The sequence below is a fragment of the Phodopus roborovskii genome, unplaced genomic scaffold (assembly GCF_943737965.1).
Source record: "Phodopus roborovskii unplaced genomic scaffold, PHOROB, whole genome shotgun sequence".
Classification (NCBI taxonomy): domain Eukaryota; kingdom Metazoa; phylum Chordata; class Mammalia; order Rodentia; family Cricetidae; genus Phodopus; species Phodopus roborovskii.
Window position 1 is genome coordinate 5,023,950 of NW_026126576.1, and position 288,358 is coordinate 5,312,307.

General features: G+C 42.2%; 1 protein-coding gene and 1 long non-coding RNA gene across 3 annotated transcripts; one reads left to right on the forward strand and one right to left on the reverse strand.

Annotated features, from left to right (window-relative positions):
• Positions 1-4,037: 4,037 nt before the first annotated feature.
• On the reverse strand, positions 4,038-228,326 carry Pdzrn3 (PDZ domain containing ring finger 3). Its single transcript, XM_051203467.1, is given in 11 exon segments — positions 4,038-5,099; positions 5,101-6,465; positions 7,162-7,278; positions 8,318-8,419; positions 9,993-10,055; positions 11,547-11,645; positions 22,092-22,179; positions 25,390-25,637; positions 208,287-208,394; positions 213,900-213,986; positions 227,563-228,326. Coding segments are annotated over 11 exon segments (3,192 nt in total). The 5' UTR covers positions 228,286-228,326; the 3' UTR covers positions 4,038-4,907.
• Positions 50,550-53,607, forward strand: LOC127236056 (uncharacterized). Of its 2 annotated transcripts, none has more exons than XR_007835752.1 (3): positions 50,550-50,825; positions 52,040-52,175; positions 53,478-53,607. It is a non-coding gene; the product is annotated as an uncharacterized LOC127236056 (long non-coding RNA). The 2 variants fall into 2 exon arrangements; XR_007835753.1 differs by having other exon boundaries at positions 52,068-52,175.
• Positions 228,327-288,358: the final 60,032 nt, after the last annotated feature.

The window sequence follows — 288,358 nt, forward strand, 5'->3', positions numbered from 1 at the left end:
AGTGAAGTGCCTGTTACTTTGAAAGCAATTTCTTTTATTAGTACCATGAACGTGTTACAAATATAATGAACATAATCAGGGTAATGCTGGGTTGCTTCCTGAGTAGATGGCATAAGAGTGATGAGGCATGAAGGGACAGACACTGGGAAAACCAACTCCAGTCACACTTACTGAGAAAAATTCTTTTTAAAAAATTTCCCCATTATTTTATGTGTATGAGTATTTATTTTGCTTTCATGTATGTCTGTGTATTGTGTATATGCCCAGTGCTCACAGAGGCCGGAGGAGGGCATAAGATATTCTAGAACTGGAGTACAGATAGATGATAGTTCTGAGCTGCCATGTGGGTTCTGGGAATCAAATCTGGGTCCTCTAGAAAAGCACCCAGTGTGCTCAACTGGTGAGCCAATTCTCAAGCCCTAAATTTTTGATTACATATATGTGTGTGTGTACTGGGGGCTGTGGGCCATGAATGTATGTGCCTGCCAAGACCAAAAGAGCTAGTGACAGGTAGGAGTGAGCCATCCAATGTGCATGGATGTTGGAATTAAACTCCAGTCCCCTGCAAGAGCAACAAATTCTCTTAATGGCTGACTCATCTCTCCAGCCATGGACAGAATTCATATCATGCATTTACACTGTTGATAAAAATGGCTAACCTTGAATAACTGATCTAAGAGCTTTGCAATGCAAGCATTCTGCATATAAACACCTAATACCGTCTATATTAGTGGTGCTCAGTAGAGACATAATGTGGTCCACATATGGAAATTTGGTTGTGCTTGTAGTGCATGTATGCGCTAGCATGTATGTGCATATGAAGGTCACTGGTTGATGTTAGTCCTCTATTGCTTCTAAGTTAATTTTTGAGGCAAGGTCTCTCATTGATCCTAGAGCTCAATGATTGGCTAGACAGGCTGTCCAGTGAACACTGGAGCTCCACCTCTCTGCTATTCCTCCTACTCCTCCCACTGCCCCCAACTAACTTCTACAGTTATAGATGTGAGCCAATATGCCCAGCTTCTATGTGGGTACTGGGGATCTAAACACGAGTCCTGATGCTTCCTCATAAGGGGACTTTACAGGCGGAACCATCTCCCCAGTCCCTACATATGAAATTTAAAAGTGTTGTTGTATTCTCAGTTACAAAATAAAGTTAATTAAAATTATGTACTTTACTTAACCCAACATGTGTGAAGCTACTGTAATTGCAACAGAGATTACTGCAATTTCCATAGGAATTATTATAAAACTTTATATGATAAATTTTAAATTCTATTTTCCCAGAACATTTCCATTTGGACTAACCATATTTTATTCACTGATTTTTTTTTGTACTGCTAGATATACTACCCATGGTCTCATGCTTTGGCCTTACCATATTTGAACTGTTTAGTAGCTGGATGTGACTAGTGACTACTAGATTGAACAATATAGCCCAGGATGTTCAGTAAAGATTTGTTCTAGAAAGAGTTGAAACCAGAGCTATCGAGGTAGTGGAGTGGTTGTAATGGAGAATGAGGAACCTGCACTCATACTTCCTAAAGTTAAGTAGCTATGAGCAAAGCCATTAGCATAATGTCCCTAAAATTGCAGGTATCAGTGGTTAGCTGAATTTTAATGGTCTCAGAGGCTATGGCTCTCATAGGAAGAATGACGTCCTTGCTATTCAAAATAGGGATTCAGCTCAAACAGTGCTGCTGGATTCAACCACAAGGACCAAATGAAGAGAAAGCAGATGCACAGAGCTCACATTTTTATCCATACCTGGGCTTCTTATGTAAGAGCTCATGAATGCCATGAGGGCTATGTAACACCTCCAAAACTGTATGCTGTTCATTTCCATGTTATGTAAGTACTCCCCACCCCAAGAGAGAACCCACAGCTTCCATCAAATTTCCCAAATGGGCCCTAGAAGCAGGGCAGGAGGGCTGGTAGAAAGATGTGTTGGCAATAGCACATGCTGTTTACATGGACTCTAGGGTTTATCAATAGAGGTTGTAAAGTGTTTGCACTCTTACCCTGGGTATCCCTGGATTTTCACACTAGCTCACAAAGGCTTGTACCAAGAGGCCCTTGGGAGCACAAGCTCACATAAGAAATGGTGGATTCATGTTTCCTGGCGTAGACTCACTCTGGGGCATCAATTAGTGCAATGCTTGCAGTTTTGGTTGAGAGAGCAGGATGGATGTGTGGAAGTTGACTGTTTACATGCTTTACTGCCTGTCCCCCGTGTATTATCTACTCAGAGATGTAGGGCCAGGTGCTAAGTTCTGATTTTGTGCTTGGTTATTAATGAGCTACCTTGTACTACTCAACTTCCTACTTCCCTTCTGACTGACATTATCATGTTTTTTATATTTTAGCAATTATTACCTTATGTTAGAGAAACTTCGGACTGCATTGCAGGTTAGGTCCAAGCACAATGTGCAGTTGGAAATCTAGAATGGCAGTTTTAAGGGGCTTTTCCAAAGTGTGCAGGCTGACCCCTACATGTGGAGCATGAACCCAGACAAGAAGTACTCTTATTTGTCTTTGACACATTGTGATTACTTAGGTTCCATCGGAAGTAGTCTCAGTTCATGTGCCACGAATGCAGCCCTTGCCTTTAATGAAAGAAAGTCTATTTCCTAAATAACCGGCACTTGTATGCTGCTCTATACTTTATAGTTACTTTCAATTTATCAGACAGGTGTTTGTGTTCTGTGAAATATTTACTAGAAGATGGGAGATCAGAGTGTTGGGGCTGCAAAGCAGCTTGGGAGCCGTGGAGGGCACTTCATTGGAAACTGAACTTGTTGGGCCTTTGTGTCCTCATGATGCACTTCGTAAAACTTGATTCACCTTCCACAGCTGATTAGAATTATGTGGCAGATGCAATTATTTTAGCACTAGTGAGGAACCATTATCTCAGTGTTTATTATTTCATTAAATTATTTCATTACAAATGTGTTGAGGGACATTAGTACACTGTGTGAGGATGTATTGCTGTGACTGGTACAATAAAAAGCTGAAAGGCCAACAGCTAGGCAGGAGGGATAGGAGGGAGTTCCAGGGACAGAAAGGGAGAGGAGGGGGACTCCAGGTGTAGAGGAGATGCCAGTGAGATGAACAAGTCCGAGGTACAGAATGAAAGAAAGGTAAAAAGCCACACGGTAGAACACAGATTAAAAAATATGGATTAATTTAAGCTATAAGAGCTAGTTAGGATTCATAATTAATACACATTCTCTGTTTCATTATTTGGGAGCTGGGTGGTAGGACAGAAAAAGACTGGCTACACAAGTGTAACTAGTAATTAGTCCTTAAGAGTCCAGGCCCAAAGGAGGGACTTGGGCTCAAATGGGATATGTGCGAGGAAATGGTCATCTGAGATGCCCCAAACACCTTGCCATTTCAATCAACATTTCAATTAAATCAGTGAACAAACCAGATGGCTGGTGTGATGGCAAATAAAATGATCCCCTTCCTAATCTCATCTTTATTTCCATTTTTCAGTAGGCATTATAGCTGAAATTGATATAAACACTGTAATTAGGGAACACTGGTAGCAGGTCCTTTACTCAGTACCTTGACAGTCACAGAAGCCTAAAAGAAACCAGTTTCCGAGACCAGCTACTTTAGTGACCTGTGTTGTGCTATGAAACTTTTGCCCGGTGGACAGGCACATTTCAAGAGGTGGAAAGCTGGATAAGATGTTCCCTAGAATGGGCAGAGAGTAGTGTGTGAGGAAACACAAAGCAGTTCGCTCACGAATAGCACCCTGCCCTGGCTGAGATGCTTGCCCACAGGCTTTCCTATCCCAGGATACTGGGCTAGGGGGAAGTGTCCTGAGAGGCAAGCTGTCAAAGCCCAGGAGCATATGGTAGATTTCATTCCATATTCTTTGCCACGAGACCTTGCTTTTTCATCTGTCACTGGGCTCCAGGGTGAGCCAAGGAATCAGACTGTTTGAAAGACTTAAGAAGCAGCAGGTGAGGCAACCAAGAATGGGTCAGGCATCAACACTGTAAAACAAGCACTCATGTCAAAACATATCAAATAGAAAATAATAATTTATTTTAACTTCATTTTACTTGATGTTTGTAACTAATCGTGACTCTGTGAACTTGCTTGGTTAAGTCTGTCCCTTCCAATCTACAAAGCAAAGGTCTACAACAATGAGCACTTAAAACTCCACAAACTGTCTCCATCCACAACTTCCCTGTACATGCAAATTCTTCCGACAGGCGGCAATATTCGCAAACATGCTTCAAGCGTCCATAAAGCTGCAGGAAATTTTGCTTTCTGTTAAAACCTCGACACGCTCCTTGGGAACCTTAACCAGAAACATGTTAAAAATGGATATCCTGACTGGAAACATTGTGTGCTGTGTGTGTGTGAGATCACCAGACTTTGGTGGGTTTGTGTTGCAACCACAACTGATATAAGATGTATGAATGAATGAATGAATGTTGACTTGTATGAAACACATTTCAGTGAAGTGACATTACAAAATAGGGTCCCATTAAAAATACATACTGGCAGTTGCATTTTGTGTTTTAGGCAGAAAAAAAGCGTGTTTCACCTTCTTTTATATGAATATAGTTTAAACAAATTATTCTGTGAAAGTATGCTTAATAAAAGATCTTTTGGAAATTTAAACACTTTATGAAAAAAGGTTAACAAGTAAAAAATTACCATTGCTATTTGAAAAAAAGCTGCTTGTTAATATTGCCTTCTAAGAGAGTAAGGGTGTATTTTCCCTCCACTGAAAACAGAGCCAGGACACCCAAAGTTGTAGGAGTGGCAAATTTAGACTATCAACATGATGGCCGGGCTTATATATACAAAAAAACTTGCCGCATTGAACGAGGCAGGGATGTCTACCCCAACGGTAGTGGTCTCTCGTCTATACACAGTGAGAGTTAAACAGTAGTCACCGACAGGAAGGAATTGTATACCCTAGTGCCGTCTGGCGATTTCGTGCCGTGGGTTAAGAGTTCTTGGATGGTCATCCAATTGTCAAAGATCTTTTTGTTCCTCTTCTTCATCATCTTTTTGTGGCTCAGTTCCAGGATGTTCATCTCCTTCCTGTCGTCAGCCGCCTGCTGCTCCTTCCAGACAATCCAGCCTGCTCTGCATCATAAACTCGCGCCTCCTTCTCTGCTCCTTGGCCTTCACCAGATGTTGTTTGCGCTCCTCCTTGCTCCAGTAGCGCCCCATCTTCATCTCACTCATAGCATCGTCATCCGTGGTCAGGCCACTGCGTTCCTCGCGGATCTTCAGCGCACGCTCCCGCAGCAGCCGGTCACGCACTGGCCTTTTGGTAATGTAGCGTGTTCCATCACTGCGGATCTTGACTTTCCATTCCATCCTCGGTTCCGCTGAGTTAGAGGAGTTCAAGTCCTTGCACATGCTCACCAGGCTCATCTGGCTTTGCGCATACTCCACGGCCGACTTCTGCTGGATCAGATGCATGTAGCTCTGGTAGTGCTGTGCATGCGCTGGGATGTGCGCGTGCTTGTACGGGGAGTGGTGGTATGAGGGCAGGTAGGCACTGCCCAGCTTTGGGCTGGCGGTGGGGCTTCTGCTGCCATCACTAACTCGGCGTTCTTTGCTCTCCAAGGCCTGGCTGGGGTCCAGCTCTTTGGCACTAGAGCTGTAGTTTGGGGAGCTTACTTCAGGATCCTCAGTGATGGCAAGTAGATTCTTGGGGGATGGTCTGTAAGCTTCAATGTTGGCCGTGGCCCCTTCGCTACTTCCCTCAGCCATCCTCCGTAGGGAGTTGTCCGGGGAGATCTCCAGGGTGAGTGGGGTACTCCGGCAGCTCTCCCCAGTGTTGTAGGCGCTCGAGCTATCCTTGTCTGACTTCTCGGGAAGCTCAGTGATGTCCGAGAGCTCATGGCGGCGCACATCCACGCTGGTGTTGTAGTTGCGGAAGCCACTGTGGTGCAGCATCCAGGACTCACGGTACTGCTCCTTAAGCTGCTGCATCTTGTGTGCACGCACGATGCTCAGGCACTCCAGCTCGATGCTGCGCAGCTCCTCGTTGAGTAGCTCCAGCTCCTTGTCCACACTCTCAGGGTCACTCTTGCCAGCGGCGTCCAGTGGACTGCTGGGGTAATACAGGCTGTAGGGGCTGCTGCTCTGCACCTGGCACTTGAGCTCCAGCAGCTCGCGAAAACGCTCACACTCGTCCACTGGGATGCCCAGGTAGTCCCCATCGGTACAGTCTGCGGAAATGAATGATTCATTGCTGAAAGGCAGGTCACCACTGCCTAGGGTGTCCTGGCTGCAGGTCAGCTTCCTCTGGCCCGCCAGCGGGTTGGAGGACACCGCACCATCTTCGCCATTGTTCTCCTGTTCAGAGCTCTCATCGTTACGCGTGCTCTCATCTGTCCGCCCCACACCGCTGTCTTTCTCGTGCTGGTTGGATAAGATGGTGGCTGTGTCGGTGGTGCCACCATCTTCCTCATGCTTCTTCTATATCAGAGAAAAATGACAAAAACAACTGGATCATGGTGACAGAAATCTCGAGGGGCGTGGGGGGGAGGTCGGTCCCAGTGTGACCTTTATGTGTAGGACAGGAGTTGAATTGAATTCTAATATTCTAAGGCTGACCTGCAGCATTTGAGTGGCCTAGAACCCAGGAAGTGGCCAGCTCTAATTCTGTGCATTCTCGCTTTTCCAATCTATAAAATGGGGAGATGATATTGGACACACACGCACTTCTGAGAGACTCAAGTAGGTGATTAGGACTCTGACAGTGGCGCAGGTAGGAGCTGCAGGGCTCTGAGCAGCTCAGGCTAAACACAGAATTGCTTTACTTTCAAGGGCAAGACTTAATTTCCTCTGATCTCAGTAAACACTGATGCATACATTTTCTTAGTGAACACCAAATCGGTGGTACCAATGTCTCTGCTTTGGTTTCTCAACCACAAGTGCTTCATAATCTAGGTGAGGCGGTATGTGCCTGTAATCCCAGCACCTGGGAGCTTGACTGCTGTGAGTTTGGAATTCACTATGTAACTATGTGGTGATTTCCAGGGAAGAGGTTGGTGAGGGAACCTCTCTGCTTGCATCCCCCTCATGCTCAGGTAGCAAAGCTCTTAGGCAGAGGTTTTTCTGAGGTGGGCGTGCTCCTCAGTTGTGGTGGTGTGGGGCTGGCCCAGGCTTTACCTGTTGGAGCACACTGGCTGTGAACTGCATGGCCTGATGATGTTGTTCCTCAAGCATGTCCATGTGTAAATCGTCCAGAAAGTCGTTCCTGTCATCATCCATCCAGCCCTCGTCCAGCTAGGAGAAGAATGGCCAACACACATGTGAAAGGCTTTATTATTAGCTTGAACTTAGAAATCACCACAGAGACACATCTATGCCATAGAGTATTTCCAGAAGGGTTAGCTGGAGATGGAGGAGCTCCTCTGAATTTGGGCAGTAGTCATAGAACAGAAGAAATCAAGCTGCCTTCCAGACTCCTCTCTCTGCTTCATGACTGAGCACAAGGCAGATGGCCACCTCACACCCTGCTTGGCCTTCCCTGTCATGCTGGACTGTATCTTCAAACTGAATTAAAATAGGCCCTTCTTTCCTGAAGTTGCTTTGGACAGGTATTTTGTCACAGCAAGGAGAAAAGTAATTGACTTAATATACCACAGAAGAGCTTTCTTTCAAGGAAGCTGACATTATATCTGGAAAGAATTGTAGGCCTCTCTCCAGGAATCACGAAAATGCAGGGACTCTATAGCAGTGGCTTTCAACCTTTTTAATGCTGCAACCTTTTCCATAAAATTATCTAATTGCTATTTCATAACTGTAATCTTGCTACTGTCATGAATCATGACATGCAACTCCCAAAGGTGCTGTGATTCACAAGTTGAGAACCCCTGCTCTATAGGCTGGAAAACTACCCCCTCCTCAGACTGGAGACTCCCTCCATAACCCTCCACCACACTGGGGAAGCCTCATATACCCCCTCCCCTGCTCTGCTATTTTATATTCAGACTCACTGGTTAATGCCATTAGTTGCTATTTGAAAGACTCAATTCCTTTCTTTTTCATTTCTCTGCAATGTGCTAATCAGTGGGACTTAGCTCCAGGCTTCAAGGGACATCTGTAAATCCTGCTATGATTCCTTCATTAGTCAAACTGTGATGGGGCCCAGTAAGGTGGTTAAACCTTTGAATGGATCCCAAATCACAGCAAGTTCAACTACCTTCCAGGTGGCAAGCACCTGTACGCTCAGATGTGATACTCTGGCATTGTTCTGCAAGGTTTGGGAGTTCAGTTTTGACTACAGAAATCCACCTATTTAATTCATAGGACATTGGTTTACCTGGAGTTCAGGCCTTGCAATCAGCAATGAAAAGTTCTTATTTTCTTCACTGGTTAGAAGAGCCACAGCCTCTTCACGGTTCTGTACTTCTATCCCATTAATCTAAAAGCACAAGGACAGGTGGGGACAGATAGAAAGGGACATGATTGGATGGAACAGAACTGCCATCACCACCTCTTACAGTCATAACATGCAAATTCCATTTAGCTTTTAAACAATGCTGATTTAGGAAAGAAAGGCCTTGCTTAGCTGGAGATAGCCTTGATGTGAAGGACCAGGATAGTCCAGAAAACCCCTGCTGCTCCGGACACATCTGAGCCCTGGAATCTGACATTGTATTTGGGCAGGAGGATAAAGAAGAACTTACATAACAGGCATGTCCTATTTAGCACAGGGGAGAAAAGCAACAGGATGGATGCTGGGATCATGAGGAGCAGAGAAGAGGGAACGGGTGTATATACACAGACTGCATGCGCCTAGTTTATCAGGCAGGATGGAGAGTCAAGTGGGAGGGACTCTTTTACCTTCCCATTGACAACCCACTGGCAGTGTCTACTTGCATGTCTCAGCAAATTTTAGTTCCTGGGCTGATATCCCTCCAGGGATACCACAGCAGGTCTCAGTGACCTGGAATTCGAGCCCGTCATCTGACTTTGCCGCTTTATGTCAAAGCACCAAGAGGTGGCAAAGCAGAGGCACTACTGGTTGTCACTATCCAGTTTGCTTACACAGTGATTACAGGGAATGGTACATCTGCAGCCCAGGCAGGTCTTTCTCTGGCGCACCCCTTACTACTTCCATTTCCTGTTTTCAATTGTAATGGTTCAGAGAAAACTGTAGCAACAAAAGATTGTATGTTGAGGATGATGGCCCTCAGGTGTGAAGGTCTTGGGTCTCTTTCGTAGGGAAACTCAACTGCCAAGACTTTGGCTAAAGGCTGAATAAATAGAATACGGAGTGGGGTAGGAAACCAAAATCGTACATAGTGGCACATGAAATGAGACAAATAAGCTAGTAGACTAGAGACATGAAAGTAAAAATGAGAAGACGTAGAAAGCAAAGCCTGTTGGACACAATACAGCCAAGGCTCTGCGACCCTACAAATAACTATGGGGCCAGCTATGTTTTGCAGAGGATAGAATGCTTGTTCAGCATGAATGAAGCCCTGCATTCCATTCTCAGCACCACACTAAAACCACCTGTGCAAGAGGTGGAGGCAGGAAGATCAGAAGTTCGGGATCATCTTTATGTAGTGAGTTTGATACCGTCCTGGTACATGAACACTCCCTACTCCCTAGTTTCCACCCTCCACCAATAAAAAAGATTCTAGCTGGAAGAAGTAAGCAGTCTTATTTTGACTTCTTGGAACAATAGGATTCAAGGTAGATGTCACCCTTAGAACTGAGTTAACAGGACAGGTAAACATTGAATTCCAAAATTTTACACTTCTCAGAGGTATTTGGTCCAAAAAATGGGACATTTGGGTCTGGTTTCACTTCACCCTTTGCATGTGATTGGCTAATTAGTCTCATTCACAAAGCACACAGGGTTGGTCTCACAGCACAGCTGAATTCCTGATTCCTGTCCTTAACTTCTCCTGCATTTCCAACCTCAACTTACTCCTAGAACTCACTTGTTTGCTGAATATATATGCATCAGCAGAAAGGAAACCAACCTGGATGATGCGGTCTCCTTCACGGATGCGTCCATCCTTAGCTGCGATGCTGTTAGGGTCAATCTGAAACACACAGTGGACACCTCAGCATGAACACAGGCACAGGCATTTTTCTTTTTTTTTTTTTTATTAAAATATATTAATATATATTTATTACAATGCAATATATATGAAAAAATATACCCTTTCAGATCAATGCTGGTTTATACATAGTTAGCAGAATGGCTAATTTTCTAGTCAGGTACATTTTAAAGTCATTTTGTGAATAGATGGTAATATTTCCTCTAAGAGATTACAAACAGACAATCTCTCTACTCTTGTGTGACCATAATTTTTCATATTTACTTAAAGACAGAGTTGACAGGACAAGTCCAAGTGCCATTTTAACAATGCAACCTCAAGTATATATGGTATGTTCAGAACATGAAACATAAGGATGCCTCTCTCCTACCCCTTGAGTCCTCCCTGTTACTTAACTGAACACAGGCATTTTTCAAAGGTCATCTCTAATATACTGTCATACCCATCCCTGCCTTTCTGTGTTGCACAGATTTTCACACAGGACTTAGCACTGTGCACAGGGAGAAATGGACGAATCTGTTCCATGGGCTTCCCAGAGCCTCTCAGAACGCTGCCTGGCAGTGTTGCGACAGAGGACTGGGCTCAGAGCTGCAGACCTGAGCTGGTGAAGTGGCAAAGGTGCTTCCTGTTGCACAGAGTAATTAGAAACAAGTCAGCGACACGGAGTAGGTGAAAGTGCACCCTCAGGTATGCTGTCTGGCAGTCGTTCTTTGATGGTTTTACACCAAATCTTTATTATTAAATTTTGGAAGATAGCTTTAGAAGTGAAATGTATAATTGGGGCAAGCAGGGCTGAGGATGGCAGGGGTGCCCTAAAACACGCTGATGTGACATGCAGAGCTTGGTAGATGGTGCTTATCGAATGAGTTGACTGTGAAGTCTATAGCAGATACGGCTCTTGGCTCAGCCCATAGAGACAGATTTGATTTCTTTAGGAAATTGGGTTTCTGCAACTACAAGAAAGGAAGCATGCATAGGAAAAGTATTCATATCAAAATCAATTTCTCTATTCTGTGTCTTCTAGAAAGATCACTGCATCTTTCATCTTCATACTTTGATAAGTCCACATTAAGTTATGTTTGATGTATATGAACTCAACTGTGTACACTATGAAAGTTGGGAAGGGGCTTTAAAATATACAAGCCATTCTGTCTACCATTACACTGGAGTTGGGAGATGTGAGGCTGCTTTGCTCTTCCCTCGGGGGTGAGCACACAAACCATGTAAACGACTCCATTTTATGGTTGGTTTGCGGCTTCTCAGGGGTAATTTTGCCTTATGTGCCAACATTAGAACTTAACCTCTGCGTAAAGATGTGACTCCATGGAGTGTGATGAAGGGGGCATGTATTCTTTATCTTTCCAAAGATACTCTTGAGGAACTAGGTCTAGGGTGTGTGAACAAATATGAGGAAAAGCAAAACCTGACTCTTTTGGCTTTGAGAGGCTAATTTTCAAAACTTAGCCTTCGTACCTCACTTATATAGATCCCAATATCATCTTCATCATCCGTCCGGTAGCACACGGTGAGGCCCAGCTTGTCCTGGCTGTTCATCCTGTAGAGGCCCACTTCCTAGACAAAGAAAACCTTTTCTGTGAGACTCCAGCAGGCAAGGAGAGCTGGAAGCATGTCAAAGCCTTTGAAAATATTTGGTTTAAATGATGAACTGGATTTCTTTGCATTCAACTGTGTAGAGCCAGTTAACTTAGTGAACAAAAAGTGATTATGGACATGGGATCAATGCCCTGGGCATTTCTGACCTCTCAGTCAATATAAAGTCATTTTGAAAATAGTTATTTTATTGATCTTCCCCAAGAAAAATTACCCATATTTCAGTCAGCGTCAAGACCTCAGGGGTAGGGCTTTTAAAAAGCATTCTTTCAATGTCTGCCACAAACAATAATATTTCCACACCCTGAATGCTCCAGCCACTTTGGTACAAATGTTTCCAGCATGTTCAGTTAGATTATCTCATGCTGTGCCCCTTAATATGCACAGGCGTAGAACTTGCAAACAGATTACGCATAAATTGATCCAAGTAACGTGATAGTGTGCAATTAATGCCTTCTACAACAGCTGTGATATTTACAGTCGAAAATTAGCTTCAGCCGCTGTTACTGCAAATTAAATAAGATAAAAAGCAAACTGAACCCAACACCGGGACACTCGATGACAGGCGATGTTATTGTTTGTGCCAATTAGTCTGCACTTTGGAATGAAGTCAGAACTCTGAAAAACTTGGGGGTTCTGGGAGGGTACTTCAGGTTGCCTGCCAGGGTTTACAAGCCTGCTCACCTTGCCACTTAGTCTGCCAGTGACTCATGTAGGGTTTATGCAGCTGCAAGCTGTGGGTCAGTTTGAGGGACCACCTGCTAATAAGTTATTCAGCCAAATCTCTGGTCTGATTTTCTTATAGTTTTTGCTGGGTAAGCAGAGGTGTGGGAAGGGCTCTGAGATGAGGTGTACAGGCCACTCTGTCAGAGCCATTTACAAGTGGCATCTCTAGAGGCCCTTCCTGGGATGTGAGAAGGGCATAGCAGTCTTTCTCTCATGAAAGACAAAGTGCCCAACACCGCTGATACCTTCAAAGCAGAACAGGGGGCAAAAAAGACCACTGTGGTCAAAGCCTTGGCAAATAAAGAAGAAAGCTGTGGGTCAGTTTGGTGACTGTGGATGTGGGGCTGGGCCAGGAGAGGTGGTACTCCATAGGCCAGTATGAGGACTTTTCACTGGCTCATCTGTCTCGTGTAAAGTGGTTATGAAGGCAGGCATATATGCAAGCCCCTGGTCTATCTTCATCTAGAAGCTTTATCACAGGCTTGTTGATTTGCCTAAGCCTTTATGTGCTCACTAGCACATGTGGGGCATGGAGATGAGGCACACACAGTGCTCCCAGCACTGGGCCTGACCCACAGTGAATGGCAGTTTAATAATTGTGTTTGGGTCACAACAAGTAACCAGTGGTTACAACAAGCTGTTTGTGCAGAGCAGCCCTCCTTAATAAGATGCTGTTAGTTTATTTTCTGATTGCTGATAAGTTAATTAATTCAATGACTTCCTAATGATAGCTCTAACAGTATGGTAAATTCTCACTAAATGAAACTCTTAATTTCTGATACTTTAGTTGCATTAGATAGGAATTTTCTTCCTCATCTGTGAGTATGCCAGTCAGGCTGGTTTTAAGGGGTGTATTTAATCATGAAGGCAATATCCAGATCCTTTGGAATTATTAGTTTTCACCCCACAAATACAAGTGGCACATCACACTTGTAGGTTTCAAAACACCTCTCAGGCATCCTCATTGGGTTGTAGCCTGACTGGGACTGTCTTTCTGGACATTCCAGAGCGGACACCCTGAATCAGTGAAATTTCATGATTAGCAGCTCAGATCTCCCTGGACAGGAGCAGATTAAATGCTGCCACTGAGCTTTGGGCTTCTACTGGCAGGATCCATGATCCTGGAACAGGCTGGAGAGAAAAGCAAGACCACAGGGAAGGTTGGAGGGAGACAAAGGAGAGAGAGAGAACCAGTGTTGAAATTCTACTTCCAGTAGGGTTCAATGTGAGGGAGGCTAATCTGCATGACTTCCGAGATGGTAAAGATGCTGCAGCCCTGGTGTGCTTTAGATTCCAGTACTCCTTGAACTGTGATTCATGATCAAAATGAAGAATTCACAGAAACTGAGGAAAGTATGTAGAAAATTCTATGGCATTTCCTGATAACCAAAGGTATGGCTGTTTAAGTGAAGGTAGTATAGGCCAGCTGTCCATAGGGTGACATAAATACTCCTGCATTGGTCAGTCACAGATCAACAACATGGCAGCCAAGCTTGCTCTTGGGATCTTTTCTCACAGTCAGGCATGGCTTTGTGACCTACACTGAGTGGCATATGAGACCAGGAAGATGTTTGGAAATCATATCATAGAAATGAGCTGTGTAGTGGATTAGGGGTTTCTGGGTAGAAAAAATGACTTATAAGAAAGGGATAGAAGGGATTCACTTCATCTATCCCAGCACCAAATACGTCAATATCAATATCAAGTCTTTGACATATAATTTTGGTAATACCTATCCAGAAAAGCACTAAACAAGAGCATCTGGGATTTAAGAATATACATGGTGGACTTCCCATCTGACCTTACAAGTTTGCTAATAATTAAAACACAAGTGGGTTAAAAATATTGCCCTAAAATTTCCTTTGGACTTTATGTATATGGTATACATGAAACATAAATAGACCTGGCCCCTAGCATCTTTACCTCATTGTTTATGTGCAAATATTTCAAAATCTGAAACACTCTTTGTCCCAAGCATCTGGGATGCAGGTGCTCAACCTGAAATAGATGCTACAGTAGCTGTTTAATTGTAATTTGCATGGTAGAGAATAAGGTTCTTTTACTATAGTTGATCCTAGTTAGGGGTAATTTTGGAACACATAACACATGGTCCCTCACAACAGCAGACTGAGGTAGAGATTCCTGTACTCAGTCTTTGAGCCTTGCTACCAATCCTCCCAAGACAGACTTTCATGGAGGCAGTCCCATTCTCAGTTTGGCTGGATCTCCCTGACAGGCTGTAAGGCCAGACTCCATTCTTTCACATACTGGTCTCCCTAGTCCTCCTGGCTCCAGTATGAGACACAGATCATCAGCAAGGGGACAGCAGAGAAGGTATCTGCTCTAAATACTTGCCTTGATGTCAAAGTTCTCTTTTCCACACCCACTTCAGTTGCCTATAAAAGAAAACTTTACAACTTGGTCTTTAAATTACAAGGATGGCAGCATCATTCTTGTTAAAGGATGGTATTGTGGGAGCAATTTCACATCTTGTTCTATAAGAATTGTGGTAGTGGATGAGCCAGTGCCAGCAACATATATGGCAAGCAGTAAACAAGAGCATCTGGGATTTAGGCTATCTATAATAGTTCCTTGCTTTATCTGGACATTCTTAGAAACTCTAGACAAAAGCAGTTTAACCTCATTCACTATTTCTCCAGGATGGATGCCCATCCTAGAGAAGTGGCTGTGGCTTACCTAGAAAGACCTTAGGTTTTTGATGATCTCGAGAGAAGGAAGCATAAGATTCCCACTGTCTTTGGATCCACATAGATTCATGTTTTACCTTGACTTGATGATGACAGAAAGACATTCATAGCTAAATAATGGATTATACAATGTCAGGAGCATCAAGCCTGGCCATGGAGGTATGGTATGTTCTTAATAAAATTGAATGAGCTTGAGATTTTAAGGCAAAAGAAAGATCTAACAAAACCATAAGTTTGGATTGGCTATAAACATGCTGAATTCTCTTGGACAAGCTTTTCAGCTACTTTACTCTTTTTAAATGAGACCTTTTGAGGAATTTTTGCTTTCACTGTTACTGGGAAATTGGTTAATTTTCAACGTTTATTTCTTAGGCAGCCTAGCCTCATTGGGCTCATAGCTGAAGGCACAGAGAGTATCAATACGTAGCTGTTGTGATGATGGAGATAGGATTTCAAAGAAGACCATTAATCAAACAGGTATGAATAATGCATCAGCATTAGCTGGATTACCCCAGCCCCATCCCTGGTATCCTGTTGCATACTGGTCTAGATGGACTGTTTGATAAAAATGAGTGGCTGGGTCTGACATTTCAGATGAAACTTACATGGTATTCCAATTAACAGTATTAAGAGGGCTGTACCATCCTCATGATTCAAGGCTTATGTTTCAGCCTCAGTGAATTCAATTGGAAGACACCCCCCCACCCCCGAACCCAACTCAAATGGTTTATTCCCCTCTGAGAAGTCCAGTCGCTTCTTCAAAATTCCTCACTCTACTGGAGTAGGATGGCAGCCAGTTTTCCAAAATGTTTCTATATGTACTCATGGGATGCTGTGATGTCTCTAACAAGATCACAGTTTTACTTAAGACCTTCCTCACATGAAAATATTTACTTTTCCCTTCAATGAATATTCAAGTGCCAAAATATTGGACATAGACTATTTCAGACACCATCTGGGAGTGTGCAACAAAAGAGTCCACTCTTACATGGAGCTTGTGCTCTGGTGGGGTTATCAGAAAAGAGGTAGATGATGGTGCTGTTGGACTGTAGTATAATCCAGAAAACTTCTCTCAAGGGTTTGATGCTAGGCAGGACTGAACTCTAATACATAAGGTCCTGGTTTGGTCATACATACAAAGTATCTTGAAGATCTCTGTGACACTTAGAAAGTCAAGAGGAGACCAACTCGGCCAGAATAGGACATGCCATGTTCACCTTTTTCTTTACAGCTTTAATCGGAAATTTCTAGATTGGTTACAGTTTCCCATGGTACCCCCAGGACCATCCCAATTCCATCTGGTCTACTTCCGTTGTTCTGAGAAATCAAAATCATTTGGAACCCCTCCCTGCCCCCCAGGTATACACATCAAAACTGTAGCTGGCCTTTCCTTCCTGGTCTCATAAGGACATCATAAAAACAATACAGGTGACAGCTTCCCAGGCTGGGTAGGACGCCACTGCAGAATCACAGGGGAAATTAAAACAATAGAGTATGGAAAACAGGCTTCATCAGACATCTATTTTCTTTTTTAATTGCCTGCAGGAAGACCTGGAGCAGGTGTTCGGTACCTGAAAATTCAGGGGTAATTATTCGGCTGCTCAGCTCTGGGGTATACTTGGGAATAAGCCCTTTAACGCGAGGCAATTTCACAATAACAGGGATTTGACACTTAGCTAAATATGATCATTTTGTGTACTTTAAAAGAAAGAACATCTGTTTTCCCCTCTGCATTGGCTTTGATAACATCCCAACACACTCATATATATTTTTCTCACATATAACAGGCATGGATCGGTTGTTCTTTTATCTCATTCAGCTTTGGTGATGAGCATTACATTGAGAATGTGCTTTCTACTTGAAGACAAACCTGATCTCCCTGAAATCAGATCCAGTATCTGGAACAAGACAGGTGGGGCCCTAGCAGAGACACTGACAGCTGGTCTAAGAAATCTAGAGGAGCAGAGATGGTATTTGTGTATCTTTCTGAAAACTAGGTCTGCTGTAGTCAATTCAGATCTTAGCAGGGGGTTGTTCACTGGTCTTATTAAACTGACAAGTAAACTTGTCTTGGTGTCCTTCTACAGATGCATCCGGCCACAGACTAGAGGTCCAGCCATTGTTCTCTAATGGAGATTCCCTACAGCGAACCTCAGTTAGACCCTGAATGTTTCTCTTATACTGCTGTAAGAGAATGACTGGGGCTAGGAACTTTATTCAGAACAGGTCTTTTTCTTGTACCTTATGGTTTAGGAGGCACAAAAGTATGCTGCTGGCATCTCCTTGGCTCTACCACAGCATAGCAGAGGGCACCATGGCAGAATCATGTTTGAGATGGAGAGAACACACGATAGAGTATGAAGCAAGAGTACAAGCCTATTGGGTGGCTCTACTTTGTAATAATGCAACCCTCGAGGCTGCCTTTAATCTCTTTAAAGGCAAAGCCCCCCATGACCTCATTACCACCCACCAGGCCCAACTGCTTAAAAGTTTGCTGGTTCTTCACAAGACCAATCTGGAGACCAAGCCTCCAGCACACAGAATCCCTATCCAAACCTGGCCCTGTGACTTTCCCTTCACTGATGCTCACTCTTTCATGAATTAGGTCAGCTGTTTTCCTAAAAGTGAAAGGTACACTATATGAGACAGTGCTTAAGTGATGAAATGTACTATGAGCAAAAGACCACAGGTGGGACAGCCTTCTCACCTGCTATGGACCTGCATGCAGGACATAGTGGACTACGGATGGGCATGTTCATTTGCTGGCTTTGGAAATTCTAAGCTAATGTTCAAGGGTCCTTATGTTCTATAGGCTCCTTTGTCTAAGCAGAACGATGACTTCCTGACAGTGTATTTCTAAGTGGCAAATGGTAGACTAAATATAACAAGATGCTCAAAAAAACCCAAGAACAGACTTCAAAATGAGCACAGTGGAAAACTCTCCTAGCACGAAAATACCAAGCTTGCTAGACTCTGAAAGCTAGCCACATTGCTTAGCTAGTAAAGGTGCTTGCTCTGCAAGCCTGTAGACCTAAATTCGGTCCTCCAACCACATCAACGTGAAGGAGAGAAGTGATTCCATGGAGTTGTCCTCTGGCTTCTACACGTATGGTGTGGTACATGTGAAGCCACATATATTTTATACATGTACACACTAATAATAGATAAGAATTAAAGAAAGCAAAGACTGATAAATACATGCACGCTAATTTAACTGAATATTCCAATGATGTGGACTCTTTGTCTCTGCCCCTTTTTCCCTGGGAAAGGGTCTCTTTGCCTTGTCACATGTCTTGGGGGTGGGCTCATCCATTTCTGTCCTGTGATAACTTTACTGTGTAGGACAATGTGGAAGACATTAGTGACTTGGCAGCACATGTGGGTGCTACAGTGAATGGCATGTCAGGACCCAGATCTTGTTGGTGTGACTTGTGAGAAAAAGGAGCCGTGAAAGCTTGGGCTTAGTTACCTGAACCCATGGCTTCTAAATCGCAACCTTTCTGACTGGACTGTGGACTGAGACACATGGGGATTTTATGCAATTTTGGACTTTCTTGTAGTTTTGGGTCCCAGACTCTGTAAAACCAAGAGGAAGCAGGGCTGCTAGTCCTTGGATCACACTCTGAATAATGAGTTTCTAGGGTACTCAAGAGGCTCTCAGGTTGGTGATGTTGAGAAAGTTGCACATTTTAGGTAGAAAAAGTCAGCCTGGGGCAGGTTTACACTGTTGATATTTACCCAGTTGATGGGAGATGTCATTCTGTATATGTTTCTCATACTGGTTAATGAATAAAGCACTGTTGGCCAATAGGAAAGGAAGATAGGAGGGACCAGGAGACAAGAAGGAAAGAGGAAGTAGTAAGGAGAAGTCAAGATGGAGAGTCTGGAGAAGGCAGAACCGCTAGCTGCCTCTCCCTGGTAAGACCACGTGGAAATACATAGAAATGGGTTAATAATTAAGACAGAGCTAGCCTATAAGAAACTAGTACCTGGCCAACAGAATTATATCAAATACAGAGTCTCTGTGGGCTGGTGCAGCAGCGGGACAAGACCAGCGGCAGGTGGAAAAAACCTTACTCCTTACACCCAGTCTTCTGAGAAAAGACAGAGAGCCACAGTGAGTGTTGGCTCCCAGTCCTTGGAAGGCACCCATGGTAAACACAAGGGTTTAATAACACCATCTTTCTTATATTTATTTGGTGCATTGAATTATATCAACTTTTTTTTTTTTCCTGTGACAGTTGATATGACTTTCTGCTTGACGCAGTGGTATAGGAACTACCATAGTTTAACTGAATTGAAGAGAAATTACAAGTAAATTACGGTTCTGGTGATAACTAGCAATGGGCAAATGTCAAAAGGGAGGGTGGTTCAAATTGAATAGATACTGGTATCTCAGTGAACTGTGAATATGAAATGAAACCATGTGCAAGATCTTATAGGCAAGACTGTGTTTCTGGGGAGAGCCTATTGCTTCTATCTGCTTCTCAAAAGGACAAAAGAACCCATTGGCATGAAGCCAACTGTAACTAAATACCCCAAGCCACAGTGTTTATGTTACTTCATAAATCTAGCTTCTTAATTACTTGGCAGCCTGAAGAAAACATCTCCTTCTTCCTCTTGTAATGACCATCACACAGTAGTGTCATTCCATGGATAATGGTCTCTTCTGGGAGGCCACTGCTCTTTCTATGGTATCTAGAGAACTCTAGACTGAAGAGTAAATGTTAACAGATCCACTGTTCTATGAAATCTGCTCAGTTTTGTCCAGCTTGGTATTCCCTTGAAACATTTGATCAGAGCCCATATTCAAGTATCCTGAAAGAGCCCTTAGTTGCTTTAAGTTATAAAATGCCAACTTGTGTGTTTAGTGGCAAATACTAAGATGTGTCCATATCTAGCTGTCAGTGAGCAGTTTTTTTGTTTTGGCTGATTCTACACTTTCATTGACCTTCACCCTTTTCTGCAATGAGAATCAGGTAGCTCTCAAGGATGTAAGAAGGATACAGCTGTTCTAGGTTATCAAGCTGTTTTTGTGAAACAAGCTACTGCTGCTAAACAGTATGTGTTCTTCAGCAGGGCAGTCTGGATTACACAGCAGTTGGCCAGGAGAGTAGATCAAATGTAAATGGATGGGTTTCCTCTGGCTGACTTTCACATGAGGCCAAAGGGCTTACCTCATAGTATCATCTGCTATTGTGACCCTGCTCTCTAAAATTAATTTCCATGTAAACTCTGAATTAAAAAAAAAAAACACACACACACACATAATGAAATTTGACACATTGCTTTTCCCAAAGTGTAAAGAACCACATGACAGAATTTAAAGTGAGATGTGGAACTCTAAGTATTTTAAAACTCAACATAGGACAATGGGAATGACATCTAGACTCTTTGGCTACTATAATACCTGGGGAAAGCTGTGGATTTTTGTGACGTCAATGTCAAGAGGACTTTAGGAAAATGTAAAGTAATGGCATCTGGGAGCAGATCATTTTCGTTGGGAGCTGGCTACATTCAGTCATTCTATTTATCACCTTGTTTTTGAGTAAAAAGTGGCACACCCTAAGGGTGCAGTAATGGCAGGGACACCTTGGCTATAACCAATATCTCTTTAATTGAACTTAATGCTCATTCAACAATGGGGAAATTATTCCCAGCACTGGAAGCCTAGCTAACTACTCAGCGCTAGTGGAGTTGCAGATCTTTGAGGAGAACCTATAACTGTCATGTTATTCAACCAGCACAATACCCAAAACTCTACTCTAATTATTTATAGGGAACTCCTCTTTGCAACAGATAGGGCCCGTTACAGAAAACCATAGCTAATGAAAATGCAGCCTTGTGTAGCCTCAGCCCAGTGGATGCATTTACAAAACAATTCCTGCACCCAACACTAAATGATTATTGTGGAAGGTGGGATGGAAAAATTGTAAAAGCCAGAGGAACAGGGTGTTTGCTGTGAGACTGAGATTCCTAGCAGTTTTAGAGGCTTAACCCAAACCCAAAAAGTCTCACCAACATGACTGATGGAAAATGAACTTAACAAATGACAAAAGACCTGATAAGGTGGATGAAGGAAAGAACATGGGGCTGCAACCATGCATGAGAACACAGGCAAGTAAGGAATGTAGAGAGTTGGAGAAACATCCTTCCCCAGTAAAGAGCACACTGGTTGGTTATCCAATAGCAAGGGTCAGCTTCAACAACACAACTACAAGTAATGGTATAAAAATCAAGCAGGTTGTATTTATGTATTTAGGAGTAAACACACACACACACACACACACACATACACTCCATGTAACAACAGTTAATGAAAAAAAGAGCCATTTGAAAGAGAGAAGTAGGAAAGGGAAGATGATGTGATTATATTATAATCTCCAAAAATAAATTTAAAAAGTAGTGATCATGTGAATAATAGCAAGGCAAGGAGGCTGACAATACTTCCTTTCATGTATGTTTATGTGTGTACTTGTGGGGCATGTACATGTGGGGTTATGTACATCACATGTCTTCTGTTGTTTTCCACTTTATATTTTGAAAATGTTTCTTTGCTGAATTCTGAACTCACTGATTCAGCTAAGCTTCCTGACCAGTGAGCTTCCAGGATCTATGTCCCTGCTCCTTGTGGTTTTGGGGCTTATAGACACATGCCACCATACCTGGCTTTTATGTAGGTGCTAGGATCCAAACCTCAAGTACCCATACTTATTATACAGCAAGCACTTTCCCACTGAGCCATTTTCCCAGTCCCTAGGACCTCCTTTTGACAGCCTGCATTGGGCTCTGTCTTGAGTTAATGGAAGGAGGAAAAGAAGCTGAACTGTGCCTTTTGAAGAGGAGGGGGGGGATTACTAAGAGGTTCAAGATTTTGATAATTTCATTATCATCCATTTACGCTTGTACAGAACTCTAGCATTTTATGAGGCCAATGGAGGCTCCCTAAGAACAAGCAGCATGTGGTTCCTACCTCTAGCTCCAGCTCTTCTCTGTCCATGTCCTGATGGATGTCCCCCATGTAGTCATTCGGATCATAGTATTCATGGGATGAGGGATGCCTGCAGAGGGACACAAGGCTGTCAAGATCCCGATTCTTGGATAATTTCTCTTTTCTTGTCCCCATCTGTTGTCACTACAGGATCCCTTCCAGATCCCTTTCCCTTTGGATGTAGCTCTTAACGCCTCCATCCCAGTGTTATTACCCTCAAACATACTAGACACTCAAAACAAAAGAAATAAGGAACCCATTACTTTGGTGAAGTTTAACTTCCTCTGGAAAGAGTGACAGAGCAGGACAAGGATGGTATAGACCTTGTTGTTTCCAGAGTCCCTCCCCTAGCCCACCTTCATGGATTCATCCTGAGTACATGCAATTAGTCTGTGTTCATTGCCACTGTGTCTCACTGTTTACTTTTAATCTCAATGGTAAAAGCTCAAATGTGAGCAACTCTCATTGTGTGCTGGTTTCTGTGACTAATTTCAAATGCCATGATGGAAACTGCTAAGCTATTTGCTGGATTTTTTTTTTTTTGCATTGGTCCCCTAGTGAGAAATATATTTGCCATGCATATGTGTGTGATGTATACCTGCTTATAGATGTCAGTACTCATGGGCACTTGTGCGTGTGTGTACACAACCCTTATCCTATTTGAAAGTTTTTTTTTTTTTTTGTTTTTGTTTTTTTGAACAACCCAAGTAAAACAATTTGAGCCAAGTATTACCTAGAAATGGAGGAGATGGAACCTCTAGGAACAACAGAAATGGGAATTAAAACACATTTGGCCAGTGGCTCTGGAGGAGCTTTGAGTTGCACACCAGATGCAGATAAAAAGCTCCTGCCTCCAATTGCCTTTGGGCTGGGGACCCAAAGCCCCACATTTTTACAGGTCAGGTAGCAATTAAGGGCCTCGAGCAGTCCCTCCCAGCCACTTAGTTTTGAAACAATAGATCAGACATGGGTGGAAGGGCAGGCCTTCTGTTTCCAGACCAATCAGGCAAATATATACTGCCTGCACTTAAGGGGCTTTTAGACCTGAGGATCCTGTTGGAAGTTCTGGCCTTTCAGTCATCAACCTAATACCCCCTGCTCAACCCCAACATTCAGTCTTGCTGTGGCCTGACCTCTGGACTTTGTGACATTTCTCAAGTTCCCTCAAGGGGATAAGTCATGTCATGTTAGTTAGACATAAGAGGAAATTAGGGGTTTGGCTTCTAAAAAGCCTGTCGCTTGACAGTTCACCATCTGAGAGTTACACATGGCCTTAAGGGCTCATCAATAACACAAGCAGGTCTGGTCTATAGTGTCGAGTAACTGGTTTTAAGGCCATGCTCAGGGAAAGGGCCAGATGCTTCCCAGGCTCAGCTGGGACACATCAGTGTCATGGCTGAGAGGTGAGATTAGGTAGCCCTGACTTCCCACCAGTGCCACTGCCTTATGCTGAGCAGGTCCTCAGCCTACAGCCCCAGTCTCTGTAGGTGAACGAGGGAGTGTGAGCAGGTCCTCAGCCTACAGCCCCAGTCTCTGTAGGTGAACGAGGGAGTGTGAGCAGGTCCTCAGCCTACAGCCCCAGTCTCTGTAGGTGAACGAGGGAGTGTGAGCATCCTCAGCCTACAGCCCCAGTCTCTGTAGGTGAACGAGGGGGTGTGAGCAGGTCCTCAGCCTACAGCCCCAGTCTCTGTAGGTGAACGAGGGGGTGTGAGCAGGTCCTCAGCCTACAGCCCCAGTCTCTGTAGCACCAATCTGTGCAGCAGTGCTTCTCAACCTGTGGGTTGTGACCCCAAAGAGGTCACATATCAGATATCCTGCAATCAGATATTTACATTATGAATCATAACAGTAGAAATAATTTTATAGTTGGGGGTCACCATAACGAGGAACTGTTTTAAAGGGTCACAGCATTAGGAAGGTTGAGAACCACTGCTCTGTAGGTAAATAAGGGAGCACTGAACATGTCCTCAGTCTATGGTACCCTGTCTCTATGGGCAAATAAGGGAGGTGACAGTTCTTTGCAAGCTTGCACACTGTGTGAATGGTGAGTATTACATGAAGCCCCTGTCTTCTCCCTTTTCATGCTGTCAGCTGCACTAGAATTCACTCTTGTCAACGGGGGAATTAGCCCTGGTTGTAGATGACAGCTAACCACTAAACCCACGAGATGAAAGGCAAGCCTTTGTCTGGGATTTGACAGAACCACAGGAGATGTGTGGGTACTCCAGCTACTGGATGACTAATAGAAATCCAACAGGTATGGCTCAGAGGCTTCTCTGCAAGAGCAGAAAATGCCTTTGAAATAATGCATCCAGGTAATTACCTGAACCCAGATGGAGCTGAGATGGGAAAAGACAGGGGTACCTTGTGTCAGCTATAGAACCTGTGCCTGCAGATTACATGGTTACATGGGGAAAAGGCTAAATTTAGTTGGGCATATTTAAACTAGTGACGTTGGTAGCTTTCTCACTATTGACTTGTTCCTGAATTAGCAGTCACTGCCACCACTTAATCGAAGGCTTATCAGATGACCGGGCACACATTGTTTTCATTTACTCCTTCAAACAATCCTATGAAACAGGTATGACTTGCATCTATATTTTAATGCAGCATTGAAAAAAATTAGGCTGAGGGCAATAAAGCAAAATGACTCCACTCCACAGCAGAAATTAGTTTGGGCACCATGTCTATGTGACTTGAAGTCTCTGAACTGCTTCATGCCTTCTATAGGAGGTAGAGCTATGAAGAAAGACACTATTGAGGTCTATTTGACCACAGCTACTGTAAAATTGGTACATGGCAGTAATTATTAATATGGGGTCTGGGTTTAGTGCATGGGTGCAGGTTTGAAATAAGACCCAAGGAAGCAGAGTGCACAACCTCCAGGGCACTTTCTGTACTCAACAGCTTACTTTGTTGCCTATGTAAAACAAATATCAGCATTCCCTCCAGTGGTAATGAGAAAATCTTCAAATTACCCTTTGCAGTGATTAAATTTTATTCTGACACAACTTTTACAACAGTTGTAACTAATTTTGTTCTTAGAATATAATTTGAATAACTCTGCTCCAGGGTTATAATAAAGTCATTAATATGTCAGAGCAGTTTTGAGCAGGACTCGATTTATTGCCTCTATAAACAGTAAAGTTAAACACAGGCAACTTGGAGGAAAATTATAAAATGCATTCATTTCTTTCTCCCCATGGAAAGGAAAAAGCCAATTTTCCCAGAGTCCTTTGTCGTATGTAGCAAGTTAACAAGTGATGGTCAGGATACTTACTCTTCAGGCAGCAGGTAGGGATCTAACACAGGTGGGCTGGGAGAAGACATCTTTGTCAGGGCCATGATGTGCTCGAAGGTGATGTCGGTTTGGGTGCCTGTGTCTACCAGTTGTGACTCTGAGGCAGGCGTGAACATTTTGGTTCGAGGTGACCTCCTCAACACCTGTACCACGATGGGCTCCTTGGCTGTCTTGAAAGCTTCCACAGCCTGGTCATGAGTTGCTCGGGATAAGTCTTTGCCGTTGACCTATTGAGACATAATTAGAATGGGAAGATTATCATAAAGCAGAAACTGGAGAGATCTGATAAGTGTTTTGAGGGCTTCGAGGTGTAAAGAACTTAGATTCTCTCCAAAGAGCAGCCAGTGGGGAAAGAGGCTAGAGTGGAGGTATATAGATCGGGCATTAAATAATAAAGCACACAGCAAGGATGCCTTGGCCTCCAACCAGAATGTCTTTAATGCATTTTCATCATTTACAAATCTTCACCATGGAAGAAAAGAGCAGCCTTGGGCTCCAAGTCTTCATCAGGGAATGGTAACTAACTAGAAATTAATTACGTTATTTTGTTTTCATGGTGTGTAGTCTTTCCAGTTTGTGTCAAGTCTTCATTTTCCTTAAAAAGTCCACAGCAAATATCAAGCAAATAGCAGATTGAAGGCTAGCTAAAGGTAGATACACTACAAATGAAGAGAGCGTTCCAATGACCAAATAATAGCTAGCTGAAATTTCAGTTGTTCCATTTTTCAATTTGCATGGCATGTTGCTACTTCCATAGTCCTGATGTTTCTCTTTATTGAATGCCTAATATCAATTCATTGTTCTAGGGGGCTGAAAGGGTAAAGCTATGTTTATCTCTCTTTTCTCTCTGTGATAGCCCCCACCCCAGGATGCCACATGTGAAACCATGGGAAATTGCTGGCTGAGTTAAGACACAGGGTCAAAGGCTTTCCCTTTGACCACTAATTCCACACAGCTAACACAAGATGAAACTGTGAGAGACTCTGTCTCAAGGGAATAAGTGACAGGACAATACAGCTGATGTCCTCCTCTGGCTGCAGCACACTCCTTCTAAGATACATCCTGACATACACTAATTTTGAATGGAGTCTGTATAATATTTGGTGTCTGTAAACTATATAGTTACATATGATTACCAGACCATTTACCAGAGGAAGTGAACACAAAGATGCTATAGTTTATAAAAGAAGAAAGAGAGGAAAAAGAAATATACAACTAAGTGGAATAAGAAGAGGGGGGAACTTAGAATGTAGGAGTCTTCCAGTTGTATTTAGAAGGAATTCTTAATCTGTCTCTCTCTCTCTCTCTCTCTCTCTCTCTCTCTCTCTCTCTCTCTCTCTCTCTCTCTCTCTCTCTCTCTAGATCTTAGGACTAGTGCAGCAGTCCTTCTTGGATTTTAGGCAAGCCACTCTGCATGTGGTGGCCTCCTAGGACCATGTGGAGAACTAACTGATGAAGCCAAATTAATATATGAACCATGGTGGACAATTATCCTTTCTGGTAATATATTTCCTAGATTTTAAGCTATTTGATTTGGACTTTAAATTTCCATAGCCCAAAACAACATAATAGGTCTAATATGCAGGGACATACTGTAAAAGTAGGTCTAATATTCAGGGACATACTGTAAAAGTAGACATATGTATTTTTCCAATACTTCCTTAAAATGGTCTTCTATGTAGAAAGCATTTGTGGACATGCTTCCTTGAGGGCTGTATCTTCATCAGCTTATTTCTATACAACAATGGTTAGAAGGCTTTACTTATATAAAAATTCCACAAACCTGTGCTAAAACCACCACATGAACTTTATATGACATCTAAAGAGGGATACATGAAGGACCTGTGCAGATCAGTCTAAACTAAGAGCTTTCCCATGTTTTGATAGACTCAGTGATTAAAAGCCCATTGGGTGGAGGGTGGGGTCTTCTGAATTTAACTGTGAGGTACCAGCCACATGTCTTCTACTTAGCTACAGAGACAGATTGGTCTAGCACTGTGTCTGAGAAATGCATGCCCTTCCATGAAACATGAGAAAGTCACCACTGTTTAAGGCTGGCTTTCACTGTAAAGGACTTCTGACACCTGTGCCTAAGGGTGCAGTAGTCTAGTGCCATGTGGTTTCCCACCCAGCCGTTCAAGTTCATGCCTGCAAAAGAGAAGTCACTGGACTTCTCTTACATGTAGGGGTTGGGTGACCAGAGATATAACTGTAGGGTCAGGACAGAGGTGGGATCCTGGCTGAGAATTTGGGGTCTATATCCTTCTTGGAGGAAGATTTAATTACAATGTGATGCTTCTTTGGATTATTATGAAGTTTAAGATAATATACATAATAGTGTAACATACCAGCGCCGAAGGTCAGCCTATACCACAATAGTCGCTTTCCCAGGAGAAAATGATCCACAAACCACATTCATCAGGCTCCATCCTGGTGAGGTTGCTTCAAGAGGGATTTTGTTTACTGAAAGGCTTCCAGCTTCCTGCCCATCTTGTGTTCCTAAACTAACAATATATGCATAAACCTTTTCAAGCTTCAGCTTGGGATTCTCACGGGTAAGGAGTGGGGGCTGCAACAGATAAATTTCAGAGGACTTGACCCCTGCCACACAAGTTTCTTGACAAGGTATTTTCAGGATCATTACATTCCTTTAACAGACAATGAGACAAGGCGGGAGTTTACTATCCTAGACGATCCATTTTTGCAGCCGAATTTGTTTTGAATTACCTCGTGCACATAACACTTATTACACTGCCATCCTGCAATCACATCACTGAGAGACTTAGTGAGGTGATGGCTCTGGAGCATGCTGGCAGCCAACCGAGAATGACAACCTTTATTCTCAGGATTAGCATGGCATCTACATTACACACGACGGTGCTGATGATGGCTGCGATTAGGGATGGAATGCACACCCAGTGACGTTTGGCCCAGTCAAATTAAATATCATTAACTCGCCCAATTGAGCAGATTGCCTTTAAAACACTTTATGCAGCTCTAAAACCAAGTAAATGGAATGTTTTGGAACAAGAAATGCTGATTGCAAAGTTTATCTTTATTATAAATTAAACGCCTAAGTTATTCACCTAAACTCTCCCACCTTCCCACCCCCAGGGGATGAGGTGCAATTATGGAAAAATCCAATCACTGTATCTCAGGGCAAACAGCACCACTGAAAATATGACATGACACCAAGGAACCTTAAAGAGGTCCTTTAGCGCAAGGTCTTTTGTGACAAGAGCGAGTCATGCTGAGAGCAGAGCATAGAAGGGTCCCTTTCTGGCTCCAATGAAGCCTTTAGAAAGCTACTGCTCTTAGAAAGAGGTACTTGTGGCTGTCATTTCTATAGTTGGTCATGGCAAAAATACAGAATTGGTGGATAATCCATTTGGGGCTGAAGTCCACTGACAACTCATCTATCTTTAGTCATCCGCTCAATCAGCTAGTATTAGCTGGGGTTATTTGTCTCTTGGCTGTGTGACTGTCTTTGGAAGTGTTTCTTAGGGAGCATAAAACAACAGTACATGGGAGCTACTTCAGAAATGGCCAGAAGAGTGCTTGGCAGATGGCATCTTACTCAGACAATTCAGGGGCAGTCTGATTTGGCTCTGGAGACCATATATCCCAGAGACTTAGGATTATTGCCTCCCCAATACACAAATTGTCACAAGAAATATCACTGCCTACTACTGTCATATAGTGTCACCTCCAAACCCAGGGGTGGGCCAGAGAGTAAAAGTGCTAGGTGTACAAGTCTCATGACCCAAATTTGATCCCCAGTACCCATTTTTTTTTTTTTTTAAAGCACATATGGTGTTGTGCATCTGTAATCCAAGAACTCCCATGGTCAAATGGGAGGCAGAGACAAGAGAATTGCTTGCCTGGAGTATACTGCATAGCAGCAGGAGCAAGGAGACCCTGCTTCAACAAGGTGGAAGGTGACAACCAACCCTGAACATTATCCTCTCGTCTCCACACTCATGCCATGACAAGCATGTACCTGCATTACCACACAGACAAAGTGAATAAATAAAGCTAAAAACAAAACCATGGAACCAATGCAGCTTTCAACATTTTCTGCAACTGAAATATTACACAAACAAAAGACCAAAAGACATGTCTTACCCTCTTGAACTTAGAAAGTATCTCTTTATGGGGAGCCATTGGGTTTCTTCAGATAAGCCTATCACAATCACCTCTATTTCTATGACACATGGAAATAACCCCAGTGTAAAATGCTAATGTAGTTTTAAAGCTGAACTGCTATAAATTGTGCCCCTGGCTAAACTCCAACTTTTATAGGGATCACTTAATTAAATACAGGGGCACCGAATCCATTTTATAAAATATCATACCTCTGTTTTCAAACTAATTAAATCTTTGATTCCACTGAATCAAGAGTTGATGATAAGCTACATGGTGAGAGGAAAAAAATCTTTTTTTCTTTTTTAATTCAGAAAACTTCTGTGTGTCTTAATTTATTTCAAATTTATGATCTGCTTCAGGGCTCAAGGAGGGGAAGAAGGCGACTTCTCTAAAATGTAGGCATTATGGCAGTTAAGAAAAAATATGAGCCTTGAAAAACAAATGGTGTTTAAAGATCTTGCTGCTGTGAATAGCACTACCCTTGAAAGACACACACACACACACACACACACACACACACACACACACACACACACACACACACACACACCCCTAGATTACACTTAAATAGATCTGGGTTCCTATGTTGTAACACTGGAACATGGATAGTTTGGACTCTTAATAGGCACTTCAGAGAGTATCCTTGGGAATTTCTAAACTCTGCTTAAAAATTTCTTCACCTACAACCTCCACCCCACACCCCTTATTTCTTTCCAGTGTCCTCCACCAATGAGTTTGTGGCCTAGGTAACCTTTTTCTTATGTAGTACTGGGGATCAGCACAGTCAGTGCTCTGCCATTGAGCTCCTTCCCTAGTGGATACTTCCTTTTTGTGCCTAACTTAGCTACTGGGCCTTTTAATCATTTACGTTTTTCCTAAACAAGAATATATCTGTCTAGTCACTGAATAATTAGTTGATGTATTTTGAAATGATAGGTACTAAAAATCGTACAGATACATTCTTGAAAATATGCCTTAAATATTTAAAATGCTTCCTTCTCTAGTAACAATCCTGTTTCGATCAGCATATCATTCCTCTCTTTAGCATCTAGCCTTGATACCATTACCACAGAATCTCATTTTAAATATGTCCATTAAATTCAGCATGTTTGATGAGTGCTCCAAATGCACATGGTTTCACACTACTGAAGGGCACTGGGAACAAGGTGTGCCCATGGCCCCATCTCCCATCAGTCTGGTCGTTACTTGAGTGATGCTCTACCGTAAAGCACATGGATACTCAGTGGAAAGTGTCCGTGAACAAGTTATATAGGATCATTGCTTCCTATGATCAACATGGTGTCACAATACTCTCTGCTTTGGGCTAAGAATGTGCTGTAGAAAGGAACTGGTGTACCAAAAAAGAAAAAGGACTGCCTGGACAAACTTGCCTCCTGTCCCTGAGTTCTGAACTGCCAGTGACAAGGCAAGGACATTCAGGTGAAGAAAGCCAGCTCTCCACACATTCCCAATGGAAATAAAAACACCAGACACTCTGCTCTATAGGACTACTGCTTCAAGGTGGAGGCTGAGCAGTCAGCAGCGAGCTTGGCAGGGGGGTGAATCAGACAGTGGCCGGAGACTGATCTTCAGCAGGACAGGACAGAAGGGCTGGCAAGGGTCTTCAAGAAGACAGACACTGATGAACTTCAAAAGCATTTCTGAGATGCAAACAAACAAGCAAATAAACAATCCAAGGCCCTACACATGCTACCACGCAAGGGCCCTGCCACCTCTCTAGTCTTCACGTTTTGAGGCCGTCTTGCTACATTGCCCCAGATGGCCTGGCATTCTTGATCATACAGCCACAGTCTTCCAAGTGCTGAGATTAGCTGAGCTTTGCTGTTTTAAAAGTTAACATTATTGGCTTTGCATCTAGCTGTGAAAGGACATGTGGGCACACTAAAGGAGGAGATGTACAGCCATGCAAGCATCACATGTGATGCCTATAGCAACTATTCCATTCTGTCATTTTTCATCTTCCTGGTGCAAACTTCTGCTGTTTTCAGAAACAGCTTACATAAACTTTTAGCTCATTAGGTGTTTTCCTCAGGAGCTGCCTAAAAGAAAAAGTCTACCCTCAAGACACACACACACACACACACACACACACACACACAAATATTTCTCCATCCACAAAACTGTTGATGTGAGGAATTTTAGACAATGTTAAAAAGAGCATTGAGTAGTGTTTCACATTTATGTCACTACAATGATTTAAGTGTCAGGGAGGGTCCTCATGGATCCTCAGGAAGATGCATAAGAGCCAGAGTATCACTGGACTAAAGTCAATGTCAAGTTCACACTTTGCATTGTGGCCTGAGTGCTTGGTTAGAAGGCTGTGCTACTTAGGTACTTATCTGTGAAGTGGGTTAATGGCAGGGCCCAACTAACCGGGGTGTTGATAGAACTAACTAGACTCTGCAGAGAAATTACTAAAGGATCATAGCAACTGCTCCATGAGTATTTATTATTGTCTTCAATGATTGGCAGAAGGAAACCTCCATGTGCTGATAAAGTAGTGACCAAGGCTCAGCACCCAGGAGTTATTAGTTGACAAGGCTAAACGTTCCACTTGGCAAAAGTATGGAAAAGCTAAATTCCAAACAAATCACCCAAGAAATCCCAGGAAATCCATGTTTTGAGTCCTGGGATCCACCTGAGGGTCTGACATTCTGAACCCCACATCCCCAGTGCCTGCTCTGTGCCACACGCAGAACTAACTGCTTGACATATGTGATTTGATCCTTGGATCAGCTTCTTCACTTATTGCTATCTTCAAAATGGACAAAAAGCAACTGATGATAAAAGGGCTTATTGTGACAGTCTGAGGTAGAGTCCCGGGGCAGGGACCTTAGATCAGGAGCTATGGTGGCAGGAGGCTACTTGTTCACATCTGGGAGGGTCAGGAAGCACTGACAGGGTAAGACCATTGCTCAGACAGCTTTCCCCCTTTCCCCTCTTCATTTAGTCCAATGCTCAGGGATAGTGCTACCCACATTCGGGGTGGACTTTTCTCTATCACTTAATTTCCTCTGGGCAAACTCTTATTCACATACCTAAACGTGTGCTTCCCTAACACTCTAGGTGTTTCTTAAAGTGAGTAAGTTGACAGCCAAGATGATGGTCACAATCATGTCTTCATAGTAAGGCCCACTAAAAAGTAGGTAATATTAACAACCCATGCATCTTGGATGAGGAAATAAAGGTTAGCTAAGCAATTCCTAAATGTTAAGGTGCTTGTGAATGTTGATATTTGATTTGCACCAGACATATTGTAACCACTGAGCCACATGGCTGGTAGGTTATCATCTGACCTGAGCCATTCAGGTGTTGAGCCAAAGGTACAAAGTATAGGAAAAGGCACCCTTGTCAGCAATGTGGAGAGGAGAAGCTGGCTTTGGATGAAAAACCACGCCGCCATCACCACCACCACCACCACCAACAACAACAACAACATCAAAAGATGCTTGGGTAAAGAGAAAAGAGCCTTGCAAAGGACACTGTTTGTTATGTATGTGTCTTGGTGCAGATGCCTGGGCTTGGCAATGGGATCCAGTGGACTCAGTTTAATGACTTTTCCCAGAAATCATTTTCATAATGGCACCATGGTTAATAAGCAGTAGTTTTGGATATCCACTCCTACCCCAGCCCCTGCCTGCTCAATGGCAGAGAGGCTGAAAGCAAAGGGACTCTGACACTGCCTGTCAGTGCATTTCTCACTGAGCTGTCACATCAAATCTCGATGTGCATGTGCCCTACAAACACCCTCCAGGTGTTTTATGAGCTCTTCTGACGGAACACCAATTAAAATGGTGCAGTTAGGACAAAAGTGATGTCAGTCATCTGTTAAAACAGGGGGAAAGTAAGAGCAACATCACACATTTAGAAGTCCTTCAATCCTGAAGAGAGGCAGAACCATAGAGAAAAGTGTTAAAAAATGTTTAACAGGATAATGAGATTTCCTAACTCTCTTTACTTCAGTGATAAACCAGTGGATATCAGGAAAAGTCAAAGCTTACGAAGAGCTACTGCAAACCGATTTCCTAGCCCTTGTGGATTTGTTTCTCAAAAGTCTAGGGTAACCCAAACAACCAGTGTTTTTGGGTTTTTTTTTTTTTTTTTTTGGTCTTTCTTTGTTTTCCATCCAAAGAAAGGAAATAATGACACTCATTTTGACTTTGCATAGCCAAGTGGTTCATCTCACGAGGCAAAACATCTATTGGAAGGACTGTGGTAAGATACTCCAAGAAAATGTTGTTGTATTATACCACACTTTTGTAGTTCACACCCTGCACTGTGCCCTGGAGCTGCTGACAGCCTGGTGCCCGTCTAGAGGTGGACTGCTGGAAATGGAGGGGATAGGTGTGTTCCTGTCTCTTTTCTAAGAGTCGTCATCTTGTCTCTCCAACATTTTAAGTAAACTATAGTAATTATGAATTATGGTAAGAATTTTAAAGGTTCTTTGGACTAAACAAAGATGCCTATTGGCAGCTATCCCACATTTTGTTTCCCTGAGTTAGCAATGATATTTAGCACTTCTGAGCATCTTCTATGCACCACTCACCACGCATACTATTATACACCCAGCGGCTCATTCATTTAGTTAATAACCCATGATGCTGTGACCCTAAAGGCAAGTAAAACCAGAAGTGGGAGCTTCCCCTGGAGACTTCATAGCCTGGTAAAGAAGACAGACTCTAAGGATGCCACTAGTGAATGAAGGAGTGAGAATGTGGAGGGGGTAGAGGAGAAAGTGCTAGGCAGTAGGGGCTTCCATGAGCAAGAGATGTGAGCACAAACAGGACAAGTAAGAGAACACTTCAGATGGAGTAGAGCCCCTTTCAAAGGTTCTGTGATACAACATGCTTATGAGGGGACCTTTGTGCACAGAAGGATTGGGAGGGTGAAGTGAGGACAGTTACATACTGAGACTGAAAGCACATTGAGGACCCTTAAAAGTTACACTGGAAATGGCTTTTTAAAATAGAGATTTTTTTTACAGTGTATATTGAAAGTATATAGTGTTTATATAAGTATCTATAAAAAATGAAGCAATTATTATAGTCATAGCAACATGTATACCACTTCATCTATTTATTACTCCTTCCTATCTTTTAATTAAGTATATTTAATATCATACTATATATGATATTACATTTTATATACTATGCATATAATATATGTAAAATTTCCAAGAAAATAGAGTTTAGGAACTTTGATTACAACTTTAATTGCAGCACATTTTTTTTTCTTTTTAAAGACAGGGTTTCTCTGTGTAATCTGGCTGTCCTGGCACTTGCTCTATAGACCAGGCTGGCCTTGAACTCATAGAAATTACTGTGGCACTCTTAATGGTCACTATGCTCAAAACAATGTCACACTTGGTGATTCTGTGCATTTTAAATACGATTTCCACAGAGAAGGTTACACTTTTTCCCCCCTCTTCCTTTTCCAGGCAGGAAATGGAAGGTCTTGCGTCTGCAGGTAGGAGGTCACCCCTGTTGCACAGGCTCCCTTAGAAGAGTGGATCTGTAGTCACAGCAGTGTGTGCTGGGGGAAAGGGTCACCAAGTTAAAGCACAAAACTTTGCCTTCTCTCGGACCCTGCCCAAATTCTGTTGGTGTTAACTGCACTTTCCGCACACCTTGGTAGGGAAATTTAGGCTGGAGAGGGAACTGTTTCCTTCCTTTCCCTTGTGTGAAAATCATTTCTAAATTTTCGATCTGTTCTTGGAGAATTTCATACAGTGTGTTTTGATCATATACACTCCCTTCTCCCAACACCTCTAAGATCTTCCCATACTTCCTTACCAACTTTGTGTCCTGTTTTGATTTTGTTTTTAAATCTATCCAAACATGATAGCACATGCCTGTAATCCCAAAACACAAGAGGTACGGCAGGAAACTGAGGAGTTGAAGGCTAGTCTCAACTATCTAGTGAGTCTGAGGCCAGCACCGGCTATGTGGATCTCTGTCTCAAAAACCAAACAACAGTTTACCCTGATTCCAACAAACCAAAACCACAACCTTCAATCTCATAGCTCCAATATCATTTATAATACATATGATTACTCCATTACAGGGCTTGCATGAACACTAACATGATGTATGTTTACTGAACCTCCAAAACAGTCATAGTTTGTTGAAGCCCTTCCCTTTAAATAGAGACAACTTTTATTACTAGAACTTATACATCCTAAGTTGTCTCCACTGAAATATGCTGGTACTGAATGGCTACCATGAGAAATTAATGCAGAATTCTGGGAAATATTGGCTGTGCACGGAGAACCAATTAGAAGTGAGTCGGGATGACTGACTTCAGAGATGGCTATGGGGGAAGATTTAGAACCACCATGAATCAAAAATAAAGTTAAGTTTATATTTCTTTCTCAGAGATTTATAAATGTGGCTGACAAATGGAACAAGAAGAATGATGGTGGCATTCTTGGGTATTTATCACCTGTAAAGTAGGAAATAAAATGACTCGCCTTCTCAACTTTGTAGTTGCTGAAGGCTTTAAAGAATGGTCACATTATAATAATTGATTCTTGTTTTTTGTGATTAGATCCTGAAAATGAGAATGGCAAAGTAATTCCATATTTTAACAGCAGAGAGCATCATGGATACAGATGTTTGTTGAATGAGACAGAAAAAAAAAAAAAAATAAAGTCTTCAGTGGAGAGTGCAAACTGCCTCAAAAGCACCAGAAGGCCCATGAGGTGTGTGCTGGGTAGTTAAATGCTAGGAACTATCCTTACAGTTCACAACATAGTACTACAAGGCCATAGAAAGAAACCTGGGCCCAAATGAAAGTTGAAGAGTTGCTTTGAATAGTGATTCTGTGTGTGTGTGTGTGTGTGTGTGTGTGTGTGTGTGTGTGTGTGAAAGAGAGAGAAAGAGCTGGGAGTGGCATGGAGAGTGTCAATGGTTGACCTCAATCATTTTCCAACTTTTTCTGAGATAGGGTTTCTAATTGAATTCAGCTAGGCTGGCTGGCCAGTGAGAACACTAAGGATCAAAGCACCTTGGCAAACCCAGGGCTTGGATTACAGACACATGACCCTCTGACCTACTTTTTAGGTAGGATCTGAACTCTGGTCCTGGTACTTGCGTAGAAAGCACTTTAACCACTGAGCCACACCCCCCCCCCCAGCCATGATGTAATGTCAGGAGCCTTGTTAGCCAGGCACCCAAGGCCTCATACACTGTTTCCAGTTAACCTCACACAGGCTGCCTCAGCATTAGCCATCTTCTTAGGCACAATTCCCCACCTCTTTCCCTAACCACCCTGCTACATCCTGGAAGCAGGATATGGACCCGTCCTTTCCCATCCAATGGATACTCAGTCCAATCCTCTTGATTTCATTTTCTTGTCTCTATTTTGGTTATGTGGTGACACTGTATCTGGTTTGGGTCCTCTGGGATAACCCCTGACTATCAGGTTCAGGAACAATCATAGAGAAAAGTGTCTTAACTGAGGTCATTGGAAGAGGGTCTCATTTAGCTCAGGGTGGCCTCCAATTGATTATGTAGCTAAGGCTGGCCTTGAACACTGATCCTCCTGACTCCAGGTCCTAAGGGCTGGGATTACAGGCATGTGCCACCACACCTGATTTATTTAGCACAGAGGATGAAACCCAGGGTTTTGTGCATGCTAGGTAAGTATTATACCAGCTGAGCTGTGTCTCTGCCTGATGGTCTGCTGAGATGATAAAATAACCTTGGGAATGCTCCAGTGGAGTTCTCACTGGGATAACCTCAGGGGTTAGCCTGGCTCTATCCAGCAACCTAGAATTTTCTGTTGAATTGTTTTAATCCTGAACCCCAAAGGACTGCTACTTTGAAAGGAGGCAGAATACTAGTGTTTATGGGGATGTAGGAATTAGCCTTGTGGATACAGTCTCTCCAAGAGAGAAAAATCTGCAGCATTTTCTAAGATGATTTATTAGACAATGGTAGAATTTGCTAGAAATCTACCAGGAGGAAATCATCTGGGAAGAAGTTAATGAACCAAACAAAACACTTGATAATGCAATTAGAATGCTAGGAAATGGAGGGGTTTTCCAGAGAGAGAGAGAGAGGAGATGGGGGAGTGGGTATAGAACTTGGAGGCTGAGGTTGGAAAAAGAAATGTAACTAACTGTTTACAGAGTATAGCTATCTGAGGGTAGAAGGGAGGATGGGCTAATGATTCAGTATAGAGGGCCAGGGTAGCCAGCTGGGTGGAGGCAGACTCTTAGCTCCATTTCAGCTGAGTGCTGTGTGGCTTTGAGCAAAGCAATGAGATTGCTAGCGGCAAAAACCTGGATTCCCATCTCAGGGAACTGCGGAGATAGCCATGGGAGGATGCACATATTGCTCTAGTTGCTTTAGGCAACAGTAAATTTCCCCCTGCTTTTGTTTGGGTCTGGTATTTTTTTTCCCTCTAAATCTCTTCTTAGCAGACTTTGAAATCAACAGTATAAAGCTCTCTAAGCTTGACTCTGACCTCTTATCATCCAGCCTCACAGATGGCCAAGCATGGTATCATGGCTTAAATTCACAGGAAGGAAATTTCTGGCCATGTCCTTGTCTTGGGCATTGCAATAGACTGTATGACTCAGGGCATCTTTGATTTATGTGGATGTGCAGCTCTAAGTAAATATGCATGTTAGGTTTGTGACTGCAAGGCCCATTTCCCCTATATTAGTTCTTTAGCATGATGGGGATGTGTTTAATATTTTTATTGCTTTCCCCAAACATTCTTTCATTTAAATATACACTGTGGTCATACAGTGCTGTCTACTTTCCTAAATTTTTGCAGATGTGCTAACTGGAGTGGTACAAGTTTAATGTGAGATTGTCCTAGGAAACAAAGCCTTTTCTGAATTGTAGCCAGCCTGTGAAATGTATATATGAGAAAACCCTTGAACCCTATAAGCTTCTCCTGTCCTGGAGCCTTGGCCAGGCTGGCAGCCCCATGTTTCCAGCCACAATGCCTCGGTCTCAGGCTCTTTTGTTTTTCTAGCTATTGTTGTTCACTACTCTGGGAGAACTTGATGAATGCCTCTACCCCTCTGGGTGGAAATCACTGTGAAGATGATGACTTGCAAGTTTGACATTATGCTCAGTGACTGTCTCTACCTAGTAACTTGAAATGCTGAAATCAGAAAATTTTCTCCTAGTAAAATGTGCATTTCAAAGAAATCTTGCCCTTATGGATTTCCCTTAAAGCACATTCTCCATTGTTTCTTCCAAAGAAATGATTTAGCACCAGTGGTATCCAATGATGTCCAAGAAAGTTGGCCTTTCTAGATGCACATCCATCGTTCTACATGTTTCTGTGGATACCTGTAACCCCCAGTTTTGGAAGCCTGGCTGCCCTCGCTCTCGTAATCCTGCTTTCTCTTTTGGTTCCCAGAGCCTTGACTACTTATCTGACATGTTGCCCATTCAGAGCTACCCCATGTCTTCAAGTCCCCCAGAGAGCACAGACTTGGACACTCCCAATACCAAAGTACAGGAGCTTTCCCTTAGGCTTTGAAGGGAGACTGTAAGGTGCATCCAGGCACCTTTCCACAACTACTAAAAGACAGAGCCACAAGATGACCCTGAATCTCCTAGCAAAGAAGAGACAGAGTGAAAGGGTACCTCCATATGGAGCTCACAACACCAGGGCTCCCAGCATCTCCCTCAGCTGTGGTTTGGAGAATGCTGTAGGCCTTCAGCAGAGTTCTTTGAGACAACCTGGTGATTCTAGAGTTGGACAATATGCAGTAGAATACCGTTCCTTCTTCAACAACATCCAGACTTCACATGGGAGTACAGCATCACCCCAACACCCTACTTCACCTGCAAAACTGCCAAAAGCCCTGTTTCCTGTGCTCATGCCTTGAGGCAGCTGTAGAAGAACCACACAAAGCCAAGGCATTTATACCAGCATACCATCTTCCCTCCGACCTCATCCCTCTCTAGAATGCAAGCCACCCAGTGATAGGACTGTCCTCTCCATCATATGGTATGATGCCAGGTAGGAGAGATCTATTTATGTGTACTGGAGGAACCCATGTCCCACCTGTCACTGACTCAGACAGTCCTGTGTCATGATCCTGTCTCTGTTACCCCTTTGTTGGGTGACCCCCAGCAAATGAACCATTCTGTGGCCCCAGCTGTCTCATCTTTAAAATGGGGATAACAGGAGTGTCTGAACTTGGAGGGTACTGTGAGAATGACATGAGAGTCCTGTCATAAAGTACGTATACAACTGTCATTCTTCACGGTAGTGTGTCATGAAGATGACAATTGTGGTGGGTCCCCAAGGATAGAAATTACAGCACTGAACCTTCTTCAGGTTTCCTTAACTATGGTTAGACAGGAAGTCAGGTTGGTTCTGAAGCCCTCAGCTGGTTGGGAAGAGGCTCAACTTCTTGTGCTCATCTCTCATTGGTGATTTCCTCCCACCTTTCATCCTGGGGAATAGATACTTCCCCTTGGGTCCCAGACCCTTCAGTGAGATATTTTAGTTTACATAGCTGGGAAGAAGTGAGACAGACACCATGCACAACACAGACTTTAAATACTGGGCCCCACATTACAAATGTTAAATGTACAAACTTCCCCGGGAGAGAAAGAAAAAAAATGGGTTCAGGGAAACCAGAAGACATCCTTTGTTAAAAGGCTACTCCAAGCAACACATGGCTATGGCCTATATATGGAGAACATGGTAGCTAGTATCTAAGATATGGCCGACAATCATTTCATAACTAGGTAAGAAGGAATGCAATGCAGACTTGCGATAGTACGGTGATGATGGCTGAGGAATGTTGACATACCTTTTTACCTCCTGTTGGTGAAAATATTGCTACAAAGGTGAGTAACTTCCCTCTACTTTTCTGTGACGCCCCAAATAGAAAACAGCTGCTTGATAAAGCAAAATTGGCTTGTAATCTTCAGAGTTTCCTTTTATTAAGATGCATGCCACTTCTAATGTAATATGCCTTGGCACTGTGGGTGGGTGGGGGGAATAAATGATTGCCACGTATGGCAAAACAGGAGCGTGTCTGTCAGGGTAAACTGCTTAACACGCTAGGAGAAAAACTGTGATTCCCCCAGATGTCTCTCAAATTAACTCTGCTCCCATTGGTAGGAGGCTGTGCATAGGAAATCTTGCTGTGCTATTCAGGTCATGTGTTTCTTTTCACAAAAGAGACATGTTTGGTCCTTCTTATTTCTTTAGCTAGAAGCGTGCAAAGTTCAGGGGAAGTGTGTATAAAAAGATGAGTTCTAACTGGAGTCTGACAGATGCCTTCTTTCTTTTGCAACAAATGCTACAGCATGGAAGAGAAATCTGACTGCTGATCACTTCATATTAAGAAAAATTAAAGTAGCATTTTATACCTCTCTCTCCCTCCCCCTTTCTCTTTCTTTTATAACACTGGGGATATGAACTTAGGGTCTCATGCATGCCCTTTACCATTGAGCTATATCATCAGATTAAACATTTATATACATGCATGTGTGCTTGCATGAGTGTGGAGACTAGAGGATAACAAACACCTTGATCACACTCTACTCTGCAGGGGCAGAGTCTTTCTCTAAACCAGAGCTCAGCAATTCGGATATCTAGCTAGCCAGAGTGCTGTAGGGAGCCTTTGTTTCTAAACTCCATTGCTCCAGTCCCTGAGCACCGGGATTACAGGTGGTCTGTATTCAACATTTTATAACTTTTCAAAAACAGCTTTTACACTTTTTTTTTATTGTGTGTGTGAATCCTGTGTGTGGCAGTGGAGGGAGGGGTTCACATATAGGACACGTCGAAGGGCAGCCAACAAGTTGTGTAGTTAGTTCTTTTACTCCACCATTATGTGGTTTCTGGACCTTGATGAACTCAGATCATCAAGGCAAGTGCTTTACCTTTTGAGCCACCTTGGAAGCACATTTTATTATTTTTAAACGATCTTTATAGCCAGCTGATATCATCTCTATTTCTATTTATGATTTAGATCTCTTCAGAATTTGGGGTAGGAAGACATTTAAATATGTTCTTGGATCATTACTTATATTAAATATTGAGTAAATGCAAAGACATCCAAGGTAATAGGTATACAAAGAATGATACTAGGATACCTATTTGAACTCACTACACCTTGAGAAAAACACTAGCAACACACTGCCAGCTTGATTGACAAGTTGAGCATCACATGTTCAGATAAGCAAATAAAGTGGCCTTGAGGAAGGACTTGTCCCAGCTATCAAGAATTACTGCATAACTACAGTGCCATGTAATAGCCACTGAATTGCATTGATCAACAGGACAGAATGGAAAAGCCAGGAACAGGTTCAAATACATGGAGAAACTGACATTTCCTCTTCATTGGTAAAGAGTCAGATTTTTATTGAAGGGCTACTAGAAAATTCATGTATGAAGACAATGAAGTTGGACCCCAACACTATCTCTCTCTCTCTCTCTGTCTCTCTCTGTCTCTCTCTGTCTCTCTCTCTCTCTCTCTCTCTCTCTCTCACACACACACACACAAAACCAGAGAAAGACAAGACTGATGTAAATCTGTACATAAACTTATAAAATATGCATGGAAGAGAATAAAGGATGCTATCTTTATGGCTTTGAGGTAGAAAACACACACGTCTTAACAGACAAAAAATGCAAACCACAATAAAAAAGATGTATTTGGTTCCCTGAAATATGTCAGAAAGACGCACAGACCTCTGCAAGTATGGAAGAGACTTCCCAAGACTTTGATTTAATGAGTTGGTACACAGGCTGTACTTCTAAAAATCCTGAAAGCCAAGAGAAAAAAATGGGAAACTCAAAATTAGAGAATACACATAAGACATAAAATCTGGAACCTCATTAAAAATCATGCTGAAGTGACATAGTAATTATGAGATCTATCTCTCTGTAGTCACTTGAAAAACTAAGTCCAACGACACCAAGTGTTGGCAGGAATGAAGTTAAGCATAAGCAACAATGTCTCCCATGATAATAGAAAACAACAAAGCATTAGTGAAACTCAAGAGACTGGCAGTTGTAGACTGCCCCCTGCTTCCCAATCCACAGGAGATTTATTTTGAGACCCCCTACCAGATACTTGAAACCACTGAATGGCACCAAATTAGACACACTGTATATTTTTCCACATATGACCATATCTATGGCAAAGTAGAATTTATAAGTCAGACCCAATAAAGAATTAAAAAACTAATAAAATAACATTTACTGTACTGAACTCATGTGTGGCCTGCTGGAATCTCTTGCTTGACTATATACACTTTTCTTTTGGTGATGATGTGAATGACTTTGGCAGAGGGGGACAAGGTTGGTTGTAGATGACAATATAGTCATCATAGAACTCAATCTAGTTTCACTGAGCTATATGACAAGGCCATTTGTAGGTGTATCTTCCCAGTATGGATAAAGGAGGCCTGGTGTAGGTAATAAATATTCTATCTTCAATGCTTTCCATCCTATATGTATATTGTTAACTTGACGACAGATTTTGGATCACCATGGAAACACACCTCTGAGAGTGTGTATGAGGGTGTTCCCAGGAGGCCTAACTAAGCAGCAAAGCCCCTTCCTGGATATGCAGGTGGCACCACCCCACAGGCTTGGGTCCTAGACTACATGAGAAGAACAAAGAAAGCTGGATGCCAACATTCACATCGTTTTGATTCTTGGCTGTAGATGTTCTTGGCTGTAGACGTGTGCCAGCTGCTCTAGCTGCCATGTTTTCCTACCATGATGGACTGTACCCCAAAAACTGTGAGCCCAAACAAGCTCTTCTTCCTTAGATGGTTTTGATGAGATATTGGATCACAGGAAGGGGAAAGGTAACTAATAAAAATTTGTCAGTGGTTTTGTTTTTCTTTTTGTGGTACTGGGAATGGAACCTTGGGCTGCACACATGCTAGGGAAGTTCTCTGCCCTAAGCTACTCCCCAGCCCAGTCAATGATGCTTAATTGGAAGACCTAGTGAGAATGTATCCTGAACTTTCTCCCCTGGAAGTGGGGTCAGCTATTTTGTCTCTTCATTATGGTCATAGCTGTATAGCTCATCCCTGGAAGGATGCCCCTACCCAAACATCACTCCTTCCCAGATTTCTGAAAATGAAGGTTCACAGGAGTAGCAGCATCTCTCTTAAAAATACTCCGTTCTTGCAGAAGTCTCCCCATCACCATTCACATCGATGGAAACTAATTGCGCTACTGTCCTAATTATTGTTGGGAGGGGAGTCTCTGTACAAGCATGAGAAGTGTGGACTTAGTAAGAGTGAGGACGCTGCTGCAGAATGGGTGCTGTGAAGAAAGCAAATGGTGGCTCTGAGGGGCAACAGATTAAGTAAATTAACTTTTACAAACAAGAGTATAGTATCCTATTTTACATGTGTGAATGGGACATTATTAGGCAGTTTACTTAAGAAATGTTATTGTTGCATGGACTTGGGGATATGATGCCTTATGGATAAGTTAGTTAAGTGTGAGTGAAATGCTGAAAAACAACAGGTTCCCAAGCAAAATAACTTTTTAAAGTCAACAGATGGTTATGCTTTTCGTCTGCAGCTAAGTGTCTGCAATGTGACTTCTGTGCTGCCTACGCATCTGACAAGGACTTCCACAAACCAGCCACAAAGCATTAGTCCAGTTTCTTCTAGGATTTTCAGCTTAACTGAGAACTGAGATAATTAGTGACAAAAGAAGACACATAGAGTCTCCCATGGTCAGATAAACTGTCTTTCATTTTTACTCTTAAATCAAGGGTAGTGTGCAAAACAGCTGCACATTTCTGCACTACTTCAGCTTATTCTTTTATCACAAACTGATGTGTATAATCATATGCATTTGAAAAATATTTCTGTGCTAGGCAGGTGACCAGAGAGGGCAAAGAGACTTTCTCTGAGTTTACCAATGGACTCATAACTCAGTGTGCCCTTGGTGGCTTGAGGAAAAGTGGGTCATTCTGAGTAGGACAAATTCACTCCTGACATTTGTCAGGGCAGCACTTGACGGTCAACAGCTCAGCCTGACTACATTTCACCAACATTGTGACACCTGTCACATAAATGAAGGTTCTTCTGTTAGAAGTCAGTTCTCTAGGCTTAGAGACCCAAGCTGTTTTCCTACTTGACCCCACAGTGGCCAAAGAACACAGGCATTCCATTATTAGAACAGCTGAGGGCATTCTTTTCTGTATCCCCCCCCCCATCCCTGCCATTTAACCATGACCCTTCCTGCCTTATTAATGAGTGCAATCGAACTCATTTATTAAGCATGCATTTTCACTTTTATATGTTTCTTCTTCTTACCTGCCATGGCAAGTGGGTGGGTGACCGGGACCCCAACAAAGGACTGTTTCCCCTGTAGCCCTATAACACCTGCCTCATGGGAATATGTAGCTTTGTATAGGGACATGGGCTCATTTGTCATCGCTAAAACCCATCTCAGAGAATAATGCAAAAACACCTCAGGGGGTTAACATTTTTCTTAGGTGGGGCAGGTGATAAGAAATTTATAGGAAGTGCTAGAAGGAAACTGTATAGAGATGAATGAGATAGGGAGAAGACTTTCTTGGTCAGAGAAGGTCTTTGAAGGGAAAGGCCACTGTAGTCTTAAGAGGAGGGAAGAAGGTAGATATAGGTACTGAAGGGGAAGACCAGGGCAGGTGAATATGGCAGGAAGCTTATGGAGATATTATAAGGAACCCAGGGACATGCAGTTCTGAAGGGCACCATTAATCAGTTCCCATTATAATGGCTTCAGGGAGTCACTGGGCATAGAGTGGGAAGACCCTTGGCACATGGTTGCTTGGTTGGTTGGTTGAGCCCTAAGGCTGAGTGAACAAAATAACATATGCTATACAGCCCCCTCCATATTCCATTCTCATTGCCTGGGTCCATTCACAGCCATTGTGTTCAGTTCCTCATTCCCTTTCTAGATGCCTATCTACTATACCTATTTCTTTTCTTCTTATTCCCAAGTGAAATTATCTGGAGAATAACGAGACTTCCTGAATTCCCAGTGTAATGGGAAAAGCAGCATTAATATGATAACATAGGAATGAAGCAGTGAGAAATGGGGGAGATGGCAGTGGGCAGGCCACAGCGGGCACACTCTGTGAGAATACATCAATGTTGTAGGAATGTTCAATATCAGGACACCAACGGGCTTGGAAGCACAGTGGTGTGTTTTATAGGGTCATAGCGGTATTGTATGGCATGGTGGGAATTCTCAGAGTAGGGATACACTAACACTACAGAGTAGAAACCCGCTATACAGAGATATAGTAATAGACAGGACATATTGGGGGGGGGGGATTCAGCAGTGGGCAGGGCATGGGGCAAAGGTTTCATGTGGAGATAGAGTAATAGGCAAGGCATGGTAGGAAGGCTATATATAGGGATACGGCAGTGGGTAGAGCATGGTGGGAAGGCTCCATGCAGGGATGCAGGTCCTAGTTCGACCACAGTCCCTTCTGTTTTCATTTCTTAACATTAAAGCAATTTATGACTCATGTTTACCAATGAGAAAATAACATAGTGACTCTTGTGGCCATAAACAGTTCCATGCTTACAGGGGTCTCAATTTACTTAGGTAGAAGGATAAGCTAATTAAAAAAAAAAAAAAAAAAACCCTTTGCTTTTCCAAAAGGGGTCTCACTAAGTTATGCAGGCTAGACTTGAACTCAAGCTGTAGCCCAAGTAGTCCCAAACGCGTCATCCTCTTACCTCTGTCTTCCCCAGTGGCTAGAGTGACAGGCCTGCTGCTAAGCCTGGGTAAGCTTTCTGTTTTCAAACCTGTTTCACCCAAAATGAATTCAGAAGGGAAAACAGCATCAAAAACAGTGCTTTTTAGCATTGACAGGCTGCTTAAGCAAACACACTCATTTGCAGGAGATATTGGCCTGGTTCAGCACTGCTGTGTGGAGGTCAAGTTTATGTTCATCCAATTAACTGCCACTGACTCTGTCCATACTTAATCATCCCACGGCCCGGCTGATTCACAGCAGACTCACAGTGGCTCTACAGCAGTAAACTCATCTAATTGAGTATTGCACGCAGCTAATTAAATATGAAAACAGGATTGTGTGCAGTCAAGTTTCCAGCCTGCCTCATAAACTTGCTGATTCTAATTTGTATTTACCAGAGAAATCTGGGCTCTCCTAGCCTACTAGGTAATGGGTTGGTAGGGAAAGGGTCACAAACAAGGATGGCTGTTGTGTTCTGGGCAAAGCATATGATTTTTAAAACCTAGCAACTCTACAGCAGAAGGCACAACTGTAACTTCGGGATCATTCATTCTGGGAAATTTCTGGAAAGTTGGGGGGGGGACTTCCTGCTACTTTTGAGATTATTTCTCTTTGTCTACTTTACAGCTTCCTCATGGCTTCACAGAGTGTCTTTCCATGAAATGGCAAGCTGCAAGGGGATCTGTTTGATAATACCACCTCTTCAGCCACACAAAGGCAAAAGCAATCTCAACTCTCTCCTTCTCCCTCTCCTTTGTATGTGCATGAGTGTCTGTGTGAATGTGTGTCCCTGTGTATATGTAGATCAGAAGTCAACCTGTAGCATCATTTCTTCGGAGCCATCAACTTTGTTTTCTGAGCCAGTATTTATCACTGGAATCTGGGCTTGTGGGCTCTTCCTGTCTCTGCAATTCTCAGCTCTGAGATTACGAGCAAGCACAGCCCTGCCTGTGTGGGGGATGGAACTCATATCCTCCTGCTTGCCCAGCAGAAACCGTACTAACCAGACTCTTTAGCCCAGGCGGGAATACTTCATCCCAGTTGAGTCTCTCTATAATATTGCTCAAAATGATTTGTACAAAGAAAGTTCTCAGACCTGGAAATTGTGGTGTGGATGTGGCACCCAACCCCACTTATAATTCATTTTCATGTCAATTGCTTCATCTTTGATTGGGGATAATAATATCACCTCTCTTTTAGCTGCTGTGTGGATATGATGGGAAAACAGATGATTGGCATTTAGCATATTACCAATACCTGCTATGCATGCTCTAGGTAATGGAGATGCTTGCAAATGTGTTTTCCTTGTCATTTTAAAAACTGGCATGCATGCAGATATTAGTGAAGTGGGGTAGTTACAATCTAGTTGGAATCAAAATTCCCTATCAGAATTAATTCCTTGTCTCATCCAAATATCAAAGACTGCTACCACTGCACAAAATTCCCAAGGGCCTTGAGGAGAAACACTGCCTCTGAGCTGTTGTATTCCTTCCCCAAATCTCCAAGAGAAGCCCTTCAAAATAAATACCCAGACTGCCATACTACTTCTGCTAGCACAGCTGGTGCCTACCCTGCCCTGGAATCACAGGTGTCCAGCTAACAGTCATAGACCTTGCCGTGCCTAATTTCCTTTCTTCCCATCCATAACTTAGCACTCATCCTCATCTGGCTTCCACCTCCAGCCTCAGGACCAATAGGCTGAATATAAGACTCTCTGTGTTATCCAGTTTCCCTGAGAAGATTGTATCCCTGACTGCCTTCAAATATCTTCCTTTTCTGTTCTTTTTCTTTCACTTCACTTAGGGGTCAAAGTTATCAGATAGGCTAATGTTTTCAGCTGCTAACTTAAATGTCACATTTCCAGAAGACACAGATTCTATGCTGAAGTCCCTTCTAGAATATTGCAGTGATAAAAGCCCAAGGAACTGCCACACTCAACCTATTTGACAAGCCCCAGGGCAGGAGGAGGCTTGCCTTGTCTCCTTAGAAGTATTCAAGTGTTCCCCAAGATCTCAGCATATCCTCAAATATACTGTGCCAACTACTGACATGTCTGGATTCTTTGTGTTACCCTTTAACAAGCAGGCAAGTTGGTGAGTTGTTGTTTTTATAATGTGATTAAAGGTACAACAAGGTATGTGTGCAACTAGAGGCAAAGCCATTGTTCTACACCATTAAGCTCACAGCAGCCCCCCAAAGAAATTGTAGGCAGCCTGCCAATGGCCCTAATGAAGAGCATCTCTTTGAATTATCTCTGGATGAGGAAAGGATCAAGCCAGAGCCCTAGAATATTTGATCCTCTTTGTGCTGCTGTTATGAAGGCTTATTGAAGCCAGACACACTGGACTTTCTGGAACTGTAATTTATGGAAACCTTAATTTCACTGTTCTAATAAGGTTTTGCATAATAAGGGTGAGGATGCAATTATTAATTCCTGCAAGTGTTTTGTGAATTCCTCTATTCGATGGTTCAGGATTCCCATAGAATAGGAGGAAGGAGGGATTTTACTTAGCCGACACAGGGTAGTTGGTCTGAGAAGTAGTTTAGGCTCCCTAAAAATAAATCTGCATGGCTCCCTAAACTGCTGACAACATGTATTTCAGATGGAAGTCATTTATCAGCAACTCACTGAATGATGTTTCAGACCGAAATAGCCCCACAAAAATTCACCCAGTAAAAACCAAACTGAGTCCAGATTCCTTCTTTTGAGGCTGTAGTTGGGGCTTAAGAGCACACATAATATAGTTGAATGAAACAATAAGTTGGCATGATAAGATTTGCTATAGATATCATAGAGTTGAATTTTGGAAGGTGCCACTATTACAAATGTATATGAAACTCACCTGAATGGAAGCTAAATGATAATTTTGGTGCTGATCATAAAAAGCAAACCAAGCACGGAGTTTTTTGCAAGCTACTATTTTGCTTACTCCTTTTGCAGTTGTCAAGTCTAACAGCGCCCCTTGCTTAGCTGATGGTATCCCACACTCTTCTCAGCTCACTTCTAAAGAGAGCCCCCACACCGTCAGGCAAACCGAGGGTGAGGTCATACCACATGATGATATGAGGGATGGAGCCAGATCATCAGCAATGACAGCATTGTTGCCCAAGACCTCCCACACATCCCTAGACTGCTGGGAACAGGATGTGTGTCCCATAAGTCCTGAGCATGGAGTTGGAAGCCAGGTTTATTTCTAAGACTTAAGTAACCTCTTTAGCAGGTGGGACAGTTCCAGACCCTAGAATGTTTACATTGACTTTATATGTCTCACTTCAGGAAGCTGACAGACAGACACACCTTTTATTGGCCCAGGGTCATCATGCTATCATTAGGTTTTGTTCACACAGGCAGCCAGCACACTCAGCTGTCTTGCTAGGAGCACCCGCCCTCTGGTGGTTCATGCAAAAATGACACACAACTAACAAATCCCCTTTAAAATCAATTCTGGCTCTTAAAAAAAATGTTATTAATTTGCCATTTATTTTATAAACCAAGAAACACACACCCACTCTTCTTGCTGTAATGTTATTTTACCATGCTGATTAAAAAATTACAGAACTGCGATTTTCTGTTTACTGAAATTACTATTTTTTTTAAAGGAGTCAGAATGATTAAGGAGGAAAATCTTTGAACTGCCAAGTTAGGTTACCAAGAACCGTGTCAAACCTCATTCAAGACGGGGCTGAATACTTAAAAGGAAAGCACTTAACACAGATGAAGATAAGCTAGCTGGGTTGTACTGAAAATATCCCCTTCCATCTCAACTGAAATTTCATGTTCTGATGTAGAAGCCACAACAAGTCACCTGCTGTGGGTGACAGTCTGTAACACCAAGTCACTTGCTTCAGAAGTTGCTAACGTTTGTACAGAGAGACACATGGACGGGGCAAGTGTGGGGCATAAACGTGAACCACATGTCCCGTTACAAGAAGCTGCTGAAAGGAGGACTCAACAGAGGACTTTGCTCTGCTGCAAGCAGTACCTTAACACTGTTTGTAAACACACAGAAACTGCAGAGCATCCATCATTGCCCCCATCTTCCCCAACTTGTTCAAAGGATGCGTGACCACTCTTTGACCCTTCCTGTCGGTGCTCTGTAGAGCACTTAGTTGTCATGGAGCTTTGTGACACGACGCTTCAAACGCACTGCAAGACTATCAACAGCTATTTAGACTCACAAAACCAAGCACCGGAAAGCTGCTAGGAAGCACATTTCTTAAGGGAGTTAAGAGAACAGCTCCAGAGAAGTGGATAAGGCTGTCTTAGGCAGGACACAGAACACACACAGAAATTCCTGATCCTGTCCTGGGAGGGATGCTGCCAGGTGGAGTATTGCAGAGTAACCTGCCATGCGTTACCTGGCAAACTTCATAGAGTAATTTGTACTGCTCCTCTTGCTTCTGCGCGCTGCACAAGCTGCATCCCATGTTTGGAGGAATGTCAAAGAAAGCCTTCAGGACCGCCAGCGCCTGGGAAGCCGCTCCCTCAGCATGCAGGCATTGAAGGGCTCTCTGAGAGCCTCAGGTGAGTCAGGCAGCTGCAAAGCCCCACACAGGCATGGCTCTCTGAGGCTGCAAAACAACTCTCTGCTTCCTCCACGCTTTCTTCCCTTCCCTAGCAGCATGCACGCACGCGCGCACACACAGAGAAGCAGACACACACATACATACGCACACACCCTGCTCCCTCCTCCGAGTGACTCTGGCAGCTGGATTGTGGTCCAATGCACACGCTATATATACTGCTGCTCATGCATATTAATCAGCTCTCATTGACTATTCATAACAGACAATGATACAGAAGCTATAATTGCCAACTATGACAGTTGAAATTTCTCTAATTAACAAGCAAGTGCTCCAGTGGTATGGAATAATAAAAAGACACTAACAATTTTGCAAGCCATTTTCTGGCAGTTACAAATAAACATGACTACATTTTTTTTTTCCAGCAGGGTCGCTTAGGATAATCCCTAATGCATTTCAGCTAAGTAGAAATTCATTTTTAAATATATCATAAAATTTCTGATGATATAAAATGTACTTACTGCTGCAGATAATGATGGCACATAAACAGATTTTATGGAAAGGACATGTTTTGAATAATATTCCAATAATGTTTAGCAGTGTACAAAGTTGTAGGGGAAAAATGTTCCACCTATGAATAAAATATACAAATTTAAATTGCAATCTAGATCTGTGAGTATGCAAAGTAGCTAGGAGGAGTAAGGAGAGAGGCTGCCCTACAGGCGAGCAAGCAGATATTATTACCAACATACCCTGCCAGTCCCGAAGGCAGAAACTTATTTGTCAAAGTGACCTGGAAGCAACATAAGCAGCAGCCTTGTGCCATCTCCTCAGTGATGCAGATGTCACAGATAATGCAGAGATGGCACTTCAGAGACAATTGTCACCGGCTGCTACCACCTATGCTCTGGTATCCCACAGCTGCCAGGCTTCTGTAGCTGTGCCTCATGCTGAGTGTCAAGGAAGCAGGAGGAGGCAATAGTAAAAAATAGAGGGTGAGCATGGACAGCAGGGGAGGTTCTGGCTTAAGACAATGTTTCTTCTTCATTCAGTCCCTGTCCCACTGGACAAGTTTCATAGCTTTTAAAAGTACTTAAAAAAAAAAAATAAACTAAAACCAAAACACCCTGCTTGCCCTACTGTCTGAATGCAACACATTGGTGTTTCTTCCTCACCCAAAATGGCAATGCTGAGAATTCCCGTAACTGTTTCCAGAGCCATCACCACCTACCTCCTTCTTTAGATAAAAGGTGAACTGTCTGAGAAAGACTCCCACATCCCCTGTCAAGAGGTGTCATGGGAGTGCAAGAATAATGCGTCCTTTTTCTGGGAGCTGAGACACACCTGAAAAGTGAATAAACTTGTGCCAGTTAACTCCTACTTAGGTTGGTGGCCAGCAGGTAGATAGGGTCTCATTTCTCAGACACAAAAAAAGGTGCTGCCCCATGTCTGGGCCAGCACACAGCTCTGATGGTTGGAGGGGAAGATGGCCACTTCTATTTTGGGTCCTTATCTGTTGTTTCTGCCTCAGCTGAAACAGGCAGATTGAATTGGGGAAGGTGGGTTTGGGCAAGAGCCTTGATTGTAGACTGTTAAGGATTTTGGGAAGGGTCTCATCAGTTTGTAGAGCCTCAGTCTCCTCCTTTCTATTTGTGGCCATGCTAACTAGATGTCTTACATAAGCTCCTCAAGACACAGAGCAGAGGTCGTACTTATCTGTACTCTTATCCTGTCCCTCCAGACCATCATTGAGTCTGCTAACCACACTTGCGTAAAAACCCTCCAGTGACTTCTAATTGTATTTGGATGAAAGCACAGCATTTCCTCCAGGGACCCAGAAGGTCCTGGCAAAATTTCGTCCTTACCTATTGATTAGTTAGTACTCTCCTCTTTCCCTGGCTCTGCTTCTCAGCACACTCCAGACCAACTACAATCTTCCTCATGGACAATGGCCCTCATTCAAAACTGCTCTACCCTCCCATTTCTTATCAATCTTTTTATCCCATCTCAGTCCACAGGAATCTTTTGAGGACAGCCTGTGCTAGGTCACCTGCAGGCATCTCCTACAGGCATCTGCTTCCCAGTGTGCTCATCACTGTGTGACCTTTCCATACTCCTTTCCTCAGGATGATAACCACCATTGCTCCGTGTGTGTGTGTGTGTGTGTGTGTGTGTGTGTGTGTGTGTGTGTGTGTGTGTGTACATGCATGCAAACCAGACAGAAGACAGCCTCTGCTCGCTCTCTCTCTCTCTCTCTCTCTCTCTCTCTCTCTCTCTCTCTCTGTGTATGCATGCCCGAACGTGCACATGTAGATGTCAGAGGTGGATATCCAGTACCCTCCTCTATCACTTCATATCTTAATTGTTAAGATAGGGCCTCTTGCACTGAACCTGGAGTTTGCTGTTTTGACTGTGTTGGCTGCCTAGCAAGCTCTAGTGATCCTCCTGTCTTTGTGTACCTGCTCCTACTCCAAGCACCGGGGGTTACAGTAATTAATACACAACCACATCTAGCTTTTGCATGGATGCTCAATCTAAATTCCGGTCCTCATACTTGTGTGGCAAGTACTTTACCCACAAGCCATTTCCCAGCACATGGGAATCAGTGATGATCCTGTTTACAGATGGCCACTTGTTCATTGTCTCTTTACAGGAGGCTTTAAGCTCCCTGAGGCAGGCTTACCATCTCCAACCCTGGGAGCCAAGGAAACCCAGGCCAGCTAGCTGGATGAATTAGATAGAAGATCACCTGGTGGCTCCACAAAGCCATGAATGCCAGTGCAAGCGGGCGGCGAGCACGATCACAAACTGAGAGCCCACTGCCAGGTGTCCATGGGAAGGGAAGGTTTGCAGTCATGGCTGACTCTTCGAAAGTTACACGGCCCTTGGCTTCACAGTTGTTCTGTTATTTACTTTCAAAACAACCACAAATAAACATTGACATGAACCCAAGTGGATTGTTAGAGAACATCTATGTCTTGTTATGAATTTTTCAAGTTATAATCCCAAGCTGAAAGAGTTGGTCTTAGGAGCCTTTCCTAAGCTTTAAAATGTTGAAGCAAGTTGTAGGTGTTCACTTGTAAACCTAGCGCCAAGGCAGGAGGACTGCCACAAGTGTCAGATCAGCCTGGGGTATACAACAAGACACACTGTCTCAAAAAATGTGAGAAATTATGAAGATATTATTGAGGTAACTATCAATATTTATCAGAATGCAAGCAACCAAAAACTTCAAACTTATATGTTCATTAATTCGTTTAAAACCAGCAGTTACTGGGTGAGGAGAAAGCCCAGTGAGTTGCTCTGAAAGCATGAGGACCCAAGGCAGAGACCCAGAATTTATGTCGAGGGTGTGGAAGCACACAACTGGACTCCCAGAGCTCTTCTGGTGAGACAGGAGGTTCTCTAGAAGCTCATAGTCAGCTAGCCTGGTGTATACAGTGGCAAACAACAGTTTCCAACAGGGTAGAAGGTGAGAGGACCATGTCCCTCCCCTCTCTGTCTTTACATACTAAAATAGTAACAAACCCATAGTGTATTAATCTAAAAAGCATAATAGAAAGAATTGACTTACATTCTATGACATAAATTTTAAAGTGGAAGGGCACCATTTTACCAAAGTTCTCTGATGATTGTCACAGTTACTGCTGTACCCAATACCTCTGACAAGCATCATATGGATGCTATGAAATGCCACTGGGTGGTGTACTACTAACAGAATGCCAGTCGGAGAGGGAAAACATACTTTTCAGGCACATGTTTTTGACCTTGTAGCTACTAAGAAACAAGCAACCAGAGCCTGAGTGGGTGCCCTGGCCACAATTTGAAAACCCTTCTCAGCAGAATACCTCAATAAGCTGGATGTCACACACCTCCTTGACTGACAGTGGGACAGTGAAGACACCAGGCCAAAACTCAGTTGGGTTTCCATTCTCGACATTAAAATATCTCATAGAATTAACAGTGTAAAACTTTCCTGTACCCATAGTCTCAAACAAGACCAACAAAGTGAACACTTGTCCTTTATTCTGAACAGTTGTCCAGCATGCATAATAATGCAAATCTCATTTTCAAAATCTTGTTCTATCTGTGCCTGTAAGAATCATAGCCTTTGAGAAAGGTTCACCTATGTGATGGTGATGAAACACACTAAAGTGCTGAGCCACACGGATCTCAGTGGCAGTTTGAGGATACACACTGTTAGAGAGTGGAAGGTAAAAATGAAAAACGGCATGTTGCACAATGACACGCATTGTCTGGAGAAGCTGTCCATTGTGTTTTCCCAAGTCAGTAACTGTGTTGTCTGAAAACCCAAACAAGCTACCAGAGCACAAGGCACTTTGCTCAACCTGTACCATCCCACACGCATCTCTTTCTGCCTTTGTGGAAACTGAAAAAAAAAGGGCAAAGAAGGGGCCCGGGGAGTATCAGCGGTAAGTAATTGGTCTCTGAACATCCAGTTCATTGAGGATTGTGCTGGCTAGTTCTTATGTCAGCCTGACACAAGCCAGACTTACTTGGGAAGACTTCAACTGAGAAAATGTCCTCACCCCACCCCCACCTGGCCTGTAGGCAAGCCTGTGGTGGATTTCCTTGATTGATGATTGATGTGAGAGGACCTAGCCTACTGTGGGCAGTGCCACCCCTAGGCTGATGGTCCTGAGAGCTAGAAGAAAGGAAGAGAAAGCCAATAGTAGCTTTCCTCAAAAATCCTACCTTGATTTCCCTGGATGATGGACTCCAAGCTAGAAGATGAGCTATACCCTTTCCTCCTCAGGTTGCTTTTGGTCATTGTGTTTTATCACAGCAATAAAAACCCTAAGATAGCAGGTATGGATGTGAAATTACGTGCATGTCCCTGAGTAAGCTCTCTAAAGTGAACACATTGTTTGCCACACACAAACTGTGTTATCTTGTCTGATACCTGAAATGGGACCTTCTTATATTCTTTGGTGTATAAGCAATGCAGGTCTCATCACACTCTTGACACAGGCTTCCCTATGGACTTTCTGGAAGACAGTAAAAATGGATGTGGGATGACAGGGGCAATGAGGCAGAAAAATGCCATGCAGAACAGTTGTATCAGTGAGTGATAGGACAGAACTGTCCTCCCCCAAAGCTCCCAGCTACTTGGGTTGATCTTACTGCCTTGGCCCTTCCTCAGATTACTTTCAACTTCCTTTCAGATCACACTTGCTAACTCATCTTCTTCATGGCTCCAATCTCCTTCATCTTTCAGTTCTTACTACACACCACGGTTAGAGTATTTGTTATACATGCAAATGTGCACACGACATCCACCTGACAAGTTCATCATAGCATCAACTGCACACTCTCCAACAAAGGGCCACACCCTTCTATTTGTCCTCCTTTCCTTCATCTGCTGGGGACAAGCACACTGGTGTCTGGTAGCATTTAACTGGGTTAGGAACTGCACTCCCTGCTTGGAGCACCCAACTTCACATCCATTTGTATGCCCCTCCCTTGTCACAGCACCATCTTACAGGCACCTCTAGTGCAATGCCCAGGAGGACCTGCGTGCCATGCCTGCATCATTCTCCTCTTCCTCTAGCCTATGTCTGCATCACTTGCCTCTTCCTAGCTTGGAACTGTTCTAGGACCACATCCCATGCCTCGCTCAGCTCTATCTACCCAACTGTTTCCTGAGGGTACTCAGTAAATACACAACAAACAAATTCAGTATCAAATACAGAACAAGATCTGAACTCTGCAGGGTAGCTTTTCTGGGTTGGTTGACAATTGAATCAATAAACAATATTCAACATGGACAATGGAGTTTGCTTCCATAAGAAAGTTAAGGCCTAAAGCTTGGAAAACACACCTTATTTGCCTTGAGTAGAAGGATTATTCCTATAAATCCTGTACTCTAGTCTTGGCCAGGGATTTAGAGTCATGCTGCTCTGAGGAAACAGTTTAGAGACTTCTAGTTACCCTCAACCAGGCAAAACAGCTTGCCTAAACCACACTTAGCAGTTGCCTCTGGGCTTGATGAGAGGCAGACATTGTTTGAAAAGCAAGAATGGAAAGACAGCATGCCATTTTAGCTGAGGAGAATACATCCTCAAAGTTATCAGCAAACACAAGGGAGATGACTTGAAGGCATGCAAGAGCAACTGTGAGTGTGGTTTTATTTCTGACAAGTTCTGTCTATTTAGAATATCAGCTCAGGCTCTCACATCTCATTCTCAACAATGAAAAGGTGTTTTCCCCTCCCCATGTTGATTGAGGGGCTGCTGTCTCCAGGACATTTGCCTGGACATCTAGGAATCTCTTGGAATACTCTGGTTGCTGGAGACTATGCTTGAAGCTCTTGAAAATGCCTACAAGGTGGTTGGGCAATATGAGAGGCAACCAGACTGATGAGTATATACTGTAGCTGCCTTCATAAGTCATGCAGGCAGATGAGCATTTGTCTCTTAGTGAACCACGAAGAGACTGCTGGACAAGGATGCAATAAAGGCTAGCAATGGGGAGAATATACCTGTTATGCCCCTGAAAAACGACAGAAAAGATCTCTGAATGCCCCCAGCTTCAACAGAAGGAACACATTTCCTGATGTACTTGAGCTATGAGGTCACCCTTGTGAGATGTGTGGTCTTTGGATGGCCATAAAACATTGTGATGGTGCCTGGACCTCTTTCCTGCCATGGGTGTCTCTATTTTCCCCAGCTGAACTGTAAATTCCTGGGAATGAATTCCCCTAAATGCCTGGAGAGATCCTCAGCCCCAAGAGACCCCACAAAGCATGTGGGAAGAACAAGTCTGAGTTCCTACAAGGGCATCATGTGGGCTGTGGTGTGGGCATTTGGGTAGGGCAGGGAAGTATTCTGAGATGACTCAGCCCAATCTATGGAACAATTTGCAGAAGGGTAGGATGACCTCATAGCATTATGGGAATCGGGTTTCTCTACCTTAATGCAGGGTGACCACCTGTTCTGGAGTTGTAGTGGAGGACTCATCAAAGAACAAAAGCCTGCCAGAGAGTTCTTGGAACATATTCTGCTTGTGGCCAATGAAACAAACAAACAAACAAACAAAAATAATGACAATCTTGAAGGATAGAAAACCATTCTAGCACCCTCTAGTTAGGGGTCAATAACCTTCTCCCACAAGGGCAGGCCAAAGAGAAAATATCTCTAGTGGGACAAGAAGCAAAATCAAGACTATTACACTGTCTTGTATATTCATAACAAAACCATTAAACATAGAATACATGCACTTTTTGCAGACCCTACCAAGATGGGCTATATGCTAGATTTGGTTTGTGGACCATAACTGCCCAAGAAGGATATCTAAGTTTGAGCACACTTTCTTTGTTATTAATGAGAGAATGAACCAGTAACCCTCAGCACTTCACCCAGCCATTCCTGTTCAACTCCAGTGGGAACCGTGGTAGAAGGAGTCAAAGCAAAGTGCCCAATAATACTCAGCATGCACCTGGCAGCAATGAGATCAGAATTTGGACTGCTTACCCTTAAGGCAGGTAAGACCTTGCCTGTCCATTAGGAATGCTGATGTATGCAACAGGCCTTACAGTCTACCTTCTTGTTGGGAAAGGGTTGGGTCTGGTAAGGAAAACAGCCCAAGAAACACAATGTCCTCACAAAATGATCCCAATCAACAAGTGTTCTGTGAAGAGCTAGCCAGCCAGCAGGACCAGGCATGAATGGCCAGTACCATGAGATGTTTAGTCTCATTTTAGACAATTCTCCTTCTTCACATGTTTAGCAACCAAACAACTGGGCCCATGGGAGTATCTGACAAGTATGGGGGAGAGGAGCATGGGCTTAGGGAGCATGATGGATGTGTAACAGGATTCATTCTGCATGATGTGTGGAAGTGACCCTGCGTGGGCTCCTAGCCCACCCCACATTGTCAATGATCACAGACCTGAGAGAAACTTTGTGTGAGTGTGTGTGTGTGTGTGTGTGTGTGTGTGTGTGTGTGTGTGTGTGTGTGTGCTCTAGTCCCTGAATATGATGTTCTGCTGGGCAGCAATAGAATCAGGTTGGGAGGAAAGAAGAGATGTGAATCATAGGGACAAAGAAGAGATGGAGAGTAGAGGTCTGAAAGAGAGGCAGGAACTCAGACAAGGACATGGTTAACACCTTAGGATCTGGAGGACCTAAGGTTGCTCTGAGAAGGGAGGAAGGCAAGCGACAGGGTGGTCAGAGCACAAGAGAGGGAGAAGGGAGACACTCTGGGGACACATGAAAACATCACTGGTGTGTTGTGGAGATTCACAGAGTAACGTGCTTTTAAAGAATGCCCAGCGGACAACCAACAGCTATAAAACCATGGGAGGGAGGAGAGCAGATGTGAGCTCATCCCATCATTTGAAAATTAAGTTAGGGTTTTTATACTGGAGCTGATTTCAAACAGTGGCAGCATCTTCAATATTTTTTTAATTAAATGGTAATTCAGAAAATCAGAAACATTTAAATACCAACAGCTGCAATCTAAAATATGGGTTTAGAAAAATCTTTTGTTAAGTTCCTGTGCTCTGGGACGCAGGCCTTGTATTTCCATGTGACAAAACTGAGCAAGAGCTGGGCAAAGCTGTCCCGTAGGATCAAGGTGTGTGGTTTTGACCGCTTGGCTGCACCTAGGTCCTGTCATTGGCCCATTGAAGCTACAGAGTGCCAAGGTACCAGGTTTATGCAAGATTGGTTATATATTATGATATAAATAGAAGGCCTCTGTCTGAGGCCACAGGTGGCAGGTAGAGATCACTAAAGGGAGACTGTGTCTCCTGGGAGCGCCTTCTGAGAGAATGTGAGAACCTCACTGTTCCCAGCCTCCTCACTCTGCAGCCTAGGGCTGCAGAGAGTACCAATGTTGTCTGTTCATGGACAGAAGTCAGAGCCTTGTCTCATCCTTCCATCCCTTCACTCACCATCGTTACTACTCGTCACCCGCTGTGAACCAGACACCATTGTTTAATGATTAACATGGCACGCACAAACTCTGTCCTCTTGCAACCACCATCTGTATTTCATTTTTGGCTTCCATGGGGGCACCAGGTGCTTTGGCTAAGATTGATGGTGCTTCCCCAGTTGTCATACTCCATCCATTGGTCCTCAGCTTAGGTGACATGTCTACGGCGGCATCTTGCTCTGTGAGGTCTTCCCATTTTTCATTCTGTGACTTCCAGCGATAGGGAACTGATGTTCATCAAAAGCCTCTGCTACTATTTATGTAATCGTTCTCTTTAAATTTGCTCACTTGGTTTTACTTATGTGTGGTTTTTGGAATAAAATATAATCCCCACAATGTATAAAAATAATCCCTAGCAATGTGTGAAAAATGCTATAAAGCAACTGTATAGATTTAAGAATCAGAAGACTCATCCCACCACATAATACTGACAGCCTGCTGAGTTTCCGGGATAGGAGGAGTTTCCACTTTGTATTCAGCTCCAGCTTCACTATGACTTTCCCCACACTCTCTCACCAGCTCTGCTTGTTTGGCTTCCAGAACTTCCTGTGCTCTGGTCTGTTTTCTGAAGGACGTCTGGAATCTTTCACTTGCCACCCATTTGTGGACTGGCTATCTTCCCTTGCATTTGCATGCTGCAGCCCAAACTCCATCTTTTAGCTCGCACATGCATATTAAAGCCAATATCAACCTCACCATTAAAATTGGTCTGAAGCTCCACAGCATCTGCCGCCATCTGCGGTCTGCCACCTTCTTGAGGCATGGCCTCTGTATTCCCAACCATTTAAACCATTTAATTCTAACAGACACAGGTTATGCCAGGGCTTTGGGATAGAATGGCATCCAGGACCAGTGAGGGACCAACAAGAGGGAGAACTTGCTGAATGGAGATGGTGCTGAAGCCTCCAGGCATGAGGCATAGGCAAGTAAGTCACCAAAAACTGTGCACTTAAAGGTGGGTGAGACAGAAGTGATGCTTGGGGAAAAGCCTGTTGTTTATGCTAGAGTAAACAGGAAAAGGTTGAAGAAACTGAAAGGATAGGGCCTTGGAGATGGCTCAAACAACAAAAGCTCAGCTATATGAGAACCCGACTTTGATCCCTAGAACCTGTGTAGAAAGCTGGGCATGGTGGCAAGTTATTGGGATCGCAGTGCCAGTGAGGCAGAGCCAGGTAGGTTCCTAAGGCTCATAAGACAGACAGACTACTCAAACAGGCAAGATCCAAGCCAGCAAGAGGCTCAGTCTCAAAATACTATCACCACCAGTACAACATAGGGCTAGTGTCTACAGAAATGATACCCAAGGTTGCTGTCTGGTATCACATCGATATGTACACACAGGCAAACATATGAGCACACATACACAGACACATAGTGAAAACATGGCATGAAGCTAGAGGCAGAGAGCTTAAATCTTCATTTCTGACTGGGCATCCGACTGGCAGACAGCTTTGTATTTTCTTCCGAGGCTCTCAGACGGGACTCAACTCCAGTGGATATTTTGTGGCTTTTCTTTTTTTACCTTTTGGCCAGTCCTGGAATTCAGGACATGTCCCCATAGTGTTGTTCTTTGGAAGAGCTTGGAATTATGCCGCGGCTGCTTGGCAGTGAGGTATGAAAAAGCTGGATAATGGGGGAAGTGTGCGTTGGCTGGGTGACTTGGGCATTAGACAGAAGCTGGCTCAGTAGTTTAAGACAGCTCTACTACAGAGATAAACAAGGAACACTGAAGATACTTACTTGGAGGAAAAAAAACATTGACTACTGAGGCTTCATAATTCACTTGTACCTATGAGGTTCAAGTGCCATTGAGTCTGAAATTACTTACGTCTGAAATTACTTACGGAGCATCTACCCTGGATTTACTTTCTATATAAAACAGCACTTCCCAGAGGAAGTTAGTAAATGCCATCATGACCAATGGTTTGTTTTGAGAGGGAGATGCTGCCAACAAATGGCAATCCTAATTTTTAAACCTTCTCTGAGAAAATATAACAATTTGGTATATCTGTAAGCTGGATAAGAACCCATGACACTGTACTTAATCTTAAAAACTGATATATGTGTGTCCAAACACTAATAAAAGTTTTCTACACTATAAATGGGAAGAAGCCAAACACTAGATCACAGGCAACACACTCACTTAGGACTCTGGTCTTATGGCCAGAGCCTAGAGGCAGGGAAAATGGAAGTGATTCAGAACAGTCTCTGTTAAGATACATTTGATATTAGTGGGCTTGCTGAAGCAAAACAGTAATAACCAGCGAGATACAAAGGTGTGAAAGCCATTACAGTGCGTTCAAATGTTGGGAGGCCATGGCGCTGACATCATTCAGGTAAGCTGCCTGTGCCTCCAGGCAGCAGTGTGCTGGGCAATATCAACTGGAAAGCTGATGAGTGGGGTCTATGAAACCACAATTTAGTGTTTGGAAGGAAGGCAAGGACATTAAGACCCCGGTTTTGCCATCTTCCTTTCATGGTCGGGAAGACCTGCGAGGACAATGAATTCTGCCTGACTTTTTTCTATGTCCTGCTCTGACCTACCTTGGGGAAATGGAACAAATTCACAGGCAAGTGGATACTGAGTGCTTCTTGGGCAAGCCATACCATGGCTCTACTCAACCACCTCATCTAGTAATTATTACTGATGCCTTACAAGCTCTCGAACAGTAAGACACTATCATTTGGATACCACAGACTGGCATGACTAAGAGAAAATGTGCTGAGGATGAAGAATGCAGCTATGAGCACCAGAAAGGGCTCCATTTGTTAGTGCCTTTCTTGGGAGAAAAACAAAAAATCAAAACAAAACCAACTCCAAAAACATTCCACCTGAGCTAAGGGTTTTTAAAAGAGTATAAATAACCACACATTAAATTCTCAGTGCCCTCTTCCTCTTCCTAGCCTGACCCGTTGACCATGCATCTGGCCATAGCAGGTGTAGAAAGTGACACCACCCAGCAGTGTTGAGCAGGGGGAGGAGTAGAGTGCTTTAGACATGAGAGATTCTCTGCCTGATGAAGGAGAGTTTGCAGAAACTCAAGAATGGAGGCTCCAGTGCGTCTTCTGTCACACGCTGAGCCACACTCTAGCGAGTGCATGGTCTCTTAATATCCCCCATCTTGTAGTGCCCTGGACCCATTCTCTCCCACATTTCTTCTCTACTTGTGCTAGCCTTTGCAGTGACAGCAGTGTGACAGGATTCTGAGTGGCACGGGCTCCATCTTCCTACTTCACGCCAACCTCCTGAAAGGCAGCAGGCTTTCTGCAGTCCATGAATGAATTTCTGTCCCTCAGCTACTCCCCTCCCTGTGTTGCTATTCTAGGCAGAGAAACAACTTCTGTTGCTCTTCTTAATCTCACATTCTTGCACTGAGCTTCCCCATGCTGCTCACCCAGGATATTAGTTCTGTTTTTCATTGCTGTGGCAAAATGCCTGGTACAACCTAAGGAAGGGAGGGGGCCTTTGTAGTTCACAGTGTGAGGGTACAGTCCCTCATGGCTGCAAGGTGCGAGACAGCTAGTCAGGAAGCAGAAAGCTGCTCACCTTGCTTACCCCTTTTCATTCACTTCAGAATCCCAATCCATAGAAGGAGCTGCCTGAGCTTAGGGAGGGTCTCCGAACCCCAATGGACATAATCTAGAACGTCCCTCAAGACATGCTCAGGGGGTTCTTCTCCTGCATGATTCTAGATGCCTTCAAGTTGTCAGTATTTGCCATCATATTCACCCACACAGGAAGGCAGTCTCCCTTTTATGCCTGTGACCTTAGACTTTCCATACTAATAGACATGTACTCCTGGGCCACCACCCATCCTGAGGGGACTGTTGTTATCTTCCAGATTCACATCTTCCCCCAGCCTTCCCCTCACACTTGTCCACAGCCTGTGCATAACCAATTGTACTTTTACCCACTTACACAATTACTAAGTTGCTGTCCAAGATGTTTAGGGCCCAATAGGATGAGGTCACCTCGCTACTTTGTGGCAGCACTGAGATGTGCCCTTAGCCTCCTTCAAAACACCACTACCAGCTCTAGTTCCCTTCTAACTGCAGACCTTCACCCTGGCCCCTCTAACAATATATATTCCTATTAGATCTCAGTAGATCACCCTGTGCCCTCCTGGCCACATGTGCTGGCTCCCCTCTTTCTTCTAAATAATGGGGTACCTCTCTAAAATCACCACCTCTCCTCCCCACAACATAATACATAGCACACGTGTCATCATCTCCCCTCCTCCCTCATCTCTGTGCTCTGTCACGGACAATCTAGCAATTGGAACTGTCTGGTGCCATCTAAAGATACCTCTCATCACCCGACAAGCAAGGTCTAGCAAGCCTGGACACCTGGGATCTGGAACCCGGACGTTTCATCGTACACCCTATCTCCGGCTCAGGTTGTCTCTCCAGCACAGGTTGTCTCTGCCTCAGTTAACATTTCTATCCACACCGAGCTATGAATAATTGCTTGCTTATATTCAGTTACTCAGCAGAGTGCCCGGCTCCTAGCACCAGTGGCAAATTTCAAATCTCCTTTCTTTTCACACTTTTCCATTTTTTCATGTCCACCGAGGGTGGCACATGTAATATTTAGTTCTTTCTCTTGAGAATTTCAGGGTCTTAGCAAGCTCATAAATACACAACCTGTCTGATCAAGCTTTCATTATGCCATGGCAGATGCTTGGAGAACAGAATGGACAGACAAAACCAAAGAGTTAATTACCCTTGGTTTATCAGAGAATGTATCATTTGAAATAATAACTGCCAATCTACATCTTGTCTTCCCTTGGGCAAGCTTAGCTTCCATAGGTATACTTGATGTAAAGATTCCCAATCATGGCCAGAAATAATTAGAACAGAATTATTTGGACTTTGGAGTGAGTTTTGTGGGTATAGTGATGGTCAAGAAACTTGGGACAATATAATTGGTGGCACCCTGTGAAGGCATTCACAAGATTTGTCACCTCAAGCCAGAGAAGCCATGGGGACACCTGACATGATACGTCTACACTGTGGTACCTTTACAGTGAACAGCCATCACCATGGCTACCACAACCCAGTTTCCAATGTTAGAAGAGACCTTCGCATTCATCTTTCGAAGCAGTGCAGCTGGATAAGTAGCGCTACTCTCCATGGACCTTTGAACTTCTGATTCTCCTATGCTTCTTTGAGTTTCATTTTCAGCCTGGTCTTTGCAGAGGTAGGGGAGGAGATCACAGATAATTAAAGCTGAAAATATTCTCATTTGGTGGTGGGGCTAACAAGTGAAACTGCAAGTAATGATGTAATCCAACTTGTCAAAAAGGAAAATGAAAAGAGGAGACAGAATGCAGGACAGAGCCTGGGGACCTGGTGTGCCATGTCATCTTCTAATTAACTAACTGATCCTTTAAACTGTCAAACTCGGCGAGACACTCTATGGCCTGGCATCTGATTAATATTCATACTTAGGCACAGGATGCTCTGATTTAGGTCCCAGTGGTTGTGGTTAAACATCAGTCTTTAAAAAAAGAGAGAGAGAGAAAGGAAAAAACTGCCTGGCAAGCTTAAGTGTCCAGGTTTTATACTCATAGGAAAACGAGGAGAGGCCACCCTGAAGTCCCAATCCACAGTGAGAACAAATCCCCACAGATGCATATTGATTTGTGAGTAATGATGAGGACTTGTACATTGAAAATATAATTATTTTGCTTTTTTCTTCTGGCAGCCACCTTATTTAACAATAAGGCACCAACCAAGTGTGAATAACAAGTGAACAGCACCTGTAAAATTACACAGCATGTGGTAATATAATCAAGTTTTTAATTTCAAACAAAAGAATTGAATATATAATTTAATCCAAGCAGGCTAAAATTGATCATTTAGTTAAATGTCACCTGTGGTAACCTCTACTTTTTGTTCATGTACATGAGCCACAAAGGGATACTAACACAGACTTTTACTGATATGCAAATGATGTTTGCATCCAGGACATAAGGAGTACCTATATCTGCTTAGGACACTTGGTGGACAGCTTCTAAGACAGTGCCCAAACTAGGAACTTCAGGAGGGACTTTCCTTTACCGATTTGACTCTTTATTTATTAAAGACTTTACAAAGGAAAAAAAAAAAAAAAAAAAAAACAAGTCAACTGAGTGCTACTGCATTCACTTTTAGCAAATATTTCCAAAAATGATTTTGGATTAAACAGATATAAGGTTTATGGTATAACTCATCCCACAGTATTCCACGACAACCCTGGCCATCAGCTCTTCTATCCTGTTCCTTATAAAGCTTATCCAACAATCTTAGCCTATTGTTACTGTCAAGTATACAGTAAAAAAAATTGGGTAACATTGCTAGTGAACACACACTGGGATTTTAAATCATAGACACACCAAATATAAATGGTACTGACCTGCCAGATTCAGGGTGTTCACTGTAACCCACAGACACTGGACCCTAGTATGTACTAAAAATATTAATAAGTCCCAGTTAATTTTCCCCAGTGGACAGTGGCACATACACATAGGCAAAATTTGTGTGTGAAAGAGCTAGCCAGTTCTAACACATACACGTCTATTCAAAGTGGAGAGAAGGGGTTTCCAGATTGAGCAGACACGCATGATCAGGCTGGTTTTACTCCAAGTGCAAATTCCTCCAGGCTTTTCTGTATTTCTACTAACTAGTACAGGATGAGGAGGAAAACCATCCAACAACACCATGATGGCTGCTCTGGGTCACGCCCACCTGCAAAAGCCTAGCTATGACAGGCTGTTCAGGAAAGACTGACAAGTGTCTGAATTCATTCTACTTTCTTGGAAGAGACCATCAGTATCAAGGATCAGAAAACTCCCTGGCAGTCAGTTAACTCTGGGACTTCAAGGATTTCTTGCACCTTTATAAATAAAATAAAATAAAATAAAATTTCACACATGCCCACCTCCACTCAGAGTGGAGCCCTCAGGGGACCTACCGTCGTCACTGCTGGTCCAGACTTGTGAACTCCCTATCATGAGGGTTCTACCGCCAAAGCAGGGACATCTTACTTCAGAAGGCAGTGTAAGCACCCTGCCTGCCAGATGACACCCTGTGCTGTGTTCCTTGGAGCTGTGAATACCTCTTGAGGTGGGGGGCAGGCTCCTGGGACACCGAAACTGGCTCAGCTCCACTGGCAATAAAGTAATTAATGGTGTCTTTCAGGGCAAGCGCAGTAAAAATATAATTGGTCTCCAACTTTTTACTGCTAATGAATGATTGGTACAGTCAATATTTGTGTTGTTGGGAGTGGATGTGTGGATAGATGTGTGTGTGTGGGATGGAGAGGGAAGTCTTAGGGATGTAAATGCTCAAACCAGTCTATCAGTCTCGTGAACGACTCTGCACTGCAGACCATAAACACCAGAGAATGCATGGCATGGATGAGAGCACACTGATTAATCCAACTGAGGCCAAAGCCTGCCACTTGGGACTCAGTGCAAGACCATGCCAAAGAGAATAAATAAGTGGGACTACAACAACACAACACAACAATACAACAAAACAAACCTACCAAAGCTAAATTGGTTTCAGAGAGTGGTTGAGTTACCAACTACCTGTTCAGCACCGCTGCCTACTTGTGTCAAAACACAGCTTTGTCCCATTTGTTAAAAGGACAAGTGGCTTGCAGATGCCAGGTGACTCCACCCATTGGAATCACTGCAGGTTCTACATGAAGTCATCAGCTTTCTCTCCACTGAATCTCACAGACACTGAAACTTCTCACCACACACAGCTCCACAAACAACAGACTGTAAGATAAACATGCTCAAGCTGCTTGTTGGGAAGTGGCTTTTTTAAGAAGAGGGGATCCTGCACTGATGCTCAACGCAGAAAGCACACTGTGAGAACCAAACCGAATCAGACACATAGGACACATAGGAAGTGATCTTTTGGCTGGATTTGGGGCTGCCCTCTAGTGGATCTGGTGCAGGCCACAGTGGTGTTCTTGACCCCCTATGGAAGAGGAAATATGGCTTGCTGGCCACAGAATAAAACAAAGTCCTTGATCTTCAACTATCATCCCAAAATTTGGTTGAATCTTGGTTAGAGGTGGGGAAGTGAGTCCAAGACTCTCTGTGTATACCAATCTGTGGGTGCTCAAGTTCTTTAAACAAGATATTTATCAATTGCATATTCTGCATATCCCCTAAATTGATTACTTACACACCAAATTTAAATGCAATACAAAGTTGCTACAAAGTGCTGTCCATGGAATAACAAGCAAGAAAAAGTCTGTACATGTTTTGCACAGATGTGTGTGTGTGTATGTGTGTGTGTGTGAGAGAGAGAGAGAGAGAGACAGACAGACAGACAGACTGACTACAAGTCAAATATAAGGCTTTGCACACTCTAAGCAAGCATTCTACCATTGAGCTAGACCTCTACCCAGGGATGCATCTCTCTCTCTCTGTGTGTGTGTCTGTGTGTATGTGAGCGCGCACGCGCGCAAATTCATGTTTGTGAGTGTGGAGTGTGGATATGTGTTTATAGGTTAGAGGACAATCTTGGGTGCCAATGCTTACATTCTACCTTGTTTGAAGCTGGATCTCCTTGGTTTGCTGCTGTTTATTCCCTGCTATCTGTCTGATAAACTTCTGGGGATTTTCTTGTTTTTACTTCCCCTCTCCATAGCAGAACATTGGAATTATAGATGTATAATTCCAATTATACATCCAGTTCAAGGACTGGAACTTAGGTTCTTATGCTTATGTGGTAAATACTTTCTCCACTGAGATGTTCCCTCAGCCCTGAATTTAGTTGTTTTTTCTTTTGTTGCTATTTTTTTTTTTGTCTTTAGTACTGTCTATGGTTGGCTAACTGCATGGACAGCTACAGAGTCCATACACTAAGGCATAATAATAAACTATTCAACTGAAAACAAAGACACCATCAATACACTAGGATAGTAATGCTATATCTACAGCCAAGGCAGGTGAGGACGGGGTTTTAAACTTGAGCAAAATTCACTACTACCAGCATGATGGATGATCTCAATGTTTCCTCCTGGGAACTTCATGTTAGCTGTCATCCAGAGTCTCCAAATATATTCTATTTAAATTTGAATTTTCCATAACTCCACTAAAGGTAAGATATTAAGATGGGAACTCCATGCTCACTGAATAACAGTACATATGGCCAAGTTGTATCTGTGGGAACAGGCTTCTAGAATCATTCAACTGGTGCTCTTATTCATAAACTGACTTAATACTGAACTTTCCAACAGATATATTTCCCTTCTCTCTCTACAGGGTACTCCATTTTACTTGGTTCCAAATTTTAAGCAACCCTGGTGTGATCCTCAACCAACACTCATCCATCACTAAGTGGATATGGATGAGTAATTTGTAGTTTATAAGATATTCACGAGGGAAGGGCTTGTGCCAAGCTTTCAAAGAAGATTCTTTAACTGGCCACAGCTCTGTTGTTTTAAAAGTCATCTGCAGTTGTCTTTAAGTTGTTCTTCTGCATAATTTATTGGGCAGCTGTCAAATGTGTGTGTCCCCCTGTCTCATAACTGACATTTGTACGGTGATAAATGACATAGGAAATGGTCTATGAACAAACTGACACTCAGCCACTGAATAAGCGAAAGAAAAGGGGGACAAGGATGAGAGACAATGGCAGGGTGAAAACAAGAGCTTGCTTTCTCTCTTTCTTTCTCTCTTTCTTCCCTCCCTTCCTCCCCCCCCCCACTTCTTTCCCAGCCGGCATGCTCAACCAGCAAAGCCACCATGGACTCACTTCACAGAATGGCTTACTTTGCACCATGGCTTCTATGGTCTTTTTTTTTTTCCTAAACAATAATGATTGCATCCTGCTTTAAAGATGTATGACATTTACATATGATTTTATACAACACAAAGATTTTTATAATGCCAAGAGTACTGATACTGTAATACAAAACAAAGCTTGAAAACCTCTCAGATTTCCCTGAAGAGAATGCCTCATTCCTGGAAGGTGGGGGGGGGGCAAATAATGCAATCCTGAGGATCCCCTATGCTGACAATTGATCTCCATGTAATGCTGTGCAGCATCATTTCTAAACTAACACACTCATTCTGTTTGATCTCTTTCCATTTCCTGCATTGTACTCAGTGCCTCTCATCCTTGTCCAACATCAACAGGTCATTCAGAGAGGGGTCAGTGTCAGCCAATATAAATAACCATTATAAAACCTCTAGCATGCTTTAAATCAACAAGCAAAGTGGCCTTTGCTTTTTAAAGTATGAATTCCAAATATTTTGATGGCAGAGGATAGGCAAGACCTATGAAAAGAACAGTTAAAAAAAATTAAAAATCAGAGTTAAATAACCCAGTCATGGTGAGCCATTCCAGCACATGGTTCCCTATTTTCAAACCAGCTTGCAAACAAATGTTCATGTAGCCCTTCCTTCCCCTCTTGGAGAAGATAGCCAGCATGGATCTGAGGACCACAGGCACCCATGTTTCACACACATGGCTGACATTACCACCATGTTTATAAATCCAGGGCGGCTCAATCCAGACTAAAACAGTTGAGAACTGGAAGAAACTCAGAATATGAGGAGGAAGTGACAGGTCCCCTCCTGCCTCTTTATTTCCCTGTCCAAAGCCAGTAGAGAGAGGGAGATACTGAACAATTTTACGTTATGATGTTGAAGGGTTAGATATGCTTAAAAGAGGATGTTTATTCACATTTCATCTCTGGACATTGGGATACTAGCCAAGTCTAAGCCTCTTTAAATGTTCTTACCTGTTACTATTTTGGTCTGATTGACTTATTCTTAGGAAATGTCTTGATTTTCTATCCTCTTCCTTAGCTGCTTGCTCCTGGCATCTCCTGCTCTGCACACCTTCCTTTGAATTATTTGCTAAGAATTGCACAAATATTTTCTGGGGAACTGAATATGTATATTTGGGAGCCCTCTCCCAGCTTGTATGGTAAGTTTAATTTATATTATTATGAAAGAGTTGCATTTCATGATGCATTAAAAAAAAATAAAAAAAAAATCACAACTACTGGCCCTACTGGCCATTGCAAGCTTTTCCCATCATGGTGATCTATGATGATTTTCTTCAAAAGCAGTCCTCTGGATAACTTCTGGTATTCTTTATAATGACTCCACAGGGTAAGAACACTCTGGTCTGTACTATTATTCCCAGATGTAGACAGAAAGGTGAGGAAATGACTCGCAATCATGCAGGGCTAGATGCAGAAGTAACTTCAGCAAACCGACAGTAGAGCTGGGGCTCTCAATGCTGGCCTTTAAGAAATGGCCACTCTATGATGCCCAGGATTGTGGAGAGCTATATCAAATGTAGGAAGTCACAGAGATAATCCTACCTGCCACCTACAGAAATCTACTTTTGCTTATTGAAGTTCTCAGGATTCAGGTATATATATATATATATATATATATATATATATATATATTTCTCACTTATATAACATATATTTTGCTTTAAATATGAGCATCCCCCAAGTGTTATGCCAAAGTAGATTTATTAGTCTAAACAATGATAGATTGCCTTTCTCTAGCATCAAGCAAATAAAACATAAAACAAACAGGGGGTTTTCTTTGTTCTATTGCCTGTTTGTTTTGTCTCATGCAACCTAGGAGGTTTTGAACTCACTGTGTAGCTGAGGCTAGCCTGTAACTCCTGATTCTCCTGCCTCCATCTCCCAAGTGTTAGTGTGTGCTGTCCCATCGTATTAAGTTTCTTGAACTTAGATTCAGATTAGGCAAAGTGTACATTGTTCCCCACTAGTCCAACTGTCCTCATGTGACCCCCATGCTAATTTTCCTGATGATGTTTGACCAGAACTAACTGATTTAGATAATTCCATGTCCACGAACAAAAAATAATCAATGACATCAGCATAGTTATGGGAATTAGACTTATTAGTTAATTACAAAACCAGTAGAGGGAGCACAAACCCTGCATAAATAATAACCACTTCTGTGTCTTACAGAACAGCAGTTATGGAGATGAGAGAAATATACTTGAAGCTTAAATGAGAAGTTTCAGAAGATGGTTCAAGTTTTCTGGAGACAAGGTGGAGCAGAAATCACACACTGTCCATATAGTCTCAATTAGAAATATTGGCTTCTTGTGTATCTATGATGATGGAAGGTAGTGTGTGCATATATGTGGCATGTATGTTCTGGTGCAGTTATTACAGTCACATGGTAAGACCTGCAACGTTGACAAGTACTTTCTTATTGCCCACATCAGCATGGTTTTCAATGTACTTGTTTTAGGCAAAAACTCAAGTATAAGTGAGTCAGAAATCTTTTAAGGGAAAAATTAAGATTTATGTTTGTGGTTGGAAAGACTGGACAGAAGTAAGGCTAACTAGCAGCTATTAGCACAATGAATGAAAAATAAAATCATTCTTTAAATGCAAAACAAAACAAAATCCTGTATCTAGTAGGAGGGACTAGAAAGGCTAAGTAGATGAAGATGATTGAAGTATATGATGTACATGTATGGAAATGTCAGAATGAAACCCCTTATTATATACAATTAAGAAAAATAATCTGCTCCAAATACTGTTAATGTTTGAAATAAATGGTCACTATTTTCTAATATAAACCAGATGCTATTCATAATTTTTATGATTGGTAAGATTTATGTATCCCACAAAAATAACACTGTACAGACAGAAGTCAAGATGAGGGACATTTGTGTATAGGTTGGGTAGGCAATTTAGGGTCTAAACACTTAAGTAGGCCAATTGCTTATAACACAGCTATAGTCAGATTAAATACACTAGTATTGCCCCATAAGAAATAAATATTGTAAATAACTTGATTTCTATGTTACATATTGTTTTCTTGTCTTTCTATACCTTATTTGGGTGAAGCAGAATATACACCAAATTACATAAATGCATGTCTTCATTTAAAGCATACACATTCTGATACTATTTTTCTATTAAATATTAATGGTGGCTGGAGATAGCTTAGTTGGGAAAGTTCTTGCAAGAACAAGGACTTGAGTTCAGGCCCCAGAATCCACTTAACAAAAGCCAGGTGTGGTGTTGTATGCTTACAATCCCAGTGTTGGGGAGGTAGATACAAGAGGATCATTGGAGCTTAGGAGCCAGACAGTCTAGTCTAGTTAATGAGCTCTAGGCCAATGAGAGACTGTTTCAAAACAGAATGCAAATAGGTCCTGAGAAATATATTGGAAATTGCTCTCTGGCATTAACATGTATGAATACCAGAGTACACACGCACGCACGCATGCAGGCACCCCTGCAAGACACACACATGAAAATTAATGGGAATGGTTTTCCACCTTGGCTCACATTTAAGGAATTATCAGGGACTTAGAACAGAAAACTGGCACCGGTGAAGAAAAGCCTTGGGCGAGGATGGTTCGACCAGACATCTGTCTGATGTTAGAGTAAACTAGTTTAGGAATGCAGAGAATGTTGGGGTCAGTCACATGGTTACAGAGCCTGCTGCATGGGTGTACCTGTGGACTCACTCTAATGTCATTGTATAGACTGAGTCTTTGGCTTGTGCACATCCTTGCTAATCCATTGTTTGACATTCTGGGCAGATCACTATGGTCTAAATATTTGTGTTTTTCACAAACATGCATATTTAAATATAATCAGCAATGTGATGGGGTTAGGAGGTAATGCCTTTGGGATGGGATCAGTCCCTTTAGGAAAACAGAGAGCTCTCTTATCACTTCCTCTAGGCTAGGAGGCATTGAAAAGGCATCAACTATGAATCATGAGGCAGCAGACCACTTATCAGCCTGAACCTCTAGCCTGAGAGGTTAACTCCTGTCTTTGACAAGCTAGCAGGCTATCATATGACTGAATGCTGAGAAGATGGGAGGGTAAGCTCAGCCTAGAAGCCAGAGGGGTATACTGGGTTCTGGACTTAGGGTCTGGTTACCAGTAGTGGGGCAGGGGGAAGTGAGGTGATCTGCTCTTAATTTTTACTCTTTATTCCCTTGAAAGACTCTGAATATAGTGGGCTCTCTAAATGCCGCTCTCATTAGTGGCCTTCAGTTCACATTGGCTTTGCTTTCTTCCTCTGTATGTTCAGCAAACTGGAGGTACCACAGACATCCTCATGCCTGGAATCTGCTCTGATAACTGTACTTCAGCAACTAACCACCCCCAAAGCCAATGCCAGCAGTGGTCTCTCAGAATGGTTTCATCCTCTGTGTTAAACAACAACAACAACAAAAACAAAATAACACAGTTTATTAGCTTTCTGGGAATGGGTGCTATTATAACCAAGGTCTGATGCTTTTAAGTAATTTAATCTGTACTTGAAGAAAAATGTCCCCAAATTTTTATGGTGAACTAGTATTTCTTGCACACCCACTATACACCAGGAATGATCACAGAAGCAACTACATGATCATAGCTTCCAAACCACATTATGAGTTTAGCAGCCTTTAAAATTCTTACTTGACAGAATGCAAATCTGGGACTCAAAGCAGCTAGGTAACTTGCCAAGGTTATTCAGCTGTCACATGTCTGTCCATGGAAGCCCACACATGCCTTTTTGCTAAAACTCTTTGCATATCCATTTTCAAATGACAAAAACATGGCAAATTTTTGGAAGAGGGTAGAATCCATTATCGTTAGAGATCTCACATATACCCATTGTGTGCTTTTTTGCTCTTATTTAAGTAAAAGCTTGTTGATGGTAAGAATTAACAACAAAAAAAGAAGTATTAGCAAAAGAGTCCTGATGTTATCAAAGTTATCAGTAGGGGTGAGAGGATGATGGCTGGCCAAATGGTCCTGAGTGCCTATATTGAGAACGCTGTACTCACAGGTTATTGCCAGGCTGGTCTGTGCCCCTCATCCATCAGAGCTTAAGGCCAGGATCAACTGTACAGTACACTGCAGCTCTGCATCCTGATTGATCTTGACCATTGGTTGGAAACTACAGGCATCTCAAGATTTAAGAAAAATTTACATTGTTCCCAGGAAGCACAGCAGGTTTCCAGCAAGGATAGCCCACCCATTTTATTTAATAAGAAATTGATCAACAAATGAATAGTGCCTGTTTCCATCTGGCAAAGAACTTAGCAGAGGCTCTTTGTGGATTAGGTAGAAATACAAGCATTCATTTCCTTTCAACTATCACTCATTGTAATGAGTGACAGTTGGTTTCAGAATCAACAGACCAGTTAGTGGGCTTCATCTAACTGTGTCAGGAAATGGCTGAAAATCTAAATCCTGTCATTTACTTCAGTGAAAACAGCCATGCTTGAAAGAGCTAACCATTAGTCAGGCCTATGTTCCATATATATGCTTTTATTTTTAGCATATCACAGCCATGCATTATCAATTTTGTAGATAATTCAGGAAGCTACTTAAACTTAGGACAGGTAACATGAGCTTAGAAACCGCTGAAATCCTAAAAGGAATCATTTGGACACTTCTCTCATTTAATTAAATAGACACCAGGGAGATCTGTGCCAGTAGAGTCATCTCATGAATATATTAGGTGCTGATCAGCACAAATGTGTTTATATTAAAAATGGCTCGTTGGCTCCAATAGTCTGTTTAGAGATACCAGTTCCCTACCCGGATCTGCTGATCATAAAATTCTCATGATAATCTGGACATAAACACACATAACTTTCCATGTAGGTTATTCTCTCTCTCTCTCTCTCTCTGGTTATTTTCTCTCTTAAAGCAAGACCTAGAGAGACTATTAAAGCATTTGGATAGTTCTAGGGACAGCAGACATCATACCACAAATGTGATACACACCCAAAAAGATGTACATATCATAGCCATTGCCAAGCCATTCACAGCTTGAAGAGCCCAAAGGACAGGGGTTCAGCTATGCGGCAGCCAGAGAAAGGGTCATCATTCAACATGGCAGGGCCAGTGCTCGGACATGGTCTTTAATTGCCTGGTTGTCATCTCCCAGATACTCCAGGGTGACATTGGGCCTAGAGTAATGAAGAAAATAAATACACAGAGTCTCATGTGTTCTGCCATCTCGAAATGCTCTACTTGTTTGCTCAATATTCATTAAGGAGAGGGAAAAAATTAGAGTTCATCATTCATTTTTTGCATCAATACCATACAACATTTTTGCCTGAGCATAAATTGGCATATTATGCTCTTTCAGTTACACAATCAGCAAGATGTTGCATGATTCAGGTTGCAAGGAAACTGGTCTTTATGCTTACATTAATAATTGTTAAGGCTTGCAGTTGAAAGGCATGGGTAATCAGATCACAGTCATCTGAATGGAATGGCATGCTAGAGGTGTAGAATTGTATTGTTACTAAAGAATTATGGAGTTTGTGAGTCTGTAAATGAGCTCTTGATGTTACCCAAGGTCAAAATGTTTTCTTCATTTTTGTATTAGGTAGCGCGAAGTCTGCACACTTCCATTTGGGCATAATGGAAGTTCAAAGGAAAGCAAAGCCCTTGGTTGGGTTTTTCATTCCTCTCTGTGTGCTGTATGGAGGTGTTTTTGGTCCTGTCTCTCCACAGTCCACAGCAGTCAATGCTTCAGTCACTGATATGATCACCAGCAAGCATCAGATATGCATGATGCTAGCCCACTGCATATGGTATCTCATTTGCTGTTTCCAGCAATCTTCAGCTATAGTGATATTGTCTAGACTTTTGCAAATGGAAACAAGGGTGCTTAGTGGGACCCTGTAAGTTCAGTCAGGATTCACTGTGGGTCAGCTTTGGTTCCAAGCTTCTGCTTGGTACAAAATAATAGGCATTATTTACAACATAGGTTCTCTATTCCTTTTATGAGTAATTACCATGGGGACCATGACTACTAGAGAGGAAGACAAGGGAGGTTGGTGTCTATGGTGCAAAAAAAAAAAAAAAAAAAAAAAAAAAAAAGGTGGCTACGTTATTGGTGATGGAATGGCAGAATTCCTACTGTTAGGGACCTTACTATCCACTGTCTCCTACAGGGTCAACCTTATCCCGTGAGACCTGGAAAGGAAAGGACTGTGGAAGCCCTTCAGATGGCAAAGTGGAAGAGACAGATTATCCAGACACAGAATGTGGGAGCTGTTCACTTATTCATTCTCTAAAGTCTGTGACTTCCAAGCTGACACAAGACATCACCAGAGGCCACCTGAGGATGTGCCATGCACAAATGTAGAGTTCTGCCTTATCACCCATAGTCCTCATTATTTGTGAATTTCATGTACACACATCTACCATCTACTACATGGCAACTTCATACCTTAGCACAGCCTTTTTAGGCTTCATCTTTTAAATCTAGGCTTCTGATTCTATTCTGTCAAGTTCTGAATATGGTTAATCATACTTATTTGAGTGTTGGCTGTTCAACTGAGCCATTAGTTCACCAGAATAAGCAGGTATGATCTGACCCCTAAAAGGTGGAATAGGCTAAATATTCACTTGATTTCAAGAGACCAGCCTGATATGGTATGGTCATGGAGAATAGAATGGATCAGCTTAGTTCCCTTTGGAGATGTCTGCATTTTGAACCTCACCCTTCTTTTTCTGTGCTTCCCTTGGCTTAAACATCTTTCTTAACTAAACTGCCTTCCCATGGCACAATGGGAGAGGGCATAGTGTGAGAGCCAAGACTCCATTGTCTCTGTGTTGCAGAATTTGCTGAGGGCTTTTGGAAAATAAAACCCAAAATGAAAAAGCAAAGTAAGCTGCACCTTCTATATTTCATAAAAAAAAACCTCAGATGGGCCAGGAATCAAAGAACAAGACCGTTAGGTTTGTGCAATCACAAAGCTAACCTGGTCTGAGCAGGAAAATCTTCCGGGAGTCACAATTATTGTTGTACATTATTTGTGTTTAGTGCCAGAGAAACGATTTTCTTTTTGCAATATCTCTGCCCCAATAAAATTAAGAACTTAGTGGAAGCTCCAAATATCTCCCAAAGGACCTAGCTTACAAAAATTTATTGGTTCTACTGCCGGAGGGACTTACGGTTGCTTTCTTAATAGGTATGCTTGGATATACCATAAGTTTCTTTGGTCACTAGGTAGATTCATTTATCTTTCTTTTGAAACACGCACTGAAGGTTTTAAGCAAAATAAGGCCCTGCAATTGATTAAATCTTTCACAGAGGGACAAATCACCGAGTGGCTTCAGAATATATCTCCCAAACAAGAAGGCCTTGAAACAAAAACAGACACTGAAGACTGTATTTTCCTGATTGTCAGTCAAGCTAATTATGCTTTACTCGAAAGCTTTGTCTATCAGCAAGGAAGGAAAAGGCAATTGAGGGCTGTGTCCTCGAACAGCCTGGTGCTTGGGAATATAGCACAGTTTATTCACAGCGGGAGACTGCGGTAATTGGCAATCCCACTTTCCCTGCTACAGGGTTAATTCTCTAGTGGAGGAAACACAATGTTAACAGGATTTTGCAAATTTGACACATGGCATCATATGTGAAATGACCGACAAAAGTTCCTCCTCCCCCCCCCCCCCCAAGCAAACAGTTAGCCCTGGATAGGGCCAAAGAGATCTGCAGAAAGAGACAGAGGTCTTTGGAATTCTCCGGAGACCTTCAATCTGGGATCATAACAAGCAGGCTTTTAATAAGAAAGGAGGTATAATACCCCAGGTGGATGTGTCTCTGAGAGCTAGTGATGATGTGACAGCCCGGACCTCACCTAGATGACCAAGCTCCATTAGCATTGGCTGATCATGCCAATGACATCCTACTGAGGACTGAGGCACAGGACAGAAGTCTGAGTAGGCCCATGGCATCTGGGTTGGGGTCAGGTGAATCCCTGAAGTGGTTATGACTTAGAGTTACAGAAACACATGTGCCCCAACAAAAAGTCCTGAGCTTATCTCTTTCTCCTTCCTAAGCATACAGAAACTCAAGAATGCATCTTGAGGAAGACTCAAATTGCTTTGGTATGAATCCCAAAGAGGCTACTTCATCACACAATTCATTCAAAACCACAAATCCCAGTGGAGTCTCTGGATTCTGTTTTAAGTTACAAAAGGGCACCAGGAGTGCAAGGTATAGAAGATGCTAGGCAGGAATGCATGCACATTTTCCAGGAAAAGAACACTGACTCGTGTCCCTCCTCTTGAGCATATTAACTGATGCATCATTTCATTCTTCCTTGGAAGGCCACCTGGATAGCTTCTAAAAGGGGGCAAAAATGGGTCCCCAGGAATGCATCCTGGATTCGCTGCTAAGATACCCACAGTTTATTGCCTCAGTCACCGTCCAGGGGCTGTTAGCAGACTTGGCTGATGTTCCATCTGACCCTAGCAGTAGAGATGAGGCAGGAAGCAGATTCACATTAGAGCTTCAGCTCTCAAGAGCATCACACAGAGGGATTAATGAGGAGCTTCCAAGCACCAGGTACTGGCAATAAGGGCACGGAATCAGGTGAAGTCCTGATTTTCATGGGGAATTAAACTGCCCCTTGATGCCACGTGGTGACACTTAATTGACAGTGCTCTGGACTCTACCTGAGTGAAGACAGGAGTATGAGTAGAACTGCACTTTGGTCTTTCTGTCTTTCTCCCCACAACTCACAGGCGCGCGCGCACACACACACACACACACACACACACACACACACACACACACACACAATTCCAAGAACAATTTGTTTCTTCACTTAACATTTGTTTGTTGGTTTGCCGTTCCCAGAAGTGTTTTCTCTCCTGCCCAACATTCTTTCCTCAGGAAATTTCCCCAAACCAGGCTATTTTTAAGAAGGGAAGGGAGAAGTCTTTGCTTTCTCCAAAGCCTTGCCAACTTCACATTAGCAAAGAGGCAGATGGGAGATTCAATAGCTCTTGCATATTGCTTATGTCCATTACTCAAAGGGGGAGACAAACAACAGCCCGTGCCACACAGAATCCAGCTAGTATTTACTGATTAGCTGTCTCCATTGTGTTCACCTCCAGGGTTCTTCCCTCTCTTATCTGCTTTTCTACGTCATTGAAAATACACATGCTTAGTGAAATACACCACTCACAAAGCATACACTGGATAACTCTTCCACTTCCATGAGATATCGTCAGTCAAGTTCATGGACACAGAAAGTAGAACACAGGTCACCAGAGCTGGATGAGGGGGTTCTTGAGAACTGTTATTTATTGGGTATGAAGTAAGCTCTATTTTCTTCATGACGAAAACATCCCAGAATACCACCATGTAAAGGTATGTAAGATGGATACTTTTATGTGTGTCTTACTGAAATGAAGAAATGGGGTTGGGAGAAGCAGGGGGAAAACCAAAATGAAGCCACAGCTATGGAAACTGGGAAGAGGCATGCAAGCTACCAGCCCTGAGGATCTAGGAGGATGAGGCAGGATGTTTCCTTTGAGAAAAAAAAAAAAAAAAAGAAAAAAAAGCAGGTGTTTCCTTTGAGAAAGAATGCAGCCCTGCTATCACACATTTTGGCTAACACAGTACACCTTGACCTCAGGTTTCCAGGATTATCATGTTAAGGATTTATGTTGTTTAAAGCATCTTCCACACTCTCCCTGTTGTAGATTAATACAGTCACTCCATAGTTCCCCCATTAATTTGGGAACCATCTATGAAGATACTATGGGGACAGCAAGAAGATAACCAGTATTTGACAAATTCCCCACATTGGATTAACATCAAAACCTTGGGTAGAGATTGCAAAAAACCACTTACTCTGCTTTCCACCAACTCAACTGTAGGTGATATTCCTCAAGTAACTTCCAAATCTCCCATTGTGTTGACTGAGGCAGATGTATAGTCCATTTTAAGAATTTGGAATCAGTAATGTTACCAGCTAAATAATTTAACTTACCAGCTAAATAATGGCTGCCACCTAATCTCATAGCCTTGGTTGCTGCATTTTTAAAATGGGATAGTTAGTATTTGCATCAAATGAGCTGGAAGGTGGCTCAGTTGAAAAAGTGCTTGCTGAGCAAGGATGAGAGCCTGAGTTTGATGCCCAGCATGTAAGAAAAAAAGCCAGGTGTTGGGATATGTGCTTGTAATGCCAGTGCTGGGGAGGTGGGGACAGGTGGATCTCTGGAGTTGGCTGGCCAGCCAACCTAGTCCAATCAGAGAACCCCAGGTCCCAGTGAATGACCACATCTCAAAAAACAAAGTGGTCAACCAGATGTGACTTACTATTGTCACCTAGCATGTATTCAGATAATACTGGCTTTTAGTATGATTACAGTTATTTTTATTGCCATTCTATCAAATGTAAGTTTTCTTTAAGAATGGATTCAGAAATTGGAGATGGTGGTACTTGCCTACAGTCACAGCACTGGAGAGATGGGAGACAGAGGATCAGAAGTTCAAGGGTATCCTTTGACTTGAGTCAAAGTCATCCTGGACTACTAGAGATCTTATCTCAAAAACTGATTCAGCATATACTATGAATGAGTTCTGAGCAACCTCAACCATCAGCCTTCTGATACCCTGAAGCATCATGGAAGTCATACTTGATGATCTTCCATCAAGCCAGGTAGACACACTCTAGAACATGACTGCATGCAGCTAAGTGAAACTCCCCAGCTCTCTGTAGAGTGCATGCAGGGCCAATCTAAAGAACCTCAGCCACTTAATGCTGAGAGGAGGGACAGAGTGTTAGGTCTCTTTACGCTGTCACTGCTCAGCAACACAATTCCCTGGAGTCATGTATTCATCAAGTCCTTATTGACTTACGTAGCTGGGCTTTCTTTTCTTTCATAACAAAAAATATCACTTCTGTTTTAAATAATTTTCTTGACAGGATGGAAATAAATTATCCAATTATTTTTTACATGGGGATCATTTATGATTGGACGCAAAGACAGAAGGTGGGTGCTTATGCAAATACCTTGCTACCATGATGCAGGGAGCCTCACCTTCTGGACTGCTAACATGCTGGGTCAGATGTGCCTGTGTTGCTGTACTGTGTGTGGCAGCACATTTAGAAGTACCTGGGGGCTCTGTGCAGATGTCACTAGCATCCCACTCCCACATTGTGATAACCAAGCACATCTTCAGATATTGTAACTCATCCCTGGAGGCAAAATTCTCTCCAGATGATTACTACTATATAGGGCATGATATCAGCTCTGAGGCCACTAAATATGGCTGTTGGCTAAAAAAATAATTAAAATATTGAACACAGGAAGATTCCCAGTCATGACCAACAGTTGTAAATAATTTAAAAGAAGCATTATTTAAACAATGTCCTCCAATCAATAAATATAAATTAAATGTAATAATAAGTGAAATTGCCTTATAAGTGGTATAGTGTTAATGAATGTTGCAAATTATACCAGTGTACTCAGGGATTGTATGAAGGACAGGCTGCTTGAAGAACTGTTTCTTAAGTGTGTGTTAGGTGCTAAATGCTTTCTTCCTGAAGGCTCATATGAGCTAAAGACTCTGTTTTGATGGAGGAGCAGTGGAAGTTCAGGAAAACCAAGTAGTATGATCAAGGTCACTTTACTAAGAGGTGGTGGCAGGATCTGAATCCAGGACTATAACTTACCAAGCCTATGGTCTCCCATCCACTTGCAGCCACATGCTACAGCTGTCATTAGTGGACCTGCAGGCGACACACATTAGAACTTTGACAAGGCCCATCTCACATGTGTCTAAACAAGCCAGACAGAGCCAGTGTGAAAATCACAGCATGGAGGTGATATTATTTGAAAATGGCTAACTCGCCTAAATTCAGGAAGCAAAGACCTGAAGCAGGTGTGCAAAGCAAGCAGCTGCAAGCTAAGGTCTTTGGATCTGGTGTCCGTATCTGCTCTCCTTTCTCTTCACTTTCAACATCAATGACGAGTTTTAGAAAAACATACTGACCCACATTAAAGAAAAAAGAAAAAAGAACTCAGATTCTATTTAAACTTAGTCTATCACATGTTGAAATGCGTTTCTCTTACTCCAAAGAAGTGTATGAGTCCAAACTACTACTATGTGACCTTATTTGGAAGTCAGGTCTTTTTTACAGAAAATCAAGTAAAGATGAGGCTATCAGTGTGTGTCCTAATCCAGTAGGATTGGTGTCCTTATTCTAAAAGGTGAGGTGAAAACTCAAATCACGACAAGAAACAAAAGGATGCTGAGGTGTCTAAGATCCAAGGTCAGAGTGACTCTGTTTCCCGGGTGGTCAAGGTTCATACACATTTGAAATTTCTTTATGTGAAGGAAAAAAACGAAATTCATGTTTTTATTCCCCCTATCATACCTAAAAGACGAGTTATGCCACAATGAATGACAAGTGTTTGTTTGGGATTGAAGAGGCAGGGCTGGAGCTGCAGCTCAGTGCAGCCTAGCATGTGTGAGCCCTGGGTTCAATAGCCAGTGTTGTGAAATAATAAAAGATGGAAAGACATTACATTTGCATAGGCATGATAATATAAGAAAATAATATGCATACATACATACATACATATATATGCACATAAGTTTGCTTATCCAGGGAGGGTTTGATAACAGCTGTAATTTCAGGCACGCATCAACATCCTCAGAAGCAGTTCCTGAGGATAAGGAGTGACAATTGCACTTGTAGTATTATGAGCATGAAGCACACTGAGTATTCTGAGGGGGCTTCTCAATGAGCTGTGCCTGCCATATGCAAGACTTGGCAAAGTGCCATGGCATCAGGGGCCCTCGACCATGCCAACTGGCAGCTGGGCCCCACTCAGTCTTCCCCACAGTTTGCCCCCCTGAAGAGCTTCTGTCTACCCCTCCCCAGTTTCTCCTGTCTCCATGACCCCTTCTGTCTACATCCCTCCTATCTTTACTAGCTGCCAGGCAAAAGAACCTGTGTGCGGCCATTCCTAGGGGTAGAGCATTTGCTGATTAGTCTAAGGGATGTGCAACACTACTACACCACTTTAATAATTCAGACATGCGATAGCCACATAGAGCCAGAAAAAATAGGGTCTCTACTATAAATGCATGTGCAGTTAACATTCCTGTTTACATTTGGTTGCAAAGTGGGTCAAGACAGGGAAGGATGAGTTAGTGCTATTGGGGGAGGGTTGAAAAAGTTGTGCTTTCTTTTTTCCAAAAACTTTCCAACTGTATAATGGAATACTGATTTGCTAGTTCTTAAAATATTACCCTGAAGAGAAATTTCTGTGAGAAGTTAAAAAGTTTCCATCTGGAATAACTGGGGCAGTGTAGAACACCACATAGGGCTGCTCTGCTGATCGAGGTGGCTACTGCTACTTAATTATTTCAATCCTGGCTTTGTTAGAGCTGCCAGCCTGGGATTTGTTTATAGGTGTCCTTTCCTTCCAATCTGCCCGCAGGGGCTCACCCATGTCATTTGTCAGGGGCTAAGTAGCCCGAGGCCACGAGTCGACATTTACTTACAGAATCTTCAGACTACTTTAAATAGGCCTTTGGGGTTTCGACACTGACCATTGTGCAGTGATCACCTCCGGGACACCTTGCTGGGTGTTGCTTTTAATTGACTAACCTCCATGTCGCTATTCCAAACCCCCTGTAACCCACATGTGCCCTCAGTCTAAAGCTTCTAATGACCTTTCCCTGGCCCTCAACACATATGGCTGAGACAATGCAAACATCATTTGCAAGATGAGTCAATTCAATAACCCAATTACAGCTGTACCAAAGCACCATTGATCAAACTCAGGCCACAGCACTTTGTCTCTCTTAGCGCTCTGTTTTTCCATGGCCGGGCATTTGGGGGAAAGTTGCTAATCAATTTAGGAATGATTAAATTGAAATTTGTAACACTTTCCATTATTAAACCTTCAATCTTCATTACTGCAACTTAATGATTACATCATGGCCAAGAAAAACAAATTATGGGTAGCTGGTATCATTCAAAATGCTGGAGTATCGAGTATGTTGTCATAAATACCAGAACTTTATGTGCGCGAGCATATAAATGATTATTTGACATATACAGAGGAACACCAAATTGCCATTTTCCTGCCCAATAAAAATGTGCATTAAAATTTGACATATGTTGCCCTTGCCTTCATTCTTGCCCTGTTTATACAGACAGTGTTGGGTAACTGAGAGGGGACAGAGGGGACCTGGGGAACTCTAGGAATTGAGAGGTGTGGATATGTGCATAGGGATCTTATTTCTAAAAGATGTTTGGTCCAGAGATCCCCCAAGACCCTGAACAAAGGCCGGGTGTTATGGACAACAGAGTTAACATCTTCCCTGTTAACTATTTCCAGCTGTAATTAGTTTCTTTTTCTCAAATTCCAATATTAATCCTCTACTGAAAACTAATAGGCAGCTTATTTTTTTTTTTTTTTTTTTTTTTTTTTTTTGCTTTACTGACAGGTCTCCTACTTTATGCAAGATCCCTATGCATCTTGTAGTTAACTGTGCCCTCAAGTCCTCAATATTCTGTGGTTCTGTGGTCCTGGCAGTGACGGGCACTGCTCCCTACCTGTCTTCTAGCAACCAATATTCTGGTAGGTCTACGTATGGCAGCTACAGGAGACAGTGCCATCCAAGGCAATGGGCAAACACCTGGTAGCAAGCAGGGGGGGGGGAGAAGAGACATTAAATTTGTATGTGCATTTGAATGCTTTGGGATTTATGGGGTAGATGATGATAAAGGTGATAAAATATAACAGTTGACTATAATTACTTTCATTACATTTAGTCATTTAGTCAGAGCCTTGGAAGATTTTCTGTTTCTCTTGCTTTACAGGTAAAAAGACTGCTAGTTTGGGTGGCTAAAGTCTTGTGATGAGCAGATACAAATAACTAAGTGACAGCCTCTTGTCAGCAGCCCTGGGATTGAACCTAATGGCAGATAGATCCCTCTGTTCTGACCAAACCATAGGTGAAGGCTGCCCAAGCCAGTGTCCTCAACACAGTCTCAATGGGGACCATTCATCCGAATTACTCAGAGCTATGCCATTCCTGATTCCTGACATTTAGCAACTGTACAACGTAATAAACACTAGTTGTTTGAAGCCACTGCAACAGCTTATTAAGCAGCAATAGAAAAGTTATACAATGGTCACACATCTCCCAAAGGCTATACCTGGAGCTTAGCCCTAAATGTAGCTGACTATTGGGCCCACATTTATGTTCACAATGTTACCCAGCTTGCTTAGTGCTTTTAAGCCATTTCTTTCTCCACCTTTGTAAGGGCAAGCACACTTTAATCCTGCTCCAATTACTACCTTGCTAGGGACTTTAAGAAGTCTATGTTCTCTACCAGCTTGTCAGTCACCAAAGCAAAGGTCAGGGGTAACACAGCTTATCATTCACACAGATGGGAGAAATCCCAGCATGTAGCAGGTGTGCCTTCTTTTTGCCTTGATCACTTTAGGAGGGCTATATTACACAGGCTGCCTCTCTAAAGCAAACAGCTCCAATAAGCAAATATAATCACATCTCCTCATTAACTTATTTATTAAAAAATGTGGAGCAGGTTCAGTTCACCAAATACCATCTTCTACCCAGAGGTTCACACATTAGAGAAAACCCACTGAATAATAAGATCACCTCAAGTATTCTGTCTTCATTTAAAAATGGACTCGTTAAGGAGGAAGAGGTTGTTAAAACGCTGCAGGTTCCCGATGTCCTCGCCATCCTAACTTCAGTTAGAGGACAAGCCCAGAGCAAAGGCTGCTGTTGTGGCTAAGGCGTAAATTCATAAATTCTTAAGCCCAGAGAATAGTGAGGCACTAAACAAAAGAGGAGCAGCAGGAGCCCCCATCCATTTCAGGCCTAAGAAAGGTCCCTCTGGCCAAGTGAAGGGGGGAAAATGAGCCATGAGGTATTAAAGAAGAAGCAAGCTGTGAAATGAAGCAGGGAGGGGATGGTGTGGTTCATGACCCCGCAGCCTCATCATGCAGCCCTTCAGCCACAGGGTTGCTAATGAAGGGTGATGCCTGGAAATTAATGGAGTGATGTGGGCTGTGAGGGCAAGGGTAGGAGCAAGATGTTTCCCTTACGTCCTCTGGGATCACATTCAGGCAGATTAGATACCCAAACTTGGGTGAGGTGATATTTTATCGCAAGCCATCAAGTACCCAAGCATCTTCCGTTTGAAAAATAAAGCAAGCAAAGCCCAGAAGAACACAGATTCCCAAAGGAGAAAGAGAACAGATAAGACTATCTGTGTCTTCCCTGAGCTTCCTCCATGAGAAAAAAAAGGAAGTGCCAGACACCCATGCTGTCCCAGTCTCTGAGGCACTGATGAGGTCTCAAAGTGCCTCTTTTCCAAAGGGATGCAGAGCAAATGCCCCAGCAAGGGCACTCGCCCCCCACACGTTCTTCCCAAAGCCTCAGAAATAGATATTCACAGCAAATGCAAAACACCGAGCATGCTTACTGATGGAAGGGGATTTGCTCTGTCTGTGAAGTGAGACCTGAAACCTTTCTCCTTTCATGTTCTCTGTCATTTTTCTCCTACAAATGAAATGAGTAATTCCCCCTCATGGCAGTCCATTTCAGATTCACAGGGTCCCCCTCCACCTCTGAACCTATTATATTTTGTTGCATAAAACCCAACTCAAAATAAACCTCTCAAAGTTGTAAATTAAAAAATAAACATTCTTGAGAAAATGTCAAAGGCAGGCCTGAGAGAAAGGCCAAAAAATCCATTTAGGAGAATATTGCAGTGAATCCATCCCCAGAAAATTGGGGGAAAATGCTCAGTCTGATGATTGAATATAAATCCACTGCCTTCAGCCAGTCTGTAATGAAATGAACCGTTAGCTAGGGGTTACTATACTTTTAAAACTGACTATAAGATGAGCAGGACCCACAGTGGAAGGAGATCAAACAATATGTACCAGAATATTAAAATACAAGTCAGGGTGAGCAATGCAGCACAGGGGCAAATACATCTGGGTAGCACATCTCTGGTGTAAACAGGCCACAGAGAACGTCCATCAAAACAGCATGGTGGTTCTGCTCCAACTACAAGATGTCACTCACAATTAGTGCTGAAGTGGACAGGCTTTCTGAAGTTACTGAATCCAGGGAAGATTTTCCCAAGGTCTCATCAGTTCCCAACCCTCATGGTTTGGTATGTGACTCTTAGGAGTGTAGTGCACAAATACAACTTCAGTGGTCAGCCTTCACACTGGTCTTGAGTGACTCCTCATTCTTTGTCACATCTGGGTGCATTTAGTTGTCTCCCCTACTGTATCTCAAAGCTGCTCTGTGTGACTAGCACAGGGTGGCAGGTTAGGTTAGGAAAGACATGGTGGCTCTATCTTTTGCTTGATCCTATGTTCTGTCTCCCTTCTTCCACCCCTCTTCTTTAATTCTTATATGATACAGAGGAGACCAGATAGACGGCATCTCAAGCAGTCCCTGGGAGACATCTGTGTGAGGAAGAACTGAAGTCCTCTAGAGAAGAATCAAGGCAATGACAACAACCCTGGGAGGAAAACTTCATTATGGATACAGACCCTTTAGATGACTCAAGTCTACAGCAAGCTACCTTGAACTTAACACGCCTGAACACCTTCCACGTTTCTAACCCCAGGAATTGTGGGGGATAGACAACATTTGTTTCTTAAAGCATTACATTTGGGGGTAATTTTGTTACACAGCAATAGATGACTATCAGAATGACTGTTGACAGCACATATTGAGTTCAGAGAATGTAATAGCCTGTGAAATGCTGGTCATGAAGTTACTTAATAATGCATCAAAGTCGATCATGCAGAAGCCATTATTAGTTGTAGACACACCTCATGAGGTTGTAATGAGAACTGAGTGGCATGATTGACATTCAGAACACTGTCTGCACACAGTAAGAAACACTTATGGATACTGGCTATAGAGACTCTTATGCCCATTGGACAGAGGAGGAAACCAACCTTCAGGAAAATTCACTGGCTCTGCCTACACAGTTAGGAAGTAACTAATCCAGATGCCTCTTTTCCCTTAGGCTTATAAACTTAAATGAGAACAGCATATTTGATTATGGTACCGTAAGAAAGCAACCATCCACCCAAAAAGCAAAGGCAAACAACCAGATTGACCACACCCTCCATTATTCACATTGAAGTCTTCAGCCAACAGTATTCCTAATTTCTAGAAATAGTCTCCCACATTCAGAAACACTGAAAGTAAAGCAAAACAAGCCCATAACCATAAAGGTTTTTATTTGTTAGAAAAATTCATTAAATGTTTGGAGCAAGGAACCAGCTAAACATTGCCATGTGTTTCCAACTCACAGCTGAATCGTACATCAGTAGAATGAAAGATTACTGCTCTGGCCGAATCCCAAACCTTCAGAGAAACTATGATTGACAGTCTGGGATCCTGGGGTCAGGGAGAGTGGTGGAATTTGCAGCAGTCAAAAGAAAGGTCCAGCTCTCTAACCCACATTCTAGTTTTTCTCAGAAACCCTACAAAACCAACAGAACTAAGGTATGTTACACAGATGCAAATTCAGTTCAGCAATTTGCATACTTTGAGCAAGTCTCTGAGAGTTGACCAATCAACACAGCTTTGATCCTCAGAGCAGAAGTTTAGGATTTATGGAAACTGCTGCTGAAAGAACATCTATTCCTCATGGGGCTCACTGACAATGAGTGTTTGTGGGGAAATTTAGGAGGTGGGACCAGTTGGTAGAAGGAGGTCACACTGGCAGGTCCTTGAGGACATCTTGTCCAGTCCTTTTCTTCTACCTTCTAGATGTCTGTGGTGATATCTTGTTTGTACATATAAAGCCTGTCTGAAGGTCAGGGAATGCAGCTTGCCACTAGCTAACCATAGAGGTCTAGCGGTTTGTACAGACAGATAGGAAATGAAGTAGCTGAATAGAAACAGGATATAAGCAGGGAGAAACAGGAACTGGCTCTCTGGTCTACTGAGGTGCAAAGGAGACCAATTAAAAACTCCATTTACAGATGTCTCTATTCATTTCATGGACACATCTTAGAGAAGGTTCTGACTTTTTCTGATCTCACCTCATTGAGATGCTATCTTTTTTTTTATCAGAATAACTCAACCACTTTAAGTCAAACAGTTAAATCTCTTCTGTTTATAAGCATTTTCCAGTTGTAAAGGACCAGTTGGAAGGGTCTCTCCCTTTGCCAGCATAAACTTTCCTAAGTCTTCCCTTTTACTGTCTCACAAACAATATAAGAAATCATGGAGAAGGAGTATCCACCCCCTTCCTTCTGTGGGTAGGCACCTGCTGGAAAATCAAGCCCATGATTGACAGGTGCACTCTACCTGAAAACAAGTACAACTTGTGAAGCCACCAGTGAGTACCCGGTGATTGTCACTATGATGAGAACTGGAACTAGTGGGGTCAAACCTCTCACTACTCTAGCTTCCTCGTCCACCCACATCATAGCTAGATAATGGGCACTTCACTTATATGTTTGATTGAGAGCCTAGCCTTTAATGGCTGAGCCATCTCTCCAGCCTGATAATCAGCATTTCTAAGAAACCCTGTATCCCCTGTCCTGTGTTGCTTTGAGCCAAGCTCCTAGCAGGAATATACAGGCAAGACAGATCTCTCTTCACAAACATGGGGATCCCTGCAGCGTATGCAGTTTAATAAAGAGCAACAGTGGCTGTCATCCACATGTGGCTAGAGGTAGTAGGGGAAGAGGAAGGCCAAGACAGTAGGTGGGGTTAGGAAAGGAAAGTAGGTTGGGTACAAGAAAAGTGTAGTACTTTGGAATATAATTTTAATATAGACACAGGCACCAGGTGTTCCAATAAACCCATTTGTTTGTAATGCAGTTTTATGGAGGCAATCCAATTATGGAGAAGTTCTAGCCACCATACTTAGGGTAAGACCCGAGGCTAGGGGCTAACTATTAATAACTGTATTAATACTCCTCCTCACCAGGTGACTGTCTGTTAAGCAAAGCCATGATCCCCAAACAACTGGGGCTTGAAGCAATCTGGGCTGAAGCCCTTACTATCAAAATTGTGGCCCATGGGCTATCGTGTCTGTAATGGGGGTGAGCCCCTTGTGATTTGGTGTACTATTTCTACTCAGTTGAAATGGAGCTAGCTCACTATCTAGGCAAGTTGGCTCACATCTTTAGTGTTCTGAACATAAGCATTTCTATGCTGTGGAGAGCTCCCAAGGTGCAGTCTAGTTGTCTTCTAGCTCATGCTGTCCATAAATAGCCCATCCTTCCTAGACATGTTGTCTAGTCAATACTTGTTATAGCCTGATTATGATCTGTCCCTCATAGGCTCATGTGTTTGAACCTTTGATGAAGGATTGTGAAACTTCAGGAGGTGGGATCAGGATGGTGGTAGGAGGTCCTTGTGGGCCATCCCTTGAGGGTATCTTTTCCCTGGCCACTTTCTGTCATGTTCTATGCTTGCCACTCATCATGGAGAACCTTCTCTGGCATGTTGTTTCACTTTCATGATGCCTGCTGCCAAGAAAACATGGACAGAATCCTTTAAAACTTAGCACAAACAAAAGAAACCCTTTTTCCTTAGGCTGTTTGTGAATTTTAAAACAGCATTGAGAAAAGTAACTGTTACAGTGCTGTGTTATCCTCCATACCCTGTTGTCCAGTTCATGCATCTTCTGTAACAGCCAAAGACTCACTGAGAAGGAAGGCTGAGAGTTTTACCATTCTTTCAAAATGTGTGGCAGCACAAGTCTGGCAACCCAGTTTGTCCCCTGGAACCGAGGTAAAAGTGGGAGATAATCAAATTCATAAACTGTCTGCCCCCGCCCCCCCCCCACACACAGAGGGACTGAGGATTTCTCTCTAATTATAGTCATATTCCAAGGTACAACATCAATTAACAGAAGTCTTTTCCTCTTACTGTAAAATAACAAGGGATGGAGAAAACACAATTGATTAAGCCTAGCAAGGCAAGACAACAGGATTCTATTTTATCCAGGACAAATTCCTGGGTACACAAATGCACCTTCTGTTCATCAACCTTCCACTTTTATTCCTTATCTTTGGAAAAAATGGGAGAAGTATTCAAATTTATGGACAAATTGCTTACAGACATTAGAGGGTGCTTTCAAAAACGATCTCAGTAAGGTTAGAGAGATGCTTAATAATAGGCAGAGGCTTGCTGCTAAGCCTGATGAACCAAGCTTAGTCCCTAGGACCCATATGGTAGAAGGAGAGGACTGACTCCCTTAGGTTGTTCTCTGACTTCTACATACATGCCATGGCATGTAAGCACCTACACATACATGTACATAAACACCTACGAAACAAATACATTTCAGTTTTTAAGTCTCAGATGAGTGTTCTTCCCATTATGTAAAACTGGTAAGTAGTCTTCAACACCAAAGGCTGTTCTCACTGACTGCACTTGGTGCTTGGACTGACACATTGAGAGGACTTGGCATGCATGGGTTAGTTGTGTCTGATGAGGAGAACGTGCAAGCACCAGCTGCTCCTATCAAGCTCATATTTTATATTAATGGGTCCTACCTATTTGGCTGTATTAAATTTATAATTTATCTGAAGAGCACTTTTATTAATATTGTTACTAGTCTAGTTGATTAGGTTGTTACAGTTCGTAAGGGAAAACAGATTTGATGTGTTCCACAGGACTCCAGAACTCTACACTCATTCACTGGGAACTCTGGGAAGAGAAGCAATCTCAAACCCACTGAAGAGTCTAAACTCTCCATTCTGTTGAAAAAGTGAGGCAGTTTCCTTTTTCCACACTTAACATCACTCACTTAGGCTATTTCAGAATAGACCAAACACTTTCAAGCCTAGTTTCTTAAAATACAAAATTTAAATTTTTAAAAAATATCTGATAGCTATAATTTCATGAAAAAAAAAAACATATAAAACATTATTTGCACCAAGGATAATTCAATACCCATGAGAGGTACTGAGAGGACACTCTCTTCAATTTTTACATTTTGCTGTGTTAGTGAAATTAAGTTTCTAAATACATACACACAGAGTAGGAGTGGGTTGGGCCATGCATCAACAATAGGAGTGAAGGACTCAGTTTGCTGCAGAAAGCATACACAGCATACACACTGGACAGCTCAGAGCCATGAACTCTTAAGTTTTTGAGGTCACCTAATACCACATCTTTCAGCAGGATAGATTCAGGAGCTACTGTACCTGTCCTGGCTCAATCCGGAATGAGCATGACTTCCCAGTTTTCATCATCATCATCACACACGCGCGCGCGCGCGCGCACACACACACACACACACACAGCCTTCTCTTGGATACTTTAGGGCTTAGGGAACTGCTCTTGCTGACACTTATTCTACAGTAAATTAAACTCTAGTGCATCAGAGAGCAGACGAGCACAAACATACATGCTTCACCATGCTTCTGCTTCATATTCTAGAGTAGTAGACAATGATAATTCTCTCTAAAAGAAGGAAACATGACTGTGTTTCTCACAGAAATAGCATGAACCTAAACTCCAGTGACTCCGTGGGGCACTCAGAGGGGAGTAAACCACTAGGAAAACAAACAAACAAACAAACAAAAAAACAAAACACAAGGATGAAGGCAAGAGCTTTATTTTGAAGCCATCTGTGAGAAGTCACAGACATGGGCTTTCATGAACTGATTTGTCCCTGTGCTGGCTGGTTTATGTGAACTTGATGCAAGCTAGAATTACCTGAAAGGATGTAACCTCAATTGAGAAAATCCTGCCATAATTTCTGACTATAGGGCATCTTCTTAATTAGTGATTGATTGGGGAGCACCCAGCCTACGGTGACTTGTGGCATCCTTGGGCTGGTGGTTCTGGGTTCATAAGAAAGAAGGCTGAACAAATCATGAGGAACAAGCCAGTAAGCACCTCCCCTCCATGTCCTCAGCATCAGCTCCTGTCTCCAGGTTTCTCCTCTGTTTGAGTTCCTGTCCTGGCTTTCTTTAGTCAAGGACTATGATGTGGAAGTGTAAGCCAAATAAACCCTTTCCTCCCCAACTTGCTTTTGCTCATGGTGTTTCATCACCATGACCAAATAGTAACCCTAACTAAGGTTACTATGACCATGATCAATAGTAACCCTAACTAGGACAGTCTCCATCTGTTGTAGTCAACATAATGAAGAGATGTTTTCAACTTAATAACAGATTTCAGTAAGACACAATTCAAGCAGAGGACTCTTTCTGTTTAGTACTGTTGACCATCCCAGGAAAGAAGGGTGCCCCAAGCTCCCAGATTGTACAGTGTTTACAGAGGGAAAATTCATTTTGTGTCCCTCAGAGGCTACTGTGAAAGCTCTTTTAAGCTTCCCACCCCTCTCTTGTCTGGGGAAAGTGGATGCCATGCAATCAAGCACATACCTACTCATTAAAAGGCAGGGAGTGGCGACATCAAATAGGCATATGTGCCACAAAGTAAAGCAAGTCATCTGGTTGGTCACATGACTCACAGCACAGACCTCACAGAGGAAGAGTCTGGAAGGATTTAGGAGACACCACAGGCATTAATTCTGCCTATAGTCCCTCTGGGGACTGTACACACTTGAAAAGAGGGTTGGTTGATGTGACAGTGGTTAAGCTCATTGTCAACTTGACCCAGAAAAACACCTCTGGGTGTGTCAGTAAGGTTTAATTGACCAAGAAAGACAAGACCCACCTTGAATGTTGAGTGGCACTGTTCCAGTCTGGATGCCAGACGGAAGGAAAGGGAGAAAGAGCAGGACACTAGCATCCATCTCTCTTTACTTCCTGACCCAATGAGATATGACCAGCCACCTCACACCCCGCTTCCTTCAAACTGTGAGCAAAATCCAACCCTTCCTTCTGGAAGTTGCTTTTGTCATATATTTTATCACAGCAATTAGAGTAGCTACTGTAGTGGGAAAGTGACCACTAACCGTATCAATGACCTAGTCATGACCCACATAAGCCTCAAAGCTAGCAGCAAACTCTCTCTGCTTTTCTCTGATTTGTTTTCTGGGGAAAGACAGAAAGTCAATGAGCCCAGTCCCTTTTCTAGAAATGAAAAGTATCACCTGATTGGTGTATGGAGAGGTCAGGAAGGGTGTCTTGGGTGGAAGAAACCATGACTCTAGACATACTCTGCTACATTTGGGAGTCAGCATGGATGCCTCATAAATTTTGGGTTATGCACAGTAGGCAAGGGTGCAAAATAGAGATGGGAGAGGCTGTGTGGGGACTTGGAGGTCATTCCAAGTAACCAACTGTATTCTCCAAAGGGACTTAAGAACTTCTCATAAGGAAGAGACATAAAATTGGAGATCTAGGGAAATCATATTGCTTGACACTATTACAAAGGTAGGAGAAAATGGAAGAAGGACTGGAATCCGGAGGGAGGGAAGGAGGGAGGGAAGGAGGGAAGCAGGAAGGAGGTATAATAGTTCCAGCAAAAGCCATGACAGTCAAAGGCCACACAGAGAAGGGGCTATAGGAAGCAGGGGTAAGAAACTGAATGTAGACCATCTTTAAGATGTACCACGTTAAGAGCAGGGAGGTAGAGGAACTGGAGAAAGGCATCAGAGTCTATATTTTCCTTGCTTGGTTTAGAAGTATGATGAAATTACAGCAGAGCTATGTCACACACAGGCAGAACTTAGGATTTGGGCTTTGGAGCAGGTGATGGTGACCTGGTAGCTACTAATACCATGAGATAACATGAACATGTAGTGGAGTAATGAGGTCAGAGGCTTGCTGTTGAGGGAAGTGAGCAACTGCTCAGATCCCCTAGCGGACACAGGGAGCTTGCTGGACTTGACAGTAGAAAGTGCTACATTCATACAGCTTCCAAGATGCTGGGGGAGGAAGCTGGACTCAAATATAGAAAGAAACTCAAGCAGAAGTCAGTAGCTTTATTCAGCTTTGCCACTACTGAAGGGCAGGAGATAGGAGTAGTGCTACCTGGAAGGGAATACACGGTCTTGGGAAGCTGCAAAGTACACAGCCTTGCTGCTCAGAGTAGGGTTCAGTTTTGCATTTGCAGCACACTTGAGCTTGTCACAAATTCAGAACCTCCAAGTCCTCTACAGAAATGAACTCAACATCTCTTCACAGTGAGTCTGTCTCACATGTTCGGATCCAAGATCTGGGTGGAGCAGATTTCTCTGTGAGTACAAAGGAAGGTCCTGGCAATAGGGAGAGCCAACAATCTCCTGGAGGCAGGGAGATGAGACTGGAGTGAACTAAACTTGAGAATGAAGTCAGAAGAAGCAGATTCCAACCTTTCTCCCTCTCCCTCAAGGGAGCCATGAAAACAGCTTGCCTGCTGGACTTAACCCTCTCAGCTTTGTAAAACAGAGGGAATGAGAACACCTGCATCAAGACTGCCATAAGCAGGAAATGAGACTCGATAGGCTTTTGGAGCCTGAGAAAAGACATCCACACGTACACACATACCCACTTGATAAAACTATTATTTAACACATGTATTTCAGTAGCACTGTTTTCACAATTGGGCTGTTTACTCTAACTCCCAGGCTGCTTTGTGGAACGGCATCCTTACAGGATTCAAGCCAAAGAGCAAAGACTATTTCAGGAGTTCACACACCACTTCTAAACCCAGAGTTGTCCTACATTATTTGGCTATGGAAATATTTGGCAGCACAGCTTATGGTGACACATTCTGGAAAAGTATGCTAAGAGTCAGAGAGGCAGGGGGAATTGGGCTGGAACTGACCCCTGTAGACTAGCCCTCATACTATCAGAAGGTGCTCTGTAAGTTGCCAAGGAAGAAAACAACTATTCTTACCCACCTGTGCAGCTGAAGAACCACAACAAAGTTCAGCCTGGCAAGATATACCCAACAGTGCAATAATGCAACAGTGGCACTTGTAACTTGGGTGTAACCAACAGCTGTCTAATTGAACTTAAGGCCTGATCAATAGGAAGGGATTCATGCCTGGTACTATAAACTTACCTTTGTCCTAGAGGAGAACCTACTGATGCCACTTTCCTAAACCAGTATACTTTCTAGCTGTACTCAAAGTACTTACTCTTGTACCCACAGATAACTGCAGCTCCCAAGTCTCACCCAAGAAGCTTCTTTGCAGAAGATGCATACTATCATGGAAATCCACACTAGTCAAAATGCAGAGAACAACAGATGATGGGGTGCCCACCCCAGCTGATACATCTATAGCACAACCTCTACACCTAAGGCTCAGAGAACACCTAGGAAGAAGGGGAAGGAAGATGATAAGAGCTAGAGGACCAGGGCATCTCCTTCCACACAGTGTCTTCTATATATGACAGGGAAGCTGTTCCCATAAGCCCCAGCAACATGACTGCCTACATAAGACCTGCACAATGACAATATCAGTTGACATTCCAGTGTAGATGTGGGAAACATCCTAAGGCCTGATCCTTAGATGAAGACTGAGAGGGTCAGTCTTCCCCAGAGATGATCCCCATGACAGGTCATCTAACTTAAATGGTCAGCCCTTAAACACATATACATATGAACAATGCTAAATGGATTAAGCAGATGTGTGAATATGTGCACACATGTATGCATGTATATGTATAAATATATGATTTCCTGATTTCTGTTGCAACCTGAAGACAGTGTTACTGAATTAATCCCCTATCAAGATCCAAAATAGGGTCTCTACCAACGCCAATACACTGGGAATAGAAAATGGTCATTTTAAACTATAAGATGATGAAAATATTTATTTTTATTTTTTTAAAGCTGCACTTAAATGTATGTAGGGTACAAAACATGACAAATAAATTTAGTCAATAGGGGAACCGTGGCTGATGGGAAACACATTATAGCAACCAAGAGGCTATCCACAAAGCATCTATGTCAAGTAATTAACAATGTGCCTGGTAGTGAATGCACGTGACTTGCTGCTTTCAATTTCTTTAAGTGAATTTTAAACCTATTAGCTATGCCCCTGCCAGCACACAGCATGGGAGGTGGCCGAGAAGCTCTTGTGCAGAAAACCTCCATCTTCATCAGAGGACGTTGAGTGGATAAAGCTGGCAGAAGGTTGAGAAAGAGCACACAGCAAGGACTGACTCAGTGGTGGAAAAAGTTAACAATAATAGGTGCATGACCACAGTGGGGCCTGGCCAATGTGAGTGGCTGGCTTTTAGGTCAATGGCTCAAACCTGACTCTGATGGGCAATAACTGCAAGCTCTATGGCCTGTACAAGAGCCCATGATGGGAGGGCTGGGAGTCCCATCCAGGCACAAATGTACTGCTGGGACGTGACATGCATTAGAGCCTGAGGGCACAGAGAGCAGTGAAGCAGGAGCAGGGAGCACGCCGCTGACCAAGACAATTTTTAGAACATCTCAAAACAGCCCCACTAAACCACCCAACACAAACAGAAATGCTGCTTTTAAGGGTTCCCATTTCTGTTTGGGGCAATGTGGAAGAGTCTGGAGAATAATGATAGTCGTGGCACAACTCAGAGAAGTAACAAAGGCCACAGAACTGTGAATAGAAAGATGGCTAAGGTGCTTGAATCTTACCTGTATTTTACCACTACTTTTTTAAAATAAAAGAAACACTCTACATTTAACTCCAGGTAAGTGAAAGTTTCTAGCTGGGATATAATTTGATCATCCACGAAGCTTCCAGTAACAGAATGGAGTGGGCAACTGGGCAACATGAACATCACCATTAGATATGTCAAAGTGTGCTGATGGAGTTCATGTCCAGAGATTGGAAAAATATGAAGGAATAAGCCTAATAAATAGCCTTAAACCAATGGTCTAATATAAGCCAAATCTTCACTTACTCCAAAGCTGTTGCCTGATGTATTTAATGAAAAAAAAAAATCTTTTGAACCATAAGGTTGGAATATGTAAGTCCATCTATATGGAACTCATATAGATTTTCATAGTGGATATAATAAAATCCAATTTTATTAATTGTTTTTTTGACATGGTGTTCTACATGTCAAATTGCTGATGTGTCAATGTACCAAGGTATTTTCTAAATGATAACACTATTTTCTTATATTTAAGGCACCTTCTCTTGTAAAGAAATGGAATTTATTTTAAATAGTACTGAGTTCAGTGTGATTATAGGGTCATGGTCTTTAAGAGAAAACAAAGGATCCTTTTGCTGTGGGAGGAAAAAGCTAACCATGTAACCATGAAGTAAAACCCTAACAAGTGAAATGGAGCTGAGGAAGATATTCCTTACCGCCACCCAGGTATCATCGCTCTCCATTTTCTGAGAGATGCCCTAATCAGCTCATTTCAATACATAGGATAAGGATGTAACAATTACTGGATCCCAGTTAATCAATTCTGGGACATCTCTGGCCATTTCAGAATCCCGTTTTCATGTGATGCTAAGCTTTTTTCTCTATTTGAAATCTTTGTTTATTTGTTCTCTTGCAAATCCTGGACAAAGATACCCCCATTAAATAGTCAAGGCATCCACAATTACAACTTTCTCCACACGTCTAAAATCAGCTCTTGCGCAGGCTGAGTGATTTCCATGTCTCTCTTTGAGGCTAGTGCAGGCACAGCTCACCTGATCTGCCTAGTTCTCACGCAGTGCCCAGATGGGGACCTTTCCCTTCTCATTACCCAAAGCATTCACCTTTCAGGCTGCTTCACACTAGGGCAAGGCTCCCAGCACTATCCCCTGGTGGGAATCCTAGAAAGTGTTCTCTTATCTCACAGCAGCACTAGGCAAAGAGCTGTACTATGTGCCTGCTGTGGGCCAACTTTACACAATTTCAGATAAGCACTTCGTGAGGTCGCGATGGAGACGTGTGGTTTTTCTATTTCAAGAAGGTAAATGGAAGGCACAGAGCATGCTCAGAATTTTAGATTACCAGCACCGGTCCCCTATCTACTCAATGAAACCCCCTTTAGAAGGAGGAACTAAATGAACTCAACTCTAAATGTTTCTGTTAGAGATTTCCTTGAGATGGAAAGCTGTGCTTCTCAGGAACAAATTAACTTGGAGTGGAAAGGGGTAGACAGACAGAGGGACACCACTTAGGGAAACTGATGATGAAAACCTGTTCTTTTTGTGAGTGTAGTTCCAGTGGATCCAGCCACTGTGGCAGGGACAGTATGGTTGAGGAGCACAGCTCACATTTAGCAGAGAACTAAAACCTCCTCCTGACTCCAAGTTGCTCCCTGACTTCTTACTCTTTCCCATTCTCACCTAGATGCCTCTTCACTAATACCAATGAGAAGCAGCTCCTCCCGACTCTCCAATGAGCCAAGCTCTTTTCCCACATCACAGGTATCAAAGCTGCTATTCCCACTGCTTGGGACAACCTTCTCAACTCTTTCTCTGGCTAACACTTCTGAGTTTGGGTCTTGACTTAAATGACATCCAGGGAAGCTGCCTGCTTGCCTACAAGCTGTCTTACTACTTATCTAGCCCTAACTAGTGGACATTATATTTACTGGGCTTGGAGTGTGTAACTCTGCTGGTACACTTCTTCTTTTCTAACCGACAGAGCTATATGTGAAGAGACCCTGTGTGTGGGTTCAATGCCCTAAAGTAACTGACTTGAAACTCTTGGAATTTGATCTGTGTGTGTGCGGTTTGTAAGGGAAATTCAATGACTCCATGAAACATGCAATAGACAGTGGATACATGGTTCTGGGGCAGTCCCTCTAGGTTCTGCCCAGCTTCCGCTTCCTGCTTCTGTGGCTTAGCTACAGTGTTGGTGGGACCTGAGCACGGACATGGTTGGGGTAAGATGTCTGTACTTGTGGCACACTGAGGTGGGGCAGGCGGTGTCACTGTGTATTCTGTGAGCCTCCCACAGTTTGGCACACGGCTGGAGCAGTTGTCAGGATAAATCACTGACTGTGGACCACAGCCAAGAGCCCATGGATTGGGGAGATACACTGCTAGACTTCGCCAGCCTTTACCAAGGGGGCAGACACTGGCAGGACAGAGCAGCAGGTGGGTTGGTGCAGGAAGGGACCCTGACACATGCCCAGTTCATTCCTATCTCCCTGCCCAAGGAAGCATGATAGCAAATAGTAAAATCATGACAAGTAGCCAGAGAGAGGCCAGGGAAGCAAAAAGAAGGCTTTAGAGTTTAATACCTTTCATAATGTTCCCTGCCTCCCTGCTTTTTCAAACAGTGGAGCTTCTTATTTTTACTTCATGCTGAGGCTTGCAAATAGCATGGCTGGTGCCTCGTTACTCCTGTATCATGAGCAACTAGCATGGTGTTGATACTCATGCTCTGTGAATAAGGGTCACTGTCCTGTGAGAAATAGGTCAAAGCAGCAAGGGAGACTTAGGAGGCACTCCACAGAAGACAAAGTGAAAAGGAGGATGGTCCCCACATGGCCTAAAGTCATATCCCAATCTTCTCCTTGTGCCTAACACAAGAGATAGCTCAGGCCATGTCTCCTGCCCATACATACAATTACAAGATGATAATCCAGTTTCACGAACAGTTTGTGGAAACAGGTGTGTCCTTATGATCACAACCCTTCAATGCAGATGTCCAGACTCACTAAAGAAAAATAAAATGCGTTGATGATTTCGTCTTAATTGGTGTTGTCTGCCCTGTTGAACTGTACTCTCTAGGTTTCCAAGGCTGTGATTAAACACGAGGGGAGGAAAGGGTTTACTTGGCTCACATGTCCTGATTAACAGTCTGTCACCTGGGGAAGGCAAAGCAGCAAATGGAGCAGTGCTGCTCACTGGTGTTCTCCCCATGGCTCGCTCAGCCAGTTGTCTAATACAACCCAGCACAGCCTGCCCAGCGGTCTCATTGCCCCAGTGGGCTGGGTTCTCCCCTAGCAATCTTTAATCAAGAAAATGCCCCAAAGGCCTGCCTGCAGGCCAGTCTGATGGAGGCAGTTCCTCCATTCAGATTCCACCTTCCCAGATACATCTGGGTTTGCGTCAAGTCAACAAAAACCAACCAATACATGAACCCCACAGACATTTTTCTCCTAACTCATGGCATCCTCATACTCAGGCCCAGCGCCAGCCCCTCTCAGGCTGCTCCCCCCACCCTCTCTCTTCTAGGATTTCTCAGAGAGTCGGCTTTCAAGGGCACTGGGTACAATGCTTTGAAATGGCTGAAGCAATAGTGTCCACTCTGTCCCAGAGGGTGACCCCCAGGCTGTGCCTGTGAGCCTCAAACTCCAGGAGGCCACTGCTGTTCTGCTGCCTCCCCTTGTGCATTGTGTCAATCAGCAGGTGATGGGTTTAGTCCTAGGTACTCCTGCACTTGAGCAGGGGAGAGGTTTGGCCTCTCTTATTCCCTCTGTTGGGGTAGGAACACTCTTGGTTTCTGTCTACACCAGCACCTGCACAGCAGCCAAAGTGGGCCAGTCCTTGTATGAGCACACAAAGGGTTTTCTTCAACAATTCTCCAGCGATTCATTTTACTGCGAGCAAGCAAGTCAACAAGGAAGGCCTAAGGATATGGGCTTTGCTTTCCTGCTGAATTAGCCTGTAAGCCACCATAGTGAGAAAGACTAGACTATGAAGCTATAGTCACACTGAAGTGACCTTTCCAACAAAGGCCTGGTTCTTGGCAGCTCGGTAACCCCAGACCCTCCTGCCTGCCTTCTGGAGTAAGGAATGCAGGCCAGGCTACTGCTCCTCAAACCCTTGAACTTCAAAGGAATTTTAGCAACTCAGCCCAGTTTGATGCCAAAGAAAACAGTGTTCAAGGGCTCCCTGGCCAGAAGTAAGCCCAGGCACCACAGCCCTTCAGTGCACACAGCCTCTTTTCTGCCCCTCACATGCATGCTGAAATGACACCAGGAGCCAGCATGAACCTGCCAGGCAAACACTCCAGGTTCAGGGGCAGTTCAGCTCTCCCTAGGAAAGCTCAGGGATGTGGCTGTGATTCCCAGCTGCCCCATTTAACTCAGTTCACAAGTGTGGCCCTCTGGCCTCCTGGCAGGCAAGCTGCATGAACTCCTACACCATGCAGACTCCTGCTCACGTTACAAGACTCATGTTTTATATGACGACTCTCTCTGGGGTACTTAGGATGAATTTGTGCAGCCCATGCCATTTGTAACTGGGGGAACTGAACTCAGGTTAGCCTATAAAGTACTCAGTGGTTCACTGGGAGGAGGGGGGGCTTTCCTACTCTCCTCATACCACATATGGCCAGGAGAGGAATCTTGCTGTCTAGATGCTCACCATTGCACTACTAGGTTCTAGGTGGCTTCTACTAGCAACAGATTTGCTTTCTATTTCTATTCAAAAGGACTTATAATCGCACTGACAGCTGGGGTCCACATTCCAGCTCCTGGAGAGATTTTAAACTGTGAGTACAGCATCATGGGAGATAAGAACTGACTCAAGCCAAGGAGCTTCACAGTCACTGTGTGAAATATGGGACCTCATACAACAGGTGCCTGATAAGACCAGAAGCCCAGAATTCCAGCCACAATTGCTCAAGATGCCTTGCACTTCCAACAGTAAACCATGAATCTTCCCACCCAATCTGTCCCTCTCCAGACCCCTTCTTCCAAAAGACAACCATACAAAGTAGTAAAGAGAGTCGGCGCTGATTCTGAGGACTGGAGTGGATAGCTCACTTCAACTCCCAGAGTCAGTCCTCTTGTGGGCTTTGTCCAGTCCCCACCCTACCCACCAGTGCCAAGGGACTTGTAACATGTCTAAATTTCTTCATAACACAAAACAAGCAGATTAGTAAACAGAAACATTCAGATGTTCTCTTCTTTTGTAAACATATGCACAATGGCTATTTCCTCATCACTACAATAGCTCGTCCTGAATCCCCGCTTATGTTCATTCCTCACATTGGCACGATCTTTCCATGACACTCATACTCGGGACCTGCCTCTGTGATTTTAAGAAGCATTTGCATTTATAACTTTGGTTCCATGCCTGCCCAGGAAAATGTGGGATTGGCAGATTACCCAAAGCTAAGTGAGGGATTTTCAGCCAATGCCTGCAGGCACAGAGCTGTTGTCAGTGACTAAGGACTGCAGAGGTATTTCAGTTAAATCCTCCTCTTTATAGAAACTTGGAGGGAGACACATAGAGGAGAGGAATACTTAGCAGGAGAGGCAGTGCAGAACACAGTGTGGTCCTGATGTTTGATGCACGAGCAGACAAGCCTTCTGGCCTTCCAGAGCCCTTAAGGAGGAGGATATATAAGGTTAAACTGTAAGGTCTCAACTCTTTTCCTCTTAAACTGTGCAGACTTATTTCCCATGGGAAATGTGACATGGAATGAAATCCGACAGAATGGGAGGAGGGTGGTCAGACCTCCATCTCTCTGGCCCAGAGGGCTCCCAAGAGAGTACACAGTTCTCTGAAGTTCAGGCTAAGCATTCCCAGTGCCAGGGAAGGCTGAGCCCCCTCCATACTCCACCTTGTTTCTAGCAGCTTCACGAAAGGGGAATGGTTACAAAAAGAATTTCTTGGTGAAGAAAGTAACTGGGGGGGGGGGAGAATGACAATACTCATGGCCTCACATTCATGGAGTGTGCGATTATAATATGGTAATGTGGGGTGAAGTGGTAGCTCTAAGTGTGTGTGACTCTAGCAGATGAGAAGAAGCAGGGAGGTGTGTTTTGTCCACTCGTTCATGAACACGCATATACAAGAGAAGGTGACATGCTGTGCAAGTCAGGTTGTTGGCGAAGCCTTATGCAGTAACTGGAACACCTCTCAGCTCTGTCTGCCCCTACCCAGTCAAGCCAATAGCTCCTCACTTCATTTCCCCTGGGTACCTATCCTTTCATCCTCTCTGCATGTGGTTTAGCTGAAGCTGAATATGAGCTTTAATGATGAGCTTACACCTCATCACCAGAGGCCTGGCCAATCAGATTGTCACAGGCCTTTGGTGCTAGTGACTGGTTTAGTAATGGCACATGACCTAAACTGAAACAATGGGTCCTCTATAAAATGGCTGTTTGAATTCACCAGTAACTTTGCTGAGCCATAGAACTCATCAATGAAGTCAAAGTCATTTTTAGTGGGTTATGGGAAGAACTCCTCCCCACACCCTGAAGCCACCAGAGTTCATCACAGTTAAGGCATGCAACGAGACCAGTGTCCAATGGCAAGGTCTAATGTCTAGACCTAGCTGAACCTAAAGCTAGATACCTTGTATCTTTCCATGGCTCAAGCCAGTGACTAGGGTTGTGACATACATTTCAGATCAGCCTATTCTTCCCTCACTGGCCACCTCTATATTCATACTTTGTTTATTACTAAAAACCACTAAAATTATTACAAAATAATTTATTATTTAAACAATATACTATATATCATACTAGAATTATGATATATTATAAACAATATATCATAAATACTATTATAATTATATAATATTTTGTTATTATAAATAATAATTTATTATGGCAAACCACTAAAAATTATCACAAAAATCAGGGAACTAAAAGGCAAAAGGCAGCTTCATTATCTCTGTGTTAGTTGCTCTAGCTCTTTAACCTCGTTCATTAGGAAAGTAATTTTGGCCAGATGTTCACATTTAACTGCTGTTCCTTGAAATAACACTTTTTCTTTGGTTGTCTGAAGCTCAAAGCTGGTGAACAGGCCTGGTGAATTTATACTCTGCTACTCCCGGGAAGGTGTGTGACTAGTAAGATCTATGTCTGTCTCAAGAAAGGTCATTTGCTGTCAGCCAAAACACCATAAAGGGACTCAAATATCTCATACAGCCTTTATGAAGGGAAATGTCTAAACCCTCACAACAAAAGGGGTTACATGATGCTTCAAATGGATTGTTTCTATTAAAATATATTTAGTAGATGTTTATTATATTTTGTGTATGTTCTAGATTTATTATATTAAAGAAATGTTGATTAAGATGTAATGCCTTCTTTTGTTTTTGTAAGAGTATTAATTACTACACAGGCATTAACCTACTCATGGTCTTCTCATCTGTATTACTTTAGAAGATACTTAGATTGTCTCATTCACGTAAGTTAGTTCTATGCTCAGTCGACTGGCAAGACAGAATCTAAAGAGCACTGGCATGTACACACACACACACACACACACACACACACACACACACACACACACACACACAAATGCATGTACACATTAAAACTCATACAGATGAGTCAAGTACTTCTCATGGGCTAGTTTACATTAAAACTTTATTTATAGTGTGTGTCTGTATGTGTATGACTATATGCGAGTGTGCATGTGAGCTAGCATGCTCAAACTTCACTTTTTATGTTTATAAAACACACAATAAATGTAAACAAGCACATAAAAGGTGCATACAGTATAAAGACAATAAATTTTTGTGTTCTCCAGGCAACATAAGAATGGCCTCTGAATTGCATACCTACTGAAGTTTCCAGCCAAATTTCTCCACATGCCTTCACATGGGGAGACTTGCTTTTTTGACCTCATGTTCACCCTTTTAAAAATCCCTAACATTTTATTACACAAAAACTTCTAGCACACACAGAGTTACAGAAAATGGCCTAATGAACTCTGCACATGGCCAGTGCATTCTTCTGTCATTCCGCCTCTTCTAACCCTGACCTTGACCCCATTTCTTTTTATTTATTCGAGTATTTTAAGGCAAGTACCAGAGGCCATTTTGTTTCAAGCAGAAACTCTTCCTACCATGTCTCTGAGTATGGAAGAATAAAATAAATAACCACTAAGATATTGTTGTACAACATGATTCCGAACTCCTTAGTCCACCCAAGCCTGCCCATACTCAGACTTCCTCAAAGAATTCAAATGCTCTCCATGGTCAGTAAAAGGTTAAGTGAATAAGTCAGGATACGAACTAGTAAACAAATCAAGCACTGTATTATTCTAAAAAGATTTTATTTAGTGCTTTCCTGAATAGCCAATCTTCCCCTCCAATAATGTTCAACAGTGAAATTTTACTATGTAATCAATAGCTTGCTGAACATTCCCAGCTGTAACACTCAAAGAAGTCCGCAGGGGACATAGTCCCCTTGCACTGCACCTGCAGCCACCATAGTGTATTGCTGAACCATTAAGGGATAGAGATAGCAATTGGTAGGATTTACAATTTCCCAAGTGTATGGATGCAGTCCACAGATGAACTAAATGACAGGACTGCAGTGCTATGACATGACTAATAGACACGCTGGGCCTTATTTTCCAAGCTTAAAAATAATTGGGTAAATACTCCACAGTAGCTGGGTATGAGACTTGCTTATTTTGCTTTCTGTAAGAAAGCACATGATTAATTTAAACACAGCCATACAGGGACACTTGTTTCCTTGTTCCATTTGCTTTGTAGACCAAGAAAGAAAATACCAGTGTTTGCAGAGCTGGGGCACATGTGCATTTGACAGGCAGATTGTTGGGTTAATGCAGGGACAAAAGGCTTCTATGGGGATTGGCTTTCCTTTTCTCAGCATATTTATCAAGAGTGAGGGAAAATAGGAAAATTCATCTTTAAGTTGCACAATCATAATCTTTTATTTTTTTTTTTGTAATTTCTGGTACTTTGTTTAGAAATGCAAATGCCTCATTATGGTTGAAAGTACAGGTATGCCTTGACTTAATAAAGCAAAAAAAAAAAAAAAAAAAAACACAAAATAGAATATGAAAGACACAAAAATTAAAGGACAGGGACAGGGAAGACAATGGATAAAGTGCTTTGTGGCATATATATGAGGACCTAAGTCTGGATCCCCAGCAAACCTGTAAAAGCTAGGCACAGTGGTGCAGGTCTGTCACCCCATTGCTGGGGGAACAAAGACAACATCCTAGGGGATTACTGGCCAGCTGGACCAGGTGAAATGGCAGACTCTGAGGAGTCAGTGGGAGACCCTATCTTAAAAAACAGAGGAAGGCAAATGAGCAAGACAGCCAATGATAACCTGTGGAATCCACATGTAGTCACTGGCCGAGTGCACACGTGTGCACACGTCACACCTACAAACACACATAAACACATACAGTTTAATGGTGATTATTGATATTAATTTGGGTGGTTGAAGGTGCAGCTCAATAGTCAAGTCCACGTTGAGCATGTGAAGTATGCTGGGTTATATCCCCAGCACTCATAAATAAATAAATAGAAAATAAAATTATTATAGATAATTTCAACATACAAAGTAGTGAATTAGACAGTGAAACCCCATGTAGCCATCAGCCATCCTAAAACATTTTTAAGTCTTTGCCAATCTTTTTCTAGTATACCTTAATTTTATAGAGATGATGATACCACAGAGGAATCTACTGGCCTCTGAATATTTTACAAACATAAGGAGGCAAGCAAACTCCTGGAAGAGACACTGCTAATCATCTCACACATTGCTGAGTGCCTTGTGGATCCATACCCACAATATCCCTGCCCAACATGGTGGCTCATACCTGCCAACACTTGGAAGCCTAAAGAAGGAAGGTCAGGAGATTTTGTCCAACCTAAGCTGAACAATCAGGTTGAACCCAATCTGGGATACATGAACCTCTTCCTAAAACAAATAACAACAGCAGCAGCAGCAACAACAACAACAACAACAACAACACACACACACACCCCTAAAGAACTTTTTTTCTTTATTCTTCCACAAGGGAAAATGGATTTTGGTGTGATGGTCTGGATATGGAGAGAAACCAGCTTAGCCAACATCTGAGCTCTTGGAGGTCCTTATCCCCTCTTCTCATGAAGGTCTTCCATTTCTGAAGCTATCCTCAGAGAAAGGAAGGGCACCCAGATGGAGGCAGTTTGCCTGTCACACTTTAACACAGAAGTAATGTTTTGGGCATCCTTCCATATGTGGTCATTGAGGCTCATGCCCAGTGTACAGTTCTTGCTACCTTCAACTGTCTTCCCCGGTCTTCTCACAGCACTGTTTATTAGTCACTCTTGTGAGAATAGGTACTATGGTGGTACCCAGACTCCCACTGTCACTCATTTATCCCAAACAACTGCTTTCACTCCAGAACGAACACACTCAACTTTAGGCGTCTACAAAACAGAACAGCAAATGTAAGCTCGCCCAACTGGCATGTCTGAAACAGAGAACTAACTATGTGCTATTCATTTTCACTATAGTCTAATTCCATCTTTGGTGCCAAGCAGTCCACTCAACACCTACAGGTAGGGCTTAGCAGCAGTTGTATGAGTCACTGCTTGGCCTTGCTGCTGTTTTCTCAGGTAAAATTGGAGAGGAATATCCCAGTGTGAGCAAAATCTACACTGTTGCTTCATGAAAGGAAACTAGGGTATTCCCAGGGCCAATGACACCACATAAAAGAGGTTAGTGACCACAGGCCCTGTTCTTAGGCTTAGTGGGATCCCTTAGCAACTGGCCAACAGCATGGCTCTTCCTGGCTGTCATTCAACAGACACCAGATACTGTTTCAAATGTGGTACAAATACACATCGTAGAATAAGACCAACTAATCTTGGTCTCATTGACTTTGGTTTGGGATCTACACAGTGTGATGAAAAATTACCCATAGGCTAGTCTCAGCTCTCTGATGCTCAATCTGGTTCTAGATGATACTAGGAATTCACACGGCCACCAGTTACCATTTTCACACAATGAACCATGGCTACTGAGCTCTGGGTTTTTTTTTTTTTTTTGGTTATTCATCTCTCCATGGTTCCTAACTCCAACTCATCATCAGAAAAATTCCAGAACTCATACCACCCTCAGCACAAACCTCTGAGGTGAATTCTCCCAGCACCAAAACTGTACAAGTTGCTGGTTTTCTAGAAAGATTCTCATTCTAAAATTATTCCATTCCCTAGATGGTAAAGAAACTAGTATGGCACCCAAACAGATTCTTTTAGCATATCCAAAACCTGGAGTGGTGGGGTAGGGTCTTGCTACCCCACCACTGTGTCTACCTGGAAAATTACCTTGTCTCTCTATGAACAATTTCCTGGGTTCTAAATGACATTCTCTGCCTTGTGTGGTTGTGATGGCTATTAATACACACATACTCTGTGCTTAGACCAGGGCATGTTACACAGGAAAGATAATGGATGACAGCTGACAACACTGCTGTGTCTACAATAAGAGGTTTCTGTTACTACTTGGAAAGCCCAATCATCAAAGGAAAGGGGGTCACAAGGACATCAGGAAGGCTCTTATCTTAAAAAGACAATCATGGCTGTTATTAAGATTGAACTTGGCCTTCTTTTTGATGCCTTTCCCTAGTGAGATGTGCCATGCTTCATTCTGGGTTCTGAAGTTAAGTGTCAAATTAACCATCAAGGCTCCAGTCTATGCCAGTGCCCTGACCTGAATAATCCCCTTAAAACAGTTCCAGCACTGACACATAGCCCAGATACTGACACACACACACACACACACACACACACACACACACACACACACACACACACACACACACACACAGCCCTGGTACCTACACACATACACACACACACACACACACACAGCCACAGCTCCAGCACCAACACACAGCCCCAGCACTAACACATGGCCCTGGCCTTGAAGCACAGCTCAGGTGTTAAAACACGGTCCCATCTTGCTGTGGCCAACAGAACAGAGTGGCTTCTTGTTGCAGACTGGATGAAGAGCAAAATCCTGGTCCTTTCACAGGACATCTTTCTAGCTTGGCCACCTTCCCAGTTCCAACCTCTACCTAAGTCGACCCTTTTAAACCATTTACAAATACCTTCCAGGCAATTTCAATGTTTGCCCAAGCCTTCTAAAGAAAGCTCCCTTTCTCTGAACTCCCTCTTCTAAAGCTTTCATGTCTTCTTAAAGTCTAAGTCACGCACTGCTGTCTGTGTGAACCGACTCAGTGATGATGTTGCCCATTTTGAACTGAAGCATAGTTTGTTTTCTTGTTTATTCTGCTCAGACCTTGCCCCAGCTATGCAAATCTGGCTTCTTATGACACACCTTATTGGTTCTCAAAATCAAGCATGGGACTGTAGATTCTCCTGGCAAGCCACTTTCTCTTCTCTCTCTCACTTTTTTTTCTTACCAAAGTCCAGCTAGACAATCCAGACATAGCTAAAATCTTTTAAACTCCAAGGACAAGTTATTGTCATTAGCTCCTGCTGAGATTTGGCTATGGTTCCATGAACCTAATTAGAGCTGTAAATATAAACACCCAACTACAGCTGCCTTGGTTTGCTTTGGGGCTGTTAATAACAACCAACTTCTGTACTTGATGTCCGTTTCCAATGGAAACCATGCCAACTCTCTGCCTGAGCTGCTGGGCATCCACCCAAGTTCCTTATCCTGTCAAGTGGGACATGATGAGCTTCAGTGAGATATCCTCCGCTCAGGATTACATCTACTTTGTGAGAACCCATTCTTCTTGTAAGTTCAAAGGTCCTAGAGAATCTTTCCCCTGACCAGGGCACATTATCTTGCCTTCAGCTTTCCCTTCATCTCTATGGTGGCTGCTACATTACCCTCAGTAATGTATCTAGTAGGCAACTGTATCTAGTTGGGATACTTATGGGTTCCAGGAACTCTGATGGACACAAAATGCAGGAATGCACATATATAAAATGGTACAGTATTTGAATGTAACCTATGTGCATCTTCCAGTGCCCTTCACAACATTTCTAGGATAATTTAGGCACTCGATAAAAATATAAATACTATGTCAACAGTTTCAATGTTGAAAGAATAATGCAAGAAACATGCTAGTATATTATCAATATAGATTGAACTGGTGTGTGTGTGTGTGTGTGTGTGTGTGTGTGTATGTGTGTGTGTGTGTATACTTTCAAACTGTAGGTTGGCTGAATCCGGGGACGCAGGACCCATAGACAGAAGGACCAACGGTACTCCAGTCCCTCTCTGGACCTTCAGTCTTTTCCTTTTCTACTCTATTACTTACTCAATACAAATCATATGTCTATGATGTAAAAAGCATGAACAATATCAGAAAGAGAAGTGGATATGATACTGTGCTCTCAAGGGGAATAGCTCAGTGGCAGAGATTCCCAGTGCTATAACAGCAGCAGCAGCAGCAGCAGCAGCAAATCACAACATAAACCCTCCAACATGGATCTGAAAGAACACTATAATAAATTTGGCCCCTTGACTCCATATTTGGTATGAATACGGTTGGAGATAACTGCCGTGTAAGCGTTACCACCTGCCACCCCACAACCCTAACCCTTAAGCTGTCTCCAGCAAGCAGACTAGCTGGGGCATTTTCCTTAGAGCCGTGTTATTTAGAAAGTCATATGCCATAGTAAGCAATAAGAAAAAACCCAGCAATTGGCACAAGAGAGCCAAGATGAAGATGCTTGTGGCCTCAAATCACGTGTAAAACCTTTCTCTGAGGTAATCATTATGTTTCCAGCCAAAATTACAGTGTGGCTGCAGCCAGAATGACATGTTTTCATAATAAAAGAAGCCTCTATAATGATGTCCTTTAGTGTCTAAATATATGGCTTCTCTTCAGGAGGGAATTATCAAAAGGGGCCTGTCCAGTGACATTTTGTTCTCCATAAATTAAAGCTAAAAACAACTGAAAGTCCCTCCATATTCATTATTACTTTTACTTAAAATTCATCTTCCTGAAGCTTGATTGTGAATCTCTCTATCTCTGTCCCTTTGCCTGCCTTTATCTGTTTCTCTCCTTTGTGTGTGTGTGTGTGTGTGTGTGTGTGTGTGTGTGTGTGTTTGTGCACATGTGTGCGTGCATGCAGGCTAAGCTGGAGGAGACTTTGGGGGTACCCTGCTTTAACACTCTGCCTTATCCTTTTGGACAGACTATTCCACTAACCTTGGTTGTGATCTGGCTGCCAGCAAGTCCCAGCCATCGTTCTATCATAAGGCTGGAGTTACAGGCATACATTGCCCCCCCCCCAAGGTACTGGGGATTTCCAATCAGGTCCTCATGCTTGTGTGACAAGCATTCTTATCTGCTGAACCATCTCTGTTGCCAGCTCTAGAACTTTCTGTCAGATAAGACAGAGTTCCTAAGAGGTATGTTTTATGTCCTGGACTTTGTGTCAGACAATCAGGCAAGGGCCAGAAATGACACATTTCAGCTGTCTGACCACAGAACAGCACCTTGGTCAAGGGTCATAATCAGCTCCTCAGGCCAGGAATCCTTGAAGATCCACACTGCCTCACAGCCTACCTCACAGGAAAGGAATTATGAAAATATATGGTATCACAGTGCCACCTTCTGGCACAACTATGACAATTTGTTTTTTTCTTTTTATCGCAGTAGAGGATGTGAAACAGGAGGAAGAAGAGATTCTTCATACTTACCAAAGGACAGGTTGAAAAGTGAGGCTGCTTTTCTTCATCTAGGGCTGGGTAGATAACATCTCCAGTGGAAAAAAATTACACAAACAGTTGGAAGTTTCATCGTTTTAAGCAGAGCAGTTTTATCTTCGTGTTTTTCTGAATTCTATCACCCCAAAGAACACTGCTCATCACAGAGTGTCAAAAGAAACCAACCACTCTTAGACATTTGAGTTTCCTTTACAAGCAAACTCTAGGCTTGATTTAGTGGCTTCTTTGAGTTATTGCTTTTCCCACCCCACTGGGTGTCATCTTTACAAGCAAATGCATACGTTTACCAGAAGCGTTCCCCAGAAGCTTATAAATCTGGTGGGAGTGGCATTTACAAGTGATGGGAGGGCTAACCATGTGAGAACACATACCCAAAGTCTAACATTACACACACACATAGTTCGTTATATCTAAAATCTCAAGGAAGAATGAAGAATGGTTTTATTCTTTTAATAACAGGTTTCTAAATTATCAAGTTCTCTTCATTTTCAATCAATCCTTTATAAGGCTTTATTCAAAATATTATTCCTTTTGACATCCATAACTTCTCAGCTGGTGAACAATCCCCCTCACTTTTTTTTTCAGGGTGGTAGTTTATCATTACTTCTTTTATTATTATTATTATTATTATTATTATTATTATTATTATTATATTATTATTATTGAGAATGTCACCTAAGGTTTTCTCCCACCACTTTGCAAAGTTCTAAATGACAAAATATAAGCATGTATCAAAAAACACAACACAGAGTTTATTGTGTCTGAGGTCATCACTAGTGACACGTCTTGAGAAATTTGATGAAGGCTTTGAACTTCTTTGGGACAGAAAAGCATCTCAGATTGAAATAAAAACCCTACAATTAGGGTTTTTATCCAAAATCTATCCAAAGGTCCTGTTCTGCACTCCAACACATAGGCTAGAAAAACAGGAGAGAGCTAGGAGAGAACATGAACAGATGTGCTTGTGTATTGGATACGTGGCATCTGCCTCCAAGCTACAACCCAGTGAGATAGAAATCCCAGACATGTGATTTCTTTTCCAGAGCAGAAGGCTGGTTTTAGGCATGTGTGCAATAGGCAGCTTGTCACACCCTCACCTTCTTCATGCATGGAGATGGGTGTCCCACTGCTTGCTGTCTATGTGTGTCTATGTCTCATGGGTACATCATTTTTTTGTTTTTTTTCCACCACGTTTCAGTCGGAACCTCTATGACAGTGGTTCTCAGTCTTCCTAATTCTATGACCCTTTAATGCATCTCCTCATGTTGTGGTGACCCTTCCCCAACCATAACTAATTTTGCTACTGTCACCAATTGTAATGTAAACATCTGTGTTTTCTGATGGTCTTAGGTGACTCCTGAAAAAGGGTCATTTGGCCCCTAAAGGGGTCGCAACCCACAGGTTGAGAACCACTGCTCTATAAAGCAATGCCGACAGCACAGAATACAGGGTTAGTTAGCAAGCAACCCTGTGGTGCATGTGGTAAAAGAACTCACATTAAAATTTACATGTGATTTAATTAGTTGATAATGGGTCATTAATTGAATGGCTTAGGAAAGGAATCATATTTTCTTGGACACATAAAGGCTCCATTTAGGAAGAAAAGATTTGTTTTCACTTGGCCCTTCTCAGCTAGCAGAGCCACCTGTGCAAATACGGAGCTTCGGCCTGATTACAAGTGGGGTTTTATGGTACCAGGAAGATTTCCATCTCCATGACAACCTTTCTGGTCCCCAACAGTGACTGTTATGTTCCTGGAGTCAACATCTCCACTAAGGCAACAGACTGGATTAGGACCTGCCATGCATCCCGGCAGTCATTCCTGGACAGCTGTTATTAATAGGCACTTCTTTGCCAAGCTGCTGCTGGGGAAGCAACTCCTGATCTGACGTGTTTTGCAGTGACTCCGTCACTGCAAATGATGATGCATTTTCTAGAAGTGAAGTAAGGCTTTGTTTGACTCAACAACTTCCTGCACTACCCACTTTTCTCATCTCCAAAATATACCACATGTGCAGAGTAGGTGGGAGGAGTTGCTTGGGATGGAGGCCAGGCTAAGGCCCTACACATGCTGGGCAAACATCCACGGATGAGCAACACACAGCCTCAATCTTCTTTTTTCCCCCCAAAGACAGGGTTTCTCTGCGTAGCCTTGGCTATCCTGGAACAATCTGTAGACTAGGCTGTCCACGAACTCAGAAAGATCTGTCTGCCTCTGCTTTTGGAGTGCACCACCACCAGCCAGCTGCCATCTTCTTTTTATGTCAAAGTCTGATATCCACTTAAGTCACTAGGTTTTACATGAAATCATAACTTGTAGCTATTTCACTTAAGTAGGTACAGGTAATGTAATTTATAATATTAATTAATACAACTCACTGATATAGGGCTTGGTTCCATAAAAGGCCCCCTGGAGAACTCCCTCAAAATAAGAAACACAGCAATCATATTCTTAAATGAATACGGTTGTGATAGGGAAAATAGTTTTTGCAGCAATGGCTTCTGGCTCTTTGCAAATGATATTTCATCAAGGTTTTGATTTATGGTCCAATTCCATTTGTCCTCTAAGACAGTGTGACACCTGAGGGCAAAAACTCAGAATTTAAGAGTATAGGATTGCTGAGCTGAAGGCAAAGATTTTATTCTTTTAATTAAGAAATAAGTTATCGTTCTGTACACGAATGCCACTTTATGTAGCTGGCTCCCATGAATAATGGTATCAAAGGCGGCCCTCAGACGGAACCCTTCACACACACTCTGGTCTCTTACGCTCACAGCCTTTGTTACAGGGTCTAAGGTGTAGAGCTGTGCCTAGAACTAAAACTCCCAAGACTTGATCATAAAAGTTTCTTTACCATAGCAAATTTCTTACTATTTTTAAAGGCACTTGACCATAATATATGAATGAGAGATAATAACACAAAAAGCATCGCCTTCATAACCAAAAATTATAGAACACCAGTGAATTAAATTAGGGAAGAAAATCTGACAAACCAGGAGATCCAGCTGGCCCCAAGGCTCCAACTCAGGACTGCCAAACTGCATACCTTGTGAAACATACTCTAGTAAACTTATCAAATCATACCACTGAATAACTTAATAAAAGTTACTTTTATCCCATAATGCTTATTTGGTACTGGAGGGTCATATGTTTTCAAGTTATTAACGGTTGTAAGTGGTTTCTATGTCATTTTGAAAAATTGGGCATAGAGACAGTATGAGGTAAAATGAACTGCAGTTCAACATTGAGGGGGTAAAAGAAGCTGCTGTGGATTAAAGTACCCACTGATCCCCAGCTGACTCCCTCACCCCATCTCTCCCTGATGAATGGTCAGCTCTCAGCTTATTCGACTCACTTAACACCCTTTCAACACTTTCCAGCTGTTCATTTGACTCCTTCTAGCTGGTAAATACACTCATTTATACATGACACACATTCACCCCAAGACCACCTCAACTGAATTGGCCATAGCCTATGGGCTTGTGGTGGCAGCAGGCAGGGAAAAGAAGTGGAATGTGATGGCATCCTCTGTGGTTCCCATTCATGAGAAGGAACCAGTGTCTCCACTGAGATAACATATCCAAGCTGACACCAAGACAGTCATAAAGCCAAACAGCAGCACAGGCGGAATCTAGAGATTATAAAGAGCAGTGTGTGTCCCCAGGCTCTAGACACCCACAACCCTTAAGACCAAGGGGTGGGGACTGGGTGTGGTGAAGGTATTCCTCCTGTGTCTGCTGCATGTGTTTAAAGATGGAAAGGCAGCCAGCCCTATGCTCTACAAAGTCAGCTTGTTTCCTTCCCTTATCCCTTCCCTCCTTTTTGAGACAGGGTCTTGTTTAGCCCAGGCTGGCCTTGAACTCCCTATACAGCTGAAAATGACCTTGAACTTATGACCATGCTTTACATTGTGCTAGGGCCTGGGGCTAGGGCTTTGTGTGCACTAGACTAGCAAGCTCCCAAATGAGCTATCACCACAGGCATGAGAAGCTCTATGAATGATGGAGAAGCCCTCATGGACCAATTACCTCTTACAGGTGCCAAATGCTCAACACAATGACCTTTGCAATATTTGAATTTTAGAGGCAATGCATGCAAGCCACCGCAAAAGCAGTGTTCTGGACACTTCTAGGTTCCGGGCTAATAGAGCCAAACTTATACATGTCTATGATGTGTAGGCCAAGGGACAGGAAATGCAACTGTTGTCTGATCATGTAATTTAAGTTTTTCCTTCCTTCTACCTCAGGAAAAGTAAATTATATACTGAGAATAAATATCTATAGCAAAAATGAAAGGGGTGATATCCAGCATGAGAAGCAGCTTTTCTAAATACATTTCCTCAACCAAACAAGAGGAACTCACCAGCCCACTCATAGGACAGGCAACATGTATTCCACTAGAGAAGAAATGCAACTGGTTACTGCAAAATGAGACAATGGCCAAATCCATTAAGATATCAACAACCAGTAATTAAACAGTGACACCTTCCTCTACACCGCCCCCCCCTTAACAATATGGCAGAGGTTAAAAGAAAAAGTGCCCCTGGGCTCACATGGAAAGGTCCAGCTCCAGATTTTTTTTCAATAGGGGCATGAAGGGCTTTACTTTTCTGGGGTGATTGCATACTAATGTCATAAGGCCTCAGAGTATTTCCTTCAAATGCTTTGTTTAAGGAAAATGCACACCATGGAAGAAAGGACTTACCTAATCTTCAGGGTGGCTCTGTGTCTCACAAGAACAACAGTAGAGACACATGAATACTGTGCAGCCATTAAAAACTCACAGGCCCAAACCCACCCGTACAACAGATACAGCTGACAGATTGCAGTGTGCTGCTAAGATCTTTTCTGTTCTGCAGGATGTATGCAAGCATCCCCTTTCATCCTTATCATTTAACACACGTACCTTGTAACACACATGTAAGATATGGATGCCTCATGAGATGTTTTTCACTGTGAGGTTTTGATTTTTTTTTTAAATGAACTGTACTATATCAGTAACTTGGGGGAAGTTACAGAGTTTTACCGTGGCAGATCTAATTAGAATCAGCCGGAGGAGACGTCACTGTTGGCAGCTGGACACTTGGCAAAGAAGAGACGGGCTGATACGAAGCCCAAGTCAATCTCTGAGTGCAGATGGAGAAGAAGGCTGCTTTGAGACATTCAAAGTCAGACTCTACAACTAAGACATGGCCCCTGACCTGCCCCTCACCTTCCAACATAAAGTCTCCTTCTACACAGGCTGGACACTCCTGCTGAACTGTCCTGCCTACCCCAGAACCCATTCACCATGTTGCTGTGGATCAAAACAAGGCATTGGCCCAAGTAATTTCCTGGGAAGGCATCCTTTACTCTGATCCCTGGCTGGGCACAGTAAACCAATCTTGCATCAGTCTCCAAAAATCTGGGGATGTGGCTTAACTCTAGTCCGTTTGCCTAGTATATACAAACCTCTAAATCCTATTCCCAGTGCTGCATAAATGGGCACGGTGGTACCTGCCTGCAATCCCAGCACTCAGAACACGGAGGTGGGAGGACTCAAGGTTATCCTTTGCTGTAAAGTAAGTTCAAGACCAGACTGGGTTACAGGAGACCCCTGTCTCAAAACAAAACTCTGGTGACAGGAATGAATGGGTTAAAAAAATAAAAAGACAAGTGAAATTGCACAAAAAAGCCAACCCATGCTTTTCCACACAGTATCCTGTCACATGACAGATAGTTATACCCTGTAGAGAGGCTGAAGTACTTCCAGTTGGGACCAGCCATGCCATTCCCTTTGCGTGGGTCAGAGGTGGACACTAGGGGGCGATCAAGGAATGGGTGGATTTTCCATCCTTAGCCCAGCCAACAAGCCTCTAATTCCAAAACTTGTCACCCTAAAGGCACTAGTCCCTTTCACAGGCACTCCTTTAATCTGAATTATGATTATAAAAACTTTCTTCTTCTTTTTTTTTAACTTCTCTGGAAACGCAATTAGAAAGGGCTTTTTGTTACACACTTGTGAAGTGGGAAGACATGACAGTTACAACTGAGAAGTTGGAAAATTGTTTTTTCTACCCTGTCTACTTCCCTAGTCAGAACCAAGGCCCCTTTTTCCAAAACAGAGGTGGACTAGCATGAGTGGGTTGGGGGGCATAGGGGAGGAAGAAAGAAAAATAAACCACTGGCGAACGAGCAGCTTATGTCTCTTTGAGGTTTTATTTACATATTATGACTGGTTTTAAATAGACCTAAAAGTTTCAACATTAAAAAAAAAAAGTCATAGTCCCCTCTCATTCTCATCTGCCCCCCACCCTCCCCTGTTCCACTTGTTATCTGGAAGTTTTTCATGGTTATTAGCCCCTCACTGCCCAGAAGGGGCCTTACTATGGGGACTTAGTTCTCAGAAGCCGCCTGCCCCAAAACTGTTCTGAAAGGAGGACAGATATAAATAATAATTTTTAAAAATGCACAGGCTTCCTCGGTTATTTATAGTTCTCTTGTTTGACTTTTCCTTTCTTATTTTCCAAGCTCCATAGAGGATCAGCCACCCTCCCTGGTTACACTGGAAAGCAAGCATCCTAGGAAAAAAGCATAATGCCTGAGCATCTTCTAGGTGACATGCACCAGGAAAGTGCTAAAGGATATTCCACAAACCACAGACATGTGCCAACACAGCCCTGGGGAGGCCAGGGAGTGGTCTTCTGCTTTCTGTTGGCTTTTGAATGTCTCCACCGTTTGTGACTGAAGTTCACGATGTCACACTGCCTGCCTCAATTTCCTTCCTCAGCTAGGAAAACCAAGCTACTCTACGGAACAGCTGGTGGGGGCTTTTGGGTCTTATGGAGCCCATGGCTTAGGGCAGACCTGACCACAACTCCAACTCACTGATAAGCCTTGCTGGGAGCAGAAAGGGCACAAGTGTCCCCTGAGAGGTGAGGCCCACAGAAAATTACATTTACAAATGGGGATGATGACATTTGTGCCTTCAAATGGCAGAATGCCCTGTAGGAGCAATTCTGAGCCACATCATTTGCCTCTGCTTGGACAATCAATTCTCACCAAAAGACACCTGAATAAATAGCACCGAGCAGCAACTTCCAGCCCAGCCTCCTGGCATGGGTCTGGGCTCTATGGCATGAAAACCAAGGCAAATGTTTCCACCTGGGGCCACAAGGGCCAGGGTCCCCTCCCACCCTTTCCTTGAAAGCCACAGTTGGAAATGTTTTGACAACAACAGATTATCTTGAAAGGAGTGGCAGCAACAAAAAGCCATTTGTTTCTTCTACTGTGACTGATTCATTTGTTGGGCACTGTAGGCGGGGCTGGGTAAAGACAGGCCTCAAACAAATGTTTCCTATCAAAGGCAAGTATTTTGATAATGGGAAGAAGAGCCCCATCGGTTTGCAAGCAGCTTGGTGAACTTCTTGGTGTAAGGTTCCATTTGATCTGTATGTCTTTTATGTCTCCCGTTGCCAATGAGCCAGGAATCAAGTGTGGCTGTGGTGAATGCAGTTCTCAAGAATGTGAGACCAGTGTCCTACACACTGGTGTTTAAACTCTGGCTTTACCCAGGGTCTAAGTGCATTTGTAATTGTCCACCTAAGAAGAAACACATTAGTGTCATTTAAAAAAAAAAAAGTGTGAGGTTGTCAGCACTGCTTGGCAAAGCAAGCAGAAGTTGAGGTAAACTCAATATCCAGCTACAAGCCAGTGTTCTGTGGTCGCAAAAATGTCTAATCCTGGGGGTGGAGGAGGGGGGGAGATCACATGTATACCCAACACAGATGGAAAGAACACATATCAAATGCACAGTGGGACTGACCTCTGCGGTGAGGAGGGGTCTAGAGTGCGGGGATGGGGGCTGTGGAAAGATGGCTCAAATTCTACACACTACACAATTCTAACAATAAAAACATAAACATACTATCACCTTTCATCTTTCAACAGGGAGAGAAAAAAGCAAAACCCTGAAAATGGTTCGGCACAAAGGTTACCAGCAATGCTAGCCATCCCAGTGACTAGATTTTTCCTATTTGCTTTTCTCTATTAAAAACCATCCTTTTCTCCCAATTAAAGTCAATCAATCAAACAAACAAACAAAAACCAAATAACCAAGCCCTTAGCCTTGTGTGTCCTCCTAGACTCTGTCCATTTAGGAGGATGAAGTCTCTGAAGAAACCTCAGCCAAGGCAAAAATAAAAATCAAAAGGGCCCAAGCAGGAAGCAGGGACTGCCCTGCCCCTCAGTTCCATCTTGTCTGTGTTCCAACACTTATGACCAGTGAGGCCAGGTATTCCCTGGACCCCATTTCTCAGCCAGAGGACCAGAGGCAGCCCCAAGCTGGGCTGCAGGTGGGCAAATCCTGCCACACTCTCACTTGCTCTTGTGCATTTGGGACACAAACATTTCCCATAGTTCCTGATTTGCAATAGTACACCCCCTGAAATCCCATCCTTGGGGCAGCTGGCCCCAGAGCAGCTCAGGGAATGGAAACAGAGAACGGCCCTATTTCTCACTGCCCTGAAGTTCCATCCACAGCACCAGCAGACAAAGCAGGGCATGCTGGAAAAAAACAGCTTGCTAGCCAATGGAAAAAAAAAAAAAAAAAAAAAGAAAAAAAAAATCCATGTATTCGGACCAAAGCTTGTTGGGCACATCTAAAACAGATCCCTCATTGTGCTCAGTTTAACTGGAGCCCTTCGGAAGAAGGGCCTTGTGGGATTGACAGTTAAATCACAGTGGCCCATATTGACATGGATGGATTCCAAACGTCTGGGTGAATACATAATATTTCCATTTCGCAGGAACCAGGGACATAACAAGGCAGAAGCCAGGAAGACCAGAATGGAAAGCCCTGACTAACAGAACTGTGTTCAAGACCAGAGCTATGGCCTTGCAGAAGTTTATGCTCAGCTTCTGCTTACATCTTTTGTGTATTTATTTTTTAATTAAGTGACATATTTAACAGATTGCAATATATCTGCATGTATGACTAAGGAAAACTGTGTGTGTGTCTCTCTGTGTGTATGTTCATGTGTACAGGGTAAATGAAGTACATGCACATATGGAGGTCAAAGGTCAAAACCAGGGGGCTCTTTCCTCAGGAACCATCCACCTGGCTTCTCCCCCCCCCCCCCTTGTCTTTCCCAGATAGATGTGTCTCACTGTCCTGGAACCAGCCAACTCAGCAAGGCAGGCTGGCCAGCAAGTCCTGGGGACCCACCTAGTTTTTGCCTCATCAGAGCTGGGATTAAAAGTATGCCCCCACCAGACCTGGCTCTTTTATGTGTGTTCTAACGGTCAAACTCATGCCCTCATGTTCACATGGCAAGCCTTTTGACTGAGCCATCGCCCGAGGTCTCCGGAAGCCTTCCTATGTGCTAAACCCCTTGTGATCCTCTGAGTGTGCCTCATTGTGCAGGCATTTGCAGGGAAGCTAGGTGACTCTGGGCTTCTTAGGCAATGGCACAGGCACAGTCCCACAGGCCTCTGGAAGCAGAGACTCATTCCAAGTGCAGACAGGAAACACCTGGGCCTCCGCCCCCACTCAGAACACACTTTACATTTCAAAACAGATGATTCGGAATTGTTCATAAATATTTGTCTTGCTTCAATAAAACACTTTGCAGCCAGTTTCATAAACCCTTGTGCAGAAGGCTAAAGCATACACACTATGAGTGGTCCACATTCTTTTAACATTGCATATATTTGTGTGGACAATATCCTGGGAATATAAAACCTAAAGGCAGGAACTTAATAGTGCCATAAGGGAATTTCAGTGTAGCTTTTTTTTTTTTTTTTTTTTCAGGGGTACACAACTCTCTAGTCTATAAATAAAGCTCAAATCAAGCTCTACTTGTTTTCACGCAGGGGAAAAATAGAATGGAAATACACATTCAACTCAAGAGGTCCAAACGTTCCTATTATAGCAAATAACAGGCAGAAAAACTATCTTGGAGGCTTAGCAAAGCTTTACTGTATTGATTATCAAAACCCAGCTATAGGCTAGAGCCATACTAAAGGCTAAAAGGCAGAGCTATACTAGCAGCCTCAGAGCCAATGTGCCTTGTACTTAAACAAGGGCTGAACCCTTTACAATGTGTTCAAAGCTATTTTAAACTCTAAAATGAAAATGCGCTCCTTCTCCATGCTGAAAATTCAATTTTGAAAAGCTAGTTTTGACCTAGTAGTCTCCAAACTGTCTGCCAGGCTATGGATGTGGCATGCATTAATGTAGTTTAATGGATACAGTGATAACTAGATCCATGGACATGTCGTATACATGGAAGGCATCTACAACAGACACTTCATTGTGCTCCCTTTTAAAGAAGAAAGGGTAAAGAACATTTATAGGTGGGATGGCAGAAAAAGCAAGGCTCTAGAAAGTTGTCTGAAAAGTACCCAGAACCAGTGTCTAAATGCCAGAGGGTTCCTGGCAGAGCCATCACCCACCGGGCCTGCCTGTAGGCACCCCCCCCCCCCCCCGGCTTTTACCTTCACCACTATTCCGAGGCAGGTAGAAGATGGAGTGGCCTGGAGTTACCAAGAATTAAACATGAAAGAGGTCCATGAGTCAATAAGCCTCCAAGCACAACCCTAAAGTGGCCTCCAGTGAGCTGTCCCCTCTCTTCCCCCTCTCCCTCCTGCAACAGCTGTAATTAAAATTTTTTCAATTGACCATAAACTGCTTACTCTGGTGCAACTGTGAATTATCAGTGCACTGAGCCATTAATGCTGATTAGGTTTGGTGGTGATAAGACCCTGCTTAGGAGGCTTCAGAGCCATAAAAGGTGGTCGTTAGAGGTGATGATGAGCCAGTCCTGAGCAGGCAGCAGCAGACCAGCCAAAGTTAAGGATTAACATGCTGGACTCTGGCCAGTTGAGAAGTTGTTTAACCAGGGAAGCAAACTTGTGAACGTTCACATGGCCATAACTGCCTCTGCTGTTTCCTTGACAAGGTTTTCACTATGTGTATCCTGAACTAAGGCTTAATTGGAAGCTTGTGTGGTTATGTAGGAATCGTCAATCTTTTCTGACACCATCGACCCCATTAAACTAGTGTGGACCAGAGATGAGGGAAGGTATTGATATGGATGACATTAAGACTGATAATGATAAGGAGTGACTGTTTGGAAGAATCCCATTTGTTTCTGTACACACACCCTCTGTGACCTTCTAGTTAGTACCTTCATTGATAGGCCACGGGGATGTTTAATGGCCAGATTGTCTCTGGCAAACACTAGAGAGAGCCATTTGGGGCATTTAATCTCATTTTCGGGGTAGTGCATTTGAAGAGGGTGATTATTCCTGCAGATGTGCAGTCACCTTTGGGTGGGATAAGCCAGACAAACAAAGGCTAGTTATAAGTACTTGTGTTATCTTCAGGATTAATGGATGTTGCTTTGATGATGGCAAGAGGGAGTTTTTTTTTTTAAGACTGAAAAGCTGGGTTTCCAGGAGGTTTGGATCTGCTGGCTCTGCTTTGCTTAAGTTGGGAAAAGTTGGAACTGATGCTAGAAATGTCTAGGATGATGATCCTAATTAGTCTCTTTCATTGGCTCAGGCTAGAGTATGCTGTGGAACATGAGGTGTATAATCTCTCTGTGTGTGAGGTAATGAAGAAATGCCTTTTTTTTTGTTTTGGTTTTTTTTAGAAAGTTAATAGCAAAAGGGTGGAATTGGAGGGTGGTTGGAGAAGAGTGGGGGTTGTACTAAAGGTTTATTTAGGTTTTCTCCAAGAAAATTCTGAGGTCTTGACTGGGACTGTGATGGCCAAGAATATAGATGAGGAAACAAGGTGAGCTATTACACAGGGAATGAAGAAGCCAGGTCTAAGTGCAGTCAATTTGACTGCAAAGCAACAGGTCCCTAAACTGTTTTCCTTAGAGAATTGCCCCCAAATCTCATTAGAAGTCTATACCACAGGAATCCCAGCATGCAAAGCCCAGATGTCCCCTCCTGACAGGTTAGCAGGGACAATCTTCTTTTCCAATCTGAGTGGAAAAGTCAACTCGGAGGAAACACCTAGAAAGAAGCATACTTCTGCTAGAACTCAACAACTTGCAATGAAGGGGCTGGTAAAGAGCGAGGGGATGTGCTTGTAAGTGCAGTACTGGGGAGGCAGAGCCAGGCAGATAGATCCCTGGGGTTCACTGGCCTGCCCTTCTAAGGAGTCAGTGAGTTCTAGATCCCAGTGGGTGATGATGTCTCCAAACACAAAGTAGATGATTCCTCAGGGACAACACACAAGCTTATGATCTGACTTCTGTATGTGTGCACACATGCATACACAAGCACATACACACAGATGCCAAAAACAAAATCAGTAATAAGGAAATGACCTCACAGATATCTCTGCAATCTGGTTTCAAATGCGTCTCTACCAAGACTTTTAACAGATGTATTCCCATTGAGAGGCAGAACCTAGGAGTCGATCACAGTTCACACCGCACAGAGGCTTGCAGCCACCAATAGGCAACTCCTTCCTTTCCACCTCAGAAGCGTAGCTCTGCAGGACTGAGCTGTCCAGAACAGATCGGGTTACATGTGATTGCCTTATATCACAGAACATTCACACAGATTTCAAACATCTTTTTCTCGTGACTATAGTGCAAAAGGAAATAACTTTACTTAAATGACATCAGTCCAGGCGTATGCACAGCCCTAAAACAACACCCTCCTGACTGACACTGAATAGTAACTGTGCAGGTCTGTATGAAGGCACAGACATGGCTGGATGAGACAACTTCCAAACCCTTGCCACAAAGCCTGAAGTTCTGGTCCAACTGAGTGCTTGCAGGTCTACCTTATACTCTTGAGTGGAACTTCCCATTTCACTGTTGGGTTGCCTTGTCTGGCCTGAATGTATGTAAGAGTACCATGTTCATACAGTGATCACAAAGGACATAAGATAGTACCAGATCTCCTGGAACTGTAGTTATGAGTCACAGAATAGGTGTTGGGGAATGAACTCTGGTCCTTTGCAAGAGCAACAAGTGCTCTTAACTGTCCCAAGTTGTCATTCATTTAAAATTTTGATTGCTTTTAAGCAGAGCTATATTGTCTTAATAATGTTTTATTTTGTAGCATAATGCAACAAGCAACATCTCTGTGTAGGGGTTTTGTGTGTGTGTTGTGTGTCTACACACCTTGGCATACCATTTTATGATTATGTGTATAATGTTCATTATGCAATTTATGACCCAAACAGGATGTACATTTTAGCTTCTGTGGTTATTGCCAAAAGTTGCTCCAATTTAAACCCCAACCAGTGGTTTACAGTCATGCATATTCTGATGCATTTATCAATGCTTCCTATTATCAGACAGCTGCATCTCTGTCAACCTCATTTGTTCTGCACTTTCTTGATTAATGAAGCCAAGTACTTTTCACAAGTTTATTGATCATGTTCTTGGCTTATGTTCCTTCTGGGCAGTTTGTCTTTTTATTTGACATGCAGAGGCATGTTAAGAAAACAGAAAACCAATCCTTCCTCTGTCCTTGCCAGTTTAATTTTTATTATATATTTTTGGCAATATGTTAGTTTTATGCTTTAGGTAGTCAAATGATCAATCTTTACCTTTATGGCTCTGGGTAGGCAGGATGAAAAATAGATAGACGGTCAGACCTATAAATAGGTACCCACAAGAGGATGGAATTGACTCTGGCCAGAATTACCCTCAGCTCTGACATCTAAAACAAACACTCCAGAAAAGGTCTACACTTGTTACAGGACAGAGTGTTCTGGATACCTGCCCAAACCTTCCCAAGCTGCCTGCTTCAAATCCATTTATGGTCTTGATCTGTTGCAGGCTGAGCTCATTTGCCTATGGATTTAAGCACAGAGGCTTCCTCCAGCTCATAGAAAAAGCTACATACACACAATGGCAAAGCAAGTTCAGGCTGCTAGTCTTGGCTGTTCCCATAGCTGTGATGGGGTTTGGGAGATGCTTCATTAATCCTGATCCAGCAAGTCCCATGATCCTGGAAGGACAGAGGTGAAGGCTTCAAACAGCTGGATGCAGGAGTGTGTGGGCATACACACACACGCCAAGTGTGACATAGTGGGAAGACACCAGGGTCAATTCTGAATCTTCCATTTATTTCCTGCCTCTGTTACTGTGGCTAATTTAGTTCACATCTCTGACTCTCAATTTCTGTACCTGGCAAATGAAAAGGACAATTCCTTTATTGCTCAGGTTTAGAAAGTGCTAATAATGTAGTAACTATTACCTTATATTAGGTGCTTGGCCTATAGTCAATGCTTCCCAAGTGACACTTCATTAAATAACTCATATGTTGAACTAAATCTAGGGACAGTTATACAATTCCAAACAGATCAATGTCCCTTAAGTTTATAATCTGCCTTATGAATGATTTCTCAAACAGGTCTCCCTACATGCAAGCAAGTTACAACTCAGCCACAGCTAATTCACTAATACTGTCAACATCTATAACTTATTTACAAAAGGACAGATATTAGATAATAACAGTCTTCAAATTTAAAGTCACAGACAGTTTTAAGCCTGCAAGGATGCTGAGCATCTTTCAATAGGCTAGGTGGTTGTGACAGATCTTGAAGTTTCTCCTACAAGAGGGTACTTGTAGAGTCTGAAACCACAGCAGTTAAAATGTTCAGTATATCATTTAATTGAGTTCATATCTGTAATTTACACATCTGCTCTGAAAACAGCTTCACATTTCACATGCACAATGGTGTAGAGTTCCTGAAATACATTTCACTCAAAATTATGCCAGCATCAAAATTATGTGATGAAATGAGGTAAAACCAGCAGACCTCACATGCATGGCTAAGGTAAGGCTCTTTGATACAGAATAGCACATAAAGTGAACATGGGAAGTCTTTCTGGTCAAAGAAAACAACAAAAATATTAGAAGGTTAAAGATATAGCATTTCCTCGAAAATAAAAGGAGAATTACCACATGTCCCAGCAATTCTATTTCTAGAAGTGTACCTCCTCCTAAACTGCATGTAGGGTCTCGAAGAAATATTTGCACACCCACATTCTGAACTTCATTATTCAAAATTGCCTAAAGATGGAAGCAATCCAAACAGTCATCAGTTAATGAAAGATGAAATATGATACATCACATGACAGAGTAGAGCTGAGGCTTCAAAAAGAAGGAGATGCTAACATGCAGCATAACATGGCTGAATACAGGTGTTATTGTAAGTGCAGCAAGCCAATCACAAAAGGATAAACACTTAGATTCCTATGAGTAGGTAGTTCAAATCACACTTATATAGAGATAGAAAGTAGAATGCCCATTTACCATGGCAGGGTCATGAGATGAATAGGAACTGATACTTGATGGCTATAGGCTCAGTTTGAGATGATGCATATTACCAAAATGGATAATGGCAATGGTTGCACAATGGTATCAATGCCCTTAATGGCCTTAAATAGGACACTAAAAATGGCTAAGTGGAAGTGGGGGTGTGTGTGGGGGTTTGGGAGATGGCCCGGAGGTTAAGAGCTCTTGCATAAGACCTGAGTTGGTTTCCAACACCCACACTGGTGGCTCATAACCACTTGTAATTCTTACTCTTGGATCTGACCCTCTTTTCTGGTGTCTGTAAGCACCTTATGTGCACAGACTCCATCCTCCAATACACATAATTAAAAATAAAATAAATCTTTTGAAAATGGCATAAGTGGTACAACCTAAAAAGGAAGGGGAGGGGAGGGGAGGGGAGGGGAGGAGGGGATAGAGGTGAGGTATGGCTATTGCCTCAGTCCATTCAGGCTGTTGTAACAACAACAAAACACTTCTCATTATTCTGGAAGCCGGCAAATCCAAGAGCAAGTCACCAGCAGATTGTGGGTCATATGAAGGACTGCTTCCAGGCATGTGAAGGTGTCCTACCTCTTTCTATCTTCTCATGATCGAAGCTGCAAGGCAGCTTTCTGGGCCTCTTTCATAGCACCATCATAATATCCCACCCCACAAAGGTTCCATTTGCTAATTAGCATGAGAACATTGACAGCTTTCAATATAGGAGTTTGTATAAATGCACATGGATCACAGTCTCTGTGTAGTGTAGCCCCCACAGTGAACAGGTGGCATACTCAAAATCAATCAGATCGCCTTGCAAAGTAGGAGCAGAGGGATTACCATAGAGAACAGCTAGAAGCTGATCCAGTGGAAAGCAAGCAGCCAGCATCATGGTGTCTCAAGCACTCACACTAGGGAGGCTGAGGCAGGAGGATCCCAGTTATAGACCAGCACAGGCTTTGGTGAGATCCTATCTGAGGATAAAACAAAACCATGTATGACGATAATAACAAAAACCAAAGGAGAGCTAGAGTGTCCTGTAGAATCCACCTTGAGCAGGACAGTGAACTTAGTTCTCTACCTACAGTAAGCCTGTGACCATTTTGTCAGGCCAACACTGTGGGCAAGTACCTCAACCTCATTGTGCTCTCTCACTGTCCTCTTCTGCAGGGCTCTCTCTGGTCATACCTGCCTGGAATCCAGAGGACAGTGGAACTGGAGATGGGTATTAGCAGGCAGGAAGTAACTGGGAAAGGAGAGCAGACAGGAATAGCATCAGCATTCAGGCAGATTAACATGTGCCATCATGGCAAGGAAAAACAACCACAGTACTGAATGAAACATGGCAAGCCTTAGAATGGGGCTCCAGCACAAGACCATGGGAAGAGAAGGAGAAACCCAGCAGAAGGGTGCTTCCTACTAGAAGTGCAGAATGGAATCTTAAAGGTATGTATACTAAACTAGGAAGAGTGTTGACTTGTGGGGCCAAGAAGAGGGGAGATCAAAAGGGGACTGAGTGTGGTCTCCATCTTCCTTGGAAGCATGCTCAATGTGCCCCACACAGACCACATGAATGTAGTTTCACAAAATGGTGATACCTCCAGCTTTGGCAAATCTGATCAGGAAGCCTGAGTCTAGGTATGTCCAAGGAACAGCAATCAGTTAGAGACACTATGGAAATCAAACTAGGGAGTTTTGGGCATGAGAGAATCAAGAGCTTAATTCAAGGGAGATGTGAGAAGGTTCCGGAGACCCAGTGTCAATGTATTTTCTCCCTCAGGACCAACTTGGCTGGTGTGGTCTCAGCTCCAACATTCCCTTTCCGTGCTGCTCAGCCACGGATGAGACTTTTTCCTTCTGAACAAGGCTCGGGCCAGAGCCCACCTCTCCATCCCCATTAATTCTTATTTTTAAGAAGCCAAGATCAGCTGACAAGAGCTTTGCCAAGCTTCAGAGGATTAAAATGTGTACTTGGGAGGGGTGGGCGGTCAGATGGCGCCAGATGAAAAAGACACTGGGTTCACTCGCTGCTCTGTGGTCTCTGAGTCGCCTCCAACACAGCCAAGTGGAATCAAGACCTCCATCCTATGACCTAAAAACAAGCCGGTCTCTTAAAAAGAAAAAGAAAACCAAACCAAACAAATAAAAACCACCACAACAAAAAACCCCAAACAAACAAACAACAACAAAAACTTGGGCCCTGTGCAGGCACTAGTAGGGAGAGGGACACATCCTGGCGAGACTATGAATGCTGTGGGGACACAGTCCACCTAGCCACTCCTGTGCTACCTCACCGGAAACTCTCTAAGAACAAACGTGACCTCATTGATTCACCAATCCCACCTCTGAGCTGGGGTGTCATTCAGGAACAGCCTCTCACAGTTTGGTAAATGAGTTTCCTCCCTGTAAGGGCAGTTGGAAGGACTGGCTGAACACACATCTCTACATTCAATTAGACGTTTAAGACATCCAGGCAGAGGGCAGGGATGACGAGCTATGCTAAGGAGTCAAATCTGGCCTGGGGGCCATTTTTATGGGGCTTGGGAGCTTTTAAATGACTGAAATAATCCTACTTTGTGATGTGTGAAACTCTATGAAATTCAAATTTCTCTTTTCCAGAAATAAAGTTTTGATTGGAGCAAGCCACGCCCACTTGTTTTCAGTTTTGTCAAGGGATTGTTTTCCTGCTCCACTGAGAAAGGCAAGAAGCTGTGATGGATGTATAATAATCCACTGGACCTGAAATGTCCATTCCCTGACCTTTTGAAGGCACTTACTGATCCCCAGCAGAGAATACCAGTGAACAAGATCCACATGAGGTATGTACCCACCAATCCTCTCTTAAGTAGTTGTCATTTTCGATTTAACTTTATACTATTCTCTCACTGATACATAGATGAGAGACTTAAACTCATCTTGGGGTGCAACATGAAAACACCACAGTGGCATAACAGCGTGTTCTGAGGTTAAATGTATTATACGGTAGCCATTGAGAAATGTTGAGATTTATCACTACACTGTGACCATGTCCAATAGGTTTTCTGCTTCCTTGCCTCAGTCTCTGCAGCAGCAACATAGACACTGCAGAAGGACCTATTCCTAGACAGTTGTAAGAATTAGATGGTTCAGTGAAATCTGACCGCTTTTGTTTTTTGAGACCTATTTTTTTTATTATTATTATTCAGGTTGTTTGTCCAGTTTTACATTTAGTCCTGCTGTTGGGTGAACAGATTTTCCCTTCTCAGGATGGAGTGAGTTACTTGGTGGTGCCTGGTAGCCCTTCCTTAGTTATAACCAGTGGGATAAAAAACAATCTGTGAAGACATCATGCCTATCTCCTACTGCATCTGCTCAGTCAGCACAGAGGTGTAACAACAGCATCTCAAGCCAAATGGCTGATGTTAGACTCTGAAAGGTTACCTCTTAATGTGGTACCCAATATCTAGCAAGCATTTGATAGAAAGTATTAGCTATCATCTCATAAAGATGTTGCTGTCTTTGGAGGGCAACCCTACTCTATGGGAGATATGCTCTTTAGAATTTGCATCAGAAATCAATTACTTCTATAAGACTGTGGCTTTTCTATTTAATAATATAACTTAAAGAATACTACTCTAGGACCCAAGTGTTAACTATGAATTTACTCACACCTCAATGATCCCTGTCCAAATGAAAGTTAGATCTTAGGAATCACAAGATTTTCTAGCTAATGAAATATGACAAGAATAAAGCAGTAGACATCTTTAATAAGAAGGAATTATTTATTATTTATATATATAAAATACACAAACACACACACACACACACACACACACACACACACACATCCATACATATAAAGCATCAACTAGCAAATAAAATGTGGAGCGATTCTTTGCCAAGAGAAAAAAAACCCATGTTTTTTACCAGGGAACATGGGGAATGTGATAAAGGAAAATGGATCATAACACTTCAAATAACTGAAAACTAGGAGTACAAAAACAGAGCAGCTGGTGAAAGGTCCAGAATGCAATATGGTGACCTAGCAGAGATGGAAAGGCTTCAAACAGATCTCAACCACAGTGCAGCACAGCAGGCGACAAGAATCCTCAGTCATTCAGGCACTGCTGGTGTGTGCTTTCTGGAAGCTGTTTCCATTTAGGAGCAAACATATTCAACTGGCAGAAAGGAAGCAGAAAGCTTTTGGGAAAGCAGCAGGAAATGAAGGGGAGGGGGGATGATGCATTTGCTGAGACCTGGGAAAGTGTCCAGAGTGTGCTTGTAAAGGGAGTTAAGAGTCTGGGAGCCAATTTCCCAAATTTACAATTTGGCGATGGATACTTTCAATACTGTGAACTAATTCTCATTTGCAAATAGCAGAGGGTTAGCTTGCTCTTCCTGGGACTATGCCTGTCACCAGACACTTGTTTTCTGAGTGTATGGGAAACATTTGGATTTGAAGGTCTGACTTTTACTTCAATATATCATCTTGTGAAAAGGAAGACGTGCCATGATAGCATCATCCTCTTAATGTAAAGTTATAAATGTATCAAAGAACAGTGGAGGCTGAAAGTCTACCTAGTAGAACTAAAAGAAAAAGATAGTCTATGTAGCAGACACACAACTCCTTTCTCCTAAAGAGATTTAAAAAGAGATGTTTAAGAAAACGTCTCATAACACAAATTACCTCTATCATCCTATAGGAAATCATAGAGAGATTTCAAGTTCCTTCTGATGAACAAATTAGCCTGGGAGAACAGAGTTTAAAAAAGGCTATGGCCACTGAGGGCAGCTCTGACTGCTGTGGCCACTCATTGTAGGACAGCCATGCCATGAACCAGTAGCCAGGTGCACCTCTGAGGCTCAGAAAGCCTCTGAATTAAAATGAAAGAGGAGTTGGTCTTCTCGTGATGCTTTGATGTGAGATCAGCCATTTCTAATAAAGGGGATTTTTTTTTCTCTAGACAGGGTTACAGAGAAGAAATCTATATTTAGAAGGATATGTTTACATTGGCAAGCTCCCTTTTAATTAATTTCCATTTATGAAGGAACAGCAGAGGTTGGTGACATTGTTAACCAGGCATGCAAATTAAAAGGGAACATAATCCTAGTGTACATTTTGGAAAAAATAGCCAGTGTGTCTTAGGAGGTACAATGTACCACAGACAGGCAAGAGTTGTTTCTTTAATAATATAGGTAGCATTATTTCTCAGAGTTAAAAAAAAAATATTCCCTCAGGCTGGAAAGGTACTTCCGTTGGTAAAGTGCTTGCCATGCATAACTTGCATCTGATGCCTAGAATCCATGCAAAAACCGGGAACAAAACAAACACAAACAAATAAAACAAATCAGGCATGATAGCCTTGCTTGTAATTCTAGGTTGGGAGAGGTGGAAACCAGCAGATCCCTAAGACTCTGGCTAGCTAGCGACAAATCAGAAAGCTTCAGGGCCCAGTGAGCAAACAAAAAACAATTAAGTGTCTAATGAAGGACACCAATAGATGTCCTTTAGCCTATGTATGCACATGTGTCACATGTGTACCTGGGCAATTAAGTTTGCATGTACACACACATTCTCCCTCTCTCTCTCTCTCTGCCTCCTATTCTAGAACCCTAAAATCTAAAGTTATAGGTGAGAAGACTAAGAAAACTTTTTGGTGGTCTTGTTTGGTTATAAACAGTAAAATGAATAAGCACTCATTAACATTGTCCCAAACAGCATGGGTCAGATCGAGTTTCTTTGCTCAGAATTATGAACTCGCTCTATGTTTTGATTTTAAGTACATAAAGGCAGAAGGACATCATATTTTATGAATGCATGTCAGGTTTGAAAGAAGCAAGCCTCATAAAAGGCAACTAAGGGGATATTTGGAGGCACAACTTCAAAAACTTCCTTCCTTCTGTTTTCCCACATTTGCAAGCAGGGAGAGGATTCGTGAAATGGGGCCTGTTATGGGCACTGAAAAGGCTGGCTCTCTTTCATGTTTATAAAGTTGAACATATGTAATAAACTGGAGAACACACTAAATCCGCCAGGCAGCTGTGGATTCCTTTTTGGACAGATTATGAATATGTTTAAGCTTAGAAGTTCCTTTACCCATAACCATGTTCACTGGTGACAAGGAAGTTATTTAGAGACCCTGGTTTCGGTGTATGCTGGTTTCTAGGTTTCCTAGTTCTCATATCTTTAGAGAGCCCCTCTCTTCCAAGATTTAGCAGCCTCAGTTTCTCTGCCTATCTCTCCTGATGTGTCCCTTTTCTTCCTGGCACTGGCTTTATGTTTGTTTCCCTTCTATCTTTGCCCTCACTGGACCCTAAGCTTCCTGAGAGCAGGACACAAAGATTACAACATCATGGTGCAAACAGGCATTAGAGACGGATGGTTGGGTTCCAGACCTGGCTTTACTACCCTCAGCAAGTTACTGGGCCTCTCTGGGCAGAGGTTTCTGTTTTCATTTATCCATCTTCTTAGGAAGCAAATAATACCTGCATTATGTTCTCTGCTAAAAATTAAACATGATGCTGCAAACAAATCATGTAGTGTGACCCCTAAACAACAAGCATGCCACTATAAGTTCAACTATTACCACTGTATACTTATACCAAACACAGCTCTGACGCTAAACAAATACTTGTGAAATCAACTTGAACATAATCATGGCAGAGTATTTCATAGGCTTTCCTATCACAGATAAAGACCCACAGAGATTATCAAAGCCTTCCTCAATATCTCACTGGCAGCTAGAGACTTCCATGCCTAAGTCTCAGCCCCACGAACATAAACTGGGAAGGTTGCTTCCCTTATTATGTAAGTGAGAGTTTTGTCTTCATTAACCTGGCCAGGGGCAGAGGCAATGAGACACAGGGCACAGACTATCTATGAAAAGCAAATCTGTGTTCACAAAGTGATGTTCATGCAATAAAGAGATGAGGGTGGTGTGCACACATGCCCCCTGAACTCTAAGCCTCCTTACCCTTTCCTGAAAAGAGGGCTCTGGCACAATGTGACTTGTTGTGAATCACTGTAATAAAGGAGGAGACAGCACATGGAGGGGACCTCAGGATAGGGTCTAAAAACTCAACTCACACATTTAGGAAAGGCAGGTCTCCTCGCTCGATCCTTTGACCCTGTTGAAGACAAGCCAGTGTGTGGCTTTTTGTACTGCAGACAACACTATCAGGAATCTCATCAAGTCTGTACAGAGAATGGTTCAGAAAGGGCCTCTTTGCTTGCAGAGCTCAGGGCAGCTTGAGCACAGAGGTCCTTGAACTTGCAATAGATAGATGTTGGGTAATTCTTCCTAAGGGCTTTTGAATGCTCTTATGGAAAAATAGAAGATTCAGAGATTTTATCTGTACTGGATCTGAATGCCAGGCGAGCCACTTTCAAATCCCTAAACAGAGGACATACACACAAAAAAATCCTTCATACTGTGAGCTGCTCTTAGAAACCTCAAGTCCATGAGTTAAAGCTGCACCAGGGAAAGTGGCTGCCTCCTTGGGCTGTTTTGAATGGCCTGAGTAATTATGAGAATATAATACCACCCTCATTAGCAGACAGACAGTCTTTGCCAGAACTGTAGTCACTGGGGTTCAGCATTGTTAGAAAGGCAAGAGGGACCCTAAATCATTGCTTTACATGTCATGTCTGGGACCACCCAGAGAGACCTCTTGACCTAGCAACCAACCGAAGAAAATAAACTCCCATTTAATCAGAATGGGAAACAAATAAATGAAAAAATGAGGAAGAACTCTTCTGATGAGCAGAGGTGGAAGGTTCCATTCATGAGGTCTCTTCCCGCCCTACAGCAAAATCCCATTGGCTCATGTTCACACACAACAAATCCAGACAAATCACTCTTGTCAAGATCAAGGGCCAAGTGCAGAGAGATCTAAGGTCAAGCACTCACTGCTCAGCCCCTACTAAGGAGGGGAAAGGCATGCTCTCCTTCCTCCTGGTGGCTGTCTTGGAAATCTGCACCATGAACAGCAGGTTCTAAAGGGCTGTTCTTTAATATTCTGAATGTCCTGCCCTGCTTCTTGTAGCATCACAGGAAGCTAAACTCCCTAGTGTCCCTTCTAACGGCTGGAGATGCTTCCAATAGAGTTTGAAGTTGACCACTAAGGAGAGAAACCTTTCTGTGGGATAATGACCAACAGGACAAGTACTAAGCCACACAAACTTTCAGTTCCTAGGGAAACAAGGAATTAAACAAATGTGCTCTCTGTTCAGCAGACTAGTATTGTAAAAGGACTATGTGGTCCCATTTTCACTCAATGAAGAATACAGATTCTTTGGGAAACTGTCAGAAATAAACAGATGACCCCACAGAGTGACACCCTTATGTAATTCCAGCATTTGGGATAAGACCATAGGAGAATCAGAAGAATAAGGCATTTCTCAGCTACATAGTAAGTTCAAGGCAGGCCTGGGCCACAAAGGAAGACTACATAAATCACTTGTGCATTGGGAGATAGTTTACACATGACTCTGAGGTCATGAAGTTCATTCCAAATTCTGCTCATTCAAAGTATTGCACGCATTGCTGGCTTTATGTCCCGCTGCACCCTTGGTCAGATCCATAGCATAACAGGGCTGGTCAGGGAAGATGAAAAAAAGCAAAGCCAGGTAACAGGATGAGCCTGTTTCACAGGCTGAACAGACAGCACAGCCGGAAGGAATGGGGGCTGCTGGTGGAGGTTGTATTGTTTGAGCAAATTCTGGTATGGTGGGGAAGGATGTGGCACTATTCTTAAATGTCTTCTGGGACCAGGAGGGAAGGGAATGACTACATGACAAGCATATACAGCTAACAGGGGCTTGCTTTAAAGCCCTGTGACAAACAGGTAACCCCAGACAGTTCAACATGCTACTTAATCTACATTCACATTTTAAAAATAAATGTTCCATGGCTTGAGGTTTGGAGGACCAATTCAGAACAAGGTCCTGCAAATACAAATGAAGACCCTCTCTGGGCAGAATACTGGTCACTGACTTTCTGCTCAGGTTGGGTTTCATGCACTACACTTCTGAGTGTAGACTAAGAGAACCCAAGGGCTGAGAGATCTATCTTTCTATTCCTTATCTGCGAAACAGAAGCTATGTAAGTGTCTGAAGCCTCCACTCTGCTACCAGCACACCCACCTGTGAATTTCAGCAGGGAGACACTGCTCAGAACCAGTGTGCAAAAAGCCTCCTTGTATGAAGAGATGCAAGCAAATGGCCTGAGGTTTGCTTGGGACCTTCAATCTATGTCCTCTGTATCAGGGATACACTGACAATATTTGCTGGACCTCTGGGCCCTCCTGCCTCACTATGTCTATCATAGCCCAGATAATTCCTTCCAATTATGCCTTTCTGCCATCCCAGAGTCAAGTCATTAAGCAAGGACACTCTGGGGTGAGGGTAAGGGGAAGGAAGGTGCAGAATTAGTGTCTTTAAAAGTATGTTAAGGGGCTGGACAGAAAGTAAAAGACCCTTCTTTAGAATACCTGTCCATCTACACCATTTTAACTGACTTACTGATTAGTTCTTTCTCAAAAAGAAAAGAAAGAGAGAAAGAAAACAAAGAAGGAATGAAGGCAGGCAGGCAGGAAGGAAGGAAGGGAGGAATGAAGAAGAGAAAAAGTGGGTAGAGGGAACAATAAGAAAAATAAATCACATCCATGAGGCCACCTTTCTCTTTTCTTGGGGAACAAGCTCTTTTGGAGTGATACAAACAAGGTTACTTACTATTCTGTCCCAGAACAGACACCCTCAGGTACCCAGTTCTATGAATGTTCAAATCCCTTATATGCAATGGAGTAGAACTTGTACACCCTCCAGTATCCTTCAGTACATCAGCTCTTGATGACTTACAGTACACAATGGAAGGCCTGTAATAATTGTTATTATACTGTGCTGTTTAAGGAGCAATCACATAGACAAAGGTCTTCATGTGTTTAAGTGTAAACACAACCTGAAACCACCATACATCTAACTGTATAATACATGTAACAGCAGAACATTTTGTATTTGAGTATCTCTGATCAGTGGGTTGGTTGAATCCATGGAAATGGAACCATGGAAAAAGACAAAGAAAATAAAGAAGTTTGCACTAACTGCAAGAGTGGTCCATTAGATGGGCGGAGATCACAAAAACAAACTCAAATAATCAAAAGCTAAAGACTTGTGAGCACCGAAGTTCAGCTGATTGGAGAACTCCTTCCACAGAGCAGGGAAGGCATGGTGCTTTCTGGAGAGTCACTATGATGGACAGATGCTTAAATTACACCCATTACATGTTCTTCAATATAACAGGGAATTGTAATATACTTTATAATGAGCTGAATAAAACTGTTAAAAATTCAGTGCATCAGAAGTCATTTCAATTACTCTTCCTTACCAATCAAGACTGGAATTACTAACCTAATTCAAGAACCATCAGTGAATCTATTTTTATGTGACATCTTTTTTTTTGTACCTGTCCTTGAGAAGAGACAGACACAGGAATGAAGAATGCCCACCAGACTGGGTTGAGAGTGAATTCTATCACTCTACCAATGTACAAAATTTGTTACAAATGTACCAAACTGAGTGAGTCACTTAATGTCTCTGGACCTTCAATTCTTCGCTCACAAGTATACAAGAGTCAGCACACTCCTCTTAAGATTGTTAAGAGAGTGGATGTGCAAGCATTAATACACAGCCGGCTCTCAGCATAAAGCCTAGGGCCTAGGAATAATATACAGGTTAGCCATCTCATCACAGCCCTTGTTATAGTTAGAGCGACTTTACCTCTTCTCAACTTCCTCCCTATGCCACAATTCTTTAAGCTGCCAATGACCTCACCAAAATCCCAAGTCAGAACCACAGGGCACCAGTTTTCTTTTTACTCTGCAAAGGAGGCTTGGCCTTATGTGTTCTGCTGAGCAGAATTTTCTCCCAGCCTCAAGTTAACACTGGAGTGCTGGAACAATGACCACAAAGATGTCTAGAGGTCTGGCTCTTTTACTGAGCACAGTATAGGCACTTTTTATGACTTAACACTCTGGCAATAAAAATTAAGTGGTTACATAAGACTACTATCAAATGACAAAACCACGATTATGTATTTGTTCACCACCAAAACCTTCAGAGGAATGGACATTGGCTGTGAACTAACATCGAGCACACATAGCCTCAACATCCATGACAACATATTCGGGTTTTTATTAAAACAAAGCAAAACTTGATGTCTTGAGAATTTAAAAAAAGTCAAAGCAACCATTAAAGAGACCTTGTAAAAAAATCCTGATGTACCTGGTTAAACTAAATCTGGGTTAAATATATGAACCAAACAGCCTATAAAATTGTATAGCTAACTCATACTAAACTCATAGCTAAACATAGCCTCTTAAATTTCAGTGTGAACAATACAGATCAAATGTTATTTTTTTTCCTTCCTTAAGTGAATTTAAACCAGAAGACATGAAGGCATGAATCTATTTCCCAGGGAGAAAAAAATTAAAGAAATCTTTGCCTTATCGTCATTGAACATGTACCTCTAAAATGTATTCTGCATCTTGAATTTAAGGAAGAAGCCCACTGAACCAGTGTATCAACTGATAGGCCACTTTGTTGTGACAAGTTTAACAGGTTTAGATAAAGATCAGACGAAGGCAAACACTGAAAAGAAGAAAGCCTGCCCACAAAAGGGAACACCGCTTTAATCACTCAGCTTTATTAAAAGCACCAATTCTGTTCCAAGACGCATTTGGTAAGTAACCACCTTGCTTGTTTGGTGTCACTTGAGTTCAGTCTTTGCTCCTGGCTTACTCCACAGTCACTTATACGCCTCACTGTATTGATGAATACTGCTCGAATTTCCCCCATTCACAATCACAGACATTTACATGTTTACCCATGCTACACATGGAGGTGACTTGTGTCTATGGTCAGATTGCACAGCTGGTTACAGAGGCTCATCTTCTTCCTGGCCCACAGTCCCAACAGCCTTCCCAAATATAACTTCAATTAGTTGCTGCCATGACTGCAACCTCAACTGAAGAAATTGCCTCCCCTCAGGGATACAAATAATCAGTATTCATAAGTGCCCATGGATCTTCCTTCTCAGGCTAGATCCACATGCATCTCAAAGCTTGTACGTAGACTTCCAGAGTACCAATCCCACACACAGAAAATCTGTTCCAACTTCAGCCTAATGTCTAAAAGGAGTAGTGCCAATACTTCAGGCACTCAAGGGCTACAAGCAGGTACATCAGTAGGAAAAAGAACCCAGTGTGTACTTCTCTATGTAAGAGAAGCTGTCAGCTCCTGCTGACTGCTGGGCCTGTGGGAAAGGAGGGGGAGGCAGTGGATTGCCAAACTCTCAATTTTCAAATAAAGCCAGAAACCCAGACTTTCCTGTAAAAATCTGATTCTTAAATTCTGGCAACAAATTCTGAACAGTTTTTGAAATGGTGTTGGTTTGCCCAAACGCTTCTCTTGGCCACATGCAGCCTGCAGGCTGCCAGTTGAGGAGACACCCCCAGAGGTCAAGAAACACAAGAACAACTGCTCCTGCAACAGACTTGCAAAGGAAGGACCAACCAATCCCGAGGCCAGGCACAATGCGTGCTCACTGCTTTGCACACATCATCTTGCTTTGATCCCTGTCACACACTCTCACAGGGAAGCAGCTGCCCCCATTGCACATCTGAAGACAGTATTCAGACAACCCTTCCCTAAGTTCTTCCAGGCAGACTGGATTTGGGTCAGCCTAACTTTAAACCCTATCTGCTTTCCACTAAGTCACATGGCTTGCATCTTGTCACAACAACAACAACAACAACAAAACTTAAGAAACCTCAAAGAAATGTCCTATATCTTGATTGTGAAATGTCCCCCATAGGGTCACATGTTTGAAGCACTTGGTGCCTAGCTATTGGCGTCATTTTGGAGGGTGAGGGAACCTGGAGGAGGTTAAGTCCTCACTGGAAGAAGTGTGTCACTGGAGGGGTGGGTCTTGATGTCTTTCAGTCTCGCCTCACTTCCTGTCTGTCTCCTACTTGCTGACAGCAAACACACTTTGACAAGCACCTCACTCTTCTGCAGCCACAGCTTCCTTTCTGGGAATGAGTATAACCTTCCTTAAACCGTGAGCCAAAATACACCTTATTTTAAATTTTTTCCCCCTCTGGTATTTTACCACAGGAATGATAAAACTAATTAAATGAACTAACTGGAATAGTGTGATGTGCCTCCAGGTTACCTGGTGGGGTGTGTACTGTGCTACCCACTGTTATGGAGGGCAGTGGGTCTATGTAGAAGTCTAAGCATGTTCAACCACACTTTGAATGTATGACCTTTGGGGGGCGGTGATTGCTGGCTGGTAGGCCACTGGCCCAAGTAATCTCAACATCAGGCTGCTAAGTTCATTTTTGAGTAAAATTGCTCTTAAAAGTAAGAATTTGAGAAATCAAAACTGGCCACTCTTTTGAGACGCTTTTAACTCCGTGATCTTTATGTCTATAGGTTTCCCATGTAACTAGTTGATTCTAATCTGATTATTTCAACATCAAAGGAAAAGGGGGTCAACAGCAAATGGGTCAGAAAGCAAGCACTTTACAAAAGAGGTCTAACAATTTCATCTAGCAGTCTCTCCTTAATTAAATTAACTTAATCTACTTTCCATATTCCTTGATTATTTTTTTTTCAAAAATGAAAGCAAAAGCAACTGGAATCCAGAAAGAGCATGCAGCCTGTAATTATAGCTTGCCTTCATTTCACAGGACAATGCAGCCACTGTGAAGGGTGCGACTCCTCCCACCCCCATGCCCACCCCAAACTCCCACCTCCAACCTCCTGCTCCAACCATTTCAAAAACAAGCTCCTGTTATTTACAGGACTTGCAGAAGTTTCAAAGCTTCCAATCATCTGCCGAACCATTCCTCATTTCCAGGTCCAAATGCAGCAAGAATGATGATGAAACACCTACACGTGGTCTATTACACACTTGAAGATTTAAATGGGGCTGCATTCACTGCCATGTGCATTTGAAGCAAAGGTTGCCCACTGGAATTGTCTGTGTGACATAGTCTACATAGCAGGCAGGTTGTCTGACCAATATCTAGTCACCAATATCGTTTTTGGAACACCATCAGCTGTGTTTGTACCAGGAAAAGCTTATAAATGTGTAACACATAAGATAAACCAACAAAGATACAGCTACATGAGTTACCATCTGGTGTCTCAGTCTCTGCCTTCTGTTCCATTAACCTTGAATAGATTTTGAATTAAATGTTTCTACCTTGTCCTGTCTATTACAGGTAGGTCATCCTTCATCAAGACTTACCTGACCCTTGTACCAAACAGCACACAGCTATACACGCCTCACCTTTGTTTTTATCAGACCATTTAGCTAAGCATTACTGACATCACGTGCATTGACTTCTTGGTTTAGTTTTCATCCATGCCCCAGAGAAATGGCATCCCTACAACCTTTATATATTCTGTTCATGTCTAAGGCACTGCTATATAATAATTAAACAATATTTTTTTTCTGTTAGCTTTTCTGAGACAGGTCTTACTATGTAGCTTTTGTTGGTTCAGAACACATTATGTAGATTAGAACTTGTGGTGGGTGATCTTGTCTCTGCCTCCCAAGTGCTCAGATTTTAAGTGTGTTGTAGTACAGCCAGCTTATATTTGTGGACTAAACTAATATGCAAGGGAGTAAATGGCAGATTGTCAATGATCTCCTGCCTGTACTATAATATAGCTGCTTCAAAAGCAGGGCTGCTGTTCACTGCCTCCCCTGAAGCTCCCTTGTAATGACTGACAGGTAGTGGTAAGTGAGTGACCAAATCAGTGGACAAATGAAGGGCATTCTTTAGTTTATTCTAAAATTCTTTAACTACACTGGCAAGAACACATTATTCATCTATGCTTAACCAAGTTGACACAGTGGAGAAACAGACCCAGTGGAATACTAGTCAGCTGTAAGAAGGTGGGCAGGAAAGTATGCTATTTGTGAATACTTGGATAAATAAAATAAACTGTATTTCACATAAACCTGGAATCTAATAAGGCAGAGCTCATGGAAGTAGATAAATGAATACCAGGGTTTAGAGAGAGGTAAAGAGGGAGGGAATGAGGGCTGCTGACCAAACAGTCAAAGTTCAGTCAGAGAGAATAATAATTATAATAATAATTGAGAGACTGCGTTAAAATGTCTCACCATAAAAAAACAGGTAAAGATAGTCACTAGTATATTATCTGAATTTATCATGCCATACTGTATACATGCGCCAAAAATTATCCTACCAAAGCATGTAATGTAAACAATTATTAACTGTCAATATCTATATTTTTAAAGATTGCAATAGAAGTTACACCTTGGGTTTTGGTGGGGATGTGATATCCCCACATATTCTGGAGGCAAATTCTGGAGCTAATTAGATCCTTTAAATGTTGATTTCATGGTTTTAACTCTGTAGAGATTAGTGGAAGGAGCAGGCTCATCCCACTCTCCCAGAAGGAATGTTCCTGGGGCTGGGGGGGGGGGGATGTGTCTATGGGAATAGGAAGCATGGGAAACAACAAGCTTCCTCCACAAACTCCTGCTGAAGACCATGCCCCTGACTCCAAGGGTTCTTTGTCACCTGGGTAGCAATGAGCATCAGACAAATGTGCACATGCCATTTTGCCATTAGTGTACAGTGGCATGCCTCAGGCTCCAATGGTCTACACAAATGATTTCTGGTTCACCAAGCCAAACCCAGAGAAAATTGGTCTTGCCTAGCCACATACTCAGAGAACATCTGTTTCTCCTTCTAAGAGGGTAGTACCTCCCTAGCCTGATGATTTCAGCCTGGAGGGTACTCACTGATAAAATGCACCTGGGGGAAGCTGTATCCCACTGAGCAGAAGGTTAAGGACCACTTCCCACCCCCACCCCCCTCTGAGGCAGCACTGACTCAGTTTCTTTGGCCTGGACCTAGAAACTGATGACACAGGGCAGATCTGCCGCTGACTCCAAGCAGAAACAGAACATACACAAGAAATGAAGCACCCTTGCTCTTTGCCACAGAAGAACTTCCAGTAAGCCAACTGATAAACCGCTTTTGGCTTTGTGGTGATCATTTCCTCATGTTCCAGTCTGTTATCGAACATGAAAATCAGGCCTTGGCCAGACCTTAAGAGACATTTACTCTCTCTACACCTGGAGGAAAACTAAATGAACATCAGCCATCCAAGTGTCCAACCAAGCAAAGGCCCAAGCATCTCACCCAAGTCACGCACTACCCATACTCTCCACTCAAACATTTAAACTGAAAGCAAAGGCTTGGGAAGAACAAAGCCAGACACTCATCCACAGAGCTGGCTTTCTAGGAGAAAGTATCTTGTGAAAGTTTCACTTGGTAATTCACATAGAGGGAGTGTATAGTGAAAATGATCTCCACTTAGGCCCATAATTAGCATAATCGCCTGCTTATACCCACACTCCCTGACCTGTCACTCTTCTTCCCTCTGTCCTTTAATACAGTGAAGACCTGGCATGTAATGGACACCTGGGAGGTAATTCCAGAAGAGTATTTACTGTGCACCAACTTGTGGACGATGGTGCTCACATAAGCCACGCTGACTCCAGCAATGCCCTGAAGAAAGCCAGCCTGAGATTTAACTGCAAGTTGAGTGAGAGTTTACAAGGATATGAATCGAGAGTTACTCCTTAATTATATATTTGAAACTCTGATGTAAAAGAAAACTATGATATGATCTAGACAAATCTCTAAACATATTCTCTCTCCCTCTCACCCCCCCCATTGTGACTGAGATAAAATAACAAAGGTCCTAAAGAGTATAATTAATATCGTTATGGGGGGAGGCACAACTTTTGTTCCTGGTAATAATCACTAAGGTCTTTGCTACCACTCTCCACAGTGAGCCATCTGTAACAGAGCACAGCATCTGGTGACTGCCAGACAACAACTGTGTATCCCAGAGGCATTAAACCTTTATTTAATTGAACCAGTTAATAAAGCACCAAGAACACACACTCTGATGCCAAAGCGCATCTCGAATGTTTCTAGTCCTTGCAGCTTCCCTGCAAAGGATTTAGTGGGTTGAAAATGTGGGAACAGATACACAATGGGCTCCCTGGTGGTGAACCTTGTGGAAATCTGTGGCCTGACTTGACAGCCCAGCATCCCTCCCAGGATCAACACCTGAAGATGTGGCTTTGCTGGCATGACAGGTATGCAAGTCATTCCAGAGTATCTGCTATGTCTACTGCAAACATACACAGAGGCTCATCGGAAAGCTCTACCCAGCCCAGAGACTTCCAGCTGCTTCTAATCCTGAACATGGAGGATTTATTTTAAGAGACAAAGGCTTCTTTAAACCAATATCCATAATTTACAGACTGGAATGAGGGCCCTGTGTCTAGAATGCCACACATGTTCCTCAGCTGTCCCCATCCTTAAATCATCCACGGTGGCAGGTCCCTACACAAGGGGACTGGGTTTTCTATACTCAAGACCCACTGTCTTATAGATTAAATAGGAAGCCATGAACTCCAAGAGAAATATAGCCAAATGACTAAACTTCTAAGGGGAAAGTATGGTTGGCAGAAGTAGGGTGGATGCTCTTGAAGACGTTCACTAGCAATCTCTCCTATATGGCTAGAGTTGTATTCACTGCATGCTATACAGGCACATCCTCTTGTTGGTGCTCAAACTGATACCATGAACCAAAGTCCCAGCTCATGTGACCCTCTGCACAGTCTTCAGCAGAGCAGTGGAGGGGTGGACCATCACTGTTCACTGCTGTGGTTCTGGGCTTTACTAACCTTGCACCTCTCTTGCAGGTAACTAGGGTGATACAGGCATACAGATATATAAAAGTGATGTGCATTGCTTCCAAGCCTGGCTCATCCTGGTCCTACTACTCCACCCATATCCTCACTTTCTATCCAAACAGAGAGATACAGAAGACCCAGGCAAGCTGTAGCCACAAGATTGAAGAACTATGTTTCGGAATGGTTGCAAAGAACAGAGTCCCGACCTTCTATTGTACTGCACTTGGCTCTCAACTTGAACAAATAATGAGCATCTGAAGTGTTAACCTAAAGGTTCAGACTGATTTTGCGATGGTTTCTACTGCTGATTCTTAACTGGTGTATTTGGAAATGTGTTGATACTTGGCATAGAAAAATTCCAGGCAATGACCTTGATCTATAGAATATTTTGGAATAGCAGACAGTACTAGCTGATGGAAGAATCTTTGGTACTCAACCATTAGCTTCCACAGAAGGAGGGGTGAGAGTCGCCATAAGTACCCAGTTTACAGTTTCGAAGGTGGTTTCTGAACCAGAATGATGCCTCATGATCTATCCAGTCTCAACTGGACCTGGGCATGAATCCCTAGAGTACATTTCCCATAGCAAACACAGTCATGTCCCTTTGCCCCAGGCCTGGACCATTTCGCCTATGGTCTCAGACACCCAGAGATACATCCAGATTTAATTTTCCACCTTCCTTTTATACTTCAGACTTAGAGGAGTCTTGCATCTGTGTTCCAGCAGCCACAAAAGGCCTTCTCTAATTGCTTCTCAATGGAAAGCAGAAACTTCTCATTTTCTCACACAACACGCACACTCTCCACTTATTCAAGTACAACATGGTCGTCTTGTTTTCTGTAAATACTGTCCTCCCCCAACCCCTGCATTGGCAAAGAGGGGCCTTTCAAAATCAAACTAATACTCTTAAAGAGGCAATGTAGTGGTTGTATTTTTTGGGGGGGGGGTTGGAAAAATGAGCTTAGCCAGAGCACCGGGGACTCCAATTACACGTATTTACCTACGTGCTTTTATAGTATACATAATTCACAAATTGCAGGCCGCCTTTTATGCTGCACACTGTGCATTTTAAAAAACGTATTTATGATGTCAGTCTATTTCATCTGCGGTTTCTTGAAGCGACTCCTCACTCAGAGGTTTCCTGGTCTTTCCTTCTGTAAAGCAATGAGCTAACCTTCAGCAGTACACAGCACTTCAGAGTTTTGCAGGCCTCATTCTGCATCCATTTTTTCCCCTCTTGCATAGAACATTTGATTTTTCATCTGGTTTTCATTTCACACAACGATGTAGGTAAAGGCAGACTCTAGGTCTGGTAATTATGCCCTCACAGCAGCGCCACTGATGCACGCGAGATGTCTGCTAATTACAATGAAAGGCTGGCTCCCTGCCTCAGAAAGTGACTGGGTTTTGTGAAGGTGTCTCTTGTGCCTTAATCTGGCTGCTTAGAAAAGAGGAACAGTAACCAAAGTACGTTGTTACATTAAAGTATATCCTTAAAGAAATGTTAACTTTATAAAACCATCACCATCCCAGAGGCCTTGACAAAGTATACAGCATTACTTCCTGTGGGGGGGGGCAGCATAAAACCTGTCCCTACTCTTCAAGATGGTCAATAGACATGGGTCAGCCTCACTAACCTTCCCTTTATTAAAGTGGCAAGCAATGTAATGAATCCTCGCACTATAAGGGTTGGCTCCTTGGCATCCTTAAAACAGATTTCATGGCATAAGTCACTCTCGACTATCTTGGTTTTGAACTACAATATGCTGAAGGAAGTCACACCCACTTTGAAAGCACTTCTACTCAAGGAAGTTTTGGAGCTTAAAGAAACCACTAGACATAATCTGTGGAAATGAGGTTACAGTGGGTTGAAAATGGCCACCCATGCTTTTGCTGTGCCTCTCAAAAACAGGAGTCTGTTTCCTCATTGAAGTCTGGGTTAGCCTCATAACTAACAGAGGCCATCAGAACCCTGGAGATGTATCCAGTAGTGCCTCACACTTGAGTGAAATTTCAATTGGCTTCTATTCTCCCCGCTTGTTGTTCTGCATCTGTCCCATCAAGAAGCGTTTTTGAGCCTCTTGGAACAGAAAGGACCACAGAGAGGGACTGGCTTGACACTTAGCATCGATTGCTGGACATGGCCATCTGGGCCAAAGCATCTATACCAGCTGTAACATGAATGGGCCCAAACAAGAGCAGCAGAAGTAGCACAGTTAATTTCCATATTCACAAAATCACTTTTTTTTAAAAATATTATTGTGTGTGGCATATAGACTCATCTGTGTGGGTATGTATAAATTTATGTGCTTGACAGAAGCCAGAAGTTGACATCCAGAGGTTTCCTCTATCATTCTCCATCTTTTTGTTGTTTTGTTTTTTGTTTTTGTATCTGTTTTTATTTTGAGACAGTCTTACCCTGAAGCTGGAGCTTGCTGATTGGCTAGACAAGCTAGCCAGTGAGCTCTGGGGAACCCACCTCAATAGTGGGGTTACAGGAGCATGTTGTCTGTGCCTGGCTTTTCCCAGGATCCGAATTCAGGGCTCTATGTTGGCACACTAAGCACTTCCCCAGGCCTTGGTGTGTGTTTTAAGTAACAAATTTGGGGCTGCTTTGTTACATAGCAAACTGGACAGCTGTAATGAGATAGAAAAAAAAAATAAAGGACTGAGACAGAATTATTTCTAATGTGAATTTCTATATGATCTCAAGTGTCAGGTGAAAGCAAGTCCTCGAGGGTTAATTTTAAAAGCAAACCAATGAGTAGTTATGAGGAGCACAAATGCACTCACAGGATGGGCAGAAAAAGGACATTGGAATGCTATGTGAGTGAGGATTTATGGCTGCAGAGAAAATTCTGCAGTGCATTCCACTTCAGACGCCCTGGGTTACTAACCACTTAGGCAGAAGTGGGTCCAGCAGGCTTTGAAAACCTGTTGGCTCAAAAAGAGAAGCTGTCCTGAGAAGATGAAGATGCTGGTGTTAAATATACACTGGGGGTTTTCAAAAAACTCATCATGAAATATAGCTTTTAAAAGATAGTGGTTCTGCCTTTGCCTGTTCTGTATGGGATCCATCTTGAATCTGAAGTTTGGGAGAGTGCTGAAACAGTTTATGAGCTGGCATTTGATCCCCATGGTGGCATCTATAAAAGTTGACATATTTAGGTTGGCTCCCTCTAAAACAAAACTAAGGCCCCAAAACTTGTTTGTGAATTCTCTCCTGTAAGAAATGATGGGATTAACCTACAGAATGGAACATAGTATTATATAAAACAATAAAGCAACATAGCATAATAAAGGATTGAGAACTATAGTTGGCATGAAGTTACTCTGGGGAGGCATAAGAACTTATATTTATTTTCCAGAAACCATTTCAGCTAATTAAATTACTTCCTAGCTAATGTCTATTTATCCAGTTCTTAAAATACATCTTATTGTTTGAAGTAATCAAGGGATCAAACAGTATAACATCTAGTAAAACTCTTTGAGAAGCAGAGATGTTTGGGGAATTTACTGAGACTTTTTAATTCCATTTGCGGAGGTTAGCAAGGAATTTGGGTTGAATGTTGGCAAAAGATTTTCATTCACTTGATGAAAATATGTTATGGATGGCTTTTCAGTCATCCAAGTATGACTCATTTGTGATTAAGTGTGTGTGTGTGTGTGTGTGTGTGTGTGTGTGTGTGTGTGTGTGTGTGTGAGTATATACAACTTTGGCTTGAAAACCCTTTTTAATTCTAACAAAACGACATATGTCCATTACAGAAAAGTACCAACATTTAAAAAGTGAAGACAATATAATCTCCCTTAATCTTATCATCCAGATATGTTCAACATAGCTCACATTCACTAGGCACATGAAGTAAGTCACTGGCCTAAATTCTTCATGTGTATTATTCCAGTTCACCTACCTAAGCTTGTGAGTTATAAACCATGGTTACCTCATTTACAAATGAGGAAACTTGCTCAAGGTTATCTTGGTTATATCACCTGTCAGCCACAAAGGGAAGAGATGGAATTTCTGGCCTAGGACTGACAAGCTCAAGGTCTGAGCCATTATTAATGAAACTGGTACTTAGCTGCAGCCTGGTAGTTCCTTCTAGGCATTTGTCTCCCATATGTAACTTCTTTCCTTGTGGTGGTGGTGCTGGGACTTGAGCTTGGGCCCTCATGCATGCCAGGTGAACATTGTACTACATTGTGTTATTTTTTTTTTCTTTTGAGGACTCAATAAACTTATAGTAGCTTCACCTTTGTCAAAGTCTTATCTCTCTTCTAATCTGCACTATTTCTTCTATGTGGTGACACAGCCATTCCAGGCAGTCTGCCGCACTGTGATCTAACTCAGCATGTAACACAGGTCACTGTGCCCCGGGTGTACCGGAACTTTGGAACTTCGTCTGACTTTCACCTGCACTTCCTGATTGATACACTTTGGTTTTGGTCAATGCTAGAAACCCTTGGGTGTCTGCTAAGACAGCATCCCAGCAATTAATTAAAACAACAACAAGAAAAAACTCCTTGCAAAGCTTCCATGTTCTGGGGTTACAGTGTGAGCCCCACCCTGAGCACTTGAAATCGTAACTGGCATTTCTAACAGGCAAACTGATACTTTTAGTATCTCCCACACTCCATTTTTAAGAAAAATCTTGCTATACAGCTAGTACCGACAGGTGCCAGAGACAAGCCTCATCAAACTAGACCAACTGCTTGACTCAAAGATGAAGTGCAATGCAGAGAGTAGGCTCAGAAAATTTAACCCTGGGAGCCACAACACAGGATGAACAGGCATACTGAAGGGAGGGAGTGTCTACCTGCCTAACTCAGGTTTTGCACCTTTTATCTATTACTGTCAAAAGAAGTCTGTGATCATTAAAAATGATCAGGGAAGATGCTAGAAGTCAAACACTTTGGTTTGGGGAAGGGGTTATACAGCAGTGCGCCATAGACCGGACTGTGAGATCCTATGTGAAAAGGGAGCCTCACACAGCCTGCAAACCAAAAATCACCACAGCCTTAAACTCAGGCATAGACACACATCAATAGAAATAACAATAGAAGCAGTAAGCTGCAGGAGGAGACAGCTTTCATCTTCCACCTAGACCACCCTGCTCATTTCATAGCACTGAACAGAAATACCCAGCATCCTTGCTGCCTTTCCTTAAACCTTGCTGGGTCAAACACCTAGTGTCTCCAGGCAGATCTAAGGGAGAGGAGAGGAGTCTCATGAGATAGAGGTAGCTGCTTATGACCCTGCTCTGTCTCAGAAGTCTTACAGGATCCTTTCCTTAACACTTCAAGAGGTCACAGCACTAGAAAAGATCACTCATCAGTATAAGAGGGTTATAGAAACCCTCTGGGGAAGTGGGGATCTCATGGTGAGAAATCCGACCAGCTGTTGCTTGAAACAGCATGGAAAACAAGTCCTAATAAAAAGCCTTGTATCTTCAGCTACGTAAGCAAAATGCCGAGGGGACAAAGGACAGATGATTCTATCAGCTCAGAAACATCTGAGTTCTGGGGACACAAAGAAGTTCCATGAACATTCATTAAACACTTAATCATATACTGGATACAAAGAAGATGATACATCTGCCTGACCCCACAGTGGCCAATTAGACCTAGGAGAGAAAGGACATTTCACAGGGCACACTCCAGAAGTACTGGCCTTTGAAACAATGTCAAATCTGAACTACCTGAAATGCTCTGGTAAAAATTCCTCAATCTTCAGGCTCCCCGACTAGAGGAATATTCTAACAAGAATGCTTTCTTTCAGTGTGTGGCTTTTACATGGCTGAGTTTCTTTTACACAATAACAGAAGGGCTGTTCAGAGGAAAATTAGTGTTTGGGGTTGGGGTGGAAACTATGAATCTTTCAAACCAGGCTGACTATGGCTTGAATAGATGCCTACTCTCTGTGTGTGGAACTTTAATGGGTGGGGCCGAGGGGGTGGAAGTTAAGTAATGAGTATTGAGAAACCAGTGTGTATGTATTCTTCCCCCTCTCTCCCCCTCCCCCACCCCTCTCTGCTTCCTGGCCATCCTGAGTTGAGTATCTTGTTCTACCATTCACCTTCCGCCATGGTGTCTGCTTCGCCATGGAGCCAAAGGCAATGCACGAAGCAGCTACAGACTAAAGCCTTTCTTAGAAACTATACACCAAAATAAACCATTTCTTTTTTCAAACTTGGTGATTTCAGACATTTTGTTACAGTATTACAAAGCTGGCTGACAAGAAGTTGAAGAGCCCAGTTCGCCATCCATCTAAGCCTGCTCCTTTGCCAGAACAAAGGCATGTTCTAGAGGAAACTGCGGGGAGAGGGGGGGACATAATAGTTTTTGGCAGTGCTCCTACAGTACCCAAGTAAGATCTAGCACCAACAATCACTGAATGTCTGTGGAACAAATGAGCCCACAATAGTGTAGAACACTGGGAAAAACTGTTTCCCTGGATGACTGTGGGAGTCCCCTGGGAGACCCCGAGGATGATGGCAATTCATTAACTGAAAATTGGAGTGGTGGCCAACTGCAGGCAACACCAATGGACGAAATCCTACCACCATGATATGCAGTGGCAATCACCTACAGTAGCCTGCAAGTGCATGGAAATAATGTTGTGTGGTGTGGTGTGGTGTGTGTGTGTGTGTGTGAGAGAGAGAGAGAGAGAGAGAGAGGGAGAGAGGGAGAGGGAGAGAGAGACAGGGATAGTGTGGGTACTGTATGAATGCATGCACATGAGTGTACAGATAAACACACCTGTGAGTGCACACACAGAGGCTGACAGTATGTGGGCTATCTTCTTCTATTGGTCTGTCTCACACAAACAACCCAGTGAAAATCACTCAGGTACATGTTTTTCTGCAATGTTTCATCCTGCCACGGAACTTCAAGTTAAGTTCACAGTTCAAGGATTCTTGAGATGTAATTCAGACTGCCTCCTATCTCTTCTTAAAAATGTTTTATTTATTACTCTAAAATTTAATACGTACACATTGTATTATCATCATGTCTATCCCTACTCCCTCTTCTAACTCTGCTCTCAAAACCTCTGCCTGAACATGCCTCCCACTCAACCACCCAATCTCATGCCCTCTTCTTTAATTTTAATAGTCCAGAGTCAAATTAGTACAGACTGTATATGCAAGGGCAAGCAGCCTACTGACCACACCTCTCAAGAAGATACGTGACTAACCCTCTCCTCAGCAGCCATGAACTTCCAGTATCCTCTCCTCAGTTAGGAGTAGGGCCTAGATTCTAAATGGATTGATTCTGGGCAGGCAACCACAGCACAACTGTGAGCCTAAAACACATTATAGTTAATATGAATTACATCCAAAAGTCTATGGAGAATGGTTCTGTCATGAATACAAACATAAAAAAAAAAAACCCAAACAGGCAATATGTAAGAGTAATATCTTCATATGGGGGCTGGGCAGTGGCTCCATCCAATTTTCTATTCTGGAACATGAATACATGTTGAGGGTTGATATGCTTATGAGTGAGTGAGTCTATTTTTAATTTCATAGTACAACTGAGCATGAAATAAAGACAATGGAAAGAAAGTGGGTTCAATAGCTGGAGGAAGGTTCTAGAACTGGCTTCTCTCCCCATGATGCCAACATATTTCTATATAACCAGATTTTGGCCTAAGGAAGTTTGTTAACATCCTGTGGAAGGAGCAAGCCAATACATGCAAAGATCAGGGAAGAATATCTTTCCTTCTGCTTAAGATAAGTAGCTAGGCGAGGAACACTAACCTCTCAATGGATTTCCACAACTCATCCCAAAGTACAGAATACCCCATAGCCTCTCTTTGACTAATGCTCGGAGTAAGCTGATTCATTTCATTTCTGTGGTTTTACAGAGTAAAACTGCTAAAGTCTTACTGGAAGCAGGTAGATTTTTCCTGAAAGCCTATAAGCCATTTTCTGATGAAAAAACTGAATACTCAGAAATGTCTTTAAATAGCATTAATGCCAAAAACACCACCCTGAAGTCTAGCTTGTAGTTGTTGGTACCTCTGACACTGTCCTGACAAAAAGACAGAAGTCAGGCTGGAGAGATGACTTTTTCAGTAAAGCGCTTTCTGCACATGCAAGTTCAATCCCTCGAACCCATATAAAAAGACAGGTGTGATCCCAATGGAAAGGTGGGGACAAGAAGATCCCTGGAGCTCACTGACCAGCCAACCTAATCAAACTGGTGAATTTCTGATTTAAAAACAAAAACAAACAAAAACCCGAGTCAATCTTGTCTTAAACTCACGCACACACGCATGCCCGCACATGCACATGCAGTAGGAGACTCCTGAAATACACCTGAAGTTGACCTCTGGCCTCCACAGATACATGCACACTTAATAGGCACATACCTAAATATGCGTATTACATATGGACACAAAGAAAGAAAGGGACAGGTATCACTGCGAAGAAAGCTCCTATAGATTCTGGCAGAGGTAGTTTAGAGACCCAGGACTGTGGTAAAGCAGCACAGCTCTAAAATCCTCTTCTCTAACCTTCTGGTCCACGTACTGCCATCTATCTGTGTGTGTGTGTGTGTATATGTGTGTGTGTGTGTGTGTGTGTGTGTGTGTGTGTTGGGACCAGAGGTCCACATGTGGTATCTTCCTCAATAAATTCACCATTTTATTTTCTGAAGCAGGGTCTCTTACTGAACCCAAAACTTGAAGATTTAGCTAGACTGGTTAGCTGGGGAGCCCCTGGGGTCCCCCTGTGTCCACAACCACAGCTGAGATTACAAGTTCATGCCAAGCTACTGGCTTTTATGCATTGCTTTGGGGAGGCGAGTGTTGAACTTAGCTCCTTTTGTACTTCAGAGCCATCCTCCCATCTACCCAAGCCACCCCCAAGTGTAGACTTTAAATAGGCTTTGAACAGACTTCCAGCGCCATAACATCTTCTCCACTTTTGCTGAAGCTGTGAGTCTGCCACAGAATCTCAGCAGAGGTAGGCTGCATCAGGGCCAGAGTCAATGGAGGCTTGATTCTATTTACTCTTGGCAACTCCCAACTTCCTGGTTCTGAGAGGAAAGGGGGAGGGGGCTAACAATCTCATAAAAAGGCTCCAAAGGCTTCTTGGACACCAAAGAACTCTTACAAAACTACATTTTGATGAGCTACATGTAAATGAATCAGAAACATATGGCTCTCATTTCCTTCATAACACGCCAGAGTTTCAGAGGGAAGAGGCAGAAGAGTGCTCACCGTGATGGAGCCACATTCTTGCAAGAATGTTTTTAAAAAGCGTGTGTGTGGGGGGCAGGGGGTTCAAGACCTAAATGAAGTCTACCATGACACTGCCATCATCTTCTGAGCTTCCTTGGTACACAGCAGCTAACCTGAGGCACCGGGAAGATCACAAAAGCATGGCATTCCCAAAATGACAGGACACTTGAGGACCAGCTTTTTCCGGTGACCTGTGGGGTACTTGAGAGCTTTTTGAGGCTGTCCCTCAAATAACAGATAACATGCTGGCTGACGGGAGTCATGAAGCAGAACACCTAAAAGCTCAATGTCCTCAAGATCTCAGTAAGAGGATGAAGGAGGGGTACAGTGAGCAAGTAGGGCCACAGTGAGGAGATTTTGAACACTGGGGCTCAAGGGGCAGTCTATTCCACTGGCTCAGCACCACTCGGATGCCTGGGATGTGAGCTGGGCAGCGAGTGGGAAGGATAGACACACCATGACCTTTGTCTCTACTTTCTCACACAAGCATTTTATTAAGCTAACAAACTTTAGGGGGGACAATAAAGAAGCTTGGAGCAGGTGAGGTTTCTGGAGAGAGTCCATGTGACAGGTTCAATCATTCAACATCCACTGGTTAAATCTAAACTACACTGTTTTAATTTTGCATGTCAGAAAGCCAGTGTGTCCAAACCAAGAGATTTTCCCCTAAAGAAGAACAAAAAGATAAAAATGTATATTTAAAAAGAAAAAAAAAATAGTGAAACAGATATGAGTAAGGAAGAGATAAGGAAAAAATGGAAGGTGAGTGAAAACTGTACAGGCAAACAGTCTGGAGAACACATGAGAAGTAATCCCAAAAGAGCTGTAAAGAGAGAAAATGGTGTGGGAAGTGGTACCCATCCCATGTGAAGTAGAGAGCTGGCTGTCACAAAACATCACACATCACAACAAACTTGTTCTTTCTGATAACCCAAATGGCTGGTGGCATGTCTCCACATGCCTTGGAATGCAGCCACAATCACTTTCTGTTGATAATGTTAGGTGTAATTATACAGAAGTTGTACTCCAACATTGTCTTCCTTAGAGCTGAAGCCACGGCGTGATTTTTGCATTGCTGCAGAATAAGGCAAGCTCTGTTCACCAAGCCCAGGAACTGCTAATACAACAATGGAGAATGGAAAAGCAGCACAGACGTCAGTTTTCATGACTGCCACTAATTAGGGGCCTGCTGAATGCACAGAATAGGGTCTTTTCTTTCCTATTGATGAGCAAAGGGCACTTGACCAAGAGAAGAGCCACAGTAGGAAGGAAGGGGGCCAACCTGCACTGTCAGTATGGGCTTGGGTTCAAAGGTCAATCCTGCAAGTTCTCTGGATGGAGAACAACACATAAACACATTCATATGCCCATCAGTCAGGAGAGCAGAAAAGCACAGTTGTGCAACAGGCTTACACCTGGCACTCAGCCAAGATGGAGTCCTAGATCTCTAGACATTGCGTGCAGGCTGTTCACTTAAAGTTTGAGGAAAGTTTCTGAAAAGGCAATGATAGTAAAGGTCAAAGTAATGGACACAGGGAAGTGTGTGTGTGTGTGTGTGTGTGTGTGTGTGTGTGTGTGTGTTATTTAAATACAAGACAGATACATCTCCATGTAATCTGTATAATCTGCAGATCAAATGCCTTCTTACAGGGTCAGAGGTAGCTTTTACTCCTGGTCATACTGCAAGCTGACTCAGGGCTGGTTCACCTTTGGACACTGCCACTTTGTTGTCACCTGCAAAGTTTGTGTTTGAGAAGTGAGTTACAAAAAGGAAAAAAAAAAAATAAACCTCATAATGTCTTAAGTAAGTTTCTGAGTTTGTGCTGGCTGTATTCATGGTGATTCCTCGGTCACTTGCTGAACACTCCTGGAAACCTTGGATGCATTGGCATTCATTTCTGCCCAGGCCTCACCTCTCAGCAAAGCCTTGCAGCCTCAAAAGAATTTCTTAGGCTTTGTAACATTCTACTGACGCTTAAGGCACAGTCTATTGAAGAATAATCTTTTTGGGCTTTTGGCTAAGACTGAGTACAAACAGCAGCAAAGCCCCACCTGCCTCTACCCAGGTCTTTTCAAACTCAGGCCTCAGCTGCCCCAGCTTATGTATGAACACAGAAGGAAGAAATTTTAGTATTTGCACCTAAGGCAGCTTTTTAAGATTGATTATTTATTATTTAAGCTTGATGAGCATTTTGTCTATATGTCTTCTGTATATTATATGCCTACAGTGACCAGAAGACATCCAGACAACTGGAGTAACAGTTGGTTGTGAACCACCCTATGGGTCCTGGGAATCACACCCAGGTCCTCTCCAGCTTCCATTAGGCAGCTGCTGTTTGTTTGCTTGCCTGTTCCTTGTCCCAAAGAATCATGGGTATGTATCTGGGTTGGTACTGCCTATTTCTCTTTTTCTTACTATAAAATTATGCACAGCTCCTGGAAATTTTTTTCCCCAGACTAGTGTTTCGCAAAATGGGTTCCTACATCCAGCTACAGCAGCATCTCTTGGGGACTTGATAGGAACAGAGTCCCAGCTACACGGTCTATGCATGCATGGAAGCAGGAATCTCAAGGGTACAGCCCCGTGACCTTTGTTAGGGATGGTGATGGAATTCAAGTTGGAGATTGACAGCACTAGGTCGCCACTCTCCAACCAGCCCACATGTGACAAACATGCAGAATGCTTTGAAACCAACGAGTTCTTGGCCCCATTGTCAGTCAATTAAGGGAGCAACCTCTGACTGTGGGAACCAGGCTTCTGCCTGTAACGGTTTCTCAGCTCGTTTAGTGCCTACCCACAGCTGTGGGTGGGGGTAGGCTTGCCCTGCTCAACCATTTGTGGAGGCCCCAAGCTGTAGGTACTTACAGTGTCTGAAAGCAGGAACTCTCAAAGTGAAGGAATTATTATGTACTGTGGCTTCTGCCTAAGGATACCCTGCTCAGATTTGTGCATTATAAAGAAAAGCAAGTGCCAGTAATAACTAGACATGGGGACAAGGGCTGAGAAAGAGCAGGAAGGACAGAAAGGGGAGGAGAAAGTGGGTGAGTGGGGATAGGAGGGAGAAGAGGAGGGGAATAAAAGGGCGATGGAAGTGGGGGTTAGGAGCATTCACTTCCAGCTTTGGGTCCACCTCAGAAATCTGCAAGCTTGCTGGGAAAAGGGTCAGTGGGAGACTGCTCTCAGTGTCACTGCCTTACAGATGTTCATAATTAGATTATTAGAAAGAAAGGAGTTTAAGCTGAACTGTACAGGAATGAGCTTTGGGTACCTTCAAGCAACTAATAAAGTACAGAGAACTGTAATGCCACTCACTGAAATTCAGCTGCAACCATACCACAGTCAGACATCATGGTATGCTTGTCATTCTAGCTGGTTTCTGCTTGTTTGGCTCTGGTACCTGAGGCTGGACAGGAGATCATGCTACTTCCTACCCACCGTCCATGAACACAGCAAATGCCATTCCCAGCAGCAAGAGTCCAAGTGTGTGAGTGAAGCAGTTACATAGAGGAAGGCGGTGCCACCTCTGGCTGTGCAAACAAGACACCTGCCAGTTCACTGCAGGTCTCCAAAGAGCTTCTGGTACGCATCACTGCACAAAAGCTCTCTATTAGCTAAATTTGGTTGCTATGATTGAAAGACTGTTATAAGAGAGGAGAGCTTTGATTCATAGTTTCACAGTGATAAGTGAATAGCTTCCAACTCTAGTGACAGACATGAAGCTACTGTTCCCCACATAGTGACCGAACAGGACTCAGAGAAAGTGACTGGAACTGAATCCAGGCTACGACCTTCAACCTCCTGCCAGTGCCCCCACAGTGACCCACAGAGCACTACCAGCAGGATATCAAGTATTCAAGCACATAAGTTAGGGGTGAGATGAATCAAATCAAAGCCTAGCAGTTTCTTTCCCTGATTTCTTGACATCACTCTTCATCAGTACCCTTAACTCTGTATTGACTATTTCAGTCCAATAAATATATTCATTGCCTCAACTATCAAATTTATAAATTCCTTCAGCTCAAAGGCTGTGTTTGTTTTGAACTAAGATGTCCATAGTTTTAACATCAGCTCTGAAGAGCCCAAGAGCCATTGCCAACAGGTCCTTTGCTCTTTAGTCCCTGAGAATTGCTCTCTAAGCCCTTGCTGATCCTAGCAAAGTTGTCCATTGTGAGGTCTACTCTTATCACATTTACTCTTTCTAATGCAATGAGTGACTTATCTTCATTTTAAATTCATACCTCACAGGAAGAGAAGCAATACAATACTTGACAGAAGCCAGGCTAGAGTTAGAGCCATGGGGCCTTATTCTTGTCTGCTCCCCTATTATCTTTGTACCCTTATGAAGGCTGTTTTGATTTTTTTTTAAAGCCTCAGTTTTTACATCTAACAAATGGGACAGTAATATGACCTACTTTGGGGTTATCCTAGGGGATGAAAAAATATTGTCTCCTGTACACATATGAAAATATGCCTCGATCCCAGAAACCATTTAAAAATAACAAAGATGAAAGGTCAAACCTTAACTCCAAAGCAGTCTACACATCTGGATGAAGGCAGACAAAGGGATCAGATGAATCCGGAAAAGGTAAAGTGTCTGTCCCTTATAGGATATAGTGCCTAAAAGTACCAGACATTGCAGAGCTCCATCAGCACTTCCTAGAGTATGTCCACATCTATCTAGTTACTATTTATTGAACTTCAATACACTTTAAATGTTTTATGGGAAAATAAAATTGGCATAAGAAGACTAAGAGCAGCATAAGAAAAAAAAAGCTGATACACACCCTTGCTATTTTATTATTATGAGTATGAGACCAAGGACTACCCAGCCATTGCATTGTAGATCCTTTCCAAAGGTGTGCTCCTGACAATCACCGGTGGAGGTGTAGAGTGGCCACACCCCTTGTGATGATGAGGAATGTTATTTCCTATGGGCATATTTAACCATGGAGGGGCAATACAACACACTGTCTACGATGTGCTCTCATGTCTTTGAGTACAGAAAGAAGGGTTGGCAGCAACGGAAAGGCAGTGTGACACAAACCACATCTTCAGTGTCTGTGAGGATGGCTCTAGCTAGCCAATGTTTTTCCGCTATATTGGAAACTTCCATAATTATTTTCCCACCTCTAACACCAGAAGCCCACTGGAAAGGCCTGAAGACTGTAAAGGGACTAATGTAAGCTGAGGGCTACCACTGGGAAGCAGTAAGCCTCTGGTTACATGTGATTTCTTTTTTCCCACAAAGACACAAAGGCTATTTTCATATTTCTATTGATCCACAAAGGACCTGAGCTACAGGAAGGAAGCCATGGTGATAGGCAATGCCTGATCAGAAATAGTGGGACCATCCATGTCCCACCGATTCAGATGCCTGTGGCCTTCAGTCCTTCTCAAGGCCTGTCCTGCCCTGTGTATAATCCTCTCTGCTCTAAACTGAATGTTAGCTCTACAAAGGGAAGGCAGTATTTACCTAGAGTCCCTTCACTTTCTCATCTCCTTACACTACCTTCTTCTGTTCCTCAGATGACTCATCTTCTCAGATTCCTGTCTGGGCACTGGGAACCAAAGGCATGTATGTGAGATACACTAGCCTATGCACCTCACAGTGAGTGGTCTAGCCTATGCACCTTACTACAGTCCTGTGCACAGTGGGTGCTATATAAATCACTGTTGTGTGATTTCTACTTTATTTTCTTACTACTCAACTTTCCCCTCAATGATTAAACTTATTTTATTAATTTTGGAGACAGGATCTCACTATGTAGCCCTGAACAGAATATGTAGACCAGGCTGGTCTCAAACTTACGAGATCCACTGCCCCTATCTCTGAAGCACTGGGACTTTCTGATTTTTCTAAGATAGACTTCACTATGTAGCCCAGGCTGGCCTTGAACTGCCAGCCCTCCTGCTGTGAGACTAATCTTGACCAGATAGTATCAAGGGAACAGATTCACAAGATTGATTATTCCTCATGATCTGATAAAACTGGGATATTTTCTTCCCTGGGAAAAATAATGAAATATAAATAGCAGATCCTTATGTTGTACATGGGATTTGTGCTAATAGGTAACCCTACATGCTAATGGCATGTCTCCATCATACTAATTTGATTTTTAAGAAATAAGAAAAAAGAACACATACATCACGAATGATTAGACATCACTGTTTGTGTTAGTGAATTCTAACTGGATCTGTCCAAATGCCTGTTTAAGATAATTTTCTTCCAAAGAAAATAGGTACCTTTGCATGGAAAAGCATGATAAATAGAACTATCTAGAACTTGAAGGGATCTGGGAAACATACCTTCCCAGTGAAGGTCAGCATTCCTTGCAGAGTAAACAGCTCAGTCTGCGAGAGAGCTTCCAGGATGTCTCAGGAATTCTTAGCCTATCAAGACCTGTCACAACCAAAGGGATAAACAAGCCCTACTATGTGCGTGTCACTGTGGTCTGGTTCCTATACAAAACAGCATCAGGTGACTATGGTTGTAGCCTTGTCCCCTCCTGATCTTGCTCCATTGGTGCATCTACTTTGACTAGCAAAGAAAACGCAACCCCAGACTCTTCTTTAAGCAGTTTATTCATGAACCTTGTATAATCTTCTGACCCTGGGGCAGCCCAGCCCACAGCTTAAAAGCCCTTGGGCAGTCAACCCCAGAATGCCATGTGGTGAAAAACAAAAACAGACAGGTCCACATACACAGAAGCAAACCAGATTCTCAGCTTTTAGCCAAATATGGAATTGTTTAATACAGAGAGCACTCACCATCGGGAAGGTGGAGGGCAGAAGCCAGCGCCATCTTTAAGGTGCGGCACTTCACAGCTCTCTACACTCCACTACTTGAGAAACTCACCTGTAAAACAGACTAATGACAGGCTAAGGCAAGCAAAACAGCAGTTCAGACATAACTGCCATCGTTCACACTCCCCATGACTCTTATCCCCATCCCAAAGCTGAGTAAACTCAAGGTCAATAAAGCAAAACCACACAGACCCAGCATCTCAAGTTAAGTTTCCTGATGATATGTCGTGTTCTTCAGCATTCCCTTGGGTGATCCCAGAGCACACAGGAAAAATACCCACACATGTCAGAGTAGATGCTAAAGGGGACAGAAAGGTCATCTGACTTAGGACTGGAAGAGTATGGACATGTGAGAACAGGATGTCAGGTGATGGGCAATGCTTATATACATACATACAAACATATATACATACATACATACATACATACATACATACATACTAGATGTAGATATCAAGAGTCCATTCTAACCAGAGATACACAAGGCAACAAGAATGAACAGAACTAAGGTGGGAAACAAGCAGCCTCTAGCTGCACACACATCTCATTGGCTACTGGAGAAGCCAACCAGAAGTCAATGGATCCTGGAAATGTGGCCACAATAAGCACCAAGCTGATGATTGAATGGCATATGTAGCTTCAAGAGCCAGGGATGGGCTGGAGAGTGACCACCACTCAGGATAGAATGAAGGACTGAAAAAAAAAAAGTAACATGGATTCAACTATTTCATTTATACTTATGTAGTTCTATATAGAGTCAAATTCCAACTGGCTCATTGAATCTCTCTGTGGCTCATAAAGCTGAGCCCGAGAATTGCTGTAGGGACACCAACACTCACACACACACACACACACACACACACACACACACACACACACAGAGAGAGAGAGAGAGAGAGAGAGAGAGAGAGAGAGAGAGAGAGAGAACTACGCTGAGCAAGCAGAGAGTCTGTGTCTGTCTACCACTGTCATCATTACTTTCATAAAAGCATTGTTTGTGGGATTGTATGAAGCAGTGAAAAAATTATAGCAAACCGCAACCTACATCCACAGGGAAATGGCTAACTGAATATTTATACCATTGAAAACTGTATGGCAGTTTTAAAACTGGGATAGTTTTAGATACCTTTGTCATGGCCTGGATGTGGTGGGAGTGTGTCTCTGAGAGGTTCATGTGTTGAAAACTCGGTCCCTAGAGTGGTTCTACAGAGGTGGTGAAGTTCTTAGGACCTAATGGGAAATAACTGGTTACTGGGACAGCACTAAAAAGAACTAAAAGGTTCTTGTAAGAATCCTGAGTTTGGTCTGGTAAGACCAGGCTGTTACAAAATACAAACCTGGCTTTCATTACACCCTGCCTTCCTGTCTCTCCAGGTAAGTACTTCTTGCATTTATGTTCATTGGAATTCATGGTGTGGGTAGCTATGCCAGCCCCTTGACAAATGAGAGCCATGCTGTTTAGATAGTCTGTCTTCCAAACTGTGAGCTAAATAAGCCTCCTTTCTTTATACAGTGCCCAGCCTTAGAAATTTCATTATACTGACTACTACATATCTAAACCTGGGAAACAAAACACTCCCATATACAAAGAGAAAGAAATGAACCAATTTTCACTCATCTGCACTAACCGTGAGGATGAAGTGACCATCACGCTTTTCATACTAACCATCCAGTGTTATGTAATGTCTCAGTAGAGTCCTTGTAGACCTCACATAGCAGGGAGGTAGCACATTAGACTGGTGATTTGGCATACAGGAAAGCCTGAAACAAAGGCCCACGTAGCAAGTGAAAGTCTCAATTCCAGAGAGTTTAACTGGTTGGTGCTTGTATTACTCACTGAAAATGAGCTACAGAGAAAATATAAACATGTCTGTCTTTGTTTTTCAGAGGCAATTAGGAATTTATAGCTGGAATTTTGTTATGTTTTTTTTAAATCAGAGCCAGTGATGAGTTATTTCTTTAGAGAAGATGATTATGTCATAATCACTGACATTTGTTAAGGAATGTTTTTGAAGTCCCACTTAATTCCCCCGAACACACTAAAACCTAACTGTGTTGTCCCAGGATATCAAGGAAATGTTGAGTTAAAGGCTCTGGGGGAGTCTCTCAGAAGGACACCTTTGTTCTCAGAGTAGAGCAAGCAAACAAACAGCTGCAGTGGTTATCACCATTGCTAGCCCTGCTCGGAATGCATGAATCCACAGGGGAACTTTGGTTTGCTCGGAGTCCTACAGTCCAGGATATTTAGAAAGAGCTCAACTCTCTACAGCAATTAGAAATTTACCATGACATTTTCTTAAAAGGAATGTTCTCCGCACACTCATTCCTTATGAAAAATACATGTTGGCTCCTGGATGATGATACCAGTGCTGCCACACTGCTTAGGCTGAAGTCAAGAGCATTGCTAAGCCCTCTCACAGGAAATATGCACATCAAGTTTACATAGCAAAAGGGAAACCTGTGAAGTGCTTGCTCTGTATGCATGAGGGTCTGAGTATGATTCCACCAGAAACCACATAAGAAAAACCAGGTGTGGTGGCACACACTTGTAATCCCAGTCTAAGGAAGTAGAGACATGGAGGTCTCTGGGACTAGCTGGCTGGCCAGTTGTGCCTCCTTGGTGAGTTCTTGGCCAATGAAAGACAGTCTTAAAAAGCACAGCTCCTCAGGAAAGACAACCAAAGTTGTCCTCTGGCCCCAAAGGCACCTGTGTACACATACCCACAGGTATGTGCACTTGCCAACACAGGAACACACACACACACACACACACACACACACACACACACCAAATGCATAACAAAAATAAAGAAAAGGCTTAAATGCAAGACTGTCTATAGCTGGATTTATGTCTTCCTTTAACCATAACTAACACGTTCATAAATTCAGAGGCTTGTCCAGTATTTTATAGCCACAGGGACAATCCCTAAAAGGGTGACTCAGGAAAAGCACTAATAAGAAAATATGTTGAAGGAGGCCTAAGAGGAAATTCCTGGAAATGTTCCCCACTGTTCAATTTTCTTTGCAAATCTCCCTGACAAAACATGGCTCTTTACTCTCATCATCTTCATCTTTACAAGGAGTACAATCAGACATCCTCTTTGATATTTTCAGTGGCTTAAATACCAAGAAAAATCTTCAATATAACAACAACAAGAAAATTCTATGACAAGTTTTCAGTTAAAGAAAACTTCTGGGGGGGAGACTATCCCCCCCACTAAAAAAAAGTTTTTAGGATCTAATGATTGAACCCTTACACAAAATAGCACATTATTATAACACCAAAATAGATGCTTGGAACTGTGTACTGTAACAAACTTCCTTAACAGATTTCTCTTATATGTAAATGCCTTTGACAAAGCTTAATTTAATTGCATCTAGGTATAGTAAGAGAAATGGTAGGGATAAAACAGAATTATACAATATACTATGACAAAAACCATATGGATGTCATCTCTTACTCTCAGAATACCTTACTGTACTTCATTAATGTTTCTTTGTATGATGAGGACCCGTGTCATCATACTTTAATGATGAGATGACATCAGGGAAATAGCTTTGTGATGTGACATTAAGCTACTACTTAAGGGGGATTTGAACACAGGCATTGTAAATCACCACAGTGATTTCCACAGGCAGCACCACAGGTAGTACTACCAGTCCTAAGTAACAATGGATAGGCAGCACATACAGTGTGGATATGCCTGACGAAGATATGATTCACATCTGAGGTAGGATGGAGCATCGAGTTTCATCACATGGTTCCTAAAAGAACATGGTTTCTCACATAAGAATTATGCTTTTTGTTTTCTTGTAATAGTTTTAGACTTTTGCTGACCACAGGTAACTAAGAAAAATGAAATTTTAGATAACAGGGAGGAATACTATGTTAAAAAAAAAAAAAAAACAACCCCAGAAATCTTGGCCAAATGTCTACCAAGTGCTTAGAGATGACTTTGCCAAAATTCAAAGCCAAAAGGAATGGAACCTGAGTAGTTCTCAGAAGGACATGAAGTCCTGTAGTGTGTCCTAGGGCCAGGAACTCAAATCCACCCCAGTCTGCTTTCCAGAATGTTTGGGTCAATGATTCAGCTGCATCATGGACTCTGCCTGGGTACCTCTTCCACTCCTCCCTCCTGGGATTGCCCAATGCTGTATGGTTACGGGCTTCCCGGGATTTATGATGGTGAAACATGCCAGCACATCTGGAGTTCACTCAGAAAGGGAAGATGTGACTCTCACCACCACTGTCAGACCCTGTCTGGAAGTTGGCCAAGCCTGGTCCCCTGACTCCTTCCCTTCAAGTTCTTCACCAAGGCACCCAGATCCCAGCCTTGCCTTTCTTTCATAGCCATGGCATGGAGACTGTCCCTGCTTTCACAAACAACACACTGCTGTGAAGCCAGCTGCCTGCAAAATGACACAAGCATGCTTTATTTTCTAAGAACTTTTCCATCTCCTGGGATAGACAAAGCACCACAGCAGGGACAACAGCTGCATTAGGTTAATAAAAATCAGAATTATCTGTGCTTGGAACTTGATCAGTAGTCTGAAGTTGGAAAGCTGGGTTCTGTGACTATTTCTCTGATGATGTGAATTTTTTCTTTTTGCAGCAGCAGTAAAAATTGAACTAATGGTTATGAATAAAATAAAAGTAATCACAAATCTGAAATATATTTGCATGTCTGTAACCAGTTCTACCATCATTGTTCTTTCCTTCCACTTAATAGTGAAATGTCATCTGTTACATCTTATGGTTGACATTTTGTTTGTGAAGAATATTTAAATAACATGGGAAAATGTATTGTTAGAATGACTCAAAATTATACTTTACTAAGTTTTCTTTTAGATCATGTGATTATATTCTATAAACTGTAAGTTGTACAACTAAATACCACTTAGTACAACTTGTGTCTTATAGACAGAGCAAGAGAAAAAAGTAGCAAATAAAAACATGTGGAGAACGTGACATGGTGTGATCTGATGAGCTCATTTCTGTAAGCAGAAAACTAAGAGAAGTCACCAAAATAAGATGATTCCTTCTAGAAGGTCGGATTCTCACTTTGTCACACAGCCTTCCTTTGTTTTGGAAAATGGGGATATATTTATTTTATGATTGGAAAGAAGTGTTTATGTCTTTAATGGCTGTTTTCCCATTAGGGCTGAAGTGATCAAATATAGAACCCTGTTTCCCAAAATAGCACTCTGTAGCATATCCAGTTATGTTTATATAACGAACATAAAACCTTCCTGGAGCTCCATGTCATGGGCAAACTGCTTGGGTATGTGAAAGAAAAATAATCTTCGGAAGCATATCTGCAAAGTCAGAAGGAATGTGTTGTGGTTTGAGTTTAAAATGTTCCCCACAGGCTCCTGTACACTTGGTCCACAGCTGCTGGTGTGGTTCAGAGTTGTGGCAACTTTTGGACACTGGGTCTAGCTGGCAAATATAGGGGCTAGGTGGGGCTAGAGGGTTATAGCAAGGCTCAGTTCTAGACTGAAACCTTGCTTCAAGATATACCAAGATATAAAATCAGGCCACAAGCACCTGCCACCACCCAAGAAGCCAGGCTGCTGTGTCTACCTATCCCCCCACCCCAACCATGAAACTGTGAGCTAAAGCAAAGCCTTCTTGCCTTAAGTTGTTCCTGAGAGATATTTTGTTCTGGCAACAAAAGTAACAATACAGCATGTAATTTTTACAGCACTAAATATCAATTCAAAAGTTCTGGTGTTTTTAACAGTATGAGAGAGTTCCTGCTGCCATGTAAACAACACTTCAGGGTTCAAAGTGTGAATTTTGAAAAGTATATCTTCTTAATATAGTACACCACACTTCTACACACACAAATCATGGAAGACACTGAAATCAGCCTATCGCAGCGGAAATAAATGCAGAACTGGGCAAACTGAGTGACTCATTCATCCTTGGCTTCGTGCGGACAGAAGCACAGCTGTCCAGACACAGAAGTGTGAACACACACTCCACATTCTTTTTCTGTCTAGACTCTGTGCACTGGTCAGGGGTGAGTCCCAGTCCACACAGAAGGTCAGATGTGAAGGAACTAGCCAGGTTTTTAGGAATTCTAAGGGCTGGACCCCCAGACTTCGTACAACTGCAAATGGAAGAAAGTGGTAAGAAAAAGAAAAGACAAATCAAAACTATAATTACTTAAATATGTTACATAAGCTTTATAATAAACTCTCAAAATAGTGAACTCATAAGCCTATGAGGTTTGTCACAGACAACCCGATCCCACAACAATCAGGAGTGTCTGAGCTCGGCACTGTTTGTCAGCCTATGGAGAGAAGAACAGAAATATATCTGAGGACCAGGGCAACTATCATATGTTCTAAGTTTTCCCAATGAGAGCTGACAAATATGACTGCCTATATCAAACTAAGAACTCTGTAGAAACGCTACAGTAGTGTTACGTAAAACAGGGGTCCTGTCCTCGTGAGTGTCTACAGAACTCCTATGCATCCATAACAAACCACCATCAGCCAGAGGCTAAGGCTCTCTCCAATTCCCATCTCTCAGAAGCTGTGGGATGCAAAAGATGCTTGACTAACAGTGGCTTTCTCAAACTGAAGATTTTGCTGAGAGCAGTCACTCAAAATATATGTTTTAAAAATGAATGAAGTATAAATGTGCATTCAAGGACATCTGTTCAACTATGTTCATAGCAGCATTATATGTAATAGCCAGAACCTGGAAGCAACCTAGATACCCCTCAATTAAAGAATGGATAAAGAAAATGTGGTACATTTACACAATGGAGTATTACACAGCGGGAAAAACCAATAGAATCTTGAAATTTGCAGGCAAATGGATGGAACTAGAAGAAACCATCCTGAATGAGGCAACCCAGTCACAAAAAGACAAACATGATATGTACTCACTCATATATGGATATCAGACATAGACCAAAGGATCACCAGCCTACAATCCATACCACCAGAAAAGCTAGGAAATAAGAAGGACCTTAAGAGAGACATACATGGTCCCCTGAAGAAGGGGAAAGGGACAAGTGCTCTTGAGTAAATTGGGAGCCTTGGGGTAGGGAAGAGGAAGTTAGGAGAAAAGAGAAGAGGAGAAAAGAAGGAGAGAGGAGGACATGAGGGACCAGGAAGATTGAGTAGGGGGAAGAGTAGAGGAGAGCAAGAAAGAGATACCTTAATAGAGGGAGGCATCACAGGTTTAAAGAGAAATCTGGCACTAAGGAAATGTCTAGAGATCCACAAGGATGACCCAACAAAGAATCTGAGCAACAGTGGAGAGTCTACCTTAAACGCCCTGCCCCTATAATGAGATTGATGGCTACCTTATATGCCATCCTAGAGCCTTCATCCAGTAGCTGATGGAAACAGAAGCAGAGATCCACAGCAAAGCACTGAGCCAGATTCCTGGAATTTAGTTGTAGAGAGGGAGGAGTGATGAGCAAAAGGGTCAAGACCATGCTGGGGAAACCCACAGAAACAGCTGACTTGAACAAGTGGGAGCTCATGGACAGCTTGGAAGCCAGCACAGGATGGATCCAGCCCCCCTACACATGGGTGTCATTTAGGAAGCCTGGGCAGTCTTTGGGGACCCTGGTAATGGGACAGCATTTATACCTAGTGTACAAATGGACACTGGGAGCCCATTCCCCATAGTGGGATATTCTCTCAGCCTAGACATGCTGGGGAGGGCCTGGGCCCTGCCCCAAATGATGTGACAGACTTTGATGATTCCCCATGGAAGGCCTCACCCTTTCTATGGAGCAGAAGAGGGATAGGATGGGGATTGGTGGGAGGGCATAGGAGAATGAAAGGGAGAGGGAACTAGGATTGATATATAAAACAAATTTAAATAAAAAAAATAAAGAATATAATAAAAAAATGAATGAAGTAATAAAGCTTTATTTTATGTCTAGTGCTATGTTATAGGAGGATCAGAAGTGATGGAAATTGCCCCCTCCTCTGTTAGTAAAATAAGAAGTTCTGATATCAGATGAGGTCTGATCTAAATATGTTAATATTTAGGAAACCAGAGCCGTGTTTTACAAGTTACGTAAGTGTTTCCATGGAAAAAAAGCTTAATCTGATGAGCAAGCATCTTTCATCCTTTGCCACATGCTTGGTAATCTCATTTCCACAGGGGTTTCAGGTGCATAGAGCCTTCTGCTGATACTGTTAATGCTGCCTCCTAGCTACCTCATGTGAAATTCATTTCACATTTACACAAGGAAGAGACCATTGCTTTCAAAATGCTTTTACATTTTTTAAAATGTGCATTTAAATCAAGAGTATCAGGTTGCAAAGTGGACATAAGAACTGGTAATGACATCTGATGGACTGGGGCTGGCCAGCACTGGGATACAAGTTTAACACCCATGCAATTAAAATCTAGAAGCCAGGGAGGGTTGGCTCAGTCGGTAAATTGCACGCTGTGAAAGCATGAGAACTTGAGTTCAGATCCTAACACCTACATAAAGAGCTGGGTATGGGTGTAATTGCCTGTGATTCCAATACTAAGAAGGTGGAGATGAAAGGATTCCCAGAGTTCTCTGGCTAGCCATTCTAGCCAAGGGGAGAGCTCCAGGGCCAGTGTCTCAAAAATATGGTGGAAAATAATGAAATGGGTACATTTGACTAACCTCTGGCCTGTTCATGCATATCCATACACACTTACAAATACATGCATGCACTACTCATACATATACCGCATATGTATAGACACACACATACAAAAGTCTAATGAACTAAAAAATACTCTATCATGCCATCATCTTAGTTGTTTTGAGAAACAATATTTACTTTCATGGTAGATGTGTAAATACATAGCTTGTTTACAAAGCACATGTTATATCTTCTATCCTGATAGAAACAGTCTTGCAATGACTGGTCTGTAACATAGGTAATGTTCAAAGGTGCATCTCTACATTCTCTGCAAGAGGCATCTCACGCATCTCACCAGGGGCTGTTCCTGTAATGTCAAGGGAAACAGCAATCTATTAAATATTAAGAAGAACAAAATCCTTCACCAGACTCTATCTTTCCTAATTACAAAAGGGGAACACTTTGTACAGTTCCTTTTAAGTTTTATTATTATGTATACGTGGGGGGGTGTGCCAAAGCATGCGCATAGTCAGGAGGATAGCTTTCAGGGGCCAGTTCTCTCTTTCCCTCTTTCCCTGGGGATTGTACTCAGGTCACTGGGCTTGCCTAGCACACACCTTTACTCAGTGAGCCATACTGATGTTTCCAGTCCTGTGCTAGCCCTGATCCTCCAAATTCAACTGTCACCAGAGGGCTATCATTCAGCGTTGCTGATGTTGCTAGTTTAGCGATGAAGAAACGGAGGAAGAAAGATAAAACAAAGGGACTAAGGAGCAAAACTCAGCTGGGCTGAGTCCCCCTGACTCACCCTCATCCCTACAAAGCCATTAGGGAAGAAAGTCTTTAAAGCCCAAACACCAATGCCCCATGGTGTGTTCAATGCCCCTTGCTGGATAATCAGAAATGCTCATGCCACTCATTCAAAACATCATCAACACACCTTTGCCAAGACTGTCAACTACCTGCTCCTGTTCTCAGCTTGGGGTGGACATCTAGAGACATACTGCTGCCCTTTAGAATAAGGTGAATTTTGCAAACATGGAATCTTTAGGTCACAGCTATTTTTCTGTTTGCAGCACCAGGGCCAAGCCTCAGGTATGGTCTGAAGGCCACAGTCTTGGTTTAAATTCCTTAATGTAGAAATCCCCCAGACTCCTAGGAACGATCAAAAAGCTTCCTTGCTCATATGTACAAAGTGGGTGTGGCACATTTGCACATTCTATCTCCTTGCTGGATCTATGGAGTTTGTTGGAGAAGCAGGGAGATAGAGCAGAGGAATGGATAGGGAAGCACAAATATAGGGTGAAAAATCAGGTGGATTTTGCCTATAGGCATGATGTAACCAGATATGGAAACAAACTATAAAATGACTTTCTCATTATCCAGGAGGCACACTTTGTCCCTCTATGATTAAGGAATGGATGATAAGTCTGGATTCTGTGTGAGATTTGACTGTGATATAAACTTTAAGACCTTCAGCGGATAATCATGCTGTCCTGGCATTTGCTATGCTATTCTGGAAAAACTGCTTTGAAATAAAGTGGGAAATACACTGACAGCTTCCAGCCGGAGGTGGGAGGGGCTGGAGGAGCTCTCATCTTCTTTCAGCTACATCCCTGCACTTCACACCTTTTCCAGTCTCCATGATGGTGAGGATCACAGCAAGGTGCATGCTATCTGAAGGCTATAATGAAATGATTCCTCAACATCCCACAATGGGAAAAATCAGCAGGGATCAATGTGAGATGCTGGGGCCTCAAACTTCAGCAAGAGACATTGCTTCCATTTGCTAAAGGGGAGCATTTCAGGTGTGTCCTAAGGATTTGGTACCAGTTGGGGCAAACTTTGATTATTTCTCAGCCTCTGACCTTGATAGTTCATCTTCTTTTAAGGTTATTATATGAGAGATGCTGAGCTGAACTTCTTTGGAAAAACCTGTTTAGTTTACATTTTGAATGGTAGAGAGTGCACTTAGCTTTTTAAAGCAAATATCCTAAGTCACTGTGAGCTTGCTTTCTGAGCTAGCTATTTGGGAAAGTGTATTTGGAACTTATAAAACCCCACATCTCCATTCATAGACATGTAGTTTACAAATTCCCTTTCCTCATTTCTTTCTGTTTTTAAATTTATTTATTTTATTCTATCATCTATCTACCCATCCATCCTTCCAGCCATCTATCTATCTGTTTTTTTTTTTTTTTGAGACAGAGTTTCTCTGTATAGCTTTGAAGCCAGTCTGGAACTCACTCTGTAGGCCAGGCTGGCCTTGAACTCACAGAGTTCTACTTGCCTCTTCCTCCTGGGATTAAATGTGTGTGTCCCCACCCCATGGCTTTCTTTCTGTTTTGTTTATTTGTTTGTTTGTATATACAGTGTTCTGCCTGCATGTATGTCTACATACCAGAAGAGGGCACCAGATCTCATTACAGATTATGAACCCTTGTGTGGTTGCTGGGAATCAAACTCAGGACCTCTCAAAGAATAGCTGGTGCTCTTATTCTCTGAGCCATATCTCCAGCCCCCTTTCTTCATTTCCTGCTATGGGATGGTACAGTTCAGCCTCAGCAGTAGAATGTTCCCTAGCACAATAAGACCTTGGAATCAAAACCCATCACTATGGAGGGAAATAAAGACATACACAAGGGAGGACTGAGAGAAGGAGGTAGGGAGAGATGGGTTTGGTAGCACATGCCCATACTCCTAGCACTAGGTAGGCTGAGGCAGGAGCACAGCCAGATTAGCCAGAGCTACATTGTGAGTTTCATATCAGCCTGTCTCAAAATAAAACAAAAGAAAAAACTCGAAATATCTATAAACAAAAACTTCACAACACGGTATATGAATTACTTCTGACCAACCCACACTGCCTTTTATGCTGGAAAAGCTCTTTGCCTCTTCTTCTTTTCCCATGAGGGATCCATTGAGCTTGCTGAATTTCAAGAAGACACATCTGCTTTTCAAACCCCACAGCCTGAGGGATTTATACACTTTGTCTAGAAAAGTCTGCTTTGGACCTGAAGGTATTTCTTCTGATCTCTAAAGTCCAGATCTCAGAAACTTCCACTATTTTAGAGATGTGTGATCAATTGGTGCTCCAGCCCCCTCCACTGCATAGATTAGGAGCTATCTGGTCCTCATTTAATGCATTAATGTCAGACAGCAAAAATCACAAGACTTACTAGAATCGCCAGGGTCAAAACCAGTAACAAGAATCCAGTAGGTGAGCATGGTGTGCACTCTTGTGAACCAAAGATATCTTCTGGGAGAGGGCCACAAGATGTGTTCCCTGTAAACACCTGATCCAGGACACCCCTGGCTGGGCAAGGTGTTTCAGTAGATTGAAAGCAAACATGCCCCCCCCCCTCCCATCAGTCATTCTGAAGAACTTCACAGGCATATCTGCATTCCCTGTAAGCTTCATATTTTCATTTCTTCTAGAAGAAACTGCTAAGAACTCCCCCCCACCCCCACCCCCCGCAACACAAACCTTGTTTACAGTGATCAGCCTAGTTTACAGAAGAGGAGGTTGAGGATCAGAGGGAAAAAAAGCTACCTTCTTGAAGTAGTATAGGCAAATGCAGAGAGACCAGGCTAGAACCTGATCACTCAGGAGGTCACTGGGCCTGCCACAGTCATGATCAACAATCTACACTGTCATGAACAGGCATATTCTTCCATGGATTTTTGATAGATACAAAAATTTAAAAGCATCAATAAGTCATGAAATCCTTCAAGGTCTAAACTTCCAATGAGAGAAGGGAAGTTTAAAGTAAATACTTTTTTATACAGTGCCTCAAAGAAGAAGGTCAATCGGACAACAGGCTGACTATAGCCTCCACCACACCTGGGCAGGCAGGATAACCCCCTACTGGTTTCCAAGCCCATCGTGCAGGAAGCTATACTTACAAGGAAACCCTTCCTATTCTCAGAAAGACTGTCTTCATTCCTCAAATCATTTCCTGAGGCTAATCCTTTGAGATGAGGATTCCTGTGTGCAGGAAAAGGACAAAGGCAGCCTGTGCTTTTTCTCACCATCAGAAAAGCCCAACATTGGAAACGATAAATTATTAGATATTGGGGTGATTACAGGAAAAGCAAGGGATGTGCGCCTAAGACAGCTGTCGCCAGATAGGATGGGTGTTAGTTCAATGATTTTAAATTATATGCTATAGTTTAGATGTAAGAGAGACAGAGGGGTAGTAGCTTGGTTTTGCACCTTTGTAACTGAACTTACTGAAACCAATTTTATTTTTCTGTTTTGTATAATTCCAGTAACAAATGCAGAGACCCTTGGCTCATCAACTGACATGTACCCAGACTGTTGGATTAAAATGCTATTTCAAAGTACTATCAAAATATCCTCATACTTCTGAGCCAACATCCCTCCCATTAAACACAAATCACTGAAGCCGTGACTTGTTCACAGAAGTCCTGGGGATCTGTGATCTGTATTTATTTATGGTGGGTAACTCTCCATCCAAAGAACCACCACTGTGTCACAATCTTAGAAAACACTAATTATCTATGAGGAGAACTTTACATACATGATGGGAGATTCGAGAAGACTAAATCAAGGAGCAATGACCACTTCTTCCCTGTTTATCTTTTTCTTATCTTTGATGGAACAAACATATATAAATAGAATAAATATAGTAATTTTTTATTATTCATACATTAGATTGTATAATTTATATACTTTTATATATTAGTTATGTGCATGAGTGTTTTGCTTACATATGTGTATGTGCACCACATGTCTGTATGGTGCTTGAGGAAGCCAGAAGTGGGTGCTGGGTCTCCTAGAATGGAGTCACAGACAGCTGTGAGTTGCCACATGGGTGCTGGGTACTAAACCAGAAACATCTGGAAGGGCACTACTACTCTTAACTGCTGATCCATCTCTCTATTCAAAACCACATTCACCCTCAGAATCAGGGAATAAATCCCAACTACTACAACCTAATCACAGAAATTTATAGTCACAGTTGTGACATGCTCTGGCTCACAAACCACCTAAGGCTTCTTTTTAAAAGAAAATGCTTCCTTTATATTTAAACAGTCAAGAAAATGTCTTGTTGGCAAAAACAGAGGAGATCCTTTTGCTGTGTCTAGATGAAATGCCTGTCTGCATCTCTGGCAGACATATTTTGGCTAGAGACACTCTCAGAGGCTGACGATGACGACAAAGAACATGGATCCGTGGTAAGGCCACTGACTCATTCAACTCATTGTCCTGGGAATCACTTAGTCCTTGTGCCCAAGATAGCATGAATAAGCTGTCTGGTTTTAAATCTTCTATTACTTGCAGCTGAAAATAGCTAATGGAATGGAATTGGACCAGTGGGAAAATAAAGAAAACAAAACAAAAAACAAAAACACTAGTTGCTCATTAGACATGCCTTGCACAAAGGTCATCTAAGAACTAGATTTTTCTGGCTAACCCATAGGGCAGTGTGGTAAAGGAACTGGATTGGGAATGTTGTGCTTTGAAGACCATGGCCATCTGCCACTAAGAAAGGGGCTTTTCACAGCTCACATGCCATGCCTCCTTTCCCACAGGTGTCACACTGGGATCTCAAGGAATGGGATTTACAGACAACACTCTCAAATCCCATATGGATACAATAAAGACTTAAAAATTAGCAACTAGAAAAATGTGTACCCAAATGCCAGGTCTAATTATTAGAAAGTTCAAATCCAAGGCCTGCCTTCCCAAAGTTTAAAAGTTTCTCAAGGTTTAAAGCAAAACTGATGATTAACAGATTTTATCGATTCGACTCAAGGAGAACAGGCATTGGAACTGCTTCTAATTCAAAGTCCACTGGAGACAGAAATGTCCTTAGAGTGAGCCTAAAGCATCTGCTAATCATTATTTGTAGAAGTCTGCACAATGAGGCATAAACGAGGCTTGAAGTGTGCACACAGTGAGGCATAAACATGGCTTGAAGTCTACACAATGAGGTATACTGGGGTATGGAAATGTGTTTGAGTATAGTGATCACAGTTCAAAGCCTTCCTTGTCTGCTTTCTGCCTTTGAACATAGGTATTCAGGGCTTGGATTGGCCTTTAGGAGTTTAGCTGCTCTCCTCCTTCCATGAGAATTAAGTCTGCCCATCTGGCCTGTGGCCTGTGTTCAGGCAGAGAGAAGGCAAGGGAAGCACTCCTGGCTTCAGGGAAGCTACATGTTCACGCTCTGCTCTCATCTGGAATTAGCCAGAGTATCTCCCAGGGTTTCTTGTGATAAAGTACATTCCCACTTTGGGAACTCCTGAAGGGAGGAAGCTTGTCTAGGGGGTGGGCCTTTGAAAGGTAATTAGAATTCAATAGCATTATCAACAGGGAACCTGCCCCCATCTGTGAATGACTAACACCTTTTTGAGAGAGAGAGAGAGAGAGAGAGAGAGAGAGAGAGAGAGAGAGAGAGAGAGCACATTAGAATAGCAAAACAAGAACACACAGGCACACCTTGTCTCCTGTGATGTCTTGTGTCACCTTTGCAACTCTGCTAAGAAGGACATCAATAAATGAGGCCTCTCAACCTGCCAGGCATGACTGTAAACTAAAGCTCTTAACTTTATTAAAATAATATACCAGGGTGTCCCAGCAACAGAAAAAGAACCAAGAAATGTTTCAAGAGGCTCCATACACCAACAAATAAAATTAAATAGGATTCAACAATTGAAAACCCAAATGCATACATAAAAATAAACCAAGTGACCCATGTCAACAGGAGAAAAGTGAGGGGCTGAAGATTTAATTTACAGTATGGAATGAAGCAGGGCACCTGCCAGCTGACATTCAGTCTACAAGGCCTTTGGGATGAGGAAAAGCCAATCCCGGTAGGAATTACAGGAACCAAATACCAGCCACCATGGTAACACCATCTAGGACAAGATGTAGGAACAGATCTGTAACCTGCCTACCTCCATGATGATAGACAGGAAAAGCCTTTTCTCCTTCAATTCACGGTTCAAAGCCCTACTGACAGTTAGTGCCTTGATCATCAGTTTTCTGTTAAGACTTAGTTGCTCTAAAAATAGACACACACTGCTTCTTGTGTTTCATGCTATGTCCCAGAAGCAGAAATACTGCAGCTAGTTTCATGTGATTGTCATAGTCTTTTGAGATCTCTGGAGCTCCAGTGGGCTGTGCTAAGCAGAATGGCATGCCCCCTCAGAACTGTGAGAATATATACTGCTATCACAAATTTAAGCAGAATTACTCTCCACAATGACCTTGCAACTAGACCCTCAAGAGAGGCAAACCAACAGCAAGCTAAGGACACCAGGGCAACTCATTTGATACCTTAGCAGGAGGCAGCAAGTCACTTTGGAATTTGCTGACTACCAAACCCTGTTTGTGCCATACTCTTTTTATAGCACGGGCTCCTAATGCATGACGCTTGTTGCACAATTACATAAATATTAAATAATAAGCAACAAAGAAAGTCCTCCATTTCCAGAAACTGGAACAAACAGCAAAGGGATACTGAATCCCTGAGCCCTGCGATAGGGTGGCCCTGGGATCATCCTTGTCAGTCTGGGGTCTTCAGGCAGAACTTGAACTCAGGCATCTCATCCTCCCTGGTGTCGAATTAGCAGAGTAACTTAGAGCCTCACTGGCCTTTGCTTGGTCCAGGGAGCTGAGCTAGAGCCACAGTAGCAAAGGCTTTTTAACCGGCTCTTGTTGACTTGACATTCACCTGCTGTGTAACCTTGGCTATCTCTATTACAGATTTGCACATCTGTAATAGAGGATGACAGTCTTGCCCATTCCATCCCACCCCAGAGTTGTTTGTGGGATAAAAAGCAAGAGACAGAAAAGGACAGAGGTTACAGATTTTTGACAGACTCTTGATGGTGGCAGAGACGATGATACCACTCCCTTTCAGTCCCTCTCACCCTGCTTTCCTTCTAATGGCTCACCCTTAGGACACATATATGGTTTGGCTTAAGGTCTGATCTCACCTACCTAATGTAAATGATATGAATGAGGTCAGACCTCTTGTTTTCTTCTCTGTGTTGGCATCCAAGACAATGACTGGTACTCAGAACACTTCTAGTATCTCTTGAGTATAGAAATGAATAAACGAGGGGGCAAATGAATAATGTAAAAATGACTAAACAGATGAATGAAACTGGCCAACTCAAAGTGCTCATGGTCAGAAGGGACTTGGCAAATGTTAACAAGAAAGAATACTGTGAAATGTTGCTTCATGACCATAATCACAAGGGCAGTTCATGTTTCTCACAGGTCACAATGTCCAGGCAGTACTACTGTTCTTGGAAGACAATTGGTTTCTGACTTCACACTAGGTAACTGGGCAGTTGCTTTGGTGCTACACTCTACATGATTCAATAAACAGGATGAAATAATGGACATTTTTAGGAGAAACCAGGCTTCAATAGATTCCACTAGAAAGGAATGGATCTTTTATAAGACACCCCATTGCTCCAAGGGATTAGGTGCTTCGACTGAGGTTTGCTGGCCTTTCCCTGACAGCATACAGAGCCTTCCTACTGATGAAACATGGGTAGTGACCCTGAAAGCATCACCCATATGGCACTAGAGTCATGTCCCAACCAGCACAGAGAAGGGAGGAGGAAGTGGAACCAGATTCCACGACTCCTACCCATTCTCATGCTTTCCAAGAGGGTGCTAACACATCTATATTAGGTCTAGTGCTGTTTTTGTTCTTAACATCCTACAGACAGACAAGCCTCGCTTCTGAGTTATTTCTTCCTGGTTGTGAGCAGGAATGAGCAGTTGAACTACAGGGGATCAACAAGCTAGCTCTTATTGCCATCAGTTTCCTGATCAACATGCACAAAACCCTGACTTCGTCAGCTTTGGACTATACTATTGTGTGGAAAACCTTTAATGCTAAATTTTACTATGGCTTCCTCAAAATGATATTACAATGATGCACTCCTCAATGGCAGAGGGGGGAGGGGAGGAGTGTGAAAAAGGGAAAGTGAGTGAGTGAGCTCTCATAACCTTAGTCCAACTGCAAATGTACCACACTGATGCCCATGCACCACATGCTCTGGGGGGGCTTTTTATTTTTTTCTGTTTTAACTGGTCTTTGTATCCCTTTTTCCTCAAACTCCAGGGGTGAGAAAAGTGATTTATCACCTGCTACCAGCCCTTTCCTCTGCATTCCCACCATAAATCTTGCCGCTGTAACAAAACTCTTATCTTCATAAACAGATAACATCAGCCATTACTGCTTTTTTTATGTCAGAGTCCTTTTATTTAAGAATGACTTTGTTTTCATTATAAATCCCTGAACATATTAGCAGAGGACACTCTTAGAGCAAATGTCTCTCCAGGAGGGGCGGTCCCCATAGTCACATTCTCACTTCTAAGTGAGAGCAAAATCCTTAAGTCAACACATTCTACAGAGGCTGTGCTAAAGTACATTTTTCAAAGGCCAATGCCATTTGGTTGAAGTCAGCTCTGGAGGGTCACATACCTTTTCAATCAAAGCTGTACTTACTCATGGGAGAGGCCTGCAGGCAGGGAAAGCCTCCTGAGGTTTCCCTTGCAGGCAGCACTTACCTCAATGCACCCACTCCTCCAGCAGCAAACCTTTAAGGTGGCTTCTCAGACCACAGAGAAGAGCAGTGTGTTAGAAGGTAAGAGTCACGCTGCCCTGACACCCTTTCTGAGGAGACAGGAGGGTTTGTTTCCCTAATCCCTCTTTTGAGAGTCCTTATTGGGACAAGGCAGGGTGCAGACTAGAAGATGGGGGTTAGATTTAGCAAACATGCCCCCAGGTAATTTTGTACTTCACCTCCACAAAGGGCAGCATGATTGATAGCTTCCAGAAAGTTAATGAGATTTGAAGCGACACAGCTTGTGATTCACAGGAAGGGTTTTAGAAATTATTTAGTATCTGCCATTTGTATCAGATAAGCAAGATGGAGTGAGCAGCAAGAATTTGGGCATTCAAAGTCATTTTCTTCTCAAACTCAATAGTTTTACAATATGAAATCTATTTGCCCAGAGCTCTTTCTTCCAATGTAATAAACGAATAATCTCTAATAAGCTCTTGCAAAGGTCCCATGGTTAAACTGCTAGCTAGTAACTCAGTCATGTGGGAACTCTGTTCTATCCTTCATTCTAGTCTACTCCAGAGGATTCACAAGAAGGGGTGGGGGAAGGTTTGGTTCAATTCATTGTAACATGAAGACCTATCAGTGGTTTCTGATAGCACATTCCTCCTTCACAGGCCTCAAAAGCTCACATGGGTACTGGCAGAAAAGCTATCTCTGCTCTCTGTATGAACCACTCCCATAAATCACAGTGTACATTCCAGCTGTCAAAGTATATATAACTCAGCCACAGTCAGATGTGCTCTGTTTTCAAGCATATCTGAGTCACTGCAAGGCAGAAGAGCTGTCCCTAAAGGGATTGGCTACCAACAGAAATGATCATAGAGAGCACTGGCCAATGATCATAGAGACTATAGCTCTCAATGGCAGTAGTCAGCTGGTACAGTGCTTGCAAACATGTACAGCATCCCCAGTATTCTCTGAAACTGGGTGTGGTGGGACATGTCTGTAATCTTGATAGTCCAGAGAGGTGGTGGCCCAAGGATCAGAAGCTCAAGGTCAACCCTGGCTACATGAGAACCTGTCTCCAAAAGTAAAAAAAGAAAAAGGAAGGAAGGGCAGATGGACCGAAAGAAGGTAGGCAATTACACCAAGTGAGGCTGGGCAGTGAAGCAGCATTCATTGGAAGACTATCTCCCCTTTCAATAAAATAGAGCACCAACCCCATACTCAGGAAATCCACCCACCCACATTGCTTAGGTTCTAATGTTTTGACAGAATACCTGGGAAGACTGAGAGTTCTGAAAAGATGATTCACATTGCTGGCTGGAGACCTGCAAGAAACTACCACACTGGTTGCCAGCCAGAGAAGGCTTCCAGCTCTGCTTTGTGTACACAGTGTGGGGGTGGGGCATGGTGGAGGTGGGCTTATCACTGAGCTTGGAGCAGGGCATGTGTACTGATAGTTGACTGGAAACCAGTGGCTTACAGAAATATTGATCCATCTTAGCCACCCAAAAAACTTCTTTGAGGTCTTACAGTTTTCCTCTCTGTCAAGACAGAACCCAAGAACAAAAATAGCAGCTAGGCAAGGCAAGGACCCCAGACCAAAATAGCACCTAGGCAAGGGCTCTGGAACTTCCAATTGTTATAGGAAAGAACAGAACATATATAAGTACTCCAAGATCAAATGTGCTTATTAGAGGGCGCAGCAGGTGACAACATGGAATGCATTCATTCCAGAAGGATAATTAGGGAGCCTGAGAGAAAAACTGTCCTCTAGGTCAGAACCTAGCCACCAAGCTGGAGCTATGCTTCAGAAGAACTTTCTAGTCATATCTAGGAAAATAGAGCCAACAGGCTACTACTGCCATTTTCCTTTTTAAATAAAGTTTTATTAGAACACAGCTGTGCTCATTTACTTCAATATTGCATATTTTTGCTTCCCCAGCAGCAGAGTCATGTTGCCACAGCAGTGACATTGTCCTCAAAGCTAGAAATGCTGAGCCCCTTTGAGGAAAAGGTATTCCAATCTCTGCTCCATAGAAATACATCAGACACATAAACTAGACTCCCTTACACACAAAATTATCACACCAAGGTCGGAACAGGAAATGGCATGTAGTATTTAAAACAAACAAACCAAAAACATCATGGCTAATAGAGGGGAATATATATATATATATATATATATATATATATATATATATATATATATATCTGCAGGCATCTATCATCTATCTGCCTTCCCACAAATACAAATGCCTGGCTGTGATAGGAGCATGGAGCTTCCCTCTTAGAAAAACCTCTGTATACAAGTGGTTTACAGGAGGCAAGAAGGTCACAAAGGGACCCAAGTGGGGGAATTAGCAGTTGTCAGGATTAACAAACCCATTCAAGTCCTGCCAGATATTTGACACTCAGTCAGTAAACAGAAAAAAAAAAATGTCAGCTATTAATTACCTTCTGGGGATAAAGGCCACCCTGTTCTAAGAACACTCTAACCCCTCTCTGGGAGCCTCTTGAAGGGCTCACCTCTTCCCCATCAGACTAAGTGCTCCATGATGGAGAAGCTTTCCTTGCTACAGCTGAATGAAATTTAGGAAAGCAACCTGGGTCTTTGAGTGTGCTAACTAAACTAGGTAGAAGAAACTGACACAACCAAGAGATGCTTCTTAGCAGCTTACAACACCAAAATGATGCCAAGAAGTGTATCACTCACTGTAACATGACCTAATGGTACTCAACCAAGAAGACACGATGTTAATGCTTAAATTCCATTTTTTTTTTGGCCATCCAACCTCCCCTGTGTCTAGGCATGCAGCCCTGTGCAGAACTATCCCTTCATCCACAGCCTTACTGGGGCTGAACTATATGTCTCTCACCTCAGTTTAAAGGGTGGTACAAAATGGTGCAGTAAATTTGTTAAAGGCCAGAAAACTGATACAACAGAAAACCTTTGAGGCTCTGAAGGACTGTATCCCTCAAAAACTAGAATTTGTGCTATTCATCATAATCACCCATGAAAGCAACAAGCACAAATGGCATTATTTATACTTAAAAGCAAGAGCAATGCATTATAATTACAGATATAATTCTTGAAATTGCTCAGAGCACTCTGGAGCATGCACGGTGTGCCTATGGCTAGCATATCACAAACGGATCTAGGACCTGAAAATGTCAGCACCATCCCTCATGCCCTATGCGTCTGTCATACTTCTGCCTCTTTGACAGCAGAGAGACCTTATTTTCAGGGCAAGGGTTGAGACTCAGACAGATACCCCAAAAGAAAGTGCTTTAAAATCCTCGACTATAGCTGCCTTAAAATATGTTTCAGCATCTTCCAATCCAGTGAAGGACTTTCTCCAGCTTCCCTGTCTACCTAAGACTGGATCTACCACAGATGTCTTTAATCTTTCTGGCATATCATTGTGAAAGCAATATGAAGCCCACAGGGCTCAGGAAGAGACAGAAAATCAAATATCATCCAGGCCACTATTTTCCTGAGACTATCCATTTACCCTGGAATCATGCACTATTTCTGTAAAATTACACATATCCTCCATTTCCCTCTTGCCGGGGAAGAGGGGAGTGAGGTCTTGGTCATCTTGTCCTCCTCTGTGTTTGCCTATTTTGTGTGGTTTCCAAACTTAAACATGTTAAACATCATGAGAGTTTTTATTCTATTAATCTGTCTACTGACAGTCTGATGCAGGCAATGCATTTACTGAACCTTCAGAGGTGATTTCTGAACTTCCCCTACTCAGATGTTCTTTATAAATGTTGACAACCAGCTCCATGAAGTGCCACACAGGCGAGAGCTACTCTTAGAATTCAAATCCCTTCTTTTTCTTCCAGAAATGGAGTTTCAAGTAGTAATGCAAACACAGCAGTCAAAGAATAGAAAATGAAGGCACATACTTGAAAATGCTTGTAGCTAGGGCAAGTAAGTTGTCATACTTGTTTCAAAGACTAAAGTGTGGGGCTAGGGAAATGACTGGGTAGCTAATCACACTTGCCATGGAAACTTGACAACGAACATCTGATCCCCAGGACCCACATAGGAAGCTGGGTATGGTGGCACACACCTGCAATCCTAGCACCCACAGCATGATATGGAAGGGGAGGGACAAGAGAAATCTCAGCTAGCTAGTTAGCAGCACACAGTGAAGCAGCAGAGCCAAGAGGCCCTGACTCAACAAAGAGGGATGGCAACCTCCTGCACGTTGTCCTCTGAATCCTACATGTGTACATATATACATACATGCCTGTACATGCACACACATATGGGAATGGATCAAAGACCTTAATATAAACAGGGAAACACTTTGAGGGTATCTGCTAGAACTTCTTATAAAGAATTCTGAAGGCTCAGGAAATACTTTTGAGGAATGACAAATGGAACAGCATGGAATTGAAAAGCTGCACAGCCAAGTAAACAACCAGCAAGATCACCAGAGAATCTTTCCCGTCTAGGTGTCTGGAAGAAGATTAAGACCTAGGTTATATAAGGAGCTTAAAACTTCACACATAGGTACATGTGCATACACACACACACACACACACACACACACACACACACACACACACACACACACTGTAATCCAATCAAAACTGGCAAAGGACTCAAATTAGACATTTATCAAAAGAAATGGTACACTTGGTCAGTTAATATAATAAAAACATGCCCAGCATGCTTAGCCACCAGGGACATCCAAATCAAAGTTGCATTAACATTCTATCCCACTCAGTTAAAATGGCTATCAGTACAAGTAATAATGATTCCAATGGGGGTGGTGAGTAGCCAAGGTTTGGATCAGTTCAGGTGCTTTTCAATGGAGAAGTCCTTACTGACATAGGAGAAAGAAGTCTCCCATCGTCATTTATCTGCAATAAGGTATAACACTAGGTTTCTTTGGGAATGCCTTAACATTTGTTCTCGATATTCCCATAGATCAAAGGAATCAGTATAGTACCCATTCTGTGTGTGCAGGCTCACACAACTCAGTGGCTCAGTCCTGCTAGGTACAAAGTATATATCTGTGTGGACACATCTCCATATGATTTGCGTCAAGTGTCTTCAGATATGAGCAAAAAATGTAATAAACTCAGTCTACTGAAGAAGCAATGCTTCTCAGTAAACCTACCTCCATAAAAGGGAGGCTCCTAACATATCCCCAAGTTACCACCTGACTTTTTCTAAGTTATATGACACCTTACACCCTTATCTTTATACTTTGCAGTATTCCTCTAGGGGTCTGTTAATTCAGTCAGCCGGAGAGGCCAGATTGAAGTAGATCTTGACTGAGGAAGTATGCCAGTTTCTGAGGTTACTCTAGGTCCCTTCAAAGACCTGAAGAATTCTTTGCAGAGACTTTGTGGATGGACTCCAAGGAATCAAGCGTTCCCTTATATAGGGGAGGGGATGAAAAGACAAAATATCTGGCAGGAAGATACAGAACTCTCATTAGATCCTAATAGAGATCTAACCTCCCATCCACCAAGAACTCATGTGAGATCCAGTCCACATCTGGAATTTTCTGTAAGGTTATGCTGGCTCAGGCAGAGAGCAAACATGTCAGCATTTTTTTTCCTCCTAAGAGGCTTGTAGAGTTTCCCCTTTCACCCTGCTTTAAAAGCCCTACTCACCAGTGCCTCAAGTGACCCTACAATGTTACCACACACCATTCCTTGCACTGGAGAACTGGATACAAAGAAGGTTGGGTTGGACTCCTTCCAAGTGGTCTAGGTACTCAAGTAATATCAGGGCCTCCTCTGTGGCTTGTGGCCATTTTACCGATGAAGCAATTTCTTGACATGCAGCCTTAGACTCAAATGGGGCTTTTAGTTAATCTTGACTTAAGCCTGTCTACAAATATTGCAGATGACCTCTCCTTCTACTTCTCTGTATATCAGTGATGAGTAATTTCCCAGACATGGCTATGCTTCACAATTGCTATTATTTGTCCAGAGTGTAGCTTGAACTCTATCTTGCTTTATAACAATAAAATGTACCTCAAACTAACAGCCAAATATAGTACTGCCACCAGTCAACAACTGTGACAGAACACACCAGAAGCTACAAAAAAAAAAAAATTCTTTCTCATGAAACACTCTTTTGAGAAGTCTGAGGTTTACTTGAGTATAAATTTCCAGTCTAAGCATATTCCTAAGTACTGAAAAGCAGAGCTGTATGGATGTGCTGTATTATTCAGTTACATATTTTCATAATGGTTACTGTTTGTATGTATGTTCCACCCTCTTTTTTTTTTTCTTCATTGAGATACAATGAAGTATCACATACAAGAAAGAACATAAACTAGATGTGGACTTGGATCCTGTCGCGTCGATTGTCTTAGTGTGACCTAATGAGAAAGTCTAAATGGTCTCACTTAAAAAAAATGAAGCCTATTGGCTGTTGCAGGGTAATAGGGACTGGGACTATGACATGATGAGATATACTGGCACAGTTACACTCAGTGTACACCTGACTTTCTGGAAGTGTTCAACAAACAGAGAAAATTACCAATAATGATGTCCTCATCATTGTCCAATTTGTTCTTGTCATCTGCTAATAGCATTAAGTCACTGTGACCAGCACCTCTGACATATAAAGTGGTGCTCTCATTCACACTACTCCAAGGAGAAATGAAAGTTCCCAGAAGAGAGGTAGTTTGTCCAAGGCTCTGCCACTAAGTGCAGCAGAGCTGAAGGTCAAATACATGCAGGCAGCTTGCATAACAGGGTGGCATCACTGCTTCCCTCTCAGACTGCAGACAGCACTAATGGAAGGAAGTTCTTCCCACATAAACACTTCCGTGGACCATGTAACCACAGACTAGTTAGTGTGGCCAAAGAAGCCCGTAGGCTAGGAATCAAGATTTCAACATTGGTCCACATCCTTTCACTTGGTGGGCACATGTGTGGCCTTCACTTATACACCCAAAACCAGTCTACCTCTTTGGCTCAACATTTTCTCCTAGTGTTTCACACTCTGTAATGTGACAAGGTAGCCAGATTTTCTTTCTTCATATCTACCCCAGTACCACTAAGCAAAATTTTAACAAGAGGCAACAAGAAAACTCGGTAAGTTAAATACAATGGATCGCCTGTCTATTCTGTTTCCATTTGAGACCTGAAATCTTTATTCAGTATTCAGGGGAATATGTACCCTAGGCGCTACCTTATGACAAAATTGTCCCATTTACTTATGTTGGAATGAAGGGTTCTATGTTAGGTACCACCCCACTCTTATCCCCCATCTATCATGAGAATCCTACAACCAGCTTATTAAATACACAGACTACCTTAATGTCTGTCACAAGTCAGCTTCTTATTTCCAGTCGCCAGGAATATTTGGTAATGTGTACCGCCACTTTAAGGACTCCATTAAATTGAATCAAAATGGCATTTTGGTTTCTTTAAAAGTATAAAATCCTTTAGTTCTTACTCTGTCTCCAAGGTGGTCTGAAACATTAAACCACAGCCATTTAGCTTTCTGCTTTTGCTTCCAATGCCACCATGGTACTTTTCTCTCTCTAACAGGGCCAGGACAGTCCCTGTTTGCCTCCATAAATGATGGGAGAAAAGAGAAACAAGGCATCCATTTCAAATGCAGAGGTCGCTTCTACTACCTTTCAAGGGTGGACTCCTTGGAGCATTGTTACACACAGCAGGGTCACAGCTGCACCTGATGCACCTGAACTTGACACACCTGAGAGGAGAAGTTAGTGAAGTTCGGAAGAGAGGAAAGTAAAGGGCTGGGAGGAAAAACCCTGAGTATATCCCAGGAAGGGGATAATGAAAGACAGACGCACAGACCCCTTTCACTTTGGAGTTGAACTTGAGTTTTGAAAACCACTTTGTGCCCAATTAGGAAAATAAGTACAAATAAGTCCCTTGTATTTCCTAATTGGGTGCTCTTAACAGTGTTCACTGTATGTGTATATAGAGGAAAAAAGAAAAACAATTACTAATAAAGCCCCTTTACTTTTAAGTGTTTACTACAGATTTTTGTTTTATTTTGTTTTGTTTTTTAAAGAACAGCTATTCTGGCTTAAATGCTCATGTTACTAGTAGGCCATCCTGGATCAATTGCACTCTAAAGCAGGGCCTCTAATGTAACTATAGATGCTACATTGCATTGTCATTAATATGTTCATTCAAGTAAGCACAGCAAAGCTGAGCAAAATGCTCAGTGTACTCAGCTTCAGCACAGACAATGGCAAAGGGGGCTAATTAGGTAGGAGACCTACCAACATCTTTTTAAATTTCTTCCCTGAGGCCTCACAATAAATGAACAAAACATTCATTTGAAAGATTTTTGCAATCCCAAGTAGCTAGAGATAAAGGTATATAATATTTCTTTACCTTTTCTAAAGATTTTAACAACCTGTCTTTGGCTTTATCCCTCCCCCATCAAATAACTATTTTAAAGTGAGTCTAGGATTCCCCCACCTCTGCTGAAACAGTATTTCAGTTTTTGCTTGGTTGACACATAACATGCAAGCAAATGATGGGTTCCCTATGATGAAATAATTCCAGTTTTCTTTCTTGGCTGAAGTGCATAGAAGAAAAATGAGAACACTGTTCTACATTAGGTTTATTATTCTGGAGCTTAGGGATTTGAGTTTTAAAGGTTCTGTTAGCAAACATGTCTGAAAATGTCTGCAAGGCGATTTCTGCTCAATCTTTCCATGTGAATTACATTATAGTGAAGATTCTATGATGCTATTGGTACATTTGCTGTTTCTTTTTATCACACAGAACAGAGATCTCTGACATTGTGGTAGACAGAAGGAACAAGGTAAAAACAAATCTGTTTATAGCATCATTTGCTCATCAAATCCATGCTTGAGTTGGGGATGGAAGTTAGAAGCCGGGAACTCCTTGTTTAATGTTGTCCTCTGCATCCCTGGCCCCTGAGCTCACTTTCTACTATGGCTTATCACTTCTCTAAGAATTTGGTTTACTTAAGTGACTATGGACTGTCATTGTTTCCTGGAACATGTATGAAAATTCTGCAGTGACAATAGCAGCCTTGAAGGAAATGCCACATGGAAACGAGGGAGGAGCAAACATGTGTCCTTTAGCAGCTCAGCTTTGATGCTATCATCCTGCCCTTCTTGAGCCTGGCTTGGAAAGTAAGTTCATGGCCTCTAAGTGAGGAAGAAGAGGAAGGTGACCATACCTAATAGTGTCTGAGTAGGGTGGTACCTAATACAGCCTCATGACTAAGAGATCACTGAAGGAATCACAGCTTGCCTCACAGAAAGCAGCCTACCCAGAAGCAACACCATTTGCTGCATTGGTGCTATAGAGGGCTAAGCAAATGAAATGTTAACTTACAAGGTAAAAACAGGGTGAGTGCAGCTGGGAAAGTAGTTAATGTAAAGCATGAGGATTTAAATGCAGATCTCCAGAAACCATGTAAAAGCCAAGCATGGCAGTGCAATCTGCAATCCCAGGGGTGGGGGTAGGGCAGAGTCCAGCAGGTCCTGGGGGCTTGCAGGGTAGGCAGTGTAGTCAAAATGGCAAGCTCCGAGTTCAATGAGAGATTGTATCTCAGAGAATAAGACGAGGAATGATGAACATAGATAACAGTTTGGTATCTAGCTTCTACATGACTATGTGCCATACCTATACAGACAAATGCATACACTACACATATCGCGAGGGAAATAAGATTCACCGGGATACAGTATTGGTCAAATGACATTTATTCAGGAAGAAATCACTTACACCTGAAACAGATTACTGAATGCTCTCTGCAACCCGACCAGAGCAAGAGATCGAGCTCGGGTCCAGGACCTCAGACCTAGCCTCCCACAGGTCACTTCTGCACATATGCCCACCTCCCAATGGGTGTGGTCAGTACAACAGGTGAGTGCAGGGTAGATATCTCACTACATATACACATACACATTAATAATAATAATAATAATGGCAAAAGTGGGAATTTGTGAATACAGCAGACTTCCTTAAAGTTCATTTCATAAAACCAAGTACTGTATACCAGAAATTAAACTTTTGATTGTCTCATGTTGCCAGTGTAATTATTGTTTTATTTAAAAAAACAAAGCTTCCTCATTTCTTTCTGGAAAGTCTATTCTCTCCAATTCTCTCTTCACATAGAGAATGCCTGCTCCAGAATCCCTCCTGGCTCAGAGACAGAGATCTATTTTAAGTTACTGCTATTCCTGTGTGGACAGCTGGCAGATTCCACCTGTCTGAGGGGTGTGTTTTCAAAGTATCAGATGCCTCCCAGGCCTCATGACATACTGTCACCCACCATGAATGCTTCTAATGTGAGATGGCATGCCAGTATGCCCTCAGAAGTTCATCATCCGACTTAATCTATTCCTGAGCCAGGCAGCAGGGTATTGCCCGACCTGACATGCTTCACCAGGAGTGGGGTGAGGTACTGAGAACAGTAGATACATATACCTCGATTAATGTAACCCTCATGCAGGAGCTTAAACATCCAAGGGAGGCCTTCCCTGTCCTTCTCAACCGTTCTATGACCTCCCAGAGGCTACCTCACCATAAAGTAACAGATGGTGAAATCAGAAGCCTGTATGGGTGAAACTTATGAACTTCCCAACAGCTTCTAGAAGTCGATCACAGTGCCTACCAGCTTTGAGCTAAGATAATACCTTTCACATCAAGACACCATCCTTAGAATCTAGGTTCCCAAAGCTGGACTCAGTCTTTGAGTTAAGTCCATTATGTCACATGTGATTTCTGGTTACTGCCATCCATCTCTTGGCAGTTTGTTCAGGAAGAAGTTATAAGTAGAAAGCAAGTAGAAAGCCGACAGGCAGAGAAGCTTATTTTGAAAACACACTCATATATTCTAATGTCAAATCTGACTTTATTCTCCTGGCAACAGGCTAGGACTCAAAGTTGCCAGCAGCAGATCTGGCAGACTCGGGGGTACAATATCAGCAAAAGAAATCTGGCCACCTACAAAGTACAAGTCCATCTTCCAAAGCAAAATGCTTTCAACCTGTGAGCCACTGCCCTTCAGTGAGCCATAAAATCCACTTAGTGGGAGGCAGACAGCATTAAAAGAAAAAAAGGACCAGATAAAAATACCAGCCCATATTGCATGGAGTTTGGATAGATCTGTCTCATGAAACTTATTTCCATTTTATACACATATAATGGATCCACTCAGCATTTGAGAGCACTACACAGCATCACATATAAAACATGTCATGCTATAGGTCAGAATAAGGGAAGTTTGCACAGAAGAGCCCTTTAGAAAAGTAGTCCAGCATGGGAACACTTTGGTTATACTCCAATCTGTACTCATAGCACTTGAAAATGTACATCTGGTCAATAAATGCAACTGGGTTGCTAAAAGACATCACAGTTGCTTTTATTTATTTATTTATGAAAACAGCACTGCACTGGGGAGATGACTCAGCAGTAAGAGCATTTGCTGAGTAAGCAGGAGCACCCTAGTTCAAAGCCCCAGAACACACATAAAAAGTCAGGCATATGCCTGGAACCCCAGCACTGAGGGGCATAAACAAGAGGATCCTGGGATTTACTAACTGCCAGCATAGCTACAGGTTCAGGGAATAGGATGGCAAGTGATAGAGTCAGACTACTGACATGCATACAGAGGTATACGCCCCTGTAAACACACATAAACATGTATCACACATATTTATGTATACCTACACACCACATAAGTTCAAAAAATTAATGTAAGTCTAGTTTTAAAAACAATAAAAACTTGACGGAAGAAATTTCGATTTATGGTTTACGACACCAACATTTTCCTTTTCTCCATCCTGTCTGTACAATGTCTGTGGAGTTCAGCAGACAGTGTTGGATCCTCCTGGAACTGAAGTTACAGGCAGTTGTGAGCTGTCTGATGTGGGTGCTGGGAATGGAACCCAGGACCCAGGTCCTTTGCAACGGCAGTAAGTGCTCTTGAACACTGAGCTACCTCTCCAGCCTGTGCATCTAACCCTCTTCAGCAGCACCGGATTCTTCCCCTCTGTAGTAGATTCTCATATTGATCATCCTCCACCAGAGGAATCAAAAGTCTGCACAAAGCTTTCAGCTCAGACCGCTACATAGTGGCAACCAACAAGACAGAGTCAGGGAGCACTGAGCATCCATACAGCTCCATATTGCTTAGGTATCTGAGGGATACACTGTTAAGGAGTTTGACACAATCAAGTCATTCCCTGTTCATCTCCAACCAGCCTGGTTGTATATCCAGTAGACAAGCCAGATGTGAAGCTCTGTGTTCACGGTGTCATTTTTAAGGAAGAACTGATGAATTTAGAGCAGTGAGCAGACTACCAGTACACACCTCAGTGCATCTGTGCAGCTTCAGCACCTAAAACATTCACCTCAAAGATGAACGGAATGAAGGCCTCACATCAAAAGCTCCCCATCACCATCCTTACTTCTAATCCAACAAAAAACTCATTTACTCTTCAACAGAAAAAAACAAAACAAAACAAAAACAAAAACAAAAAAAAAAAAAAAAAAAAAAAAAAAAAAAAAAAAAACAAGGCAGGCAACGTATCTTTCAGAAATCTGTTTTTCTGGTTTTATTTTTACTATTGTCTTTTATTTATAGAATGTGAAAAAAAAGGGGCTTTCTACTTAGATACTGCCTCAATTTCCTTTCAAAAAAAAATTTAAGTAAAAAGAATGTTGCTTTGAAAAAAATGTTAAGTATTAGCAAAACATGTGATACATATATATAAGCAAAAATGAGCAGGGGGTAGGTACATGAGTATCCATAATGGGATAGTTTGCTGGTTTGTGGAAAAGACCAGTAGAGATAACTAACCACCCCTCACTCAGTCATCTTCCCTGGGCTAAGGTAGGTCCCACTTTACCCCAATCTACAGAGGCAGAGAGGGGAAAGAACCACGCTTTCTTTTGTAGTGACCCCAGGGTAATGGTCAGCGTTCTCTGATGACGATGCAGTATTACTTTTATACCTTTCAGCATATACTTTTCACACACACCATGCTAACAAATTGAAATGAAATGAATGGCTTGTCACTGATGAAGACTCAACCCTCTCCCTCCCCCTTTGTCCCTCACCTTTCTCTCTTCCCTCTCCCTCCTTCCACTGCCCAGAATCACATTCTATAGTCTAGGCTGGAACTCTTTTTCCCGCTGCCTTCTGAATGAGCCATGATGCCGGCCCAGATTTCTCTCTTCTTGAAACTTAATTAAGTTCTAAAAGATCACTTATAGCTGGGGTGTATTATAGGCAACACCACACTCGTGTTTCTAAATGTCTTTAATATTTTAACTGTGGCAAAAAAAGAAAAATCCATAACAAACACTTAATATAGATTTAACTTTCAAATAATCAAAGGAAGAGCAGGAAGATACTATTTCAATAAAAACAGTAACTTCCTTCTTTACTCTCCTCCCTCTGACTTAGTGTAATACCAAATATATGTTATTAAATCTTGTGAACCTGAGGCCCTTTGTATTTCACTTCCGAGTTATTAACGTGTCAAGCAAATTAAGCTCAACTTCCTTGTGATTAGTTCACAGGCAATGGAGTCTTCTTGTCAAGACACAGATTTCCTTGCCACTACTTTACACAATACTGCCTGCCCCAAAGAGCCTCCTTCCATTTCTGACATAGTCTGAACAAAACTTATTAAGCATACACTATTACATTCAGCATCTCAATGTCATCTAGTTCCTCACAGGTCTCTAATAGGTGATCATACAGAATGAGCCTCACAAGCAGCTTGTGTGAGAGCCAAAACAAGGCACGCATGCACAAGTATGGAAATCCCACCACAGATTCACTGGCATCGTCATAGAAAGTCCCACACTCTCCCTGCCTCCTAGTTGTAGGGATTGAACCTAGGGCCTTGTACATGGCAGGCAAGAACTCTACCACTCTTCTAGAGCCCTATCCTGATACCTCTATTTATTATTATTATTATTATTATTATTATTATTATTATTATTATTATTATTATTATTATCTTTCTAACTCCAGCCAATCAAGAAAAATCTTATTTTCCCAAACACAAGTATATTTTATGATTGGCAAATAACTGCTGAGGTAAGGCTTGGAATGTGATCAAAATGGAAATACTAAGACCTGGGTGAGATTTCTCTGAGATTATAGCAGATTCGACATTTTGCATTTCTCCTCTGGATCTTGTTTCTCTGTTGTAGCTTCATAGAGAAATGCATACTTATCTGCTGACACCAGGGTACCTATCAGGGCATTGGAATAGAGATTCTGACAACCCCAGTGATTCCAGTAGCATTGTTACAGCTTTCAGATGAATGGGAGGAGAAAGAGCACTTCTTTTTATACACTTTACCAAAAGAAAATAAAATTGTGCATGCATGCGTGTGTGTGTGTGTGTTTGAGACAAGATTTTTCTGTGTAACAGCCCGGGCTGTCCTGGAACTCACTCTGTAGACCAGGCTAGCCTTGAACTCATAGAGATCCACCTACCTCTGCCTCCTGAGTGCTAAGATTAAAAGCATGCATCCCCACTGCCCAGAAAATAACAACAACAACAACAACAAGGAATTTGAGAGCACTCAGAGGTGTCAAGATTTCCATATAAATAGGAAGGATTTTCTTTCACTCAATATTTGTCTTCTTCACTTACAAATGTCAGCAAATTTCACCCAAGGTCCCATTACATTTCAGTATTACCTCATTAAATCTTGGTATATGTGCCAAGTGGTCCAGGTATTTCCAAGAATGACAGGAAGAATCAGGAATGTAATAAGGATGTTGCCACAAAATCTGACTTAATCCTATAGTCTTCCATTTCATTTCAGCTAGCGTTTCAAACAGGGCAAAGATGTGTTTCATGTGCAATTTCCATGCCCTGTCAGACCATAGACCACTGTCCCCATTTTGAAACAATCAACCCAAAAGCCTTTTTTGTCAAAACAAGTTTTCATATCAGCAAGCATTGCTGTTTTCATTTTTCTTGTGTTTTTCACATTTTCTATATTGGCAAATTGCATTATTGTCAAGATGGTATGCATGTTCTCATATGTACATGCACATGTCAAGAGGGTATGCATGTTCCCATATGTACATGCACATGTCATGGGGTATGCATGTTCCCATATGTGCAGGGCATGTTCCCATATGTGCATATGCATGTGCAGGTGTGTGTAAATGAGGTAAGGCCTGAGGCTGACATCAGGAGTCTTTCTCAATCACTTTACAATTTATTCACTGAAGCAGGGTCTCGCAGATGATTTGCCAATATGGGCTAGTCTAGTTGGCCTGCTTGTTCCAGGAATCCCCTATCTACTTTCTTGGAATTTCAGGCATATCCCCAAACCCACATGACATCTGTTTATACAGGTTCTGGGGACCTGAACTCTAGTCCTCAGACACACAAGGCAATGTGAGTCTAAATGCTGACCATCTATCTCCCAAGCCCAACAAACAAACAAAAACAAACTAAACCAATATTCCTCATGAGTCGTCTATAAAGGGAGGACCTGATCTTCTCTGGCACTTTCAAATAGCTGATATTGAACACACAACTGTTTTCCTTTATTTTTAGAACACTTAAGTCGGCACATATGTGATGAATTACCATGTTGTTCACACTAAAAAGTAAATTAAGAATTACTTCTGATTGATCAATTATCGTCATTTATATGGCCCGAGGAAGTGACAGCTCTTATTCAATCCAGATTCAGAGGGTCACTGATTTCAAACAAGAAATGTAAAACAAATTAAAATAGTCGATTCACAACTGTAATTTCAGGTTTATGAAATGGTGCCACAAAAACCACCATCAAAGCATGGGCTTGCTGGAAAGCCCCTCCAGCTGGCCTCAAAGACCCACAGGAAAAACCTGGCTAGCATTTGTTCTGGGGCCCAAATTACAGTCTTCAGACACATGCAGTATTTTATTTCTTAAAGAAGCCATATTTTGCAGAAGAAGGCAAAATTCAGAGATGGCCATAGCAGCTAGTACTTTCTACTTCAAAAGCTCTATGGTTCTTCATTACTACCCACTAAACAACCTTCCAGTGGCTCTGTGGTCACCTGTCTTCTTTGTGAATATAAACTGAACTCTTCTCACAAGTAAACATTCCAACAGCTCAGACTTTATACATCCAGGCCTGCCTCCCATCACACAGAACTCAACACTAACCGCAAACTTATACATCCAGGCCTACCTCCTATCACACAGAACTCAATGCTAACCCCAATCTTATACATCCAGACTTGCCTCCCATCACACAGAACTCAATGCTAACCCCACAAAGGAACAAATGCTCTTCAGTTGTTATCCCAAAAACTCGTAAGTCACAGAGATTTCACAAGTCCCAACCTGACAAAGCAATAAATAATCCATCTCTATATATTTTATAATATTTTGAGAGAATGCAGGTTAGATATATTGGATTAATGAATTCAGAAACCAACATGCTTGCAGACATACAGTTCCAAGCTAAAATTGTTCTAGGATAAGAACAAAATTCCTCTTTTCTGATTAGTGACATGGACATAAATTCTGTCCCGCTCAAGTTCCTCCAATAGTAAATCATAAGATACACTTAGAAATTCTTTAAAGCATTTTTCTTTTAAAGGGAGAGAGTGAAATCCAAGCTCCTCAAGCTCTTGCCTCTCAACAGAAGTGGTGAAAGATAGAAATTTAAGGGATTTGAAAAAGCCAGAAAAGCAGCATGGTGCATGGCCATCAGGAGAAAAGGATGAACTGGCCTCTACAACATCCAGTCCAGTCACTATCAAAATAGACAAAGGAAGAAGGATCAAAGTCAGAGGTCTTCACTGAACAGAGCATGGTGGACTGACTCGATACCAGCTGCCTACCCCTTTACAGCTCACGGGAATCATTAATCTTCATTAGAAGAATCATGCTGTTAGCTACCACCTTGGGACGGGTACTCAGTGTGCCCAGGGAAAGTGGCATAACTTCAGCTCAGTGTTGGCAGATGCTACTATGCTCTAATTCTTCTTAATTGCAATTCCCATGCACAGCTTTGATTGTCAACATTACCTTCTCACTACCCACATCAGAAAATTTTGCTCTAGTCCCAACCTGCTTAGCTTTAGCTTTCAAAAGCATATCTATCTAGTGCTTTGAAGAGGCTCCCCCTAGCACTCTCACGTCTGATCATCTAAATACATTCAACAGATCTAATACCAATGTCTGTAGCTCTTTTCCCCCCACATTAGCATCACACACACACACACACACACACACACACAAACTTAAAATTAGTGGATAAAGGCACATGCTACCAAGCCTGATGACCTGATTTCAACTTCTGGGACTCACATGATAGAAGGAGAGAAATAACCACTCAAAGTTGTCCTCTGACCTTTACACATGTTATCATGATTTACACATGCGCACACACACAAATATGTAAATAAATTTAAAAGGCAGTAACACTTTTAAAAGCTTAACTTTTTAATGAACACATGTGGGTCAAAGCCTCATTACTTGAAGATAAATATGTAGGTATCATATGTAAAGAAGATGAGTAAATATAAAAGATATTTTACCTATATTGTCATCAAGGTTTTTTTCTTTTTTGTCTTTAAGAAATTATCTAAGGTTTAATTATTGGACCCAATATTCACTTGAGAAATTTAATTGGACACTAATCACTTCTGATTTATTCTTAGTTTGAAATATGCCTTGGGATCTAATTAAATCTTATAAAGATATGAATAAGAGGTACTGAGTCAGAACTCCCTGGGAAGCACAACTTGTCTACAGGGAGCAAACTGATTAATGGGCATAGGATGAGAGAGGGAAGCTGCCAGCAGGCATTCAGACTGCAGAGCTTCAGCCTGAGATGGACATCTATCCATCTCCACATGTGATACATATGTTATGAGCTTTGACAAGCAAGCATGCAACTTTTATTTTGGAAGGTCCTGTGCATGCTAGCTGCATTACTTTTCAATGTGACCAAACTGACCAAAACAGCTTTGGGGAAGACCTTGTTTTGCCCCACAGTTTGAGACAGAGTGTCCATCATAGTGGAGGAGGCAGAGCAGAGTTCCCTGTAGTGGGAGCATGTGGCTGGAACTCTTCACATCTTAGAGGACCAGGAAGAAGGTAAAGAGGGGGTAGTGCTAGCATCCAGACAGCTTTTCCCACTTCCCCCTTTTATTTTGTCTTCCCTTAATCCTATAATCCTGTGGGTTAGTGCCACCTATATTCAGGGTGGACGGAAGACCTTCGCTCCTCAGCTCAGCCTCTTTGCAAAGTCACACAGACACAGTGAGAACTGAGTCTCCTAGGTGATTCCAAATCCAGCCCTGCTGACAGTGCAGATGAACCATCACAGTAGCAACAGTAGCTACCTTTGAACTAACCCCCCAGCTCCAATCTGAGTAGTTAAAAAATATACAAGGAAATACATGAACAGGATCAAGTTAAAGCAAGTTATATCTATCTGTGGTAAAATTAAAAAGAAACTTCCAATGCCCCATTTCTTTACTTTTACTATTTTCTGTATTATATGAGCAGGAATACTTCAGAGAATTTGGCAACACGAGATATGGTTTTAAATATTTTAAGCTTCTTACAATCCCCCGACAAAATACCTTAATGGAGAGCTGTTTATTAGCTCAAACTACTTCCCCTTTGCAGTGGCTAAGTTTGATAAATGTCTTAAAATAAATAACCCCTGCATACCACATATACCGTTTTCACCTTTTATGCTTGTTAGCATGGCTGGCATGAAATGCTGTATGTCCCAAGGACATTCATCTACAAGCAAATTAATGAGAAAATAATAACAATAGTAGTAAATACTGAAGTACAGAGACTAGAACAAAGAGTTCAACGTATCCCCAGAAAGGGTACCATGCAATGCTGTTTGTCTAAAGGGGAACCACAGAATAAAGTGGGAATATTTAGTTTTAACTGGTCACATGTTGATTCTAGAAAAGGCATCTCTCTAAAATAGTTCAGGGTTTTCTCCACAGTCCAACAGCACCACATTCCTGCTTAAACACATAGAGGAAAATAGACCAAGGCATGTTTTAGCGAAGTCCTATTTTTAACTTTGGTTCAAATTCTTATACCTCATGTCAAAATATTAATCTGAAATATTTCTCATTTGTTTCAGATACCAAGAATCTTTTGACGTGCTCCATCTCCCTGACCTGTTCAGGCAGCATGACAGGTAGTAGGTACATGTCCCATTCTCAACATGAAAGAAACCGAGGATCAGCAATAAAGATTGCAAACTGCAGAGAGACTAGTGGGCAGAGTTTCAAACCTATACACCCTGATTTAAGTCTCAGGGCTCTTCCTGCCCCAGTGTGTCCTTTATGATGCTAAGAGATCAATTACATGTTGTTAAAATGTTATACAAACTTCTTAGGGTGGTTTACTGCTGTAGTATAGATGTAAAGGTGTTGATATGGAGGCTACAAGGGGGAGATGGGTACTGTATAGGTGCCTCTCTATTTTACACCTGAAAACCAAACAATGGTCCTTTCCTTTCCTTTTCTTTTTTAATCACCAAGTATAAAGATATGACAAGGAAGGGAAAGTCGTCAATTACAAATGGCTGCACAGAGGTTCCAAAAACATCATTTAAGCTAGCCTACACAGAAACAGAAAATACATTGCCAAAGCTTTACTTGCCTCCTTCTTCACACACATGGCCAACATTGCTGAGTGATCAACACACTCATACACACTCAGTCATGCAGGTATTTGGGATACTTCTACTCATAATCCTATCCGCAAATGCCACTGTCCAACAACAGAAGCTGGCATATGAGATGTTCCAAGGTTGACCTGGAAACCGCTGGAATAGTAACAGCTGGTCCTTGGACCATACCTGCTCTGCAGCTGGCAGAGAATCTTCAAACATAGGATGGGTTACACCACATATCTGTATCTTTCATCAAAATAGAATATGTGGATAACAAAGGATAAAGGTCTCCAGTTGAAAAAGTAAGTTCTGCTAATTTTGCTTGTTTGCACATGGTATCTTGTTCTGTAGCCCAAGTTGTCCTTTAACTCATAGTCTATCTGCTTTAGCCTCCTGAATTCTGGATTTCTGAGAGGTACCATCAAACACAGGTAGTAGTGTTTATGGATATGCAGGTGTGTGTGTGTGTGTGTGTGTGTGTGTGTGTGTGTGTGTGTGTGCATGTGTGTGTAGACCAGAGTATGGCCCCAGAGATTTTTCTTTCTCAGGAGGTGTCTAGCCTGTGTTTTGAAGCAGGGTCTCTCATTTGCCAGCTAGTTGCATGTTAGACTAGACAACCTGCCCTCTGAACTCCAAGAATCCTTCTGTCTCTAGCTCCTTAGTACTGATTGTCTGTGCCCACCACTATGCCCAGCTTTGTTGGTGGTTTATAGGGAATGGGCATGGGACCCTATGCAAGCACAGCATGCCGAATGCTACAGGCTGAACTCTCTCTCCTACCCCAGTTTTTACTTTTTAAAGTGATTAACTCACTGAATTTTCCAGATTCCCTTGTTGAATGTGGTCAGTGGGGATTTGTCACCATGAGGCAGAACAGTTAGCTCCATGGCTTTATTTCTGACATTACCGAAAAACCAATTATCTGTATTTATGTGTTTAGTCATGATGCTTTCTGTATGCTCTTGAATAAGGGATATCCAGTTTTTCTCACTTCTCTAATGAATAATATAATCAAAGGTGTCATTTAGATCACAGAATATTTTTTTTCTAAAATCAAACCAAACTCTAAATGTAAAGATTTTAAGGATTTTTTTTTCTCAGTAAGTTTTCATCACTGGTAATATCTAAACAAAGAGGAGAGGTTTAATTCAAGGAAAAAGTGCACTACTCACCATGTCCAACAGTTCTCACCCCAGAACCGAAAATCTATCCAGAGGAAGAATAAATCAACTACATGGACTTGGGCTAAGATTAGGCTTACTGACATAATCATGGTTTTTAAGACATGCATATGGAAGAATGCAGAAGCAGAACCGAGTGAATAGCTGGTATGTCTGTGTGTTTACACACAGAGAGAGACTTAAAAAAAAAAAAAAAAAAAAAAACTTTGTCAACTAAAGATGACTGGAAGCAATGAAAACTCCCACCAGTTGGACCTGGTAGCATATGCATTCTAGTTATCTAGGATGCCAAGGAAGGGTAAGTGCAAGTTCAAAACTAGTCTCAGCAACTTAATCACACTCTATCATAAAATAAAATAAAAGCAGGCTCCGGGAAAAACTTCATTGCAGATTGATTAGCCCACCAGGAACCAACAGATAATTCCCAACACCCATAGTTCCACAGACAGCTCTGGTTGAACTCAGTGGATTACAAAACAAAACAAAATGATATGAATATAGGAAATGGATTGGGGTATGTATAGAAGGAGTGGGAGGGAGACGGAAGAAGACAGACGTGAAAGTCCTCAGACTGCATTACATATATGTCTCAGGCTGTACTATACATGTGTCAGACTGTCAAACAAATTAATTCTCTAAAAAGCCTACAAGTAGAGCATTTACTAAAGAGTTATGAGATCCTAGGTTCGATTCCCATCACCACAAAATAAAAACATAACAAGTGAGAATTTAGCAAAATGGACACCTATATTTTGGTTAGAAATTTCAGGTTGCAAAATTTCTGAAAATGCCAGATTGCAAAAGTTGAGCAAGAAAAGTCTAAGATGGAAAAATGCTCACACATGATAGGAACATGTTAAAGAGACAGAATCTTAAAGTTTATAAAAGCTACATCTGGCCTGAACCAGCCATGACCATCAAAATGTAAAGATGCATATTGAGACACATAGACAAATGGGTAGATTACATAGAGAAAAGAATGCCCCTTCATATAGTGGAAGGCCAACTAATACAGGTTCAGAGTAGGGCTTGTAAACAACCATCATGTGTCAACCATCAATAACAATAGATTCAACCAAAACCCACTAATGAACACAAAATTCAGTGTGTGGCATCTTGGAAATGGGCAGAATATGTACACAGCCCCTAAGGGTCTTTATGCAAGATACTATTAATTACAGAGACAAGTTGGAATATTACAGACCTAATTATTAGTTACAAAGAAACGTGACCAAAGACTAGTAGTTAAATTAACATGACCAATACAAACAATGTCACCCTTTGCATCATGGGTCAAGAAAGATAGATTTCCTTCTGTGGTTTCAGGAGATTCCTGTGTGTGCAGTGTGTGTGTGTGTGTGTGTGTGTGTGTGTGTGTGTGTGTGTGTGTGTGTCTATATGTGTTTTTTGTCCTTTTTCCTTGGATCTTTGTTTTTCTGTTAATTTTTCTTATTTTGTTTTGTTCTATACAAATTGGTTTGTTTTTATCTTGTTACTTTTCCCCTCCCTTCCTTCCTCCCTTCCTTCCTTTTTTCCCTCCTCTTTCTTAAATGCCTGTTTGGGTAGGGAGGACCTTGGAGGAGTTGAGGGAGGGACATCCATAATCAGAATGTATTCTATGAAAAAAAAACTTTATTAAAAAAAAAATCAAAAAAATTTAAAAATTAAACAAACCAAATACAATTTGATCTTAAAGAGTAGACTTTAGGCCCTCCCGCAAATGATGTGGCAAACTTTGATGATACCCCAAGGAAGGCCTCACCCTCCCTGGGGAGTGGATGAGAGGTGGGATGGGGGTCAGTGGGGGGGCATGGGAAGATGGAAGGGAGAGGGAACAGGGATTGATATGTAAAATAAGATTGTTTTAAATTAAATGCTAATATGCTAGGAACAAGCCTAAGTCAGCACCTAGCTTTTATTTAAAAAAAAAAAATTCTTGCCCAAAGGAAAATTAAAGAATATAATTGTGCAAGAAAATATGTTGGTACGGAGGACAAAAGGAATTATTCTAAGGTCAAGGAAAGTCAAGAAAGCTAATACTGAATGAAATCAATGGCAGGTGTGATGGGAAGACCCATCCTACATTGTGGGAGACACCATTCTACGACTGGGTGCTGGCACCACTCTATTCTATTGGTTGGGATCCTGTTCTGAATTAAAGAGAGAAAGTAAGTTAACAATAGCATTTACCTCTCTGTTTCCTGATTCTGGATGCCATGTGACCAGCAGCCTCAACCTCCTGTCCCCATGCCTACCTAACTATGATGACTGTGGCCCCTGCACACTAACCAAAGCAACCCCTTCATTAAGTTTCTTCTGTTGAAGCAGTAAGAAAAGTAAGTAATACCACAGGGAATTTCTTTCTCTGTAAAAAACATTGTAGAAAGTAGTAATACAATGTGAATCAATTCTGGAGGTGACAGTGCTGGGCCTTTATTAATTTCCTGGATTAGATTACCATTTTGCATTCATGTAAGAAATTATCTTAATACTAAAAACCAACCAACCAACCAAACAAACAAACAAAAAAAAAACCCATGTGGTGCAAGTCAGGGTTCCAGGGGCTTGAAGAAGGCTCAGCAGGAACAGGTGCTTGCTACCAAGTGTAGCAACCTGAGTTCAGTCCCTGAGAAATCCTACATGGTGGATGGACAACTACCTCTGAAAAATTGTTCTCTGATATCCACACATGAACTGTAGCACACAGGTGCAAACACACTCATGAACACTCTCACAGACACACAAATAAATATAAGAATTTCTTGATGCATTTATGAGACGCATGCATGACGGGGCCCTCATACCCGAATAACCAAGAATGAACAAATGGAGCCAGCAAAGGAAGCAGTAGATGGAGATGCTGCTATCTAGGTAAAGAAAGCACAGACATCTGTGTGCATGAGCCCGGTACCCTCCAGACTTTAAAGAAAAGAGAGAAAGAACACTCCATCATGTTAATTCAGCCTCCATTTTGACACTTCCATTGCTCTCAGAATATTATCTTTCCAGTAGAAATCTGCAGTGGTGACACTGGCTCTGCAAGCTACGCAGCCTGGCTGAGGAGGGAAGGAAGGCCCTGCTGTCTGCCCTTCCATCCTTCTATCCTTCCTCCCTTCCTTCCTCCCTTCCTCCCTTCTTCCCTCCTTCTTTCCCCTCCTTCCTTTCTCCCTGCTTCCCTCCCTTATTTATTTATTTATTTATTTATTTATTTATTTATTTATTTACTTACTTACTTATGGTTCTTTGAGATAAGGTTTTTCTGTTTCAGCCCTAGCTGTCTTGGAACTAGCTCTGTAGACCAGGTTGACCTCCACCTGTCTCTGCCTCCTGAGTACTGGGATTAAAGGCCTGTGTACCACTGCCCTGCCCTGCTTATCTTACAGCCCAACCTGATTAGCAAAGGCAGACCAACACAAGCAGAGTAGACAAAGGCAGAGGAGGAGTGGTTTGCACCACAGCCCCTAGGACTCCAGAGCTCCTGACTACTCTCAGGTCTCCAAGCCAGAACACTTTTGAGATGAACATGGGTTTATGAATTCTGGCAACTGACAGGCTGATGGCCCTTTTTCTACACCCACAGAATCACATTTGACGGCTTGAACAGAAAGCAATTTCAACCACACAATTGCTACAGGCTTTTACCACCACTTGTTACAAGCCCTAGCCAACAGTGGATTGAACTCAGTCTTCCAATTTATAAAGCTTCAAGAGATAACTATATACATGCATATACATATATATGCATATATATATATACACATATATCATCTATCCACCCACCATCTATATATAGATATAAAAATATAAAAATACTTATGTATTTATGAGCAGATATACACATGAAGGAGAGAGAGGGAGAGAGAGAGAGAGAATGCATAAGCACAAGCTTCTAAGTGAGCTTGCCAGGCTCTCCATTCTGCCGCTTTATTTTGCTTTTCTCTCAATGGACAATTCAGCCAAAGGAGGCAACTGGGGTAACAGGGAGGTGGCCCAATGTTGGCTGGACCAGAGAAAGATGGCTTTGCACCCTGCCTGGCACACCCCTGAGGGATTTTTGAGGCTGGTATTGATCTTATATGATTTTTCAACATTTGCTCATTCGTACATAACCATGTCAGACTTGAGTACAATCTGAGTAATTGTAAGCTCTAGATCACAGAGAAAAGGGTCTGCTTGTGAAGTCCCTGCCTCCATGAGCTAACCCACACTTGGGGCACTATGAAGATTCTTCTAAAGATTTCAAACTGCAGGAAATAACAAGAGTACTGTTCCTTTGAGAACATTGAGAACTTTAAGGTATTTGAGTCTTGCACCATCTTTACCACACAACTCAAAAAACTAGCTCAGAGGCAGAAAACTGAAACCACTGGGGAAGTTAGAGTTTCATGAGAGGACTATAAGATATACAGAGAAATGTATTGTAGTCTCCTGATAAGAATAAGCTTATATGCAATTCAAGGGAGAGTCAAGAGTAGACAAAGTCCCAGGAGGTTCGGAGGTGGAGGAGTAGGGAGAACAAAAAAAAGCAAGAAAGAAAAAACAATCAGAAGCCAACCCTGAACAGGCAAGAGCTTCCTGTGTCTCTGAGGCAGATGTGGGAGAGGAGGCAATGTATGCACACATACCCAGGCCAATAGCGGACACACAGTGCTAGCAGATAGCAAATGCTTCTGCCCATGTGCTGGGAGGGCAGTTAATGCAAGGAGCACAACATCCCCAGCTCCAGTTTCCTCACTAGGCCTTGGCGGCACAAGGACAAGGATGCCATTCTGGACTGTCACCCAGGCAGTCTGAGAAGAGAAGGGTGTTAACAGCTCTGTCCTCTAACAGCTTGACTGTAACCCACTCAACACCATGAAAATTTGCATCAAGGATGGCAGTTCCTTCATAGTAATGGTAAGCAGTGCCCTGATGCCCTTCAGCTGGCATGGCACATCATATCTACACAGAGGCACAGCTTCTGAGAGCATCACTGCATCTTCTAAAGTGGATATGCATGGGTGCTCCCATGGCAACTCATTATTACAGATAATCTTCCATGCACTTTTACACTATGGTCTACCATTTCCCAAATCTCAGTGGGTGTGTGCACACGTAGTTCCATGGCTTTTACTTCCTGACAGCATTGATTTGACTTCAATTGTTATGAAGTTGATGTCGGGGGAGGAGGGTAAATTTGGCTGTACATGAGGGAGGAAACTGCTCTGGTTTCAGAACAGACTGCGGGCAGAGAACAATACAGACTCACCCTGCAGTATGGATGAGGTTTTATCTCTCTCTGGATTTAATATTAACAGCCTCTTGAAAGAACTAAAGATCCCCCAGTGAGGTTCTGCTACTAGCCTGCTCACTGTCTTGAAAACAGGAGATTTAGGGTGGTAAAACAGAAAGCCCCATGAAAACACACACACATACACACACACACACACACACACACACACACACACACACACACACACACACAGAGTGCTATCAGACTCATGCTCCTTAGTAATAAACTCTGACACAGATGAGGTGAACCAGAGAACATATCTGCAGTCATGAGAATCACTGTATCATGTCAGGAGAGATTAGAACTCAGTGGAGAAGAGCACACTGTGTCAGCTGTGATTATGCATGTGGCGGCTCTCTATCGGGATCTCCCTCCTTTATGTCTGAACACTGGGGCATGATTAATATTTTACATACTGCCCAAAGTGGGAGTGTGACTTACCAGAAACCGTACTGAACATTTCAAACACAGATCATTCTCTGCCAAGAGAAAATCCTGCGCAGCTGGAGATTTCTCATTTGCAAAACTTAAGAGCAATGAAATTCCGTGACTTGGAGAAACTGGCTGTCCCACTGATGCCTTGGCAACACAGGCTATACTTATCTTTTTGAACAATAGTCTCAGAAAATGTATTCACTTTCAAAAGCTATGGTAATGCATTTGAGCTCTGCTGCCCAAGCAAGCTGCTGTAAGGGAAAATCCACTACTCTAGGCTGGAAAAGTCCAAAGCACAAAGTTTAACTCCTAGTTCAGAACTCTTTTGAAGGTCAAATGCAGTCTAAAAATATTGACAGTATCCTTATGACAAAATCAAGTATCTGAAAACACAAATGACCACATGGCTCTTACTCTCAGTCATAACTCAGGTATTTTGTTTACCCAGGAAGATTCAACTGTGTTTTTTATTAATTTTATTCCCCGGAGGACATAAAACTACCTGGAAGGAAACCACACTACACACCGATCAATTGGTTCACATAATATTGGAACACTGAGAATTCTGCTCTTCATCATCTTTGACTATGTGTCCTAGGGAGAAGCCTGTGGTCACATGCCCATGGGTGACATAAACTTCACTATGGTTTAACATAAAAATGCCCAGGAAATACATATGCTGTGCAAAAGTATCTGGGACAGCAAACTCTTCAAGTACACGTGCTAGTTCTCTGGCTTGCTGTTTGTTGATTATGGCAATGGAGATGGCCACAGATGAGCTGCCTTTGGCATCTAGCAGGTCACCTTGGAATCTCATATTTACTTTTCTCTAGAAAGGGGATTGAACAAAATTTAGTTCCCAGTAATACTCATTAAATAAGAAACCTGAATGGTCTAGAAACGATCCCAAAGGAAGCTGGGTCTTCCACACTTGGCAACAAGAGCCCACACAATGAGGTGAGAAGTGATCCACTACCTTTCTGCATCCTAGAACTCTATCATGTGCTACCCTAACTCCAAAGGCTCTGTATGGTGCTGCTGAGAGATCTACCAGTGTGAATCTACAAACTTGCTACACAGAAACTGAAAAATGCATAGATGAGTATGATGGGAGAGGATTCTGACATCAACTTTGACCTGCACGTCTCCAGGCAATCAAATCATACAACCGACCTCAGGCAAACAGCAGAGTGGGGAATGGGAAAGAGCTGTGCTGTGCCGTGAGCACGAAGAAAAGAGGATGTCTCTGAGGCTGACACACTCGTACCCAGTATGTACAGAGTCCCAATTTGTCCAACAGGGGGCTGATCATCTGTTTCTAACTAGCATACAAACCCACCAATGGTTGTTTTGCACAGAGCTAGAACAGAGGCATAGCAAACAGATGTAGGTCCCCGTGGAAAGAGCCAAATTGTAAACATGCCCCCTCCAAATCTAGTCTCTCCTGCTGAACAAAACTTCACACCAAGGCAGTCAACACCGGATCAGGTTACACACCACCAGCAAAGAATACTGCTGCCCACCCATCCCCACATAAGGCACCCCTAATCCCAGCCCCGAAACATCCCTCTGCGAGGCCAGGCAAAGGTGGACGGCAGGCATTCTATGCAGACACCAGCCAGCGTTCACATACCTCAATAATCCTGTCATGAATTTGCAGGCCTCCTTCCTTGGCTGCTGGCCCACTGTCAACTATTTTGGATACAAAGATTCCTTCACTGGAGGATCCATCTTGGTTGTCCTTTGGGTTAAGAAAACACAGGCATGAATGCTAGGCATGGAAGCTGGCATGAAAATAAATAAATAAATAAATAAATAAATAAATAAATAAATAAATAACAGCTCTGCCCTCTGCAACCCCAGCTTGTCAGAAGCAGTGTTAAGGGTAAAAGCTGTTTGTTTCCTTTTATTTCTGTTTTAAACTGAAACTGGCTCATATGCATTGTAAAAATATTCCAAACTGGAGCCAGAGTCAGACGATGGGAAGAGTGTGCTATCTTTCGGGCAGCCTTCCTCCTCGAGGCTTCTATTTCAGCAAGTGCATTCTGCCCAGTACGTTTTAACACATCACCTTCCTCAACATGAGTCTGTTCCCCTTCGTGCACATAAGCAGGATCACACCAAGCCCACGCTTTTGCCCCTGGCTACATTTTTTTCTTTTTCTTTCCCTTGTCCTTTCCTCCCCACTTTCCATTCCATTACCTTCTCTTTCTCTCTATTTCTTCCCTCCTCTTTCCATCCTTCCTGTCTTCCCTCCATTCTTCAATCCCTTCCTCTTGTCTCCCCACCCTCCCTCTTTTCCTCTTTTCTCTCCTCCTCTTCCTCATCTCTCTTGTCTTCCCTGTTTTGGGAGCAACTAAGCCACACTTCCAGCACTGCCCTGTTTCCCCATAGTGAGCAGGACCCGAGCTTATGCTTCCCCATCCTGAGCAGGACACTAGCCCAGGAAGGAGGGGCAGAGGGCTGTGAGACAAGGTGGTGTGACAAGCCCTCTGATTTAACGTTTTGAAACATCTGTTCTCACAAACACCTAAGGCAGAATCCTTAGCAATGTGAACCACTGGGTGAAATTTGTACAAGAAGCACACACTGCTTATTGGCCTTCTGGAGACTACCCTGAGATTTCATTAGACACCCCCACCCCCACCCCATTTGTTACCTCCACAGAGAATTTCTCCAGGAGTCACTAATTATGAAGTGAGATATTTATAAATAAAGACCAAGAGGTCAGCTCACTTCTCAAAGTCCCTCATTTCCCTAACTAGAAAAGGATCCAACTGGGGCTCATTCTGGCCCCAGCTTGTTCCTAAACCTCTTTCTACACAGCACCGCCACAAGTCCTTTCCAAGTGTTTAGAAAGTTCTCCTGATTAACAGATGGGTTTTTAAATTACATGGCACATGCATGTGCTGTTTCCAAACAAAAGCATCTGATAATATACTTGATCTTGCCCAAAAGGCTAATAAAACAAGATGACTTGAAAAGAAAGCAGAGGACACTCCAGAGAACTCCAAACCAGTGCCATACTAAATTCCTTCCCATAAGGCCAGAAGATCTATTTTAATAATGTTCTCTATATAAATATGTAAAAATACCATGACCCAAAACAACTATGAAAAAATGACATTTTTGTCTTCAGACAGGAAAGATGGAGAGAGAGGGAGTAGAGGGAGATGCAGAGTGGGATGGAGGGAGAGAAGGTGAAAGGGGGAGGAAGGGAGACTAGTCTCAAGAACAATAACTAAGACGAGTAATGAATAATGTACTCCCCAACCCCTCTCCCTCCCTATAACTCCCTCCCTCCGTTCTCTGTCTCTCATTGGCTTTTACTTTCCATCTGTTTCTATGCCTCTTGTATCTCTCCATCTATTTCTCTCTATGAATCTCTTTTTCTGTCTCTCTCCAACTTCATCTCCACCTCTCTTTACACACACACACACACACACACACACACACACACACACACACACACACGGAAAGAAAACCAGTTGGAGTCCATTCCTGACAGGCACATCTTCTCTTGGGTACCTGTCTTCTCTCTAAGTCTGTCTGGCTCCTACCCTAACACTCTCCAAGTCAGAACTATTTATCAAAGTGAACTAATGTACCATGGGATTTGTTTTATTGTCTTCAGTCAAAGAAAAACAAGAAGGGTTACTTTTATCCCAGGAGTAGCCAGATATAAAATATACTTGACAAAGGCCTTAAGTGACAGGAAACACCTGACCAGTTACAACTTCTTAGGGGACACAGAACTGGCAAGTAAGTGATGTGGTTTGGCTGAGAGCATTGTATACAGCCTTGTGCACTGGCAGTCCTAAGGTCAGAGTCCCTGGGCTGGGCCATTTCACAGTCCAACCAAGCAGCTTATGCGAATTCCCTGAGAAACACACCCATCATTTACATTGCTGTCTGCTTCAAGACCTGATCATGTGTATGCCTAGTAGCTCAGCTCTGGCTCACCTGAAACTGCTCTCACACTCAGATCTGCCTCTGTCTCCCAAGTGCTGAGATTAAAGACGTGCCACTGTGCTTGCAATTCAGCTCAGCTTTTTCCTGTATACCAGAGATCTGCCAGAAACCCCAGTTTAGATTCTGATATGCTTTTTCTGCTAAGTGGGAAACTTACAACCAACATTACAGTAAACACATTCATATGGAATGAAACTTCCCTCTGCTTTCTGCTGCTTGGTATGTATGGTTTATATTTGTGAGCACTTGTGTGTAAGTATGTCCCAGCTCCTGTCTGCATGTGTGTGTAAGGCAAGAGGTGAGCATTGGGTATCTTCCTTTATTGCTTCCCACATTTAAAAAAAAAAAATGGGCTTTACATTTTTATTTTATATGGATGTGAATTTGCAGGTCAGAGGACAGTTTGAGACAGTCATGTCTCTCCACCATGGGGTCCTAGGAACCAAACTCAGGCCACAGGCCCAGCAGCAAACACTATTCATTGGGCTATCTCACCAGCAGCTCCAAATCTTGATCTCCTTTTTTTTTGGGGGGGGGGGTGTCGGTCTCTCTCACTGAACCTTTGCCATTTGAGCTAAACTGGCTGGCCTGGCCAGTTAGTTAGTACCTGGAATCCCCCTGTCTATGTGGACACTGGGGATTGAACTCTAGTCTTCATGCTTGCACAGCAAGCACTTTACCCACTACTCAGTTCTCCATGCATACCATTAGTTCAAGACCAAATCAGCAGAGAACTCTTAGGATGGCTCTCAATTCAGGTTGGGCTTGTATTAAATCAACTCTTTTTTTTTCTTCCAAGACTGGGTTTCTCTATGTATCAGCTTTGGTTGGTTGTCCAACTTTTTAAAAGGAAAAGAAGTGGACCCCCCCCCCCAGCCCTTGAAAAACCATCTTCCCAGGGAGTAGGCATGACCCTTCACCTCTCCTAGGATGAGCCTGCCAAACAGCTTCTTGGACTCAGCCTAATGGATTTCTCAGCAATCACCACCCATAGAAGAGCCTCTCTACACCAGGATTTTGTAAACATTGGGCTTTGATGTGGTTCCACCTGGGGCAGAGGAAAGGTCTTCCGAGTTCAGGCTCTGTCCTCCGTAGATGCTTCTGAAACATCTAGTAAGGGAAGTGGAGCTTAGTTTACAGAGGTTGTTTTAAAACTGACAGCAGAAGGAGGGTGAGAGGGTCACCACAAGTGCAATTAAAGGGAATCCCATCTATTCTCCATGCTAAGCAGCTTACATGTTTTCCTATTGCTTTGTCCTTTCCTTTAGGATGCTGTGCATGCTGGCCACCGGCTCTAGCACTGAGCAATACTCCCCCAACCCCAGTTACAAATAGATCTCTTTAGAAGTTGGCACAGGCCCAAGGCTCTCTTTGTTGTTAGCTGAGGTCAAAGGCTTACATACTAAGGTCTGCCTGTTTCTCTCCCCCTTCCCAAAGGGGGCTTCAAGGGACTAGATCAGAACAACCTGGTGACACACAGCCTGGGGTCATCACCAGCTATAACAGGGCAAACAGAAAAGCGCCAGCCTCACCAGTTAGGTAAGATTCCCACAAAGATGATGGGAATCTGTGAGCTCATTCCTTTGGTTTGGTAACCTGGGAAAGGCTGCTGCCCCCACCCAACATTGAAAATGTTGTCTCAGACAGATGACGTTCATCATTTTATCTACTACATATCGTTTATGACAAAGTTGTCAGTTTTTAAAAACAAAACTTTGTTTTTGAAACTGTGGTTTTGGCTAAAAGCTACAGGAATTCCACCATAAATCTCATGTCACTCCCCGCCCCCTTGAGTGAAAACACAATACGGTAAGTCACTGCCCACATTACTTCAGAGTCCAGACCCAGCACTGACTGCATCTCATTTTGATCATTTCTCTGCATGTCCTTCAACTCTAATCATTTGGTTATGTCTAGTTGCCCCAAATCCTACCCCTCCCTACTCCAGGTCTTGTGAGCACTGCAGAACCCACTGTTTTCTATCATAGTGATCTTCACATATTTCCAAAAGTACATATGTGTGTGTGTATGTGCCTTTGTGGCAGAGGGGATGCATGTATGTGGAGATAAGACATAGATTATGCTTATGTAGAAAACCAACACTCAGGAGGGCTGAGGCAAGAGGGTCACATGATCTATGATTCATAGCAAGAGCCTGCCTCTAAGGCTAAATGTTCCTTTGGTGGAGCAAGTTCTATCCATTTTTCAGAACCCAGCTAGTGGCCCTTCTCTAGAATTCTTCCCCATTCAGGGCACCTCTAGTGGTGGTTCCCCCCCTCATGGAGACAGGAGCTCCAGAAGGGCTGGGGTGGGTGATATTATCCATCTCTACAGGGCTGGCACCTTCTGATTTGGGATTGAGCAGACTATTTTCTCTAGGCTTTCCTGACTACCACCATTCATGATGCCCTTTGTTTTGTCCTTTCCCTTTTGTCTTTTCTCTTTTCCATTACACCTTTCCTAGTCTATAGTTCACACGTGCGCTTGTTCTGTGCCTGACAAAACACCCACCCAGCAATCACACTCTGTGACTACATGGCTCCAAGCATCCCTAGCAAATAACCATGTTTTCTATGTATTTGTTGAGTGAGCAAATCTTGTTTCCTTGAACTATTTTTAGCTGGTAAACAAGGAAATGGTCAGTGCTAGAAGGGAAAAAGTTATAGCAGACACTCAGCTAATTCTCCTTGAATGATGAGAGCCTGAAAAACATCCCTTGCTATTCCATAGAACTCCTCCTGCAGACATTCTCTTCAAAGCTAAGTGACAGAGGGGAATTTGGTCTCCTCTGTATAAAGGAGGGATGGTTAAGAGATGGGGTAGCCAAAGAGCTGCCCTGCTAAGAAAACAGGGTGAGATGAAACCTTGCCCATGGGAAATGCCAAGGTGGTAGGACAGAGTTCAAGGTGTCATTTTCACATGAGAGCCCATGATCCAGCTTAGTTGGGAGGTAACTCATCACCCATTTCTAACTACATCCATATCACACAACTTCATTCAGCCCTTCTGCTACACAATCAGTAAAGCAACACAAAAGGTCAATCGTGTAAAAGGGAGGTACTACTAGGCCAATGCTGTCAAACAAGAGTGGGAAACATCAGGCACATGATAATGATTAATATGAACAGCCCTGTGTGTAAAACATCAGATACACAACAAACTAAAGACAGACAGCATAATGAAGCTAGCAAGTGTCCAGCTTTCACCCCCAGACCTCAACTTCTCTTCCAGCCTCCACAGGGAAAAAGAAAAGATAGTTTAGTAATTAACATACCACACAGGGCCTGCCTCCAATAATATTGAACCCCAGGGAGCCAGAGTCTCGATGCAGGACAAGAGTGAGGCTTTTGGTCTCTTCACCCTGCAAAACAACAAAGTAGTTTAAATGTTGATTTACAAACAGGAAATTGAGGGTAGGTGTTTGTTTTGTTTTGCTTTTCTTATACAAGGAAACTTGGGACTACTGAGCTAATTGTTTTATAAACCTTTATCTCTTGAGAAGTTCAGTCAAGGAAAATACTAGAACCTAACCTGAAATTCAGCTCTGCCTTTAGGACCTTGCAGACATGCCTGGATATTGTCTCAGCCTGGGATGACCAGCAAAGAATGTCTGGAGGTGTCCAGACAGGCCCCCAAGCACTCATTATCAATGATTCCTTCATTTCCTGATGCAGCCTTCTTTTGAGTGGCCTGCTGGACGATGGCTGTCTAGACTGCCACTCTCTTGTTTGTTTCTCTATGCTTCTCAAGGACAGCATTCATGTCATGTCACGAGAGGGTCAAATGGCAATCCTCTCGGAAATGTGAGCACATGCAATGGCCTGTCAATAGTTGTCTCTGTTTGGGAGACTGGGGAAGAATGCATGATGTAGAAAATTGTCATCTGCAAAATGTGGAGTGAAAACAGAAAAGTCTGAATGGTGCTTCCAAAAGGGGAGAGTTCGTTACCAGAGACATTGCTGTCTGATGTACATGAACCACTTAGCACAAAACATGCTAGGCAGAGCTGGACATCATGACATCCTTAAATCCAACGATCTGAAGTCACCTGGGACAGGTCACTGGAGCAGTCAAAAGAGACAGAGATGCCAGGCACCTCAACTAATGATCTCAAGTAACAAAACAGTAAAAATAGATGCAATCTCATGAACAAACTGTCACTCCTTGTTCTGTGACATACACATTAAGCTCACTAACACAGCTTTGAAATATTTTCTAGTCAGACAGTTTAGAGCTTTCTGTTTTAGACAATGGAAATCACTAAATCCATTTCTTCCTGTGCTCTCTTAGAAGGGTGAAAAGTTAGAAATACATGGTACTTTGTACAAGTTATCTTACATGGCTTACATGCCTGGCTTTCATAACAATCAATGATGGAAACTGTACAGTTACACACTAATCCAAGGCAGATGGTTGTGCTTTGACAACCTCAAATGGTGTACAAAGAAGAATGCATGATCAAATGAACATAAAGTTTATTTTCTAATCTACTATTGGAGAATCATGGAGAAGGAAGGGGGGCAAAGGAGGGAACAAACTTGGAAGAGAAGAGAAGAGAAGAGGAAAGGGAAAGGATGGACAAAGAGAAAAGGAAAGGGGAGGGGCAAAAGCAAAGAATTTTATTATTTCAGTTTTTGCTGTGCCAGAAACTATACTCAAAGTGAAGTGCTTTATTTCATTTATGAATCCATACAGTCTTATAAACTGATGTCATTACCATTCTCCCAACGCAGGTGGAAGACTGCCCCAAAGTTGTTATCTGTCAATGAGCTAACACTAAGTTGAGCTTGTACTTAGATGAACACCCTTCAATTCTATCTTTCATACTTCTTTGTTTCAATGTAGCATGCAGAAGGTAGCCCTATACAGGTCTGCAAAATCTATATCCTGTCCCACACACTACAACTGCTAAAGTTCCAGGAAAGGAATCCATTGTAGGAAGGCTTGCCCGGGAGACAGAAACAGAACAAAGCCCTGTTTGAATTGAACTATGTATCTCCAAAGGATGCCATCTGAGGTGACCAGAGACATGGCCTCAGGTATCTTTTGAGTGATTAAGAAAGCCATGCCAGAAATACAATATTCCTGAACCCAACAGCAGCTTGCAAAGAACTGTCCCAGTTATCAAGTTGGCTTACACTTCCTTGCCAGAGGCAATCCAAGGGAAGGATGTGTCACAACCACCTTGGACTTGTCTGCTGCCCAGACTGGATTCAAATGGCAGTTCATCTCCTAGGGCTGAGTCACAGCAGCAATCTAAAGCATGGAAGATCCACCAGGGATGCTGAGCTGGCTAAGATGAACTTCAGCGTGAGCCAAATTCTTTCATTTCTCCACCAATTACCAGAGACCAGTGTCTGTTCCTTTTCTACTGCCTTCAACAATCTTCACTCCCTAAGTTTTGCAGATGAAATACAAATTGTGGTTTTCAACACCTGATGCCATACAACAGGTCAGATGTACTAACATTCATCTCTGCAAAACTGTGTAATTTGTCCCTGGGCTCAAAATGCTTTAGCACAGAGTTGTGGAAATGGTTTCCATTCAATTATATTTCACCAACTAAAGTGAAGCATGCATGGGAGACGTGCAAGAGCTCTTACCCTTACCTCCTGATACCTCATACTTTATTACAGTGGCATCTCATTTAAAGGAATATTTGAGCAGTCCTGGATCATTTGGGAGTTTATCACAAATCATGCTATGCAATTTTCCTCAAAATTCAATGTGGGGGATCAGATGTGGGAAAGAATCCTACTTTTGTGAACAGCTGATTAAATGATGCACTTCTCAATACAGGCATTCTATTAGCACGTTACACCTGAAGAAACTTAGGCTTAGGGACAACACACGACTCAAGGTTAAGTAGAAGTAAAGTGGGGAGCCTAAAGACTAGAACATAGGTCTGTGAAACTCCAGCACCCAAGTTCTCTGTAGGATGATGGTAAATGTTTGCATCCTATCCTAAATACATCTGCACCATTTATCTGCCACCTCAGGGTCCTATAACTCCAAAGATATCTTTAATGTAGCCCCACACACTGCAGAGGACAATGCATATAGCAATGTTAAAAGATTGGACACCTCTGGGTTAAATGATAAGGCAGCTGCATAATTAAAGTGTGATGAGTATACTGGATTTTATAATAGTAACTACAAAGATTAAGAATGTTTTTCATAGCATGGTAAATCCAGAGAGTACTATGTCTCTGACACCAAAAGCACCCTAGGTAAGACCTTCCATTTACAAGTCATGAGTTAAGGTCATTTTCCTGATCCACATGCTATAGGTACCATGACAACAGCTGATACAGGCAGTGGTAGCTCACAATGATACATACATGCCTAAGTATATTGGTCAATATTAAGTGCTCAAGATTCAACCAGTGCTGAGATGAATCAGGCTCAGTATCAAAGCTAGAATGTTCTTTAGCCCATCAGTCACTCTTCCACCAAATCCATTCAGTGGAGAATAGCTTAGTCAATACTCAGGTAAGCTTGGAGACCTGGCACCAAAAAGTAAATTTTAAAAATAAACAAAAAGGAAGATACTATTGTTTGTTGCATCTCTCTCTTTCTCTTTCTTCCAAGACTGGAAAATAATTCTAGAATACTGATGGAAGAAATGCCAGATAGACACATTTAACACTGGAGGGGACAGGTATGATGAGAAAAATAAGGCAGGCAGCTCAGAATCTGAGCAAAGCATAGTTTAGACCAGCAGACAACAAGGAGGGCTGTGAACCAGTAGAATGGCCATGGGACAGAAGACATGGCCAGGCAGAGGGGAGATGGCCCTGGAAGCAAAGGGGATCGAAAGCAGATGTCACTTGCACCACCACACACCCTGGAACTGTGGGCTTGGCAATGAACTGTGACCTTGGCTATGAACTGTGGAGGCAGAAGGGAGAGGTGAGGCAGGATCCTTAGAGATGGCAGGCACACTCTGGGGAGCACCAAGTCTTAAGGCTGAGAAGTAAGCAAGAGAAGGAAAACACCAGCAAGTCGAAATGAGGAGAGCCCTCCTCAGGAGCTTTGCTTTCAGTTGTCCATAATCTGTAACAGTTCCCATGTCTCTTCCTCTGGTGAAGTTCCCAGAATCCGACAGATGGAGGAGCACTCCACTGCAGTAGGGGTAGAAAAGAAAAGCAAGTTATGGAGCCCAGTGACGTCACTGCTTCTTGTAGCTGGAAAGGCAGTTCTAATACACTACTGAGATGCTACTGCCATCCTAGAACTCTATCCAAGGAGATGGGTGGGCCCTTAGTTCTCACTTAGGTTTCCTTGGGAGAGCCTTACATCTTTTGGGTAGAGAAAGGGCACAGATTAACCTTAGAGAAGGGACTATGACTATTAAGACTCAAGGGCACAAAACACCCAAACAGCCCAGGCCAGAAGGTCATAAGAAATAGATCACTTCCCAATAACATAAAGGTGCTTTTGCTTAGGTATGAATCACTACCTTCTTCCAATATGGAATTATTGGGTCATCTGAAATCTCAGCTGCTCAGCTTTCAACTCTACAGCCGGCTATTTAAGAATTAAGGGAGGGAATGATGAGAGTCAGGGAGTGAGTGTGTGTGTGTGTGTGTGTGTGTGTGTGTGTGTGTGTGTGTGTTGCCAGGGGGAGGGGGGAGTTGGGAAATTGTGGTAGGTATGTTAAATAAATGAAAAAATTGTTAATTAAATAAAATTTTAAAAAAGGGATTTGGGGAAGGAAGGAAACTTTATGGTGGAAGTTACATATCACATGTGTTGCCATGAGCCTGTTCATGATGTTTTCACCCATAACTTTTTACTTAAAGTCAGGCCACATGAGTGGTCCCATGTGATGTTATGTCCCAGCGTCACCCGAGTATAAATAGACTCCATGGAGTTTTTATGTGACAGAACTGCCTAACACATTCCTCAGATCATCTCCTCCTTAAGTGATGTGTTGATCCACTTTGATTGTCTGAGAGACACTCTCCCTCACTCAGCGCTGAAGAGTGTGCCTTGCCCTCTGGGAACAAAGTCCCTATGCATTTCAGAAGCTTGGGCCCAGGCCACACATCACTAATCAGTATGGCTCTTCTATCCGTTCCTGCCACTGTCAGTAAGAACTCTTTAGAAAACTCCTTGTCTGCCTCAGGGCAGTTGTGGGCTCATGCAATGGGGTTTGCGGAACTGGAAAGCTGCCCAGTGGGTATAAGGCAAATGGAACTGACTGACTGAGTGACCGACTGACCGATAGGCTGTCTGGGGTGACAGGACACTTCTCAGCTTCAGATTAGCAAAGCTCCTTGAGGCTCACACAGCTGGGAAACAGACCCATCTGTTGACTAGTGACATGAAAGTGCTGTATATTTGGCTGTCTCCAAGCAAAGAATGTGCAGGGTTGGGGGTTGGAGAGACCAGGAGACAGAGCTGTCTGCCAGCAGTTCTGTAAGGAAGGGCTGGGGATGTCTTCACTCCCTGCACTGAAGGCTTTGTCCTCTTTGTAGTTCAGACTTCGCCATTCTCAGGGAAAGAGCATAGACTAAGCCTTCCTTGTAATTCAAATTCCAGTTGAAATAAAGGGTTCTTGGAGGAGGAACAGAAGGGGACACTGTTTAAGCCTAGGGCAGAGGGGGTGGGGGCCATGGACATGATACTTGAATGTAAGTTTCAGATGGATGAGACAGCCATGGGAGCAAGAGCAGGATGTGTGGCTTACCAACACAGGTGGAGAGAATGGAGATGAAGGGGCCAGGAAGACTGATATATGTGACTAAAGAACAGCTCTTGTGGGGTTTTAAATTCTGCAAAATCTCTCCCCCCACCCCACACCTGCAAGCCAAACTCATATGTTTGCAAAATAATGTAACAGACCCAAAGAGTTCTCACTTCTGCCCCACTCAAAAGTTTGACACATCACGTAAAAAAATCCCTGATCATTTAATTTTGTATTTGCATAAGCTAAGTCTCAAATCCATATCTCTAATTTTTGCCACTGACTCATTTGCTTTTGTAGTGACTGTTCACAAGCAATGATTCATGGAAATAACCAAACACAATGCAAACCACCATCAAAACCTCAAGTGCGACATCCTTAATGTGTCCATCAAGAGTGTGTTATGCTGCAAATGTCTGTGTGCCCTCAACATTCAGATGTCAGGTGGTTGGGAGATGGATCAGTCAGTAAAGTGTTTGCCTTGCAAGCAAAATGACTGTCACGAGGGCTGGTGGTGCACACTTTTAATCCCAGTGCTGGAGATGCACAGATTGGCGGATCCCTGGGGCCCTCTGGCCATCCAGCCTATCATACATACCAAGTTCCACACCACTCAAAGACCTTGCCTCAAACACAAAAATGGACATCACCTGAGGAGTAATACTGAACACTGTCCTCTGCTCTACAACACACACACACACACACACACACACACACACACACACACACACACTAAATTTTCTTTGGTTGAAACCCTAAGTCTCGATATCAGTGGAAGAGAGGTGGCATGTTGAAATGTGACAAGGAATCAGTGCCCTCATAGGAGGCCCAGAGGGTGTTGTCTCTTCTATAAAGGCACAGAAAGAAAAAGAAGGAAGGAAGGAAGGGAAGAAGGAAGGAAGGAAGGAAGGAAGGAAGGAAGGAAGGAAGGAAGGAAGGAAGGAAAAAGCTGTCCTTGAACTAAGGCTGCTTCAGGCCCTTGTCTGACACTGAAAGTGCCACAAGCCTGTCCCTGGGCTTCTCAGACTCTAGAGTACGAGAAACCAGTTTTACAAACTACCCAATTTATGACATTTTTGTTATAGAAATTCCAGTGGACTAAGACAGGATGGTTAAGAGTTTGTGAAATTTTGTTTTTAATGGAGTCTCTTTATGTAACAAAGGACAAGCCTTGGATGTGATCCTCCTGTTGTAGCTTCTGGAGTACAATGGTTAGGAGTTTTCTTTAAATTTAAACATCCAAAGACAGACTCTAAAGTATTTTCTTTGCCAAATTAGAGAGAGAAGTCTACTTCATTCAGCAGCTGTAAAAGCATTATGTTCTTGTTTATAGGAACTATGAGTTCCTCTCTGCGCCCCTGAACATCAGGGGAGAAGACACGTCGTCCTTCAGACCAGGGTCTAAGGTCTGATAGCCATCTCACACTATCTCTACTCTATATACCTTTTATCCAACCCTGCCTCTCAATCTGGGACTCTTTCCCTGTCTTCATGTTCCTGCAGAGGAGCTATGCCACCTGAAAACAGCTGCTAGCAAACAAGGTGAACTGTTTGCCAAGGACTCATCTTGGCATACCCATCCCCAGTTCCCAAGGCTGAGGTTGCTGCAGGCCATACTCATACCAAAGTTACACACTGCCTTTGCCCTGTTACACACCGGTAATTATACATGTGGCATGGTGAGAAAGATGGCCACCCAAGCCCATCTGTTAGTTATTTTCTTTACAAGAGTAATCATTATGTTACACCAATCCCATTCTTACTGGAACTAGCTTATTAGGGCACCATTATCGTAGGCAGGGGGAGAGTGGTGGCCTGACAGATATGAAGCTTGGGCAAAGAATAAGAGCCAGGAGTGTTTTCAGTTCATATATAGGTGTCTGACTGTTCCCTTGAGCTAAAGGTGCTCAATTTTGTCTTTGTACCAATCAGTGTCCACCATAGTACCTGGAACTCAGGATATAAAGATGTGATAAACCGAACAACAGAATATATTTGGAAGGATTTCATGTACTGCCCTTTATGAACTCTTAAAACTAACTTGGATAAAAATTAAAGGAATTGTACTAACCCATCCTGGACAGAATCACTCTATTTCTTTTTATTTATTTGGCCTGAGTGTCTTTGATAGCCAAGCTCTGTTTTGCTTTATAGTCCCCATGCACTGCACAGGATATGTGGACATGGAAATTATTGCAAAAGGAGAAATCCAGGACTTGGAAGCCAAGAGAACAACCAGAGGGAGCCAGGAGGAACAGAGTGGGCCCAGTACTGAACTGTCTGGGCTCTGATCCTGCCCGCAGTAGGGAGTGACCAGGTCTCCTTGCGGATGAACTAAATCCATACTCCACCCAACATGGGGTTAGGCACAGGTGATAACAGTCCTTCCAAAGCCTGTAGGAGACTCGAGGAAGAGCATTGCTCGATAAACTTAGTTTTTAACTTGTTAAATTTTTAACTAAAATATAATTACATCTTTTTCCTCTTTCCTCCTCCTAACCCCTCCTATGTCCCCCTTCTCCCTCTCAGTTTCACTCAGTTTCATGACTTCCTTTTCTGTAACTATTATTGTGCGTGCGTGTGTGTGTGTGTGTGTGTGTGAGTGTACGTGCATAAATATATAAATACAACCTGCTGAGTCCGTTTAGGATTGCTTATATGTATGGGATTTCAGGAGTGACTAATTGATAGTGGATAAAGCATTCTTATTTTGGAAATACTAGGTTTAAAGCCAGCTTTGCCCTTAGAATTCCATCTAATTTTAATGAAACTGATTTAGAATATTTCTGTTTGGGGGAAGTAATTTTTTTTTGGTTTTCTTTATTTGTCTTTGTTTTTATTTTCCATTCTGTTTTGTACATGCACATGGGTGTACCTGTTTCTGTGTGTGTGCACATATATGCAAGTATGTACTTATGTACCAGAAGTCAACAGTCAATGTCCAGTGTTTTTCTTCAATTGCTCTCCAACATACACACACACACCACCACCACCACTACCACCACCATCATCATCATCATCAGTTCAGCTAGGCTGGCTGTGAATCAAGCAACAAGGATCATCTAGTCTCTGCCTCCATCATGCTGGCATTATAAGTGTACACTGCAATGTTCACCTTGTATATGAGTGCTGGGGATTCAAACTCAGGACCTCATACTTACACAGTAAGCATTTTACCAACCAAGCTGTCTCCCCAGAGAAGGACCCCAGGGGAACTCTATTTAACAAGGGTGATGTCTCAAGAGACTATCATGTGTCTGTGCACATGGCACCCTAAGGTGTCAGCAACCAGTGAAACCTGCTGGATGCTTTTCTTCCCTGTTAAGCATTCTGGCTTCTAGTCCAATGAGAATACTGACACAAGGACTCTCATGTATTAAATACTTACCTAGAGAGGCAGGCATTGCCTCTGAACACTAAAAGAACCATTCATACATAAATCTCAGGAGGATTTCTAACCCCAACTCCAGTAAAGTTAATATATATATCTGTAAACCAAATCCTCACCTTCTTTGTAAATCACTGAAACAGAATAGAACTGTCAGCCCACATTTCTTCAGCTGAAAGAGGCTCTGTTGTTAAATACACGAAAGAATGACTATTTGCTAACTTGTCAGAAATAAAGAACACCCAATGCCAAACACTGTAGATTCATTTCAAAGCCTTTACACATCTGGAATACTTTTTTGATGTAATTATTTGTTAAATTAACTTATTTCCACTTCTGAATAGCCAAAGCAGTTTCAGGGATTTGGGGCTTTATATAACTTGATCTGGGTGGATCTCATAGAAGAAAAATGATGTCTCCCAAAAACCTGGAAACAATTTGAGAGGTAGATGACATAGGGAAACATATTGTTTGTAACACAAGTCGAGGCACAGGGCAGGGACTCTAACAGTGAGGAGACAGCCCTCAACCAGACAGACCCTTCTCATTATAGAGTTATGACTAGTGTACATTCCATGAGAGCTTTAGGACACCAGATATCATCTATAAATTCAGAGAAGCCTAGCTTCTGGATGTTGTGATGCTGGACCAAGCTGGAAAGAATGGGGAGTAAGTTATTTACCAAGGAACAAACCTAAGTGTGGACAGAAAGGCCCAGGGCAAGAGGAGAGAGGTAGGAAAGGAGTAGGTTCCCTAGTGAAGCATCATTGGAAGCACTGTTCCAGGTAGAGAATAAAGCAGGTGCAAAGACCCAGGGGTAGTTATGTGCTTGGAGGCTTACTCACAGAGTCCTCAGAAACCAGAGAACACCAAGAGGCAGAAGCAGTAGGATGCAGTTTGATGGACTGTTTGCCTCCTGCCACCCAAGGCAAAGAGTACAATGGAGAGTGAGATGAAATTTACATTTGTAAGAAGTTACTGCTAGCCTGCTAGCTCTATGTAAGGAATGATGTGAAAAAAAAGGATATAAAGAGGAACTTCTGTTCCAGGCAGATGATGTTGGGGTGGTGGCAGCTGACACAGGAATTGTGACCCTCTCAGCAAAGGCCATGGGGGCCGGTCTTGTTCCTCACTGTGGAGTAGCTGCAGCTACATTTGACTGACACAGCCCAGGGAATGCTCTCTCTTGTGTGTGTTGATGCCAGGGTATGTGGCTACACATTCCCCACCACTAGGCACAACAGGAAGCAGCCAGTGCAAACGTTAGCTGTGCTGAGGGTGAAAACCTCTGGCTGAGATGGAAGAGACTGTCTGAATGACCTAGAGAAGAGTGGACAGGTAGGTGCAAGACAGGTTTAAAAGGTAAACCACGGGATCCCATGACTGACTGGATACCAGAAGTCAAAGGGCAGAAAGCACAGGGATGATGAACCTCATGTTTCCTAACAACTCTCAAGTTTTACCAAGAGCTTTCTCCTTTGCCAGACAGCAAAACCAAACTTGCTCTAGAAAGCTTTTTCTTACAGACAGTAGGTAGGTCAGGGTAGAAAACGGAGAGTGGGAGCAAGCCTCTTTAACTGAAGTATGGCACCCATGGCAGGCCTACTACCAAACGATGTGGCCTCAGACAAGTCAAAGGTACCTCCCTACACCACTGCTGTTGAGGTCAGTTCTAAAATCTTGTCTTGGTTTTAAAATGCTTAGACAATGATCTGAAGGGTAGGAATTATTTCATCAGCCTTTATGAGGCTCCGAACTCCATGACCAGCACTGCTTTAGAGGGAAAAAAAATTCACAAAGCAAGACTGGGGATGTAGTTTAGCACGTACCAGACTTTGGGTTCCTGAGACTGTTCAGTGGGTGAGACTGTGGCATATGGGTTTCACACATTTTCCAAGGATTCCTAGCACACTGCGGTCCCCCAAAACACTACTAACACTTTAATCAGAGCAAACTATCCACATGGTTCAGTCCAGCTAAACCCAGGTTCTCAGGTGCTGTCAAAAACTGAATCTTAAGACAATATGACGAATGCCAGACTATTTAGGAAGCAAATTTTATTGTATGCTTCAGTTTACAATGGAGAAACAAACACTGGGATTTAGAAAAATATAAAATAAAAGTTCTGTATCTCAGAGTTTCCAGGCAACCCAAATCCTTCTGCCTCTGGCAAAGAATAAACAGAACCTAGGAGGGACAGAAAGTTGGCCCAATGAAATACACAAGTCCTTAAACAGTTCCCAGTAGGAGGGTTACAGCTGACACAGGAATTGTGACCCTCTCAGCAAAGGCCATGGGGGGTTAACTTGGGGACAAGAGGAGCAAGCTTCCCTAAGACCTCTGCTAAGTTTGGCTAATGGCTGAAGCCAGAGAAGGCAACTGGGGCAGTTTCGGGATCAGGACATCCTTGGCTGTCCCTGGGCCCGGCATAGAGTTCCATGTAAGTCCTGAGCTGGGCTCCAACTCCAGGATGGAGATTCCTGTCTCTCAAAATCAACATCTTGTTCCTAAGCATAACACCCTTGATTCTCTGCCCCACTTACTCAACAGAGCTTCCAAACACATCCACAATTTTGATTCAAGTATCATATTTTTGATTCGAAAACAGAGTTTGCCCAAACATCCCAGAAACAAAATAGAAAGGCAAGAAGAAATAATAAACTATCCCAACAATGAATGATGTATGAACTCAGAAGGAGTGAATGGCTTATTTATAAATAAGCGTCACTCGTAAAACGACACAGGAAGCCCAGATGACAGCATAAACAAGAGACACTTGGGAAAGCCTTTACCCCAAGCCTGGCGCCTGACTGAAAAAGCAAGCTCAACCCTCTGTTTGGGTGAGTTGCAAGCTCACACCAGTCTTTTGTGCGCCTGTGCGGTCCTCTGTAAGCCTTGGAGCTGTAAATATTTGCCCTTCGCCCAGAGCTGGCCAGCTGTGGAGACTGCAGCTGACAGACAGTCCAGAAGCCAGGAAGGGGGTGAAGGGTGGAAACTTGCAGGCCCAGTGTGCAGGCATGGAAGAAAGATCAGGGGAGGGGAGGTGGGGGGAACAGAGCAGACACAGGTCCCGGGGCCCCCTTGGGCAAATATGCTCCCCTCTCTGCCAGGCCATCTGGAGCAGGCAGCCAGAGTGGCAGCAGCAGCGTCCACACCCCTTCCCGGGAAGCAGAAGGACCCAGCTGTTGAAATTGTGGCACTCTTGCTGGAAGGCAAACCAGCAGTTCTCCAGTGGGGAGATCTAGTCCCCTAGAGGACACTTGACAGTATCTGAAGACAGTTTGGGGGTGTCGGGGTTTGGCATGGGGAGGTTACAGCCAGGAATACTCTTCAGTGTTCTACAGAGTACCTGCCCACAGAGGTTCTCAGGACTCTCCACCCCAACAACAAAGTGTTACCAAGTCCCCAAATATCAATACACACCTAGACTTTTGAACCAAAGTCTAGTAAAACCTGTCTTCACTGGGAGGCAGAACCTGAACTGACTCTTTCTTGTGAGTACCACTGCTGGGGTTTGGGCAGGTTATATGATTCCCCCATGCCCAGCCCTGTCAGTTCCCTATCTGTAAGGGTTAGATGGAGTATAAAGTACCTCACCTCCCATGGCTGTTGGCCCTTAACAGAGTAACTGGCACTGGCAGTTTTACAGAGACAAGAACAGAGACCAGAGCAGTGGTTCTTAACCTTCCTGGTGCTATGACCCTTTGACCTCAATACACTTCCTCATGTGATGGTGACCACCAACCATAACATTATTTCATTGCTACTTCATAACTAGAATTTTGCTACTGTTATAACGATAACTTACATATCTAATATGTGACCCCAACGGGTCATGACCCACAGGTTGAGAACCACTGGACCAGAGACACGTGGTCAAAACCCACTGTTGAACTTTAAAGCCCTGACCTAAGTGTAAGATTGTTCCTCCAAGAGCCTTAGTTTCCCATCTGCAAAATGGCAAGCACTGTACCTATGTTCTTTACTGGGGGGGGGGGGAGAGAAGAAAGAAATGAAATGCGCTGAGGAGGAAAACCCTCAAGAGTGGAGGCTGACAGAATTATCCTCATCAGCAGTGAAGAGGAATGGTACAGGAGCGCTTTACGGTAATTGCAGGTACTCTCAGACACTGTGCCAGGGTAATCTCACCTTAATGGAAACAGCATCCTTTTTCACTAGAGGTAAACCGAGGCACCTGTGGAAGCTAAGCCACAGCTGGCTACCAAAATGTAGAGATCTGGAATCATTTCTAATTCCAGAAGGCTGGCTCTTAATTATCACTCTGTAGTTACTGGACCAAGGGGGCCTTTGGCTGCTTTGTGAATTGCCCAAATGAGTACTCCTAGAGTGCCTGCCTGTTTGTTTTCCTGCTTTAAGTCTTAAGAAACCATAGTTTCCAACTTCGGTGGGGTTAAGCTGCTTGCTCAAGGTCAGCCAGTGAGCTGGCACCAAAGCACACGTTTGAATCCAGCCTTTACTCTGGGGCCTCTCTCTCCTGGCATCCTTTTCAAGCTGCAGAGCAAAGCCTTTCAACACAACTATGACCCTGGAGCCACCCTCTCTATTCCTTTCCTACATTGCGGGTTCCTCTTGGTGTTTGCAGTCACTCTCCAGCTACTCCACCCCTCCCCAAAATGCTGTATCTCCACCTGGACCCCTATGTGCTGCCTGTTGGGACCACGGATAAGTAACTTCTCGCAGAGAGATGCAACTGACAAACACAGCCAACAAGAGGGGGTCAGAGATGCACCCAGGGAGACCCTGGCATCCCTACACTCAAAGAACCGGGGAGCGGCTCTGGGTCAGCTAAGGCTCTCGCCTAACCAGGAGGGAGGCCACAGTGAGGGGATTGCCTACCTTGCCGCCCGGCGGCGCGGCCACGCAGCGGCTGAGCGAGTCGAGGCGCGCACTGTACTCGGTGAACTTCTTCTGGTAGCGCAGCGCGGTCATCTGCAGTTCGAGCTGCGCGGCGGCCAGCTGCGCCACCAGCGACTTCTCGCGCTTGCCGGCCCGCAGCGCCTCCTTCTTGAGCGCCTTGTGCAGCGCGCCCAGGCGGGCCTGCAGCGCGCCGTTGTGAGCCCGCAGAGCCCGCGCGCAGCAGTGGCCGCCCGCGCGCTGCTCGCCGTGCGTCAGCGGCAGCCCGCAGCCCTCCTGGCAGCGGCCCACGGGCCGCGCGTCGCACGCGTCGCGCATGTGGGCCTCCACGTCGCGTCGCAGCAGCAGCTGGCCGCAGCCCGCGTGGCGGCAGCGCGCGGGCGCGAAGTCGCAGCGCTCCAGGTGCTCGGGCAGCTCCTGCAGCTTGACCACCCGGCCGCAGCCCCGCGCCGCGTGCGCGCATTTGATGTCCAACTTGAGGATGAGGCGCTTCAGCGGCAGGACGTGGTTGAGCTCCTTGGCCGATAGGCGACCGCGACAACGCGCGGGGCAGCTACCCTCCTGCACTACCCAGGGCAGCACGCAGCCGGCGCAGAATACGTGGCCGCACGGGGTGGTCAGCGGGTCCTCCAGGACCTTGTGACACAGCGCGCACTTCAGATCCGGGTCCACGTCGCCGTCGAAGCGGTCCAACTCGAAACCCATGGTGGCGGCCGGGGCCCGGTGTCGCCGCCGGGCGACCGGCCGCCCCCTCCCTCCCTCCCTGCGAGGCGGCCCAGACACGCCGGCTACGCCGCCCGCTCTCCAGCTAGCTCTCCCAGGACTGAGCCTAATTGCTCCAGACTTCCTCGGAAAATGCCCGAGGAACAGGACTCCGGCCGTATTGGCTGGAGCGCGAGCGCACGCACATTCTGCCCCAGCGCTCTTGTGACCCTCATTCTGCATAAGGGAGGGGGGCGCGAGGCTGAAGAGATTACGGCGACCACGGAGCAAGGAGACCTGCCAGAGATGCGAGATGGACCCCCTTCTTAGGGGGGGTCTCCTCTTCGCTGTCTAGGAGGCTTCGCTAAAGGACAAACTACTCCAGCAGAGAGCAGATATCTCGCTCGACTTCGAGCTGTTTCTGTGGCTTCCGCCCAGAGACGTTTCCTGCAACCCTCGAGGACTTTTCACTCCTTGCCTCATCCTTTCTCTTGTCTGCTTTTAAGTGCGAAAAATATCGAAGACCCCGATATCTCTGTATTTACGGTCTTTATTTATTTCTTTCTCTAGGGGGAAAGTTACAGCCTCTGCAGGACGCTCCTGCTTGAAACTTTGGTGCTACTAGAGGATCTGGGCAGAGTTTATCAGCTGGAGGTTTCTAGGACCTGAGGGCGAAACTGCAGTAATTGGACCTCCCCTCCAGCTGTCTGGGTGGGACAGGCCAGAGCGGTTGGCAGGGTCCACTTCTCTTAACACCTCTGAAAAGAGGGCACTACAGTATGGCATGCGTTTTGCTGAGCGCTTCTAAATCCGTCCTTTTAAAAAAAACAGCAAGGCAGTGTTTTGAGAGGGCACATTAGCTCCACTTGAAAACTATTTGCCCCGATTACGAAAACCTTGACTCTGGTGGTAGGAGAGCTGGGGGAGCTTAAAACTTCAAGTCCCTGAGACAACGCCCCCCAGTCATCTGGGCAACTACATCTATCTCTTCAGCTTGTTATTGTTGTTGCTGTTGTTTTTTTTAAAGTGCATTCCTTGTTGTTGTTTTATCTCTATCTCCCCACCAGAAAAGTTCAAAGAATTGCTGCCAGCGAGACCTTTTGAGAATTTTGTGTCATTTCAGATTGTGAGCCAGTAGTCCACATGGAGCCTGAGTGTCCATGTTGAAAGAACCTACCAGTCACGCAGACTCTGCTGGCCTATAGACACCTGGATTTCAACTTGATTGAAAAACCCTTTCCATTCCAGGCAGGTTCTAGACATTTCTCTCTTACTCCAGGGCAGGTTCTCAAGCAGAGTTTGCAAGGCTGACTTGTAGTCTGCAGCAACACTTGTGAGTGTGAAAACACTACTTTTGGGATTCCAGCCCAAGTGGGAAAGTTCATAACATTTGATAGCTCGCTCTCTCTGTCTCTCTCTCTCTCTCTCTCTCTCTCTCTCTCTCTCTCTCTCTCTCTCTCTCTCTCTCTCTCTCTCTCTCAACCTCCCAAGCCTGTAGACATTCCTAAGAAACACGCAGTCAGTCCTGGTGAGAGTGAAGTCAAGTTCTGGAATTCTCATTCGGAATCTGCTGCCAGATTCTCAGGAGAATCTGGAAACAGAAAGCTAAGAGTTTTGTGTTTGGTGTGGACCCAAGAATATGGATTGCAGTATTCCTTTTGCCTAATTACTTTTACTTCTGTCCCTTACAGAGCTGCTGAAGACCCATGACCTTCACTATTGAACTGCTTCATTGGAGGGAAAGAATTGCCTTGATAAGGATTAGTGTTCTCTACTGGCCTCTGGGAAGCTGTCGCTAGCCAGATTGTTCAGTGCACGGCTGAGGTCCTCCAATGATGTTCTTTAATCCTTCCTGGTGGCATTTGGTGTCTACTTGTGATAGTTTCATGCCATTGCTTTAATCAATTAATGCATTTCTTTTCTAGCATTCTGAGTGATGTGAAACATTCATGACCTTTGCTCTGATAAGCTGCAGCAGAGAAAATCCTCCACTGGTGCATTTGTTAAGCTCCTCATGGGCTTTTACATAATGGTTTAGAAGCAGATTCTTCCAGCCAAGGTGTGTGGGCTTGTCAGTTTCATAGACAAGCTAGTGTCAACAGGGTGATAATCTTCAAACCAAACTGGTTTTGAGGAACAGGGAAAACTCCACAATACGCCATAAATGGTAAATTAGCACTTATCTGAGAGGTACACTTCAGTTCAGAACTGTCCCTCCACCCATCCATCTCTGGCCCTTGATGACAGGCTTGGGGAGGGAGCTGTAGAGGAAGAGACACAGCTGAGGCCACAGAGAATCTGTTCCCTATTGTCATTCTGCCCCTTCTGGCAAAGGCAGAGTCTTCAGAAAGCCTCTCCTCATTAGTTAACTTTCGTATTAAAATTCTTGAAGGTCAGCAAAAACCAATCCAAAAAAAAAAAAAAAAACCCCTCCTGGAATGTGAGAGCTGAGGTGAGGGGTTGAACAGACAGGAGAAATAAGAGATGAAACTGTTGAGAAAAAGAAGAAATCAGGTATGATCAGTTTTGGTTTGCTTTTAGTTTTATTTTCACTAGGGACACATTCAGGTGGGACCATCCTTTGTTGTGGGGCTGTTGTCTGCATTCTGGGATAGTTAGCAACATCTCTTGGTGATACCCATAGATGCAGTGGCAAAAGCACCACTCTACCTCACCATGTGTGGTATCCAGTTACTGCCAATGTCTCTTGAAGAAAAACTGAGAGAACCCCTGCAGTGTTTGAGGGCAGCCTTCTCTTCGTTCTAAAGCCAGGCACTACCAGAAACCACACTCTCAGATGGCTGCAGAATCACATGATATAAACAACATAGTGAGAAGAGAATGCTACACTGAACAGTAGAAGCTTCATATTATCAAACATGCAACCTTACTACTGGAAGATGAACAGTAGATGTGGCGAGCCTCCTGAGAAAAGACTCGATCACAACTGTCTCAGAAGCATCTGAGTGTTGAAATACAATACTAGACAGATTGGTTAATTTGCAAATCTGTATAGTCTTCACCATCTCTACCATCACCTTTCTTTTTATAACCTTGTTCTGTGCTTTCTCCCATCCAAATCCTAACCAGGTTTGACCCTGCATGGCTTCTGAAATCAGGCATTCAGGGTGGTACATCCTAGCTGGCCTCACTTCATCTGCCCATTTTCAAGCCAGACAATGGGATAGTTTGTATCATAAAGAATGAAGGTAGAGAAGAGTGTTTCCCAAAGAGTTGTTAAACATTCTGGGGTGGGAGGGAGTTATCATTACTTGTAAAATTTGTGTGTGTGTGTGTGTGTGTGTGTGTGTGTAGACGTGCTTATGCCGGTCATAAAGAAATGCATCTCAAAAGCCACATATATGTTTCTTTAACCAGTAGAAGTTACTTGACCCTAAGCAAGAAGTTCAGTACAGAAGAAAAAAAAAAAAAAAAAAAAAACTACAAAACAACACAACTTAATGGTCTTCTAAATACATGCAAAACTACTGTGATATAATGATAGGCCCTCTTTCTTCAGTAAAAGCAGGATTGTACAGTTTCTTAAGGCACGTTCAAGCTTTTCCCATTTTAAAGTGTGAAAAAGTATTAATGACATGGGTGAGTGTTCTATCCCCAAGGCTGGGCTGATACCTGGTTCATAGGTGAAGCTCAATAGACTTATTCATTGTAGTCACTCCACTAGTCCCTGATCCAAATACATATTTTTCAGGTTTCTAAGATCATTGGAGAGACACATGACTTTCTAACGTGTATGTGTGTGTTTGGATGGGGGAACAAGGTAAGGGACATCACTAGTAAGATCTACAATTACAAGGATTCCCAATATGCCCCATAGGTTACATGGGAAGATTCAGGCCTGAAAACAAAACCCAGAATCCCAGGAGCCATTAATAAACAGGGAAATTTCTATCTGGAAAAGGATTTTTTTCCAGCCTACCTTCTAGTATTAGCATCTAGTATTTCCTCACAAACAACAACAACAAAACCAAAATACACCACTTAAAAGCCCTGAAACTCCAGCCTATGATCTAGGAACTTATTAATTTTTCTCTTGGCACTTTCTCCTCCACTCTCATTTACTCAGTCTGTAAAATTATGATAATGTTAATCATTGCTTACCTAGCATACGGTAATAATTGCTAATTAACTAATTTTTATATGTAGAAACCAGTGAAGACATTACACAGGTGCTAGGCGTTATTATTGTTGTTGTTGTCTGGTGGTGATGAGGAACACTGTCCTGTTTGAGGCAGACTGGTTACAGTGTCTGCTTACTCTCCATGGGAATGGAAGCTTATGAGCCCGTCCCATGTATCATCTCCTTGCCGATTCATTTGATAAGCAAAATCCTGCAGTGAGATGGTACTTGCCTAAGAGCCTGCCACAACCAGTGTGGTGGCCAGTGCTTTGACGATTAGGAACTTGGCAGCAGAATGTCATTTGCTCTGATATGGGCATCTGCAGGGATCTAAGCAACAAGGATACAAAGTTGCAGCTCTCTATGGAGAATAGCCTGTTCTTTGGGTATGGTACACAATCATCTTAATTTAAATGGTATTCAAGGCCTGGTAGAAGCCACCCTTGGTAAAGGATAAAGTGCTAGCCATGAGTGAGGCTCTGAGTTCAGCTCCCCAGTTCCCAAGTGAAAGGCCTGGTGCAATGCCAGTGTTGGGGAGGTGAAGACAGGTGGACCCCTAAGGCTCACTGGTCAGCAAGTCTAGCTGAATTAGTTCACTCCAGGTTTGATGAGAGACATTGTCTCAAAAATAAATAAACAAACAAACAAACACATAAATAAATTGGAGTCTGGTTGTGGGAAACATCCAGTGTCAATCTTTTTACATGCACCCTCATCCTCAGAAAAAGGTTTGCTATTTGCTTATTTCTTAGTGATTTTTAAGTATCAGTTTTCACAAGAGAATTCCTATTCTTCAGGGATGGCTTTGGGCAAATGACTTTTGAGACATCAGCCAACTAAGAAGACTGTGGCATCAGTGTTCTTTGAAAACTTGTCCTGAAACTGTGGTTTCAGTCCCCAGATCAAATGGACACACTGGCGATTAAAAAGTCAAAACAAAACATTCACGAGATTAGTTCTGAACAGCATGGCATGTCTAAGGATAATCGTTTGTTATATTCCAGCAAACAAAAGCCACTTTAACCATTCATTCTCTTTCCACTTTTGCACAAGTATAGACATGATATGTTTCCCAAAGTTGGCTAGGAGCTTTGGGAGACAGGGACAAAAAAAAAAAAAAAAAAAAAAAAAAAAAAAAAAAAGTAATGGTGGAAAAACTTCACCCATGGTCATGTTTTTCTATCCAGGTAAAATGGAAAATGTGTCCAAGCGCTGGCATACACTGCACAATGTTGGCAAAAGCACACCCCATTTTGATGGAATATAAAGAGGCTTAGAAGTGGAATCCAGAAAGATGAAAGGGCTCAGAGGACAGTGACTCAGTCTGTCATTGGTGGGAATCTTTGTAGTAACTTATAATTTATCTGTGGGTTATGTAAGCTCAAAGATGAAGATAAAGTGGGGGCTGTAGCGCTCACACTGACTTTACAGCCCTGAACCACGAAGTTTTAGAGAGTTCTTTAAGCTGTGGAGGATAAGGGAATGTGTGTTCCTCACTTTTCAATATGCTTTTTGTTTTCAGTTTTATTTGTCTCTCCCAGAGGATCCATAACTGATGGCACAGACTTTCAGGTGGAGAATCCCATGTGCTTTCTGGAAAGAGTCAAGAGGACACATGTCTCAGAGTTCAGTTGGAAATAGCATATTTCTTTCTGTGGATGGGTTCCTGACATTGTCTTTTGACACTTGATTAAAAAGTATTGATCTTATGCACCTATATAAAAATTTAGAAAAGAGAAAAGTATGCAACATTTATCTTTGTGTAATTGGCTTAATTCACTCAATATGATTATTTCCAGTTGCACCCATGATTTCCTACAAATGACATAACTTTGTTCATTAAGTGATATATATGTGGGGGGGGTATGTATTTCTCTCTCTCTCTTTGTATGTGTGTGGTGTGTGAGGAAGAGAGAGAAAGGGAGAGAGAGAGAAGAAGAGAGAAAGAGCTAGAAATAAAAATATTTGGGAAGAGAAAGAGGACCAATGGGAAAAGAGAAGTGAAAGAAGGGGAGATGGGGATATAAAGGAGAATAACACACGCGCGCGTGTGTGTGCACACACACGCACATGCACACACACACATGCACATATATGCACACATTCACGCACACACACACACACACCCAAAGCTTGAAAAATTTAAAAAAATATATTGAACTAAAATCATAATATTCATTTCATAGCCAAGCTAATTACAATCATGAATAACACTCATCTATGCAGTAGAAACAACTTCAAGAAAGAAACAATACACATGATTGTGCTCTCGGCAGTGATTGGCAATAACTTTCTGGAAAGACACAGCCAGTAAATATTTTTAATTTTGTGAGCCATGCAGGGTCTATGAGGAGTACTCATTGCCAAGGAGGCAGGAGCCAATATGTAAATGAATGGGTATAGGTATGTGCCAATAAAACTTTATTTTGTAAAAGGCTGGATTTGACTCACAGGTATTGGTTTGCCAAAAGCTGTTATAGATGAACACATTGTTTTTTTGGCAAGCAGAAAACCAACTGAATTTTTGACATTAAGGCTATCATGAAAAAGAGCTATAAAGTTCTTATTTGAAAAAAAATAGATAATGGCCTCATAGTAAAGTACTTTCAGAGGAGTCTAAAGATCTGGGTTTGATCTCCAGACCCTAGGTAAAGGTGCAAAGAAAGAACTGTCACCACAAAGTTGTGCTCCATTTGTACACCCCCCAATCATGCACTCACATCACATTAACAATTCAAAGTATTACAGGAAAAAAAAAAAAAAAAAACAAACTACTCAGTAGAGTCATAGAGCATCACGTGCTTGTGAGTCATAAAAGCCTACATCAAAGGCTTGTTCTCTCAATTACCACTGACATAGTCTTGAAGGTCACTCATTACATTCAAAATTCCTCACTGGTACCTGGAGACATTCTTTATGCCTTATTATTATTCATACTTGCTTCCAGGAGTGAATATGGGTTGGTTGCTTGTTGTAAGATTTAAATGAAGACATAAAGTGTTTGGCACACTACCAGAACTTTCTGAGAAACAGTGTTAAGAATGAATACTCTAAAGAGAGTATGGCAGAGACCAGCATTAGCTTATGCTTCTAAAAGAAGTGCCCCCAAACACAGCCCAAACTCCAGAGGCCCCAAACTGAACATGATCTGAAAATACATAAAGAAGATAGATATGGAGAAGTTCTAAAAGCACTTTTTGACAAACTTTAGCAAAAACAAATCAGAGGACAAAAGGTAAGAAGTGGTTATATCTGTGCTCCTTATTAGAGAACGAGCCAGTTAGTCACCGTAGTGACTTTGACAACATGTAAACAACTGAAGACAGACAACAAAGAACACACTGTCTTTTCTCTTTAGGAAAAAAATGGTGCCAACAGTTTTTCAGGCAATTCTTTGAAAATGTACAATTGGACAGCACGTCTTTAAAGCCAAACATGTCCAGCACACTAAATTACAAAAGGAACTTTGCAAAAACCTCATCACTGAGACTGCCAGTTAAGACACTGTCATTATTAGACTGGGCTTTAAACAAATGAAAGAAAGATTCGTCCAGCCTTTGTTCACCGGTTCCAGTGATAGCAACTGGAGAATCCTTCTTTGAGAAAGTTGAAAGCTCATGCCTTATTCTCTGCGTCCCTAAGACTGAACATCTACAGTGGCATCCAGAAAGTGCTCAATAAATGCTTGTGGGCACTGTTGGCTGAAGGAAGAGAAGATGCTGGCTGAGGCAACTTTCTCATGCTTCCAGGGACACAGACTCACAACCCTAGAGCATTCTGTTATTCAAAGCCCTTTCACAGCACTGCGGGGCATATTGGAGACAGTCCCCGATTGCATCATATTATATCCTCCATTCGGCATAATTACACCATGGGCTTTTGTCTCTCTTGGTGCCAGCCAGTCTCAAAATACATGCTACTTCCTCAGTATGCTTCTGTTGAGCACTGGGGTTGCCCACTCATTACAACTGGAGCTTGCAAATGCTGCCTCTATCTCCAGTCACTTAAGCTCTGGGTCTCACACTTCAGAGAAACAGATGACTTTTCAAGAAGAATGGTAATCTGTCCCTGTGCTGAAGACCAGAAAGAGAAAATAGTGCAGGCTAACTCAGGGTCACAATGGTGACACAAGTATATTCTATTATTTTGTTTATATTTGTATTACTATTAACAAGTAACACTGCTTTCCCTAAATTCCCAAAATAAGTTTAATCTGTAGCACGCCTACTCTGTCCATTCTGCCTTCTAAATTTCTCCTCTATTCATTGACTTCATTTCCTTCTCACCATGTTTATTCAAGTTCAAGCTGCCCTCTCCTTCACCAACAGTATGGCATTTCATTTTGCAAAAAAGTTTCCCTAGCCTGCCACATCCTAAGCTGGCCATTCCATTTCACCCTGCATATTCGAGTAATATAAATCTTCTAAAAAATAACAAAACACTGGTCCTTACACTAAAAACTACAAAGTGGTTCATGTTTGTAAGAGGAAAGTTGTAACTGTACATGTCTCTTGAAGGGCTGCGTGTAATCTCACTCTTGTGCTACCAGCATCATTTGGTGTTTCTAGCTCATCTCCTACTTCCACATTCTGGTGACTGAAGGTGCTGACACTTGTCTCTTGATAGCCACGCTTCCCTGTTTCAAAGTATGACAATGAGGCCAGGATGCCCATAATCCCGGCACTTGGGAGACAGAGGCATGAAGATTCTTTGAAGGTTGAGAGTACCCTGCACTGTGAACTCTGAGGATATCCTGGACTACATGGTAAGTTGTAGCCCAGAGAAATCTGTATGGCAAGATCATGTCTTGAAAATCAGATAAAGCAAAAAAGAAAAAAGAAAACAAAATGAGTTTTTCCCAAGCTACGATAACTAGCTCCAAGCTACACATCCAGCTTTTCTAAGTTCTAGCCAATAGGATACACACAGATGTGATGGATGCAAGCAACTCCTGTGTTATCTCTTAAAAGTAAGCAGACTTCCTCTGTATTTACACTGTGTCCCATGCGGACCACACCCCTTTTGCCAGACAGGGTCCCAACAGCAGCCTATACACCCAACCCAGTCCACTCTCTTTTTACATGAGTGGAGCATTCTCTCTCTTTAACCCAGCACCATCATGGCTACCATTACAGAACCCTGTTTAAACTTGAGACAATAACAATGGGCTTCCTATGACCAACAAAACCATATTGGAAAATTCTGTCACCCATGCCCTTGTTGAGTGTTTGCATGGGTGGGCCAGGGGCATACATATTACTATGGAACTGATGAGCTCATTTGGGGGTTACTCATAGAAATGGGGCTGTCTTACTTAGATTGTTCTCTTTACTCAGTTGTCTGTGCAGAATTTGTCAACTTTTGCCTTATTTGGATCTGGGATCCAATAATTATTGCTTTAAGGGGCTGGGGTGTGAACCGTATGTAAATTACCAGCCTCTCTTATGCCTAGTTACTTGGTGCCAATAGCATTCATCTCTTAATGTGTCAACTAGAATGTCTCTAGACATTGCAAAATTTTCCCTGAGTCAAAATCATCCCCACTTGAGAACTTCTATATTATAACAATTTAACCAGCCATGCAAGATGGCTGTCTTCTTATACCTGCCAGAGCTGTGCCAGGCACTCACACTTGTTCACGTGTGTGTGTGTGTGGGTGGGTGTGTGTGTTTGTGCACATGTATATACATGTCTTCAAAGGCCAGAGGACAACCTCAGCTGTTGGTCTTCAAGCACTGTACATCTTATTTTTTAAGACAGGCTCCCTCATTGACCTGGAGTTGCTGGGTAACCTAGACTGTGTACTCAGTGAGCACTAGGGATCTTCCTGTCTCAGCCTCCCCAGCACTGGGATTATAAATACACACCACTGGACCAGAGTTGTATTATAAATGCAGCCATCTGCTATCACATTCAGCTCCTTATACTTGTACAACAAACCCCTTTCTGAACTGAGTCATTTCCCTGACTCTTACTCATTCTAGAGACTGTTCTTGGTTCCCCTCTCACTTAGCTATCATCTACTAGTGACAGTGTCAACGTCATCTTGTCAGGAAGTCCTCACTGATACTTCTACCAAATAAATGACTCCCCAACCTGCTTCTAATGCTGTGATCATATATACCCCATTCCCCATTTACTGACCAATGTCAAGGCACTCAGGCAGGGTTGGTTTGGTGACTGGCTGGCTACAGGGACCCTGAACGTTTCAGAGAGAAAGCAGAGATTTGTAATTATAGAGGAAACAGCCTCAGGACTCACTGTGGTCCAGACAGTCAGAGAGGAACTCATGGTGCTGATCAGAGAATTAAGGGGGAAAAAAAATGGGTTTCTTCCCAGACTGTCTAGAAGCCAAGAGACTTACCTCCAGTCCACAGAGACCAAACATCTGCTCAAGTTAGTACATTTCTGTATTTCACAGACACATGTGGATTTATACTCTGCCTTTGATTTCAAAATCATTTGCTTCTTAACCCTGTACTTTGCAGGCTAAATGGTATGTGAGGTGATTTATTGACCCTGTAATATTCTCCTCTAAGTGAAGTTAAAAATAATTTCTATGGCCACATTTTAAATTCACATGCAAACAGATAGGTGCCCTCTATGTTCTCCAGCCTCTCCTACCACCTGAGGTCAGAGGGTAGCCATAAATGGGTTTCTATGCTTCCTCAGCATAAGCCCAGATGGCCAGGCCTGTGCGGCCCACTTCTCCCGTTACTTGCTTTCTGGCCAGACAGTCAGCATTTTCTTTGGTCTCATTCCCTTTCTCCACACCCATTTAAGAACAGAGGGGTCTTCCTTGCCATCATTTAATACGATCTACACTAGGTGTGTTTGTGTGTGCGTACCATACCTTACCAACAAATCAAGAACATGTATTGAGAAATCAGAACTGATTTTTAAGACCTATTTTCATCTGTTTAAAGATGCTGGGACAGCTGTAAGAAGTCACTTTCTTCAAACCTCAATTTCTTTATATTTGTAATGAAAATAATATTTGCCCTGATGTGGCATGTAGGTTGGATAACACTGCTGTCTGGACGTTGTGGAATATGATAAATGTTAGCTGGATCAGAGACCCATTCACTCTGACTTCCTTAGAGCCCTGAGATAGGTCCCAGACATCTTTGAGGTGACCAGTTTGAGCAGGGGACAAATATAGATGTGTTCTGTTGTTATCCTGTCTCCAGGAGGTTTTGCCACCTGGCTTCCACTTGCTCATTTGAGATAACACTGGCAGATGGGATGGCTAATCATCATTGCCAGCTTGATGGAATTTGCAATCATCTAGAAGACTCCCTCTGGGTATGTCTTTGAGAGTGTTTCCAATGAGGTTTAAATGAAGTGGAAAGACGTATCCTAAACATGAACCGGGAACCCAGACTGCATTAAAGGGAGGAGTGAGTAAGAAAGTCTGATGAGCAGTATTATTCATTTTTCTCGGCTTCCTGACTGTGAATGAAATGCCAACAGATGCCTTTTATTCCTGCCACCCTGCCTTCTCCACTGTGATGGACTGTATCCCTTCTAACCAGGAACCAAAGGAACCCATAGCTTCCTCAAGTTAATTTTGTGATATTTTGTCACAGCAACAGAATTTGCTCTCTGTCTCACCATTCAACCAAATACCATGCAAGCACACGGTGAACAGCTGGCCATATAACTGAATAATGTGGACATGTGGAAATCCAAGACAATGTCTACAGACACAATAGTAACATGTGCAGCATGTACACAGCCCCTTTGTCAACCATCTGCAGATGTTAGTGGGTGCACCAAAGCCTAAGCCTTTACCATGTTAATAAATCACATTAGCATTTGAGTTTTGCTACTTTTATTTTAATCCCAAATTTCTTTATATACAGTCTTTACAGTTTTACCTCCAAGTACTGGCAATGTGTACAAGCCTGTCTCCCTGGAACTACCACCCATCTGTTTCCTTTGACGGTAAAAACGGCTCCTCATGAGGGATTTCCCACTGAGGTATTCTAACTTTGAGATTGCCAAAAATAAAGATGAGCCCCTATGAAATGAAAATTACAGATTAGGTAAGAAAGCACAACAGATGATAGACCCGAGAAAGAGAAAGCATATATTTTAGTACTACTTTAGCCAAAATACAGTGTTTTGTTGGTTTGGTTTGATTTTGAGAGTTTTGGGAGAGAGGGGTGCCCAGGTCAGCCATGAACTCATTGCTTAGCTAAGGAAGACCTTGAACTTCTGATCCTCATGCTTCAAACCTCCCTAGAGCTAAGATTATAGGCATGAGAGAGGAGTTGAGAAACTTGGAGAAGACAATAGAAGAGGGAAAAAACAAAATGAAATTCACAACAGAACACACACACACTAAACATCATAACTCCGATCTATCAATAGGTGTGGACAATTCTGTACAATGAAATGAAAACATAGCAATGGTATCAAGATGGCTGCAGTTAAAAGATGGTGGATTTGGAAGACACAATGTGATAATTGAGGAAGTCAGGGAGAAAAACAGGAAGTGCACAGTGAGTAGATTTCAATGATGAGCAAGAAACTTTGCTGAAATGTACATTTGCATTAAGAGGCAAAAGGCCACACTATGGTCCTAGAAGAACAATGTATTACAATGAACCAAAAGTCTACATACATGTTCTGTGTTAGTACTCTGTTCTAACTGATTTCACAACTGGAGTGTAGCAGTTACAGCGATATTCAGAGAGGGGTTATTATTAATTTTTATTATCTATCAGTTGATGTATTCCCCTCCCTCTATCTGGTGTATTAGACATACACACATGCCATGGTACAAGTATGGAGGTCAGGTCCCCTCCATGATGGTTCTGGCTTGACAATAAGTGCCTTTACCCATTGAGCCAACTCACCGGCCTCTTTTACTCTTTTAAACCACAAATGTAGGCATCCTGAGTAGCAAAATCCAGAAACAAGCTGGGGAGTGTTGTCTCTGGCTGATTCTGACTACAGGGAACAGTAAGTGAACAAAGCAGCTCACAACCTCTCTACTGGAAGAGTGAGACCAAGTATCAGCCTCATTGGCCTCGCTTGGGAGCTTGTTTAAAATACAGGCCCCGGGTCTGACTCTAGTTATATAGAACCAGAATCACCCTTTGAATATGATTTTGTGGTAGTTCAGAAGGTCATCACAGGTGGAGAAACACTGGCTTAATTAATGGAAGATTGCTTTTAGCAAAGTCCTTGATTACATATCAGAATCATATTAGTGACTTCAAGCAATCACATCTCAGAAGTATGTCCAATACAACTAGGAAAGAAACTTTTAAATTCATGATGACAAAATTTTGTACCCATAATTTCCACTACAAAGCCACTATTGCAAGCAAGTAGGACCTTAAAGTGGGCTGACTTTCTTAGGGCAGTGATAGCATTATGGTCTCAGGGTCTATTCTCTTTGTGGCCACTGTGAGAGCTGGCTTTTAATTTGTAATAAATTTTCCTTCTTTACTTCTACTTTATTTCCACTCCTCTTTCCTCATCTCTTGTCTTCATTTTCCATTATCCTTTTCATTCTACTTTTGTGCCATTCCTGGAAACCCAAAGGAATATTGCATGGAATTGTGCAATGAGTGTTGGCTGGCTATTTCTGAGAATGTGTAGGGATTTGGGGGTATAGTGTATAATTTGTATGTAACTATATTATTTTATATGCTTTGAAATTATTATTGTTGTATGCATGTATATGTGCATGTATTTCCTATGCACATGTGTCTGTAAGCATGTGGAAGACTGAAGTCAAATGTCTTTAGCCATCACTCTCCACTTTATTTGTTTTGAGACATGGTTTCTTTGTGTAATAGTTCTGGCTATCCTGGAACTTGCTTTGTAGACCAGGCTGGCCTTGAACTTACAGAGAATGGCTTGTCTCCTCCACCTGAGTGCTGGGGTTAGAGGCATGTACCACCACCTTCCCACATTATCTTTGAGGCAGGGTCTCTCACTGAACTCAGTGCTCGCAAATGATTAAACTTGCTTGCCATCTCCCAAGTCTGAAAATGAATATTATTTTTTGGTGGGAGGAGTTTTGGGGCAGGGTTTTACTGTGTAGCTTTGGAGCTTTTCCTGGAACTCACTCTGTAGATCAGGCTGGATTTGAATTCACAGAGATCTGCCTGCCTTTGCCTCCCAAGCAAGCGCTGAGATTAAAGGTCGTTGCCACCACTGCCCAGCTAATTTTTTAAATGTGGTTTGGGATCCCCCTATCCCTAAGAGTATTGATAACAACTGGCTCTTCCTATAAGTAAGAAAACCAATCCAACATTCTCATTTTATGAGTTAGGAAATCAAGGTCTCAGAATGTCCTAGTAGAGCACTGAATGGAGTGAAATAACTAGGCTGCAACAGTGTGTTGTCCAGAGCACCAACAACATAACAGAAGGCAGCTTCATCTTGTGTGTCTTGAGACTCACGAATGCTGCTACCAAATTCAAAGAATTTTAAGTCTGGTGGGAAAATGGAGTAAGGAAGAAAACACCCAGAGCAGAATCCGTACAAATGATTAAGGTGTCAGTGACGTACAGCCCCATAGAGACTGACAGAGAGGAAAAAACTTCTGCTATTGATAGGATGTCCAGGTGGCAAGTGACAGAGAAACCATGTGACTGAAACCACAAAGATGGAGCAGATATCTGTGCCCCACATCATGCAGAGGTTTCAAGTGTGAGGCAGTGACCTTACTGAGGAGGTGACACTGGAAGGGAGACTTGAATGAGGTGAAGAAGGGGGATGGAAGGCTGCCCTTGAGCCATGTCATACAAAAGCCTCTGCTTTTATTTATTGGCTTCCTTGTGGGTCTTGACAGGTCAAATAAATGAAAACTTTTGTACCACTGAAGAGACAACAAATTGACTTTCCATGTCCACAGTCTACACAGTCAATTTTATATTCTTTTGGTTATTTTATTATGTGATATTTTTCCCATTTATGGAGGCAGGAGCATGAAAATTCTGCCTCAAGAACTACTGTGACACTTCAGTTTCAGCCACTATATTATATTTTTGTTATTTAGAAGGAGGCTTCCCCAAATTGTAGTCAACAAACACATGTGGCTATTAGGCATTTTAAACATGCTGAATGACTGAAATTTATGATATATATGTATATATCTGTATTTTGAAGATTCAGATGAAAAGGAAGATATCCCTTCCTCCAATTTCTATTGATTCCTTATCAAAAGTCCTACTTTAGGCTATACTAGGCTGAAAAATTATAATGAAAATAATTTCACCTAATTTTACTCAAAAAATACAACTTCTAGAAACTTCCATATTTCACACATGACTTGTACTGCATTCTGTTTTCCTTGGACAGCAATAGTCCAAGAGAAACCAATAGTCCAATGAAGCCCATGCCTTAATAACTATTTGTGGAAAGAATTAATGCTATCAACATGTAGTATTTCTTTTCTTTTGCCTTATGCATAAATTATATATGTATATATATATTTATATGTATAAATTTGTCAAACACACACACATACACACACACACACACACACACATATCCAATAAAATGTTCTGCTAAAATTTAATTTGCAGTGGCAATCGCTGTTCAGCATTGGCAATCTGGTGACTGGTTACCCCAATGCCACTCTCAGAAACCTTTTAGCTCTCATAGTCCTGTCAGAATGACCTGAGCAGGTCTTTGACTCTAGCTGAGCCCCTTTTCTCACCTGCATCACAAGGATTAGCTAGAAGAATATGCAGAGGTGACACAGAAGCATTTGATAAGCAATTTTGAACTGTGCAAACTAACAGATTTTAGTTACTTTTAAAATACTTGAAGACCCATGGCATTGGCTGATTCTCCTAAAACAAAACCTTTGAGGAGGATTTCTAGGAAGGCAATTTATAGGGAAATGTTCAAAAGAAAGAAAATCAGTGGAGGAGTGAAACCAGAGGCAATCGTACAAAGACGCCATATAAACGCATCCTCCTGTTAGATCCAGCACTACTTAAGGAGTAGTGCTGAATACATTGTGCCTCACACTGCCAGGGGGTTCCTGTGAGGGACTAGAGAGTAGAAGTGTTGATAGCCAGTCTTGCTCCCTAAAGTGAAATGCATAATGTTCCAGCATTTTCTGTTGTTTGACAGGTAGGTAGAGCCTTCACTACTAGCCCAGGTGAAGTCACTAATAATGACAGGTGCTGGGTTTGGGGCACAAGAGGAGAATCTTCATGCACAAACATGGCTAGGGAATTAAGAGGAGAGGAAGCCTGGCACAGCACACACTGAGGACCTCCTGTCTCAGTAACTTACTGCACTTCGTAGTGGAGTTCACTGTCATGACTTCCTCTTGAATTTGAGCTGCACTGCCACCTTGCATTTCTGCAGCATTCTGCCTTCTCTTTGAAGTGCTTCTATGCAGCGCTCATGCATAAGGAGAGTTGGGTACAGGCTTGGTTAGGTCACGTGCAAACCATAAAAAAGTAAATTTTCAAGGGCAAGAGGTTAAATCAAGGAAAGAGGTTCACTGGTTTTACAACCACAAGGAGTTTCTATTTTTCAGTAAGCCAACCCCCTTAGAAGATATGGCTGAATGGACAAAGAGCTCTCTTGGGGAAAGCTATGCCTTTACAGTTTGATTTTCTTTAGAGTCAAAGGGGAGAATGCAAGCTATGGTTCAAAACTCTCCATTTCATCATGACTCTGAAAACAATTTTCAGTACTTCTGTGATTTAGAGGATGTTTTATAAAACATGAACCAAAGATCTGCTTACTTGTAGGCCTTATATCTTGTTTTCATGATCTGCTCTAGCTAGATAGAAATTTATAATCTTCTTGGATAGATTGGTATAGTCCATGGCTTTTTCTTTCTATCCACTATAATGCTTCAACTGTTGTGACTATAAACAGCTAGTCCTAGAGATGCTACAGGTCAGCAAGGGACTGTCATTATGTAGCCTCTCACTTGTCCCTAAATGAAGGGGAATTTTTTTCTATTCTCTGTAAATTTCTCTGTAAATTTAATACAATGAAGAAAACAAAACAAAAGCCAAAAAAGCCCTCAGCTTAGATTCATATTCATATTCGGCCATGTGGCCTGGGCCAAGAATTGCTAGGGTATGAGCCCTCAGCTTAGATTCATATTCATATTCGGCCATGTGGCCTGGGCCAAGAGTTGCTAGGCTATGACCTGTGGGCAGTCTTGTCTGTATCCTGTGCTTGTATGGCCTAAGCTAATAATAGACGTTTACATATTTAAATAATTAGAAGGCAGTCAAAAGAAGAGCTATAATCTGTCACATGTGAAAATTAAATGAAATTCATATTCCAGTGTCTACACATGAGGTTTGACTATAGCATAACAAGCCCATTTATTTGTGCTTTGTTTGAAGCTAATTTTGTGCTGTAGTAGCAGAGTTAACATTGTTAGGATAGAAACTTGAAGTTCAAGTAGCTAAAAAGTCATTTGTACTTAGCGTTCTAGAGAAAAGTTTGCTAATTCCTGACCCAGGACAATCTACTTTGCTTATCTATACAATGTGGCATAGCTACACCTCCAATCCCCAAGACACTCAGCTAATGAGGCAATATTTGTGACATTGGCAAAAACCCAGACTGAAGACAGATTACCATGACTCCTAGCCTGGCTCTGTCACTTACTGTCACTTATTCTGTGTTACTTCAGCTTTCAGCTACATTTCCTAGCTTCAGTTTCTGCTCTGGGAAGTGAAAATGTTGAAAGCCTTGGCCTCAGGGTTAAGGCAGACTGTAAATGCATTGCTTGTGGCAGTGACTGGCATGGCTTTCAACACTGAGCTCAGCACTAGCCACTGCCACTCTCACTGGCGGTTAGCGAGGAGAAACGTTTGTATTTGTCAAAGAAGAAAAAAATTAAATTATAGCCTTTGTATATCACCTCCTCGTAGCTGCTAATATTACAGTAAAGACCTTCTCCATGGTGTAGATAGATCAAAGGTTCTATACGCTGTCTACCCATGTGAATGTCCCAGTTCTCTCCCTCACTATCCATGGCATTGAGGATGCTAAACCCTTTGGACTTTGGTTGTGTCATAGTGTGGATAATAAGAACGGCCACTTCATCTGGTTGTTGGGAAGATTAAATAATGCTGAGTGTACATATAGGATTTAAACAGACTCAATGCTATTTGCTATTACATAGGTTTAGGTATGAATGTCATAAAAGTAAAGGCCTAACTGGTTTACCCAACAGCTGCCTAAACATCAGTACTCACAGCACCCATGGTGCCACACCGCACCAAGGAGACAGTGCCCTGGAAGAAGATTCTGTGTGGCCAGCAGAGAGTTTGGAAGTATAAAGAAAATAGACAACACTGTTTTTTGACTCTTGAAATGATCAGGATTAGAGCTAGAGAGATGGCTCAGCAGTCAAGAGTACTTCCTACTCTTCTAGAGGACCTGAGTTCAATTCTCAGGACCCATGTTGGGCCACTCTCAACTGCCTGTAACTCCAGATTCAAGGGACCTGATTTCCTCTTCTGGCCTCTGTATGTACCTGCATGTGCAACACACTCTCTCTCTCTCTCTCTCTCTCTCTCTCTCTCTCTCTCTCACACACACACACACACACACACACACACACACACACACACACAAATTAGGATCTACTCCAAAACACAACAGACTAACACAAATAGTGTACATAATCATTGAGTAGCTGTCTCTCATTTACCAAGTTTTGTGTGGCTGAACAGGCATAGACCAACTCCAACCTCCTCTTTGTATAAGCGTATATGGCTGATGTTTGCCCTTTTCCAGATACAATAGTGATCTGGGAGAGGGAATTGACATTTTGCTGCCAGAACACTAGAGATTCTATTTTTAGAAGATCCCATAATAAGAGCAAAACAAGGACTAAAATGTGAGACATGTCTTTTCTTGTTCCCTGATATTGTTACAGCATTAAATAGAGATGACCTTCCTTAGTACTGAGATCCCAAACAAATGAAGGCAGCTGATGGGAGATGTCATTCTGTAAATGTGTTTCTCTTATTAGTTAACGAATAAAGCACTGTTGGCCAATAGGGAAGCAAGATAGGTGGGACTAGGAGAGGTAGCAGATTCTGGGAAATGTAGGACAGAGTCTCAATGTGATCTCAGGAGGAGAGGATGTGTGAGTCTGTTGTTGTAGGTAAGATACGACTATGTAGAAATACATATATTATGGGTTAATAATTAAGACAGAGCTAGTCAATAAGAAATGCTAGTCATTGGCCAACAGTTTTATAATTAATACAAATGTGTTATTTGGGACTGATGCAGCTGTGGGACCAGGCTAGTGGAAAGTGCCTGTAACTGGCAGCCATGTTTGACAGCACCTCTCATGGTAGCAGGGATGACCTAGGTGGATTTCTCTAAGTTGTCAGCACCCTTGGCTAAACTTGGCTTTGCTGTGACTTCTGGTTCCTGACTGGGCTGTGTCTCTGCCCTCTATAATGTTTAAGTTATCAAATGTCTTTCCAACAAATGTCTTCTCTGAATCAGATATCCAGAAAGGATTTTTGTTGTCTGTAACCAAGAATGTAACCAGTGTTCCAGAACTGGAAAACTGGACCATGCCTAGTAATGTTGTTCAGTTGGCTTAGTCCTGGCCTGAAGGGTCTCCAGTCACTGAACCACAATCAACACGAGAAGACCCTTAGGGAAACACAATGGCCTGCATGTCTTCACTAGTGGTCCTTTCTTTAAAAAACACTGTTAAGAATTAATAACTACCATTTCTTAAACTTTCCTTGCATTCCTTATTTCTTTTGGACCATATAATGTGATCCAGATTCATCTAGCTTATAATGTTTAGAATTTTAGAAGCTTGGGATTAAACCAGCAAAAGTGAAGGAAATCACTCTCATTAAAAATGTGAGTAAAACTTCAGAGGGAGCCAAGTCTCAGTAGCTGGGGGAGAGGTTTGTCCCATTTTCTTTATTAAATTTTCATTGATTTGATAGCACTGTGTCATCTAGTCTACACACAGTTTTAAATAGTGTATTTCCATTGTTGTCTTGGATGTTTTTAAAATTGAATGTAGAAAGTAGAACTTAGGGGTCTCTTGAGGGTGATATTTAGAACAGAAATGAAGGTGCAAGATGAAAGTGACATTAAGAACATGCACCGATTAGCTTCTGAAAACAAGGTTACCCCTACTAATCCATACCTCTGAAAGAGAGAAGCCTGTGTACTCTAGCCACTTAATGTATCTTTAGTGATTGCTCTTTCTGTATATAGTTATTGCCTCTCACACACTGCTTTCATTAGAGATAGTCACTTAAATATTTACTGTATTCATGCCTTCATTTAGCACATAAAGCCACGAGGAGAGGGCTGGTGAGAGTGCTTGGTGTTTGTTATACAAGAACCAGGATCTGAGCTGGAGCTCTAGAACTTCCTAAAAAGCTGAGCGTGGTGGCATGCATTCAGGGCCAGTGGTGGGAAGGCAGAGGCAGGTGGGTGGATCCCTGGTGAGCACTGGTTAGCCATCTTAGCATCTTTTGGTGAATTCTAGGCCAGTAAGAGACCCTGGCTCTCTACTGAAATGATACCTAAGGTTGACCTCTTGCCTTTCTATGCACATGAACATATGCATACATACTCACATGAACATGTGCACACATATGCATACTCATAAGAAATGAGGAGAACATTTATTTTCTTTCAGTTCTTTGTGATACTGGAAGCTCAACACATATCAGTTTAGATCTTCTTCATCCTTGCACAAGCAGAGGCTGTCTTTGTGCTTGGTATACAGCAGGCACTCAGTAAATGCTTCTTGAGTGAATGACTAATCCTGCTCACAGGGAATTTCTGGGATAGTGGCTCAGGTGAAGAGGTGTAGGTACTCAGTTGCCTGAGGGGGACGGGATTATGAATGGAATAAGAAGCAAAGTGGCTACCTGAGAGGCAGAAAATACCAGGTGATCTTTGACTATCTGGACAGGACCCTTTTCTGTCTTCTCTCACAGAATTTAAGGGAGAAATACAGGAAGATGCCCTTAAAATCATACCTGTCACGATCACTCAATACCCTGGGAAATTGTCTGCCCGATCAGAGTTGCATATCCCCAGTATCCAGCTGTCCCCAAGTCCTACTTATTTTTTATGCTTAGCAGGTGAGTTCTCTCACTTCATAGCTAGACTTTACTTTGCAGGTCTAAAATTCCTGCAGATACTCTGCTACACCAAGGACCATCGACACTGGGTGTGCCTACATACTTAGCCTTATCTTCTGAAAAGCAACTAGGAGTATCACACGTGGATGTCATACACTCACACACTGGAACTGGAATGACTTCTTGAGCAATCACAACAGGGAGGCTATGAAGAAGGAAGAGAAGTGGCTCTGTTGTTATACAACTCAGCACAGTGCTAGTCATGACTAGAGGCTCAAAAGTACCGAACACGAAGTGTGTAGAATGCAAAGGAGATAGGGAGAACGGTTGGTGAGTGAAGTTCCTAAGGAAAGCCAAGGAGAGATGGATACAGGCTTGTGTGTTAGTCAGAAGCAAGATGAGAAAACTAGGGACTCTAACAGTCAGAAATTACACTGAATCCTGCCACATGCTTGCCCCTTATTTCTTCTGTACAGAGCCAGGAAGGGATGAGATGGGATTGAAAGCATATATTACTGGGAAGTTTGTCCTAAGGAGAATGGTATACATGAATGTCTAGAGAGGGAAATGTAAACTTGGAAAAACTGACTGTATCCATAAGAAATAGAGTTTGGTCCTCCCACCCCATCCCATCCCTGAATAAACAGAATCATCTTTAAATGTGTCTTACAGAACCCTAGATACTATTTGTCAAGTTTATAAATGGCATTTTTCTTGAAAAAAAAAAAAGTGAAGTCAGCAGGCCTGGTTCTAATTTCTTCCATTTCGTTTGTCTGGGATGTTCTATATAATCTCCAGTTCCAGTTCCAAGGATGGCTGACGTAAGGACTGAAGCATAACCAGACACGTCTACCACTTTTTACAGTCCACTACCTTCACAGAAGCAGACTACACAAAAGCATAGGATTTTCTATTCACACTGAGGACATCAAAGGAAAAGAACAGCAAACCATACCCTGTGGTTTCTCTAGGATGCTCTGACTTGAAAAGGAATTGTCTTATGTCTAAGAAATAGTGTGTTGTGAGACAGATGTACCAACCATTGTTCTCCCCAGCTGGCCCATAATTGAAGCAGGAAAAACACAATTAGCTGCATCTTTATTGCCTTTTACAGGAATGGGCTATAATAATAGATGATGAGTTCCTTATCAGTTCTGTAAACTAAATCTTTAGTAGAATTCTACTGTTTTGTTGTTTCAGATCACTCAATTCCACACCTTGCTGACATCTCAATCTCTTTCTGAAGACTCCATCAACCGCCAGCTAGCTTCTATGTGACACCTTTTGTGTGTATAGCTCTTCATCTTGAGAGACAATGTGTTTCCTCCATGCCAGGCACAGCTGCTGAGAAGACTTTGTGGTCCCGGCTTACCCACCATCATCTAAGTTTACTCTATTGGACTGTTCATTGACAGTCCAGTTGCTCGGATTAGAAACGTGAAACTCATTGTGTTGTTTCCTCTTCTCCAAACTGTCCACAAATAGCACTAGACGTACATGCAAAATTTCTACCAAATGTGATGATTAATATTGACAGGATCTAACTATTAAAAAGACAAGTCTCTGGCCATGTCTTTAAGGCATTATCTTGACTAGCTTCATTAAAATGGGGAGACCTATCCTAAAATTAGCAGCACTATTTCTTGCGTTTGAGTCCTCGACTGCATAGAAAGGAGAAAGCATGTGATGCACTAAGTTAACTCACTCTCTGTTTCAGATTACAGATGAAATGTGGCCAGTTGCCTTATGTTCCTGCTGCCATTATTTCCCCATCATGATGAATTGCACCCAGAAACTGTGCCACAATGAACCCTTTGTCCCTTAAGCTGCCCCTGTCTGGGTATTTTTAACACATCACCAAGACTGCTAGGTGGAGGTGGCACACAGTTCAGCCTGGTCTACAAGCAAGTTCTAGGGCAGCCAAGGCTACACACAGAAACCCTGTTTCTAAAAACCAAAACCAGTTAAACAACAACAACAAAACACCAAAAAGATAAATAACTAATACACTGAATTTCATGAATCTTCATCTATGTCTGGCACCTTAGTATGAACCAGCCTCATTCTCATGCCTGGACTACTGCAATGATCTCCTAGTTGGAGTCCATGCATTCATCTTAGCTTGCCTTCACCTGTTGTCTATGAAACACACAAAAGAGATGCTTCAAAAAGTATGGGATATATTGAATAATACACCTTACAAATGATTATATTCTAATTAAAAAGAAAAATAGATTCCATTACGTTGTTCCATCAGTTAAAACATGTCAGTGCTTCTTAGCCCATCCACATCAGAGCCCGGCAATGAAATTGCCCTTCACACCCCCTCTTACTCACTATTCTCTAATCAGTCATTAGATTCCCTGGATCAAAGCCTCTGCAATTTCTGCAATGATCTTTCTTCAGGTTATGTTATGGTGAGACCCTGCCTTCCTGACACATTACTTCATGGGTCTTACTATCTTAAGAGAGGTTTTCCTGACCACCTAGCCTACCTCCAGAGTGCTTACCATTTACATTTTCATTTATTTATTTTTGCCAGGTATTTATGGCAATGTTTTTTGTTTGTTTGTTTTGTTTTGTTTTATAATTCATATTTGCAATTTCAGTGTCTGAAAAACAAAAAACATAAAACAAAACAACAAAACATTAATTAAATCATGTTGCCAAAACAGCAAATAAACAAATGTCAATCCTCTTTCTTCCTTTACCCACAAAAATGTTCCATCTCTAGGAGAATTTGCTTATCTCTAGATCAGCTTCTTCCCAGAATAAACCATCTCTTTCTATCTTAGTTCCCTAGAAAATGCCTCCATCCTACTCTCCTTTTTGTTCTCATGAGCAGAGCATGAAAAGTACACAAAGTAGGGAGCTGGGACCACCCCAACCATAGTGCTTTGACAAGATGCCCCAGTTGCTTTGATTCTTAAGTTCTTCTTGTTTCCAAGTTTCTCATAAGTTGGGTTATTTTCATCCTATGTGCTAACCAGCCCACATATTGTTATATATGAAGCATTTCCATATATTGAAAATTTCAATTTAGCTTTCTAGCTATCTTGTAACAGTACAATTATTAAGTGAGAATGTTCTAGAGCTGGTCTGTAAGGTTTGTCGCCTTTGATTTGCATCACTCATTAATAGTCTCATGATCTCAGTGAGTCACAAGTAATAGCAATAGAACTAAATTAAATTATAATAATGTCAATTCATCATTAGATATTAGAAACTTTGGGACTAAACAAAGAATATGATGGAAAAAATAAGACCCCAGAAAGTTTAACACAAAAAAGCTCTTGGGGGACCAGAGCATATGACTATGTCCTTATATCAACAGAGTCCTTATATAAACCAGAGCTCTATTATTTTATGTTCATGTTATACTCCACCCATGTTTCAAATTCTCAGAAGAGGTCATTCTGTAGGATTGCTTTGCTGTAACATGGAAAACTTAACCAATGATAGCATCAGAGGAGACAATGACTTCTCCTACTCCAGCAACCACTAGCTGTCAATAACTTCTCAATGAAAAGTGGGGTCTTACAAGTCCCTCTCCACCCATGATGGGATATTGATGGGCCCCATCTTGTAACATTACTGTGCACCTGCTTGTTATCCATGGAAGCAATGGTCACACCACATCCAGAAGACAGCATTTCCCAGCACTCCTATGGCCAATTCAGGAATCCTTGATTCCTTGACTCAGATAACATGGCTAATTGGTACTAATACCTACCCAATGGTACCCACTCTTGTTTGATGGCATCCACTGAAGTTTATCAGAGCTTCGTATGGGTTTTATCTTATAACAAGTGTTGTATTACCACAATACGTATAATTAAAGTATAAACTAAGATTATAAGAGGAATGAAGACACTTCCATTGCAACAGTAAAGTACAACACCAAAGAAAGGTGTTATGTTTCTTTCTAAATTTTGATAGATGTCAACAACGCAGGATAGTGTCCATTTTCTCATCTAAGTCTAACACTTTCTTCCTGGCTTCAGGTCACTCAGGGAGAAATGCTGCGCTTCTTCCCAAAGAAGGCAGATTTAAGGGCTTTAAAGGAAGGGGGTTTCCCATTAGCATCAGTCTTCTTGATAGGTTCAAGGAACTGAGATTTTAAATGGACATTTTTCCAGCGCATGAGCCAATGTGCATATGTTCCCCATCCTGTAAGTTTGACCTTGGTTAGCTTCAAAAGCAATAGCCAGTACTATTTCAAAGCAAATGTAATTTACATTATCTGATTGTCAACAATGCAGTATCTCTACTTGACATAGTCATGATCCCAGCAAGAGCTGTGATAATAGATTTATATGAAGAGCTCTGGTTAAAGACTTGGGGTAACATTATTTGTATAATTCCAGCCGTTTATGAAGAAACCATGCATGAAGCATGCATGGGTGACATATGTCTGCTGAGAGCATGCCTTTCACCCTTTCACAGGTTTACAAACCTGCCTTCTTAGCACAGAGATTCTTCCCATTCCAATTTGATGCAACATTAAAACAAAATAAATATACTATAGCATATTAAATATTATATATGTGTATTTAAAGTCATGGGTACTGTACCCAGGACCACTGTCTGGTATGGTAGATATCATTTAAATTTTTTATTTCTTATGTCACAATAAATGTTCACATATTTTCCAGTAGTCTTCCATACTGACATTTATTATATTTTTGCCTTCAAAGAGAGTAAATGCCTTTCTTGTTCTGTTAAAAAAGCAATGTCCCCTGAAGTTACATAAGTCATCAGGCTATATTTGGTTTTCTAATCCCAAGCATCTCTGAATTGGGCAATGCGGCCTTTGAGAAACAATGAAAGATTATTGTGTCTCCAACTTTCCCTTTTTCCACAAAGGGGAATGATCCCATCCATAACTGGTTTTTAATATACTAAGGGAGAGTGAGAGCTTGAATACAGGATACAAGCTCTGAGCAAATTCTGACTGTAGCAGGCATATGCCCCATCTCTGAGAATTCCCCATTTCTTAGGTCTGATCGAGTGAGATTTGTTCTATTCTTAAACATTTGCTGGGACCTCTGGTTTCTATCCTCTTTGAGAGAAGACATGTAAATTTGTGACAAGAAGCGCTTTTAGGATCGAACATACATACACTACAGTGCAGAATGAGGAAGGCCCATGAAGTTTGCTGAGCCATGTAAAAGAGTTTTGTGAACTAAACCATGGTCTTTGAGAGAGTGAAATTTCTCCTGCAAAGAGACTGGACAAGTCCACTCCAGTCTCTCCTTGGGCACAGAAACAACTCTAGATCTCCTCAGAGCTTTTATGTTCTCAATTCTAATTAACAAACGTAAGCCTGATAATAAATCTCTCTATGTATTCGTTATTTGTTCTTGAATAAATTTTGACCTCACAAGGAAGACTCGTGACATTGTATCAAGATTTTTTTAAAATCCAGACAATGATTTTATTTCCCATATATATATATATATATTTTTTTAATTCCTCGGAGGCCAGATTCCATTATTTCATCTTTCTCTTCTGACTGGTCCTCTTCCTTCATTTTTATTTAAATTAAGAGGCAATCAAAACCTGTACATAGTTGCCTTACAAGACAAGATCCAACTGAATCCTGAAAATGAAATATAGGTGAGGTGGGGTGACCAATTAAAACAATGTAGTAACATGACATCTGGCCACAGTATTTGCAAAGTTCATCAAGACTGAGATTTAATGACAAGGAATGATGAGGTGAAGGAAAGCACAGGCTGCAGACTTCCACAGTGGCAAGAGGCAGTATTTCAAAATGCATTTCAGCTTGGCATAACTTATGGACTTGCTGCTGATCTCCAAATGCTGTGAACAGCCTGTAGGTCAGAAACTGCTCTTATCAGTGCCTGTTTTGTGTCAGCCTCTTGGATTCACTCTTCCTTTCTGTCCATGATCTTCAGAGCCCTGGGCTGTACTGTAGATTGTCACATGTGGTATAACAAATGACTGTCTGTGAATGGAGGCAGATGCAAAGAGCATATCATTGCCTTAAAGACCTTCTTTTGCATATCTTGTTTCACAGCATGTGTGGGAAAATGATCTCCTTTTGGTTCTGTTGTAAAGGATTAGTAAATGTTGATCACTGTGTGTCTGGTTGAACAGCACAGCCCACTACCAGTGAACTTGCTTATTACTTGCTAAGTTGCCTCCTATCCTTAAGCTAAGGTTGAAGAAAGAAAAATGCTACAGTCCCTATTTATAAGGTCCCCCCAAAGTCTATATATTTAAGGCTTAGTACTTTGGTGTTATTGGGAGATGATAGAAACCTAAGAGAAAGTCTTGTGGGAGAACTTCTGGTCATAGGGATCAAGCCTTTGAAGGGGATAGTGGACCTTACCCCTTACTTTTTGTCCTTATTTTTGCTTCCTGGGTATGATAAGGTGACTATCTTGATCTATCATATAGCCCATTGAAGGGCTTTATCATAGGCTCAAAAAGTGGCCATAGCTAGGAGCTATTGATGCATGAATCAAGATTCATTGGACCAGGCTCAATATAGGTTATTTTAATTTTATTCAGGGAGAAATCACTTAACAAGAAACAAAAGATCACCTCAAGTTCCTGCTCCAAGGATCCACACAAACTTCTGTTGGCTACTGGACTGGAAGCAAGAACTACTGTGTCCTGACCCCAGACCTAAAACCATTCTCTGTCAGGTCTGCACCTGTGACCCAAACAGGCATGGTCAGTGCTACAGGTGTAGGTGGGTTGAATATCTCACTACAAGGAGCCTCTTGAAACAGAACCAATGTAGACACTTTCTCATCCCAAGCAAATTACCTCAGCTATTGATAGAGTAAAAACCTGATTAACACAAAGGGCCTGAGCTACCTCAAGAAATAATCAAATAAGAAGATTCTTCAGGAAAACAAATGGATAAAGAAGACACAGACATTTTCAATCTATTTTGCACAAGATTTATTCTGGAGTTCCAAAATCTTAGACTTTAACATCATGGACCTTAGCATCCTAGACTTTGACACCCTATATCCTGGCATCCTTGATTCTAACATTCCAGATTATAACATAACATCCTAGATTATAATACCTTAGACCCCAGTATCTTAATAACTGTATCCTAAACTCCAATGCCATGGACCCCTGACATCCTAGATTCCTAGATATTGACTAGTACCCTAGACCTTTATGTTTTCAGCATCTAAGACTCTGACATCCTAGACAACAATATTCTTGACCTTTACATATTGGAACCTGATACTTCAGCCATCACAGTCTTAGACCCTGACATCCTAGACTCTAGCATCTTAAATTCCAGCTTGTTACACACAGATGGCTCAGATCCTCTAGCCCAGCATCTTAGACCCTAACACAGTAGCCCTAACATCCTAAACTCCAACACCTAGAACATCACATCCTAGACCCAGAATCCTAGATACTGACATCTTAGACCTTGGAATCACAAGCTCTAGAATTCTAGACCCCAGCATCCCACACATAGATACCTTAGATCCTGATATCCCAGGCCCCTGTCCTCCTAGACCCTAGCATCCTGCATACAGATACCTTAGATTCTGATACCCTATATCTTCAGCATCCTAGATTTCGACACTCCTGATATCCTATATCCTGGCATCTCAGACCCCAGTATTCTTGACCTAGAGACCATGGTAATCTAGACCCCATTATCCTACAAACAGACCTTAGATCTGATTCTCTAGAACCCCAGTATGCTAGACCAAGCATCCTGCATCCTGACACCTTAACCTGACACTCTAGACCTCAATATCCTAGACCTTCGCATCCTAGACCCCCCCAAACCCTAGTTTCTGGCATCCTAGCCTGACATATCACAAGTATGGTTAACACCTCTCACTGTAATATTTTTAAAGCATCAAAAAGAAAGTTTACAATTCAGATGCAAATATCCAGTCAAGCACTGGACAGAACTCTTGAAGTCCTGTTGAAGAGAGAGAGAGGAGGAATTGTATGAGTCAAGGGGGTCAAGGCCATGACAGGGAACCCACAGAGACAGCTGACCTGAGCTCCTGGGAGCTTATGGATGCTAGACCAGTAGCTGGGGAACCTGCATGGAACTGACCCCCAGCATGTGTGTCACAGTTGTGTTGCTTGGTCTGTTTGTGGGGTTGCTAGCAGTGGAATCAGGGCCTGTCCCTGGTGCTTGAGCTGGCTTTTGGGAACCTGTGCCCCATGCTGAATTGTCTTGCCCATCCTTGATTGGCAAGTGGGCAGAACTTGGTCCTGCCTCAAATTGATGTGCCATGCTTTATTCAAGCTCATGGGAGGGCTTATTATTTCTGAGGAGTGGATGGGGAAGGGAGTAGAAGGGAGGCAGTGGGGGGGGGGCAGGAGGATAGGAAGGAGAGGAAATTGGTCAGAATGTAAAATAAATGAAAAGATTTAATTAATAAAAAATATGAAAAAGAAGACATTCTAAATTACTTAATTCTTAAACAAAGGCCTCAAAAGTGGGAAATGGGTTAGTAGGGCCAAGTCAATAGAAGACAGTCAGGGATTGTAAGCAAAAAGACCAATGAGAAATGAAGTCATTGGAAAGCATTTATATGAGAGATGATATCAGAGTAGGACAGATAATGAATCCTCTAGGCACTAGAAAAAAATGGAGCTGAGATATTCTTACACATACAGACCAGTAAGACTTAAGTCTAGTTCCTTTCCCCTTCTGTGAGAGACCTTGTATGAATCTCTTAGGTTCCTCCTTGTATCCTAGTTTCTCTGGAGGTATGAATTATAGGCTGGTGATCCTTTGCTCTATGTCTAAATTCCATATATGAGTGAGTACATACCATGTTCCTCTTTTTGTGACTGGGTTACCTCATTCAGGATGGTTTCTTCAAGTGTTATCCACTTGCCTGCAATTTCAAGATACCATTATTTTTTTCTGCAGAGTAGTATTCCATTGTGTAAATGTACCACTCTTCTCTATCCATTCTTCAGGTAAGGGGCATCTAGGTTGTTTCCAGGTTCTTGCTATTACAAATAATGCTGCTATGAACAAAGTTGAACAGATGTCTTTGTTGCATGGATGTGGATCATTTGGGTATATGCCTAAGAGTGGAATTGACGGGTCCTGTAATAGACTAATTTCCATTTTCCTGAGGAACTGCCATATTGATCTCCAAAATTGCTATACAAGTTTGCATTCCCACCAGCAGTGTAGGAGTGTTCCCCTTTTTCCACATCCTCTCCAGCATAAGCTGTCATTGGTGTTTCTAATTTTAGCCATTCTGGCAGGAGTAAGATGGTATCTCAAAGTTGTTTTGATTTGCATTTCCCTGATGGCTAAGGATGTTGAGCACTTTCTTAAGTGTCTTTCAGCCATTTTGGATTCCTCTATTGAGAATTCTCTATTCAGTTCTGTACCCCACTTTTTAACAGAAGGGAAAGGAACAAGATCTCCTGAGCATATTGGAGGTGGGGGGAGCAGTGAGTGGAGAGGGAGTTAGGAGAAAGAGAAGGGGAGGAGAACATGTGGGACCAGGATGATTGAGTTGGGGGACGAGTAGACAAAAGCAAAAACAAAAAACAAAACAAACAAAAAACAACCAATCAAACAAACAAAAAAGAGATACCATAATAGAGGGAGCCAATGTAGGTTTGAAGAGAAAACTGACTCTAGAGAAATGTCCAGAGACCCACAAGGATGACCCCAACTACCAATCTGAGCAAAAGTAGAAAGGCTACCTTAAATGCTCATCCCTGATAATGAGATTGATAACTAACTTATATGCTATCATAGAGCTCTTATCTAGTAGCTGATGGGAACAGAAGCAGACACCCACAGCTAAACACTGAGCTGAACTCTTGGAATCTAGTTGCAGAGAGGGATGAGTGATAAGAAAAGGGGCCAAGACCTGTCTACAGAAACCCACAGAGACAGATGACCTGAACAAAGAGGAACTCATGGACCCCCAGACTGATAACTGGGAAACCAGCATTGAACAAACTCAGACCCCCCTGAACATGGGTCTCAGTTAGAAGGCCTGTGCAGTCTAAAGGACCTCTGACAGAGGAACCAGGATGTATCCGTGGTGCACGAAAGGACTTTGGGAGCACATTCCCCATGGAGGGATACTCCCTTAGCCTAGAGGCAAGAGGGAGGGCCTAGACCCTACTCCAAATGACTTGACAGATTTTGATGATCCCTCCTGGAAGGTATTACCCTCCCTGTGGAGTGGGGAGGATGGATTGGGAGGGGGTTTAGGGTGCATAGGAGAGAGGAAGAGGGAACTGGGATTGATATGTAAAATAAGAACATATATATATATATATATATATATATATATATATATATGAGACTTAAGTCTAACAACCACCACACCAAAGAGTTGGTTCCTTGTCTGCAAGATAGCTTCCTGTCAAGTCAGAGGAATGCTCAAAGAACCAAGATGGTGAGAGCAAAACTTGTGTATCCAGTTCTTGACTCTGACCCCAAGCAGCTTTGGAGCCTGAAGCATGATTAAGACCAAGAATAGCTCTGCTGAGCAGGTTTCAGGCTGACCAAGGCCATCCAGCAATGAACCTTGGATATGGGGTCAGGCAAAGACCATAGCTTGCAGCTGTGGCTAAAGCCTCAATGACAGAAGTTATTGATGGATGCCCTTTGTTTCAATTTGGTAGATGACAATGAATAAACACAGAACGAAGAGGCTAAGGCTGGAGTAGTTATGTGACTCCTAGTTTGTTCAAAGAAAAAAGAAAACTCGCTCAAATATCAGTTAAGTGGGTAGTTTTAGATTTCTACTTGTCTGCATGAGACATAGCAACCCTGAACATTTTACAATAGTTTCTTGTTTATTACACTTTATTTAATTTGGCCCTTGGAAAATACTACAAAGATTAATTTCATGGTTGTAACTGATGAATACACTCTATAATTAATTTAAAGCTTAACATGACCCACTGCTATTTTCTAAAACCTAACTAATGAGAATCTTTGGAATTTACAGGAATTCACATTACCCTATTAATCAACATGTCTGTGGGGAAGATGCCGGGCCTTGTGTTCTCACAGCTGCAAAGTCAACAGTCTTTTCAAACATGGAAACCTCACGCTCCAGCTTATTCTATGCTTGCATGCCCTGGCTTTAATCACGTGTATGACATGCATTGAGGTGTCTTTCTTTTTCTTCCCTTTCTTCAGATTATTTTGGTTATTACACTGAAGGTGTCACATGGTGCTAAGATAATGAGATGTCATTGTCCTGGCCCCATGATGAGCTTTTGTAATTGTTCCATTAAAGTGGAAAAGGCTAAGCTGGCCATTCTTTAGTGAAAAATAGTTCTCCCAGTCTCTGTTGACACTGTGGGTTAACGAGTCTGCCATCCCAGATTGAAACGAAAATGGGACCCTAAAGTGGTCACTGCCCATCTACATTTCACTTAACAATAACCAAGATAGAAACTTTAAAGTTTTCAAACCACTCCTGCCTTCATGGAATAACATGTGGATAACCCGGTGTGAAGAGAATATAAAGGGGGAGACAAAAGCATTTGTTACTGTGAAAACAGGAGTATGAAATAAAAATATCTGTTTTTCATTAGAATCAAAAGTTTTTTTTTTTTCTGTTTTCACAAGCACATTAAAACAGAAGCCTCTGAAAGCCATTGGCTAACAGGTGAATACATTTGTTTGTTATTATTTGCTTGCTCAATTGGTTTTGCAAGCCACTTTAAAGATACATAAATATTTTGTTTAGCGATGCAGCTGCTTTCTGAATTCATGAAGGAAAAAAATAAATGAGAGTGCTGTTTTGTTTTTGTTTTTTTTTTTTTTTTTTTGCAGGACCAGATATGGGCTGAAGACCATGCGGGATGGAGTGAATGATGAGTGACACTGGCTTGTGGCTCCTTTCTAGCATCAGGGTTGAGTCACAACTACTCCCCCAACCCTGGCCTCAGGGTCTCTAAATACCAAGCAGCTCATTACAGCAGTGAAGATGTTTCTTCTAGTAGGACAAGTTGTCATGATGAGGAACTACTCCTTTATTTTGCAATTTTCAGGTCTTCAATAACTGACATGCTAAAATACAGCATAAGAAAAACCCATCAAAATATTGAGTAAGGCAAGAACTTTCTGTATAGAACCCCAATAGCATGGGTAGGAGCACCAAGAATTGACAAATGAAACTACATAAAATGCAAACGTTCCTGCATTGCAGCGAGAACAAAACTTACAGATAATGAGCAGGCAGCCTCCAGGACAGGCTAGAACCTTGGCCGGGTATACTGGAGGCCAGGGACTCTTTGTAGATGATAAAAAGAACTGCGAAAACTAGCCTCCAAAGAAACAAAGGTGCCAACCAATACTGGAGGCAATGAATTGCAATAGTTCTTTAAAGAAGATATAGAAATGGCCAAAACATATTTTCAAAAGTGTCCAACATCTTTAGCCATTTGGGAAATGGAAATTAAAATGACTTTGAAATTCTGTCTTAGTCTACTTAGAATGGTTATCATCAAGGAAATAATACTGGCAAGAATTTGGGAGAAAAAAAAAATTCTGATTCTCTATTGGTGGGAGTGTAAACTGATGCAGCCACTATGAAAATCACTGTGGAGATTTTCTAAAATATTAAAAATAGCCAGGCATGGTGGTGCATGCTTTTAATCCTAGTATTTGAGAGGAAGAGGCACATGGTTATTTGTGAGTTCAGGGCCAGCATGGTCTATATAGTGAGTTCCAAAACAGCCAGGGTTATGTAGAAAAATCCTGTCTCAAGAATAAATAAATAAGTAGATAAATAAGTAAAAATAGAATTAACTGTATGATTCAGCTACATTATTCTTTTGCCTATACCCAAAACTAAAACAGAGATACTTGTATATTCATGTTTACTGACTATATTGGGCTAGGTCATCCCACATCAATCATTAATAAAGAAAATCTCCACAAATTTGCCTACAGGCAATCTTGTAAATGGAATTCTTAATTGGTCTAAGTAATAAAAACCCAGAGTCATATATAGAAGAAAATGCTGAGAGATCAGAGAGAAGAAGGAATAAGCCCCCAGCACACCTTACCTCCTTAGTGTCTCCACAGACAAGAGAGCAAGTTCCTGTTTCTCCTTGCTTACAACCTGTTTCTACCCAGCTATCTCACTTCCTGTCTGTTTGTACAGACCTCCAGAGCTCTAGTTAGCTAGTGGCAAGCTCCATTCTCTGACCTTCAGACAGGTTTATTTGTACAAGAAAGATATCACCACATATCACCATTTTTTGTCTAAAATTAAAAAGGTAATATATATATATATACACATACACACATATATATATACATATATACACACACACAATAAGTATGTACAATATATACAGGAAATACATTATATTACATTAACAATGTCTAGTCCAATAGCATCTGACAAATTCAGAAAACATACTACATACCTATTCTTTTTTGATGAGTCCAAAGTCTTGTACCTAATTTACTTTTAATTCTAATTTACATTATCAAAATACCTTTTAATGTCGTTCAAACCTATTATACTTAACACATCTTCAATGAGTTTTGCTTTTACTGAGTCTGGCAAACAAGGAAAACTATAACTATAACTAAAACTATAACTAAAACTAAAACTATTATCTGGTCTTCAGTTCCCCCAGAGACCCAAGAAAGATAGAATATTAACTGAGTAAACAGGCAGTAAGAGCAAGCAACTTACAAAAAAAAAAAAAATGTGAGAAATGACAGAACTGTTTAGTTGCATATAATTTTACTATGTTAAAGTTAAAGCCTTCCATTTTATTTAGACAGAAAAGAGGAGATAATGGGGGATATCTTTGTGTATGGTGTGAATATATATTTCTCTTATTGGTTGATGAATAAAGCTGTTTCGATCAATGGACAGGTAAGATATAGCCAGGCAGGAAGTATAGGCAGGTCTACCAGACTAGGAGAATGCTGGGAAGAGGAAAGGCAGAGAAGTAGTTGCCAGGTGGGGACGCTATGTAGCTGCTTAAAGAGTACATGACGGAGCATTACGGGTAAACCATAGCCTCATGACAATACATAGTTTAATAGAAATGGGTTAATTAATAAGGATGAGCTAGCCAATAAGAAGCCCGAGCCTTCAGCCAAATAGTTTATAATTAATATAAGCCTCAGTGTGTTTACTTGGGACTGAACTGGGGCTGGACCAGGCAGGACAGAAACTCTGTCTACACAATCTGATTGACATATTTTCTCAGTTGAGGGTCTTCTTCCAAGATATCCCTAGCTTGTATCAAATGTATGGAAACGCTATGGGAAAACTTCTTACTCTATGTGTTAATGAAAAATGACAGAAGACAAACAAACAAAAGTAATAGGAAAATGTCCTTGTATACTAACTTGAAACTGAATTCAATTCTTTCCCTATCACCCAGCTTTCTTTAACTTTATGTTTTCCTTTACCTTTGAGTGCTTGTCCTGAGAAATTTAATTAGAGGCTTATTGATTTTCCTCATATCGGCCCCTCGTCTTTCTGTTGTTTATACATCTACAGACTACTATGTAAGGCAGAAATTAAACATTATTTTATAGTCCAGAAAATACATAATCTCAAAACGAGTTGGTTGCTGTCAAATTTAAGAGTATACGAGTTTTCTCTTTGAGAAATCAAAGAGGGACAAGAAGGAAGCAAAAACACAGTGTATGGCCCACATCTAATGTCATCTATCCTTTCACTGTCTATCTTTCTAACAGGAAACCACTGCTATATGTGATTGTATGGTGGCATCTGCTATCACCGAGAACTCAAAGCACTGTAGCCTACCTGTATGTCACCTCACAGCAGCATCTGCTGGGACAGAGGACACTTTGACTCACAGTACTGTAACACTTTGAGTTACCATCTAACTTCATTTTGACTAAGTAATGTGAGTTTTCTATCAAGTTCAGTACACAAACCTTTTATAACAAGCATGTAGGGCTCTATGAGCCATATAGTTTAAAGAGATATTATATTCCCATTGTAATTCTAAGACCCCTGTAGATTCACCTAACATTATCCCCTTGTATTACTGTAGAAATACTAGCATTTTTTTTTCTGACTTTATATCTGAAGTCTCTATAGAAAAAAAAATGTCATAGAAACTGGGTACAAGCAATTACTCGATACTTATTTTTGTTCTTTGGAAACGGGCTTGTGGTCAAACTTTGAACTACATTGCTAGAAAATACAATTAAAACCTTCTAAGACACAAGATGACACACAGTGCATGAGGTATAGTGAGGAGCCATATAGAGACAGGAATTGCAATGGAAATTGCTAGGGGCTAGATGAGATAGAAACAGAGAATTGATGATAACTATGAGTTTGAACCTTAGAAGATGAAAAAGTTATGGGAAAATTCATATCTCCAGGGTGGCACTGTCTCAGAAATATAATAGGACTTATAGGTATAATTTTAAACTTCCCAGCAGCCATCTTCAAAGACACAAAGGGAATCAAACAACATTTATTTTCCAAATATATTTAGCTTGATTATATATAGCTACAATTTTAACAAATGATCATGTAATCAACCCCAAACATTACCAATTAGATTCTTTTTATCTAAAAACAATACCAATATTCATTTTTTCCCCCACAAACATCCTTGAATGTTGGTATTTGCACTTACAAGTAAATTTAAATTAAAATTCTATTTGGAATCAATGTAAGGCTTGTGGTAGTTTGAATGTAATTGGCCCCAATAATCTCATAGGGAGTGACACCATTAAGAAATGTGGCTTCTTTGGAGTGGGTTTGGCCTTGTTAGATGAAGTATGCCACTGTGGGGGGCAGGTTGTGAGGTTTCCTATGCTCAGGATACCTCCCAGTGTCTCAGTCAACTTCCTGTTGCCTGCAAGACAAGATGTAGCCATCACTATGTTGGTCTGAACTCCACCATGCTCCCCCACTATGAGATAATGGACTGAACCTCTGAAACTGGAAGTGAGCCATCCCAATTAAATGCTTTCTTTATTGGAGTTGCTGTGGTCATGGAGTCTCTTCACAGCAATAAAAACTTTAACTAAAGACACAAGTTGGTATCAGGGACTAGGGTATTGCTGTGATTGGTCAGACCATGTGTTTGTTTGGAGAAATTTGCATTTTCTCACTTATGGATATGAAAATAATAGAGAGCTGTAAATACTGCTTAATGTACTTTACTAGTAGGAACATGGATGACAGAGGTGCTAACATTTATTTCAACTGTCAGGGTCTCACTCTAGCGGTTTCAGAGAGGTGAAAAACTTTAGTAAGTTGCCTAGAGAGCATTCTTGTGGTATTTTCGGTGAAGAAAGTGGCTGCTTTTTACCCTTGTCTGAAGAAGAGTCTGCCTGAGGCTAAAGTGAAGAGTTTGGGCCTAATTCTGTTGGCAGAAGGAATATCAAAACAGCCTAGTATAGACATTGTCATGTGGTTCTTACTGGTAACTAATGAAGATTTATAATGAGAAGGAGTGAGCTGAGCAGCATAAATTACAAAATATAAATTTTGAGGAGAAAAAGAGCACCAGGAGGTAGACTAGAGTTAAATTCTGTGTTCATGGAAATAGAGTAAGAAATGGAATATAGGGAGTGGTGACCTCAGAGATAGGTCCCACCCAGCTAAGTTTCCAACTTGTGAAAAGGAACTGAAGAAAAGTATAGAGCCAGGTGTGAGGTGCACACCTTTAATCCCAGCACTGGGAAGGCAGAGACTGTCAGATTTCTGAGTCTGAGGCTGGCCTGGTCTACAGAGCAAGTTTTAGGACAGCTAGGATTAGGCAGTGAAAGACAGAAATCTGGGGAAGATGTAATTGACCCAGCAAGTAGCAGAACTTGGCAGTTTTCATTAATTCTTGTACCTTTCTAGTTATTATTTAAACCTTATTGCTTTTTCAACATCTAAATTAAATTCATTAATATAGAGTATGATATGAGTGAAATCCAGAAACGATCCCGTTACCTTATTGATTTTGATTATTAAAATTTCTAAAACATTATTTTGTTCCATGAAAACCTTGAGTTTGTGGGAAGTCTTTGTGAAACTCTCTGTGTACTTAACCAATGAATCAGTGAGGTACTTAAGACCACTGAAAACTATTATTGTCTTCTCTTAACATTCATAGTTTCATAAACTGACAATGACACCTAGAGTTTATAGACATATTTTGTATTTTCAAATAATTGTACCAATGATACTTTCAAAGACTTTGCTTCAGAAAACTGATGACAGAGCTGGAAGATGACTCTGTGGGTAAAGTGCTTGCTGTCCCAGTATGCTATGGAGATTGATTTCAGAGCTCACCTGGTGGGCCTGGTAGGCTCTGTTATCTCAAAGCAGGAGGCAGAAGCACGGAATCCTTCGAAAAAACTAGCTAGTAAAACTGGCCACAATGGCAAGCTTTAAGTATATCATCAGACCATGTCTCACTATAAAGGGAGGAGACAGACTGATGAAGAGACTTGGCATCAACCTTGAGCCACCACAGAATACAGACATGCATATGAACCCCCCCCCCCGACATGTGCCCACATGTATGTAAACATGTATGCTTGCAAACACATCATATACACTTGTATATTCCAAAATGAAAAAGAAAACAGGATGCAAATATTTCAATACAAACCTTACAGTGGAAAAAATCAACACAGGTTTCAGCCATGTTGGTAAGGCTGGTAAGATGTCATTAAGTAAAAGCACCTGTCATCAAGCCAGATGATTTGATTTCAGTCTCTGGGACCCATGTGGTAGAGAGATTTGGCTCCTGAAAGCATCTTTTGATATCTATGTACTCTCAATTGCATATAAACATACATACTGGTGTGTGACTACACACACACACATGCATGCCCACATATAATGTACTAAAAACATTAAAAATTGCATTAACCTTGGATAGTGACCTAATTATCTGGAATATTATCATCTATCACAGGAGAAACTATTTTTTCATATCTAGCTGAAAATTTTTCTTAGCAGTTATAAAAATTGGGAATTTAAGAAGTTTATAAAGTTTTGATTGATTTGACATTTACTTTTAAACTTAGAAGTCCATTACGACATAATATGCACAGAGCACTTATCAGATAGTGTGTTTACACAAATTATTTAGGGCTAAAAGACTGGTTTATATCTTTTACCATGTTTTGAGTCACCTCCTCTTTGATACATTAGCAAGTATTATGTGAGTGGCTGTTTGCTTGTTTGTTGACATTCTTCTCTTCCTTCCTTCCTTCCTTCCTTCCTTTCTTCCTTCTTTCCTTTCTCTCTCTCTCTCTCTCTCTCTCTCTCTCTCTCTCTCTCTCTCTCTTTTTACAATTGCTTTTTTTCCTAGTGATTTTCTAGTGGCATTTTTGTAATGACTTAATTTGATTTCTTTACCATGTCTTAAAACAAAAAAGTTTTGCTTTTTTAACACATGCCACTTGACTGTTTATGACAAACCAAAATGACAAGACCAGTCTTGTTAAAGCCATTTTACATCTCTTCCCTGGACATTCCATTTGGATCTTAATTTCACTGATTTCCTTTTGACTTTCAGAGATAATTTATAACCAATAGTATTGAGCAATGTTTTACAAGGGTCTCCATGGAGACATGCACTTAAGTGGCAGACTCAGTCACTAACTCTGAACTCTAGGGAAGGGACACTAATAGCTCAGTTTGAGAAAACTTTAAAAACCAAATTCAAGTTTTGTAATGAGTGTCCCTGGCTTAATCATCCATGTTTATTGTGAGCATTGAGTGGGAGAGAAACAAATATATCACATATCTATTTTAGAAAACCACCCATCTGGGATTGAGATGTCTAACTGCTTACTAAATATGACCTTGGATAAATTACATTCTCCTTGTCTAACACTGTGCAATGTAACTGCTAAACAAAGGAACTAAAGGAGCTCCGTGACCTCCCCTTCTTTCCCCCACCCCATCTTGATCTTTCTTTGTGATAAACTTCAACAGCCATCAGATGGCCTTTTCTGCTTCCCCAACCAGCCTGTGTTTTACCAGATGGCTTCTCTCTGCCATGGGCACCTCTAACTTGCAGGATCTTTGCAGCACCCTTGGCTCTTTCTAGCAGTTTTAATTGCCTCAAGCTCTCCATGTATTCTGGGTGAGACTCCTATAAGCAATGCCATGACTGACCTCAGTCCTTTCAGATTTGGCACTGGCCAGATATTCATGCCTGAGACAGCTAGCTGTGGAAGTGAAGTCACGTGACATGAAACACTACCATGAGTGCAGTGGCCAATCCACATGGGTGAAATTGAAGTCAGATAACCTCTGAAGGAAGAGGATTGGTAGACAAAATCCCAATGGCTGCTATTCTCATGCGTTAACAGAACCATGTCAAAGACACAAGTATTTTTTGAAGAAGCAAGGAGACTTGTGAATAATTTTTTTGACTCAATATAAGTGGAATAGAAAACAAAGATTTCTATATTATCAGAGCCCTCAAGGTAATATTGTTTGAACTCACCCCCCCAAGTCATTTCCTACTAATAAACACTACTGAACACACCACTGTTCTTATGTCTCTCTCTCTTTGTGACATTTTCTTGCATGACATTTTGTGGGCAGCTCTTCCTTAGTCCATGTACATGGAATAGACTGTATAGTTGGTTCATTGAATTTGTATTCTATATCTGCACAGCTAATAAACTATGTCCGTTAGGGATTCTATTGCTATGATGAAACACTATGACCCAAAGCAACTCTGGGAGAAAAGTGCTTATTTGGTTTACACTTCCACATCATTGTTCATCATCAAAGGCAACCAAGGAAGGAATTCAAATGGCAGAAACCTGGAGGCAGAGGCTATGGAGGGATGCTTCTTACTGGCTTCTTCCTCATGGCTTGCTCAATCTGCTTTATTATAGAAACTAAGACCACCAGCCCAGAGTTGGTAACATCCACAATGGGAAATATTATTTTAATGGATAGAAAATAATATTTTAAAATTTTCATCTATATTGGACTTGCACAAGCCCCTTTCTTTTCATTATTCTGCTGCCATGTACATAGCATTTGTACTGTATCAGTTATTTTGAGAAATGGAGAGATGCTGTAATGTAAGGGGTCACATGCAAACATTAGAAGCAAATTTCCACTATTCTATAAAGGGCGCTTGATTATCTGAAACTCTGATAACCTAGGAGGGGTGGAACCAACCACTCTCAGTCATCAGGGGATGCCTGCATTTTATTTAAATGTAATGCTTGAGTCCAACTTTCTACTTCCCTAGAACTGGGTTGTGACTTAGGGTAATTTCCATTAACAAATAAACACCGAACACACTGTGCTGGATGCTTTGGAAAGTAAAAATATGAGCAAGGCATGTATCTTGACCTCAAAGCAAGTACAGTTTAGAAGGACTTTTATAAATTTGTAACTGACAATCTATAATATATGATGTCCTAAGAGAGGTCCAGCTTTTGCATGAAAACACACACACACACACACACACACACACACACACACACACACACACACACACACGAAGTATCTAGGTTTAAGGAGGCAGAGACAGGAGGGCCTTTAGAGCTTTCTGCCTAGCTAGTCTAGCCAAACTGGTAAGCTTCAGGTTCAGTAAGAAACCCTATCTCAAAAAAAAAAAAGGAAAGAAAGAAAGAAGTACAATTGAAGAATTCGCTTGATATTGATTTCTGATCTCCACATGCATATGTGCACACCAATGCACCACCCTGCACATTTATTTGCATGCAGGCACAAGAACACAAATACACAAATGATAAGTACCCAAAACAAGTGCTGTTCAGTGTGCATCTATTGCCTGCTCCAGTTTGAAGCATTGGCCAATTCTCCCTATTAGGGCCAATTGCAAGCATGTAATCTAAAATCACTGAACACAGAGCTGAGGAGAAGCAATGCTGTGGCCCATTATATACATTTCAGCAATGTAGTTAGTTTCTCTTATAATTCCAGGAACACAGGAATAAACTGCAGCAAAATAAATAAGAATCACATTAACATCTTTGGTTTTAATATTATTCACAAAACTATATTTATGCAATTTGATTTTTAATAATGTATGTTTAACAATAGGCTTAGAAAGGATGAGAAGATTGACAGCGCTATTCTGAAGTTGATAGTAGCTCCATTGAGTTCATGACTGGTACAGAGAGTACAGATTTGAGACTGAATGGGTTACGCCCTAAGGATGCCACTGGGTTCCTTAGTCTTAAATGCACATGCAGGGCTTAGCTTCTTGACACTGGGAAGGAGGCATGAGGTATCTTCTCAGGAAAGAAAATCAGGCCAAAGCATTCAAGGATAAAGAACTTATACATGAATGGATGGAGCCAGTGAATGCTTTCTTTATTGAAAATCAATCACAGACACTGCCCAAACTCAGTCTTGATTCTTCTCCAATCCACCCATTCTGAACCAGTGACTATGATAACAACAGCCATAATGGCAGCTAATTCTAATTGATTTCTTTATGCCAGCTGCAGCTGTAACTAGGGAACCTCTCACCACCCCAGGCCTAAGGCTTCCAGTCTTCTCTATTAGCCTGTTCATGGACAGCCATTTCCTTCCTTTGGCAAGGCCATGCTTTGGTTGGGCTCTCCAAGAGCCTTCCATTCCTCATTGCCATCCCCACACCTCAGCACAAGCTCTCATTTGTACCCGGATTGTGAAAATCTTCAGTGGAGACCACAGAAATATTTTCTGAATGTCACTCACAACTATGAAAACAAAACAGATGATCAAATCTTTTAAGAAAGATGGACAAAACAATACATTTATTTAAAGTAGTGAGGAGGACTTCTTTGTGTTCATGCCCTATTACAGTGCATTCTGCTGTCTCAGGTAGGCCTTTGAGTGTGAGGTCCTCTTTTGGAGAGCAAAACAGACCCATTAGTACTCATCAATATAAATGACAAATTCTGTAGCTTAGGACTCATTGCATATAGAAATGCTACTGATTTAAATAAAGAACCAACACGGTATAGAACCTAATGATTCAGCATCAGTCTCCCAGTGCATGAATTCTGGGGAGTTTTAGAATTGCAGGAAGACAAGGAAACCTCCCCTTTCCACCAGTTTCTCACACACCATCTACTCTTCTTTCTCACAATTTCGGGTTTCTATATTGTCACTCAGATTTCAAGCAAAGGGAAACCGGTAAAGGATAAAAACAAACTAAGATGAACGATACTCCAAATTGTATAGGACTAGTAATTCAGTTCTTATTTGAAAATCCCTTTGTTTTGGTGTGATTCATTTATTCCCAGCTGGGGAGAAGGTCTTCTTTTGGAAGAAGTATTGTCAATGGCTCCAGCTAGAAATTTGTTGCCAAAGGTAGTTGAAATGTTCAATTGGAAGGGACGTGAGCACACTGGAGAGTTGCTTAACTTCTAAGAGTTGCCTATCATGTTTCTCATAGGAGCTCTTGTTAACACTCTATAACAAAAGGAGCTCCAGAAAACAGCATAACTTGTTAATTACAACAGTAAAATGTGTGTGTTTGCATGCCTACATGTGTGGGATTAGCCAAATGATGCCTTATTTTCTGACCATTTGCAGTTTGGCTTGCTTCTACAAAAACCCAAAAGGCAAATATCCCTTTCCTTCTCCAATAAGACATACTGAGTTACATCAGTGCTATTTTATGTTAAAGATAAGGCCCCTTTTTAATGTTAAAGATAGCATGAGGTACATGGCTTTAGAGCAATCAGACCCACTTGCTCTTGCCAATAAACAAGTGCAGTGAACTTTAATTTATAGTCAGCCTGTTTAAATTATTGTTATTTGGCCAGGATCATTGCATAGGGATTTAATTGTGCTTATAAATTGAGTTTCTTTCAAATCCATCTCTTTATTCACTTCACTTCCCTCCCCCATGTCTCGTTTTGCATATGCTCCCAAACATATCAATAATTTATGCCACCATGCTTTGTTTGTTCCTTTTGTAACTACACACATGTTCTACATTGTGGATTGATGGCAAAGGAAACGTGTACATTGAGAAGAGGTCTTGAATTTTTCATGAAAGTTGGTTGAGGCCAAAAGGCATTTTACAGACCTTGGGGAGAAGAACAAATCTATTTTCCCAAAAGGGTTTCAGAACAGGATAGAAACCATAACAACAGCACTAACAAAGGTGACACTTGTCAAGCACATTTTGGAAGTCTATCAGGAAGAGTTAAACACCTACAATACTGCCTGTTCCTCACAACTTATTGTAAGGAAGGCCTCAAGACTTTCACATTATAGACCCAGAGATGGCTCACCTGGAAAGCCACTAGTTCACACAACTAGAAAGTAGCAGGGCGGGACTTCCACTTTGGCTTTTAGATCTCAGGGTCCAAATGATTCTCTCACATTTGGTTCAAGCTCTGCTTTAGTGGTAGCTTGACATGTTTTTTTTTTTTTAATTTCTTATCTGCCCTCTTTTTAAATGACCACCAGGCCATTAGGTTTAAAGATTTAGTAATGAAACTTGAGGTTCTGATGTGGTTTGAGGTAGAGAATGAAAGAGTAAGACCTCATTTCTACTGTTTTATGTTGGGATACAGGGTGATTTTTCCTAAGCTGATATGGAATATTTGTTCAGTAAGTCTTACCTCTGTCTATATTCCTTATCATGGTTCTTAGTTGTTTCTAGTTCAGGGGTCTGCACATAGACTACATATGTGTCACTTCCTGTTTTATTAATATAGCTTTATTGGAACACAGCCACATCTATTCATTGAGTATGTTCTGCACCAACATTTTGTTCTGCTGCAGTTATGTGAATAGTTGGGATAGATAGCTGCTAAGAAGAAAATATTCACACTATTCTAATGATCAAAACAGACCCAGCTTCTACACTAATGAACTTTATAATTTTGTGAGCGATATAGTCAAATAATCATTTTGTTGTTAAAAATTCAACACATACACACACACACACACAAGTATGCACACTATAGATGTAGATAACAACAGAGTGAGGAGAGTGACGATTATTGTTCTCATTACTCACTATTGGCTCTTAGATGTTGATCTTACAGATCTTTACTCTTTTACATTAAAAGTTACTTCTTTCCTCAGATGAGAAAAAATGTTATACATTCAAACTCAGTGAATAGACTCTTAATTTCACCTACATGTTTGATACCATGATAGGCTTGGAAGATAATGTGAGCAGATGTTGACAGTTGGCCTTTGAAATACTAATACACTGACCTGATCTCTCAGTTGGTTCACAGATTAGGAATGACTTCTGTTTTTCAGGTCTCCCTATTTCAAGTCCTTTTACTTGGAAGTCAGATTTTGTCTGGGGAGTACAGAATTTTCCAAAACTTGGATCCCAAGCTAGCTGAGCACACCTTTCCAGACTTTATAGCAATAGACCACAAGATGCTGGGAATGGCTTTTATGTGGCCAGCAGTGGTTGTTCCTTGTTCTCTTCTTGGCTTCTTCAAGCTTCTTCTCAAAACAAGCCTCTGTTTCATAAGAATTTTCAGGACCTCAGCACTTCTTTAGTAGATTCTGTCTGTAGTTCTGTCTCAGTCCTTTATTTCTATCTGTCTGCTGTTCAAGTGTCCATGAAAGTCTTACTGGCACCTTTAGCCTAATAGGTCCCAGGTAGAACACCTCAGTCCCTCTCTCTAGGCTCCTCTTCTGGACTACACCCTTGAAGACAAACATGGATAATAGAAACAGCCGAAACCACTCACACATGTCACACCTAAGTAGGGAAATAGCTGCAGGGTGAGGTGGAAACCACATTGTGAGAACCTTCTGGAGAATTCTGCCTCTCTGTCCTGAGTCTAGTTCACCTGATTATTTTCAGGCTTGTCAGCTTCCCTTGTCTTACTTCCCAACCCCAAGTTCTGTCTCTTCTCAACCATAACCTGATCCTCCGTAGCCCTGACCTATATTCCTCAACTCGACTTCTATTTCCTTGTCCTATGTTACACTTGACCTTGAACTATGTACCCATCCTTAGCTGGATAAGACCATCACGGTGAAGGGCTGCCAAAGAGTTTCTGAATCTTCAGTGTCTTTTACATATGTTATCTAGCATAATCCTTGAAACCATCTTGTGAGGTAGGAGTGTTATTATCAGGGTAATAATGATTACATAATTTACAGACAAGGGGGCAGGACACTAATAGGTTTAGGGAACTTGTCCAAGGATACATAGATTGTGTCTGGGTGGAATTAGAGAATGCTAGCCAGGTCTGTTTGGCTCCACAGTATCACCCAGGTTTCTTTTTTCCACTTGTAATTACACTTAGGTGATTCTGTTCTTGCATCAACTTTAACATACATATTGGAGTCATTAAGATTTTTCCCTCAAAGGGCCAAGTGGTAGATACTTTCAGTTTCTCAAGGCAAGAAGACTCTGTCACAACTATTGGTCCTATCATTTCTATGTGGGCTTGAAAAATCATGGACAGCACATGTGTGATGAGGATAACTGTATTTTAGTGACAGATTTGAATATTTTTATTGTTTTTACATGTCACTAATTACTCCTATTTTTTTTTTTTTTTTTTTGCAATTTGTTCCTAATTGTTAAAAGATTGTAAAACCATTCTTAGCTCATGATATATAAGAGCAAAGAAGCAAGATCAATTTGGTTCCTGGATCAAAATTTGCTAACCCATTATTTGATTTCAGGTTTGTTAATTTTCTGGAGGGCTCAACCATTTCCTACAAAATGTGTGCCAAACTATTTTTGTTTGGTATTGATATGTTGACTACTGTGATAGTCACAGACACCATATGAAGGAGGTCCTAATACCACTTCCACTTACTAGTTGAGTAAAACAAACCAAAAAGATGAGCTACTTTGCTCAAGGTTGCACTTAACTAGGAGACAGTAGAGTCTAATTAAGACAACAGGTCTTCTGACTTCAAGACTGGCATCCTAAGCATGAAGCTATGCTTCCTTTCTGGCCCCTATGAGATAATGCACATTAAAGTTATTTGAAAATCATACAGGGTTATATAAATATAAGTTAATAACTATCATAATTGCTTGTGTTACATCTTCATCCAGGTTTCTGAAGGGATTGGATTACAATCAAATTGATGTTAATCAAAACAAAAACAGTCAGGCATGCCGTGGGATGGTATCTGTTTTTCTGTCCATCTTAGTATTAGATATTATGAGTATTAAATTTCCATCTCAAATCAGAAATTGAGGAACACTCTCATTGTATGTGGTATGCTATCTTCTCTGAACTTCCTTGAACTTGGCCTTGTGCCTTATTACTGATGAAAAACAAAATGAAGCTGCAGACAGGAAAGCAGTCGCGTATCGATAAGAGCTGTGATTAAGTTTTTGTGCTTTTTTTTTTTTTCACTCCTTCACTTCTTTTTGATTGTAACTTCACTTCCTATGTTAGATAGCAGGAGAGACATGACTTAATTATTTAGAATACTTTGGAGCCAACTGGAAAATCATACTACTACTTACTCAGATGCCAGGGTAATTAGAGCCCAATTATTTCTCTCATTTGGCACTAATGAATGAAGATCAATTAAAAAAAATAATGTAACTGTGAATTGCCTTTATTGAACAGAGAGCTCCGAGCAGCTGAAATCATCTACTCTTTCACTAATTGAAAATACTAAGTCAAGGCAACTCAAAATGTGACTGTGTTCATGCAATTTTAGAGCACTTTTATTTGTGAAACTCACACAGATGGCCAAAGCCTGGCATTGAGTCATTTCCTGGGTACAACACACTGCTCTTTCTTCCATTGGGAGAGTCAAAACATGGGCTCAAGAAATTTTTATTTCTCTACTGATAACATCAGGCTTGTTGGCAGAACTCTATCATTGCTTCTGGGCAGGTTTTGCCTGGGCTAAGATGGAATGTCTGATTTGCTTGGCTATTTCACTTTTCTTCTGATTAGTATATCCGTTTCATCAAATGCATTTCGAAAACATTTATTTTACTGTTTTAAAAAAACTCACTGAAAGAGACATTTCCTTGATTAGCATATTAGAATCATTTTGTGGGGACATGGACCTGTCTTCTCTAAGATCTTGCAAGAGTTCTGAGGATGCCTTTTAAGCATTTGGTTAAGCCTCTATCTCTTGAGCAGGCCTACACTATTTAAACTTATCTAGCATACATATTTTTTTTTGGGAGGGGGTTGGTATGCAAATGCCAGTTCTTTAGTTTGGTTCTAAGTATGGACAAGCATTCTCTTGCTGTGGGAAGAATAGAGTCTCAGGACATCTATAATTTAGAACCAAGAAGTTAAGACACATATCCCAAGGAAGTTCTGTTTATACAAAAGTAGCTGACCAATCTTCTCACCCAACACACCTACTTGCACAAATTCTCTAATTTACATCCTAATTTATAAGGCATGCTTACCCATGTTACTTCACTACACTCTGAACAACCATAGGAAATACATAAAGCTGCTTTTATCTCTGTATTCAAATGAAACCAAGAGGGTCCAGAGCTTAAAGGGCAATAGAACCCCACACCCAGAACTACAGATAACCCATGAATGATGCTCAGAAATGTTCAGTGTGTGAAACTCACACAGTCATCCATTCTCACTTGAATTCCTGACTTAACTAAAAATAATCAAGAAAGGACAGACAAAGAAAATTATGGAATGCATGAGTCATAATGAAGGGAAACCTTAAAAGTTTGTCCTCTTAGCATTTCCCTGTGTGGAACAGGATTGGGTGTGGCCGAGTCTGAATGAGCTGTGGCCACAGAGGCTTGGATAAGTAGTTGGACAAGTAAGAACTTAAAGAATGAAGCCCTTTGTTCTGGTGTGTGTGTCCCCATGTTGGGGCAGTATAGTTTTAATAGGGGAGAAAGACCAGTGATAGGGATGTTGAATTCAATCACTAGTTCTGGTTGTTGCTTGTTGCCTTTGTGCCTGCCACTGGTACAATTGGATTCTTAGTAGAGGCTTCTCTATCACTGTCAAGTCTACTGCAAACTGGAATGCATGAGGAAGGGCTGTTTAGTGTGAACCTTCCACCAGTCCTGACGTATCAAATTATGACCACTAATGAGGCCATCCACATGGTCCCATAACTGCATGTCCCTGCTTGTAGATTACTGAAATTGCTACCTTCTTTTAATAATCCTGTTAGCACCTTATAAACAGTGCATTTATAGTTCACTGTGGTTTCTCTGTGTTACATGTAAAGGGAGATTTCAAGTGAACTCACTTTAAAGATTCCACATTTTTCACTCTCTTCATGGAAAAGCCAACAAAACACACCAATAACTTTTTTTAAAAAATGGAATCCTGTTTGGCTGTTAGGTTTTTATGACTAAAAGAAACTTGTTTAACGTGTTAGAGATTAAGGGGAAATTCAGAAGGATGGGGACAGAATTCTTATATTTTGGTTTTGAGCCTAGCCTTTAATGGCTGAGCCATCTCTCCAGCCCTAGAATTCTTTAAAATATTAGGACTCACTTGTGATTTCACATCTGAAGCCTTAGACATGGCATCTCTTTGGTATCTTAGCTTTCTCATTGCCAAGGTGAGAAAATTGCATTGGCCTTCTTCATAGCACTGTTCTGTGAGTCCATGAGATTTCCAGAACAGCCTGCTGTTGAAGCTGCTACAACAATGTTCAGTGTGTAAACTCCAATGATTTCTGTAGGTAACTAAGTAAAACATGCCTATCTTTTAAGAGATGTCGGGTCAGTGATGTATTTTCCAAAAGGCATTGGGAGAAGAGGGTGAAAATACAGTCTTGGAGGGCACTGGAGCTGGAGTTATACTTGTTTATTTGTTGACTATTTTAACAAATATTTATTGAGCCCTACTTTATAGAGATTTTGTGGGGCCTGGAAGATCCAGTATTGTACAAAACAACTACCCTGATCTCACAGAGCTTTTGTTTTATGAGGGGGGTTGATAAACAGATCTTGAAAATAAAGGTATAATATGGTCCATGAAAAACAATAAATGAAATTCAGTAAGGACCAAGAATGGTTACATATGTGTACAGCAGGTGCTGGATGCTTGGGTCTGTTTTAAGAGTATAGACAAGAGTGTACCTTCTCAAATAGGGTGGCATGTGAACAGAGCTCTGGAGACAGATAGCAGCCATGCGAAAAACTGAGGAGCCAAATTCCAGGAAGAAGGAAGAGTGAGTACAGAGTTGTGAGATAGAAGTGAACTGCCTGTGGTAGTATTGCAGAGAGGAGGCATGTTGGGTGATGGAACAATAGAGGCAGGAGAAACAGGTGGGGACACGCATCACACATGACTGCATAGAGAGGACATTGATGGGAAGCACACAAAAGATTAACAGTCAAAGGGAAATCAGGTGGTTGGAAATTTACAGAGATTATGTTGTCTTTTGTGTGTTGGACAGTGTTTTAAGCTCAAGGAGGGATAGTGGGAGAAGAAATTGGGAGCTCTTGCCCCTAAAAAATGATGGCATTGTGCATTTGAGAAGCTTCAAGAAAGTGAGTGAGGAATGGTCAGGTGATGTATAAACTTTGAAGGTATGGTGGAAGAACATGCTGTTGGAGAGGATATGGATGTGAAGAAAAGGGAAGTACACAGAGCCATGGCTTCAATGTTGACCTTGAACACCAGGCAAGTACTGGTGCTCATGAACTGGGAGAGATGTTAACATGAATAGTGCAGTCAAGCATTTTTGTGAGGTGTTTATACAAATGATATCAGGCAGGCAATTGGACATGTAAGTTTGAAGTATCCTGAAGATTTCTGTTCTGCTGATAGTCACTTGGATAAATCTGCATGAAGGCGGGGTTGCAGAGTTAATGGTATCGTTAATAGTGACTCACTCAAGCTGCTTGTCCATGAGTCCACCACCTTCTCTCTCTCATACAATCTGTGAGGTTTGAACATTACTGTGAATCTTATCAATTTAATCACCTATAAATATTTGTTCTAAGTGTAATTGCCATATTTATTAGAAAACCTCACCTGGTTTTAATCCACTAGTCTTTGTTTTTCATACTAGAGGCATGCTTATGCTGACTATTCTATTCTTGCTAACATTTGAACATGACACTCATAATAACCGTGGCTATCAATGTTGAGCACACTCCATGGTCAGCCCTTAATCCCTGGGACAATAGCAGGGTTCAAGGGTACAGACAGGAGCAAGGGATCCAGTTATTAGCCACAGGAAGAAGAAAAGCAGTGTTGGTGATCCGGGCTTGATGGGAGTCAACATGGATGGGTCTGAATTGTTTCAGAGTCTGCCAAATCCAACAAATAAGATTGCCTCTTATGAAAGATGTACACTCTTGTACCAACTGTTTGGAAATGCTAAATAGGACATTGGGAGATGGGAGGGGTTGATTTAAGGAAAAATTTCAACTTCTCAGCAGAAATTGTGCCCTGGAAAAACTTTGGATCATGTTGTTCATAGCCATCAAGTCCCAGATCAAATTGATATACACAAGAAGGGGCATGTCTCTGACAGCACAAAGGGAAAAGACTCACTTCTTATGAGGCTAGTCCAAGACCTAAATGAAATTGTGGAGATATTTCCTTAGGTTTTCTTGTTTGTTTAACATTTTTCTTATTTGAGAATTTTATATATGCATATATTTTTATCAAATTCTTCACCTTCTCCCCTTAACACTATTTAGTTCCAATTTCATGTATTCTCTTTAAAATCCACAAGGCCTACTTTAGGTTTTGGAGGATGTATTAAGTTGTAGGGCAAAGTTTTTCCACAAATGTTACCTGTTTTGGAGTAAGGAGTGAAGGGGATGTAGAAGGAATGGATATTTCTCAGAGCAAGACAAGAAGGGAAGGAAAAGGGACCATTTCCACACTTTGCCTCAGTATTTAAAACAAAATAGGAAAGATGGCAATACCTGGGCAATGAAGTTTAAGCAAAAAGAGAAATAAAAGTAACACATAAACTAGAAAATTCTACTTATAGTTGGTAAGGAGTACAGATGGGTGATCAGCATGGCAAAGTTTATCCAAACAGCCAGGACTCCTCAGTTCCATAGCATCACACGTGGCACATACGGTTTATAGGGGGCTTTGATTTGGGCATAAACAGAATGTATGTTTAGAAATCTCATCTTGCCACATTTGTAATTGTGATGTTCAAACTCTGCTATAGTAGAAAGGGAGTGTGTCTCATAGGCATCCTAGTGTGGTTTCAAACCATAATACTGTTCATTGCTAGGTTGTGCAATCCTCTAAATCGTCATACTTTCCCTGCTGGATTCCTCACTCAAATTGAGGGGCTAATCTGGGCACTTGTTCATTATTTTGCATGAAACTTGAAAGAAGGGCATGAGGGGAGAAAAACCAAGTTTTCCCACCCCATCTTTCCTCACGTGTGTGTGTGTGTGTGTGTGTGTGTGTGTGTGTGTGTGTGTGTGTGTGTTTATGTGTGAGGTTATGTATATATGTGGAGTTCAGAAGTCAACCTTGGGTGTTGTTTCTCAGGAATTGCCTACCTTGGTGGGTACATTTTGTTTTATTTTTTGAGGCAGGTCCTCTCATTGATCTGGAGTTCACTGAGGAGGATAGATTGGTAGCCTAGGGAACCCCAGTGAATCCTAGGCATCTTCCTGTCTCTACCTCCCCAGCACTGAGATTACAAGTGCATAAAGTACACAAGTACATTTCATCACACTCAGGTGGTGTGTGTGTGTGTGTGTGTGTGTGTGTGTGTGTGTGCATGCGTGGGCTCACATGAATGTGTCTAGAGACCCTTTCAACCTTGCTTTTGAAGACATTGAATCTGCTGAATCTGCAGCTAATTGGCTTGCCTGCCAATAAGACCCAAAGACTTCCTGTCTTTGTGCCCCAAGCACTGGAGTTACAGATGGTCATCTTTATTCCAAGAGTTTCACTTGGGTGCTAGCAATCCTTTGTAGCAAGCAGTCAACCCTGTTGATTATCTTCTCAGCCTCTGAAAAACAAGTCTTCAGGAAGGAATAGAAAAAGAGGGTAGTAGACACCATATGGCATGAAACTGGAAAGGGAATGCGAGGGAGAGGAAGGGGACAAAAGGGAAAAGGAGGAAGGAAAGGGCGGGGGAAAAGAGCAGGGGGGAACCAACTAAAAGAAAGTTCTTATGAAAATACTATAATGAAGCCTGGCGTTGGTGGCGCACGCCTTTAATCCCAGCACTTGGGAGGCAGAGGCAGGACAGGCTCTGAAGCAAAACAGAGAAAAACCATAAAAAAAGAAAGAAAAGAAGAAAGAAAACATCATAATGAAATATTTTGTATGCCAGTTTAAAAAAATTAACAACAATAACAACAAAATCTGGGGGTAGAAGGGCCTAGAGTGGCAGCATGATAAAGATCAATCAAAGTCCTTCTCATTCTGCCAACGTGAATTTATGGTCAGTGATAAAATGCACAGAATCTGACCCAAGGCATCTTATCACCAGCTTAGTGATAGGATCACAGCTTGTCTAGAAATAACAGATTATAGACTAAATAATGGAGTGGCTTCAGGAGCAGAGCTTTAACTGTTTTACTGGGGAGGGCATAATTTCTGATTTCAATTCTGAGCCTCAGTTTCCCCATTAACAAGCTTTACACGACTATCAGACAAACATAAACAATTGAGGCACTGGGCTTAATTAACATCATGGCTGGAACTTGTCTGACTTCCATGAGAAATAATGACAGAAGGAAGCACACTTTTTGTTAGTAGTCTCCAAGGCTGCCTCATGTCCTGCACACGGAGATCTCTGACAGAATCTCAGTTATATCTTGAGGATGATGTTTGTTACATGATAAATTTGCTCTACCATATGGGCCTCCTTAGTCATCCTTGTTAGCTGGTTGGAATGTGACATAGGAGTCCATTTGCCTGCTGGGTGCCTTTTAAAGAAGGGGGCCTGGACTTCATTCTACTGGTGATTTATTTAAAAATGCCTGCAAGCGAGGAGAAGCAAAATGTTCTGCAAAATCTGTGTGTGCATCTTGTCCCAGAGTGAGTCTGTGGCTGCTCATTTGCTGTTTACGGGGCATGACTACCTAATTTATAGACTCCAAAGAAACAAGCAAGCTTTGGATTGCCTAATATAGTTTATAATGCAGCAATAAATTTAGATCCATTTATAGAACATTATGCCTTGCAATCCCCTCCCCAATTTTATTACTTAGGAGGAGAAAGTGTGGCTTTCTTTCTATCACTCTAAAAAGTAGAAAAGTGTAACAAGACTTTAAATGGAACTGAGCTCACAGAGCTCTATGTGAGCTTTGCAGCAATATACAGAGAGTCTAATTTTCTCCTAAAATGTCAGCTTGTTTCCCGACATTTGAGATGATTTAGAGATGGCTGAGAATATTTTCTCAAAGGACCTTGCTTCCATTCCTATGTCCCCAAAATATTCCTCTGTGCGTAAGAATTTAGCAATTACACAGCTGCTATAAAGTAGCAAGTGACATCTGCAATATATATATATATATATATATATATATATATATATATATTTCCCCCTAACATCAAAGCTGTTTAATTAGAAAAAAGCTTTCTCCTCCAGAGTCTAACTTTCTCTCTGAGGTTTAAATCTTACTTTAGAGCCATTATCTCACAATTAAGTCTGAACTTTGGGGTAAAACAACAAAAACACCCCCCACAGGAACCTGCACAGTTCTGGGTGGTACTCTTCTGTTTTTATCCGAGGTGAGTGCTTTTTATTGTCCTAAGGGCTTTCAGAGAAAGAAAGGTTCCCCCTTCCACTGCTTCTCCCTACCCCCACCTTATTACTCTTTTTCCTTGAACCTGGTGAGTAGTCCCAGACCCGCTTGTGTCAAGACAAGATACTGTTATTAAAAAAATGAACCGGAGGTCACACATTTATCTCCGTCTCTTTGCCTCCTCTGCAGAATCCAGAGCAAGACAAATTATGGATGACCCGCTTTTATCCAAGCCAAGCTGGAATGGAGATAAATGGCTTGGGGCGGGGGCGAAGAGAAACAGAACTGTGTTAGAGACGCACTTTGACAGAGGGGGGGTTCTGCTGCATTGAGTTTTGTAATTGGCACCATAGAAGGGACTCTAGAAGCAATCTATTGGCACTCCACCAGAGCATGGAAGCAGTGAGTCAGGACATACTTAGCAAGTACAAATTCCTGCCATTCTGTTGTTACCTTAGGAGGTTTAGGGCCATGGAAACACAGGTCAAGCATGTGGGGTCCAGGTTTGAGTCTTGCTTGTTTTGCTTGTTAGTTGGATATGGGTAAGACCTAGAATTTCTCTTTGCCACAGTGCTTTACATGTTAAATGTCCAGGAATGTTCAGAGGCTCAGGGGATAGCTTAGCCAGTAAAGTGCTTGCTTGCAAGTGTGGGGAGCTCAGCTTGATCCCCCCACAAACCAAATAAATAAAGCTGAATGTGGTGGCTTGTGTTAGAAATCCCAGTGCTGGGAAGGTGGAGACAGAACTGTCCCTGGGGCTCACTGGTCAGACAGCTTAGCCTAGTTGTTGAAGCCCAGACCATTGAGAGAAACAATATCAAATAAAACAGAACCCAAGGCCTTCTGATATCTAAATCGCCTCTGCCCCACCCATGAAACACAAGTTCACACATCATGTTTTGGGTTATAGTACCAAGGATCATTCCATGTAGTACTCAAAATGATTGAGAAACACAGGGTACAGTGACTGACAGGCTGAAAGCCATTCCTGCTTTCCTTTTGGCTTTGGGGATACAGAAATTCACAACAGAGAATTTCAGAGCTCATGAAGTTTACTACCATGCTAACTAGCATTTTTTTTTTTTTTTGTAATAAATAAGGGAAACAGATTTCAAAAAGTTGAATTATTGAATTTGTGAAAGAGCTCCAAACAGATCAGGGTCTTGAAACCCAGCTGCCCATTGGTCAGCCTCAGTTTTCTTTGTTAATAAATATGTATATGAAACAACTTTCTTTTTAATACTAATTTCCTTTTACTGAAAACTTCCCTTTGTAGGGTGCATTTGTAAATGAAGACATGATAATAATGTTACTATTTTACTACAGTTTACACTGTCCTTACTCTATTCAGATGCCATTAGTATAATTTTCTTTAAGGTTCCTTCATACTCCAAAGTACCATCTAGGATACTAGATCCCTTGTAATCATTCCTGTCTCCTTAGGCTCCTCTTGGTTTTATTCCTTTCTATTTCATCTTCCTTTGGTTTTAATGATCTTTGTGGTTTTAAGGAATCTGAGGTATGCCACAGAGTGTCCATTCACATGGATTTATTGCTGTTTTCCTCAAGATTAGGCTAGAATTATAGGTTTAAGTTGAGAGAACAGACAGTGTCTAAAGAGTACTTACTGTCAACATGGAGTGTTAATGTTTATGTTGACCTTGAAAACTAACTCATGACTGAGTTAGTGCCTGCAAAGTTTCTCACCTTTTTACTTTCCATCCTGTATTCTTTGGAAGGGTGGACATCTGTGTGTAATCTATGATTGAGTAGAGAATGACATTTCACCTATATGAGGATGGAGTATCTGAATGAAGCATGTGGAACTTTTTAATTGAAAATCACTTTACTTTGTTGATATTTTTACATGACAATAGATGCCAATACCAAATGCCAAGCATTGAGGTAGACTCTGGAAATGAAGTCTACAGGAGGTGATAGGTATCTTTGGGGAGCTTACCTTTTGAGGACATAGACAGTGTGTAATTTTACCATAATGTGATAAATATAAATGTAACTACCTAACAGAGGCATGCTGGACTCCTGTAGTGCCCTTTAGGCTTTGACATTGGTCAAAGTATCAGAAAGATTCCTGTAGGCAACAGTGTGTTCCTTTGGAAGGGTGGTGATTACATATATTACCATTTTTCTTTTTAAAGATTAGCATGCAATGTAAAAGGTTTTCCTAACACATTTTCATTCACATTTGTCTTTGATTGATCCTCCCAGCCTCTTTCCTACATCTCCTTAAGCCTGTTCCAGCTGTGTTCTTCTGCGCCTAGTAGTCCTCCTTCTGCTTTCACATTCTATGTGCTCTGTTATTCTCTCTACTTTCCTCCCTTACAGTCTCCTTTCTCTGTCTTCCTCTGTCTTACAGGCCCTTTTCTGGTGTCTTGGTTTCTGTCAAAACTCACACACACACACACACACACACACACACACACACACACACACATACACACACACTAATGTCTTGGTTTCTGTCAAAACTCACTTCCACATAAACACACACACACACACACACACACACACACACACACACACACACCAGACAGGTGTGGTGGCATATGCCTTAATTTTAGCACTCAGGTGGCAGAGGCAGGGGGATCTTTATTAGTTCAAAGTCAGCCTGGTCTACAAAGCGAGTTCCAGGTCAGTCAGAATTACATACTGATAATGGTCTCAAAACCATGCAAGCAAGCAACCCACCCACCCACTCACCCACCCATCAACCCATCAACCAACCTATAATGGAAGCCAAACAAACATTCAACATCTATTTTTGTAAGCCTGGGTTACCCTACCTTTATCTCACATTTTCCATTTTCATCCACTGTCCTGCTAATTTAATTTTTCTACGAAATTTTGTTGTAAGTACCCTATTTTCAGTATCCACTAGATGACTATCTAGGCCAGTGGTTCTTAACGTTTCTAACGGTATGACCCTTTGATACAGTTCTTCATATTGTAGTGACACAAAACCATAAAATTATTTTCATGACTACCTCATAACTGTAGTTTTTCTACTGTTATGCGAATCTTGTAATGTAAATATCTGTGTTTTCTGATGGTCTTCTGGGGGTCTCAACCCAAAGGTTGAGAATCACTGATCTAGGCTGATTCTATTTTTTTGTTGTTTTGAATAGAGTAGCAGAAATCAGGGAGGTACAACTATCTCAGTGGAAGAATGTAAAGTGCTTTGGGTATATTTTTAACCGTGGAATATCTGAGTCACATAGAAGTCCTAGTATTGGTATATCATGGATCTCCCACACTGATACCTACCCCCACTGGCACTGAATAGGGGTTTCTCTTTCCCTGCATCCTTGCCATGCCATTCCCTGCTTTTTTTTTTTTTTTTTTGATGATAGTTGATCTGACTAGGGTGAGGTGCAATCTCAAAGTAGTTTAGATTTTTGTTTCCCTGATGCCTAAAGATGTTGAACACTAAAAGATAAATGGGTTGGACATTTCTATTTCTTTATTTGAGAATTGTTCAGTTCATTGGCCGATTTATTGGTTGAGAGTTTTGGTAATTATTTATTTATTCATTTACATGTGTAGTACATGTATGTGTAGGTGGATGCTTGTGTGTGTGTGTACCTGTGCTTGCAGGTATACCTGTGCATATGTGTTTAGTCCAGATGTCAGGCATCTTTGTCTCTCACTCTCAACTGTATCTGTTGTTGTTGTTTGTTTGTTTTGATAGAATCACTCCCTAGGCCTCAATGATTGGCTAGACTGGTTGGTCAGGGAGACCCAAGTATTTGTCTCTCTCCTTCTGTGTCCCCTCTTCTTTGGTGTCAGAGTTACAAATGCACATTGCCATGCCTTGCTTTCACATGAGTTCTGTGGATCCAAACTCAGGTTCTCTTGCTTGTGAGACATAGATTTACAAGTAGGAGTACTCCACTTTGGGGGCTTTGGTGTTTAGCTTTTGGAGTAATTTATTTATTTTACTTTTTCCCCCCTTAGGGGATTTCTTTTTACATCCCATTATCTGTTTACTCTCTTATTTATATTTATGTCAGCATGGATTCATGAATACATAGCCCATTCCCTTCGGTTATAATAAAGTGTTTGCCTTTTTTGTCTATGTGTGGTTTGAGTTTTCTCACTTTTGGCCATTGGGGGCAGTTTCATTTGGCTGATGTGTGCCTCTGACACACTTCACTCCATGGAAGGGTTCTCTGTGTATGCATGGCAATATATTTTGAGCATGTTCTTGATTTCTAGAATATTCATATTGAATATTTTCTGGTTAGTATTGTGGATCAGTCACTTCTCCAAGGAATTCTGGAACCGATTAGTAGAGACCCTGGCACGAAGTGTTCTCACTGAGTCTGTGGTATGGCTGCTTCTCTGCCCTCTGTGCTGGAAGAATGAGGAAGTCTATGTATGCTCATGACCTTCTACATGTACAAGTATCTATAAATATCTGTGATACTTTCTGTGTCTTTATCAGATAACAAGAGTTCCCATTAGAGTCCTCAACTCTAGTCCATCTTCATCTTGCTTATTTATAAACTGCCACTCAGCTCTGAGAAACCTGGCTCCCTTCATCCACCATACCTTACTTATTCAATTTTAATACTCACATATAGTTATATCAGAATAGTAACCAGTAGTTCTGCTGGGAAGATCTTTTAAACTAGAGAACATTTTCCTGTACAATATTTTAGTCTTACAGATTTATAACCCTTTATGAATTTATAATGTTCCCCAAAGTGAGAATATTTGTATATAATATTTCTTTGTTTTCCTTTCATGTGTATGTATGTAATGTAATATTTGCTTCATAAAATGAGTTATAAGGTGTATCCATTCCACTTTTATTTTCCATAAAAGTATGTTAGAATTGATATTATTTACCACTTATGTGTTTAATGGATTGCAACAAAGAAACTGGCCATGCTTGTTTTATTTTTCTTTTTGGAAGGTAATTAATTATTAATCAAGTTACTAAGATGAGCAATGGCCTACTCAGATTATGTCATTATACATCATATGAGTTCAGTTTGTGTTTTGGAAGGAATCAGTACATTTCCATCAGCCCTCAATGCTGTGCTCATAGATCACACAAGCAAACATCCTCAGTGGAACCCCCTTCCTCATACATTTCCTGTTCCTGAGATCTGTGGCAATACTCATTTCTGATATTAATAATTTGTATATTTTTGCTTCTCCTAGTTAACCTGTCTACATGGTTGTCAGTTTGACTGATACTTTC